This window comes from Hemitrygon akajei, chromosome 14, assembly GCF_048418815.1.
Source record: "Hemitrygon akajei chromosome 14, sHemAka1.3, whole genome shotgun sequence".
In the NCBI taxonomy this organism is placed as follows: Eukaryota; Metazoa; Chordata; class Chondrichthyes; order Myliobatiformes; family Dasyatidae; genus Hemitrygon; species Hemitrygon akajei.
In genome coordinates, this window is record NC_133137.1 from 23120086 (window position 1) to 23401769 (window position 281684).

The 281684-nt window shown below is 41.0% G+C and overlaps 8 protein-coding genes and 1 long non-coding RNA gene across 16 annotated transcripts; 5 read left to right on the forward strand and 4 right to left on the reverse strand.

The window, feature by feature from the left end:
* Window positions 1–8229: 8229 nt before the first annotated feature.
* On the reverse strand, window positions 8230–29911 carry sf3a1 (splicing factor 3a, subunit 1). The gene is made up of 16 exons (XM_073065670.1): window positions 29779–29911; window positions 26443–26555; window positions 26157–26349; window positions 23348–23605; window positions 23009–23083; window positions 21863–22013; window positions 19450–19646; window positions 19095–19212; window positions 17564–17749; window positions 16184–16305; window positions 15405–15647; window positions 14300–14507; window positions 13354–13502; window positions 11060–11161; window positions 9735–9806; window positions 8230–8701 (listed from the first exon to the last, which is right to left on the reverse strand). Exons 1-16 carry the CDS (start codon window positions 29827–29829, stop codon window positions 8600–8602), a joined length of 2340 nt encoding a protein of 779 aa, XP_072921771.1. The 5' UTR covers window positions 29830–29911; the 3' UTR covers window positions 8230–8599.
* A 268-nt stretch (window positions 29912–30179) lies between these two features.
* LOC140738413 (coiled-coil domain-containing protein 157-like) lies at window positions 30180–38864 on the forward strand. Its single transcript, XM_073065673.1, has 2 exons — window positions 30180–30453; window positions 36169–38864. Exon 2 carries the CDS (start codon window positions 36263–36265, stop codon window positions 36512–36514), a length of 252 nt encoding a protein of 83 aa, XP_072921774.1. The 5' UTR covers window positions 30180–30453; window positions 36169–36262; the 3' UTR covers window positions 36515–38864.
* Window positions 38865–39051: 187 nt separating this feature from the next.
* Window positions 39052–66764, forward strand: LOC140738411 (coiled-coil domain-containing protein 157-like). Its single transcript, XM_073065671.1, has 10 exons — window positions 39052–41025; window positions 41687–41846; window positions 43491–44202; window positions 44513–44590; window positions 46802–46992; window positions 52912–53088; window positions 55722–55890; window positions 59355–59494; window positions 59777–59871; window positions 62592–66764. Exons 1-10 carry the CDS (start codon window positions 41003–41005, stop codon window positions 62836–62838), a joined length of 1992 nt encoding a protein of 663 aa, XP_072921772.1. The 5' UTR covers window positions 39052–41002; the 3' UTR covers window positions 62839–66764.
* A 637-nt stretch (window positions 66765–67401) lies between these two features.
* Window positions 67402–92059, reverse strand: rnf215 (ring finger protein 215). Its single transcript, XM_073065672.1, has 10 exons — window positions 91738–92059; window positions 85797–85931; window positions 80758–80829; window positions 80404–80489; window positions 78090–78144; window positions 76792–76896; window positions 75992–76111; window positions 74393–74530; window positions 72581–72683; window positions 67402–70491 (listed from the first exon to the last, which is right to left on the reverse strand). Exons 1-10 carry the CDS (start codon window positions 92047–92049, stop codon window positions 70469–70471), a joined length of 1149 nt encoding a protein of 382 aa, XP_072921773.1. The 5' UTR covers window positions 92050–92059; the 3' UTR covers window positions 67402–70468.
* Window positions 92060–93763: 1704 nt separating this feature from the next.
* On the forward strand, window positions 93764–163853 carry sec14l8 (SEC14-like lipid binding 8). Of its 5 annotated transcripts, none has more exons than XM_073065676.1 (13): window positions 93764–93993; window positions 94085–94141; window positions 104708–104783; window positions 118591–118634; window positions 121736–121798; window positions 126802–126990; window positions 131167–131262; window positions 132159–132219; window positions 137925–138008; window positions 145461–145567; window positions 148074–148213; window positions 149163–149332; window positions 159670–163853. In XM_073065676.1, the coding sequence occupies exons 1-13, from the start codon at window positions 93940–93942 to the stop codon at window positions 159831–159833; spliced, it is 1305 nt and encodes a 434-aa protein (XP_072921777.1). In that variant the 5' UTR covers window positions 93764–93939; the 3' UTR covers window positions 159834–163853. The 5 variants fall into 5 exon arrangements, with proteins under 5 accessions (XP_072921777.1, XP_072921780.1, XP_072921779.1 ...); XM_073065679.1 differs by having other exon boundaries at window positions 149163–149340; window positions 159670–159782; XM_073065678.1 differs by lacking the exon at window positions 94085–94141.
* A 9013-nt stretch (window positions 163854–172866) lies between these two features.
* Window positions 172867–196374, forward strand: mtfp1 (mitochondrial fission process 1). Its single transcript, XM_073065681.1, has 4 exons — window positions 172867–173227; window positions 185546–185673; window positions 190196–190428; window positions 195333–196374. The coding sequence occupies exons 1-4, from the start codon at window positions 173155–173157 to the stop codon at window positions 195397–195399; spliced, it is 501 nt and encodes a 166-aa protein (XP_072921782.1). The 5' UTR covers window positions 172867–173154; the 3' UTR covers window positions 195400–196374.
* A 7464-nt stretch (window positions 196375–203838) lies between these two features.
* LOC140738969 (zona pellucida sperm-binding protein 3-like) lies at window positions 203839–209770 on the reverse strand. Its single transcript, XM_073066973.1, has 10 exons — window positions 209641–209770; window positions 209377–209561; window positions 209176–209285; window positions 208237–208328; window positions 205695–205875; window positions 204901–205012; window positions 204592–204680; window positions 204339–204433; window positions 204186–204266; window positions 203839–204029 (listed from the first exon to the last, which is right to left on the reverse strand). Exons 1-10 carry the CDS (start codon window positions 209702–209704, stop codon window positions 203920–203922), a joined length of 1119 nt encoding a protein of 372 aa, XP_072923074.1. The 5' UTR covers window positions 209705–209770; the 3' UTR covers window positions 203839–203919.
* Window positions 209771–230686: 20916 nt separating this feature from the next.
* LOC140738416 (galactosylceramide sulfotransferase-like) lies at window positions 230687–255952 on the reverse strand. Of its 4 annotated transcripts, XM_073065684.1 has the most exons (5): window positions 255446–255710; window positions 250859–250941; window positions 250369–250431; window positions 243570–243718; window positions 230687–232142 (listed from the first exon to the last, which is right to left on the reverse strand). In XM_073065684.1, the coding sequence occupies exons 4-5, from the start codon at window positions 243692–243694 to the stop codon at window positions 230987–230989; spliced, it is 1281 nt and encodes a 426-aa protein (XP_072921785.1). In that variant the 5' UTR covers window positions 243695–243718; window positions 250369–250431; window positions 250859–250941; window positions 255446–255710; the 3' UTR covers window positions 230687–230986. The 4 variants fall into 4 exon arrangements, with proteins under 4 accessions (XP_072921785.1, XP_072921783.1, XP_072921784.1 ...); XM_073065682.1 differs by lacking the exons at window positions 250859–250941; window positions 255446–255710 and adding an exon at window positions 255816–255952; XM_073065683.1 differs by lacking the exon at window positions 250859–250941.
* Window positions 255953–255955: 3 nt separating this feature from the next.
* Window positions 255956–260201, forward strand: LOC140738418 (uncharacterized). The gene is made up of 2 exons (XR_012101371.1): window positions 255956–256093; window positions 259790–260201. It is a non-coding gene; the product is annotated as an uncharacterized lncRNA (long non-coding RNA).
* Window positions 260202–281684: the final 21483 nt, after the last annotated feature.

The following is a 281684-nucleotide window of genomic DNA, read 5'->3' on the forward strand; positions in this document are numbered from 1 at the left end:
ACGTCATGTGGCCATTAAAGACTAAATCAAGCTTAGAGCGAATGATTTTTAAATAGCGTCACTTGTGTGTGTTCAAAAAGCAGTGATTTTTGTCACTGATAGTTGGTGTGTAATGAACAGTAAAATGGTTCAGAACTGTTTTGCTCACTGTGGCTTCAAGTATTCAGGCTTGGAGATGCCAGAAATGGCCAGGAGTGAAAATGAAACAGTTTCACTACCTCAACATGGTTAGAAACTATGAAGAATTTGAAGGTATCAACAATCATCTTGAATGTTACAATACAATGCAAATGAAAATTTGGAGAATGCAATCATTGATAGCTGTGTTCGAAGGCAGTCCATTACTGGATTAGGTGCCTGCTCTGATTTTGATCATTTACAGACAATCAAAAGAACATGGCAGCATACACCAAATTCTTCCGTCAATAACCATTAAGGAACTAATAAACAGTTCAATAGTACTGTAGTAGTTTTGTTAGTGTTCTAATTTATTTTGTATTTCATTTAAATAGATAATTTGTTACTCAATTAAACAGTTGTTTGTCTTTTTTTTAAACCTTTTTAACTATTTCCATGAGACTTTGGCTTATTGGGGCAGCCACTTATTTGGGCGAAAATGTATTGGTCTCAATGTGTCCCAGTTAGCCAGAATCCACTGTATTTGATGGATGATTAAAAGCTTGGTTAGCGAAATATGCATTGAGGAAGTTTTACTCAGAGGAGAGAAGGAAATGGAGAAGGATGAGCATCTACATAGGATATTCCAGTGATCGGAATGTGAGAGATTTGCTAATTTGAATGGGATAAGAGCAATGGATACAAAAGAGGCTAATGTCAGGAAGTTTCATGGGTTTGAGAGAGAGTTCACTGGCAGAGATGAGATCACAAATGAAATTAAAGATTTAAAGTTTGAATCTTTTGACATGTAAGGTAAGATACTTTGAGAAGGGGGAAAAATAAATTGGTGTTTATGTGAAGTTTATAGAGTTGGAGAACGGGAAGACAGGATGCCATTCAGGATCAAACAACCTGCTTGATCGACATCCCATGCACCAGCCTAAACAAATATTGCCTTTAGCAGTGGCACACTGCAGCTTCAGGGTGTACCATCCACAAAATGCATTGCAGTTACATACCTAAGCAAATCTATTGTCACCTCCCAAACCCAAGACTTCTCCCACCAAGAACACTAATAATGGTATGTGTGTGGGAAGCACATCAAAATAGTCCCACTGAATGATTAATGGCACAATTAGATCACAGTAGAATTACATAAGTGAATTGGTGACATTAGATGCAATCACTCATTTATACTTTACTTCATACACTGTTGGCTTTCCAGATAGTATCCCAAATATTTTATGATAAAGTGTTGGTGTCATTTTCAAAACCAATGCCAGTTACTAGGACTAATTGGATTGTACAGGAAATAATTCTACTAATGATTTCCCTTTGCACAATGGAGAGAGGCCAGCAATTCTTGAAAATATAAGATAGCCAGGTGGTATATTTATGAATAGTCTATTAATAAATTAAAATCAAACAATTGACAAGAATTGTTTCTATCAAGTATTATTGGCAATGTTAAAATCATTGCATATAGTTATGAAAAGAAAAAAAAAGCAATGCAAAGTATTAGAGACACTGGAAAGTCTGCAGATGCTGGAAATTCAAGGCTACCCACATAAGGTGCTGGAGGAACTCAGCAGGTCAGGCAGCATCTATGGAAATGATTAAATAGTTGATATTCGGGCTGAGGCCCTTCTTCAGAAAGTATTTCAGTACAGGAATATACAAAGTCAGTTGCTAAATGAATGATCTATTGAGAGACACTCAGACTAGTTTGTTTGAAATAATGAAATAACTAAATCACCAGAAGGATGTTTTTACAGTCCATTTCATTCAATTTTTCCTTTGTTGAACCAAAATCGGATGGTTTTCAGATATAGACTTGTGTAAGCTCACATCAAGATAAATTGCTTCTTTTATGCATCAGTTGGATCTGCTGGCATTGAATCAATGAAGGTTGTGTTTGATGTGAAGATTCTAACTTTGTATAGCATCTCAAGTCTGAAAAACAGGGTAATGAGCAATTTTGATTCATTAAGGGCAGAATATAGAGTTTGGGAGAAATTGGGAACTTGTAGAATATTGGAATACCAATGTAGAAATTAATGAAGAATTGAGTGTAAAATTTATATGTGTGAATGAGAATTTACATTGTATGAGGTGTAAAAAAATAGTGGAGGTGGGCAATATAGAAAAGGTGGAAGGATGAACAGATAGCGAGTTTGTCAGTGACAGGGAACATTCATGTAACCCAACACTAACAGGTTTAGGCTTTGCAAAACTTAGAGATGATTTTGATTTCACAATAGTTTATTATAAAATGGACACCACCGGAATAAAAGTGATTGTTGGATCAAGTGATTTGCAGAGAGGTAGAGCACGGTGTTATCAGCAAATATATTTTTATGTACGAGGGCAAGGTTGTTAATGAAGAGAAAGCCAAGTGCCCGGAATAAAGCAATTTCACTCAAGCATCTCAAAATATTGCTTGAAGTTGTATAGAGTAATTTCATTAATAAATTATTCATTAGTTTAATAATTGATGTGAATCTGAAATAATGAAGTGTGGCAACGTATATTTTGGTTTTAGTCAGATTTTTAGCTCCTCCTACAGTACATTCCAATAATAACAGACATAAAGATCTATTGCAGAAGTCTGGTCTATTTCAGGAAAGGAAGAAAATGCTTAATTGGCATCAAGAATCCACTGTCTGTTTTCTCATCCAGTGCTAACAATGCAAACATCCATTTCCTGCCTCGAAGTTTAAAAAAAAACACAGGGAAAACAATGGAAACCTTTTTTTTTTGTTTCTCTCCCTTTGCCAGACACCAGAGTTTATCTATTTTTTTAAACTTGTATGTGCAGGAATGTTATACAGCTGTGTCTCTTCAATGAAACCAATCCTGCCTATCAGCAGTTCATATTATACGCCTAGTTTGATGGTGTTCTAAGAATCTCTCTTAACTTGAACACTGTAAAACCTAGCAACCATATTGGGGAAAAATGAAATGTGCTTGTAAAAAAACCAGCATGAACTCATTATAAAAATATTATATAAAAAAGTAAAAAAGAAAATAATTCATCATCACATTTAAGGTGCTTGTATTCTCAGTATTTAGCAGCTGATTGTACATTGTACTGTTACACAATGTAATTCCAAACTTTCGTGCATATTTTTTGATTCTAATGCATTTAAAAAAACTAGTGTAGTTTTTTATGTAGTTCAGTCTAGTTTTTGTACTGTGTCATGTAACACCATGGGCCTGAAAAAACATTGTTTCATTTTTACTATGTACTGTACCAGCAGTTATAGTCAAAATGACAATAAGTGACTTGACTTGATGTATGGGTGTCAAATAATGTATGTATTTAACACATACAATTTAACCACAATGTATCAAATGTCAAAGCTACTGTATTTATTGGTTTTGCACAGGATGTAATTGCAGATTATTCTATTATGGATCTATTGAATATGCCCAAAATAAAATGAATCTGTTGTATATGGTGATATGCACTTTGATAATAAATTTACTTTGAACTCTTACCTCATAGCAAAGTGATAAAGCCTATCTCCTTTTACATAATTTTCTCACAAATCATAATTATTCCAAATTGAAGCAAAACTCGGCCACTTGAAAACATTTCTACTCTATCCAATACATGTCACTTCGCTGACTCTGTACAGTGTGAACACGCATTTTCTTTCTCTCCCTGCTGTAGTTGTAACTTTCTTTTCAAAGTGTGTTTCTTTTTTCTATCTCCAACTGTGGCTTTTTAAAGTATTTGTAATCTTGACAAATTTTGTCTCTATACCTGTGGCATTTCCCCAATCACTCCAGCTCCTCTCATGTCTGCTAATTAAACCAGTCATAATGAAGGGTCCTTGTCCTGAAATGTTGCCTATTAGTGCTGCCTGGCCTTATGATTGCTTTCAGTGCTCTGTTCTCTACCCCACCCTCCCCAATCCCCAGATTTCAATCAGCTGGGTACAATTACTAGATCAGAGCTGGATTTGAAGGTGGCAAGGTTCTCAGGGCTGCTGGGGAGATAGCTCACAACTTATTCCATAAAATCCAGTATGCAAAACAGCTGAATTTGCCTTCACAAGAAATTGAGATATGACCTCCATAAAGCTGTCAGAGATACCTAGAGAAAATACTAATCCAAAATTGAGTCCCAGTTGTAGCAGGGCTTACATCCTATACAGTAATGGGCTACCAAACTAAGTTGGCCAGCATTGCAGTCAACAGCACATCCCTCCCCAGTGAGTTTAGAACATTCTAATGCCAGAACAATTCTACAGTAAATGCCATCTCTCTGGCCCTGCACTCATCTCTGGAGCATCTGGACAGTGAATCTATATTAGACTCTCATTTATTGATCACAGCTCCACCTTCATTACAATCAAAATTATCAGCAAAGTCAACACCTGGGATTCAATCCTCAACTTCTTGACCAATAGACTGTAGTCAAGTAGGATAGGCAGCAGCAACACCTTCACAAAGATTATTCTCAACACTGGCAGCCCACAACTGCTTCAGCTCCATCCACTCATATCTGTGTGGTCAGATTCTGCTGTAACTCCATGTAAAACAACTTTGTATATGTTACCACCAATTGGCTGTATCTCAAGTAAGTTGGACTACAGGAAGGAGATAGAGAGCTTGGTAATATGTCATGACAGCCTTTCTCCCAATGTCAATACCTGGTCATTGACTTGAGGAAGGAGGCAAAACATGTGCTTCTGCCTTCACCAATGATGCTGATATTGAGAGCTTCTAGGAGTGAACATCAATACGGTAATGTGTCCTGTTGGTGCCACAGCTGAGAAAGAAAGCTCACCATCATCTCTACTTCATCAAAAGGCTGAAGAAATTTGGCATGTCTCTGTCAACTCTTACCAATTTATACTGATGCACCATAAAAGGCGTCCTATCTGGCTGTATCACAGCTTGTTATGGCAACTGTTCTGCCAATCACCACAAGAAATTTTAGAGTCATGGACAGCTCAGAACATCATGGAAACCAGCCACCCCTTGATGGACTCTGTCTATACAACGTGCTGCTTCAGTAAAGAAGCCAGCATAATCAAAGACGCCACCCATTGCTGACATTCTCTCTTCTCCCCTCTCCATTTGGGCAGAAGAGACAAAAACCTAAAAGCATATTCCACCAGGCTCGAGGACAACTTCTGTTAAAACATCGTTGAATGGCTACCTGGTACAATAAGATGGACTCTTGACCTCACAATCTACCTCGTTATGCTTGTAAGTGATTGTTTACTCTTTTCCAATAGATGCCTAGCCTGCACAGTACCTCCGGCATTTTGTGTGTATTGCTACCTCGTTATGATCTTGCAACTGCACTACTCTTTCTCTGTAGCTGCTGTACTGCCTTGTACTGTTTTGCCATGTACTGTGTACTGATCTGTACGCAAGACAAGCTTTTCATTGTACCTCAGTACACATGACAATAATAAACAAATTCCAGTATGACTGAGACGATGCTGGTTATGACCTTGGCTTGTTGAAGGTGTGTCACTTGATCTGAAGAGGCTATTGCAGAACAAGGCCCAAGGAAAGGCTCTCAAATTTCATAAGGGGCCAGCTGTTTGACCTACTTTACCTCAAGTTATTCACTTCATCCTATTTCTTCCTATCCATTTAATTTTTTTCTTTAAATATTCATTTTGGGTTCATCTCTTGTTCACAGGAGAGACATTCCAGAAATGCTTGTGACTAGTACATTCAATAAACAATAATTTTAACCTAAATAAATCCATTTTAATACCCACACCTAAAATAGTGATAGTTATTAATACCTAAATAAACTAATACAGTGCATACAATAAAGTACATTAGCAATACTATCTTTTTTTGAACTTGTGACATACTAAGTGTGTGGGTTTGGAAAAACTAGGCAGTATCTGTGAACCAGCTTTATTTTTAACAGTAGGTGCAGCCCATTAGGGAGTAGAGAGCAATAGTCAGAGGGTACATGGTTATTATAGGAATTATTGATATAAGCCACAATAACATAACTATTTCCATTGGATGTATTGTATCTTGAAACAAATGATAGGTTTTGACATCTAATGTGCAGCTGTGTAAACGAAGTTCAAGTTCAGTTTATTGTCATTCAACTGTATACACATATACCACCAAACAAAACAATGTTCCCCTGGACCAACATGCACACTCAATACATATAACTCACACACAACACAAAGTAATATTAACTAATAAAGTGCATATACAAGTTGAAAAACAAAATCATCTGACACTACTGGCACTTCATTCGTGATGAGACCTGGGTGGTGGCAGGGAGTTCAATAAGCTTCCCCATTCCATGTTTCCCACCTAACTGTTCTTGACCTAATGCTACAGTACCTCGATACCTGATGGTGGTGGGTGGTCAGAGATTACTGGACAGATGGAAGGGAACATTGACAATGCTAAGGGCCCTGTATACGCAGGACTCCTGATAAATATCTCTAATGGGTGGAAAAAAAGACCCCGATGATCTCCTTAGCAGTCCTCATAATCCTTTGTTGGGACTTACAGTCAGAACCTTGCAATTCCCATACCAGATGGTGATGCAGCTGTTCAGGACACTCTTGATGGTGCTCCTGTAAGAATTGGGTTAAAATGGGGTGGGGGGAAGAGCCGGACTCACCTTAATCACCTCAGAAAGTGGAGATGCTGCTGCTGTGCTTTCTTGACCGAAGAGGTAGCATTGAGGGACCAGGTGAGATCATCAGTTATGTGCACTCCCAGAAACTTGGCGCTAACTCTCTCCAAGGAGGAGCCGTATATGTGCAGTGAGGAGTGGTCAGTTTGCACCTTCCTAAAGTCCACATTTATCTTTTTCGTCTGGTCCATGCTGAGATTCAGATTGTGATTTCACCATTCTACCAGTTGCTGTACACCATCTCATCATTGTGCCATCAGCAAACATCGATTCAATTTGAACTGGATCTAGCAATGCAGTCATGCATCAACAGTGTGAACTGCACCAGGCTGAGCATGCAGCCTTGGGGAGTGCTGGAGCTAGAGATGTTTCTGCCAACACAGACTGACTGTGTCCTTGCTGTCAAATAGTCTAGGATCCGTTTGAGGTGTTGAGACCAAAGGAGGGCAGATTACCCACCAGCTTCTGAGGGATGATCATATTAAACACTTAGGTATAACAGCATCCTGCTAGATGAGGCAACATTTCCCCAGGTGGGACAGGACAGCGGAGTGCCGAGACTATGGTATCATCAGTAGACTGATTTGAGTGATAAATGAACTGGAAATGTCCTAATGCAGCAGGAAGGTGGGTTTTAATGCAATCCATGAACAGCTTGCTCATTGCACTTCGTTATTGTTGAGGTCAGTGCCACTGGATGGTAGCCAGTGAGGCAGGTTACTGTGGCCCTGGGCACCAGAATGACGATCACCTTGAAGCCTGAGGGGACAGCAGACTGTTCCAGAGGGATACCAATGTCTTTCAGAACATCAGTTAACTGGGCTGCACAGTCCCCCAGCATCCAGCCACTACTAGAAGAGTAGTTGCAATGTTAACACAAGCAATCTGGTAACTAATTACCATATTTATACAGACAATAATTAATAACAGGAATAATTTTTCCCAGTACTTCAAAGATGCTGTTGTGAAAAGTCACAACTTCCAAATAAATCCACTAATAATAAGGAAAGGGTATATTTTATATTACTGAAATAATTGTTACATGAAGCTACAGTGTGGTATAAAGGAAGACTGGAATGTATACAAATCTCTTAAACTGCAGAATGAGGGGGATATAATGGAGGAAAAATAAAAGTTAATACTTGTATCTAAAGAAAAAGCAAATGGGAACAGAGTAATATAGAAATATATACTCAACATCTTGATCAAAACAAAAAAACTAATTCAGAAAATTACTTTAAAATGCAGAATCAGGATAAAGAACTTAAAGGCAATTTCAGGACTGACAGAAAATTTACATTCAAGATGTGGAAGCATTAGTCAGAGGCTGAGCAAAAGTTCCAAAAACATTTTAGTGTGGTTAGATTTCGCAACAGAAGGGCACTGGGATCATGGAATGGATGAAGTAACTCAAGTACAGTGAAGGAAGACAATTTATAAAATTGTTCACACAGATCAATCTATAGTCACAGGAAACAATATTGTTTTATTAAAAATATTCAGAGCTAAACACAATGCAACAATTTTACACAGGAACAGGGAAGAAAACATAACCAATTCAGGTGTCATGAACAGAGTTGCACCAGAAGTCAAACCAAATTTTAGTTAAATCGTCACATCTTTTCAGACTTTATGATGACAGGCTATCATAGCGAAGAAACTACGTGAAATATAATTTAAAATTCTTGTTTCTTTAATTTCTGCTATAGCTTCATTTTCTAAACAAAAAAGCTGCATACTAATAGCCTGCTAATCAAGTTAATATTTTTAAGAATGAATAGCATGGATTCAAATTCCCATATGCGTAGAAAGATTGTGATAATTTGCAGTAACTTGCTACTTTTTTCGACCTCCACGTTCTTTGAAGGCAAGGTGGATAACTGAACCACTTGTAACATTATAGTAGGCCAGAGAGTTCGAATCTTTAATAAAGATACCCTAAAACAAAAAAAAGGTAGTTAAACTTTTAAGCAGACTCTAACAAATTAGAAATGAAAATTGAAAAAAAAAAGTAGATAATAGAAACCTGAAACAAATACACAAAATGACCTAAACAGATCAGGCTGTATATATAGAAGCATTTAAGGATACATGTTGAAGTCCCAATTTATTTAAGATCTTCTGACGAACCCACTCAACAGCAGTACTCAGGAGAGGAAAAAAAAGGTAAAGCAGAACTAGAAGTAGTGGCATCACCAAGAACTAATCACCTTAAGAATGTAGAATCAGAAAAAAACTTAACCTTGTGCATAAAAACCTAAGTATTGTGTACCATTATTTTGAATCAACTTAATGGACTAATTCCTTACTCTGGCTGGCATGCTTACAAGCAGGCATTTTCACTGTTTGTTGTGCAAAGAGCAAGAATTTCTTAGATCCAACTATGAATATGTAGTTAGGAGTGAAGTGACCATACTTGCTGTTATCCAAATGATCTTTGTGATAACTCAGCTATGGAGGATCCATAGTGCCCAGCAACAATGATATCATTCACTAGTACTGAATAATTCTCACAACCAAGAAACAAAAAAAAACTCCTGTATCTTGAACTGAATTGAATATGGATCTTATTTTAGAGGGGGAAGGAAAACATATAATTAAATTAGAAGATGTAAATAAGCAAACTTAAAAATTACAAAATGAAAAGTTCAATTATGGAAAAAGATGAGGGAATTAGAGTAATTTTTAAATTAGTTTTTAGTTTCAGAGATATTGCTCATCTTAAAAACATAAGCACCTTAGATAATGGGCTATTTAGAGAAACCTTAAAAGCGAGGAACAATTTACAAAGCTGACACTCTCGTCAATTTAATCATTCAAGAACATTTCTGCTAGCAAGGATTTAAATGAACATAATGTGGAGAGAAACAGGCCATCAATGATACCAACATACATATCCCTATGTTTACCTAAACAAGTGCAGACTCCAGAAGTATGTCATTGCACAAATGACAACAAATGCAATACTTACCTCATACTGAAGCTTCTGTTTACCAGCAGGCATTCCTGTGGCTTCATGGATTTTCACCTTGACAACAGACACCTGAAAAATTATTTCAACACTTCTAATTACAATACAAAACAAAATACTGCAATGATACAATTTATTTTGGAAAATAATGCTAAAGAATTTGGGGAACCTTTGTTCCTAAAGTTTGTAGAGTATAAAGCCTGTTCAGTATTAGTAAGTGACAAGCAACCTAACATCACCACTTACTGACCCTGCTTGCAGTTAGGCTTTAAATGGTGTTTCCTGCTGAAAACAGAAAACCCTATGCCTGAAAATGCTCTGACAGCCAATAAAGTTGTGCCCCTTGTCTGAATGGCCATCAAATGTAATATGTTTGGGAATATCTCTGGTATAATGAAAATAATCAAAAGCCATTACAAATCAAAAAAAAGTTTAAAAATATCTAGTTTCAAATCAGAATGGACATGGAGAGGTGCTTTCTTTGAAGCAAAGATAGAGGTGAAGTAATATATGACTGGTTTAGGTAGTAGAAGGAGCCTGTCCAATTAAAAAATGGTTAATGGACCAGGGACACGGATTTAAAATTTTCGGCAAGGTAGTAAACAAAAATGCTCTTATCTTTTCATTTTATTTCAGAACTGGACAAATCTTTTGACAGCATAGATAATTTACAGGCAAAGGGAAATAAAAGAGTGGAGGAATGGGACTTATTAATTACTGAAGAGTCAGCATTAACTTGTTAAGGAGGCTTCATTGTCAGAATCATTATATAATTCTAATTAAAGACATTCAAATACATCTAAATTAACAATTAAACCTTGATTTAATTAATTCAAAGATAAATTAAACAAAGCTTGCTTTCCTTGTGACCCCTTCATTTTCTATTGCAATGAATGCCATCGTCGAACCCAGGCAACATCTATTGCTGCCCAGGTTCAGCAGGCAAATTTGCCAGTACAACTGCTGGGAAACTGAAGAATGGTATCTGTTGCTGGACCACATAAGGAATCCAGTATCAGAGCAAAGTCAGCGTCGGCAATAAAGAAACCACTAGAAAAATGTGACTTCTGCGTTCAAGCAGCAGGCTGTCAGATGCTTTTTTTTGCCTGTTAAAGTGGGCTTTCCTACCAGAAAAATTGACACCAAGTTCCCTTGAACTTGTTATTACAAGAGGCATTTGAGATGACTAGATAAAATGAAATGATGAAGTGGCCATGCACAAAACCAAAAGGTAGTAATTGCAGATATTAATGTTCATTATTTTGCTAGTACTGTAATCCTTATTACAGTTGATACATTTCCCCTTTTACCCAATGAATCCATACCTGATCTGTTAGAGGAAGTGTGAAAACAAGGACCTGGCCATTCAACTTCCATTCCGACTTATCCTGCATGTTAGGTACCTGTATTTTGACTGTGACCGGGCCCTGAAAGAAAAACAAGGGGATACAGTTGAAGCTACAACTAACTTCCTTTAAGATAAAGATTCAGATTGTATGCATCATAATTTTTCATATGAACCTATAATCACACTCCTACAATTCTTCATCTAATTCAAAACTATGACAATAGAAACAGTTGTATAATGTGATTACCATGACTATTAAACAGACAAAGCTGGATTAAGAATCTTACCTTCTGCTAATAAAACTATTTTAATATGCTGCCATACTTAGCACATTATAATGTTACATTTAAAATTTAAAAAACAAGTACTAATGCCACCAAAACATTTAAAAATTAGTATATACAAGGATGTAGACAGGCCAGACACCTCAGGATTCAAATAAATAAATGACTAAAAACATTTATATAGAATCATCCATAATATTAGGAATTTAGGAGCAGGAGAGGGCAACTTAACTCCGCAAGCTGCCCCCTCATTCAATATAATCATAGCTGATCTACTCCAGGCCTTATTTTCCCGTTCACCATATTCCTTGATTTTTAAAAATCATTAAGTAGCCCCAAAGATCTGGCCCCCAATATCCCCAGAGTAGAGATTTTTTTTTTTAGGAGAAAAGGTAAACAGGCACCAGGTGTATGAAAGGAATTTGAATTTAGAGCTTTGGTGTGTGTTAAGAATCATAGGTGATGGCATACTTATTTTCAGAGAAGATAAACAGATCAAAATATCTTAAACATTACAGGAGATTACACAGGTAGGAAGAAGTAAAGCTTTAGAAAGGTTGAGAACAAGGGTGAATGTTTTAAAGAAGATACTGCCATACTAGGGGCTAAATGAATAAGATTTTATCCTGGTTATAAAAGTTTTCAATCATCTCAAATTCAAGAAGAGTAGAAAAAGAAGGAACCTGGCTAGGACTGCATCCAATGAAAGCAACTCAACTCGAAATGCTAATTGTTATTCTCTGTCCAGAGATGTTGTCAGTCCTGAGCATTTCCAGTAATTGTATTTTTCTTTTTTTAAAAAAATATATATTAAATTTACAACATCTACAGCCTGGTTCAATTTTAGACATTTGCCATAAAGAGAGATATGGAGTGGATCTTGTGACAGGGACCAAAGATAACATGATTGATTTTCCAAATATCTAATTACAGAAATGTCCTGATTCCCTTGTATTGAGTACTGGTGAAGCAGCCTGACAATTTAATGACAGAGGACAGGTCAACATCTGTTAATAGAGGAGAGCTAGACACTATCAGTGCACACAGGAAAACTGACACATAATGAAGCTGAAGGTATTGCACATGGATGAGAAACAGAAGCGAGCCAAGGACAGATACCCATGGAGCACAACAGGAACAAAAAACACGAAAGGCTGAGAAGGCAAATTGTTGTTAATTCTCTGGCAATGCTTTGTTGAAGTACAGATCATTGTATTTTTTTTAAAATTTAGATGAGTTCAAGACGGACAAGGTATGGAGATTTAGGTGGGTAACATGGCGTAAAAAATAAAAACCAAATTAATGTCAGATTACTCTATGAAATCAAAGTTGTAAGGAGATGAATTCCTTTTTTTTAGACTGTACAGTTCTATCATTTTTTTAAAAAAGGTAAATGAGGCTTATTTAGGTTTGATTAGTCTAATGTATTAATGCATTGATTCACCAATGTATCCAGGTAATGCACGTTCTTTAGCTAAGAAAATGAATATGGTAAAGATAAGAAGAAACAATTTGGAGAAAATTTAGTATATTGTTATTAACTAATTGTCACTTCAATTAACAATATAAAACAATAAATACCCAATTATCAAAATGATGCCCTCCAGTAACCACCATTCCAGAGCCAGATGTAGAGTACTGCTGGAACATCTGGGTCAACATCAGAACAAGGCTGTGGGAAATTCCCAAGCCAACAGTGAGACCATGCTAAGGGGATGACACCCTCCAGCACTGGAATTTTAAAAAATAATTAGCCAGAACCTGTCAATTCTAACACTATGCCTTTAAGCTTTAAAAAAAATATCAAAAATAAATTTAGCTTAAAGTCAAATGAAAATTTCAGACAATCATAGATAAAGTGTGAATATTTACTGAAATATCAATGGGATTCATTAAGCAACTGTGAAATATGAGTTTGGAGTTATTGCCCAATATCCTTCAGATGTAAGGACATTGAGCTTTATCTTTAATCAGTGGTATGACATACCTTGTTTCTTCGTAGAAATTCTTCCTCTGGAATAAGATTATCTTCACTCTTCATCTTTTTTGCTGCTGGTTCATCATCTAGTGGAGGAGGAGGTCGAGGAATTGCAGAAGGCATTGGGGCAGGAACTGCTGGAGGTGCAGGTACAAAAGCTGTAACGTGAAAGTGAAAGAATCACATTAGAACTTCATCATTCTTATCTTAAATCGTAACTTTTTCCTCTAATGTTTAAACAGTTTTTTTTTTAAAAAATCAATAGGTCACATCTTTCCATGTGAATTTTTATGCAATTTTTATGGTAGAAAATTACTATCCTATTCGCAAACTATAGTTTAGAGCAGGGGTTCCCAATCTGGGGTCCTCGCTTAATGGTATTGGTCTATGGCACAAAAAAGATTGGGAGCCTCTGGCTTATAGTATGTTTTGGGTAGAGTTGGCTAAACTAAATTGCTGTTGGAAAGAACACTAACTGGCTCCCCTGACTTTCACATCCATCAGCGAGCACAGACTAAGCACCAGCATTGCATAATCTGAACCCAGCTTTCCAATGTTACACTTGTGCTAATCTAGAAAATATGATTAAGTCCCTGCTTCTGGGCTTACAAGTCTTCTTCCTCCCCCACTACCGTCCCACCCCTACCCTCCAACCATTCCTCATACAGACTGAAAGACTTTTTTGATAAAACAGCAACTTCTATTAATTTCCCAAGCTGCCACCCAAGACCAAAAAAAAACTTCCCTATTTCCTCATTTCTTTTCAAAATTCTTAATCTATATATAATGAGGACTACAGTTCTATGTCAGATACACATCTCACTGATGTGAAGTTCCTCATGTGAACCAATTTTACACTTGCTGGTAAGACTGATAAATAAAGTTCAGATGCATATTCATAAATGTCAAAATGGATTTAAACTGAAGGACCGTACAATCTTTTAAATAACATTACCAGATGGTACCACCATTGGTGGTGGTCGGGGAGTCAAAACAGGTGGCGCCGAAGAAGGCATAGGTACAACATTAATCCGTGGTCCAGGAATCATTGGTGGCATGGGAGCTGATAAAACAGGATTTGGTGCTAAACGGATAACAGGAGACATTGGTGGCCTGGGAATAACAGGCATTGACGACATAATATTGCGTACAGGTGGTGGCATCTGAACAAACAAAAAACAACATAATTGTACTTTCACTTACTATCCAAAATACAATAATTTAAAGCCAACTTCTCCATTTTCACCGTCTGTGGAGAATTATGCTCTTTATGAACTGATCATGCTGTAATCACATCATGCTGTAATGGTTCATTAGCACTTCCAATACTTGTATTTGAATATAAATTATTAATTAACATGTTAAGTGAAAAATATGTATACACATTACAACAGGATCTGAAGTACAATTTGGCTGGTCTGATAAAACTATATCCAATCTTGATTTTGTTTTCTGTGTCACTGAGACAAGTCTACCATTTAGCCATGCTGTTAAGGTCAAATTACTTTCACATTTTCCTATACATTGATATTATACAGGTATGTGATTTTCAATAGCTGACAAAATATTTTGCACTCACAATAGTGTACTGTAAGGTAATTAAAATAAATACAATACAGTGTAATTAAATAACCTCAAAGGTGGAAAAATACAAGTGATTCAACAATATTCTTTTAAAGGGTTATTTCTCATTGATTTCCTCTTCTGTTGCTGATGAAACGAATAAGTAAAATTGTAGCTTGCTTACACTGCATCATGTAGTTCATTTGATCAGCATATGCAGCACCAGAAATAGAAATATGTACTGGAAATAGTCCCATATTTGAAACCACAAGACAGATGGGAAAGTAGTATTCAACTGCTTATTTAATACAATTACAACTAACAATTACTGGGGCTGTGGCTATTTTGCCACATGTGGAAACCCCAACTATGCAGAGGAATTTCATTTTAGAGTGGCAATAATACTTCTGTGTGCCTTACTGTTTCTCACAATCCTAAGCATCTCAACTTAACTGTAAACAACATGCAAACATTTTCAAAATATCTGCCAAACTTACAGAAGGTGGTCTGGGCATTGATGTAATTGGAGGAGCATTCATTGAAGTATTTGGGGCAGATGAAGGTGGTGGGGGTTGTGGTAAATCAGCAGGTTTGCTGGGTCCAATTTTCTCCTTGGTGTCATCCTCTGGAACTAATCCTTTGGCCTTGTGGATAGCTTCAATCTGCTCCTGCAGTGTGATGTTGGCTTGCGCAGCTTGTTGTGTACGTGCCATGCTGCCAGAATGCCCATCCCAAGTAACCTTGGCCACAAGAAAGAACGAGTACAAGCCAAGTTTACTGATGTGTTTATATACTTTTACAGTAATAGACATAAAAACCACATCTACACATACTTAAGAATATTACTTCAGAGTAGAATAATTTCTTATCAAATCAATTTGCTATAATTTATCCACATAAATTACGATTTCTGCCTCCTTTAACTGAGGCAATTGACAATTATGTTTGATTTCCAAATGTTCATCTAAATGAATTCCAAATGAATTATCAAGCAAACTTTATATATGTTGTTCTCTATACTGTGACAACATTTTCATAGTTTAATTTACATTGCTAACCACCTTCTCTGAAAACTGGAGAAGACATTCAATTACAATATTGCCACTCATTTCTGGTACCAGTTTTGTGAGAGTAGTTGGTGAATTTAGATTAGCGTTAAGTGTTTATTTCTGTGGAGATTTTACAAGAAAAAGTTTTTGATTACTCTTGTACAACTGAAGAATTAACAAGCAACTCCAAAATACTATACAAGCAGCGAAGTGATGGGAATTCATACCTTCTCTTCTGGTTTCTGTATTTCTTCTTCACCAATCTTCTTTCCAATAGCTGTTTCTTCCACACCAAAGATATCAGTACGTCGTTCAGCCAGCTGCTTCAGACTGCTTTCAATATCCAGACCTATTAAACAATGTGAGGTTATTGGAGTTACTGTCGCCTTCCCGCCAGCTTGAACCAGTTCTGCCACTTTTCTCTGACCTCTTTCGTTAACAAAGCCACAGAACTGCCACTCACTGAAAGTTTTTCTGGCTTTTCACACCATTCTCTGTAAACTCCAGAGACTGTTGTGCTAGAAAAATCCCAGGAGATTAGCAGTTACTGAGATAATCAAACCACCCCATCTGGCACCAACAATCACACCATGGTAAAAGTCACAAAAATCACATTTCTTCCCTATTCTGATGTTGGATCTGAACAACATCTGAACAACTCTTGACCACATCTGCATGCTCTTATGCATTGAGTTGCTGCCACATGATTGGCTGATTAAATATTTGCATTAACGTGTACCTAAAAAATTGGTCAGTGAGTGTATGTCACTATGCATCTGTAGGGGTTATCAGTAGTTAACGTTACTAACTTAGAGATATTTGGTTTCGATTCAGAGTTAACTCGTGTTTACTGTGATTGCTTGTGTTTTGCCTGAATTCAAGATTTGCCGAAAGGTTATGTTGTTTCTGTAAATTACCCCTTGGTGCAGGTAAATGTCAAAAGAATCAAAAGGGGAGTTGATAGCGAGGAAGCTGCAGGGCTACAGAGAAATGAAAGTATTAGGGCAGACAGGATTGCTTTGCTGGAAGCCAGCATGGGCTTAATGGGCCAAATAGCCCTCTTCCATGTCACTACGTCTTCCATTAATAAATCAATAAAGCCAAATTGACACTACACCAGTCTACACAAAACATATGTTACTATGCTGCCAGTAAATTGTTTAAAGCACAGTAGACAGTGAACACTGAAAAGGTCAAAATACTTAGGGTTTTTCACAGATTACACCATTTTTGAGAATTCAATGAAAGCACAAAGTTCCCATAACTCCCTGACAAAATCAATTTCTTTAATCAAGAGACATCATGAGGTGGTCAGGATCAGAAGCTACACAGCATCATTGGCAGAAACCTGGGCTGAGAGCTCTCAATGAGGGTGATACAAAGGGATCAAAGATAACTATCTGATTTGTATCCATCATTGTATGTGCAAATTGCACTTAAAAAAGGCTGGATAAGTTGTCTCAACTACAAGTGTGAACAATGATGAGCAATGGGAAAGATTCCCCTCTACCTTCACCCACACAAAAAAGAAGACAAGTCTTTTTCAATGTTAACATTATACAAATTTTAGGCAGTGCTCCAAAGTGCTCATCATTACTTATACTCACCTGGAGCATATACTTCATCTTCACTCTGTTTCTCTCTAATGGAGCGTTCACGCTGCTCTAGCCAACGTGGATCCAACAGCCCAATTCGCATGTGTTCTTGCATTTTGCTAGCTGGAATCTTTTCTCCGGTGATTGGAGAGATGAGATACTCATCAGGTGCAGGAGTGCCAGCCACTGGTTTAGAAGCTAAGTGAATCCAAGGTAAGAAAATAAGCATACATTCTCCAAACCCAAACTGTACAATTTAATAAAAGGAGGTGTGTGTATGTGTGTGCGCGTACACACACACACACACGCATGTGTTCTGGCCCACCTCTGACACCAATCCCACTGAACACAGTTGATCTGTAATATTGCATGAGCATCTTTCAATGTTAACACCATACAAATTTTCCAGGAGTACTGAAAATAAATGTTTTTAAATGGTAGAAATCAAAAGCGATGACAAATTGCTTTTCCTGATAGTACATAGCTTCATAATTTTGCATTTTGGTAGAACGCCCTTCTCAACCCAATATTGCCATTGCCATCTTAATATATATGAGAACCTAGAGTAAGCAGGAGATAGTGTTGCCCAATGTAATAATCATTATTCATGAGGCCAATTAGAATCTTTAAGTTGTTTCCTTTGTTGTTACTAAATAAAACCAGATATTTTCTAAGTATACAAATGAAGTGTATTACCCACTGTGTTGCAAGGCATTTATCAAAATTGGTGCACATGTCCAAAAGAGCAAATTCAGGACTATTCCTCTGGCTAGGAAACAACTGCCATTGAACACTGGGCTATGAAATCAAGTTTTATAATACTGCTTGAACGATTCATCTTCTGGTTCAAAATGAAGGTGTGATAAACCAAGACTACCTGTGTTGCCTGTTCATAAAAGATCTATCTTTTGTGGAATGGGGATAGTTATACTCAAGGTAGATGGATCAGAAATGGTGGTGATAGAAAGCTACATTATTCTTCAAAATATAAAAGCATTAAATAAGGATACAGACCATAAAAACACAAGTCAATGACTGCTATTCACCTTTTTTTCAGTTTACTGATATGGTAGATGTAGTTAACATGGTGCAGGACAAATCAACTGTAAGCAATTGTTTCTGGGTTTTCATTCTCCTGTGCAGTTTGATAGAACTCAGTGATTACCAATTTCCCATTTTTTAATTTTATGCTTCCAATGTCAAATGGATCGGGGAAAAAAGATTTTTTAAAATTACACAGCAACAAGAGAAATTGGCATTTAGCATTACCAAGCTGGTAGAAAAAGGATTGACTTAAGTTTTAGCTTTAGAATGGAAACTTAATGATATTCCAAATACATGCAGAAAAATCACCAGCTTTGTAGGAAAAATATATTGTGTATATATAAATAATATAAATGTATATATAATATAAATGTATTCCATTCCCTTAACTTATTTCAAACTACCAGTGCATTTGAGTGATTACAACCATTTCAGATGGATCAGTAGATCCAGTATAGATCCATGTAACTTAAATTTCCTCTGGTGTTTGCAAACTCACCCTTTGGATCATAGTCTTTCCTAATGATAACCTGATCTGGAGTAGGAGGAAGAGGTGGAGGCATTGGATTATCAGGTGGTGGAGGCACTTTCTGACTTTCATCTTCTTCATCTGATCCCTAAGGAAAACATATAGATACAAAATTATAAACATGTTTGCAGTTTCACCATTATTAATATTCTGTTCCTATTTTGAAGACTGAAATCAATCCAGATTTTTAACAGTTAGTTGTATCAGCTATTCCACAAGTGGACATCAACTTGCTAGCATCCCTTTCTCAGATAAGGAAAGTGATCCAGAAATATTCAACTATAAAGCACAATTTAAACATACATGATCAAATATAGAAGCATACCTCATCCATGTCTTGTACTTGAGTATCCTGATCCAATTGTGCTGGAGTCTCTTCCGTCCTCTCTTCTGTTTCTTCAACTTCATCATCAGATTCTACTTCCATTTCAACCTCCTCACTCTCACCAAACTTTTCATATCTCTCCTGCATCAAAATACGCGCTCCAAGTTCTTCTGGGGTAGTCGGTGGAGGGAAATGTCCTTCAAGTAGAAAGGTTAATTATTAATATTGCATGCCTTTTGCTTCTCTACTTCATTGGTTTCTCTCTCTCCCCTCCCCCTCACAAAAAGGCCCATCCCAAATTATAATATTTTCTTCAGAGCAGAAAATGCCATTCCATTATTTGGTTACAGGGAGAATTTCGGGAGAATGGAACTCAATTATCATTTTTTAAAATTTTGCATTTTATTGTAGTAGATAAATTTATCCATATCCTCATGGAAAATTTTGTTGAGAGAACAAGTGCCAGGCCTACCAATTCTCAGAGAATATTGACACAGACCTTCCAACATCAGGAAATAGCAGTTTAACATCTCATCTTACTCGCTAATTGGAAGTGGGCAATACTGGCAAAGCCATGGTTGTTGAAGAACAAGCCATAGTTCTTCAATGTAGATTTTGCGCACAAGACACCTTCCACCATTTGAACACTTAACCAATTGTCTTGTCAACTCAAACTGAACACTGACGGCTGTTTTAATAATAAACTTGTTTTCTCCAGAATTAAGTTGACAATTGCAATATATTCAATGATTTGCATGAACTATAACAAATTCATGTTTATATGACAAAAAAGTACAAGAAGTTTGAATTCTTCCAAGGAATGGAGGCAACAAATAGTTGAATGGGTAGGTTGTAAGAAAGGTCAAAGGAGGAAGAAAATAAAAGGACTGATTTTTATATGTTTAAGGTTGAATTAGTGAGAAGTATCAGAATGTTCAGAAAATTAGAACTTTGGTCAGGATATTTCCATATATGTAGGAAGGAAGGAAATCTGATTGAAGAGACTCCAACAGAAAGACAATAGAAATTAGCACAAATGTGTATCATAAATATTATAACTAGGAATCTTGGGTCTTATGAGAAGGAAGGTGAGCAGTTGTTAATAATGTTAGGAAGCAAAAGAATTAGCTTTCCGTGAACAAAAATGAAAACTAGTGTCAGCTGCTGTAAAATGGAAAAGGACTCATTTGCAAAATAAACTAGCACGTGAGTTGTGGGACGGTGATGAATGCCAATAAAATCAAGTGTGGGTCAAATTTATCGATAAGCAAATGTCATTATCATTGAAAATAACAATGATAAATTAGAGTAGTATGGAGTTGGGATATATAGAGAACCAAGGATGATATTGCCAAGCAAAGAGGGCAATCTTTCCATAATTGCTCATCTTGACAAAGACAATATTAGAAACTGGATTAGAAAGCTGTTTAGTGATTATACAAAAGAATTCTGCTTCAAGATCTCCAAAGCAATCAAAGGGTCGTGAATAGTTTCAATAGAGTAGCATAATCTAGCAGAGCCTCACGTGTCCAAGGTAGATTTCTCAGTATCAACTTACATTCTTGGAAGGACTGACTTGGAGGAAAAACTAGTTTTACTAAAAAAAAAACTGTAGTCACAAAAAAAGTGTAGGTCATAGAGCCTTGCTCTTCCATTTTAAATATTATGACTTACTTTTACCTCGTTCATTTCCCACCCAATCTCTTGAACCTTCATATCTCTTAAGTGTCCAAAAATCTATTTATCTTAGTTTTCAAAATACTCGACAACCAAGCATCCAGAATCCTCTAACAAGGAATTCCAGATTTACAAATGTCGGAAAAAAAACCCAAAAAAAATCACTTCAGATCTAAAAGGCTGACCTTCATTGCCAAAGTCTTCAAAGGTTTATAATCTCACTTTTGCCAAACTCCAAGATTGTATATGAAGCACAAGTTAATAATATTGTATAGCAATTTGGTGTGACATACAACTTAAATTGCACTTTTGGTTGAATGAAAATGAATCAGACTTTATGGAATTCAAACTAAACATTTGAAAATAATTGATTTGCACAAAGATTCTTTCTAACTCTTATTATACACAAGGCATAATGAATTTTAGTAACTGGGCAAGTTTCAGGCAACCCAAAAGTTAAATGCATAATTATACTTTTTTAAAAATGCAACTTATGTTTAAAATCATCACTGGTTAGAACTGTTTGTATTTAAATGTTTGAAATAAGCAGCCCCAAATGTCTAAAACATAATTTTTTAAAAATTGATCTTTCAATCCAATTTAATGCAAAACCAAAACAAGTTTAAGCAAGATATCCAAGTTAGGCTATGGGAAATGCAATGAAAATATGGTCACTTTAGAATGTACTTATTTGTGTTTCAATGCAAAATCAAATGACAATCGTATTAGTATTTACCTTGCTCATTTGGCTGAAAGTCAACAGTTTCCACTACCACAAAGTCATGCCAGTCAATCTGTGCATAGGCTACTCTCTCCCTTTCCCGTTCTTCCTCCTCCTTCCTCCTTTCACGCTCCTGAAATTTGGCCCATTCCACTCGGTATCTCACCTGTCATGGAAAACAATTCAAGCACAGCTAAAAGACTTGGCTTTTCATCCCAGTGGGGATAAAACTTTGTTCATGAAAAATAATTTCATACATAACACACAGGGTATCTGTGGCGAAGCAGGCAGCTGGGGTTTAGTAACTTGGAAGTTAAAAGATAGTGGGGTGACGGAACTAATTATGACTAACATTCAGGAATAAGCAGATTTAATGAATGCAAACCAGCAAACATAATCCCTCAGTGATGGATTACTGGAAAGTACCATCTTTAAACTCAGCAGCAAGGCCTTGTGCTCATGAGTCTTCTTAACGCCAGTACATATATTTCAGGAAATAAATGCTGATCAAGATGGTTACAGATTGTTAAGAGATCAACTTTCTGTTCTTGAGTGTAGAAGATTACTGTATGATGTGATCTAGGTATTTTAGATTAAATTTTGACTTAGTCTGGTGGAGAAATCTAGAAAAAAGGTAAATTAGAAATCTTCAAATACAAACTTGTCTGCTTACAAGAAAAGCAATTCAGAATCTAAAATATACTTTACAAAAAAAAAAGCTGCTGAGACTTGATCAATTAAAATTTCCAAATCAAAAGGTATAAGCAAAATAAAACACGAGGCTGCGTAGATGAAGAGATACAGATCAAACAAAGGCTCCCAACCTGGAGCCCATGGATGCCTTCCTTAATGGTATTGATCCGTGGCATAAAAAAAGGTTGGTTTATTTGAACACTAGAGAAGGTTTGAGAAATCTATTGTTTTATTTCATCTCTATGTATTGATGAGAAAGGCAGTGTCCCAAATAAAACTAATATTTAAACCTTTTTAAAGTATTATACTTCAAAAGCTAATAAAGGGACTATCAACCTTCTAAAGTAATTATGAGATATTTATATCTTATAATGAATTATAAATATTAAATGTAACTGATGGTTCAAATATTTAAGCAATCACTGTGGCTAGTTAAATATTATTAACAAAAAAAAACTAATGACTCACCTGATCCAAAACTTCTTTAGGGTTTTCTGCTTCCTTTTTCAACTTCTGAAGTAGGCCCTTTGGAGGTATTAAGATCTGTAAAAATATTTTAAAAAATCATCTCTGACAATAAGAGATACCTGCCAGTTGATCACAGTACTCACCAATTCATTAACAAGCCCCACTTAGTAGAAATTATTTCCTTTATCAAGAATGATCACATATTTGTAAATATTCAGACTCTTCTAGTCATAACCCAAGTATCACAGGTCAATCCTATGAAGAGCATGATATATTAGTGTGGCTTAGTTCACTGTACTTGATTTCATTCATATATAACAAATTCTGTTTAGTTTTTACCTTTGTATACTGCTCCACTAGTTTGGTGAAATAGTTGAACAAACTGTGCTGTGGTCGCAGAAAGTCAAACTGATAGTTTCGTTGCTCTTTCTGCATCAACTGAGTCAAAAACTGACGACCATTCCGTGCAACAAATTGGGCAGTTAGTTTCACGACATCCAGATCGAAAGCTGAGATAGATGGAGGATCAGCAATAAATTCAAATTCAGGTGGTGGTTCTTTGGGGATAATAGTTTCCTGAATCACTTGAGCTTGTACCTGTTTAATGTTCATGGAAGAGGGAAAAAAATCTCAGAATTTGTAAGATCATTTATCATGAGGTCATCAACAAATTTGGCCATGTGGTTTCTAATAAGAAAGACCTCAAGAAAGATTCCTGCATGACATCACTAGTCACTCTGGATAATCAGAGTGCCTGACCATTATCCTTGCTCTCTGCCTCCTGCACTCTGCCAGTTTCCTAACCAAATGAATACGATACCTTCAATTCTACAAGCTTCAACTTTTAAGACAAGCCTCTCAAAAATTTTTTATCAAATGTCTTGAAATAACTTCCACTGACATTTCCTAAACATTCACTTGACTACTACACAAGTTATTCACATTTGACATACACGTTCTAAAAATTGCTGCTCATTCTATCCAAGCAACTGAAAACTTTAGAGATGCTAAGCCAACCCATCCTAAACCTCAGATTCTATTAAGTTCCTGACAAAGATTAAAAATTTCAGAATTCCTTGGTTTATCCTCTCGCCTTGCTTGAACAGTGCAGTGATACGCTGAATTTTTCAACTGCAAGAATTTTGGAAAATCAGTTACGACCTCAACAATATTTGCAAACACCCCTTTTAAAACAATGAAATGAAACCATTTATGCCTCCTTAATGTTATTATTTTCCTTGTGCTAATGTAACAAATCTCAACTTATGCAGCAATTTTCATTTATTTTACTTATTGAGATACAGTAAAGAATAGGCCCTTCTGGACCCTCGAGCTACACTGCCCAGCAGTCCCCGATTTAATCTGAGTTTAATAACAGGACAAGTTACAATGGCTGATTAACCTACTAACCGATGCGTCTTTGGACTGTGGGAGGGAACTGAAGCACCCGGAGGAAACCCATATGGTCACTTACAGGCAGCAGCAGGAACAGAACCTGAGTCACCTGTACTGTAAAGTGCCGTGCTAACACCTATGCCACCGGCTTATTAGCTTCCTTGTGAAAATAACCTCTAGAAAATAGTCACGCACACAGTAAATGTACTAACTTTCAAAGATGATCTCCTCTCAATCCTCCATTAAATGAATGCTTTAAAATCCTCTGCCTTTGCTACATGTGTATTTTCTGTGTTTATACCTCATAAATGGATGTATATCACACCATCCATTGAGGGCTGTTTAACCACAACTTCCACTCCAGGTTTTGTTTCATGTCTTTTAAATTTTTAACATATCAAGAAATTAGTTGTGCATTTCACTCTTGCCACTGAAATTACATACTTTTTACTGAGTTTTTCACTTTCCAGTCCCATTTTTTTCTATTTTTTTTTTAAACCTTCTATGTCTGCTGTAGTTTTTAAAAGAGTGGGATTGGGTATTAACTGTTTTCATGATTTGTTTGTCGAAGATAGTCTCTCTTCATTTGAACAACTGTCAGTTAAGTATAGTCTACCGAGAACTCACTTTTTTCGATATTTACAAATTAGAGACTTTTTGCTTTCTCAAGTACATACATTTCCTAAAAGTCCAGATAAAAATTTACTTGATAATATTTTAAATCTGAAACCCTTCTATAATGCATCTATATCTAATACTTATGGTATGTTGTTGGGAATGAGAAATATTCCTTTAGGTAAAACTAAAAATCTTTGGGAACAAGATTTACAGATTTCAATTTCTGAGGACACTTGGAATGAAATTTTTAAATTGGTTAATACCTCATCGTTATGTGCCCATCATTCCCTTCTACAATTTAAAGTGGTTCATAGAGCCCATATGTCATCAGATAAGCTGTCTTATTTTTATTCTGATATATCTTCCTATTGTGATAGATGTAATAATGGAGAAGCTTCACTAATCCATATGTTTTGGACTTGTCCGAGTCTTGAAAAATATTGGGAGGAAGTATTTCAAACTTTTTTGGTGCTTTTTAAAGTAAATTTTTTTTGTAATTTTTTTTTAATTGAAGTTCATCATCAAACAAACATGCCCATAAGATGTATTTCAGACATTGTACATATATATCATATAGGTCACACTTTGACTCCCTTATTTGGTATTGTTGGAGGAAATGATATTATTTTGGAGACACATGATTTGCATATTTTGGCCTTTATTTCTCTTATAGCCAGGAGGGCTTTGTTGCTTAAGTGGAAAGATGCCACTCTGCCCACTCATACTCATTGGTTAAATGATGTTATGTCATGCTTAAACTTAGAGAAGATTTGCTGTGCAATTTCTGAACCTAGACAAGATTTTTTAACATTGCGGGGACCTTTTGTGAATTACTTTCAAAATCTTTGATTTGCTATTAAGCACAAATATTGGCTAATAATATGTTTTACTATATGTTAAGGATTTTTTCCTTTTTTTTTTAACCAAACAGATGTTTTTTCTGGTAGTGGATTTAGACTTTTTGTATAATAAAATTATTTCTTTTTAATGTTATGTTTAAATTTAATCTGTATGGATATGGGGCAAGTACACTTCATTTGTGATTTCAATATATTGTAATCGATATATATCTTACTGTACCCTGTATTCTTTTATGTAAGAAATTAATAAAAATATTGAAAAAGAAATTACTTACTTTCTGTGGCAGCTGCTGCTGTTGTTGCATAACCTTTGGAATAGCAGCTGAAGGTTCTTGTCCTTTTCCCTCTTTGAATTCATTAACTTTGTGTCGGTAGTATGCATGATAAGGATCATTTGGATTCAAGAAATTAAACTTGGCATTGTTTATTTCATTCTGACGAATACGGGCTTCAAATTCAGGGCCATTTCTGGTCAACACAAAAGAACACGCACATTTAAACTTGGACCATAATAGCGCTACAGCAAATGCATGCATACATTCGACTGAATTTACTGCTTACCTGGCGACAAAACTAGCAGTTTTGTCAACAATGTTCCTGACCTCAGGTGGAGGGTAGATAATACCAACAATTGGTTTGGAAGATAAAGTTTCATCTTTTGTTTCTTCTGGTATCTTTAAAATAAAGATGTAACAGAATTAAATATTTTGAAATTTATATAATCTAGCTGTGCTCCACACTCATACAAGTACTTCAAAAAAGAAATTAGCCAGGCACTTGTGTGTGTGTAAATCCACTACGGTGTTTATTATTCCTCTCTGTGCCTGTGGCACATCGGGCAGCAACCTTACCATTTCTTTAGCATTCTGTTTTTTTTATGAAGCTGAGTTGCCAGCTCGACGCTCAACCTAACATGGATGGAAAGTGTGCAAGGAGTCGGCTAGATTCGAACCCAGGACCACTCGCCTCGAAGTCCATTGCTCATGCTGCTACACCACTGGCCAGCCGATTACTGTGTTTAAGATCTTGGTAATCCCATGGCAGCTGGCTGCCTAATTTGAAACAAATATAATACCCTACAAGTATAGACTTAATCAAACCCGAGCTGAAACTCTTCTATCATGTTTTGGGATGCTTCTAAACTCTAATTAGCTAAAAGTGTAGAATTACACAACTATAAAATTTATTCTTTTATTTATCCCTAGTTAGATGCACAAATTACAGCACTGTAAAGACCTTTCCTGTACCAGTGACCCATTTGCCCAATTATCAATAATACACTAGAATATCACATAACTGCACTGTACCATAGTAACTGTATGTCTTGCACTGAACTGCTGTTGCTAAAAAAAAACATTTCATGACATACATGAGTGATGATAAACTTGATTTTGATTTGGGTCTCCATTTTGGACTGTGGGGGAAAGGGAGCAGGGAGAGACATGGTTGGGAAAAGGGGAAGGGAGAGGGGAGAGAGTGGGAAGCACCAGAGAGATGATCAATAAACCAGTTGTTTGGAATCTAATGAACTTGCTTGGTGTCTCAGGGCTTGGTGAGTCACCCCTTCCCCCCCCACCACTGGCATTTCTTCTCTGCCACCTGTCCCACACCCCTCCATAGGTGCTCATCCTCACCATGCCCAACATCCTGTACTGTGCAAAAGTCTCAGGCACCCCAGCTATATACATGTGCTCAAGGCTTTTGCACACTACTGGACGAGGATTGTAAGTACATTATCATCAAAGACTGGTTTGCTTACAGGTAGCCACAAAACAAGAAACCCGACAGAACCCAATTAAAGAAAAACAAAGAATAAAAGACCAACACCCAATGTGCAAGAGAATGAAGAAACACAAATCATGCAAACAATTGAAGCAAAAGCATTCTGAAGCAAATTGAGTTATCTAAAGTAGGTCCCACTCTTCTCTTTACAGGTCAGAACACAAAATTCATCTCCAACCTTATCCTAAAAACAATTAAATAATCACATAAGCATAAATCTCAGCTCTCATGTGAATAGCAGACACCACTAATTTCTTTCAAACAGCAATGTAACTAACATCAGTCATCCAACAAGTTGAGGGAACTGCTACCAACCTCATACAGGTGCTCCCGCTTTATGCCACTTCGCTTTTACAAAAGACCTACATTAGTAACCTGTTTTCACACTGCAAAGAGGATTTTCAATTTTACAAAAATTTTTCCCATATAAATTAATGGTTCTTCACTTTACACCACTGTGGCTTAAGAGAGGTTTCATTGGAACACTCTACCTTTGTAAAGGGGAGGGTGGACACCTGTATAGCATGAAATACGAGGAAGAGGTCATATGTTCCCCCCACACCAGCTCTTCCATCAGATCACTTTGATCTGACCTTGGCTTCAGCTTGATCTTTCCACCAGTTTTCCATATCATCGGCCACCCATGTTCAAAAATCTGTCCACCTCAGCCTTGGTAATATAGAGCCTTTCATTTAACAATAGGGCATTCTTTGATCAAATCATAACTTGCTTTCTCCTTTCTCAGCACCACTGATGACTGTATCAACAGTAATTCATACTTTTGCAAATAATTCGGAAAATGTCAACAAATGGATGAAAGAAAAACGCTTCAATTTCGATCTTCCCTAAACCTTTCTCCAATTTAGCCAACTCCTGTCTTTTTCCATCTCAAATGAACGAGATGACAATTCATTCAACACGCAACTATTCTGATTCCTTTAACCATGTTTCCAGTAAGGATTTTAGCCTTTCTTCCAAGCTCTCTACTGCAACTGTTCTAACAATGCCACTTTTTGTTTGAACACTTTCAATTTCTTCCTAGTGCCTCAAAGAGTGATTACTTTCCAATGTGTCTCCTTCATCTTTTTCCTTTCACACAGCCACAAAAGATCTCCTCCCTCAGTCTGATTGTTCAGCTTTATCTTTTCCAACACTTTACAGTGGAAGGCCACCAGATCTTGCAGTAATCTTTGGATTTCCAAAGGAGCCCCCTTCAGCCCAAACCATCAGAACACTCATCTACCTCGCAGATTACTGTCAAAGCATGGGAGATGCAATTCCTGGTCCTTCACATCCTTTTTTCCCCACAAGTCAGTGCCACAATCAATCGATCTAGTTGAAACTGCTGCTTTCAAAGATGCATACTCCATTCACAACTGCTTTACTTCTATCACAATTTGACTGGTATCAATAAGGTTTATTCCAAATCCTCTAAGTTTCCTTCCTTCTCTATTGCAAGGCATATTCATATCTACTCCAATTATACTGACACTATACGATTGTTCGTTCAGTAAAGAAAAAAGTTACCCATCACAATTATTGTTTTAACGATTCTATAATGCATTTCACTTTAGACCTTTTATCGTATTCTTTAACATTATACTGCTGTATCCGTAGATTTGTCCACAGCATTGCACTGATGCAGTTACAAGAGACCGCAGCTGCTGGAACCAGGAGCAACATATGAAAGGCCGCAGGAACTCGGCAGCATTTACCGAGAGAAATGGACTGTCGACATTTCGGGTTGAGGCCCTTCATATGGACAGAAAGACAGAGCAAAGACGCAAATGCAAATGAGCCTTGCTGACCAGATACAAGAGATCGCAACTGCTGGCATCTGAATCAACGCATAAATCGTTAGAGGAATTCAACGTTTCAGGGAACCTTGGTGACTGGTGGCAGCAGAACTGGCTAACTTCGCACAGTAATATAATAGGGGGTCACTGGTGCGATGCTTTTGCACATTACTTTAACCCCGAATCCTTGCAGGTCTCAGGCCACGGGGGCCCGGAGTACAGACGCTGGGCCTCCACCACGGCCTGTCGGGTTCACCCCCGTGCCTGGCCCGACCTCGGCACCGGTGCTAAATATTTCATTGTTACTTGAAGAACACACCTGATTTTCGGTCTGAGGGGGAGGCAACGCCTGCACCGGTCCGGCCGGCATCGTCGATGTAAGTGGACGGCCTCAAACCAAAGAGTCCGCCAGCTACAAACCTGCGCGAAAACAAGATGGCGACCGCCGACTGCACCACCCGCTCCCCGAACACGGGGAAGAAGTGGATGCATTTCTTATATAATCAGTGCTTTAACCAGAATTGCTTATGTAGGAGCCTCCAATAACAATTTAGTATAGAGAATTATAAGAATTCATTTTGTGATTTTCTCTTTTGATGTTACTTTTGCTACAAACTAAGGTTTGAAATAATCATCCCCACCTTTCCAAGTATATTGTAGGATTCAATGGTACAACCCTGACGGTCATACGCACCGGGGAGACGTCATCTCGTATTACATGCTTGCGTGCTTCCATGACAACGCGCCCCAAACATCGAGAAAAAGACGGTGGTTTGTCGTAGGTATCGAACGGTCCCGATAATTATTGAACGGTGGGCTCTCGGGAGCCAGCCAGTTGAGTGCTTCGTTAATTTGGAGGGAAGAACGTGATTTACTCTCCTTGAATAGTTCTTCTGGATCGGGGATGACTTGCCGACACTCTGGTTTTTGTGGGTCCTACGTGGGCCGATGAGGATCTTTCACACATGAAGCAGCAGATGCCGGGCGGGAACGTGTAAGTTTGGTGCGCTGCTTCTGCTGTTTATGATAGATAGATAGATAGATACTTTATTCATCCCCATGGGGAAATTCAACTTTTTTCCAATGTCCCATACACTTGTTGTAGCAAAACTAATTACATACAATACTTAACTCAGTAAAAAATATGATATGCATCTAAATCACTATCTCAAAAAGCATTAATAATAGCTTTTAAAAAGTTCTTAAGTCCTGGCGGTAGAATTGTAAAGCCTAATGGCATTGGGGAGTATTGACCTCTTCATCCTGTCTGAGGAGTAACCTGTCGCTGAAACTGCTTCTCTGTCTCTGGATGGTGCTATGTAGAGGATGTTCAGAGTTTTCCATAATTGACCGTAGCCTACTCAGCGCCCTTCGCTCAGCTACCGATGTTAAACTCTCCAGTACTTTGCCCACGACAGAGCCCGCCTTCCTTACCAGCTTATTAAGACGTGAGGCGTCCCTCTTCTTAATGCTTCCTCCCCAACACGCCACCACAAAGAAGAGGGCGCTCTCCACAACTGACCTATAGAACATCTTCAGCATCTCACTACAGACATTGAATGACGCCAACCTTCTTAGGAAGTACAGTCGACTCTGTGCCTTCCTGCACAAGGCATCTGTGTTGGCAGTCCAGTCTAGCTTCTCGTCTAACTGTACTCCCAGATACTTGTAGGTCTTAACCTGCTCCACACATTCTCCATTAATGATCACTGGCTCCATATGAGGCCTAGATCTCCTAAAGTCCACCACCATCTCCTTGGTCTCGGTGATATTGAGACGCAGGTAGTTTGAGTTGCACCATATCACAAAGTCCTGTATCAGTTTCCTATACTCCTCCTCCTGTCCATTCCTGACACACCCCACTATGGTCGTGTCATCAGCGAACTTCTGCACATGGCAGGACTCCGAGTTATATTGGAAGTCTGATGTGTACAGGGTGAACAGGACCGGAGAGAGTACGGTTCCCTGCGGCGCCCCTGTGCTGCTGACCACCGTGTCAGACCTACAGTCTCCCAACCGCACATACTGAGGTCTATCTGTCAAGTAGTCCACTATCCAATCCACCATGTGAGAGTCTACTCCCATCTCCGTTAGTTTGTGCCTTAAGATCTTGGGCTGGATGGTGTTAAAGGCACTAGAGAAGTCAAGGAATGTAATCCTCACAGCACAACTGACCTTGCACTTCCAATGTATCTTTGAACAGCCATGAGTCAGAGATCCCCAGAAGTGAATGAAAATCTTCAAGTAAACTTCCAGCGCATCTTTCAATCTTTTCCTCGGCCTGGCGATCTCGAGATTCAAAGTCTGATCTGGGGCATGCAAACAACCTGATCTGCCTAAGCAACCGATTGAATCAAATAAGGGTTTTGGTCTTGGAGAGGACGTTGGTTCACTCGTTCTTCCAAAGAATTTGGAAGATTTTGTGAAGAACCTAATGGTAGTATCTTTCAAGTGCTTTGACATGGCTGCTGAAGGTAGTCCGTGTCTCAGAAATGTAAAGCAACACACAGAAAATGCTGGAGGAACTCAGCAGGCCAGGCAGCATCTATGGGAAAGAGAAGGGTCTCGACCCGAAACATCGACTGCTACTCTTTTCCATGGATGCTGCCCGGCCTGCTGAGTTCCTCCAGCATTTTGTGTGTGTTGCTCGGATTTCCAGCATCTGCAGATTTTCTCTTGTTTGCCCCCAGAAATATAAAAGTGTATTATTGCATAATGACACCCCGCTGAGGAAAACTGAAGACCAGGAATGTAATGTAACCCTCACCACCTCATTTCTTTCCTTTTAAAATGTGTTCCGTAGTTAATTATAATGACTCTGCAGCCAAACATAATCCTGTCCTCATTCTCGTCCACCCTGAAACACTTGAAAGTAGGAGGTTCATGCATACTAAACAGGAATAGAAGCTTTATCTAATTATCCTTTCTAAAAAAAAAACGACTCACAGACTTGTAGAATGGATTTCATTGTGATGTTCTAGTCTCATTCCACTGGAAGTACAGGACATAGTTATGACCAAGCTACTAATTTGTTTACAATTTAGGACAAAGTTGGGTGGATTTTGTTACAAAATTATGCTGAACAATTATTTTAGAGAGGGTGCTAGCAAATTTATTTACATATACTGCATAAGTAATAATTAGTGATATGTATTTCCATATTTCCATATATCCATATTCTGTTAACCAATCTCATAAAACTGAACAATGAATCTAGAGGTAAAGGTTCAGATTATTTTTACTATTCCTAATGTGTTCAATGACAATATGAACTGTTGATTTTGGTCTGGATACTGTTATGATAGCTTAGGTAAATGCCATCCATTGAGCTTTCCCTGAACTCCAACTTGCCATATGGTTTCAAGGATCCCTTTGTGGTCCCAATCGCCTTTTACAATCAATTTCAACAGTGACAAAAGTTGCTATTGGAAACAATGAACTCATTCAAGACTAGTAAAAAGATGCCTTGGGTTTCATAAATCTAGAATAGTCAGGTGTAATTAGGTTTAATCAGAGCAGGGGTGACGTAACATTTAGTGCATTAAGTGACAAATAAGATCTTTCTCTAGAGGAAACTATCCAACTGTGGACCATGTAAACAATTGTGATTTTGGTACAAATTTACTGCAATGATGCTGAGATGAACTCCCTCTGTGTAAAGGGTACATGTTAGTTGTTCACCATGTCCAACAATGACTGGAGACCTGTGAGGGAGAGTTTTTACAATGGAAAAGCCGTTGCACTGGGGCAGTTCCACTTTCTTGACCTCAGGAGTCTGGCTCCAGCAGTATGAGTAGTCATCATAAACAGGGGTTCTTCCTTGGTTGCAGTAGATGGCCATGACTACTTCTGTGCCTTGACGTGCTCTTCACTCTCCATGGAGCGTGGCAGAACCGCCTTCCTGGCCGTTGGATCTCACTGTTGATTTCATCCAGCCGGTCCGCCAGAGCTGACTTCATACGATAGGACAGGCGTGTCCCTATCTCACTGGTATATCAAGCCCGCTGGTGACCGTCACCTGATTAAGCCCGTCTGTTGAAGTGGTGTACTGGGGTGTGGTCGCTGTCGCCTCCTACTCGGAGTCACAGGTGAGAGCTGAGTGTTTGATGTGGGCCCAAAGGTGAGTGAGCTGTCCTAGAATGGACAAGACAAGCCCCTTCACCAGAGGTGCTGCCCCTCCCAGGACACCCCATACAAAGGATACATAATGGCTTACAAACCACAAGATCAATTTAAAAACATAGGTTCCAGCCATATGCTTGAGGGCAGAAAAATTCTGTCAGAGACATTTTGGAAAGAATATTACAAAGAATATAATACCACTGGGAAATTCATCACCAGGGTCCTTCTCAAACAAATCCTCCCAGTGACTAATGAGCTGCTACCTTAATGTCATATAGATTCCATTTATCTTGAGGCACATTGAGATTGATCTTAATCAGATGACAGCTCCAGGAGAAATGCAGGAAGTAAAACATCCAGAGTATGCAGATTTCTTCAAATTTACTGAAATCTGTCATTCCGATAATTAGGAAATACCGCGGATCATATCAAGTTTGGCTGCCCACAGACATTTCCTAATTCCATAGTTGCTTGATAATAGCAAGCAAGCCATGAACCTGACTACACAGGACTAATCTTGGTGCAAATAGACATTAGACAGGGCTGCATCAACAGCTCAACACTTTTGTCAATGTTTCTCACCGCGATGCTGCACCTCTCTTCCAGCAAACTCCATGCCAGAATGGAACTAATCTCAACACCGATGGGAAATTGCTCACTTGCACAACTTGTCCTCAAGAATCGAGATCACCCCATTCTCGGTAGTCTCATTAGAGGAATGCAAACAGTGCTTGAGTTTGTCTGCACTTTGAGGTTGGGCTCTAAGCCGTTGTCACTATTTGTACACTGAAGCGTATGAAAGAATATGTCTTATACTCAATGCTCAAAAAGTAGTGGTCCTCAAATGATTTGCCCCCATGATAAAGATCCATAGGAAGACAACCAGATATTAGTGAAAATAAATGTTGGTGATGAACATGGTCTTCAGAACATCAATACAACTTTTATTCGTCTGAGGCGTGGTCTGCCCGGAAGCAGTGATGCTGGCTTCAGAGAATTGGGCTACTTACAGCAGCCGACTTAAAATACTGTAAAGAAACCATTAGGTGATGCAAATACAAATCAGCAGGCCCACACCAGAAGTTATGGAAACCAGCAATGAAACAACTACCTCTGAGTGCAATGGTATTCCTGAATCTCCACCGGGGAATTGCATGACTGGTAGTGCTAAAAACCAAGGGGAAGCAACTGATATAATGAAGACTGAACACTGCTAGAGATGATCTGAGGACCTTCACTGCTGCCCTAACCACATCAAAACCCTAATTTCATTCAATCAGCTCTTCTGGCTTGTCCATTTCACTCATATGGCTGATAGCAGACTTCCAAAACAGAGACTCTATTCTGAGTTTCGTTCCTTCTCACTCACTGCTCCTGAGGGAAGGTTGTTGTGTTCAAATAATCTCTCTCTCTCTCCCTCGATGCTGTTGGAGGATGGTGCTGGAACAGGGTTTAATCGACTTGGTTCGTGGATTGTGAACATTTATGATGTGTTCTAGCTTTCTGGTTGCTCTTTTTTTGTTGCTAGTTTGGGAAATTTTGATTCGGGCGACCTGCTGATAATGAACACTGAGCTAAACTGAAATATGCCTTTTGATTATGAGTTTTATATCCTGTGTTTTTGCTCATTTTTTTGTTGCGCTTGCATGAATTTTTGCACATGGGGGGAGAGGGGGCTGACGTTTCTTTTCTTTGAATGGATTCGGTAGTTCTTTGTTTCGTGGCTGTCTATGATGAAGACAAATCTCAGGGTTGTATACTACAAACATATTTCGAATCTTGGAAAGATATCATCAGGCAAAGAAAATGATTCCATGAAGTAAGTCCTCAAAACCCCCTTTAAAAATGTAACATCTCTGATAGCCCCTGGCTATTCAAGTGAAGAGGGAGCATTTGGAATGGTTCTCAGAAGCACCAAAAGTCTAGCAAAAGTGACAGACAGAGTGCAGCATCTCTTCAGCCAGTACTGCTGCTGCATAGCTCTGGTAACCTGGGTTTGATTCTGCCACTGTCGGTGTAGAATTTGAACACTGTGTCTGCATGGAGTTCCCTAGGTAGTCTGGGTTTTCGCCCACATCTCAAAGATAGGATGGTAGGTTCAATGACCACTGTAAATTGTCTGTAGTGCAGGTGGGTGTCAGGAAAACTAGAGAGAGTTGACAGGTATGTGAAAAAAGATATTTCAGGCAAATAAATGTTGGAATGGGACTGACAGGTGTATTGTGAGGGCCAAAGAGCATAAGGAAATATGAAAATATTAATTTGAGGACCCGTCCCATTGTGGACCCACTACCCCAGTGTAATAGAGCCTGTAGGTTTCACACTGGCCTAATCGGCCACCATGGAACTCACAGAACTGGAGAGGAAGCAAGTCATTCCTCTCTTCTAAGGGACTGCCTTTGATTTTACTGTGGTTGTGGTGTGATAGCCTTTCAGGAAACAGATTATTTTAATTATTGTTAATAGCTTCTAAAGTTTTGTGCATAAATTGTGTAGGAGAAAGTAAGGAAAGTATGCTCTTGTTGAAATGTCAACTTGTTTTACTGAAAGTAACGTTCTTGTGCAAAATATTTTCTATTTCTTACAGATTAATCGTGCTTGTTCAACTGCTGCATAAGGAGTTCCTTTGTGACTAAATAATCTAAGTTTGTGGTGAAATAGAGTGTCAAAGAATATTTAAAATGACGCTACTTCTAGGAAATCAAAACTGTTTGGATGGTCTGCGCAAGGACGTCACAGATCTACAAGGAATAATCGTAGATGTGTTTTCACGGGTTGGTGCAGTTCGTTATCCATCATGGAAATTTCCAGACAAAACTTCATGTGATTTGGATCTTGTTACTTTATTGGAGCATTTTGATTATATGGAAGGTGACCCAGAATTCACACAGCATTCTCATGTTGTGCTGTTTGAACTAGTGATTGACAGGTAAAATACAATCTGTTCTTTGGCTTTTCTCTTCAGAATGCACTGGGCTGCAGTGGAATTCTGACCAATGTACACACAGTGACTATTCTTTAAGGACTTATTTCATGCCCACATCTTACTTCTATTTTTCATGGAATAAGGTTGTACTCAATGACTTATTGAAGTTCTAGAGCTATTTCTTTGTCTCTGTCTATCACCTTCTCTGCAGCTTCACCATTTCTGCCTGGCTTAGCCTAATGGTGCTGAATTGCTTACCAGCATTCCTTTTATGTCAAGAGTACTTTTAAAAATTAAATTATTGACCTCTTCCTTAACTTTTTCATGCACAAACATCATGTCTCCATCTTGGCCCCAAAGAAAAGTCCAGCCCTTCTATCATGCAAGCCCGTAATAGATTTCTTTGCTCTTTGTCCAAACATTATCAGATTCAATATACTCATATACTTCTTAAGCCCATCACCCCCACTGGGGCACAGGCTGCTGACAGCAGCTCACCAGAATCCTCTGTCCTGGGTCGGTCTTTCAATCTTCCCCAGGTGTAGCGTATCATATGTCTTCTAGGCGAAGATCCTTTCTCGCCTTTAGAGCTTCTGTTGGTATTTCTGCCTAACATTCTGCCCCATGCCTAACCCTCCTCCTTCCGCAGTTGGGCTAGAGACTGTCCATGGCGGAGTTCAATATAGTCACATACAGGGACCTAATTGTCAACAACTTCAGTGCACCTGATCTATACCAGCCTATTTCTCTAAATACATTTAGACCTAATTTGCAGTTTAAAAAAGCAGAAAACTGACATTAATCTGAAACATTGTTTGCTGAGTATTTCCTGTGATTACTGATTCTGTATCTATATATCAGCCTGTACCCTTTGATCATACAACACTGGCAAATAATAGTGTGAAGGATTCTTTTGTATCAACCTTAAATGACAATGCTCTCGTAACCTGAGTCCCTAAGTTCCACTCCATTAATATTTCTGTTCAGCTTCTACGATATCTACATTTAGAAACACACTTTCCATTCTTCAGCTCTTGTATTCATGTTTTATGTACCAATAGGAAATGTTTATGAAATGGAATATAGAACAGTACACCACAGAAACATGCCCTTCAGTCCACAATGCAGTACTGAACTAATTAAATAAATAATCACATGCCCTACTAAACTAGTGCCTTCTGCATACACAATGTCCATATCCTTCCATTTTGTAAGTGTCCATGCACCTTTCGAGAATATCTATTGAATTTAAAATACTTTTGAATTATAAGTTACCATATTCCATAACATATGTCAATGTTGATAAACCTGATTTTGATTCTATTACCAATATATTTTGCTGAATAAAATTTTAATGTGCTTTCTCACCAGCAGATGTCACTGCTGCATTTTGAAAATGGCTTGGGTTACAAAATAGTAGGGTCCAGTGTCATACTATCCAAAAGTCACTGCGAGATTAATAATATCATGGTTCTGAAAGATAGATTAAAAACTGAAAATGCTAAAAATACACAACATGTCGGAATGAGTAATAGTACTAACGTTTCAGATCAATGGCCAGATATAAGATCACCATTTTTTGCCTCACTGCACTTCTATTCACCCCTTCCTGCCCTACCCTAACCTTGCACTACCAATTACAACTACCTCTGATCCCTCTCTGCTCCCAGTTTCAACATTCATCAGAATATTCTCCAACATTTCTGCATAAGCACGAAATCTTCTCTCTTCCCCTCCTAGCATTCTCTGCACAACAAACATCTTGGCCACTCATCCAGCACTCCCAATGCCCACTCTATTTCTCTTGATACTCACCCACACAGAGGTAGGAGATTAGACATCCACACTTCCACATCCTCTTTTCTCACCATCATGAGCCCAAAGTTTCCCTTCCAGATGAAACTTTAGTTTAATGTACTCTGTTCCAGAAGTGCACATATGCTTTAAAAACTGCGGATGCTCGAAAATTAAACAAAAATGCTGGAAATACTCAGCAGGTCAGGCTGCATCTGTCGGAAGGGAAACAGAGTTAATGTTCCAGGTTGAATTGACAATAGTGTTTTGATTCATTTTGCTTTAACTGAGACATTTATTCTCTGAACATGACTTAATTTATTTCAATGGGGAGAGATGGTTCCAAGTGATGGGTTAAATTCCAGGTATTACATAACTCTTTGTAGTAAATGTTTTCCATTTACCGTAAATATTTTATTACTCTTGATTGTCTTTGAATTGCACAGACATTTGCAGACAGATACGTAGTCAAAATTTTTTGACTGTTGCCAAGCTGGGGAACCTTGTTATTTTTAGTATAAAAACAGTTTCCTGCACTGAGCTTCACAGATCACAGGCTGGCTACCAGTACAGTATTGATAAGTGCAAAAGGGAGTATTGAACAGAGACAGGTCATAGAGGCATGTAGTTGAATCCAACTCCCTGTCCGTATATTGTATACCACTGTTCTACTTAATGCTCATGATATGGTTTCCTCCTTGGTGAGAAGACCAAAGAAACATAAGCAATCATTTTACACTTCTGTTTGGTTCCCAAGCTACCAATCACTTACCATTTTAATTCACCAGCTCTTTCATCTCTATCATCAAGTTTTCACACTTTTTCAATGAAACTCAAAGAATAGTGCCTTATTTTTTAGTTAAGCTGTCATAGTAATGATTTACACTTCCTGATGCATCTTTAATTTGTTTACCTTTCTCACTTTTCTTGCCTCATCATCTCTTTTGCCATTTAATCTCTTTTATCTTCCACCTTATCGCATATTTCCCATTGAATGACAGAATAGTCAATCAAGGGTCAAATAGTGTGTTCCATCTTCTACTTCTTATGTTCTGTTCTTTTCTCCAGGTCACAGCTTCTATATTCATTTAAAATTTGCTTTAATGATACTGCAACTTTTATTTTATTTATCTATTTTATTTAGCGATACAGCACAGAGTAGGCCCTTCTGGCCCTCTTGAGTCACGATGCCCCAGCTACCTCAACCCCGATTAACCCTAACCTAATCACGGATATTTTACAATGATCAATTAATCTACCCAGTAGTCTTTGGATTGTGGGAGGAAATCTGAGGACCTGGAGAAAACCCACACATTCCAGGAGAGGATGTACATAGACAGCTTACAGAACAATGCCAGAAATGAAATCCAAAATGACTTGAGCTGTAATAGTGTCACGCTAACTGCTACACTACCATAGTGCCTATAGTTTTTTTTTATTTTGAAAGGGACAAATCACTTCAGATATTTTGAAAAATACATTTTTTTAAAATTCATAAGTTTGTTAACAGGTGTTTAATAAATGACTTCAACATAGTAACATGGATGAAACAGCTTTGCTGTGATACAGTGCTGCTCCAATCACTCAGCTGGTTTGCCTTCCAACTGAACAGATTTAATTAAAGAGAAAAAGTTTCAGGTACATTATCAGGAAAACATTGGCTGAGATTATGGAGCATCTGAAGTCAAGGTGCTGACTGAGGCCTGATTTCAACAGGTGTGCTGCTCTTTCTTCTCCTGAGACCTGGCATCACTCACTGCTGGCAGGATCGTTAAATGTGTTTCCAGAATTCTTGCTTATGTTTCAGATTTTCAAAATTTCCACAGTATATTGCCAATGTGTCTGAGAAGTGAATATTTAAAACATTTCGCAGTAAAATGTACAAAAGCAAACCAAACCAATAAAAATAACATTTCCAGGTAATTTTATGGCTTGGAAATAATCACAGTGCACAGGAATCTTAAAATCAATCTGGTGCGAATTCTTCTAAGTAAACACCAATGAACAGGAAAGCCTATAAAAAGTTGTGAATACAGTCAGCCCAGTCCCTCACAGGAAAACTCCTCCCCATCATTGAAGCACATCTGCAGGGAGTGCTGCCACGGGAAAGAAGCATCCATCACCAAGGACCGCCACCATCGAAGGCAGGTTCTCTTCTCACTGCTGCTGTTGGGAAGGAGGTACAGGAGACTTAATTACCCTTCAACCTGAACCAGCATGGATAACCTCACTCTCCTCCACACCCTGTGGACTCCCTTTCATGTTCTCTGTATTATTTGATATTTATTTATTTATAATGATTTTTTTTTTGTAATTGCCTTATTATGCACATTGTTTTTTTTGTCCATTTATGTCATTTGGGGGTTTTCATTGTTTCTGTTGTGTTTCTTTGCATCTCCATGAAAATGAATATCAGGGTAGTATATGGTGGCATATTCATACTTTGATAATAAATTTACTTTGAACTTTGATAAGTACTTTCTACTTGGATAAGATTTCTGTCCTCTCTACATGTGACTATACTCACTAGTTTCAGAGAAATTGAGCAATAATTATAGAAACCACTGGTAGCATGCAAAGTTAGCATTAAATATCTAAAACTCCTGCACTCAATATAAATTAAACTGATGAGAACATTCAAAAAGTCTGAAAACAGTTTGGAGTGGGATGACCTGGTACTGCATGGAAGTAAAAGAGGACTATGACTTCAGTCAGAGCTCGAAGGTCAGTATCATATTTAAACTTGCTTAACATTTTGGGTTTACAGACTTTGACATATGACATTATTCTCTGAAATCGCTATCAGATCAGTCTGAACATGCCTTCTCTTCCCCAATGAAGCCATTCAAAATTTGGTGGAACTAGTTGCCATTCTTAACATCACCAGAGGCACCTGACCCAGTAGGTACCAATAATTAGATTTGTAATGAAAGTTTACTGTCTAGACATCCCTCCTCTTTAGAGATTTCTTTATACAAATCTAAATGGACATGATCCACAAATCCTTAAAAAGATTTATCTGCTAGCACTACTTCATATGAAATATTCAAATGATTCTGATAATTCATTTGGCTTTTGTAGTAAGAATTTTTAAACATGACAGATAAGGGAAATTCACCAACAGGATAAGCAGATAACTCAGAATGAATTTGCTTCATTAGATACTAGCATCTATTTAAAACAGTAATCAACATGCTATCATTTTTCCAAGCCATTAACCAAATAAAATTATTTTGTGACATATTTTTAGTTACCCTTGTTCGAAAATGTAACAACACTCTACAATTTAGCATTATTTGCATATAGCTGGCTTAATCAAACAAACTTATGCTAAAATAAAATTATATTAGAATGGATACTAATATAATTGTACTTCATTTTCTAGGCTGGTGCTATTGCTTCAGAGTTTCACACACTATGTTGATGTTTTAATAAAGGATCAGACTATCCCTGTTTCCAAGTCAGTTGGTCCATCTATGTCTGTGGGCCTGGTAGTGAAAAAATATTGGAACAGCATGCTTAAACTTGCTTCCCTCTATCAGAAGGTAAGCACTGAGGTAACTTAGGATTCATTGTCCTAAGGATTATTTGTAAAACTCCTTTGCATTTAATTCATGGTAACCTTAAAGATGAAAATTGAATACAAACTGAAAATAGAAAATCTTAATGTATAGTATTCCAACGTAACATTTTGTGTTACTCCTTAGACATTAACCTCTTCTGAAAGGTACAGTTTTAAGGTCAAAGTACCTAGATTGTTGAATAACAAGCAAGAGAAACTCTGTAGATGCTGGAAATCCAAGCAACACACACAAAATGCTGGAGGAACTCAGCAGGTCTGGCAGCATCTATGGAAAGAGTAAACAATCAATGTTTCAGGCCGAGACCCTTCATGAGGGCATCTTGGTCCAAAACATCAACTGTTTACTCTTTTCTACAGATGCTGGCTGGTCTGCTGAGTTCCTCCTGCATCTTATGTGTGAACTTAGATTGTCCATGTATTATTTCACTCAGAGACATTGTCGATTGCTATTGTCATCAGCTTAATCCATCACACAAATCCTTCTCATTCATTTTCAGGATCTGGGTAGCCCTGGCCACCACTGACCACCATTTATTGACTACTGCCTTTGAAAATGTGGTAGTGAGGTATCAATCAATCAATGCTAATCAAATATCACATATAAATTTTTACAAATTCATCAAACTGGATCTGCTATATAAAACAAAAACATTGCACAAATAATTTCCTTATACAATTTATGCTTATTTATTTTTCATCTAGATTACTATATAGAACCACAATATTTTTGTTGGATACTTCTCTCACTCACAGGATCCAGATAATTTGTAGCTGTTTTCAACGATGCAGTAAAAAGGAAATAAAAATATATTTATTTAGCACTTCTGGTATTCTGCAGCCTTGTAAAGTATAGTGACCATGTAGTACGACATGAGACAAATACATTTGGTATAATGGAGATTTTGGTTAAGAAATAAATATCAGATTGACAGGGCACAGGGGAAACACCCTCTGCTCTTCTTTGAAACAATGTCATGAAATCTTTTATAAGGGAGACATTTAAGGATTCCTTTTAACATTTTAGTAGAAAAACATCACTGTAAAACTGTAGCATCTCAATTACGCACCATGACAGATTAATTTATGTGATATATCTAGAGTTTAGCCACATAGCTTTCCAAAATTCTTGGTAGTCCATGCAGACAACATACCTCTGATTAGAAACGGATTTGCAATTTCTCACATTTACATCAATTTCCAGCAGATACAAGTCTTCCCAATCTGCTAATAAAATCAAGTTTACACTGTTAGTCTTTGGCTATGCTGATGGTGTAACAACTTATTTTGATATCATCTAGTTTGGGAAGAATTGCACATATCTGATGTGAGAATTGGAAATGGTAACAGTATCAGTCAAGATTTTTACTCAGAGTGGAATTACCAAGGTGGGGTTATGTGGCAGACTTCACAACAACACACAAAAGTACTACCATCCATCCTACTGGCTAAAGAATTGTGAAGGGCTAGTCTTGCATTATTTTTACATAAATAGTGAAACATTACCCACCTTGCCAAAGTACTATACTATGCATTTGTTATAGTTGAACTTGAATAGGATATACTGCTCCTGCCTCTAAATCTGATGAATCATGCCTTCCATTAATAGAAAAAGTTAATGGTGGATGACATTGCTAAACTACAGAGTGATTTAATGGATTCCAAGGCAGAGATTGAAAGGTTGAAGAGTTGTTCACCTATATCTCCCAGTTCATCTTCCACCAGCAGCAGCATGAAATCTGCTGTGATGACACTGTTGCCGATGTCTGCTACACCTACCCTTCACTCTGCGCTAAGTGGAACTCCAAGGAATTCTATACCAGGTATAGCCACGGACACTCGGAGCACTGGCTCACAGACAGTGGAATCAGCCTTGGTACCATGTGATGCATGTGCCCGCACACAAGCAACCCTTAAAAAAGTCAGCAGTTCCATTATCACTATTTGCCATAACCAGAATATTCCATCTGCTGTAAGCAGATTTCAGGATGTGGTGAAGGAAACCCTTGGGGATGGAATAATGACAGCAACTGATGTGGCTTACTGGGCCTCTGAGCAGAACAAAGACTTGGCACGAATCAACAAACATCTCACTGAACTCATGAACAGCATTAACCCACTGAAGGCTGAGCTACAAGCCACCGAAGAGCAGCAAAACAAAATGAAGAAAAAGGTAGATAATTTTAATAAAGAACTGGAAAAGGAGAAAGAGCAGCAGCTCTTGAAGATAAAAGAGTTTAACAACCAAATAGAGGAGATTAAAAAGAACAACTCTGAGACAGTCGCAAAACTTGAGAAGGATAAAGAGACACTCAGAAAAGGTAAACCAAGATTTGACATATTTACTAGATGGTGAGAAAATAGAAGTATATTTTTAAATAATGTGGGAATCATTTGGCATTAATCTTTATTCAACTTAATACATTGGGCAAATCCACTTTATTTCAAACAATACTGTCATTTTAAAACTGCTTTTCTTAATTAGGTAAAAATTTGCTTGCCGCTCCCACCATAAATAACAGGTTGCTTCCCTTCGTAGTCTGGTATTCAATCATTTATGTCTAGTAGGTTGGAAATCTATGAACTATTGTCTTTAGATCCCCTGATGTTAATTCTACAGCTTTGTTGTAGGAAATGCTACATTGGAAGAGAAGTTATCAGTTCTAAAGGAGGAAATCCAGGCACAACATGTGCTCATTAGAGAGCTTGGTAAGTCTGCAAAGTACCATTCCTCATTTTTTTTGATTCTTTAGGGAGGAAGCAGCTATGAATGAAATTTAAGAAAAAAATCTTGATTGATCAGATTTTGTGGAATGTATGTGTTTGGACCTGATCATCAGTGCGTACCTGGATTATTTGTTCTCTTTCATTCCCTCAGTGCTGCTTTGATATCATCTAATTTTCACCATTAGCTCACCTGTGCTCCATAATTTTCTGTACACCTAGTTACCAGCTATGTAGCTTTAAAATCGAGCAGATGGCAGCATATCTAATGAAATATCAGTGAGCATCAGTTGGTAATGCCTGCACACTTTCAAAGCCCACATCTCCAAAACAGCAAGTCTGAATCACCATATGATTATGGACAGTATCTGGTGATATTCTGATTAACCTGAAGTGACTGGCAACAGACCCAATGCTTACAAAATCCAGTACGCATATTCAAGATTATTTCAGATTCAGATTCAGTTTATTGTCATTTAGAAACCACAAATACAATGCAGTTAAAAAAATGAGACAACGTTCCTCCAGAATGATATCACAAAAGCACATGACAAAACAGACTACACCAGAAAATCCACATAACGTTTGGCAATCCCCAATCCAGAGTCCGGAGAGGCTGCTGCGTATTAATATCGCGCTACCGTCTTAGCACGTTCCCCGGAAAGGAACTCTAATCCCACAAGACAAAACAAGACCAAAAACTAAAGCTACAAGACCTGCACAAAACCATATAGTTACAACAGTGCAAACAATAACATAATTAATTAAAAAAAACAGACCATGGGCACAGTAAAAATAGTCCAAAGATGTTAAAAGACAATAAGTTCAAAAGAAACCACCACACAGTTTCCACAAGTCCTCAGGGTCCTGATAGACTCATCATCCCATGCAGGCGGCAGAAGGGAATACCCCCGCTATGGACTTCCATGGCGCCGCCTGACCCAGCCTCGCAGACACAGCACGCAGTGAAAGCGCTCCGACCGCAGCGGACTCCGAGTCTGTCGAACCTCCGAGCCTCCGACCATCCCCTCCGGCACAGCTTCTCCGAGCACCATCCTCTGCCGAGTGTATTAAGACGCCCCCGCCAATGGCCATCGGCAACGCGACCCCGAGGACTAGGGGTCTGTTTTTCCCAGCAGAGACCCGGATCTCTCAGCAGCAGCAGCAAAGAAGGTCTTCCTGGAGATTTCCAGATGTTCCTCTGTGCTCCCATGTCCGTTTTTCATCTGATTATGATTGCGCACAGCACCCCGCTTCACAAATAACAGATAATCAGCTCCGGAGTGGCCGCTGCAAGCTGCGTCGTGCCGCCATCTTGGATGAAATCCTTAGTTTAATGCCATTTCCAGTACACAAGTGTAAAAGAAAATGAAATCATTGTTATTCCATTATCCAGTGCAGCACAAATTAAAACACACAATAAGATAAAGAACACAATAATAAAAACACAATAAATATAAATACATAAAATAGTATATATATATATATGTATATATATATATATACTGATTGAATGTGCTTAAAGTGACACCAGGTACAGGAGTGTCTGTACATAAAGTACATATGTTGTGGATTATGTTTGGCCAGAAAGGTGAGAATAACTTTACAATTTAACTTCTCATAAACACACACTAGAGGCTATGTCTGAAGGCTATAAACAGCAAAATGTTAAAATGTAATCAAGGGAAAATGTTTCTCTTAAATAAACCCAAGGAATATGGCTTCCCTGATTAATGCAGGACACAGACTTAAAGAAGCACTTGGGATACTTGTAAAACAGGACAATATAAAGTTTCAATGTCTCTTAAAAATTTGATACTTTATCATCATTGATAGAATCTTATGCAGGTTCCTCATCTTGATTAGAGATCCCCGTATTCCAGAAATGATTGGAAGCTTATAAAAATGCCTCTAAATAAGATCCATCATTCCTCTCTGGAACAAACTGTCTAATAGTTTACAATATTTATAATGCACCTTTTAGTTTGTAGTCAGGAAATACTGGCATCTATGTACCAGTTCCTTGCATTTACACTGCAAAATATGGTATCATCTTAGATGTAACCTGTATTATGTGCTTATAATACTGTCTGAGATCAAGCATTTAGTTACATATGCCAAAAATGTATTCAGTAATACTGAGCTCTGAGGAATACAGGAGAAATCATTCTTACTTTGGCTGTTATTCCTGGACAGAGGACTCTAAGCAGAGTTTGCTGGAAGAAATGAGAACCAAGATGGCAGATAGAAGTGAGGTGTTAGCTCTTGAAGAACAACTTAGACTAACAACTAATCAATTCGAGAGGACGATGGAGCAATTTAAGATGACTAGCAAAGAACTGGAAAAGGAAAAAATGAAAATTAACAACATGCTGAGACATGAAGAGGTAAATGGGAATATAAAAAGCACAATACATTTGTGGTTACTTGGTTATTCTTTGGCATCATTTTCTGATATTTGAAGAACCTATGAAAATGATCCCGGAATTGTACACACAGGTACATCACTTGATCTACACAGATTACATTCCTATAACATTTAATTTAGTAAAAAGTTACAAACAGACGAGTCTTGTACAGTGTATCCCTACGCACAGAGTGACATGCTACTTGTTGCAAAGAAAAAGTTTATAAATTGAAGATTCAAGAAAGTCAAATCAAAAGTTTGTAAATTAAGTTATATATTCTGTGCACTAAATAATAAATAACAGTTTTAGCAAACAAAAATGTAAATATTACCACTATTTCCAGTGTGAATCAATCAATATCCAGGTTCCTGTTAATTAGAGTCATTTGTGGGCCTTTAAGGAAGTTCCCAAATTAAACTGGCACAACACGCTGGAGGAACTCAGCAGGTCCACGGATACTACCCGACCTGCTGAGTTCCTCCAGCATGAATACGTGTTGCCTTGACCCCAGCATCTGCAGTGTATTTTGTGCTTAAAATTAAACTGGAACTTTCGGGTGCAAGGATATTGATATTGAAGTGTTTTAAATTACTTTTATTTTTAATTTACAAATGTATTCTAAGATCATGTTTAAGCTTTTAAAAAGTTATTTCCAGTTATATAAAAATCAGGTTTATTGAGAGTCATAGATAAAACTTATTTTAAAATGTACTAGTGATAATTTTCACCTGTATTAATCAAACTTGTATCTGAGAGATATCATAATAATGTATTAAAATGTAAAATGCTTGTGCTGGATCATATTGGCTCTTGCGTCATTGCAGCAACCTACTCTTTAAATCCCAGCCCATCAGAGTCATCTCCAAATGTCCACAGATTATGGGCTTTCCAGTAGTTCACCATGAATGACACCTGTGAAGTTACTCTTGGCTTCTCTATGCAGAAGAGCAAGGACTGGCTTGGTGAGAATGACAAGGAGGTGATCCCCTTTTTTCTGGATTGAAAGCTCCATCTTTATTAAAGGGAGAAGAAACAGCTCAATGAGAACCTGAAGATTGAAGTCAGACAGAAAATCCTTAGACTAAAGAAAGAGTGGTTGATGAAGGAAGCACCAAGGCTCAGAAAATCACTAACATCTGTAACATGACCTATAAAAGTCACCTATGGTCCAAACACCCAGGCCTCACCACTGACAGCCAAGTGCAGGGTCAATGCCCATGGTAAAGAACACTACAGTGCTCCTTAACCACAACTTTTTACTTAACATGAGCACTCTGGACTCTATCCCACAGCAATTTATTTGAGTTGTGTTGCTACTATTTGTTTCTAGAAAGAAGTTAAGTATGCCATTTTCCAGCTGAAAAAATGACAAGGCCTCAGTAGCAGACAGAATCCTGCTGAAATCTTAAAGCATAGCAGTGACCTGTTTCAGTCACAAACCCACCATCTCCTTCTCTGTTTCTAGGAAGAGGGTATATCATGGAGTTGCTGTATCATGACCATCTTCAAGAAAGGAAACTGATTTAACTGTGCTAGCTATTAAAGGGGTCATGCTGTTGTTTCCACATGAAAAGTGATCTCATGTATTGACAGGATCTTCCTCAACCACTCGATCCCAGAGGACAAAGCACTGTTTCCCATGTCACAATAGGGTTCTATCTGTCCAGATGTGTCGTTAACATAATATTCACCTTTAAGAAAAATACATGATCTTCTTCAACCTCACTAACCATGGCAGCTGAATTAATCACGGTGCAGACTGGTGTCAAACAAGAACACATCCTTTTCCCACACTATTCTCAATCTTGATCACCGACAAATGTCCTGTGGGAGTAGATCTTATCTTTAGAAATAATGGAATACTGGTTAACCTGTGGTATGGTGAGAAGGTGAGGGAATGGGACTAAAGGGGAGATTGGATCAACTCATGATGAAATCGTGGAGCAGTTTCAATGGGCCGAATGGCTGACTTCTGCTCCTTTGTTTTATGGTAATTACACGTAGAGCCAGTGATGCCTAAACCTCAACCATCAAATTAGAGTACAAAGATGATACATGTACATGTACTGTACATATTCAGGAGCTGAGTTCTGATCCATCATCAACTTGTTTCAAGTCAAGTCAAGTCACTTTTTATTGTCATTTTGACCGTAACTGCTGGTACAGTACACAGTAAAAAATGAGACAATGTTTTTCAGGACCATGGTGTTACATGACACAGTACAAAAACTAGACGGAACTACGTAAAAAACAACACAGAAAAAAAAACTACACTAGACTACAGACCTACCCAGGACCGCATAAAGTGCACAAAACAGTGCAGGCATTACAATAAATAATAAACAAGACAATAGGGGAGTAAGGTGTCAGTCCAGGCTCTGGGGATTGAGGAGTCTTGTACCAGACTCTGTTTTATAGCATATGAAAGATTGGCAAAGTTTTCACGAAAGAGGTCTTTAAACTTCCTTGTGACTGTAATTCCAAGATAAGTAAATTGATTATGGACTACTTTAAAAGGGAGATCACGAAATGTTAGTTCTTGTGCTTCTTTATTAATTGGGAAAAGTTCACTCTTATGTAAATTAAGTTTATAGCCAGAGATCTGGCTAAACTGGTCAAGAAGTGAAAACATTAGAGGTAAGGATGTAGACGGATTTGAGAGAAAGAGCGGGGATTGAGGAGTCTGATGGCTTGGGGGAAGAAACTGTTACACAGTCTGGTCTTGAGAGCCCGAATGCTTATTTGCCTTTTCCCAGATGGCAGGAGGGAGAAGAGTTTGTATGAGGGGTGCGGGGGGTCCTTCATAATGCTGTTTGCTTTGAGGATGCAGTGTGTAGTGTAAATGTCCATAACGGCGGGAAGAGAGACCCCGATGATCTTCTCAGCTGATCTCACTATCTGCTGCAGGGTCTTGCGATCCGAGAGTGCAATTTCCGAACCAGGCAGTGATGCAGCTGCTCAGGATGCTCTCAATACAACCCCTGTAGAATGTGATGAGGATGGGGGGTGGCAGATGGACTCTCCTCAGCCTTTGCAGAAAGTAGAGACGCTGCTGGGATCTCTTTGCTATGGAGCTGGTGTTGAGGGACCAGGTGAGATTCTCCGCCAGGTGAACACCAAGAAATTTGGTGCTGTTAACGATCTCTACCGAGGAGTCGTCGATGTTCAGCGGGGAGTGGTCGCTCCGTGCCCTCCTGAAGTCAACAACCATCTATTTTGTTTTGTTCACATTCAGAGACAGATTGTTGGCCCTGCACCAGTCCGTTAGCCGCTGCACCTCCTCTCTGTAAGCTGACTCGTTCCTGCTGATGAGACCCACCACGGTCGTGTCATTGGCGAACTTGATGATGTGGTTTGAGCTGTGTGTTGCAGCTGTTACGTACCCCGTAACTGGGTGTCTTACCAGCAAAGATAGAAGTGTCCGTTGGAGTCTGGTGATACTATTTTCAACAATATTTATTAGCAAAAATATACAAAATAATATCAATGCGAATATACAGAGAATATATGTTAGCCATACTAAACCTAAAAGTGCGGATATAATAATAATCACTAATGAAACAAGCTCTATCGTTGTCTAGGGGATAATGAATTGTCCGATGGAAATATAAAGTTCAGTTCAGTTCATGCAGGCTGCGGTAGTTGTTTGTCGATGTGTTGCAATTGTTGGAGAGAGAGGGAGAGAGAGAGAGAGAAAACGTGTGAACAATAACAGCTATTATCTTGCCAACCATCCTTTATGATTTTGATCCGTCGATGCGTTGTTGTTGTGGCCATTCACAAATGACCCCTTCGTCCTTTAGCTAGACCGTTCTCCCGTGGTGGACTCGTCACCCAGGCAAGGGTGGACACACACACAAGCCCCCACCGGTCTCGCTACAAAACACTGTGAGTTAAAATTTACCGAACCTTCATTCGGTCTCCGGTCTCCCACCCTGTCTCGTAGGGGTTCTGATGCTCACTAGCGTTTCTCCTGGTGTGTCTGAGGGGTGTTAACCCAGACCTCACTTTTATCCCCACTCACGGGGTCTCAGGTGTCAATCAAGTTGGGATGATGTAACCCATCAAACCAGCCCACTCTGGTTGCCCCCTGAGGGGTTTCAACGAATAGAACAGTACCAAGTACACAATCCTTCTCCAAAAAGACAATAGCAGTAATCAATGGTTCCGCTCTCCTTTTGTTAGCTGTGTCTCTCTCATTAACTTTCATGAGCTGTTATCAATAACAACTGCCCTGGCAGATTTCCTTTTGTCTCTCTTACTTCCTTGTTAGCAGCATCGAAATAGTAGCGATTTGCGATTTTCCAAAAGGGGAGGGGGCATGGGCGACTCTGCACCCTTCTGCCCATCAGAGTTGTTCATCCTTCGTAACACAGCACAGTCGTGGGTCAGCAGAGTGAACAGCAGAGGACTGAGCACACAGCCCTGGGGGGTCCCCGTGCCCAGTGTGATGGTGTTGGAGATGCTGCTCCTGATCCGGACTGACTGAGGTCTCCCAGTCAGGAAGTCTATACAGAAGCATTTGCGAGGATGGGCCTTTACATTCAGCATTCACATGACAAAGATCCTCTACCAATCTATCACTACAATGCCCTGATTCTATAAAAATTCACAGTAAGACCCTGGAAAATGTGGACCATTTCCCATATGTTGAGAACCAGCTCCCAAGCAGACATTAATGATGGAATTCATCATTGTCCTCAAAGCATCAGCACAACCTTTGGTTGATTGAGGAACTGATTTTATGAAAATCAGGACCTCAGACCTGGCACAAATTTCATGGACCACTGATTGGATATCAGTGATCCCCTTCTCCTATGTTCTTCTGAGATGTATATGGCCTACAGCAGTTTATCAAGGTGTTGGAAAAATACCACCAATACTACCACTCCAAAATCTTCCAAATTCACTTAAAAGTTAAATAAAGCATGTGAGAATTCTCTCCCATCAAAAACATTGAGGTATGGTTACTCTCAGTCCCATCGTTCATAAGCCAAACACCGGATTCCTAAAACAGATGCACTATTTCTAACTCCTCATTGGCAGAAGATAACTAGGCAGACAAAGTAAAAGATTAAAAGAAGGATTCTTGAAGAAATGCAACATCTCCAGTGACATCTGGGAACCTCTGTCCAATGACAGCACAATACAGAGGAAGTCCATTTTCGATGGTACTAAGAACCTTAAGGTACTGGAAGCTCACTGAAGCCTTGAATAAGCAATGGAAGGAATGTTCCACCTCACAAACTTCCTACTCTTCCCATTCCATCTGCCACCTTGAGCTCCAGTTGTGATTTCCACCTAGATACCTCAGATTGCTAACACATGCACCCACTGCTGTAACAAACTCCATCTTAAAAAAATAGAACTCTTCTCTCCCAGCAGGGAAACATGCTATTTCTGATCCCAAAGAAATGCCTTAGAGGAAAAATACTTCAAAAGCATAGTCATTACCAAACACCACCGCTGTGAAGGTGAATTGTGAATTTAGTTAATGGACTTTATGGTCCTATATGTAGATAACCTTTATCTACCTTTCTCCTTCCATCTGTTTTCTCACACAGAGTTCATGTCAGTTTTCTATTAAAAGTCTTACAAAGTCTTGATTTAGTCTTGATTCTCTCCACTTCTCCAACCTCTCTACCTTTTTCAACTACACAGTGCATGAAGTAGGCTAGGAATTTGTTTTGGTGGGAAAGGAAAGGGGTTAAACATCTGAAAAGGGGCTTTATCTTGGAAAAGTTTGGCCTAAGAAAATACGGTATTCTTATGATTACAGTTTGAATGTATTCACATTGAAAAGGTATTGTTAAATACAAAAAACTGTTACAAATTTTATAAAAGGACATTAAGGATGCAGAGGAAAGTATTTATGTCTTGTTTTATTTTATTTCATAGTCTCTGAAAGGTAAGATTAAAGCTCTGCTACAGCAAGTTGATGAATTAGATGAAGAACGTGTAGGGCTGAACACAAAATTAGCCGAGTCTGAAGCTGGAATTGATCAATTGGAGGAGCAGTTAAAGACAGTCAATGAAGAGAGAAGCAAACTACAGCACCAACTCCAAGAACAACTGGTAGGTGCACAGACTTTGAGGTTATCTTTAATAATGTTGAATTTACTTCCTGTTGCAAACTCTTAAACTAATTTCTTTACTTGGATTGGGTATCTTTCCAACTCCAACCCTCTCTCGATTATCTTGGTTATTTTCCCTTTAGGCTTCTAAAGTCTACCTCTGACTATGCAGGATGTTCTTCATCTAGCACAATACCAGACAACAGGAAAGAACAATGTGTCACAGGTGGGGCTACTACTGTTCAGATATTTTCTTCCTCTCCTTATGTTTCCCTGCAAACGACAGTTTCAGAGTAAATGAAGTTAATCCCATGTACCACTTGTAGTATTTTATGATACAACACCCTGCAGCTCCCTGCATTTTGCTATCAATATAACTCTATATTATGTTAAATGGCAACTCAGAACATTCAGGAGTAGTGGAATACTTTGTTCTTTCTTCACTGGCAAATGCAAACATATCTAGAAAAATTTATCCAAGGACATTGGCAACGAGTTTCTATGCTAATTTTACCTGTACAATTGCAATTTCAGTTTTGAAGTCAATTTAGGAGTCGGGCAAGGCTGTGTGATGTCAGTGATATTATTTAACCTGGGAGCTGACTGGGTTAGGCAAACAATGAAAGATAAGCAGAGAGGCATTAGGTGGATTCTATTCTCTAGAAGACCTTGCCTTTGTAGACGACCTTGCATTATTATCATACACACCATGCCAGAGGAAACTCAGCGCCTGTGCACCTTTGGTGGACAGGCTGGACTCAGAGTCAGCCAGAGAAAGACTGAGACCATGACCCTCAATGCAAAGTCTCCTTCTCCTGTCAAGGCACAAAACATCGACTTACCCTGCACTGGCAGATTCACTTCCCTGGACAGCATCATTTAGCAGGATGGTGGGATCAAGGACAACATCCGGTGCAGACTCATCAGAGATAGAAATGTCTTCAGATCAATTGGGGATTAACCAAGTACAGCATCTACACCAAGGTGAAGCTGTACCAGAGCTGTTTTCTATCCCCACTCTTGTATGGGTCGGAATGACAGAGAGCAACCTTGCCAAGTTGTTGTCATTCCACACCATGAGCCCCTGGAAGATCCTCCATATTTTCTGGCCAAGAAAGATCTCTATCTACGCCCTACTCTTTCAGTGTCATCAAGAAGACATGGCCACAATCAACATGAGGAAATGTTGGAGAGGGATTGGGCACATGATGAGAAGAGAGGCCAACTCTGTCATCAAGCCAGCACTTCATATGACCCCTGAAGGGCGGAGGAAGTGTGGGAGACTAAAGACAACTTGGTGCCATACCAAAGAGGCAGAAATGAGAATCCTGAACCACACCTGAGGCACAGTAGAGAAGATGGCCAAAAGCAGACAAATATGGAAGATCTTCATTGTTTCCCTAATCACCAGTGGTTTAAAAGGCAGTAAATAAGTGCATTGCCAACACAGTGGTGCACTTGGCCAGCTCAGTGGCAGAGCGACCTCTGCCTCACAGTTCCAGTGACCTGGTTCAAGAGTGACCATTATTTCATGGAGTTTGCCGTTTTCCTACAACATGTGGGTTTTCTCTGGATGCTCTAGTTTCCTGTCACCTCCCAAAAATGTGCAGCTTGCTCGGCTAATTTATCATTGTATTGTAAATTACTTAAAATGTATATGGGGGGGTGGAGGGCAGTTGGTGGGCAGAATTAATAGGTATGGGTTAGGATGCTTGGAATCTCTTTCAATGTGTATCACTGTGGTAGGGCCCTGGTCCTAGTGTGGGGTATGATCCAGTGTTTGAATGATTTAAACGCCAGCCCAGACAGGCAGAAAAGACAGTGTTGGGACCAGAGGTGAAGGTTGGGCCAATTCCACTCGCTCTTCTGTGATGTTCACTCCTCTCTTTGCAGTACTGAGGCTGTGAGACTGTTCTAGCTGCTATGTGCTTCGTACCTTTGAGCTTTGCAACAATTTGTCACAGAGTGATGAACTGAGATCGAGGCTACGGGCCTATTCCAGCTGCTCTGGGTCTCTGGAACCAATTTGGTTCTGAATGCTGTTGCTTGCTTTTATTGTTTGCATGATTGTGTTTTTTTTCTCTTTCTCTGCACATTGGGTATTGCTCTTTTCTTTAATTGGGCTCTTTTGGTGTTTCTTGCTTTGTGGCTGCCTATAAGCAGATGAATCTCAAGGTTGTATAATTTATACATTCTTTGAAAATAAATGTACTTTGAATCCTTTGAATTCTCCATTTTGCCATGCCTCTCTATTAGGTACAGCATTACTGTAGCAATTTGATCTGCTAGAAAATATCCTCACATCTGGTGGCCTAAAAGTTAAGATGAACTGTAGCCTTTGAGTCAAGATTCACTCATAATCAATTTGTATCCATCATCGAATGTGGGGAAGGCAAGAGCCTCACTTGAGCCTCAATTCTAGCCTAACTATAAATGAACACAACCCTTTTGTGGAATTACTTGTAATCTTCATGTCAGATGGACTAAATACGGAACGTTTAAGCAGTATGTACTAATGCCTTTCCTAGGATTATTTCATCCACCAGACACTATTATGTAGTGAAAATCAAGATCTTGAAATGACAAGTGTGCAGTCTGCAGATTAATTGCTTTTCCTTCCCTTTCTTATCACAGCAGCACACAGAGCACCTACAGGAAGAAAAGCATGGTCTGGAGAAAACCATGTTGGAGCTAAAACATAACGTGACCCAGCTGGAAAATCAGGTTCAACAATATAGAGAGCAGCAAAGGCTTCTAGTAACCTTTCCAGACTTGAACATGCCAGATGAAGCACAGTTTGAGAGTAAGAGATTATTTTAAATATGCAAATAGCAGTGCAAGATAAACATCTGAACATTGAAGAATAATATATTCAAAATGAAACATGAATTATTTGTTACTTTGATTGATCAATGAAACCTTTTGCCAAATTGAGAAATACTGATAGATGTTATGCAGATTAGGACATCATAAACAATTCACATATTAAAAACCGAATCTATAACCTCCAAGGACAATGCCATCAGGTATGTAGGAACACTATCACCCTCAAGTCACACACATTCTTGACTTGGACATATTGGATAAAGCCATTTCCCACTGAGCTCCGCAAACAGTTTGTGTTCTTGTGTCTCCATTTGACTATCCTTCTGCCTTCACAGTTGCTGCCCAAACTGTTGAGTTCGTCCAGCATTTTTTTTGCTCTTGGATAAATCCAGTTCTCCATGATAGTTGGGAGGAAGTTTTAGGCCTTTTTTGATAAAGTTGCTGAATGCCCATTTCCCTTCCCAACAATGAATGATACTTGGAGATCTGTATTTTATGAATGAATTTTTAATATGTGCTTGATATGATTGCAGTCCAACTATTATGGTTAATGTGAGAGAAAACATATTCCCACCAATATGTTAAATTTAAGATGTTTAAATCATGGAGGTTCAAAGCATATGGTAAATTTGATTATGTGGATGAGGAGCAACAATGCTGTGCCCTTTGATAAGTGAATGGAAAATTGAAAGGTGTTCACATTACTTTACAGAAAAATAAGGTCCATCAAGCAATTAAAAAGACTATTTTACTTGTTAACATAGTGTTAAACAATAATAGAATAATAATTTCCTTTGCATTAACAGTTGATAAAAATCTTTTAATCACTTTTGTTCTTATGTACTTATTTTGTTTAATAGTTATTGCAAATGGATGTATTTTAGGTCAAATATGGATAAGACATGATGGAGTCTAAGGGAGAACTGGTGAACAGAAGAACCTTGGGGTACAGGTCCATAGGTCCCTGAATATGGAAGTATAGCTAGTGAGAATGGGCATGTGTGACAGAAACACAGAAAACCTACAGCACAATACAGGCCCTTTGGCCCACAAAGCTGTGCTGAACATGTCCTTACCTTAGAAATTACCTAGGGTTACCCATAGCCCTCTATTTTTCTAAGCTCCATGTACCTGTCCACTCGTCCAGGAGTCTCTTAAAAGACTCTATCGTATCCGCCTCCACCACTATTGCCAGCAGCCCTTCCAAGCACTCACCACTCTCTGCGTAAAAAATTTACCCCGACATCTTGTTTGTACCTACTTCCAAGCACCTTAAAACTCTGCCCTCTCATGCTAGCCATTTCAGCCCCGGGAAAAAGCCTCTCACTATCCACAAAATTAATTCCTCTCATCATCTTATACACCTCTATCAGGTCACCTCATCCTCCGTCACTCCAAGGAGAAAAGGCCGAGTTCACTCAACCTATTCTCATAAGGCATGCTCCCCAAGTGATCCTGCCTTCATCAGCTGTGCATTGAATATAGCAACAAGAACATCATGTTACAACTTCACAACTATTGGTTAGGCCACACTGGAATGTTGTGTGCAGCTCTAGTCACCACACCTTAGCTTACACTGGAGAGGTTTCAGAGGAGATTCTGCAGGATGTTGCCTCACTCAGAGAGACTGGATGGACTGGGTTTATTAATCAGGAAGTGGAGGAAGCTGAGACGTTTTCTAACAGAGGTAAAGAAAAATATAGCAGTGTTTTTGCTTGGTGGAAATTCCTTAAATAAGGCATCATAGGTATAAGGTGAGAGGTAGGAGATTTAGAGGGTAACTGAAGGAGTTCCCTCAACCACCCCCCCCCCCCACCCACCCACACACACAAAATAAGATTCAGACCTGGAATAGGCTGCCTAAGGTAATGGATCCATGTACTCTCACACATTTAAAATGCATCTAAACAAGCATATGAAATACCAAGGCATGGAAGGTTATAAAACCAGTGTGTCAATAGGACTAGTTTAAGTACAATGGTCAACATGTACCTGTACAAGGTGGGGCAAAAATCCTGTTCCTGTGCTGTACAACTCTGTGATGTTATAATAATGTTTATGTATTTTTATTTTTAAAGGCTGTTTTCAAATGTCATACATTTATAAGTGGTGTTTTGGAGAGTTTTCACATTTGGCCATGCAAGGTGGCATGGATTAGCCATCTGTCAAATATATTTTGAGCAGTTTTTCTAGGTGCAACAGTTCACCACTTATTAAACTTGTCCTGAGCTTCTTAATTTTTAAATTTTTAGAAATTTTTTTATTGGCACATCAGCAATGCTAATTAAGTCAATGAAGATGTGTGAAAGGGTGACTGATTTTCAATCCTTATATTCTGAATATTTGCATTGTTATGAACCCCGTAACTGGGTATCTTACCACCAAAGATAGGAGTATCCGTTGGAGTCTGGTGATACTATTTTTAACAGTATTTATAAGTAAAAATACACAAAAATAATATCAATGCAAATATACAGATAATATACGTCATCAATACTAAACCTAAAAGTGCAGGTATAATAATAATCAGTAAGAAATAAGCTCTATCGTTGTCTAGGGGATAATGAATTGTCCCATGGAAATATAAAGTTCAGTTCAGTTCATGCAGGCTGCAGTAGTTGTGGGTCGCGGTGTTGCAATTGTTGGAGAGAGAGAGAGAGAGTAACAGCTATTGACTTGCTGACTTTCCTTTTACGATCTTGATCCGTTGATGCGTTGTTGTTGTGGCCATTCACGTATGACCCCTCCGTCCTTCAGCTAGATCGTTCCGTGGAGGACTCGTCACCCAGGCAAGGGTGGACACACACACACAAGCCCCCACCGGTCTCGTAGCATCCTCCTGGTGCGTCTGAGGGGTGTTCCTCAGACCCTACTTTTATCCCCACTCACGGGGTCTCAGGTGTCAATCAGATTGGGATGATGCAACACATCAACCAGACCACTCTGGTTGCCCCGAGGGTTTTCAATGAATAGAACAGTACTCAATACACAATTCCTTCTCCAAGAGACAATAGCAGTAATCAGTGGTTCTGTTCCGCTTTTGTTAGGAGGAGACATTCCACTTTTGTGTATCCCTGCGTTGTCTCTCTCATTACTGACATGAGCTGTTTATCTCTCTCATTTCCTTGGTATCAGACCTGGAAAAATAGCGATTTTGCAATTCTCAAAAGGGGGGGGGGCGACTTTGCACCCTTCTGCCCATCAGAGTTACTCCTCATTCGTAACAGCATGTCCCACTGATTCTCAGTGAGAAAGCTCACATATTGAAACAGGCAGTGGGGCGAGGTACTGGAGGATGATTGACCTGCGTAACTCAACTTCACTAATTGGGCCAAAGGTGTCATGAGAATGGAGCTGTAAATATTGCAAAGAGGGAAAAATGATGTGGTTTAAGTTTAGAATATAAATGCAGTTTAGCCATTGTAATTTTATTCCTGTTAGGTACAGGTGATATTGCACTGGACATGGAGAAGCAGTTGCAAGCAAACAGCTTACGTATTAATATCCTGGAAGAAGAGAACTCTCGATTGAGAAACACACTCACAATGCTGCAAAAAACTGCACAACAAGGAGTTTTGAAGGTGAAATCCAACAGTTCTAAATCAGTCAAAATCTCCAGTACTTTATATAGTACCTTTTTAAAAACTTTTTAATATGCAATCATCAAAATAAAACTGCAGAGAATCTCCTTGTTTGATGAGATGGTGCTGTATTCTTACTGGAAACTTATTTCTAGCAAAATAAAAACATTTCTTAGCATGATATTTGTAATAATTTTACATAATAGACTGTAATAATACAATATACATAATACAAAAAATTGTTCATTTTAATATGAACTTTTTCTCCTCTCATGGTTTAAGGTCATTCCACAGACAAAACTTTGGTCATCCACAGGGCTATCAGAAGATGGACTAAAACCAGATGGGAGTGAAGAGAGGAACAGACATAACACAATGTAAGAGAACCACATTCCACTTTCCAGGGTGGTTGGTGTGGGTAAGGGAGGAAAGCATGAATCTGTTAAATTCTTTATTACAATTTAACAATTGCAAAATACTAGCATTACTATTTTATACTAATTAAATATGAATATATTCAAGTGTTAAGAGGTTGTGAGAAGTCAAAACCTCAAACAACCAGTCCGGTGGGGAGAATATGTCATGCTACAAAACAGCAAAGTGGGAAAAGATTAGTAGGAGTTAACTAGTTGTAACTTTGGGCTGAGTGGAAACCAGGAAAATTAGAGGAACATGTAACAGAAGTAACATGAGGACTTTAATCTACATTTGAGCTAGACAAATCAAATTCATTCGTAATAAGCTAGAGGACAAATCCAGGGAATATAAATGAGTATTTATTTTAGATTAATATATTGTGGTAAAGACTATTTTAGATCTGGTTTTATGCAATGAGAAAGAGTCAGCTATTGATCTTGTAAAGGGACTAGTAGAGAAGAGTGATCATAATAACTTTTCAAATATAAGTTTGCATTGATGTAGTCCAATCTGAAACTAGGGTATTAAATCTAAAGGAAGGAAACAATAAAGGTATGAGGGAAGAGTTAGTCATGACTTAGACAGGCAGTGACTAGCATTTTTCAGAATATATATATATTCCTTTAAGACATACAAACCCAGCAGGCGTCAACTTTTTGTTTTGTTTGACACTCTTCCTTGGATGTGTGGAACTCAGCAAATCAGGACCAACAAATTCACTAAGAAATTTAAGTTAGAATAAAAGAGTAAACTGGTGAGAACATGGGTTGAAAGAGCTTCTAGAGGTGTCTGTAAATGGGAGATAACTAAATAAGGGTCTTGGCCCGAAACGTCAACTGTTTATTCCACTTCATAGATGCTGCCTGAGCTACTGAGTGCCTCCAATATTTTGTGTGTGTTACTTTGTATCTATATTCATGGAAAACAAACCCTAGAACTTTCAGAGAACCAAAGGTCTGGTGAGAATGAGGTATTGAAGGATTTGAGTTTAAGTAATAGAAAAGTGCTCTAATTATAATCTATATTTATCAATATGATATATAATAATGTAATATTATACAATTACATAATATGTATTATATATACATAATATATTATATGTAATAATTATTGTTAATATAATAATTATATTATAATAATAATTGTGATATTACAATAATCTAATTATTTAGTTTAAAAGATGAAGAATCTCAAGGACCTAATGATCCTAGAATCTTGTTCTCTGGCTACTGTCTAAAATTCTGTAGATTCTCCAATTGTTCTTGCGGATTACTAAATATGATCCTATTTAAGAAATAAGTGAGAAAATAGGTGATACCAGCCTGTTTACCTAACACTTGTGATAGGGAAGGTGTTGGATTCTATAATGAAGGATATAGTAACAGAAAACCTTGAAAAGAGGAATTGAACAGAGCCAGTATGGATTTATGAAAGGAAAGTCATGTATAATGACTCAATTTCAGTTCTTTGAGGATATTACAGTACATTAAACAAGGGTGAACCAATGGATGTGATGTATTTGGACTTTCAGAAGCCTTTTGATAAGGTCTCCTATGAGGTTGGTCATAGATTATTGGTGACTGGACAGAAAGCAAGGAGTGCAAAGAAACATATTTTTCTCATATTGAGAGTTTGTGACTACTATAGTAACATAGAAATTGGTGCTTGTGCCCTGGTATTCACAGTATATAACAACAATTTGACAAAGGAGGCTCTACAAAAAAAAAGACCAAAAGACAGAGCAGTATTAGGCCATTCAGCTCATTGAGTCTACTTTGCCATTCCATCATGGTTAATTTATTACCCCTCACAACCCCATGCTCTTGCATCTCCCTGTAACATTTGACACCTTGACTAATTAACCTCCACAGCTATCTGCGTCAATGAATTCCACAAATTTACCATCCTCTGGATGAAGAAATTCCTCATCTCTGTTCTAAAGGGATAACCTCCTATTCTGAGGTTGTATCCCTGTGTCCTCTGGTCCTAGACTCCCCCACTACAGGAAACATCAAATTTGTTGATGATCCACACAATCAGGTGGATTTGAGAAACAGACTAGGATGTAAAGAAGCTTAATGATGATACAAAGTGGACGATTGGCGAGAACATAGCAAGCACAATCTAGTTTCGGAAAATGTGAAAACTAACCATTTTGGTGTACAAAACAGAAAAGGAAGGCATTATTTAAATAGTGATTTTTCAAAGGACTTAATTGTTCTCTGCACAAGTCACTGAAAGCCAACATGCAGATATAACAATCAATTAGGAATGCATCCAGTATGTTGGGCTGCATTACAAGAAGATGTGACCACAGGAGTGAAAATGTAATACTGCAACTATATATACCATTGGTGAGATGACACTTGGAGAATTACGTACCATTTTTGATCTACTTAGTTAATAAGGGATATACTTGTTGAAAAGGATGTGCAGAGATGATTTCTTAAATTGGTTTCAGGGATGATGGATTTGCTGTATAAAGAGAAAGAGTAGACAAGGGTTCTCTCTCCAGACCTCAGAGGCCTCATTAAAACTTAGAGTTCATAGAGAGCTTCAGCAGGTCTAATGCAGGGACAATATTGAAACTAACTGAAGCGGCTAGAACCGGAAAAAGAGATAGGCACTTTTCTGACATCATAACAACAAAATGTAAACAATTTAAATATCAACTTTACAGAGGGACAACAAAAGCTCCAAGAAGTGAAGATGTAAATATCAGACCAGCATCCAACCAAAGATTCTGGAATGAGCAAAGGGAATCTTCCCCTCCTACCAAACAGCGAAATGAGCCTGCAACAGATGTCCTCAATCCACCAGAAATATCTGCTATTGGTATTTATACAAGGCTTAAAAAGGTCGGGGCTTTAATGGGTAACAAACCTGTATCTGACAATACAAAGAACCACCACAGAAAATTACATTAGGGTTATGTAATTATGTTAACAATACTATACCATGGGACAGGGCTTCCCAACGTTTTTATTCCATGGACCCTTATCATTAACCATGGGCTCCATGGACCCCAGGTTGGGAACCCCTGCCCTAGAGGATAACTAGTGTAATATAGGTTTTTTGTTATACTCAGGACAAAAATTTAGAACGGAAGAATCACTCTTAAAAAAAAAGATTGAAGGGGAAGAAATTGCCCAAATTGGCTGCTAGCTAATTGTTCATTTCCAATGCAAAATAAAGGCCATAAATGATTATTCTACATTTATTGAAATCCACTGCCTGCATGCTTGGAACATTTTATTCCTTGTGCTTCATAACTACAACTTTTAGTGCAATAAGAAACTGCTTTAAACATACATGCCCCACAGTAATCCACAGGAGGCTCGCATGTCAAAGGGACATAAAGTTGACTTGAAGTTGTTGTGGAATGCTTAATTTAGTAAGTATTTTTAGGACTTTTAACTAATATACTGACAGTTGAATAAAATAGGTCAATTTATAATATTTATGTAATTAAAATTTATAGGTATAATTACTTGGTTGTTTGGTATCTTGGAAATTACATGTTAAAGCTGAATCTGGTTACAATTAGCAGAGTGGGAATTTCCAGAGTTAGTGCCATGCACAGCTGACTGGCATTAGCATCAAGTGCTAGAAAAGACATAGGACTTTCACTAAATAACACAGATGAAGTCATATATACAGTATCAATTATGTGGATAATCTAACACCTCAATGGATGTCAAAGAGTACTGCTGGATACAGATCAGAGTTGGGCAGTGTTGGAGAAATAATCACGCGGTGTGAGGTGATGTATTTTTTATAAAGTCAAGCAAGGGTCGGATATATAGAGTAATTGACAGGACATTAAGCAAAGTTGAGATTTGTTTATTTATTTAGCGATACAGCACAGAGAAGGCCCTCCCAGTCCTTCGAGCCACCCCGTCCCAGCAACCCCAATTAATGGTAATGGGTTAATCAGGACAATTATAGTACAACGACCAATTAACCTACCTGGTATGACTTTGGACTGTGGGAAGAAACCGGAGGACCTGGAGAAAACCCACGCATTCCACGGGGAGAATGTACAGACTCCTTACAGAACAGCACCGGAATTGAATTGCGAACTCTGGAATTACTTGATCTGTAATAACGTTGGGCTAACCACTATACTACCGTGGTGCCTCTAGGGGGTTCAAGACCATAGTTCCCTGAAAGTGACAACAGAGGTGGATAGGATAGTGAAGAACCATACGTCATCTTGCCTTTATCGGATATCCACGAAGTTCTGACTTGCTGTGACAGCTTTACGAACTTTGGTTAGACTGCTGTCTACAGTACTTGTTCTCACACAATAGGATGTGTGAGGCGACACTGGAGGGAACACAGTGGAGGTTCACCAGGGTTGCCTGGATTAGAAGACTTCAGTTATGTGGAGAGACTGGATAGGGTGGGTTTGTTTTCCTTAAGTAAAAGAGAGGTGCCTTGAGGTATATAAAATAATGATATGTGGACAGTTTTGATAGTATGAATCTTTTCCTGAAGGCTGGGTTATCAAAAACAAATCTTTTAAAGGTGAGAGGAAGGAGTCTTCTGGTTCTCAATGCCAGAGAATGTGGTGGCATCAGACACAATTACTATGTTTTAGAGACATTTACACAGGCACTTAAAGAGGCAAGGTATAGGATACAGAACTAATCTGGACAAATGGGATTAGTGTAGATGGGCAAGAAAGCCAGCATAGATATAGCCTGTTTCTGTACTATACCATGACTCTGGGGCAAAGATGTAACTACCTTGCAAATTCAATTGTCAAGGTTCTGCAGCTCTGGTGCTAGGACAGCTTTTTATTTGCTATAACCTGCTGAACAAGCATTTCAATTGACCCAATTAAGATCAGAAGATAATCACATAATAACCGCTCTCTACACTAAAACTGAATGCTCTCAAGTGCAATTTAGAATGCCAATTTGTTCTAAACACATGCAAGTGGTTACTTGGTATTTTACTCAGAATTTCAAAAATTGAATCTATGCTTGTCAAACACTAGCAAATGGTGGGATTGATCCATGTTTTAAAAATCTGTGTTCAGTTTATCAAATAAAATAAAGAGCTCGGCTGCTTGTTAATTATAGCTGCCTTTTTTTCCACTGAATTTCAGATAAATACAAGAGCAGTCAAACTAATACTTAAAGCAGCAATGATCTCAAAAGTGTTTCAGATCACTGATGAAATAAGCTAATACATACTTACTGGAGTTCAAATATAATACTTCATCCAGTAGATTTAAATGGAATATAGTTTGAATAGTTGGTTAAGACAGGAAAATATGAGAATAAAGTAACCAGCTAATAATGCAACATATCCCAAGAGTGCACATCTTGCACAACCTCTTATGTTCCCAGAAAACATCCTACATAATCAAGAAAGCTCACCATTGCCTCTACTGTCTGAGGAGGCTGAAGAGAGCAGGACTATGCACATCAATACTCACATAGTAGCATGCATCCTCATGGCAGACAGGAAAACTCCACAATGGATAGTCAAACTGCCCAAAGCATCACTAGCACAAGCCTGCCCGCCATCAAGGATGTATATACAGAAAAATGTCAGAAAAGGTCAGCAATATCTTGAAGGATCCCATCCACCCTGCTCATGGACTGTTTATCCCACTCCATCAGGGAGGAGGCCATGCAGCACACACATCAGGACCTCCTGACTCAAAAACAGTTACTTTTCCCAAGCAGTATGTCGGATCAACACCCCCACCCACTCACCCACCCCTCTACCACTATTTTATAATTTCCTGTCAGTCACCTTATGTACAGACATTCCTTATGTACATACGGTCAATGTATATAAGCTATTTTATGTACAGTACTCTTTAATTATTGTGCTCTTTACCTTATTGTGTTTTTTGTGCTGCATCGTATCTACAGTAACAATTATTTCATTCTCCTTTACATCCGTGTACTGGAAATGTCATTAAACAATCTTAAATCTTGAATAATGTTTAACTGCAAAACTATTGGGTGAATCACACAGGATAAAGTTCTATGAAGCATTAATGCAGTTGTTGACAATTGGGCTGAATATCTCTGCTGTAAGTGCTTCGTGGCACTTAATTTTAATTTTGGTGCATTTTATTTCTTGCTGCCGATTGAACTTTATCCTACTTAGCAGAAATATAAATATCTTAATGAAGTTCATCCTGGGTCAATAAAAATCTGCGAAACTAATTTATCTTTACCAAAATATTGTGCAATAAGCATTGGATGATAAAACAAGATTACCATGGCTAAGTCTACTGTATTATACAAGGTACAACAACAAAATGGAGAAAATCACAATTTATGTCCTCTTTGTTAAAACAACTTGAAAGTATATATTGTATGAAAAAAGTTGGCTCATGGTCCCAAACTAAAGAAACAATTTGCTTTTGATATGAAATGATGCAACTTAATCCTATTTTAAATACAGCAACTATGCTGTACAATGTTAAGCAAATTAAATCAGTAAGACTGGAGAAAGATGTAAATAAGTTTCAAGAAAAATTGCTTTCCCTTTGTAGTGCTAGTTGGTGAAAATGACCAGCTATTTGCCACCCAAGAAGTACTCAGTGACCAATTCGAAAACAAATATTCATGCAATCTCTTTTGACAATTTAATGCAAGATTTACTGTGTTGAGTACTCTGTGAAGAGTTCAGAATCAGATTTATTATCACCAGCATGTGACGTGAAATTTGTTAACTTAGCAGCAGCAGATCAATGCAATACATAATCTAGCAGAGAGAAAATATTAATAAAATAAAACATAATAAACAAGTAAATCAATTACGTATATTGAATAGACTTTTTAAAAATGTGCAAAAACAGAAATACTATATAATAAAAAAGTGCGGTAGTGCCCAAAGCTTCAATGTTCATTTAGGAATCAGATGGCAGAGGGGAAGAAGCCCCCTTAGACAACTGAGAACCAATGATAATGGCAGAATAACTCAGTATTTTGTATTTCAATCACATATTAACACCATCAAATATAATTTACTCAACATCTGAATTACAAAATATTGAGTCATTCTGTCATTGGTTCTAAGTTGTGGATCTTCCAACCAATGGTACCATACAAGTGTCTTCACCAAATTTACAATGGTGGTTCAAGAAAGTGACTCTTCACATTCAAGAACATGCATAATAAATTGGTGATGTTCTCGGCATTGTATATCCCAAGGAATTAGTGGATGGTAGCGTGTATGGATTCCTTAAAAATGTATGCTGAGTTCCTCCAGCATTTTATGTGCTGCTCTGGATTTCCAGCATCTGCAGAATTTCAACTTTATAATTTTTAAATGGCATTGTTTCATTAAGTTAACATGTATTTGAACAGAGATCCTAATTTAGAACACCTTTCTTTTAACTTGTTACTGTATCCCAGAAATAAAAAGAATTCAGTTAGCTCAAAGCTTAGAAATTAAAGATAAAGAAAATAATTGATTCTCTCTATATCTATGTATAATAACAACAAATGAAAAGATACATTTGAAATTTTATTTTAAGCTTCATGGGACGTGTTAATTTAAATAATATTAAAGATATGAAGAAAGTAACACAAATAGTCAGCAGAGCAATAACAGAAATGAAGTACATAGAGAGAAAGGTACAAAAATTACCAATTGCTCATAAAGATCTGACAGAACTTGGTAAAATTATGAAATGTTTTCAGGGTGAATAATCAACATTTGTTCTACTGACAAAGAAAATCACAAAATCTATGGATTTATTTTCATGCACAAAGTACAAACAAGATCAAAAGCTACAGATGGCAAATACAACATCTGGAATGCACTAATGTTGAGCTAACCAATCTATAGAGAACTGCTGACCAGCTGCAGTGCATAGATTAATGCTTTGCTTATTTCTACTAGCGCCTGACCTCTTTTGTACACAACCTCAGCAAAATGTCAATGCAAATTATGTAAGATGCTAAGCTAAGGGGTGGGAGAGATTTTTATCTGGCCTTTCAGCTTCATCCTCCAAGAGGACCACAACCTCATCATAGGGTTTGGAGGCTTGCGTGCCTCAATGACCCGGAGAGCTATGTTGGCTGGAGCCAGGGCCTTGTGCTTTGGCTCTTGGTAGGGTCACCCATGCCAAACAGGTCAAAGGGTGGAGGACAGATTAAGACTGGTCCACCGGTCCTTCAGGTTTTGGGGGAGGGGGGGTCAGTTCAGAGCCAAAAACCATGACTGGTCAAAAAAGAAATTGTTATGGAAACAGCAATGACAAATCCTTTTATGTTCGTGTGTGACTATATGGACAGACAGAAATGGAGGACCTTCATTGCTGCCCTAAACGCCAGCAGGGTAACGGGCAAAAAATAAGTTTCAGCTTCATGGTATCCACAACTGACATAACTGCACAACCTCATTCAACCAAATGGAATCTCCAACCTGGATGGAAAAGGACAAGTATTTTGCAGTTTTCTTCTTCTTTAATTAATTAATGTTAATATCATATAACCAAATAGTATGGAAGCAAGCCCTCTCTGGCCCACCATGTTTGCACTGACGATCAAACACCCATCTACATAAATCCTGACATCGCATCATGATGGGGCCAATTGTAGCCAATTATTTGCCATCACGTCTTTGCAGGAGAACATGCAAACTCCAGAAATGGAATCAAGTTTATGGTGAAAAGACAGGTCTCTGGAACCACAAGGCAACAGCAGTAACTGCTGCACTACTGTGTGCAGTTAATTAAATGCATTTTAAAAGTGATGAGAAAGAATGGAAAGACAGCACAAGCTGTCAGAAGGCCTTCAGGGTGATGCAGGGAGAGGAGGCCAGGATCTGCTGCCTGACCTTCATCCACTAACATTTCTATCTAGTGTTACAGCCTTAGCTATGGCATCACAAAACTCTTAGGAACAATCTGCAGATAGATGATGAGCCCAAAAGCAAGTGCCAAGTCATGCACAGTTGGTTACTTCATTGAGAAGTGGGTAAATATTTGAAAAGCAGGAAGGTAAATGGGATGAGAGTATAATTTTAGAGAATCATTCCATTTAATGAACAGAATATAATAGTTTGCATTTATTACTTTTTAAAAACTCAATTACAGATATCTATGGTATTTTTAAATTAAATCAACAATCATTAATTCTTGTGCTCGTTTGTGGTCTCAATTTACATTGAAATTCTGCATTCCTTTCCTTTGCTACATTATCAAAGTGCTTTAGGATTTTAAATAATATTTGAACTGCAACTGTTTAAATTATCTAAACCATATTTAAGTGCTAAAGAATTACTTTAAGACATTCACTGATCTGCTCACTTCATTTAATGTCTGTTTGAGGGTAGGTTACCACAAAATATAGAGTGTTCCAAAAATATAGAGAATCAGTGGCAGAACATGACAGAAAATGAGGAACTGGAAGGAAAATACATATTGAGAGCCACTAAATATTTGAGTTCAGGTACTTTTCTGGTAACAATAAGAAAATGTAACATTTTGTTATCACAATCGTCATCTTGCTAATGCCTCCGCTCACAAAATTTAAAAATGTGTTACAATGCAAAATGCATACTTTGGGAATGTGCATTTTCTTGTCAAAATACATGCTTTCAACTATTACTGAATGTTTTAACCCTTTCTGAAAAATAATTGGTCAGATATGGAATTCCCCAATTCTATTTTATTGTCTGTTAAAGAAACCTTAGAGCAATTTCTTCAGGTGAGCCTCTATTTTTCTTTAAAATGCTGATTACAGTGGTCATGTAGCTAACTCTACAAGTGCCTGATCAGTTTACAGCAGTCAGTTGTCATGAGGAAGATCAGCTAACAAGACCTTTTTCAATTGTATTGTAAATTTTAGAGGGTTGGATGGTAACGACAAGCTTCTCAGTAACTTGATGTCATTTCTGAAGATTGCAAATAATAGCATACAATCTTGTTAGGGGGATGCTAAACTAGTTGTTCAGAATTTACTCTTGGGTGCAGCAACAGTTAAACCACAAGCCCGGTTCTCAAATTACTAAAAGCTAATAACAGCTTTCAGATGCAGATGTGTCCATCATCTGTCTGTAAGGATTTAGATAGATGGTTATATTCTTCTCCAACAGTACCCACTGATGGTTTATCAATACACACCAAATACATTTCAGTGCACATTTTTGCAATACAAAAATAGCTATAAAGAATGCATACACAATATAAAGGGCAGAATGAGCATCTCTACTGTTAGTGTGAACATTGAATGTATCTACAGTGCTCCAAAAACTTAACCACAAATCACAAAAGTACACACTAACTAGCTCTTCCTGAATAATCCCAAAACAGGTCTACTTTGCATCACAGATTTATTATAGCTGGTATACTTCACATCATGTTTGTGCAATTCAATAAACTTAGAATACAGACACGATTACAGAGATTATCTTGCTCCGAATTTTAAGTTCAAATGTTCACTTAATTCCCCAAATTTAATTGGTTGTGCAGAATTATACAAATAAAGTGCAATATAAAAAGTTTCAAATTGTTTACAGAAATGGAGTCAAGGTAGTTTCCTGCTTTTCCTTCTCTTCAAATGAAGAATAAAGTCAACTGTTCCCATATGGATCACCTTATTAAAAAAAGACAACAGGTGAAGGTTAATTTTGTGAACTTTTCCTTATTCCAGAGCTTTGCCGAATACTGTAACATTGCAGGATTTCAGATAGACCCATGACCATAAATTAAATTCTTCTGTGTACAGGTCTCAAGAGAATGCAGGACAGCAAAGTTCAAAGGAGAAATGGCACTGGTCTTGGTCACTTTGTATAGTAAAAAGACATAACAGGCACCTAATACAGTATTAACTCAGGAATGCCAAGGCTCCCTGCAATAATCCCAATATTCCATGATAAGACATGTAGACCAAGTCTGCGATGCTGCTATTCTGTAGAATTCAGTAACTTATTTCCAGCAACCAATGAGCCAAAGAGAAGCAATTTCATTGCAAATTTAGTACCTGTATCTTTAACAAATGAAACAAGACCCCAGAATTTTCTAAACATTTGTCAAAATTAAAACGTTTGGCCACTGGTAGGTTCCACTTTGGCGGATGGAGTGGAGGTGCTCAATGAAGTGGCCCCCCAATTTATGATTGGAATACTAAAAAAATACTAGCCTAGTATCATCAGCACCAGACTTTGAGGCAAATGGCCCCGGGTTCAAATCTGGCTGGTTCCTTGCACACTTTCCATTCCTGCTGGGTTGAGCGTCAAGCTAGCAACTCTGACTTTTTCCTGTCAGTTACAGGAAAAGTCAGATCAATTAACCCATTTTAAGAACTATATATATTCCTTTCTGCGCCATGTGGTGAACTGTGCGGTTCTTTGGCGTTTCCTTAGCGCTTGTCGTTTTTTTAAAAAATGAGACCAAGTTGTAAGCCAACGCTCAACCCTGCACAGATGGAAATTGCAAGGAACTAGTCAGATTTGAACCAGGACCATTTGCCTCAAAGTCTGGTGCTGATGTACTACACCACCAGCCGGCCTTTTTTAGTATTAGTTCCCATCATAAATCGGGGGATCACTTTGTCAAGCGCCTCCATCCACCAAAAGCAGAACTTCCCAGTGGCCAAACATCTTATTGCTGATTCCCATCCCCATTCCAACATGTTGGTTGGTCCATGACCACCTCTTGTGCCATGACAAGGTCACGTCACCCTCTGGGTGGAGTAGCAACACTTTATATTCTGTCTGTGTAGCCTCCAATCTGCTGGTAAGAATATCAATTTCTTCCTCTGGTTAAAAAAAGGTACCTTCCCCCTCCTCCTATTCCCCTCTCTGGCCTCTTACCTTTTCTCATCTGCTCGTCATCTCCCCCTTGGGTCCCCTCCTCCTTAGATCCACTCTCCTCTCCCATCAGATTCCTTCCTCTCCAGCCCCTTTAACTTTCATACACACCTGGCTTCACGTATCACCTTCCAGTTATCCTGTCCCCTTCCTCCACCTCTTCATTCTGTAATCTTCCCCCTTTCTTTCCAGTCCTGAAAAAGTGCCACAGTCCAAATGTCGAACTGTTCATTTCCATAGATGCTGCCTGGCCTGCTGAGTTCCTCCAGCATTTCGTGTGTGTTGCTTCAGCCTATTTTTAAAAAAAAATTTCTGTCCACCAGAGAGCAGTAACAATAAGAGTTTTTGGAAGAAAATCACCGACTTGTTTGACTTCTTAGCTAATAATGGTTTCTACTATTGATGTAAAATATTATGGTATTGCTTTGTTCACTGACTGCCGATCCTGCAAATGGTATGGTGAATTTTAAGTCTGCAGTATTAGTAAAGAAGCAAGGGAAATAAGTCACTGCATCCCATCACAATCAAGAGAAATTCTGCAGATGCTGGAAATCCAAAGCAACACACATAAAATGCCAGAGGAACTCAGCAGGTCAGGCATCAGCCCAGGAAAAGAGTATAGTCAACATTTTGGGCCTGACCTGAAACATCAACTGTGCACTTTTCAATAGGTGCTGCCTGGCCTGCTGATTTCCTCCAGCATTTTGTATGTGTCACTGTATCCCATAACTATTATTCAGAAACCAAGTGTCACACAGTCCTTTTCAGAAGTTGTCTTAAATTGAATTACCTTAGCCACCTACAATCCAACACATTCCTCTCAGCTACTTTATTAATACTAGTTTGATAACATTTGTGCAAATAAACACTTACTCAGTACATTTCGCTTACACAGGGGGCAAGTCTGTTGAAGTAGCAACCAAGGATCAACACAGTCCCTGTGAAACTCATGTAGACAAGGTAGTACTCGCAAACACTAGAAATAAAAAAAATCATACAAACTCGTGTTACTCTTTTTTGAATAAAAAAAGCTGAATCAAACATTCTTAATTTTCTTCTAACAGTAATTTTAATCAATTAACCTATGCTCAATAAATTTACCAAATAACCCTCAAACATCTTAGTCTGGCTTAAATACATTTAGCTTGTACCATAACCTCATCCAGTTAAGGGAAGCCAAATCATAAAGAATAAAAAGATATACAGAAGACTTAAATGGTGTGAATATCAAATAAAGATGCACAATAGCTTGAAAATTTCAGAGACTTGATATTTCAACAGAAAAATCAGATTTTCATAATGGTCTGAAGGTTCAACCAGAAACCAATGTCCAGGATTTTGCTATTAGAAGCACTCATTGCAGATCTTGAAGAAAACTTTTCATAAATAGCTTTCATTCTCTGTACCATGGACTTCCCCTTTTCTAACATTTAAATCAAGGAGATCTCCATTCCACAGTTTGAGAAGCCAATCACATTGAACACTCATAGCAAATTATTAAGTGAAGAAATCACTTGAAGAATTCACCTTTGCTCCATCTGCAACAAAAGATGGGATTTCCTGGTAGCTACTCATTTTAACTCGACTTCCCATTCCCTTTCCAACATGTGAATTCATGGCCTCACCTACTGCTGCAGTGAGGGCACTCTCAGGCTCACCTACAGTCTGGGCACGCTCCAACCAGATGGCATGAAGCTTCTGCTAATTTCATCCCCTTCCCTTCTCTCTTTTTCCTTTCCCCATTCTGGTTTCCCTCTCAGCCTTTTCCTTCTTACCTGCCCACCACATTCCTCTGAGCCTTTCTTCCATGGTCCACTGTCCTCTCCTATCAAATTCCTTTTTTAACCCTTCATGTCTTTCACCCATCACCTCCCAGCTTTTTACTTTATTCCCCCTGCCCCAACCACCCATCTTTCATCTACCACCCACCAGCTTGTGCTCCCTTTCCCCCACCTCATCAGGCATCTTGCCCCTTCCTTTGCAATCCTGTAATGGTGACTGTTCATTCCCCTCCGTAGAAGTTGCCTGACATGCTGAGTTCCTCCTTTGTGTTGTGCATTTTGCTCAAGATTTCCAGTATTTGCAGAATCTCATGTTTATGCAGTGAAGAATTCTTATACGGCAAACAATACTTTATAAGTGAGAAAACCAAAACATACAGGAGATTAAGGCAAAAGCTGAAATAACTTAAAATATCAATCTTTCAATATTGATCTGAGGGAAGTATTTCCACACACAGATAATTTAAAAGATTATTATGACTTAGTAACACTCATACTACATACAATAAAGAATAGCATTTTCATAATGCCTTACAGTGAGAATTATTTGTATTATATTTCTAATTCTCATCAATTCATTTAATTCCTAGGAACTTACAACTGAAAATACTAGTAGGAACTGACTCCTATATCCTAAGGAGTAGCAGATCACTGACAGAAACATCCACATTTCCATATTTAACTGTATCTGTGTATGTTAGTTTCACAATACAAGGTCATTGTTGATTTCATAGGTTACTATTAAATCACAGCTAATGTTTTAACTCTCAATTTAAAGTCACTAAGCTATTAACCCATTGTGATGCTCAACAGCAAAATGTAACCAAATTAAAAATCTAAAAATGTGAAAGAGAAGTTAACATTTCAATCATTTGTTTCCTTATATGATGAAAATGAAACACACCTGATTTTTATGGAATTCTTCCAAGCACACTGCACAATTCTCATGTTCTTGTGACTGTGTTTTCTGTCTTTTGTTTGGAAAATATTTCCTTGTTTTCAATGCTGATAGCTGCTTTAATATTTGTTGCTTCAAGCTCATCTATAAATATTTGAACAGAGAAATCATTATTCTCATTAAAATAGTACTTAGTTAAATTGTAAAACAGATTTCATTGGCCTGAAAAGTATTTACCCTCACTTTCACTTCAGCAGAGAACTACAAGCAAGGATCGTTTCTTACGTTAACGGATCTCTAACTTCCATACCTGTACATTATAGCATGGAGATTAGAGACAAGCTGGAGGTCATATTAGCACATTTGACCTCCTTCATCACTCCCTGACTCTGCACTGAGACAAGACATTGATTACAAATGTGTAGGAAGTTCAGTGGGCAGGATGTACTTCGCATCTAGCTACTCAACATTACACCAGGCGTGGTTAATATGGCATTAAACCATTCATTTGAATTGGTTCGTCAACCTTGATCGTAAAGCTAAGTCTGAGCATGTGTTGGTTTTGATTTTAAACTTTAATTATTTTTAAGTAAATGTAAATTTCTTTCAGCAGCTTGTGTTTTAATTATTTTAATCTATTTGAATATCAGAGATCAAAACAGTGCAAAGGACTTTTATAGAAGCAAGATATCAAAATAACCATCAAGGCAGTCAGGAACAGGACCGCCAGATCAGGTGGCTGCTTGCTGCCCACTCTGTTTCATAGATTGGCTATGGCAATGACAGACAGGCCTTCAGTTCAGTCAGAACTGCAGGAAGCTGTGAGAAAAGTTTGGTGGTACTGTCGTGGTTTTTTGTGCCTCACAAATGACCAAGAGACGCAGAAGATTCTTCAAGAAGGGTTAAAAGCTGAGACAGTCATTGAACTAATCGCTGATTGCCCACCAATCCTTTGGACACAGCATTTTTTATAGCAATCTCCTGGTCCAGTTGCATTAGCATATGTAATCGATCTATAGTTGCATATTACACATACCTCACGTCCCTATTGTTTTTATCAATTGACTTAATCATGTTCTAATCTACATCTCTTAGCTACCTCTCATTAACATACCATTGTCTTCTACATTCTTAAGATTTCATTCTCTAGCAAATAGCAAGTTTACATTCTTAATACTTCGTGACTTAATTATGTTCTAATCTACATCTCTTAGCTACCTCTCATTAACACACCATTGTCATCTTAAGACTTCAGTCTCCTACCAAATTGGGTACATGCATAGCAAATAGCAAGCTCAGAACTGCAAATAGCAAGCTCAGAACTGACTTCATAGTTTTGGTAAATTTATACTTTTATACTCCAATAGTACAAAAAATGATTGACAGGCCAGATTAATTCCTTAAAGCCCATTAACATTATGTCAAATAAACTCCACAAATTTGCCAAGTACTAAATACAACTTCTCATCTTTATATTTTTAAACATATTTAAAGTCCCTTTTTCCCTGACTCAAAAATTACAAAAATAATTTATTATAAAACCCATTTATACAATTGCATCTTTAAGCACAGCTTAGTCTGTTTACACAGGGTTGCAACACAAACCTCCAAATCTTCAGTGCTTGACTCATAGTGTCTATACTGCCACTGGGCCTGCACAATGACTCCAGTACATAAGATTAAACCCACCAACAGGATAGTGTTCCACAGCTGATGTAGATATTTCTGTGAAGGAAAATGAAATACATTCCTCAAACCACAAATGAGACAACATAATTAATTATAGTTTAAAATATTTTGTTTGATTGGAATGCATTAAGTTTCTCACTTATGACCTTTTGAGTCAGTTTCTATTTCATTTTATTAAGCTGTTCTCAATTTTAAGTTATTTGTTTGAAATATTTTGGCTTCTTACTGAACACCTCATCAACCAATGCAGTGCACTAGTGATGAGAGATCTATAATCCACACAATAATTCAGAAACAATTACTAACGGCGACATGGTGACCATTACGCTATTACACCGCCACCAACCCAGCTTCAATTCTGCCGCTGTCTGTAAGGAGTTTGCACGTTCTCTCTAGATCCCTCCCACATTCCAAAGACATACGGGTTAGGGTTAGTAAGTTGTGGGCTTGCTATGTTAGCACCCGAAGCATGCTAACACTTGCAAACTGCCCCCAACACATCCTTGGATTGTGTTGGTTGCTGAATCAAGCACCACATTTCACTGCCTGTTTTGATGTACATGTGACAAATAAAGCCAATCTTTATGATATTTGACAGCACTATAATCTCACACCGCCATCTCTTGGTTTTTCTTACTTTTTACTGAAAAGGGTGCTACACCAGAAATGAATATCTTCTTCAAGCAAGTCTGCAAAGATATTATTTCATTCCTTACCTGAACCTGAGAGCTATTCTCTCCTGTACAAATAACTCCTTGCCATTCCCCATAAAGTCCACCTCGTGAACGCCCACAGGTTGACCACAGTGTTAATGTTACTCCCTGATAGTAATGAGAAAGATGATTATTAAAACCATTTTACATGACAGGCATCTCGACAAAGATAAAGTTTATTGTCCACTTATAACTGCTCCTCAGAGTTAAAGGTGAACCACTCAGCGGATTGTTGCAGTCCTCTGGTTAAGGTACTGTTTCAAATGGGAGGGAGTTCTTGAGCTTCAGTGCCATTGAAGGACAACTATGCATTTCCAAATCATTGAGGTTACATTTAGTGGGATTACTAGGTGTTCATTGCCTTCTTAGTAGCAGAGGCATACCAGTCTCCACACTTGTGAGGAGAACTCACCGAAGTTGGTTGTGATCAAATTCAAGTTTGGTGCATTTCACGTTTTGCCACAGAATGCACTGTTGACAGAATGTGGACTTTGAGCCAAAGGCAATGGTGTAGCTTTACATTAAATTAAGACATATACAGCAGGGCAAATTATGTGTTGCAAACGTACTCTGTGGCAGTTAATGAAAACCACCTTGATCCACAGAGAACAATAAGTGGTATATGGACTACCCAGCAGTAGAAAGGAATCTAGTATATATGTATATTGAGATGGATAGACAGAGGTTTCCGTAACTAGGAGTACAAGGCAAGAGGATAGTGATTTGTCTGCCCCATGATAGGTTTAAGGACATCTCAGGGCAGGAGAGGAACATGGAGTGGAAGGGGGCGGATCCAGTCATCATTTTCCATGTGAGAACTAATAACAGAGATGGGGAAAAGGATGTTGTGCTAAACGAGCAGAAAAATTGTAGTGGCAGAAATGAATTGTGTGGCAGAAGCTGGCCCTTGTACAGAGGAAAGAGGAAACCACTCCTTTGGGATGGATTTCCTTTGAATTGGGTTTGGAGCAGCATTCAGGCTGTAAATATATTTCATAGAGCACATTCGGGCAAGTGAAAAGTTTGGAAAGAAAAAGGAGAGTACAAGATAAATGGGTAATAAATTCCATGATGATAATGAAAATCTGTCAGGAGAAGACAGTATATACAAGCATTAGAATTTACTGTCTTGTGTAGAGGAGATATTAATTTGATAAAAATACAAAATTGAAGACAATTCATCTGAAGGCACATGCAACAACTTAGATAAATTCATGACACAAATAAAATAAATAGGTAAAACCATTTTATAATTATTCAGGAATTAAACTGCTATCTCTAAATGAAATAAATTAACATACCAGATCATTCTGAATTATGCTTTTAAAAGTTATTTTAGCAGATGCACGAAGACCACTGCAATTAAAAAAAGAATGAAAAACACTTGTTGTATGCTTAATATTTATGATCATAGTTCATTTACATAAAAATTAGGATATTATGCTCAGCACAATTTGCCCTAATCTCCAGTTAAGATATCTGCTGCATTATTAAAGAGCAGCAAGAATTCTACTGAATATCCTTAGTATTACTAAGGATCCCTCTCATTCATCCAGCATCCTCTTTTACTTTCTACCATCAGGCAGGAGACTCCGATGCACAAAAACAAGAACTGTCAGGATGGGAAACAGTTTCTTCCCCCAGGCTATTAGGCTTCAGAACTCCCTGCCACATCGTATTCGAAATGTCACTGGTTAATCTGTTCCGTTTCTTGCAATATTTAATATTAATGCACTTTAGTTTGTTATGTGATTCATCTGTAGATTTTATCCCTAACTCCGTAAGTTATTGTGTGTTATATGTACCACTATGCTTTACACCCTGGTTCAGAGAAAGGTTTTTATATACATTATATGGTTATATACATGTATATAGTTAAATGACAATAAACTTGACTTAACTGTACATCTTCAATAATGCAAAAGTGTACTCCCAACTTTAAAACAGTAATTTCATAACCCATTGATACTCTTGAACTATGACAGATCTCAAAAGCAAAATTAGTATTTGTAGGTTGAGATGTAGGTCGACACTGCTATAAAAATCAATATTTTCCTGCTGTCTGGAGAATATGTAACGACTCAAAGGTTTTGACTTAAGTGCTAAATTTTCAGGATTACCCATACAAAAACTCATCAATGAACTAATATTTCCTGTTTCTCTATTCAGAGCAGACAGGACTAGAGCACATTTTCTTCCTTTGTACTGTACACTGTGGTACAGAGGGGTTGCGTTCCAAGAAGACCATTCGTATCACAATTATCTTATAGTGAGAACCCATGACAAAAACTGACAAAATCTGTTGCTTTTTTCACAGTTCATATTTATTTAGTTAATTTTCCCCTCACATAAATTTCCTTAAGGAAATTTTTATTTCCCTTTTCAATTTAACCAGCAAGAAAATGTTGAGATTAAGAGAAAAGACAACACAGTTAATTCCAGTTAATTGGGCTGTCAGTTAATTCGGGCATCAGCTTATTTGGGACAAATCCTAAAGAATCAAAAATAAATAAATAGCCGGGATATCTTTCATATATTTGGGACACTATGCCACTTAATTGGGACACGAGACTGTTGCTGAACAGTTTCTAATGCCAGTCACATGCACTTGTGTGGCTGTTAGACAATACACAATGCTTTGAGCAAACAGTTTTTATATATCGTCAGTTGAATGTGTTTGTGTTCAAAAAGCAGTGATTTTTGTCACTGACAGTTGGCATGAAATAAGCAGTAAGACAATTCAGAACTCTTTTGTTCACTGTGGTTTCAAGCATTCAGAATTGGAGATGCAAGAAACCAGCTGTTGGTGAAAATGAAACAATTTTACACTTCAACAAGTTAGAAACTACAAAGAACTTGAGGGTATCGACAATCATCTTGAATTTTCCAATGATTTGGAGGATCCAGTTGTTGAAAGCATTGTATGAAGGTGGTCCCATTAGGTGTCGAATCATTTTGCTCATTGACAGTCAAAAGAACATGGCTGCATACACTGAATGAATTTTTCCATCAATAACTATTAGAAACTAACAGTTTTATAGTACTGTAGTGGTATTGATAGTATTCTAATTTCTTCCATATTTAATTTAAATGCCTAATTTGTTATTCAGTTAAATGATAGTTTGTCTTTTTTATACACCTTTTTAACTATTTCCATGGAACTTCAGCTGATTGGGGCAGCTGCTTAATTGGGCCAAAATGGGTCCTGATAAGTCCCAATTAACTGGAATCCATGGTATTCTTTCAGCCATCCTCATTACTTCCTAGATGAACTTAGTTAAGGCGTTGATTGTGTGATAGCAAATGCTACAGTCATTGCACCAGTGAGGTGAGAAAAGGGGAAAATAACATTGGACCAGTAAAAAAAACATTACCATTAAGCAACAAAAAGTGGGTATTAATGTGTTAACTTTTCAAGACTAAAGTCATAAGATGAACTATATAATGACTTAAAAATTAGAAAAAGTGTCTTGGAGTTATCTTGTACTTAAATAAGTGGATTTATTTGGAAAAAATACTTCCTAGCATAATATGAAAATATTTCAGACTGACCACAATGCTAAATGTAAATGAGATTCACTTAATACAGCTGAACACCATCATGTATTAGCTCACCTTAATAAGGCTCCCAGAAGTTTGGTTACATTTTCAGAGCTTTGCATTACAACCACAGGTTTCGAAAGCACTTGGGAGATGTCCATCTTAATAAGAATTTTTGAAATCTCTCATTATGGTAACAACATGCACAAATACACAAGTTTCAGAACATTTCACAACTACCATCTGATTAGAAAATTGCTGCATCTTCTTACACTCTTCATAAAATTAAGGCTGAATTGCTATTTGTTTCTGTATTTATCAAGCAACACTAAAACAAATCAGTGCAAAACTAAATAACTGCATATTTAGACAATTCAACTGGAATATGTAGATCACTGTGAATAAAATGTGTGTAACTAAAAAAGTTACCTCAGTGAAGGTGTTTTGATTTAAAACCAAAATAAACAGGGCTGATGCTCCCAAAACAAGGGCTCTCTTCATCTGCAACAAAAAAAAAGTCACCTATCACCTGAACTATTAGAAAGCACATTTTGGCATCAAGACTGACAAAATATACAACTATAAAACATCAGATTAACAGTCTTTAGGCTTTGCTGTAAATTATTATACACTTTTCTTAAATATACAAACCACCATCTGCTTTTATTTTTAATTGTGATCTGAAATTATAAAGTATATATTATTTAACTGTAAAGATCTGCTGATTCTCTGATTCTATTATTCTTCAAATTTGAAGTTCAGGTAAGGGTTCAGTGACGAATATAACCCGCTGAACAAGAATTGGGATTAATATACCAGCTAATAATAAATTATCAAAGAAGCAAATTCAATCTTAGAAAAAGTTAAAATAATAGACCTATATCCTTAACCATTTTTGCAAAGTCATGCCATTAATCATCATTGCAGGGGCGAAGTTGTGTTTACAGCTTATCAATTCAACATTGAATAAGTACGGCAAAGCTGAAACATTATCTTGGCAATCAATTCAACAAATATTAGTCTGTAAACCTATTCTGACTTGAGTTACACAGAGCTGGAGGAACTCAGCAGGTCAGGCAGCATCTATGGAAGTGAATCAACATTACACAATAAATGAATTTCTCTACATTTCTCATATATTTCATTGTACTGCTGCCGTAAAGTTAACAAGTTTCATGACATTTGCTAGTGAGAGTGAATCGGATTCTGAAACAGTCAATGTTTCAGGCCGAGACCCTTTTCAGGAAACAAGTTAACGGCTTTAGAAGATCTTAAAATCCGAACAGCAATTTCAGAATATTTGTTTTGTTTGATTGATGGTTCTTGTATTTATAATGATAATATTCAGCTTTAAATATACCCAAGAAAAATGATTACAAGCAAAAAGATTTAAAAGATCCTTGATGATGAAACAATTACAACAATCTTCTTTGAATAATATAATTGACAGTAGATTGAATTTACCAATTTAGATTTGCAAACTATCTTAGATTTACTCAATCACGGAATGTGGTATGGTCAGAATTTAAGGCCCATCTCCAATCGCCATTGAGAAGGCAGATACAAACTGCTTTCCTAAACTGCTTCCAGTCTGCGGAACTAGGAAGATGTCCCGGGTTTGATGATAGAGCAGCAAGTCCTTAAGTGAAGAGGGTATGTGGCATGAAGGGGAATTGAGCCATAGTGATGCACCCATCCTGCTGTTCCAATACTTGTGCCAAGTGGCAGAAGAACAGCACCTAGGAAGTGGTTTTGCTGTGTTCATGCATGCTTGACAACTAATCAAGTATTCATTTTAAACTTTTAAATGAGTATTATTTGTGCTATGTTTGGGTGGGTGGGGAAGAGAATTTTATCATGTTTTTAAAATACAGCACAGGAAGAGAAAAGGCATTTGGGAACCACAATGTAAGCTGCTCCTCACAGAATATCCAGCTGTTAAAGTAGCAGTCATTGACTGCCCAGTGATTAAATCTACTGATTGCCCTTTGAACACAGTTGTGTGTCATTAATGCTATCTGTCATTTACAACATAGAACAGTACAGGAATTGGGACCTTCAACCAATAATGTCAGTGCCAACCATGATGCCAATTTAAACTAATCCCGTTGAATGCACATGGTCTATATCCCGTCTGCCTGTTCATCTGCCTTTTGAAACATTGCTATGGTACTTGCTTCCACAACCATCCCTGACAGCACGTTCTAAGCATCTACTACACTCCGTAACGAAACCTTAACTCATGATCTCCTTTAAACTTTTCCCCTTTCACCATAAACCTATGCTCCCTTGTATTTAACATTTCCACCCTGGGGAAAATGTATCTATAGCTCTCGTAAATTTTATATGCACATTGTCTATCAGCCTCCAATCATAGGAAACAATTCAAGTTTGTCCAACCTTTACTTGTAGCTAATGCTCTCTAAACTAGTCAACATCCTGGTGCATCTTTTCTGCACTCTCTCCAAAACCTCCACATCCTTTCTGAATGTAGCAATCAGAAATTTGCACAATACTTCAAATGTGGCCGAACCAGAGTGCAACATAACATTTTTTTTAAAAAATCAATGCCCCCACAACAACGAAGAAAATTAAGTTGTATATCTTCTTTACCACCCTATCTACTGGTATTCCCACTTGCAAGGAGCTATGGACGTACACCCGAACATCCCATCTACATCAATGATCCTAACAGCCCTTGCCACTTACTGCATATTTCACATTAATTGTGATCTCCCAAAGCAGAGCACTCCACATTAGCTAAGATTAAGCTACATCTGCCATGTATCTTCCCATATTTCCAAATGATCTATATCCTGTTGTTTCCTCACTATCCACAACTCTTAATTATTTTGTGTTGTCTGCAAACTTACTAATCAGCTCAGCTGTATTTTGACCAAGTCATTTCTATCTCACAAATAAGTTGTCCCCGTTGAATATCACTGATCGAAGACCTCAAGTCAGACTAACAGCTCTCCATTACTACACTCTGTCTTCTATGGCTAAGTCAATTTTTTAATCCAATCTACCAAATCTCCTTCGATCCCATGTGTTGTAACGTTCTAGGTCAGTCTACTATGATCTAAAGTCCATTTCTACAACAGCCACTGCCTTATCCTCACAAGCATCCTCGTCAGCTTCTCAAAGCTATCAAGCTATCAACACCCCAACACAAAGCCATACTCACTATTCCTAATAAATCCATACTTTTCCAGATGCTGGTATAACTTTATCCCAAAGAATCTTCTTCAGTAACCTCCCTGTCATATTCCGTGCCAAATATGAATGTAGTAATGAAATATGGACATTTACAGAGCTAATAACTTAAGAACACCAATTTTTAAATGGCATCCAAATTCCCACATATGATATAACACGCCTATGGACAAATCCTTACAGGATTTGCCAGGATCCTCAAATGTTATCTTTAAATGAGAAAATTGAACTGAATGGGAAAATAACTCATGGAAGTATAGTCCAAATAACAGATAATTTTGTTTAATGAGTGTTAATAACTGTCTTGCACCTGTTACGTACCCCATAACTGGGTCACTTACCAGCAAAGATAGAGAGGTCCGTTGAAGTCTGATGGTACTATTTTTAACAGTATTTATTGATAAAAATACACAAAAATAATATCAATGCAAACATACAGATAATATACGTCGTCAATACTAAATCTAAAAGCGCGGGTATAATAATAATCAATAAGAAATAGCTCTATCGTTGTCTAGGGGATAATGTATTGTCCGATGGAAATATAAAAGTCATTCAGCTCAGGCAGGCTCCCGCGTTTGGGGACCGCTGGGTTTTCAATTGTTGGAGAGAGAGAGAGAGATTTTGGAACTTGCCAGAGTTTCCTTTTTTATGATGTCGATCCTTCGAAATTTCGTTGGTGTCCTTTTCTTTTTAACTAAGCCGTTCTTTCGTGGTCAGTCCTGCCAATCCCAGGCAACGGGAAAGGACACACGCGGGCCCCACCGGCTGTCACTATTAAACGCTGTCACGGGATTTCTAGCGTTTCTCCTGGTGCGTCTGAAAGGGTTGTTCCCCAGACCCTCTTTTATCCTTACTCACGGGGTCTCAGATGTCAATCAGGTTGGGATGATGCAATCCCTCAACCAGCCCAGTCTGGTCATTCCCTGAGGGCTTCAATGAATAGTACAGTACTCAACACACAATTCCGTCTCCAAGAGACAATGGCCGTTATCCGTGGCTTTGTATCGCTGAGGGGCCAGGACATTCCAAAACCTTGAGGATTCTCTCTCATTTCCTGAGTCCCAGACCTGAATCAATAGCGATCTTGCGATTCTCAAAAAGGAGGGGGCTACTTTGTACCCTCAGAGTTGTGGCACCTTCGTAACACACCAATAATACTGATTTATAGTCTCCTATTAGTTTCAACCGTAGTTTAGAGATTTCACAATCAGAACTATGATGGGAAACTCCATCCATACACAAAAGGCATAATTAGACAGTTCTCCAAACCTATGGATGTAACTGCACCCTGAACTGAGTTCCTAAAATAAAATTGCTAATTAAGACAAATTTTGTCTTTTTGAAGTATTTGTACCTTATTTCTGATTATTGTACTTTAAAGGGGTCACTTAAAAGGATCATTAGAAAAGTATATATGATAACTATTGAATCTTGTTAACTTATGACAGTTTATTTGATACAGAATAACGTGTGTAATGAAATTATCTTAGAATGAGGCTGTAGGACTGATTTCTTACAACATACAAAGTATAACGAAAAGGCAAGGAGGACACAAGTGTAATATCTACAAGTGGGATCTCCCAGTGACCACCCATTTTAATTCCACATCCCATTCGTCCATCCATGGCCTCCTCCACTGTGATGAGGCCATACTTAAGTTGGAGGAACAACACTTTATATTGTTTAAGTAGCCTCCAACCTGATGGCATGAACATCGATTTCTCTAATTTCCAGTAATGTCCCCACCATCATTTCCCATCCCCTTTTCCCTCTCGTCTCACCTTCCTCTGGTGCTCCTCTCCCCTTTTACTTTCTTCCATGGCCTTTTGTCTCTTTCGCCAATCAACTTCCCATTCTTTGCTTCATCACTCCCCCTCCAAGTTTCACCTATCACCTGGTGTTTTCCTCTCCCTTGCCCCCACCTTTTAATCTATTCCTCATATTTTTTTCCTCCAGTCCCACCGAAGAATTTCAGCCCAAAATGTCAGCTGTATATTTTTTCCCTATAGATGCTGCCTGACCTGCTGAATTTCTCCAGCCGTGTGTGTGTGTTGGTTGCTTGGATTTCCAGCATCTTCAGATGTTCTTTTGTTTGTAATATCTACTGGAGTGGAGTTCAGAACAGTATTTACATAAGTATGAAAGTCCAGAGGGTTAATTTCTACATAGTATACCACTCTGCACTTAAGAATTACAAAATATGGTTTAGCAAGCTTATTTCAAAATTAAAAGCACATTGTGATACTTGCCTTACTGATAACTGCAGCAGCAAATGATTCCTGTTTGCTACTTCCTTTTTTTTCAACCTGGTCTTCATCAACAGAAACAACTCCAATCCATTTTTCTCCCTTGTTTGGTTGGATATCCAATGGCTCATCTTTAACCTTAAAATAACCAATAACCTCTGCTTTATTTACAAAAAAATCTGAAAGCTGGGGAAAATTGTATTAAAATAGTGCTTTAAGAAATTTGAAATGCAATAATACCTCACCATACATGCTCAATATTATTCTAGTACAATAAAAAAACATAATTCAAGGCAGTTTCCCTTTGAAAAGCAAACATATTATCTAGTAAGTAACTTTCTGAAGCATCTACACAAGAAATTTTTATATATAGCTCTACGAAACATGAACTCACATTTTATATGGAAATACCAAGGCAGCCACTTATTTGGGACAGCTCTTAAAGAACAAAAACCAATCAAGAAAATAGCCAGGATTTCCTTTGTTTATGTTTGACACTGTTGCTTAATTGGGACAGGAGACTAGCTGAATACTTTCTAACTAGTTGTGTGCATTTGTGTGGCTGCTCGATACTAAACTGTGCTTAGAGCGAACAGTTCTTAAAAAGTGACATTTGTGTTCAAAAAGCTGTGAATTTTTGTCACTGGTAGTTGGTGAGAAACAAGCAGTAAGGCAATTCAGAACTGTTTTGCCCAGGAGATGCCAGGAACAGCCACGAGAGTAAATGATACCATTTCACTACTTCAACAAGTTAGGAACTACAAAGAATCTGAAGGTATTGACAATCACCCTGAATGCTAGAATGAAAATAAAAATTTAAAATATGCAGTCCTTGAAAGCATTGTATGAAGGTAATTCATCATCTGTACTAGGTGTCTGCACTGATTTTGTTCATTTACAGTCAATCAAAAGAACAGGGCTGTATACACTGAATGAATTCATCTGTCAATTGCTATTAGGAACCAATACATAGTTTTATAGTACTATAATAATATCAGTAATATTTTAATTTGTTCTGTATTTCATTTAAATGCATAATTTGTTACTCAGTTAAATGACAAGTTTGCCTTTTTTACACCTTTCTAACTATTTCCATGAAACTTTGGCTAATTGGGGTAGCCACTTAATTGGCCAGAATTCACTATCTTTATTCCAAAGAAAGAAGAAAGCCCTTAACTCCGAGTGGAGTCATCCGAATGCCATTGTGACGGCGTTTTTTTTTAGCAGGCTTTCTTATTTTTACGAGGCCGAGTTGCTAGCTCGACGCTCAACCCAGCACGGATGGAAAGCATGCAAGGGAGCCGGCTGGATTTGAACTCGGGAGCTAATGCCACTACACCACCAGCCGGCTGAATAAAAAGAACTGTCCATTAACCAAAACCCGACCTACAATGGATGAGCAGTGATAGCCTGTGACCTGCTTTTAGATTATTCAGAACAAGCAAACATATTCTGTTATACTCTGGTTAATTAACCTTGTAGTTACATGGCGCAAAGCAGCAGCCTCAAGCCAATCAAAAATTTTAATCGCTTTCTTCTGAAATGCCAGATGAAGTAATGCCTTAAGATGCTATCAAATTCTCATAACATTTTTTAAAACACAATGCACATATTGCAGAACGCACACTAGGGCAGGGTTTCCCAACCTTTTTTAATGCCATGGACCAATACCATTATGCAAGGGGTCTGCAAACCCCAGGTTGGGGACCCTTGCAACAGAGTCTGTCCTAGATACAGGTGAAAAGTGCAGACTTCTGACTGATTTGAGATCAGCAAGTTGCAATGAATTAACCACAATGGAAGTATTACAAGGCTGATGGACAGTCAAGGTGGGTTAGTTTCTCATTATGCATTGAAGGTTTGTGAACAATCATAAACCATTAACCTATATCATTAAAAAATACATTTATGTTTTCCCACAGGCTAATAAAAGAAAGTCCACAAGCCAATTAAGTCAGGACACTACAGCCCAGTGGGAGATTGTTGCGGGGCTCCCAAGAAGTTTTTGAATTCATAAAAGCTTACTTTGCAATTAAAATTAAATTAATATCATCACGGCTGGCCTAATTGTTGAAGTAATTTTTTTTTAATGAAGTCTGCAAGATTGGAGACAACAGCACAGAAAAGGGACTACAGATGATTGGACTGCAGTAACCAGAAAATTCACATCAACCTGTATTTACAACTGATGTTGTGGACCCAACAGGAAACAGTCTATTGTACATCTCAAGTTCAAAGTTTTCATCGTGAGTATACATTGCTCTCCATGCCTTTAACATTTTGCCAGTTGTTTTTTACAAGGCCAAGTTGTTAGTTCAACGCTCAACCCAGCACAGATGGGAAGCGTTCAAGGTGCTGGCTGGATTCAAACCTGAAGCCACTCACCTAGAAGTCCAGTGCTGATGCCACTACACCACAGGTCAGCTATGAGCATACATATCCCAAATATAAATGCAATGAAAATTAGCTTTTTGAAGCAGCAGAACAGTACATTAAAAACATTTTATGTGTGTTGCTTGGATTTCCAGCATTTGCAGATTCTCTCTTGCTTGTAACATGTGTAATGAGATTGAATGAACTCGCAATTACATGATTAAAAATCTTCAAGAGTGACATGATAGAATTTCACATTCTATTTCAGAGTTGCAAATGCAATTCCAAAACCTTAAATAAAAGGCAATTACATTGTGCAAGGTGAAATGGAAAGAGCAGCTGCACTTACAGATGGGTGGTAATGTGGCTAAGTAGCTTCTAATGTGCCTGTTTTTAGCCTGCAGTCTCTTCAGGGTATTGGAGGTGGACAGGGTCAGTATCTTTAAATTCCTTAGTGTTGTCATATCAGAAGATCAGTCCTGGGACCAGCACCCAAGTGTCATCACAAAGGCAGCACAACAGCACCTCCACTTTCGTAAATTCGCAAAGATTTGGCATGTCATATAAAACTTTGACAAACTTCTGTAGTGGAGAGGACCCTAGCTGGTTGCATCACAATCTGGTATGGAAATGTTAATCCCCAGAATCAGAACAGAAAAGCCATTTATGTGAAGGCTGCACATTTTCCTTATGTCTTCAAGGTTCCCCCCCCCCGCCCCCACATCCTAAAAATATGCTGAATGTCAGTTTAATTTGTGACAAAAATGACCCCTTGTGTAGATGTCTGGGAGGACAGAGGGTCTTACTGGGCACATCTGATAGAATAGTTTATAGGGAAATCAGTAGGAGAATGGGATTGCACCAAGAGGCAACACAGATCTGATGGGCCAAATGGCCTCCTACATTGTAAGCAAAAGATAAAATTTGAAATTACGGTGAATTTCTACAGAAAACAAAAAACTTCAAATTCCATCTAAGGTCATAAAACAGCAAATTGGCTACTCTTCCCTTTGTACACGGGACATTTTAGATCTTTTGAATCAAATTATATTACATCAAGATAGTACATTCTAATATAGGTAGGACAAAAGCTATCCTTTTCCAGTAAATTGCTGCTTTAAAATAACTTGCTCATTAGCTAGTAAGATGGCAACACACACAAAATTCTGGAGGAACTCAGCAGGTTAGGCAGCACCTATGGAAATGAATGAACAGTCAACGTTTCAGGCCGAGACCCTTCTTCAGGATGGGCCCAAAACATCGACTGATTATTCATTTCCTCCAGTATTCTGTGTGTGTTGCATTGGATTTCCAGCATCTGTTGACTTTCTCATGTTTATAAGATGCACAGGACTGCTGGAGCACCAGGGAATTGCTGCGGGAGTTTCTCAAGGCAGTGTCCTATGCCCAATCATTTTAAGCTTCTTAATGAAAGGCCTATCTGCCATCATATACAACAAGTGAGAATAATTGCAAATGATTTAAAAAGATTTGAATCCACATATAAAGCCACTTGAGCACAGATGAGTGGTAGGTAACATTCATGGCACACAACTGCTGTGTAATGACCATCTCAACAGCAACAACAAAGTATCACTCACCCTTTGAATTTAATAAGTCTGGACTTCCCAGAAACATCCTGGAAATTATCACTGGCTAACAGTTTAAGCTTGGATGGTGGTGTGGTGATACATCTCCAGCAAGGTTCAAAATACATTTAATATCGAAGTTATAAAACTTTGAGATTCGTCTCCTAACAGGCAGCCACGAAACAAAGAAACCCAATGTACACAGAAAAAACCCCTCAAGTAAATAGCATCCTGAAAGGGAGTCCCATAGTTCAGTGCAAAGCCCAGTAAACCTCACAGAGAAGCAATCTGAACTGATCTGTACCTCGCCTCAGCGCCCCAACACTCTGACCTTTTCAATCTGGCTGGGCGCCTAAATCGATGACTAAACATCAGGTTGAAGAGCCTCAACACGCTTTGGGGCCTGGACCTCACCACCTCGATTCAGCCTGTAACCGACCTTTCCAATGCAGCACAGTGCTCAAGTCTCCGTCCAAACATTGAGTTCACTCGAATCATTATGGTCTGGGTCCTGGATCTTGCTGCCTCAATTTGGCTTGTAACTGACCTTTCCGGTTAGAGGAGATGCAAGGTACTCCATCCCTCTGCTGGCCTGCAGGTCACCTTTGGGCAAAGTGTCAAGTGAACCCATGGGAGCAGGTGGTGGATGGTTGTATGAGCAGCTGGTTCATATCACAAGTCCTGGTTATGCGACAACTGACACCAGGCAGACAATCTCTGAAGAGTATTGATAATGGCCGGTGTCACCTATTTTGTTAAGACACTGCCCAGAAGAAGGAAATGGCAAACCACTTCTGTAGAAAAATTTGCCAAGAACAATCTGGTCATGGAAAGACCGTGATTGCTCACGTCATTCGACACGATACATATTGAGCGAACAAATAACTGCATGAAAAGGCGGCTAGCTGACTATAGCAGAAACAAGATATTCTATGGAAAGCAATGCATCAGCTACAAGAAATTAAAAATTAAAGAGAATATTCTCCAGTTGCCTTGAGGAGTTCAACTCAACAACAGTCTAAGAAACCCAACACCTTTCCAACACAAGTAGCCCATCTGACTCATATTCCATCCACAGCCAGCACAAAATGTACAATCAGCAACTTGCCAAGGCTACTTCAACAACACTTCCAACTGTCTACCCAGAAGGACAAAGGCACCTAAACTCCACTACCTGCTTCATGACATACTGATCCAACTTGGCAATATGTGGCACTTCCTCGACTATCACTGAAATCTAAATATTATGTCAATTTCTGCCACAGAGACCGCCTCTGTAGAAGATCGTTCGGCATTATTCTGTGAGCAATTAGGATGGTCTATAAAGGCTGCCTTTGTTAGTGACAGCATATTCCAAAAATCAATGAAACAAACAAAAACTCCTCAATTTATAAAGAACATCCTCTGAATAAAATAAAAATTGCAGTTACTGGAGGAAAAAAATTCTACGCTTCTTTGTCTGTTAACGTAAACACCTTACTGTTCCTTTGGGTATTCCGAAGGTGATCCGAACAAAACACAAATTTTACAAGATCACTAATGTGAAAACATTACTCTAAGCAATCGCATTACTGTTACAGAAAGAAAGACGTACGTTCACTACTGTATTGCACAAAAACAGCTTGACAAACAATGAGGATTCGTTGGCGAGTACAGCAATTCCCCCCCCCCCCCCCACACCCCAATGGAGCGACCAGGATGCACCAACAAAATTGTAACAAATAACAATGTGCCAACAATGCTTTAAAAAGATGACTTTAGATGTGAGGTATTAATAGAGGGTGCGGAGATGACTTCAAGTATTTGCGGCATTTTTTTAAGAACCAGGGATAAGGATAGCCAACTCACAATAAAACTGCAAATTTCAGAGGACTGGGCGAAGAGAGAAAGGGTGGAGGATATAGACAGACACCAAAATGAGAGCATTTGCGTTAATATTTTATGCATCGGTCATCCACAAAGGGACGCAATGCAACACTTACTAATATTAAGCTTCCTTCTAAGCTGTCCTGGTTATGTTTGGGAAAGGAGCCCAGCCGCTCGTTACCTTGGCCGGGGTTGTCAGGCCCGCTGCCAAGGGCTAACACGGTACCCTGCAGACGATAGTTGCTGCCCGACTTGAAGCCAAGCTCTGCGGACCAGCCTCTCCGGGAATCCATCAGCAAAACGTCCACCAACGCCACCTTCTCAGCTGCCGCCGCACACCAACGCAGGAAGCAGCCGGCGAACAGTAAATAAAAGCCAGTGCCCGCCACCATCTTCCCTCCGCCCAAAACAGGTCGCCTGCCAATCATAGCGCATCGCCTTCCGGGTTACCGGCGCTTGATACCGGATGGATTCGGCGGTTACCGGGGCAACGGCGCTAGCCAGCGTGAGCTTCCCGGGGCCGGTCTCTCTAAGGGAGCTTTAGCGAGGTCAAGGGAGATAAAGGTCCCCCCCCCCCGAGGCCAAATTAGTCTTTTGTTGGAATCATAGACCCGCAAATAAATAAATATTAAGATATCATCATTTTGCCTGGCAGGTGTGTGCCGGATTACGGACATCCTTTGGAGGCAAGTGATCAAAGTCTTTGCAACGCCTCACTATAAAGTGCGATAAAGAATTTGGCCTCGAAAAGCAATAGAGTTTCACCTGCTCGCTCGGCAATGCCACAACTGAAACAAAAGGGGAAGGTGCCGGCTGGACAAGTCAGTAGGTCAGGCAGCATCTGTCGGGGAGGAAAGAAAGTGAAACTAACCATTAGATCTGTTTCTCTTGCCACAGATGCAGCTCACCTGGCTGAGGGTTTCCAGCGTTTTCTGATTTTGTTTAGTCTATTTGATTTCATTAGTCTCACATAAAATTTTTTTTTGTTATAACGCGTCTGCAGATTTTATGGGGGAACTAAGGGAGCGTTTTCAGAATGTATCAGATATTGATGAGGAAAACGTGGTATCCGAACTAGGGCAAAAAAAAAATTAGGAAAGAAAATAATATTTAAGCTAAATAAACTGAATTGGGACATGTAACTTAAAACATTATTGTAGATCTTTGGGGAATGGTGTCAGGAGACTCAGAGGAAACAGATTTCCACGAAGAGAAAGGATGAGCCTGGCATGTCTCAAGCCACTTTGGGGCTGGGAGTGGGGCTGATACAGTGTATTAAGGGTAACACAATGCAAAAAAAAATGGAAATACAATATAGGTCAGTTGCAGTACACCATCGAAGAACTGCTAATGTTTAAAGATATATACAGAGAGTTTAACTTTAATCAATATTTTTATTTCATTATTTTATATGATTACGGGACAACTTACAATGACCAACCGGTAGTTCTTTAGACTGTAGGAGGAAACTGTGTTTCACTCGGAGAAAACCTGTGCTTTCACGGGGCGGGAATTGAACCCGGGTTGCTGGTACTGTAAAGCGTTGTGCTAGTCACTAAACCAACACATGGAATCATTTGCCAAGGGTGCGAACCAATGTCAGCATAAATGTTTTGCTTTGTGAGAAACCTTTCAACAGTGGTACTAATAACATTTACAGACTCCCACTTGGACAGCTGGGTCACCCAGATGGACGGGGAAATGACCCTACCCCATACGTGAAAGAATAAACGAGCGCTTTCGTTTTGCACCACAGCACACACCTATTTACTTCAGGTTAGACAATATGCAATGGTAGCCCACAACAATGCCACAACTGATGTTAACAATTACTCATTCTGTGAACCAAAGTGATCCAAGACTTGGATCACTCAACGATTCCGGAACAGCTTCTTCGCCGCTGCCATTACATTTCTGAATGGACATTGGACACATAAACACGAACTCACTACTTTTTTATATCTATTTTTGCACTACATGTTTAATATAACTATTATATATAGTTAAATTATATATAAATATACTGTAATTCTGTTTCTTCTCTATCATGTATTGCATTGTCCTGCTGCCGTAAAGTTGACAAATTTCACGACGTATGCCGGTGATATTAAACCGGAATCTGATTCTGCGATATATAATCAACAAAGGGTGGAACTAAGACTTGTTCTAAAAGTAGGGTTTAAGGAGAGGACTGACGTGAAAAGTGGATAGATTTGCAGAGGGTACTTCGATATGTAAATTGCGTACTTTAAATTGCAAACGGAAGAAATGCGAGTCAGGTATTGGGGTGGTGAACCCACAGGGATTTGGTGCAGTGGATGAACATTGTCAAACAGGGGGCGGAAAATGGAGAGGAAATCGAAATGAAAGAGGTAGACGTTGTGGTGGAAGAAACAGTTAACTTCAATGATACAGCGTTTTATGCTGTGGTACGAAGGCAATTACTTTGTTATTCCCTTATAGGTAATTGCATTTCATCCTGGATTGGACAAGCGGAGAAGCGGCGGCTTGAAGGAAACGGTAGCGCCGAACAGCCGGGTGTCACCAGCGTGTTTGTGGAAGCTGACTGCTTGTTATTAAATAGTTCGGCGCGATATTTGCACTTGAGCTTCGTGCATTTCGCTTTGAAACACCGAAGGCTCTTCTTCTCCCGCCGTGTGATATAACTGCAGCTTTAACAATCTTTTCAGTTTAAATAGATGGCACTGTTTGTGTTTTGGAACAGATTCTGTTTTCTGAGAAATCCAGCATGACGTTTTCCATTTATACACACACTCGGGTCAGACCAGCAGAGGGAGGAATAGATTAGAGAGGCGGCGCGATGCGTCAAGGGCGAGGCGAAGCGTAGTAACATTTTCGCCCAGAAGCGTGTTGTCAGTTCAACCACAGTAGCTGCAATGAGCGGCAGAGTCGGCGACCTAAGTCCCAAGCAAGCGGAAACTCTCGCCAAGGTAAGCGGGTGAAGCAGAGTGCAGGTCAGAGATGAATCAAGCCAACCAGCTTCGGTCAGGACGGGGTTTATATTGTATGTATAACCCAAGATTAGATTCTCTCACGCTGGGTTAGGGACCTTTTGGCTCACCCCTTAATTGAACTAGGAAGATGTATGCCGGCTGTGATCCCCAGGCCTTGTAGGAATGGAAAGTAAACTGAGGACAGTATTAAGATTGAAAGTGTTGTGCGTACAGAGTTCAACACTACATCAGTCAGATTAAGATTACTAAACCCGGTTGCGAGGTAGAAGAATTCATGAGCAAAACGCAAGGGCGAAAGTTATTCCAGGTCATCCTTGGTCATGGAATGACATTCAAATGTTTGCACACACTCCGCTTTTGATAACCTCCGAGATGGCGTTGCTTTCCCAGTGCTGAGATCTGAACTGGAAGTTTTGGAAATGAGACTAGCTTGAAGGCGATCGAAGATCATGGCTATCCTTTCGCTTTCAAATGTGGCTTTACGGAATCAATTTATTGTCCTTGTAGCAAGTATCGCCTCTAGCCGTGCAATCAATGCTGCACAATTTTCGTTGTGTCGATTGGTATGTCATTACTTAAGAAAATCTAAAGATATTTGGTTATGGTATTGATGCACCATCAATAACTCTCGGAGACGGGCTTTTATTAGCTGCAAGAGACCACCACACAACATCCTGGAGATTGAGGGAAGAGCAGTGCCTCCAACCGCCTTTATACAGGGGTCTGTGGGAGGAGCCACAGGAGCAGTCAGCAGAGGGGCGTGTCCAGACAGGTATATGTCGTTCACCACAGGTATCATAAAATATCAGTAATTCGAAATGAAGAAAACTGTTCATAAGTCAGAATCAGGGTTATTACCGTTGGCATATGTCATGAAATTAGTTACTTTGCGGCAGTTCAATATGTTACAATAAGAAATTTATAAAATATTCCAAAGCAGAGAACAAAATACTGAGGTAGCGCTCATGGACTGTTCAAAAATCTGTTGGTGGAAGGGAAGAAGCTGTTCCTAAAATACTGAGTGTGTACCTTCAGGCTCCTGTACCTCCCTCCTGACAGTAGTAATGAGGAAAGGATATTCTCCTGGATGCTGACCGTCCGTAATAACGGATGCTCGAGGCACCCCACCCCTTCCTCCCCACCCCCCACCTTCTTATTCTGGCATCTTTCCCCTTCCTTTCCGGTCTCGGTCCCAAACATCTACTGTTTGTTTATTCCCATCCATGGATGCTGCCTGAGCTGCTCTGTTCCTCCTGCTGTGTGTATTACCTTTGAAGGTGGTCTCTATGGTGGGGAGGCTGGTGCTCATGATAGAGCTGGCAGAGTCTACAGTCCTCTGCAGCTTTTTTTATGCTCCTCTGCATTGGAACCTCCATGCCATTCGGTGAGTCAACCATTCAGAATGCACCTGTAGAGATTTGCTCAAGTCTATGGTGACATACCAAATCTCCTCATACTCCTTATGACATATAGCTACTGTCATGCCTTGTTCATGATTGCATCAATATGTTGGGCCCAGGATAGATCCTCTGAGATGTTGACTCCCAGAACTCCAAGCTGCTCACCCTTTTCACTTTTATTTATTCATCCATCCATCGTGGAATTGGCACTTTGAGCCACACTGCCCAGCAATCCCCTGATTTAACCCTAGCCTCATCACGGGACAATTTACAGTGACCGATTAACCTACTAACCGGTACATCTTTCATACCAGAGGCACCCAGAGAAAACCTGTGCATTCTTTGGGGAGGAGGTAAACTCCTTACAGATGACGTTGGAGTTGAACTCCGAATTCTGACACCCCGAGCTAACAGCTACACTACCATGGTGTACCGTCTTACCAATGCTGAGTGGGAAGTTGTGGTTGCGACACCAGTGAGCCATCCAATCTATCTCCCTCCTCTATGCCTCCTTGTCATCACCTGAGATTCTGCCAGCAGCAGTTGAGTCATCAGTGAATTTATAGATGGTGTTGGTGCTGTGTCTGGCCACAGTTGTTGGTGTAGAGAGAATAGAGCAGTGGGCTAAGCACGCATCCTTGAGGAGTGCCGGTGTTGACCGTCAACGAGGAGGAAATGTTATTTCCCATCCGCACTGCGGTGTCCTGATAAGGAAGTCAAGGATCCAGTTGCAGAGGGAGGTACTGAGGGGATGCTAGTTTTAAATACTGGGGCATAATCAATAAATAACAGCCTGATGTTGCCAGGTGGTCCAAGGGCAAGTGGAGAACCAGTGAAATTGCATCCATTGTAGAGCTGTTGTTGCGGTAGGTAAATTGCAGCAGATCCAGATCCTTGTTCAGGCAAGAGTTAACTCAAGCCATGACTAACCTTTCAAAGCACTTCATCATGGTAGATGTGTGTGCTACTAGGCGATAGCTGTTAAGGAAGCTCACTCACCCTGCTCTTCATGATTGATGTCCTTTTGAAGCAGTTGGGAACCTCCGATGCAGTAGTGAGAATTGAAGATGTCCTTAAACTCTCCAGCCAGCTGATGGCACAGGTTTTGAGCTGTAATAGGATTCTCTCCACCAGAATTACTGCACAACACTACCTCCCACAAACTTCCCTTAGAGTGCAGTTGGTCTACAGGGTGAACTGGAAACCCCACATTTAGGCTCCAAAAGCAAAAATCACCTCAAATCCAGTCATTGCTTTACAGTTCATAGACAAAGTTTGTGCATGTGCACATTTGGAGACCTGGCTGAGGCATTGTTAGCTCCTTCAGTGAAACAAACTAGAGGATGGATCTTAAATTAAACATTCAGAAGGCAGAGGTCTTCTGTATTTTGCCCTCACCAGGCAAACCTGTCACCCAGCAATTGGATTAGATGATGAGACTCAAAAACATGGGGTACTTTCCAATCTTGGGAGTCATCTGTTAATGTGGTCTTTTCAACTGATGATGAAATTCACCATTCTCAGCAGTCAGTCAAGGACATGCTTTCAAAGGTCAAGCATTGTGGTCTACTGACTGCTTCGGTGGCATAGACAATGTACAGTAGGAACCTTAAAGCACTTGTGCTGACTGTGCATAATTTTACAAATTCTTTCATAGGTTAGGGAAAGCAGCTTCAGCAGTGAGGCTCTTGTGGTGGGTTTTTTTCGGTTGCACTGGCTAAACCATGACAGCAGACTTCCAAACTAAGATTCAATATTCAAAATAATTTATTGCGTGTACATCAGAATATATGTACAGCCAGAATATATGTGAAATGTGTCATAGAGATGTACAGCACAGAAACAGGCCCTTCAGCCCAATTAGTCCATGCTGAAACCATTTAAACTGCCTACTCCCATCAACCCGTACCGAGACCATAGACCTCCATATCCCTACAACCCATGTACCTATCCGAACTTATCTTAAATGGTGAAATTGGGCTCCCATACACCACTTGTGCTGGCAGCTCATTCCACACACCCACGACCCTCTGAGTGAAGAAGTTTCCCCTCGTGTTCCCCTTAAGTGAGATTTAAAGATGTGCTGGGGGCAGCCATGCCAGTGTGGCCACACATTCTGGCACCAACACAGCATGCCCACAATGCGTGGCAGAACAACATAGAGCACAACAAGTGACAAAACAACAAAGACAAAACAGCCCTCCAATCCCAGGACAGGTTGTTTGCAGCCTCCAGCAGACTTGGACACAGATTTGCTGACAGGTTTTGACCTCCCCATCAGACCTGCAGAGATTAGCAAACTCATACTCCAGCCTATTGGCCTTGATTTCTGAAGTTCTGATTTGACCCTCGAACCTCTATTCTCAGCATTGTCCCCAGGACCCCGTTGCGAACACTAGGCCTCAAACTTCAGACTTGCGGATGACAGGACCCTCTGAACTTAGGTCTTGAGCTCCGATCTCCCCAATTTACGTACCTGGTGGGGGTGGAGGGAAGACTTTGGACCTGGTTACTCCTGTCCGCATTGAACTCCGACTCCAGAACTTGCCGACAAATCGCTGACCCTCATCCACGTTGATCAGCCAGCCCAGTATCTGACCGCGGATGTCCCACATCCACATTGCTGGCCTTCGAGTGCAGAGTGGAGGCTTAGATTCTGACCTGACTTCTAATTTCCCCACATCCCTGTCCCTAAACCTTAACCTCCTTTCTGTCCCCAAAAACCAATCCTACAAACCAAACAAAAACAACTAAATTTGAGCCATAACCTCAATGGAGACCACAGCTCAGTACTATCTTGAAAAAGCATTTTACTTTAAGTTTCATCACAGCAAGAACTTCCCAGAACGGAAAATTTATTCAAGGATGTTCTCAAAATCCCCTTGAAACAATTGTAAAGCCCTGATCTTGACCTGTAACTACATAAAAGTTTCATCATGGAAAAGGGATATATATGTGAACATACTGAGTGCCTTGAATTTCTGTGACAGGAGAACAAGGAACAAATGTGCACACAACAATAGAAGGTATAAATAATATAAAAACCATCAAATGCCAGCTGCCCCATGGGTGGCAATTCCCATTTAGTGCTTACCAGTCATCTCCTATCCCACAAAACTCAAATCTTGAAGGATTGCCTAAAAAGACCTCTATGGTGCACTCTATGCCATTTCCAAGATAGTGTGACCAAATGATCTGGACTAGTAATTATAGCATACCAGAATTTCCTGGGGTGATTCACAACTGTGTTGTGATTCCTGTTAAAAAAAACAGCGATTTTGTTCTATAGCTTTACCCAAAGTCTATAATACTATCTAACTTGTATATTTGACAATTCTTTGACCACTGTCACAGAGTGAACTAGCCGACAGCCAGTGTTATGACTGTATTCTGAAGAATCCACGCCAAAAAATCATTAAAATATTCATGACCTCCTTAAAATTGTAAGTGATTAGTTTAGAATACAAGTAAATTTTATGTATTTTTTAAAATGAGTTCACATAATGACAGGTGTTTTGTTTCTGAGTAGGGTGAATTTTAAAATGGCTTCTTTTAAAATAGACTATTTTAGCAATGATAAAATAATAATAATAGTAAGTACTTTATTGATCCAGAGTGGGAAATTATTAAATAAGAAATAGGGATAAGTATTAGACAGGAAACAAGGGATAACTCTTGTTCATTAAGAATTGTCTTGGACTTTTCTGTCCAGCTGAAAAAGTAGGGTGGACTTCATTTCTTTCATCTTTGAGTGTACCGCACTGAGCGGCAACCTTTTGACTTACTAGCAAGATTTCCACCAGCTGATATGGTGAAGCAGTATCAAATCTGTTCAGTCTCAGAATGACTGTAACTAGCCTCTTATGGGATCTTGTCAAAGACTTTACTTATGTCTAGGTATGCTTTCAAATGCATTATCAATTTAATTTGTTAGCTTTTCAAAAAATTCAGTTAACTTTGCCAGACAGGATCTACCCATAGCTCAACCATGCTGACTATAATTAATTAATCCTGTCTTTCCATGTGTCGATTAATCCTATCCCACAGACTGTTTCTAATAACTGCTTTAGTTCTGACGTTGAGTTCTCAGGCATGTAGTTACCAGACTTGTCTGTGTGGCCCTTCTAGAATAAGTGTAGTACATTTGTTATCCTCTAGTCATTTGAAATCTGTGTCTAGCAAAGATTTAAAATTTTCTATCAGGACCCACAAAATCTCTACTCTTGCCCTGGGGATTTGGTCACCTTTAAGCACGCCAGACACCTAATACCTCCTTTTTAATGCTAACGTTTTGAATTTCACTCTTCCTGCCACTGAATTCTCGAGTTGCATTGTGTTTCTCCATAGTGAGTAAACATGACAGGTATTCATTTACAACTTCACCGGAAGTATGTCTTCTGAACTCTACACACAGATTATTGCTTTGGTCTCTAGTGTGCCCTTCTCATTCCCTGTTTACCCAATTTGGCCTTAATTATACCTTTGTTTGTACTTTTTCTTAATTCTGTTCAATATGATAATTTATGCACCCTGTTTGCTGCCCTGACCTTTTATTAAGTGTGTGTTCTCATGAAGGGTCTCCTCTGTTTTCAGTTCTCATTCCTGTTATATGCTTCCAAGTGTTTCGTTTTCCAGATTTTGATATCCTTTAATGTCTAGGGTTCCCTGTATTTTCATCTTTCTGGGAGCACATTGGCCTTGAATTCTTGTAATTTTGCATGTAAATGCTCTCCACCTATCAGTGTAGACCTTGCTGCATATAGCTTTCCCCAATCTACTTTTGCCGGGTTCTATCTTTTTATTTGGCAAACAGCCTTCCACAAACCAGGCCCTTAGTTTTGAATGATCCTTGTCTTGTCTCATAACTAACTTAAAGTGTTTGAGCTATAGACACTGTCTCAGATAAACTGGCTATAATTTCTACCATTTGGTCAATGAGATTTACAGGACGTTGATTCCTGCTTGGCATCGCTGCTTGCTGCACCTCCAACAGTGCCCTTGGGTCAGCTGTAGGCTCATTAGCCAGGTTTTGGTGTTGTTCAGTCGTTAAGTCGAGTCTGACTCTTCATGACCTCATGGTTTTCATGGCAAGATATGGAAGTAGATTGCCAGGCCTTTCTTCCGTGCAGATACTGCTGCTGCCCAAGTTGGGACCCAGCTGGGTTTTAACTCAGGACCATCTGCCTTGAAGTCCAGTGCTGATGCCACTACACCACCAGTTGGCTCCATTAGCCAGCTCAAGGGCGGTGACGTTTCGTTCCCTTAGCCCTGGTGCATCTCCTGTTGGTGGAGTAGTGGCAGGAACATCTCTCTGCCATGCCCTGCAGCTTCCAATGGTTCCCCAATTTCTATCCTGGCAATACTAGCCCTTCTTTTTTTGGTCGTGTTCTGGCTCAAATACCTTTGCTGGATGTAGTTTAAAAATTCCAACCCCTCTGACACTGAAAATCAATATTGAAACCCACTATTACTTGAATCTTACTTGCATCTCTCTAATTCATCTATGTAACTGTTCTTCCATCTACTCCTCTATTAGGTACCTGGCCTCCTTTTTGTACCTAAATTCTACCCATGTGCTGGTTAACAATCTCTGCCTAATTTATTCATCAGATTGCTTGCATTAAAATAAATGCAATTTAGCCTTTCATTTCTCCCATAAGTCTTATCATCCTCATTACTGTCCTGACTACTGGACTGAATTTAATTTCTATTTCTGACTGCTCCATCTCCTCAACTTCACATCTCTTTTCTGGTCCATTCCCCAACCAAGTTGTTTAAACTTCTCCCTACAATACTAGCAAATCTTCCTGTTGGGGCGTTAGTCCCATTTTTGTTTAGATGCAACCCGTCCTGTCTTTACTGGTATGGAAACACCCATGTCCTTGAGTGGAAAATCCTACAAAATGTCATGGATTTGACCCGGTAAATCATGGGTAAAGCCCTTCAACTGTTGAGCACATCTACTTGAAATGCTGCCATAGGAAAGCAACATCCATCAACAAAGGTCCACACCAAACAGGCCATGCTCTTTTCTCGCTGCTGCTGCCAAGTGGAAGGTACAAGAGCCTCAGCACCCACACCATGCATTTCAAGAATCAGGCTCTTGAACAAAAGGGGATAGCTACACTCACTAGCCCATCCATTGAGATGTTCCACAAGCAATGATCTCACTTTAAGGACTCTTTATCTTGTTATCTCATGTTCTAGTTGTTTATTACTGTTTATTTGTATTTTGTTGTGTTTTGCACTCTAGTTGATCTTTCATTGATCCTGTTATAGTTCTTATTCTATAGATTTGCAGAGTACTGCAGAGAATCTCAGGATGGTATATGGTGATATATATGTACTTTGATAATACAATTTACTTTGAACTATGAACTTTTGAACTGGTCCCATTGATCCAGAAGACTAAAGCAATAGGCACACATTTATCTGATCTTTACTCTCTGATTCCCATACTCACTACCACTTACTCTGCTTGCCTTATGTAGTCGACCATAACTGCGGGAGGTTGTTGTATTCAACATCTATGGTGTGGCAACACTGTTCATCCATAGTTGAAGGAATAGCACTAGGTTTCCAAGCAAACTTACAATTGTGATATTGTCCCTCTGTGGTAGAATTCACAAAGAGCAAAACACAAAAAGCACACTTGCCTTTCCCAAATGAACGCTGCTTGGTGCTTTTTTTTCATGCATGACACAACTGTAATTCTTGTTTCCAGCATTTTAATTCACTTATAATTTTCCAGCAAGGTCAACATTTATTATCTGTCATGAAATATGCTTGGGTGATAAAGGAGCTTGTGAGGTCCATCAAAGAGTTAAGCACGCTGTTGTGGAAATGACAGACTTCCTTTTCTTTAAATTTTATCAGACAACCAAAAGATTTCACAGCCGACAGTTCTAAAATCAGTTTTTTATTCCAGATTTATTTAATTATTTGAATTTAAATTTGCTGTTGCCATGGTAAGATGTGTCTTCAGCCCTACACTCTTCTGGACCTAAGTGCAGTTTTACTGTACAAATACAATATCAGACAAGTACGTTAGCTGAATTTATGATATCACCGGTATCTCCACCTCGGTGAATTCTAGGCAGAAGATTTCCATTTAATTGTGTGACAAGATAGTGTAGTTGTGCAGAATAGCAAAATGTGAACCTTGCCCTTTGGCACCTCCCGGAAATCATGGAGATCTGCTTGAACAAAATATACAAAATTAGCTGAAGGAACACATTTTATTTATGCTGATCTTGGCGAGAGATGATAGTGTTGGGAAAGAAAAATTTCTCTTTCAGACAGCCTTGAAAACTCCTCGAGCTTGTGCTACATGAGCATATATGGTGTACAGTCCATCCTACACTTCTTCAAAGACGTCAGCTTAGAGTACCTGGAACATACTGCATCTGAGTGGTGCTTCCTTTCCATGCACAGCCGATCATTGCAGTCTTTATTAGTCATGTATGCCATAAGCCAAAAAGTATCTGAAATTTCAATTAGCGTGGAAGAAATTTTGATCATTCAGAAGTACCTGGGCTGATTTAAATTCAAAATAGCAAAATGTGAAAGTGTAGTTTTCAAATAGAGGAGGTCATTGGGTTTTGTTTAATCAATTTTATTTACTATTATCAGTAATAATTATTAGCATTAGCATTGTCGCTCAACAATTTTAACCAACTTGCTCAATTTTGAGCGCTCTGTCAGAAGCTCATTGCTGTTAAATTTTGTAACTCCAAAACATAAAAATGTGGAGCTGGGAAATTCATGTCTACTTCTTTTATCACTTTAGTGACGCACGCACTTATGACATGGTGGCATAATGACGTATGTTGTTCACGTGTTTTTACATATAATCCATAATGAATTATGTAAACAACAAAGAATGCTCAATCCAACAATATATTTACAATATTACTCAAATGTTACTGAAATATCAAACTTGCAATTGCCTTGAAACGATCATTGATTTTTCTTTCCATAAATATTGCCTGACCTCCTCTTACCTTAACTGTTTTCAGTATCAAAAAATCAGCATGTAATTTTATACAATAAAGCTAATTCTTCATTGAACTAAAGGTAACTAAAGGCACCCTCCACCCATAACAAATGTCCCAAAAACTTACAGGAATTAATCCAATATGTAGTTAAATTTGCATGTATACTGAAATATTTGGACTTTAATCTTTTCACAAATCTGCGCTCACTAGTTTATCTTCATTAGTCTCTCACTGTAACAAACTGGTTTGTGCTTAATTAATTTAAGATTCCAGTGTTTTACTTAGATGCATACTTCAAATAGAAACACACATTAATGACTGTTGTTTTACATCTGGTAATAAATACACTACATGTGGACATCATCAGTTTAGGGTAAGTTCTGTATTTCCTAAGGGCCATGATAGAGCACTTTTTTTAAATTCCAAGTATTTGTGGTGCTTGCCAAACAGAGGTGGGTGTGCTAATACACAGAGCTCTTTATGGCATGGATAGAAAACAATTTATCAAAGCTTAAGAGATCCTATTTGCATGCTGTTTAATGGAATTAGCTATATGGCAGGGCCAAGTGCTTGTGAAGCATTGCTCTAGTTTGTCCTGCACTTTAAGTTCTGCATGTATTAGCAAACACTACATACTGCTGATAGTTGTGCATTTGGACTTCAGTTATAAATGTGATATTAGTCTGATACTATATTTTTTCTCTATGTCTACAGTTCCGAGAGAATATTCAAGATATCTTGCCCAGTCTTCCTGTTCAGGATGACCACTTCCTGCTGCGATGGCTTAGAGGTGCCAACTTTTACTAACTATATAAAAAATCGCAAATGGTGCTGTTTCTGTCCTGCCTGATAGACAGATGCTGCCTGGCCTGCTGTGTTCCACCAGCATTTTGTGTGTGTTGTTTGAATTTCCGCATCTGCAGACTTACTCGTGTTTGCTGTTTCTGTCCTCCTTGTTTTCCCGTGCTTTGCGCATAGATTTAGTTTTCACTGAACTGTACAGTACACCAAAAATTCAAAAAATAACCAGACTGAGAGGCCCCTGCCTGAGCTGTGAGACTGTTCTCATGTTATATGTGGTGCTGGGTAAACTATCAATATTTTATTATGCTCAGGGAAAACGTGGATCGGCATCCATGTAATTCAGAAACAAAAAGCTAGAAGTGCTAGCAGAGTCGGGCTCAACTTGCTTTCTCAGGTTCTAGGCAATTCAAACACTTTGTTTTATAATCTCTAAAAATCTAAATGACTCGTCATCATAATTTATCCCATTATGTTAGTTAATTTTAGCCAACCTACTTAAATATTTGTTTTTTTAATGGTTTGCCAACATTGGAGAATACCAGATTGTGTTTTACTGACAATCAGTCCATTTTACTGTGAGGTATTGTTATCATTGTGGACTGTATAGAAAATTCTTTTGACACTATTGCAAGCCTTATAGTTGAAGGCCACTGATTCATTTGTGTGGGTTTACAGGGCACTTTTCAATACAATGCTAGCAAATCTGCTTGTTCAGCATTTCTGTCAGTTGCGTGATTTTGCAGGTCACATCAATATATGTTTGTCATCTAGACTTTTCTTTAACTACTGAGATTCTAATAACTACCGTAATTAAATAGCTAAAATCTTACTAAGTATTAAGGCTAAGCATGATCCAATGAATATAATCAATATTATTGGAATATAAACTTGTACTTTGCATAATATTTCAATTGCCACTACATCTTTACCATTTTTTGGGAAAGTTATTCGAACATAACGTGCTTCTGTATAGTCCTTTAAGCCAGAAAACAAGTTCAAAATTCAAAAGTACGAAGTAAACTTAAAGTACGTATATGTTACCATACATTACCGTGAGATTAATTTTCTTCCAGGCATTTACAGGAAAAAAGAAATACAGTAGATTTTACAAAAAAAATGGACATAACAGACGAGACTGGCAAACAATCAATGTGCAAGACAAATAATACTGAGAATATGTGTTGTAAAAAAAGTCCTTATAAATGTATCAGTAGGTTGTAGAATCAATTCAGAGTAGTGGTGAATGAAGTTACCCATGCCAGTTCAGGAGCCTGGTAGTTGCAGAGCAGTAACTATTCCAGATGTGGGAATCAAGGTCCCGTACCTCTTGCCCAATGGTAGTAGTGAGAAGAAGGCATGATCTGTATGGCAGTGGTCTTTGATAATAGCTCCATATAAATATATTCAATGGTGGGGAAGACTTTACCTGTGATGGACTGGGCTGTACCTTCCACTTACTGTAGTTTCCCCCCCCCCCCCCCCCCCCCATTTTTGGACCTTGGTGTTTCCATACCAGGCAGTGATACAACCTGCTAGGACATTCTTCAATGTGCACCTATCAAAGTTAGTCAAAGTTTTTGATGACATGCCGATTCTATACAAACTTTCAAGAAAGTAGAGGCACTGTTATGCCTTCTTTGTGATGACACTTAATTACTGGTCCCAGGACAGATTCTCTTGAATGTTAGTACCAAGGAATTTAAAGTTACTGACTCTCTCCACTGATCCCCAAATGAATGCTGGTTCATGGACTTTCGACTTCTTCCTCCTATAGTCAATAATCAGCTCTTTGCTTTTGCTGATGCTGTCGTTGTGTCACCACTTAACCAGATTTTCATTCTCCCTCCTATTTGTGTAACAGCAACAGTACGAAACTGTGACAATAATTGGAACCTTCAGGAATTTAAAAAATATGATTGGGTAGAGTTTACGTACATTTATGAAAAGGAAATAGGTTTGACAGATCTGTTTATGGTTTTCTGAGGTTTAATCATAATTGATAAAGGACAATAAATGGATGAGCTATATGCAATTACAGGTAAAGTGCCAACTAAGAGATTATTTAACAAAACTAGAGGATTAAATTGGAGTAATGAACTGGTTGGTTGTAGAAATGAACAACAGACAGGGAACAAGAAGTAGGAATTTTTTTTAAAAAGTCATTTTTGGCTTCGGAGGCCATGACAAATGAGTGAGATTGTGGGTTATGAGGAGGATGTAGGCTGGCTCAGTGAAAGGAAGTGGCAGATTGCAAATAATGTAGAAAAATGCAAGGTCATCTACATGGAGTATTTTCTAAAGGGTGAGAATTTGTAAAGTATTGCTATTCAGAGAGGTTTGATTATCCTATTCCAGGAATCATTTTAAAGTAATCTGCAGTACAGTAAGCACCTAAGAAGACTAACACTATGTTAGAGTTGATTGCTGAAATTCAATAAAGTACCCGGTCTGTCTGTCTGTCTGTCTGTCTTAGTAAAACTGCACATAAGATATTGTGTGTAGATCAGGTTTCCCTTCTTACGGAAAGATATACATGCAACAGAAGTGCAATCAAGGTTTAACTGAGATGTGGGGATTGTCTGTTCATTGAGGACCAATTAAGCAGACTGGGTCTATATAGAGTTGAGAACAATAAGAGGTTATCTTATTGAAACATGCAAAATTACTCAGGAGCTTGACAGGGTATGTAGATGCAAGAATAGTATTTTCATCTATTAGAATGTCGAGTCTTTTCAGATAGTCGAGTGGGCATAACGGAAGCAAAATAATCATAATATTCTAGATATAAGAAGAAACTTCTTCATTCACAAGGTTGGGAATTTTTGGAATTCTCTAACCAAGGAGGTTCTGGCTTTTCAGTCACTGAGTACTTTCAAGATTTTGGAATACGGGCTCAGTCCAGGAAAGTGTGGCTGATGTAAAACAACAGCTTTATTACTTGGCAACACGAGTGAATCTGCAGATGCTGGAAATAAATAAAAACACAAAATGCTGGCAGAACTCAGCAGGTCAGACAGCATCTATGGGAGGAGGTAGTGACGATGTTTCGGCCCGAAACGACATCACTACTTCCTCCCATAGATGCTGTCTGGCCTGCTGAGTTCTGCCAGCATTTTGTGTTTTTATAGCTTTATTACTTGGTGGAATGGGTTTGAAGGGCCAAGTGATCCACTACTGCTACTGTTTCTTATGTTCTTATGGTCAACACAGAGACTTAGAAGTTTTGTGAGGACTACCAAAATGTGTTCAGAGTTTGACTTACATTTTATTTTTCTGTAGAACTGGAAAATACTGGGAAACTCAATTAAGTTAAAAGCAATAAGGTTTTTAATCTGTTTTCCTTTTAGGGATGGAAATATGGGAGGGATATTGGGATGTAAGTTTATAGTTTTCAGAAATTGGTGACACAGTTATATTGGTAATGATAAAGACGTGATGTGCTTGGCTTCATGAATTGAGTGTAAGTTGTGGGGGTTTCTCATCGCAGTTGTACAGAACAAGGCCACACTTGGAGAATTGTGAGCATTTTTGGTAACCATGCTACATAAAGGATGTGGTAAGTTAGGAAAAATTGTAGAAGAGATTCACTTGGATATTGTATGGAAGTTCTTGCTTTAGTTGTAAAGAGAGATTGGGTGGGCTGTCTTTATTCTCACTGGACCATTGGAGGCTGAGAAGTGACCTTATAGAGGTTTATAAAATTGAGGGGCATAAAGGTTAGATGGTCAGAGTTTTATTTCCTAGGATGGGCAGTTTAAAACTAGAGGCCATAGGTTTAAGGTGAGAACTTAGAAATCTACAACACATTACAGGCTCTTTGTCCCACAATGTTGTGCTGACCATGTAACCTACTCTGGAAACTGCCTAGGGAAAAATTTAAAGGAGAACAGAGGGGCAAAGGTTCTTCATACTGAGGGTGGGGTTTATATGGAACAGGCTGCCAAGGCAGATACAATTACAGCATTTAAAATGTATTTGGATGGATAGGAAAGGAGTAGAAGAATACTAATCTCTTGCAGGCAGATGGGATTGGCGCAGGCAGGAATCATGGTTGACATGGACAAATTGGGTCAAAGAGTCCATTTCTGTACTTTACAACTCTTATACTCTGATTCATGGAAAATCAGCTTATCTTCAGAAATGTAGAGCAGAAATTTATGAATAGCTACAAGTGGAAACAATGTAGTGAATGCACTCCTCCAGGAAGCATATTAAACAGTGCTTCACATTACATTAAATTAAATGTTCTTAAAACATGGGAATGTATTAAAGAAGTGTTGATATTTAGCATTTGAGCAATGATTGCAAGGCCAGCATTTATTGGCCTTCTATAACATGTTTTCAGAAAATAACAGTGAAAATGCTCTTGAGCCATTGTAGTTCTTCTAATGAAGGTACCCAAGATTTTTATTGGGGTCTTAAATGTGGCTCTTGTGAAGTATCAGAGATCTATTTCCAAATCAGGATGTTGTGTTATTTGAAAAGAAACCTAGACTGGGGGTAATCTCATATTCCTTGAGCCTTACTTTCCCTGCTAAGAGAGGTCATTAAGTTTGGAAGGTGCTGTTTGAGTAGCCAGGGTGAGTAACTGCAGTGCATGCATGTTTTTGGTGAAGGATTATCAAGCAATGACACCTTGCATCACTTTGCTCATGATTGAGAATAAACTGATCATATATTGTGAATAGGATAAGGTTGATTGGGATCCATCTGTCTTGAAGGATAATGGGTGACGATGATCATCATCACAAGCCTGGGGAGAAGGTATGGAGATCCTGAGATGTCCAGTCATCAAGGTCTCCCTCTCAGCCTCATCAGTGTAATCCTAAAGAAAGCTTATGAAGCAATAAGTTTGGCACTGGCTTGGCTGCAGGAGCTGCCGGAAGGATGTTCCAAGACATCCAGCTGCCTTAGGGTCTCCACTCTGGATTTGCTGTTTTGATTTACTACCGTAGCTTTTGTTCCTCCCAAGGCTGCCCACAAAGTAGTGGGGCTATTTACTCATAGCTGCGGATCTAGTTCATGAGCACCAGGGTGTCTCCACATGCCGGTGGGTCTGCATGCTACGTGTGCAGGGGCCAGACCTCCTCCCTGTCCTCTGAGGTTCAGCCTGAGTTCAAAAGGAGTTCAGTTTCTGTGTGTTGCCAGTGAGGAGGCACTACACAAGGCTTGCTGTTGGAGAGGCTATGTACTGGCAGGGAGAGTCAGCTAGCCAGCGGTGGAAGCTCTACCCACTACACTACCACACTAGATGCATCACAACAACCATTTTGATGCCGATCTACTAAGACGATATTCCACAAGGCCAAGAAAATGCTAGCTTTATACCCATACTCAATAACTTGCCTGAAGACTCAGCTAGTTCTCGAATGCAAGTTTCACTCCTACAACTCAGATGTTACCTTTATTCACACCCTATGTCGTATTCAGTCCTATTAGCTTTTCCTTGAAATGATGTGCACTGAGTCATGTTACCTGATGGATGGCTTCCTGGTGATGATGGGAATCTCAGAAGGAAGCTGAGGTTGATCATCCATTCAATATTTCTGGATTCATGACATATGCCAGTGATTCCGATTCTGATCATGGTCATAAATGATCTTTGGCACATTATTGACAATGGGTGTTTTCAGATGCATCCTTCCAATTTGCTGTTTAATTGTTCATGATCTTTTATGACCTGAACTCTCCCTCTCTCGCTTTTAGCAACTTCCCACTTGCCAGACATATCTTTATCTTCAAACAGCTCTCCTAGTCAACCTGTACAAGTTACACATTTTCAAGAAGGCTTTGAGAACATCCTTCAAACAGCTTTAAGAATTCAAGCCTAGCATTTTCCTATTAAAGTGGAGGGCAACGCTGACAGGAATAAGACAGACAGACATACTTTATTGATCCTGAGGGAAATTGGGTTTCATTACATTTGCACCAACCAAGAATAGTGTAGAAATATAGCAAAATAAACCATAAATAATTAAATAATAATAAGTAAATAATGCCAAGTGGATATTAGTCCAGGACCAGCCTATTGGCTCAGGGTGTCTGACACTCCGAGGGAGGAGTTGTAAAGTTTGATGGCCACAGACAGGAATGACTTCCTATGACGCTCAGTGTTGTATCTCGGTGGAATGAGTTTCTGGCTGAATGTACTCCTGTGCCTAACCAGTACATTATGGAGTGGATGGGAGACATTGTCCAAGATGGCATGCAATTTGGACAGCATCTTCTTTCCTGCCACCACCGTCAGAGAGTCCAGTTCCACCCCCACAACATCACTGGCCTTACGAATGAGTTTGTTGATTCTGTTGGTGTCTGCTACCCTCAGCCTGCTGCCCCAGCACACAACAGCAAACATGATAGCACTGGCCACCACAGACTTGTAGAACATCCTCAGCATCTTCCAGCAGATGTTAAAGGACCTCAGTCTCCTCAGGGAATAGAGAAGGCTCTGCCCCTTCTTGTAGACAGCCTCAGTGTTCTTTGACCAATCCAGTTCATCATCAATTCATATCCCCAGGTATTTGTAATCCTCCACCATGTCCACACTGACCCCTTGGATGGAAACAGGGGTCACCGGTGCCTTAGCCCTCCTCAGGCCCATCACCAGCTCCTTAGTCTTTTTCACATTAAGCTGCAGATGATTCTGCTCACACCATGTGACAAAGTTTCCCACCGTAGCCCTGTACTCAGCCTCATCTCCCTTGCTGATGCATCCAACTATGGCAGAGTCATCAGAAAACTTCTGAAGATGGCAAGACTCTGTGTAGTAGTTGAAGTTTGAGGTGTAGATGGTGAAGAGAAATGGAGACAGGACAGTCCCCTGTGGAGCCCCAGTGCTGCTTACCACTCTGTCTGACACACAGTGTTGCAAGCGCACGTACTGTGGTCTGCCAGTCAGGTAATCAATAATCCATGACACCAGGGAACCATCCACCTGCATCACTGTCAGCTTCTCACCCAGCAAAGCAGGGCAGATGGTGTTGAACGCACTGGAGAAGTCAAAAAACATGACCCTCACAGTGCTCGCCGGCTTGTCCAGGTGGGCGTAGACACAGTTCAGCAGGTAGACGATGGCATCCTGAACTCCTAGTCGGGGACAAACTGGAGGGGTTCTAAGTGTGGCCTAACCATAGGCTGGAGCTGCTCTAGAACAAGTCTCTTCAGGGTCTTCATGATGTGGGAGGTCAATGCCACCGGTCTGTAGTCATTGGAGCCACTGGGGTGTGGCATCTTCAGTACAGGCAAGACGTCTTCCACAGCACAGGAACCCTCTGGAGACTCAGGCTCAGGTTGAAGACACGGTGAAGTACTCCACATAGCTGGGGGGCACCTTGGTTGACAAGGAATATTGTCAAGAAAAAGGAGGCACGTGTCAGTTCAAGGCTGTGCTGGGATTAAGAGAATCAAAAATAAGAGATGTAGGAGTATACATGAGGGAAATTAGAAGGGCAAAAAGAGAACATGAGATAGCTTTGACAAAAGTGATAAAGGAGAGTCTTAGGAGATGCTGTAAGGATGTTAAATATAAAAGGGTAACCTGAGTGAGAATGGATTCCGTAAAGGATCACTGTAGTCACAGGAGATGGATAAGGTCTAAAGTAAGTAATTCTCATCTGTATTTAGAGTGGAAAAGGTTATGGAAGATAGGGAATTCGGGAAAGAGAGTTGCAATGTTTTGAAGTGCAATTACGACAGAGGAGATTTAGGTGTTTTTAAAGTGCATTAAGGTCGGTAAATCTCTAGGCCTAACCATGTATATTCTAGGGCATTGTGAAAAGCTGGGAAAGAGGTACCAGAAAACTAGAAGGTGGCCAATATTTATTTAAGAGGAGCTGCAAGCACAATCCAGGGCCTGCAGACATATTGTCAAGGAGGCTTTGAGAACACCCTTGAAACTTTTCCTCATCAAGGGATCAGAAGTGGAAAGGGTGTGCAGTTTCAGGTTCCTGGGTGTCAGCATCTCAGAGGATCTATCCTGGGCCCAACATTTTTGATGTAGTTACAAAGAAGGCATGACAGTGGCCTATTTCAGTAGGAGTTTGAGGAGAATTGGTATGTTACTCTAGACACTTTCAAATATCTACAGATGTAGCATGGAGAATATTCTAACTGGTTGTATCACCATCTGGTATGGAGGGGCCACTGCACAGGATCAAAAAAAGCTGCAGTAGGTTGTAAACTCGTAAAGTCGGATGCATCATGGACACTAGCCTCTCCAACAAACAGGACTCCTTCAAAAGGCAATGCATCAAAAAGGCAGCAGCCATATTTAAGGACCCCCATCACCCAAGACATGCCCGCTTCTCACTGCTATCATCGAGAAGGAAGTAGAGGAGCATGAAAGCACACACTCATAGCTTCAGGAACAGCTCTTCCCCCTCTGCCATTGGTTTTCTGAATGGACAATGAGCCCATGAACATTACCTCAGTATTTTTCCCTCTCCTTTTGTACTACATATTTAATTTAATTTTAATATATACGTATTATAATTTGTAGATATTATGTATTGCAATGTACTCTGCCACAAAGCAACAAATTTTATGGCATACGCCAGTGATATTAAACCTGATTCTGATTCTGATCTCCTGATCTGACAAAGCTTTAGCAGAGTGTTTGTTTCAGGAGTGTGGTATTAAGCAAGCAGGCAATGTGGCCTGCCCATTAAAGTCAACCAAATGCAATTAGGGCCTTAATTCTGGGAATGTTGGCCTGGGAGAACTTAATGATGTTGGTACACTAAACCTGCTGATGAATACAGGGGTCTTTGCAGAGACAACATATTTGCAGTAGTAGCCCATGATTCAGAAGTGCACAGGAGGATGGCAGTCACTTCTACCTGGTAAACACGAGCATTTTGAAGGTACTGAGGTCTTGATCATTTTGTTCGTTTCTCTAGACAGGCAGATGACCGTGCTGGTGTATTGAGGGCAATTGGCAATTTTGTCATTGAGAGGTGGCTCATGAGATGGGAAGTGGTCCACATATTTAGGAGCTTATTGTGGACCACTACAATACAGCAAGGACAATTTGCTCGGGGATCATTGTTTTGCAATTGTTAAATATAAGGCCAGTTCTTTCCTTCATTTTCCTGAATGAGTCATTGATGACTGAGTTTGGCTTCTAAATATGAACATAAGACCATAAGGCACAGGAGCAGTATTAGGCCATTCAGCCCATCAAGTCTGCTCTGCTATTCCATCATGGCTGATCCTGGATCCCACTCAACCCCATACACTTGCCTTCTTGTCATATCCTTTGATGCCCTGACTGATAAGGAATGTCATCTATGTACTGCAATTTGATAACTGAAGTTGGGATGATTTTGGCTTTGAGGTGGACTGAGTGTTGGTTGAAATGTTTTCCATTTGTCCTGAGGATTAGCTCTATTTAATTTAGCAGCTTGTTGAGGATGAGGTGTAGCTTTGCACTGAGGAAGGGATTGGGGCAGTGATGCAATGCAACCTTGCACTGAGATTGTTGGAGAGATTCACTGTTTGCATGCAATGCGTGAAGCAGAGATACATTTACATGTGCAACTAACCACTCGTTGAATGATGGATTAAATACATCGGTAGGTGGAAAAAAAGGCCATGTGTCCTGTTCCTGCATTTCTCTTGGAGTTTATATGTAATGGACCTCCTGCCCTTTTGCCTCTGGATAGAATCTGCTTTGTAATATTAGGGACAATTCTTCAGCTGCCAAAAGAAGGTAACCAAGGAAGACCCTGGCAATGATCTTTCTTGCTGTGATGACCTCCTTGATTACTGCAATTGAATTCATTTTCTTTCTTTTATGACTAATGGTATCTGAGTTCCCCTATTGTGCCCTTGTCTTCCTAGATATGAAGATAAATTATGAATTTGTGACTGGATTTTCTCTTCACCAAATTTCAGAACCTCAAGAGGCACAACGTCTTCTCCCTTATTTATAATTAGCATGCAACTTTTGTGATTTATTGTTGATTGGAGTGTGGTGCGGCTGTACCAGGTAGTTTATTATCACAGACATCTATTTATTACACTTGACTTCCATTGCTAATAGCATAGTACAGACAAGGTTGCAATAGTTGACCTTAAAACAGTGACTTTTCAATATGGAGGGGAATAATTCCCAGGAAGGATGAGGGATGTTTAAAAAATGTTTAATTATTTCCACCCTCCAAATAAATGCTAGCCTGCTGACCAGAGAACTTATTATGGTTAATACTATCGTGTCCTCTCTATGAGCCATTTGGTCACCTAAAAATATAATGTTTGAAAACCATTGCCTTAAGGTTTCATCACATTCATCAACCTTCAGCAACACTTGCACATCATGCTAATGCACATGTGTCACACTTCTGTCTTCTCTGATATTCTTTGAAATAGAAATTAAGTAGAATGTTATGGGCTTCCTGATTGATAACTATTCATCAAACACTGCCATACTGCCCCATTCATAATCACAGTAACTCAGTCAATCTGCATAATGAGAATCAGAAACAGGATTGTTTTAACCAGCATATGTCGTGAAATTTGTTGACTTTGTGGCTGCAGCACAATGCTTAATAATAGAGCAAAAGCAGTGAAAAAAAATATAGTTAAATTAAACAAGCAGTATAAAAATAAAAATGTAGTGAGGTAGTGTTCCTGGGTTCAATATCTGTCCAGAAATTGGATGGTAGAGGGGAAGAAGCTGTTCCTGAATTGCTGAGTGTGTGCCTTCAGGCTTCTGTACCTCCTTCCTGGTGGTAGCAATGAGAACAAGGCATAACTTGGGTGATGGGGGTCCTTTATGATGAATGCTGCCTTTTTTTGAAGCATCGCTCCTTGAAGGTGTCCTGGATACTATGTGGGGGCTAGTGTCCGTGATGGAGCTGTCTAAATTTACAACTTCCTGCAGCTTATTTTGTTCCTGTGCAGTAGTACCCCCATACCCCATATCAGGCGGTGACACAGCGAGTTTGCATCTATAGAAATTGTGAGAAAACAACTACACAATGTAATCAAATAAGCTGCTTTTGTACTTGAACCCAACGTTAGGCATTTGGTTGATAATTTTAACTGAATGTGTTTGGCAGATGCTCAATTTGCTTTAGCAATCCACATTGACAATATGTCACATTATACTTTAGTTAAGATGGCATTGTATTTACCTGCTTAGTTAAATGCTTAAGCTCTCATGGTATGAATCAAAGAGGAACAAACCATCTTGGTTTACGTGCCTTTTTCAACCAGCTGCATCAGAAATAGATTAACTGGTCTCTTTTGGACCTAGGATGAAGAGTAACTGTTGTATTTGCTAAAATGACAGGTGTTGTAATACTTAAAGTGATTAATGGTATTAAGTGATAAAAGCAAGTTGATTAAAGACATCTTTTTTTCGGCATGGGTATCTGCAGGAGGCTGCGATACAGTAGGGCTTTAGGAAACAGGTTAAAGTCCACCATAACAAAAGACCAGGTCAGATAAAAAAGTATTATGAATTAGCTGGCTGAGTCTGGAGAGCTTATGAAAAACTAAGGAGCTTTTTAATTAAAGGTACCACGCAAATTCAGGTCATCTTTATCAATGTCTTTTTACTGTCTACGAGGCACATTTCAGGAGTTTGCTGAAACAGTCTGCAGTTGGGAGGTTACAGTTCCCACATTTCTCAAGAAATTTGATCCATGCAGAACAAAATGGCTCACTTCACTCAACTTCACTTACCCCATCACTGAACTGTTCCTACAACCTATGGGCTCACTTTCAAGGACTCTTCACCTCGTGTTCTCAATATTCATTGCTTACTTATTATTACTATTATTATTATTAGTTATTTCTTTTTGTATTTGCACACTGGTTGTACACCCAGGTTGGTGTGGTCTTCCATTGGTTCTATTATGGTCATTATTTTGTTTTAGTTATTATTCTATTATGGATTTATTGCATATACCAGCAAGAAAATGAATCTCAGGGATGTATATGACCTATGTACATATGACTGGTACCTCATCAAACAACCTCAACAATTATTCCCTCCACTTCCAATGCATCTGGCTGCAATGTGTGTCATTTATAGAGGCACCACAGTGACTAGCCTTGGCTATCCTGACAGCACCACCAAAACCTCGATGAACAAAGGCAACAAACGTGTGGGTATGCTTCCACTTGCAGTTTCCAGAGGATGCACCATCCTGGTTCGGATTGCAAAAACATAATAAATGGAGAAAAGCAGGTTTGATATGATGAGGTGCTTTATTGATGTAGATATGTTTATATGACTTATTATTAGAGAAAAGTCTAAAGCACATTTCAGTAAGGAGGGTAAAATTGAGCTGACCCTCTGTTGCTGAGATTGGTCTGAGCCCCACCCAAAGAATAGCCTGATTGACAGGAGATTACACTGGGTTAGAGCTGTGCATTCTGTCCAAGATGTCAAGTTTTATCAGTTTCTAATAAAAATATAAACCCTTAAAAATGTGTGAAAATTCAGAAGCATTTGCCTCCCAGAACACATTCTGGACCTGCTGTGCATCCTGAATGAAAACAGATAATGCTGGAAATATTCAGCAGATTAGACACCATCTGTGGAGAGAGAAATGTCAACATTAATATTTTTCTTTCCTTCTTCAGATCATGCCTGACTTCCTAAGTATTCAGTATGTTCTGTTTTTACTGCAGAGTTCCAGTAGCTACAGCCTTTTTTAAGAAAATGCATGTGTCATGTAAATCTTGGACTTAAATATATGGGATCTGCTGAATGCAGGCATTTCGCTTTGGAACCATGAGTCAAAGTCTGCACTTTGTAGCCCAATAAGTGAATTGTAATCTATAAATAACTATCACTACTTATAGTGGAGAGCTTGGTGATTCATAGAAACTTCCTCAATACATTTCTGCCTAATGCCATTAAAATACTTAATAGAGTATCCATAAAGCAATGTTGTGTTACTTCATTTTCTTTCCATATTTCTCCTGTACATTGATAAATGGTTGACCTTTGCATTGATTATGATATCAGTTATGTGCATGTAGAAATTTTGATTACACATGATTTAAGGTGAAAGATAAAGAAGTGACTAAGTTTTAGAATGACTTTTGTCACATTAGTCGGGTAAATGATAATTCTGAGCTTGAACAGTTTGGATTAAATGAAAAGATGACAGATAGTTTTCATGTGGCAAATATTTCATTTAAATATTTTATATGTGACTATCACAGCAACCAAGAAAATTATAAATATGGAACACTGATATTAAAAAATAATGTGGGATAAGTGATATTTTTTGTATTTACTTTCTATAACATAAACTTAAAGTAATGGCAGAAACATATTGACAATTAATGGGATTTGTAGTATGTAGAAAATTACAATTTCCATTAAACATATTTTGCTCCAGTGCTTTGAAATATGTAAAATGGGATTTGTGAATAAGTGAATTTGTACCTTAAATATATTTTTAGATTTTCACAATTTTTAAGATCAGAAGAGGAAAGTAAATATCAGGCGAATGAAAGTGATGCTGGATTTCCAGACAAGCAGTGGATATGAGCAGAAGTAGGGAACAAATGGCCAGTAATCCTAGGTTGAGGAAGCCGAGTATGTGAGTTAAAATAGTGACTAGCTAACTATAGCTGAGGAAATGAAGTGTGTTCTATCTGGATAACTATTTTTAATGCTACTTTACTACTTTAAATCTCCAAAGAGTTTTATAAGTTAAAACTGATCTCCTATTCTGTTTAAGCTAAAGCTTCATCTTATTTGCATTCCAAGTAAGAAATATGTTTTAATCTGAGAATAAAAGAAAGTAACTGTAAGCTTGTATTTACAGCCAGGAGTTTCAACCTTCAGAAGGCAGAGCATATGGTTCGCAAGGTAGGAAAATCTGTTAAAATATATTACTGTTGGTGTTTCTCATTTTCTTCAGCAGGAGCCAGACCTTCCCTACTTTTTTTTTGGGATAAGCAGCCATTCCTCCATTCCTCTCAATTCATTTCCTAGACCTGATGGAAGTAATTGACAAATATTGTATTTCCAAAGCTGTGATTAAATTGAAAAAAAAAGAGTGGTTAAAAAAAGTGGCACTTAATTGTTAAACCAATGTTAAAATCATTTACTTTGGACTCTAAAAGCAGAGAAAGAATACTAAATGGTAAAATTCTTAACACAGATTTGAGTCCTATTGTAAGTTAATTGTGCATGCCCTGGTTGTTTTAAATTTCCATTACTCCATGATTGAAACTCTAGTCACTAGACTGGCCAAAATCATTAGCTTGCTGTTTGGGTAATTTAAGATTCATAACTTTATCCTATCATGTGTTGCAAAGTATGAGCACTAACACTGGTTAGATTCATATATCAAGTTATTTTGTAGCTTCATCTTTCCCATCAGAGATCTCCAGTTTCATATATTTCCAAAGATGTTTCAGGACTCTATCAATTTCTTAGTTGGTTATTTAAATGATTCACTGAATGTTGTGATAAATTTGGTAGGCACACAGATAGTATTAAACCAGGGTTTGTCTTCACATTTACTAACAAGACCACAGTTTCACTCTACTTGCAAATGTTCATATCAATTTCAGAAATAACAAATTAAAGACAAAATATTGAGTCTGTTGAGTGGAGTATAAAAAGATTAAAGTTAATCTTAGGTGTGAGGTGATGCATTTCAGTCATTCAGTCAGTGATATGAATATACATGAAGTAACAGGGTGCTAAGAAATATTGCAGACTGAAGATCCTTGGGTTGAAGTTCTAAGTTCCCAGAAAATGGCAACAGGGGTAGACAGGGCCATGAAGAAAGTTTACTTTGTGCTTGCTTTCATAGGTTGGAGCATATGATATAAAAGTTGGAAACAAGAGACTGCTGATGTTGGAATCTAGAGTAAAAACAAAACAAACCACTGGAGGAACTGTAATAGGAAACATCTGTAAAAGGAAATGGGCAGTTGACGTTTCAGGTTGAGACGTTTCATTTCGTCTGGAAGTTGAAACGTTATGTTGTAACCTTATAAAACATTGATTATTCTGCTCATGGACACATGCACCACCAGGTTTAGGAACAGCTATTACCCCTCAACAATCAGGCTCTTTAACAAAGGGGATAATTTCACTTGCCCCATCATTGAAATGTTCCCAATGGACTCACTATCAAGGATTCTTCCTCCCATGTTTTTGATATTTATTGCTTACTTATTTATATTGTTGGTTCTTCTTTTTGCATTGGCACAGTTTGCTGTCTTGTGCACTCTGGATGAATGCCCTAGTTGGGTGCCCATCCATTGATTCTGTTGTAGTTACTATTCTATGTATTTGTTGAGTATGCCCAAAGAAGATGAATCTCAGGATTATGTATGGTGACATATATGTACTTTGATAATAACATTTCCTTTGAACTTTGAATTTATGAACTTTGGACTATTGTATGTGTTTCTGGTCACCACCATAAAGGAAGAATGTGGCTACACCGATGAGAGTGTAGAGGAGATTCACTAAGATTTTGACTGGAGAAATTTAGTTACTGAGGAGAGTTTGGATAGCTTGGACTTATTTTCCCTCGAGCAAAGAAGGGCAGATAGGTGACCTAATTGATATATATAAAATTGTAAGATCGGGTAGATGGTACCCTTTTTCCATGATAAATGTATCAAGAGCAAGAGGGCATAGATTCAATATTAGAAGAAGAATTTTTAAATGGGATTTAAGGGGAAAGCTTTTTACCTAGAGAGTAGTTAGTATCTGGAACTTGCTGCAAGTAGAGTTGATGAAATCATACTTATTGTTACGTTTAAGAGACATTTGTTCCGGTGTTTAAAACAAAGAAGGATATAAACTTGATGTGGGAAAATGAGATTTGTGCAGATGGCCCAAAAGGATAGCATGAATGTAGTGTGCTGAAGAGGCTGTTTCTGTGCTGCACAGCTCAATGGTTCAAGATACATGTTGCAGATTTTGGAGGTGCTGACACCGTGTTGGTACATCTTACAATTATGTTGCACTGGTGATGAAAGAACATTTAGAATGGTGAATGGGTTCTTTCACCTGCCTGGATAGAGTTGATCTACTGCAAAACAGTTTTTTAGAGTGTATTGCATAATGGTCCTGTTTTTTGCCTTGTAATTGGAATGACTTAAAAGAGTCAGGAAATGAGTCACTCTCTGTGTAGTATCTGAGCAGCTCGTGAGAAGCTGAAATATTTATGTGACAGATCAGTGATGAGTTCCCAGAATACTGATGCTGATGGTTAAAGTGGTGAACATGAAGAGAAGGTGGTTAGGCTCCTTTTAACGCTAGAGCATTATGATTGATTTATTTATATGTATGCTTGTTTATATACAGTGAGGAATAGGACCTTCCAGCTGCACCACCCAGCAGTCTCCTGATTAACCGGGGACAATTTACAATGACAAATTAACCTACCAACCAGTACTCCTTTGGACTGTGGGAGGAAACCCACGCAGTCGTGAAGTGAACATACAAACTCCTTACAGGCAGCAGCAGGAATTATACTTGGGTCACTTGTACTGTAGAGCGTTGTGCTAACCGCTATGCTACCCATTTTGAACCTTATTGTCTACCTGACTGCACTTTCTCTGTAACTGGTGCACTTTATTCTGCATTCATACTTTAAACTAACTGAACACACTGTGTAATGATTTGATCTGTAATGCAAGACAAGCTTTTCACTGTAACTTGGTATATGTGACAATAATAAACCAATTTAGTTTCCATTTCCCAGTTTGGTCAGTACCTGGTACTTGTGTGATGTGAATTTTATTTTCCACCTCATACTCATACCTAAATGTTATCCCTGTTCTGTTTCATTACCTAAGGAAATATTAAATTTATGCTGCAGAAAGCTCAAAGCTGCTTGACTCAATTATTTAATTTTATGCTAATGATAATTAAGTTCAGCTGGTTGACATGGCGCTGTGTTGAATGGGAAGTTAACTTGTCTTCATGTTTATTTTTAGCATGTAGAGTTCAGAAGACAAATCAAAGTTGACACACTCACTAGCAGTTGGGAACCTCCGGAGGTAATACTGAAGTTCTGTGTGTGTTGGGGGAGGGAACTTTATGATATGACTTAAAGCTGATTAAACAGATCTGTGAACCTTGAACAAGAAATTGAATGCTATAATCAGCAATTTTATAAGTTACATTACCTAACTCTGATTAAATGCTATTAAGATTCTTAAAGGTTAGCACGAAATACCTGATTCAGTCTACACTTTATGGAAAAGTAATTGCTTGTTTTATAATGAAATAGAATACAATTAATGCCGTGGGAAGTCCAGCAGCATAATGACTTGAGGAACTACAAACCTGTTTTGTGATAACTTGGTTTGACTGAGAATCACAAATGGTATTGTCACATTTCAAGATTTTATAACTATCTTCCCCATGCTAAATTTGGTATGGGTATTAATCTGCTTTTATGGTTTGTAGGTCTTAAATCCTCTAGCTGCATCCTTCAAGACCTTAAATTGAGAATCTGGAATAGTGGTGGGCAGTACTTCAGAGTCAGAATCAGATTTATTATCACCAGCACGTGACGTGAAATTTGTTAACTTAGCAACAGCAGTTCAATGCAATACATAATCTAGCAGAGAGAGAGCGAGAGAGAGAGAGAGCGGGGAAAAATAATGAATAAAAATAAAACATAATAAATAAACAAGTAAATCAAAATAGGTTATCGAAAATAATGTGAAAAAACAGAAATACTGTATATTTAAAAACAAGTGTTGTAACGTCCAAAGCTTCAAAGTCCATTTAGGAATCGGATGGCAGAGGGGAAGAAGCTATTCCTAAATTGCTGAGTATGTGCCGTCAGGCTTCTGTATCTCCTATCAGATGGTAACAGTGAGAAAAGGGCATGCCCTGGGTGCTGGAGGTCTTTAATAATGGACGCTGCCTTTCTAAGACACTGCTTCCTAAAGATGTCCTGAATACTTCGTAAGCTAGTACCCAAGATGGAGCTGACAAGATTAAAAACCTTCTGCAGCTTCTTTCAGTCCTGTGTAGTAGCCCCTCCATACCAGTGATGCAGCCTGTCAGAATGCTCTCCACAGTGCAACGACAGAAGTTTTTGAGTATATTTGTTGACATGCCAAATTGCTTCAAACTCCTAATAAAGTATAGCCGCTGTCTTGCCTTCTTTATGACTACATCGATATGCTGGGACCAGATTAGATCCTCAGAGATCTTGACACCCAGGAACTTGAAGCTGCTCACTCTCTCCACGTCTGATCCCTCTATGAGGATTGGTACGTGTTCATTCGTCTTACCCTTCCTAAAGTCCACAATCAGCTCTTTCGTCTTACTGATGTTGAGTGCCAGGTTGTTGCTGTGGCACCACTCCACTAGTTAGCATATCTCACTCTTTATGGCCCCCTTGTCACCACCTGAGATTCTACCAACAATGGTTGTATTGTCAGCAAATTTGTAGATGGTATTTGAGCTATGCCTAGCCACACAGTCATGGTATACAGAGAGTAGAGCAATGGGCTAAGCACACACCCCTGAGTTGTGCCAGTGTTGATCGTCAGCAAAGAGGATATGTTATCACCAATCTGAAAAGACTGTGGTCTTCCGGTTAGGAAGTCGAGGATCCAGTTACAGAGGGAGGTACAGAGGCCCTGGGGCACTTTTAGCGGCAGCTGGATCTGCATCACTTCTGAGAGTCATTTGCTCAAACGCATAAGTTCCAGATTTTCTGGAAAGTCCTTGTTGCTGAAAATCTAACTGAGCACTGATACTAGAGTTCTCTCTTTGGCCTCTTAAATCAGATTAATTGGAATGGTGTAGGATCAAAAATCAACACTTCATCTTTCTCCTAGGCATATTACAAAATCAGCAACAAATTCAATGATTGAACTTTGCTCTGTAACTCATGATTCTAGGAGTATCTTTTTTTCTCCTTTCCCCTGTGTTCTCGTTCTTCTGCCCGCTGTAATGATCAACTGCAACTGTCAAGGCCTCATCATCAACACAAGAGATTCTGCAGATGCTCGAAATTTTAAGCAACACCACATAAGATGCTGGTGAATTCAGCAAGTCAGGCAGCCTCTACAGAGGGGAATAAACAGTTGACATTTCAGGCCAAGACCCTTCATCGGGACTGGAAAGTAAGGGGAGAAGCCAGAATAAGAAAGTAAGGAGGGGAAGAAGTACAAGCTAGCAGGTGATAGGTGAGACTAGGTGAAGGGGAAGGTGGCTGGATGGGTGACGGGGATGATCTTCGTGCCATCAGGTCTCCACTCCTTCCACAAATACTCCTTGACTTGCTGAGTTCTTCCAGCAGCTTTGTTTGTTGCTGGTTCTTCACTCTATGGATATGCTGAGCATTTCTAGTGGTTTCTATTTTTTTTATTTCCACTTTCCAACAGCTACAGTTTTTCTTCCCTTTTTGATCGATAGCTGCCTACTTGGCAGAAAATGGGAGAAGTATGCATATTTTGACTGTACTGCTTTTCGCCTGAACAAAGCCATCTGAAGTAAAATTTATGAATGTGGGGATATTGATGGTGAACTCATAGGATGCTGCAAACGGAAAGGCCTCATTTGGTCCATTGAGTCAACATCAGCGAACTTGAAGAGCAGCCAAATTCCCGCTTTATCCTTGTATCCCTTTTTCAATTATATATTGTTCTGAACGCATCTATTAAATAATCAATGTACCTTCCAGTTTATTGGGTGATATAATCCAAATCCTAAACAGCACGGTAATGGGGAAATATTTATCACCCCATAGCAATGCACACACTCACTCCACCTCCAAGATAAGCACAAGTGGATTGAGGATTAAGTTGAAACTTGCTAGTGCAGCACAGATCTGTTGTCTTCTGTTTCAGCTGTAGAGGTTTTGGATATATCTGTGGAGCAGTGAGTAAGGATGCTCTGTTCTTCAAGTTCGGGAGCTATTTGCAATAACAGCTGGGAAAGAGACTGAGTGAAGTGCTTTTGACTATTGCAGCTCCTACTCCTGCATTTGCACTCCCCCCCCCCCCCCCCCCACACCCCCATGCACATTTGTTTCATCTATGTTCTCTTGCTTCTTGGAATCCCTATCTGTCTCTGCTTTCTTCATAAACCCTTTCATGGTACAACCCCCTTCATCTTCTTAACATATTCTGTGCAATGCAAACCTCCATCTTTACTGAGTCCCTCTCATCTCCAGTTGCGACACCCAGCAATCCCCCCGGTGATTTAATCCTAGTCTAATCACAGGACAATTTACAATGCCCAATTAACCTACCAAGTGGTACATTTTTGGATGGTGAGAGGAAACCAGGGCACCTGGTCATGGGGAGAATGTACAAACTTTTTACGGGCAAGGGCGACCTTTTGAGTTAGCTCCTGATACTGGTTGTGAAATGGAACAAAACATTCTATTGAATGCTGCTATAAAATTTGTAGGACAGTTGCCCTTCTTGGTAATTCTGGCGGCATACCAGGCCATTCTACCCTGCCATGCTGTAAATACTGGAGGAAATGAGTCATGAATAAGACAGGTTACCAACATTTGAGGAAAGCAATAAATTGACCAGGCAAATGAACCTGTAATTGGGAACGAAGTTGAGGAACACTTTCATCAAAAAGAAGCAAATAAACAGTGGCCAATTTGATTTCAAAATGGGGAGTTTCTGTTTGACTGGCATTATTTAATTGAGGAACACGAGATTCTGCAGATCAACACACACAAAATGCAGCAGGTCAGGCAACATCTATGGAAATAAACAGATAATCGTTTTGGGCCGAGACCCTTCTTCAGAATAACGAAAGTGGGGAAAGAGAAGGGGGCTAGCTGGAAGGTGTTAGGTGGAGCCAGCTGGAAAAGGTCAAGGGCTGGAGAAGAAGGAACCTGATAGGAGAGGAGGGTGGACCATTGGAGAAGGAGGGGGGTCCCAGGAGGAAGTAATAGGCAGGTGAGAAGTGGCTTTACCTCTGAATTTCTTCAGGTGCTAGAAATCCAGAGCCATACACACAAAATGCTGGGGGAGCTGTAGCATTTTGTATGTGTTGTTTTAATTGAGGAAGTCAACCACTAGCAAAAGATAAGGTCTTGAGTTCCTAGTGAAGAGTTACTATTTGAAATGAATACAGTGAGTATTACAGGGAAGAAATGAAAATGGATGAGAAATAGTTGAAAGAGAAGTAACATTTAGGGAAGAGATGTTGGACTGGGGCAATGAATTAAACTAACTGTTCCAGAACATGGTGCTAATGACTGCTACTGTTTTTGATGTGAATAAATGATCATAAATTAGTATCTAGGCAAGTAACTTAGAAGTTAGTTGTCAGTAGCAGTAAAAAATCAAACAGGCAGGGGTAAAAAAAAAAGTGCATACTCTGAGTAATTAGGCAGGAATTAAAATGAAACTGTTCTGAATAATAGTTTCCATTTGATGGTGGTAGAGTGAAGAGAGTAAAATTTGTGCTTAATTTGTATGTTGAGTGATTTTTTTTATCTCTGCGGCATAAGAGAGCTGCCATCAGCTTGTTGACTGATAAGTATCAAAGGACTGAGTTACAAGAAGCAATAGAAAATGTATCTTGTTAATGATTTTAATAAGTGAGTAAGAAGAACATGGGTGCATTTGGAAAGATTAATAATAAGACAAGTTCATGATTACATAAAAGGTAGATTAATGAGGGAGGAGCTCTTCAAGTTATTACGGAAGGATTAGTTAGATGTTTGGAAGGGCCTCCTAATTTATGCAATCTTTTCTAATCCTATTGAGGGGTTTTTAATTTAATGTATTTTTGACAAATGTGAGCCACATCTGCTGGTTTTTAATCCATTTTAAAATCTAAAGAGGGCAGCTTTAAAAAACTGATATCCTCTTAGAAGTAAAGAAGTTAGAGATAGCATTAACTATGTTAGCTCTGTACACATTTGACTTACCAATGCAGAATTTCCTGTGGTAAACCCCACTTCTTTCTGGGAGATCTTAAGATGGGTAGGAAAATATTGGAAATCAGGGAAAGCAGATAAAATGTTTTAAAAGAATGTTGACTGTGGGATATTTTTTGGCAGGTTATCACTCGTTACTTTTCTGGAGGTATGTGTGGCTATGACAAAGATGGCAGCCCTATATGGTATGATGTAATTGGCCCTCTGGATGCAAAAGGGTTGATGCATTCAGCTTCTAAACAGGATTTTTTAAAAACAAAAATCCGAGACTGTGAACGGCTGCGAGAAGAGTGTATTAAACAATCAAAAAAGGTAAGATGTCCTTTGAAATTTGAAAATGGAAGCCATCTGGATAAGCAGTGCAGAATCATGAAATGCTAGTTTTTTGAATTTAGGCATAAAGTTAGAAATTTGGAACAACTCCAGGCTAAAAGTTGAATTATGCTGAATTAGCATTCTAGATGTCTCATTTTAGTTTGACACTTCTTTCAAAGTAGTGCAATAAAAAGTAACTTTTTAACTCTTAAGGAATCTAGTGCATTGATTTTAATGTATTATTAATGCTGGAATAATCAGTTTAGTTTTGAATATTAAGCAATTCAGGATTTTAAAAGTAAACTTTAAGTTATTTTTATTCTAATGAAGGAGTTTAAAACAACAGAACAAAATCATCATATAAAAGATTATGAAAATATGGTGTTCTAAATATGCTTGGGAAATGATGAAATCTCCACATAGTAACGTCAATGAATGGAGGTTTCAGGTTCATAATTCTGATAAGCTTAAGAAAGAATATTTGTTAATCAAAGTCACAGCACTCTGTGGTTGCATCATAGTGATCTGGTGCATTGTTATAAAAGTAGGCAAATCTGATCCATTACAATTTCAGAATTACTTTATTCTTAGTATGACTTTATTTACTGTCTTGGTCAGGCACTCTTAGAATCTCTCAGGAGAGAGGTACACAGTTTTTCTGTAGGTTCTTAACAGCAAGATAAAAGCAACAATGAGGTGAGAGTGAAAGTAGATGATATTGTTGGGATTCATTAATCCTCATCTCAATTTCTCTCTAGCATAGAATAAAATTTGACATTTAGTAACCAAGGAACAATTTTTCATGTATAGGTGTAGTCATATATAGTTCAGTCCAACTTAACTGTAGATTGCATTGTGAACTTAAATGTTTTAAAGAAATTCCGCTTCAGATTTCTGTTATTATAATTGTGAATTAACTATTATTTTTTGGGAAACGTTTACCATACGAGTTAATAGTGTCTAGGGTAAGAAAATATGATCATAACGAAGGAAGTGAAAAAAATTGTTCATCTCCTGCTATGATCATACATGAAATCTATATCTAATTGTTGAGCCTATGTCTTTTGTAGCCTTCTTAGCTGTGTATGATCCTTGAAATCTCTTTTGGTTTGGTTTTAAAGTTGTGGTTTTGACCTGTTAGATATTGGCGAGACCTGTTGTAAATTGAGGGGCACTTTCATCAAGCACCTTTGCACCATCTCCCACAATTGGGACTTCACATTCTGACATGTTGATCCATGGCCTCTTCATGTTCTAAGATGAGGCCACCCTCAGGGTGAAGGAGCAACACATTATATTCTGTCTGAGTACCCTCCAACCTGATGACATGAATTTCAATTTCTCCTTCCAGTAAACAAATTCCACCCCCCCCCCCCACCCTTACTCTATTCCCCACTCTGACCTTTTGCTTTTCTCACCTGCCTATTGCTTTCCCTGGGTCCCCTCCTCCTTCCCTTTCTCCTATGGTCTACTCTCTTCCCCCATCAGATTCTTTCTTCTGCAGCCCTTGACCTTTCCCACACAACCAGCTTCACCTATGACCTTCCAGCTAGCCTCTTTCTCCTCCCCTCAACTTTTTACTCTGGCATCTTCCCCCTTCCTTCTCAGCCCTGATGAAGGGTCTCAGCCCAAAACGTCAACTGTTTACTCTTTTCCATAGATGCTGCCTGACCTGCTGAGTTCCTCCAGCATTTTGTGTCTGTTGCTTTGGATTTCCAGCATCTGCAGAATTTAAAGAGCAAACACGAGGAAATCTGCAGATGCTGGAAATTCAAGCAACACACACAAAATGCTGGTGGAATGCAGCAGGCCAGGCAGCATTTATAGGGAGAAGCACTGTTGATGTTTCGGGTTGAGACCCTTCGTCAGGACTAACTGAAAGGAAAGATAGTAAGGGATTTGAAAGTAGTGGGGGGGAAAGGGGAAATGCAAAATGATAGGAGAAGACCGGAAGGGGTGGGATGAAGCTAAGAGCTGGAAAGGTGATTGGCGAAAGTGATACAGAGCTGGAGAAGTGAAAGGATTATGGGATGGGAGGCCTCAGGAGAAAGAATGGGGAGGGAGGAGCACCAGAGGGAGATGGAGAACAGGCAGAGTGATGGGCAGAGAGAGAAAAAAAAGAACAACTAAATATGTCAGGGATGGGGTAAGAAGGGGAGGAGGGGCATTAACGGAAGTTAGAGAAGTCAATGTTCATGCCATCAGGTTGGAGGCTACCCAGCCGGTATATAAGGTGTTGTTCCTTCAACCTGAGTGTGGCTTCATCTTGACAGTAGAGGAGGCTATGGATAGACATATCAGAATGGGAATGGGACGTGAAATTAAAATGTGTGGCCACTGGGAGATCCTGCTTTCTCTGGCGGACCGAGCGTAGGTGTTCAGCGAAACGGTCTCCCAGTCTGCGTCAGGTCTCACCAATATATAAAAGGCCACACCGGGAGCACCGGACGCAGTATACCACACCAGCCGACTCACAGGTGAAGTGTCGTCTCACCTGGAAGGACTGTCTGGGGCCCTGAATGGTGGTGAGGGAGGAAGTGTAAGGGCAGGTGTAGCACTTGTTGAAGAAGTGGAAGAAGGGAAGCCCCTTTGTTTAAAAAAGGAAGACATCTCTTTCGTCCTGGAATGAAAAGCCTCATCCTGAGAGCAGATGCGGCAGAGACAGAGGAATTTTGAGAAGGGGATAGCATTTTTGCAAGAGACGGTGGGAAGAGGAATAGTCCAGGAAGCTGTGAGAGTCTGTAGGCTTATAGTAGATATCAGTAGATAAGCCGTCTCCAGAGATGGAGACAGAAAGATCAAGAAAGGGGAGGGAGGTGTCAGAAATGGACCAGGTATGGATCTCTCCCATTTTCCCTTCCCTTCTTCCACCATCAACTCTGCTCTCAAATGCATCTCTCCCATTTCCTGCACATCTGCCCTCACCACTTCCGCCCGCCACCCCACTCGGTATAGGGTTCCCCTTGTCCTCACCTACCACCCCACCAGCCTCCAGGTCCAATGTATAATTCCCTGTAACTTCCGCCACCTCCAACAGGATCCCCCTACCAAGCACATCTTTCCCTCCCCTCTTCTTTCTGCTTTCCGCAGGGATCGCTCCCTACGAGACTCCCTTGTCCACTCATCCCACCCCCCCCATCTCTTCCCACCGATCTCCCTCCTGGCACTTATCCTTGTAAGCAGAACAAGTGCTACACCTGCCCTTACACTTCCTCCCTTACCACCATTCAGGGCCCCAGACAGTCCTTCCAGGTGAGGCGACACTTCACCTGTGAGTCGGCTGGTGTGGTATACTGCGTCCGGTGCTCCCGGTGTGGCCTTTTATATATTGGTGAGACCCGACGCAGACTGGGGGACCGTTTCGCTGAACACCTACGCTCGGTCCGCCAGAGAAAGCAGGATCTCCCAGTGGCCACACATTTTAATTCCACGTCCCATTCCCATTCTGATATGTCTATCCATGGCCTCCTCTACTGTCAAGATGAAGCCACACTCAGGTTGGAGGAACAACACCTTATATACCGGCTGGGTAGCCTCCAACCTGATGGCATAAACATTGACTTCTCTAACTTCTGTTAATGCCCCTCCTCCCCTTCTTACCCCATCCCTGACATATTTAGTTGTTTGTTTTTTTTCTCTCTCTCTGCCCATCACTTTGCCTGTTCTCCATCTCCCTCTGGTGCTCCCCTCCCCCTTTCTTTCTCCCAAGGCCTCCCATCCCATAATCCTTTCCCTTCTCCAGCTCTGTATCACTTTCGCCAATCACCTTTCCAGCTCTTAGCTTCATCCCACCCCTTCCGGTCTTCTCCTATCATTTTGCATTTCCCCTTTCCCCCCCACTACTTTCAAATCCCTTACTATCTTTCCTTTCAGTTAGTCCTGACGAAGGGTCTCGGCCTGAAACGTCGACGGTGCTTCTCCCTATCGATGCTGCCTTCCACCAGCATTTTGTATCTGCAGAATTTCCTGTGTTTGTAAATATTGCCAATTCTGTCAGTAATAATATCTTGAGCTAGTGTTGAATCTCATTATGCCAAAAGCCAGTTATTAATTCAAATTACACTTGAACACCAAAAGAGAGTTTTTGTTTGGAATAATAAAAAACTGACATGGTTGACATATTAATTTCCCAGCTAATATTGATTCTGTGATATTTTTTTTTCTCTCTTGCAGCATGGAAAGCATATTGAAACAATCACAATGATCTATGACTGTGAGAATCTAGGAATGAAGCATTTATGGAAACCTGCAGTTGAACTGTACGGAGAAGTAAGGCAACATATAATTCAGCATGTAAAAAATCTATTTGTACTGAAGAATAATGTTTTAACGATACTAATCCAAGGTTTCTGGTAGCTTGTTATATAAACCTTAATGCATTAAAAGGTGATGTGTTCATAGGCAGTTATCCATTAGCTGTGTCTGGTAATTTCTTTGAGAAAGGTGACAATGATAGTAACTGAGTAGATCATGGGAAATAATGTGTTCTATTAATTCACATATAATTTGTCACCTGATTCTGGAGGTCAGATTACAATGGTACTATAGTTTTCTAATATTTGTTGGTGAGTTCCTTTAGAACTTGCTTTACCTAGTGTAGAATTATCATATCATACGGTGACTATCAATATACACAAAGGTGTTAGGATGTTACTTGCTGCCTCAAGTTCAAGTTTAATGTCATCTGACTGTACAGATATACAACAAAATGAAACAACCATTCCTCCGGACCACGGTGCACCTACACAAGATGTATCACACACAGCACACAAAACAAAATATTATACTATGAATAAGTTAATAAAATATTCAACATGCATGTAGCAGAGCGCAGCACAGGTAAACAGTAAACGGCAGTGACGAGACCTCAGTGGTGGCAGGGTATTCACTAGTCTCACAGTTTGAGAGAAGGAGCTGTTAGCCAGTCTGGCAAACCTAGTCCTGATGCTTCTGTACCTCCTTCTTGACGGTAGTGGGTCAAGGAGATTGTGGGATGGGTGGTGGCGATCCTCAACAATGCTTGATCTCTTTGCTGTATGTCGCAGTATAATCCCTGCTACAACAGGAAGTATTCTAGGTCTATTGTGAGGCAAAAGTGAACAGACTGGTCTTCTCAACAGACATTGACTGAAACTAATCAATCATAACTATTGTGATTTAACCAGGTGCTTACCATGTTTGAGGACAATTACCCTGAGGGATTAAAGTCATTGTTTATTATCAAAGGTAAGCCATTTTAGATTGACTACATTCCCACATGGGTGGAGAATGCTTGAGAATTCTCTAAATTTGTGCCTGTTTATGGTCCAGATGTCTAGATTACAGTGAAATACATTTTTAAGAAGTACGAGTTCCTAAGATTTCTCACGTAAGTACAGAAATTCAGATTCAGATTGGTTTATTGCCCTATTAACCAGGGTTCAGTGCAGATCTTTGCTAATGCGATTAAACTCAAAGTACAAAGTGAATTTGTTATCAGAGTACATACTATATACTGTATGAGACCATATATAACCCTGAGATTTGTTTTCTAACGGGTGTACAAAGTAAATCCAAGAAACACAACAGAATCAATGAAAGACCGGACCAGCAATGGATGTGCAAAGGACAACAAACTTCAAATATGAAAGAGAAAATATGTAATATTAATAAGCAATAAATATTGAGAGCAATGAAAGTGAGTCCAAAGGTTGTGGGGACAGTTCAGTGATGGGTTGAGTGAAGTTATTCCCTCTGGCTCAAGAGTCTGATGGTTGAGGGGTAATAACTGTTCCTGAACCTAGTGGGGCTGCTGTACCTTCATCCTAATGGCAGCAGTGAGAAGAGAGCATGGCCTGGGTGATGGGGGTCCCTGATGATGGAGGCTGCTTTCCTGTGACAGTACTCTGTTGTTGTGCTCAGTGGAGGAGTAGGCTTTACCTGTGATGGACTGGACCGCATCCACTGCTTTTTGTAGGATTTTATGTTGAAGGGCATTGGTGTTTCCATACCAGGCTGCGATGTAACCAGTCAATAAATTTTCCACCACACGTCAATAGAAGTTTGTCAAAGTTTCAGATGTCATGCCAAATCTTTGCAAACTTCTAAGGAAGTAGAGGTGCTGCCGTGCTTCCTTCATAATTGCACTTACGTGCTGGGCCCAGGACAGATCCTCTGAAGTGATAACACTGAAGAATTTGAAGTTGCAGACTCTTTCCACCTCTGATCCCCTGATGAGGACTGGCTCATGTCTGGTTTCCTCCTCCTGAAGTCAATAATCAGCTCTTTGGTCTTGCTGACATTGAATAAGAGGTTCTTGTTTGGCACCACTCAGACAGATTTTCAATCCCCCTCCTGTGTGCTAATTTATCACCACCTTTGATTTGACCAACAGTGGTGTTGTCAGAAAACTTAAGTATAGCAATGGAGCTTAGCCTCACAGTGGTAAGTATAAAGTGAGTAGAGCAGAGGGCTGTAAACACAGGGTTATGGTGCACCTGTGCTGATGGAGATCGTGTAGCCAACCAGAGCTGACTGGGGTCTGCAACTGAGGAAACCAAGGGTCCAATTGCATAAGGATATATTGTTGCCAAGGCCTTGAAGCTCATTGATTAGTTTTGAGGGGATGTTAGTGTTAAATGCCGAGCTGTAGTCGATAAAGAGCATCCTGATGTATGCCCCTTCGCTGTCCAGAGGTTTCAGAGTTGAGTGCAGAATCAAATGAAGTGGCGTCTTCTGAGGACCTGTTGTGATGGTAGGCAAATTGGAGCAGATCCAAGTCACTTCTCAGGCAGGAGTTGATATGCTTCATCACCAACCTCTCAGAGCACTTCATTACAGTAGATGCAAGTCGTACTAGATGATAGTCATTGAGGCAGGTTACCATGTTCTTGGGTACTGGCATAATGAACCCCTGCTTGAAGCAGGTGGGTACTTAAGACTGCCAAAGCAAGAGGTTAGAGATATTGGTGAACACTCCAGCCAGTTGATCAGTACAGATCTTTAGTACTTGGCCAGGTACCCCATCTGGGCCCGATGCTTTCTGTGGGTTCACCTTCCTGAAGGATGATCTCACGTCGGCCTCAGAGACTGAAATCACAGGGTCACTGGGAGGCTGTGGGAGTGATGTAAGCTCATTAAATAGTTGCTGCTTGGTAGGACAATGACCGTTTTGGTTGTAAGTGCCCACTTTTAATTTCTATAGCACTCGTGGCAAAAAGCTTTGGGCACTACTGAATTGTTCCTACTGGGAAAAAAGCTTTTGCCATCAGTAGAGAATGAAAAAAGAAATTGTTTAATTATAAACCAATTACTAGGTCTGTGGTGAAGTTAGAAACAGTGAGAAGAGCAATGTGAATTGTATGAATACAGTTGCAAATGAATGATGGGATTTAGCCATGTTCCAAGCTCCTCAGTGCTTTACATACAGTAGAAGGCGTATAAACTTTGCTTGGTGTTTAGAGAAAGGCAACTTCCTTAGGCTACTAGCTGAATTTAAGTGTCAGCTTGCTGAATGGACAATAGCATCTCTTATCTCCACTAACAGCTTGTATTTATGTAGTATCATTAATGCATTAGAATACCCTGAAGTTCCCGGAGCATTAACGCATAAATAAAACTTCAGTACAGTGATAAACAAAGTCAAAATGGTTAACAACTAAAAAGACAACATTCCCATATATCCCACTTTGTCTTTCAAGGAAGGTAGAGATTGTGAGTTTAGGAATTGTCAAAGACTTGATCAAATCCTGCATTTTGTAAGTGGTACACACTATAGCCGTGGTATGTAACCAGTATAGGTAATGAATGTGTAAATAGTGAATGGGCTGCTAATCAGCTGGGCTACTTTCCCTTGGATGATGTTTGTTGTTGAAGAGAGTAGCTCCAAAGTTTGTGTTTTATACATAGTGCAGTCAGATGATTTATTCATTGGAGGAGCTCTTGACTAGTTTAGTTTGGGTGGCGGGGTGAAGATACATCCTTACCAAAAGAGGTGTAGGGCGCATCTTCCCTCTGCTATCCTGTAGTTCATCCTTGGACAAGGTGTAGCACCTGCTTAGCCCCACCGATCAGGGTTACATGATGCCATGAGAGCAGGTGGTGGATGGTTGTATGAGCAACTAGTTCACATCATAGGTCCTGATTATGTGACCATTGACACCAGGCAGACAATCTCTGAAGAGTATTGATCGTGGATGGGGTCACCTGTCTTGTAAAGTCACTGCCCAGAAGAAGGCAATAGCAAACCACTATTGTAGAAAAAAAATGCCAATAACAATCATGTCATAGAAAGACAGTGATCGCCCACAGCATACAACATGGCACATAACAAACAAAGTGATTAAATTATCAGATTAAGAGTCTGGCAGATTCCACAAGAGCAACAGTTGAAGTTAAATTAAATAACTATATAATCTAGATTTAAAAGCTAATATCAAGAGTAGTGAGAATCAAAATACTGTATTGTCAAAGAGATCTATGGTATAGGCTTTATTTTACCCAATCCATGCAGTGTTATTTGAATGAATAAGAACACGATTATCTTTTATGATGAATGGGGGTTGCAGGACGATGCTTTGATAGATCATGTAAAAGTCCCACAGGTGTTCTTTAAATAATGGGCTGATAGTCATTCTCACTCAGAAAAGATTTTGTGATAATTGATTTCATTTGCTGTTTATGAAATACCTACATTGATTAAACGTCAACAGTCTTATTGACTGTGAGGCACTTTGGGATAGCTTGAGGATATAAAAGTGGTTATGCGTATTCATTATGTCATTACATGCTCACTCAAGATGAATTACTGTAATTCTGCTAATTATTTTTACATGAGACAGCACATTGTTGCAATGATCCAGAATGTGAGAGGATCAGGCATGAATAAAAGATAAGTTAAACTGTTTATTGGACTGCTACTTCTTATTGAGTCAATCTGCACAGAAGCAAGCCCTTCAGCCCTCCAAGTCTATACTCACCATCGAGTACCCATCTAACTCCTTACACCAGCACTTGGTCTGAAACCTTCTCTGCCCTGGCAATTCAAGTCCCTGTCTCGATACTTCTCACCATTGTGAGATACCTGCTCTACCACCCTCTCAGGCCATGCATTCCAATATCTAACCACTCTCTGAATAGAAATCATTGCTCCTCTGAACCCAGTAATCCTCTTACCCTTTACCCTAGAGTATATGTGGAAAAGTCTCCTGCTATCTACCCATTCCCCTTATAATTTTGTATGATATTAGGTCCCCCTCAGTTTCCTCAAATCCAGTCTGTCCAATCTCTCCTTGTAGAGGAAACATTCCATCCCAGACAACATCCTGATGGATTACCTCTGCCATCTCTGCAGTCCAATGCATCCACCTCATAGAATGGTGAATGTACACAAAGGATAGTAGGACTCTAGTACAGCTTTGTCTATAATACTACAACTGTAGCTTGCCTGATGCTTTACAAAATTATACTGTCTTTCCTGTTCTTGTATTCTGTGCCCTGTCTAATGAATTCAAACATCCCATATGCTTTTTCAGTACCTTATCAACCTGTGCTACCACCTTCAAGAATATTAGTATTTGTACACCAAGACCCTCTGTTACCTAAAGTCCCACCCTTCACTGTGTATGTCTTACAATGTAGTTCTCCCAAATGAGTCATTGCATATTTATCAGGATTAAGTTCCATCAGCAATCGTTCTGCCTGTCAGCAATATTGCTCTGTAGCCTAAGATAATCCAACTCATTATTACCAACTGCAATTTTTAAGTCATCTGCAAATCTTACTTTCTAATTTTTTTTTTAAAAGTTGTTAAAATGTATGACAATTAAGGCGCTAAGGAATGCTGATGGACCTTTGGGTTCAAGTCCATTGTTTCCTGAAAATGGCAACACACGTAACTAGGTTAGTGAAGAAGGTATGCTTGGTTTCATGAATTGGGGCATGAAATGTAAAAGTTGGGACGTTACTTTCCAGCTTTACAAAACTTTGGTTACTCTGCGCTTGGAGTATTGTGTGCAGTTTTGTTTGCCACACTGTTGGAAGAATGTGGTTGCACTGGAGACAATGCAGAGGTGATTCAACAGGCTGCAGCCTGAAACTGGAGGATTTTAGTTATAGGGAGAGATTGGATAGGCTGGGTTTGTTTTTGCTGGAGCAAAGGATAAAATGATAAGAGTTATCAATAGGCTAGATGGTCAGAATCATTTTCCCATTGTAGGTGTATCAAAAACAAGAGAGCATAGGTTAAAACTGAGAATGGTTGATAGCTGAAAGTGGCAGAATTACCAAATGTAAGAGGCATTCAGACAGGCATTTGAATAGGCATAGAAGGGTATTGGACCTAATTCAAGCAAATGTGAGCAGGCACTCAAAAAGCTCGACCAGAACATGCTGAGGCAAAGAGCCTATTTATATTCTATGACTCTATGTCCCTGCTCACTCAAGTCTCCACACTCTGGTACTGTTGCTCTCTTGAGAAATGCTGTGAGAAAACCACATTCCTGGCCCAGAATAAAATTTCAAATAAAAATATTTACTTGGATCTCCTCTGGTCATAATTTCCATTCCGTGACTGTGTTGAGCTTTCTTCGATTTAGAGTTGATACTGCATGCAAGCTAGAATGCATGTATGAATGCAATTTTGTTTGGGGTTTATCAACAGCAGAAAGAATCCAACTGAAATAAAACCAGAAAATGTTGGAAACTATCAGCAGGTAATGTGAAACCTGTGCATAGGGAAACTGGGAAAGAGAATAACAATTTTAGTCCTAAGTTGTCCCACTCTGGGTGAGCTCACTTAAAATCCAGTCCAGTGTCTGGAGAATAATGCTGAACTGCAGTTGCTAATGGGAATCGTTGCTTTCAGGAAACATGAGGAGACAAATGTTATGTTAGTTTGAATTATTAATGGATTTTCAGTGTTTTGGTTACTAACTCTTCCTGTGTTTTTACAGCACCAAAAATTTTCCCTGTGGCCTACAACCTTATAAAGCATTTTCTTAGTGAAGACACACGCAAGAAAATCCAAGTTCTAGGTGGTAAGCTTATTTTGCAATGGTTATTACAAACTGTACATATTAGTCTATTCATTTGAAATTCAAGGCATAAATTATCCTGAACATTCTAGAGGTGTATTTGGAGGAGCTATTGAAGAAGCCTTAGGAAGATGCAATAGTGCTTCTCAAGCAAGGTACTGGCCCAGGTATACAGTGTTAATGGTAGGGTAATGAATATTCAAGCTTCTTAAGGCAATGAGTGTCACCCCATGATATTCATATTCATTATTTCATATATCAGGCTTTCTAATCAAGATAAGAGACCATTGAGAATATGCCAACACTTGAAACAATCTCATTCTCCATTTACCCTGCTACAGTCCATTGGCATTATCATTGTTACATCTTCCACTATCAATAACCAGACAGAAAATGCCAAAGGCTGATTGATCTTCACCATCTCCGAGGCACAGAGGACTGTAATGCAAAATACTCCATTTCCTTTGAGTGAACCAAGACTAGTCTGGAGCTTGTAGAGCTGCTACTTTGAATTTGGATCCTTTGACCCAGATTCAATCCTGACCTCCAGTGATGACCAGGGGAAGACTGCACATTCTGCTTGTGACTGCATGGATTTCCCCTGCAGGCTCCAGTTTCTTCGCAGATAACTATATGTAATGGGCTGTGTTGATCAGACCCAAACCAATGTGAGTGTCCAGCAAATGTGGTAATAAGCATACCAGCACAAAAATTAACTTAAGCCTAACTTATCATTATAAAACAGAAAGCACAAACAAACCACACTAAATACGATATAGTAAGTTACAGAGATTTCAGGGCTCACGATTCGTAGTCTCCACTTGTCCGGGGGAAATCAGTTATCGCTGTTGTTGGGGGAATGCCAAATTATGACTCATGAAATCACCCTGGCTCCATCTAAGGCACCAATCTTGATCTCTCAGTCTAGGTGAAGACCCAAGAACCAAGCAAGTATGCCTCAATAAATTGGGTTTCAATCCACCAGCATTGAGAGACGTGTGGAGACAGATAAACTCTTCGGTCTTTTGTTCCCATGCCACTAATACCCGAGTCCAAAAAGAATCCAGCCACTGTTAGCAAACATTGAACAGACCTAGAGTGTAAGAAATCACAACAAGAGAAAATCCGCAGATGCTGGAAATCCAAGCAACACACACAAAATGCTGGAAGAGCTCAGCAGGTCAGGCAACATCTATGGAAAAGAGTACAATCGATGTTTCGGGCTGAGTCCTGCCGAGTCCAATATTTTTACAAAATTTAGTACACCGCAACACACAATGACATGTGGGTTATTTCCTTAACTGGTCACTGTAAATTGCCCAGGGGTGTTGGTGAGTGATAGAATCCAGAACGATTGAAGGGAGTATGAGGAAAATAACATGGGTTTGTATAAATGGATGCTTGGTGGGGCAAAGGGCCTATTTACACACTGTGTGACATTATAAACTGTGGCCTATTATCTGGAGCACTGCCAAAATGTGTGTCGTAGTAGAGCAGATTGTGATGGAGGATTCATGGTCACATTGCTGTCATTACTGGATTTCTTGAACTTGCTTTAAAGCACAGTAGCATAACAATAAATAACAATTGTTCTTGCATGCCTTCCAATGCATTATTAATGATTGATCATTGAAATCTGCTCCCTTCATTTTGCTGTGTTTGAAGCAGACTCCACTAGACAAACCCCTTAAAAGAGTTATTCTAAGTAAAATCTGATTTAATTGGAATAAAGGACCCAGTAAACACTGTGATTGCCAAGGTATATCCGGAACAGCAGTAATCACATTGTATATAGTCATGTGTAAGATCTTAATTCTACAAAGGATCAAGGGTTATCCAAAGGTTTAAGAAATACAGTGGTTTATTTGCTCACATGAAGAAGTGACATTTAGAATAATTATCACAATACAGTAAAGCTCAATTAATATGGCATGCTTGCAACTGTAGTGTACTGGACCAGAGATATTTAAGACTGCTGGATGTTATTTTATTAATACTTCACACTTATAGTTCATTTTTAAAGATGTTACACAGTAACATTTAAATAAATCTAAAGGGACAATGAAACCAGGGCCCCAGTGGGTGGAGAGGGAGCAGAGGACCTGAGACTCAGTGAGTGAATGGGGAATGTGACCAACTTCACTTGATGAGCCTGATGCCAAACCACGGGGATATCTGAGTAGTCAGATAGTGGATCATCAGAGTTTAACTGTACAATATAATACTTTTCTTTTCTCCAGTCCTGCTGAAGGATCCTGGCCCAAAATGTCGACTGTACTCTCTTCCATAGAAGAGAGCGCCTGGCCTGCTGATTTCCTCCAGCATTTTGTGGGTCTTACATAGCTTTCCAGCATATGCAGATTCTCTCTTGTTTGTGATATAATACATTTGTCAAAATTGTTTCTACGAACCCATCCATTTTTGCACTATTTTTGCACTACTTAATGTATTTTATATATAAATATTTATTATAATTTATAGTTTTTTTGTTTATCAATATACAGCTGCCACAAAATAACGAATTTCGCAACATATGCAGTGATATTACATCTGATTCTGATTCAGTTTGCTGGTTTTCAGTGCCTCAGTGTTGAATGGAGGCAGCAACAATGGTATTGTTGAAATCCTTTTGATTTCCATTAAGCTGTTAAAGCAGAACTAGCATTAGTTGCACCAAAGTGGCTATGCTCTTTTCATCATGTTTGCATGATGTTAAATGTTCTATTTTGAAGAGCTAGTCTGTTCATCACTCTTAATTATTTCACTCCATTAATAAACCAGGCACAAGCAGCCAACTACCAGCCATCTAAATAACTGCTCCCTGACTTTACAATGTAGAGTATACAGCCTTACTCAAGTGGTCAAAGTATATCCTGCTTTGACGATTCCTTTCATAAGGCCCAACTTGGGCCTTGATAGAGTGGATGTGGAGAGGATGTTTCCCATGGTGGGAGAGTCTAGGACCAGAGAACACAGCCTCCAAATAGAGGGGTGTCCTTTTAGAATGAAGCTGAGGAGGAACTTCTTTAGGCAGAGAGTGGTGAATCTGTGGAATTTGTTGCCGCAGCAGGCTGTGGAGGCCAAATAATTTGGTATATTTAAGGCAAAGGCTGATAGATTCTTGATTGGTGTGGGCATTAAGGAATACAGGGAGAAGGCAGGAGATTGGGGCTGAGAGGAAAAATGGATCAGCCATGATGAAATGGTGGAACACATTCGATGGGCCAAATGGCCTGATTCTGTTCCTATGTCTCATGGTCTTAATTAACTGACTAGTTTCTCTTTACTTTTTCTGTATCCTTGGATAATGATCCTACCTTCTCAGTGGAAATGTAACCTCTGATGTCAGGGGCAGAAACTACTGCTTTTAGACCTTCATAAAAAAACCATCTGGAACACGTAACATAGAGCAGCACAACAGAGTACTGACATTCTGTAGTCTGGCATGCTTTAAATCTGTAGTGTACATCTATATTAACTGACTGCATAGGGAATTCAGGAGGCTAGGTGCTAAGTTAAAAGACAGGACCTCCAGATTTGTGATCTCAGGATTGCTACCCATGCCATGTGCTAGTGAGACCAGAACTAGAAAGATTATATAGTTTAATAGGTGGCTAAGAAGTTGGTGTAGGAGGGAGGGCATAAGATGTTTGGGTCAATTGGCTCTCTTCCAGGGAAGGTGGGACCTGTACAGAAGGGATGGCTTGCATCTGAACTGGGGATGGGGTTGGGGTGAAAATCTAATATCTTAGTGGAAAAGTTTGTTAATTCTGCATGGCGGGGTTTAAACTTGTTGCAGGGGCATGGGAACCAGAGTGCCAGAACAGTTAGTGAAGAGGTTGTAGAGGCAGATGTTGGTAAGACCTCAGGCAAAGTCGAACCAGCTGAAATGAACTTTGATTATATCAGGAACATAATGCAGGAACACTAGAACCAAAAGCATTGTTAATTTCAGAACACTTAAGTTTCAATAGCAGAATCAAAAGGAAGGGAAGTCCTTTTCATCTTGCATGGCTGTGGCTGAACTAAAGAGATTGTCTGAGCATTTGTCAGTTTTGTCAGTTCAGTGATGAGCTTAATGATGCAGTGAGAAATCATTTAGTTTGTGGAATCTTACAAGAAAGCATACAAAAACAGCTCCTAACTGAAACACAGCCTACATTTAAAAGAGCAGTTGAAATCGCTGTATCAGTAGAAATGGCAGCCAGACTTGCAACTGAGTTGCAGTCAGGAATGAAAGTGAGTGTGAACAAAATGGCAACATCTAAACAGAAACCTGCCTAGCCTAACAAGTTGCGTTACCGTTGTGGCAGGGGCTCACATGCATCAGACCAATTCAGGTTTAATGGCGAAATGTGCAGAAAATGCAACAAAGTAGGACACATATAAAGAGCATGTTGGGTAGACAAAAATAAATGGACTGCACAGTGAAGAGATACAGATAAAAAGTCAAGTTGCAGTTTCAAAAAGAGCACTAATCTGCATGCTGTTGATGAAAAAATCTGATAATGAGAACAGTCCAGGATTAGGTAGCCTTGAAAGATATAATGTGAAAACTAAGCAAGTACACCATAAGTGAACGACAAATCAACTAAAATGGAATTGGACATCTGCTTAGCTGTTTCATTCATTCCAAAACTGAGTTTGAACACAGTTTCAAAGGTACTGAACTAAGCCTGTAGATAATCCGACTAAGAACTTATAACTCCTGTGGGAATGACATTTGTAACAGTGAAATACAACAACTAATGAGCCACTTTGAGATATGATGAAAACAGGAGAACCATTATTATGGGAGTGTGAGAGTGCCTGAGCTAACTACAAATTGATTGGGGAGCCATTCACCATTTGCATGCCACATTTCCTGCAACAGAGTTAACTGAAAACAAATTAAAGGGACTGGATGATGCCACAGCAGTGTTTAAAGCTGGAACTGGAAAACTCATACATATCAAGGGTAAAATAGTGTTAAATGAAAATGCCACACCGGAGTTTTACAAAGCCCATCCAGTTCCTTATAACTTCTGTGATAAAATAGCCAGTGAGCTCGATCGCATGAGGCTGAAGGAATTATTTCCCTGGTTGAGTGGAGCCCATGGGCAACACCAGTGGTCCCAGTAACCAAGAAGAATGATCTGTCAGGATCTCTGGTGATTTAAAGGTCTGAAAGTTCTGCCCAGGATAGAGGATATCTTTGCAAACTTCTCTGAAGGGAAACACTGAAGTAAAGTGGTCTAACTGATCATGGAAATGCTGATGGGCTGTACTGTTTACCTTTAGAAAAGGATATACTTGAAAAATTTATAAAACAGGACATTCTTGTTGATATATTCTCCCAAATGTAAATTGAAAGACTCCCAATCATGGCAGAGATGAGCCAAATGGAAACCAGAAAAGACTCTCACTGTCTTAAGTCTACATGGCAACCCACGTGCAGCAAAAATTCCGATTCCCTTATTTTTACCAGTACTGGGATGAACTTGCCCTTGACTGTGGTTGCCTTATGTGGGGATTGCGAGTTATACCATCCAAGCTGAGAGCCATAGTGTTGGAGGAGCTACATGCCAGGCATCTATGTGTGTCGATGAAAGTGTTGGCTCAAAGCTTTGTCTGGTGGCCTGGGTATAGATCAGCAGGTCACCATGCACCTTTTGGGATGCCAGCACGTCCAGAAGAAAGGTGTCCACCACTATCAGAACCACTTCCTACAGTCCCAGAGTCAACTCCTACAAGTACCACCGAGGAGGTCCAGAACCTGAGATTGTTTTACCTGCACTATACTTCAAAAGAACAGTTCTCCTACTCAGTGGAAGATGATTGCAGGCAATTTCTATGGTCTGAATTTTCAATGGACCAGTGGGGTGCAAGGGTGCTGGACTAAAATGTTATAACCCTTATGGTCAATACTTCTGTGCTATAAATATTTCAGACTCTCTTACCGTTAGTTCTCACAATTATTCTATACTAATTATTCTCTAATCTAACTTTCAAGATTGTTTCATTTATGCCACCATTGAAATGAACTTTTAAAAGTCAAACATATTGCTGGGTCTGCAGTCACCTGTAAGTCTTATGGGGTCTGTATCACAGATTTACTGATTAGTTTCCCTGATTGATGTTAAGAAACTTGATTGGTTTTGTTCACAACAATCTGAGGTTTAATGGGCACCATTATTGAGAATACATGTTTTTTAAAGAAAATTGGATTAATTTATTTATATTTAAATTGCCTAGTTGTCATGGTGAGATTCAAAATCATGACGTGATGATGGGCCTCTGCCCGAAACGTCAAATATTTATTCTCCTCCAAAGGTGCTGCCTTTTTCCTGCTGAGTTCCTCCAGTATTTTGTGTGTGATGTCCCTCCACCAATGTTCTGATTTCTGGCTTCTAGTCCACTAAATTTAACCACAGGCTCCTGCATATAACATTGCTGTTATACCCAATGCTCTCAATCCAATTAGCCATCAGTCAGTAAATCGACAGTTTCACCAACAGCAGAACCAAGCTGGATTGGAGGAATGGAAGGAAGCCAAAACATTACCCAAACTGACAGCCAACCCCTGTTACGAATATACTGTACAGACTAATTTGTGTAAAGCTATCAGTGAAAGTGCAGCATGATGATTCAGTTCAGTTGTCCCATTTCAGCAGGGTCAGGAGTAAATTAAGTCATGTTGAAAAGAAGTTTGGCAGGCCACAGTCTTGTTTTGCTGGCCACAGGGTCACTTTGTTCTTTTACAAACAGTTCCTTGGAGACAATAGAAGGTGGTCTGACATTTGTGATATAGATAGCCAAACTTCGATAGGGAACACACGTAATACCCAGGTCCTCCAAAGGAAAAAAAGTGCGGTGAGGTCAATCCAGGTCATGTGATGTGAGGATTGATGGGCTGGATAGTGCTAGAATAACAGTGTGTTATTGGGCCTTATCCTACTCTGTGGGAGTGATAATTATTGGGAGAATTGTTTGAGCAGGTGTTTAGGCAAGGCTCTTGGTGGTAACGTACTTGAGGCTTCAGGTCATCAGTCAAAGAGATCTGGATTTCATGTGGATGTCAAATGGATTCTAGAAGTGCAACCTGAAACTGTTTCCTTGTGAAATTGTAGAGTGTAATCCAGTTTTATACCAATCCTGAGTTAGAAAATCCTCACAATCCAATAGAGGCCCTTGTATATGTACAATAACTTAGTTTTATATTTAAGCAACATTAACAATCATTCCCTTTCTTTTGAACCTTTTACATTGGAATGTCTTCACCTCATGTTGGGTTTGAACATATGAACAGCTCCTCCTGGGTAAAAGCACTTTCAGGCAGATGGGGACTCAGTAGTGAGCATGTTCATCTCTGGCAGGAATGTGTTACAACTAATTTAAAAACAAGTGACACTGTTTTATCTGTGCTAACCTGCAGCTCAGTCCTCAGTCCCTGCATACTTTGTTATTGATTTGCAGGTAATTGGAAGGAGGTCCTATTACAAAATATTGATGCAGAACAACTTCCGGTTTATTATGGTGGAACGCTTACAGATCCAGACGGCAATCCTCGGTGTACATCCAAGGTAAATTCTTTCTTCATTTTGGAGCTCCTTGTGGACAGAAGAATACCCACAGGTTTTGAGAAATGCTATCTATGTTGTACTCTTTGAAGAATATAACAAAATAGTACATTTTTCCTCAATAAAATCCATATTAATATTATTGAAAAAAACTTTTGATTAATGTTTATCTTAGTTTCAAGTTGCCAAACCCATACTCCTTATGCCTTGTTATTCTTATCCTATTAAATCTCAGAGTCCAGTCAGTTCTAATACACTATGTCCCTGACACAGATCTTAAAAGATGTTCAATGTTGTATTCTAGATCTGCAGTGCAACATAAGTTAGTTAACTGAGAAATGGCACTTCCTAAGTTGTGTATATAAACATTGCCTGTGTTGGTATGCCTTTTTATGGGGTGGGTGGAGAGAGAGATTTATAGAATGTGTTGGGTAAGCAATATTCATAATAGTTTAAGCTAAGACCTTTGTTGTATCAGTGTACTGCATCCAAAATTTTGTCGTATTTCAATAAACAAAAACTAACAAATATCATTAGAGTTTGATATGCTTGTTCTTGTCTCGGCAAAGAAATTGGTACATTTAGTCTAACCAGTCTGGCTGGTTCTGTCTAACCCAAACTTTTCACAAGTCTAGTTCCATTCTCTCGTCTTTAGCATTTCAACTTTCACTTTTCACACCTGTAAATATCTAGTTTCTCTTTGGAATGATTTTGCAGAAATTGACAACTCATTAAATAATGTGTTCATTTATGAACAAGTTTTAGTGTTTCTTTTAATCCTTAAATTCAGTTAATTTTGCTGTAATCTTACCTCCTATAGAATAGGCACTAACAGTTTCAATAACATGTAGTTATATAAATGTAAAGGTGGTAGGGAGCATGTAATTGTCTATCACAGAATCACTGATGCAATAACTTACCTAGTGATAAAACAGGAATTCACACAGTTGCTCATCAGTTGATGAATTCCAGATTTTGATTGTGCCACTAGGTGAGCAGAGGTCTGATTCTGTCCCATGTTGAGAAAAAGATGACTAAACTTACCAATTGTCCATTACTCCTTCTGTCTCTGGGGCAAAGCTGTCAACATCAGGAAACTTATAAACTTGAGATTTATGATGGAGTGTAAGATTGGACAAAAACTCCTTAACCACACCAATAAAGAATTATCCACCAGAATTCTGATTAGTTTTAGAGGAAATTTATATATATATATATATGTTATATTTTCAAATCATAACTATGACTGACTTTAAAAGGTTCTTCATGTTCTCAATATTTATTGCTTTATTTATTTATTTGTATATTTGCACAGTTTGTTATCTTTGCACACTGGTTGTCCACCCTGTTGGTGCAGTATTTCATTGATTCTATTATGGTTATTGTATCTATTGAGCATGCCCACAAGAAAATGAATCCAGGGTTGTATATGGTGACAAGCATGTACTTTGATAATAAAGTCAGTTTGAACTTTGAATATTAAAGTTAAATTTTAAGGCACCAATGGCTTTCGTGTGAACGTCATCGAGAACTGCAGCCAAATGTTCAAGTTAAATGCATGCTCAATGGTGAGTGTACGGAATTGTAAATTAGGAAATCCAAAAAGTAAATTCGCAAGAAATAAACCTCTTTGAAACTGTCTCACTTTACTTCAAACCTATTGGTTTTAAAAGTACTATCTTTAGAAATGGAAGGAAAAGTAGACTTGGTTGACAACATGTTCTGGTTAATGTTTAGAACAAATTAGCTTTTAATACTATTTATTGATAACTAAATCTGACCATAACATTTTGCTGTAGTTAATGAAGGAGAAGTTTTGGGCCATTTACATTCAGTAAATTTGTGTGGAAGTATTCATGTAGTTCAGGAATGCAATGGCCAGTTTGCAAATAGCAAGTTCCCATGCAACTATTATTATAATTATATAGCTTGAGAAATTGACATTGATTATGAAATCAAGGATAGCTCTTCATAGTTTTGATATAATGCCATGTAATCTTTTACATTCATCTGAAAATGGGGAGAAAAAAGCTTCAACATCTAATTCAAACTGTAGTATCTCCAACAGTGCAGCACTTCCTTAGCATTGCACCAGATTGCCAGTATAGCTTCATTCCTTTTTCTTTAGAACTATTCTTCGATATTATGTTTAACAAAAACCCTGAACCTCTTAATTGAATTACAGCAAAAATTAGACCGAATGCCAAAGATGTAGGAAAATAATTTGTGTAAAGCATTTTGCTCTGGTAAATGGCATGGATATATATGCAAATAAGCTTCTTTTGTGAGGAACTTCAAACATTGCTGTTAATAAAAATATAGAGATAGTATTTTCAAAAACGAGTTCTATTTACATGATGCCTTTAAATTAGAAGATAGGCCCAACACAACAGGACAATAAGATGGTATGTGTACAGAGTTCATATTAGCAACCATGCATGCTCACTTAAAAGTCGCCTCTAAAAATATCGAAATGTATACAATTAAAAATCTGTGTTTCTTTTATTAGATAAACTTAGGTGGTGATGTACCAAAGTCATATTACATCCTTGAGTCTATTAAACAACAATATGACAACATAGTCACAGTGAACAGAGGATCTTCTTTTCAATCTGAATATGAGATTCTCTTCCCTAGCTGTGTTTTGAGGTGAGATTAAGCCTATTGTATTATTTGTGTTGAAGTTCTTGGCAGAATAAATGTTCTTCCATGATACTTAAAATGTATGCTTTTTGCGTCCTGTATCAACAATGAAAAAACTCTTCCTGAAGATTGTATCAAAATGATAGAGAAATTCTAAATATTGCTTGGAATTGTTACTTGCTTTTATTTCAATATGTATTTTTCCACTTTCCCCCTATAGAAATACCATTCAACTCTCTGAAAGGCTATACAGTGGCTGAGTTTGAATCTTATGCTTCACTGGCACTTGAATCTTGGCACCTCTCACAGTTAAAGTTCTTATCTGTTAGATAGTGAGACACCTATTGGGCAGTCAGATAGAATGGAAATTTCTGCAAACTGCAGAGAACTGGCAGCTCTGAGCAAATAATTCTTCACTTCTTGCTAAGGGGCAGAATAGTAACAGTAGCAGGATTATGTGGACTGGAGTGTCAGAAGAATTCAAATTACAAATTTATTATTTACTATAGATCTAACTCATGGTTATATTTAATTAGTTCTGCATGCTTACATAATGACTTAATTTGTTATACATTGTTTTTATTCAGTCAATACAGTAGTTCTGAAAATATATTTTACTGAATTAGTACTATCATTTGAGAATAGTCAACATTAGATTAAAGGAGAGGACAGGAAAATGTCCAGAATCTGAATCATTCTGAAAAAGATGAGTATTGTTGGGAAATTCCAGAGTTTGTGTTGCAGACAGTCAAATATCCACGAACATCTATTAATGGTGTGGCAACAAGATTATGAGATGCACAGTTGGATAGAGTTAGAAGAGAGCATTTCATGGAAGATTATAGAACTGAAGAATGTTAAAGGGATAGAGAAGTTTTGAAATACAGTGGTGAAAATTTAACTATAAAGTGGCAGGCTATTTCATGGTCTCTGACCTCTTATTCTGGGTTTCTAGGTGGCAGTTCATGACTGAGAATGCAGACATTGGGTTTGGTGTATATCTGAAGACAAAGATTGGAGAACGACAGAAGGCTGGGGAAATGGTGGAAATGGTTACCAACCAGCGATACAATAGTCACCTGGTTCCTGAGGATGGAACACTCACCTGCGTGGAACCTGGAATCTGTACGTCAGTAAGCTTAACAATGATGTGCCTTCTTTCAATTCCAAACCAGATCCTTTCAGTGTTTTCAGGTCTCAGTTACTGTAGTACTTCTAAAAACTTTTGAGTGTATTTATAATACCTAGACATACTGTATTTGCCAATTTTGATAATACTTGATCATCAACATTTACAGCACAGTTCGGCACGGACTAGAAGGGCCGAGATGGCCTGATTCCATGCTGTAATTGTTTTATCGTTACAGTTTCTAAACATTTTCTCCCACTGATGCTTTGCTGGTTATAATAGTAAAGCAAGTCCAGGGAATTGTTCGTAGACCTATGGTAATGTTTTGATAACTTTGATTCCATTGTAGTCAAAGGTGGCAATGGGATAGTATTCTTTATTGTTATGCTTGACAAAGCACGTTGTACTTTTAATTTTTTTAAATTGAAAAAAGAAGTATCTATGGATGGTTTTTTATATTAGTGGATTCCAGTTAATTGAGCTATCAGTTAACCAGGGCACCTGCTTATTTGGGACAAGTCTTAAAGAACTAAAATTGAGAAAGTAGCTGGGATTTGCCTTGTTTATTTGGGACACTCTGCCACTTAATTAGGACAGGACACTGTTACTGAACAGTTTCTAACTAGAAACAAACAACAGAAAATCTGCAGATACTGGAACTCCAAGCACCACACACAGAATGCTGGAGGAACTCAGCAGGTCAGGCAGCGTCTATGGAAAAGAGTAGAGTCAACATATCGGGCCGAGACAAGGGTCCGAAACGTCAACTGTACTCTTTTCTATTGATGCCTGGCCTGCTGAGTTTCTTCAGCATTTTGTGTGTTTTAGTCTCTAACTAGCATCATTTGCCTGCACATTGTGTGGCCATTAGACACTGTGCTTAAAGTGAACAGTTTTTAAATAGTGTTTATTTGCACGTGTTTGTGTTCAAACAGCAGAGACTTTTGTCACTGATAGTTTGCAAGTGTTAAGCAGCTAAACAATTGAGCACTGTTTTGCTCACTCTAGTTTCAAGCATTCAAGCATGGAGATGCCAGAAATGGCCAGGAGTGAAAATGAAATGATTCCACTACTTCAAGTTAGGATCTACAAAGAATTTCAAGGCACCTACAATCACCTTGAATGTTTCTATAAACGTGAAGATTTGGAGGATGCAATTGTCGAAAGCATTGTTTGAAGGCAGTCCATTATCTGCACTAGGTATCTAGGCTATGCTGATTTTGTTCATTTACAGTCAATCAAAAGAATACATCAGCATGCACTAGATTAAATCTGCCGTCGATAACTATGAGGAACTAATACACAGGTTTAATAAGATTGTAGTGGTTTTGGTAGTGTTCTAATTTGTTCTGTATTTCATTTAAATACTTAATTTGTTACTCAGTTAAATGGTAGCTTTTTAAAAACTATTTCAATGAAGCTTCGGCTATTTGGGGCAGCCGCTTAATTGGGCCCAAATGTACTGGTCCTGAGGTGTCCCAGTTAACCAGAATCCACTGTATATGCAGTTTTTTCTGTTTAGTTGGGCCATCGATTAATCGGGGCAGCCACTTATTTAGGACAACTCTTGAAGAACAAAAGCAAATCAAGCAAATAGCTGGGATTCTGTTTATTTGGGATACTATGCCACTTAATTGGGACAGGAGATTGTTTGTCCAACAGTTTCTAACTAGTGTCAGTCATTTGCAGGTTGTGTGGCTGGTAGACACTGCATTGTGCCAGGAGTGAAGATAAGATGAGATAAGATAGAACTTTACTTATCCCAAAGGGAATTATTGTTGCAAGATTGCACAATCAGAGATGTATGCTTTAAAATACAAAATATAAGCAGTGAGGTACAAAAAAAACAAAATGTGCATTAAAAAGTAATAGTGCAAAATACAGATGTGCATTGAAACCATATATTTATATACTGAAGGAGGAGGAGTTGTAGAATCTTATAGCCACAGGGAGAAAGGATATCCTGTGGTGTATCTTGGTGCAATCAGTCTGTACTAAAGGTGCTCCTCTGTTTGTCCAGTATGTTAGGGCAGGGGTGAGAGGAATTGTCCATAATGTTCCGTAGCTTCTGCAGCTTCACTCAGACACAACCATCAGGGAATCCACTTCCATCCCCAGAACAGAACCAGCCTTCTTGACAAGCTTATCGATCTTCTTGGCATCAGCTGCTCTCACCCTGCTGTCCCAGCAGACTACAGCGCACAATAGAATGCCGGCCACCACTAAGTTGTAGGACATCTGCAGCATAGTACTGCAAACGTTGAATAACTGGAGCCTCCTCAGGAAGTGCAGTTGGCTTTGTCCTTTCTTGTACAGAGCATCTGGATTTTCAGTCCAGTCCAATTTATTGTCCAGGTGAGTTCCCAGGTATTTGTAGTCCCAGATGACTTCCACACCCATTCCCTTGATGGAGATGGGAATACAAGGTGTTTTCACCTTACTGAAGTTCACCTGAACTGAACAGTTTTTAATTAGTGTCACTTGCGTGTGTATGTGTTCAAAAAGCCATGATCTTTGTCACTGATAGTTGGCAGGTACAGTTTGAGTACCCCTTATCCGAAACGCTTGGGGCCTGAGCTGCTTCGGATTTCTAGATTTTTTGGATTTTTAGAGTATATAATGAGATAGCTTGGGATCGCCACCATTTCTGATTCTGAACTTTTGTGCTACTGGTAAGCAGTCTTTGTCTTGCACTTGTTCATCACACATACATACTTAACAGTAAAAATTAATACATACCGTTAATATAATGAAAATATAATGTATGCATTGTAACAAAGGCAGCACAGAAGCATCAGCTGAATCAGCTGTTGAACAATAACACACAACGGCAGGCTTTCTGTCTCCATCCACGATGCTGTGTTTTGATTAAAAGGTTACAGTACACAGCATTTGTATTTTACTTTTTTTCTAGGTTTTATGTGAGGTATAAAATCATTTAGCATTGTTGACTTGTTCTGGTGTTAGATTTTAATCAGCGACACTTAAAACATTTAATGCCGTCATTTAAAGTATAAAAATAACCAGCATCTTAGACTTGTTCTAGTGCTAGATTTTCATGGTCAGCGGATGCTTTAAAAAATTAATGTTGTACCTTTCTTTAAATTTCTGCAACCAGCCTACTGAATATTCACAGTTACTTTCAATTTTCAGTTTGTTGTGATAGATCTTTGCTTGTTTCATGATCAGCATACCTTTAAGCGGCATATGTTCACTCTGATGTGGAGGATACACGATCAAGATCTTCATTTTTTGCTTTATGCAGTGTTTTTCTGTTTTTCATTAACTTCTGTTCATTACATATGTAAAGTCATTTCTCAGAACAGTCTGTGATGTGCAGAGACCCAGCATCCTTCTCAGCGTCTTGTGGAATTTTCCATTTATGACATCAAATCAGCGCTTAATTCAGATTTCAAACGTTTTTGGATTTTATGATTTTGGATAAAGGGTACTCAGCTTGTAATAAGCAGTAAGACAATCAGAACTAGTTTGCTGACTGTGTTTCAAGCATTCAGGCTTAAAGGTTCAAAGATCAAAGTTTCAAAGGTCCAATTTAATGACAGAGAAATGTATACAATATACATCCTGAAATGTTTTCTTCGCAAACATTCACAAAAACAGAGAAGTGCTCCAAAGAATGAAAAACAGTTAAATGTGAGAACCCCAAAGTCCCTCCCAAGATTCCCCCTCCCGCGCATAAGCAGCCGCAAGCAACGATCCCCCCACCCCCCACCAGCAAAAAAAAGTGCATCGGTACCGTCACCGAGACCAAACGTGTGCTAAGCAATAGCAAAGACACAGACCAAAGTCACCCCAAAGGCTTCGCATTTCATCCAAAATTCGACAAACCACAGGTTCTCTCTCTCTCCCTAATAAGGGAGAGGGAGGTGTCCCCCCATTTTCAGAGCGAGCGGGAGACATAACAACAACCTGCTGGCTTACGATGTTAACAGTCTGTTTTGTCACTTTTTTGAGCTCTGTGTCCAAAGATCGCAAAGACCTTGGGTCTTTGGGCCCACAGCGAAAGATCTTTTGGCCTCCCTCACGACACATGAGTCTCCTGCCGTGACACCAACCCTTGATCTGCCCGTCTCCAGAGCCCTGAGATCTTAGGCTTCCAAACACGGCATGTCAAATAACGGCCAGTCGTGGAACCCCAAGAACGGGTCCCATTCCCGCAAAGAACCGAAGCCTGCGTGTAATGCCAGGATAAGAGTCTTCAAAAGAACCCTGAAAGGGAAAAATAAAGATATTAAAGGTGGAAATAGAGCTGTTTCTGAAGATGTAAGCAAAGGAGTCACCGTTAAGTGCCATTATCCCTCCTGAAGATGCCATAAAAGGCCAGGAGTGAAAATGAAACGATTGCACTCCTTCAAGTTGGAAATTACAAAGAATATGAAGGTATCAACAATCATCTGAACATTAAATGAAAATGAAGAGTTGGAGGATGCAGTCGTCATAAGCAGTGTTTGAAAGTAGTCCACTACCTGCACCAGGTGTCTGCGCTGATTTTGTCAATTTAAATCTAAAGAACACGGCAGCATACATTGGATGAATTCCTCCGAATATAATTGTTAGGAACTAATACACAACTTTATATTACTGTAGTAGTTTTGGTAGTGTTCTAATTTATTCTGTATTTCATTTAAATGAACAATTTGTTAATCAGTTAAACAGTGGTTTTATTACATTTAAAAAAATATTTCTATGAAACTTCGGCTAATTGAGGAAGTCACTTAATTTTGCTGAAATGTATTGGTCCTAATGTGTCACAATTAACTGGAATCCACTGTGTGTATATGTATAAGTTCATATAAACCTTTAGAAGGTATTTAATCTAGTCCTTTATACGAGATTGTTAGATGAAGTTGAAGCTCATGGAATTATACGCCAATTCATGGGCTGGCTGGAAAATTGTCTGGGTGAGAGAAGACTGACACTAATGATAACTTTTTCTCACTAATGAAACTATCTGGTGTCTCAAGGGGTTCCCTTTCTTTTTAATCCTGATGCAGTGTCTTAACCTAACATATCGACATACACCTTTTGCCATAACGGATGCTGCTTCCACTGATTTCTTGCAGGATTTTGGTTTGATTCTAGAACCAGCATCTGCAGTCATGGGGTCTCCATGGGGACACCACATCTATTAGCACTTTGGATGATGGGACATAAATCTGTAGATCCAACCTTGTTAACAACACAAGAAAGATGATGTTGTAAACAGTGGATTGTAAAACTGCAGATAAATGTTGAACAGTTTGGTCAATGTGAATGTGCAAAGGCATCCACTTTGGACCCGAACAGAACAAATACTTTCTAGAGAAATAATTGGAACGTATGGAGATCCAAAGAAACTTGAAGATCATGGACTGGAAGAGAAAATTATCAAAAGGAAAGGAATACTGTTGTTCATATATTTAGAGAACTAGAATAAATGGAAAAAAAATTCTTGTGACAACTATCCAGAACCATAATTAGACCATTATTTGTCTACAGGGAAATGTTTTAGGTGTCAGACGGTAATGGTCTTATGAGAAAGTGTGACGTAGATTTGTGGAAAATACTTAGAATCCTAGCAGTTAAATTACAAGAAAATAATATGCAAATTTAGGTTGAAATCCTTAGAGCGTAAAAGGTTGGGGTGTGATTTAATTGATATAACACGATGGATCTACTTTACTGGCTGAAACTCTGGGGCTAGAATTCATTGTCTAAAAAGTGAAGTTAGTCTTTCCAGAAGTGAATTTAGAGCATAATTCTGCAAAGCATGGTATAATTTGTGGTAGCGAATGGTGGGGAAGCATTTTCTGAATGACAAGTGATCAATTGTTAACTTTAAACATGAAACTGGTAGATTTTAGTTAACCAAAGTTAAATTATAGCTCAACCCCAATTTTATTTAATGTTGGGCTGAGCATCTCTTTTCTGTAATGAGGTCTGTTGTGAAAACAATCTAATTGTCAAAACAGCCATCATACTAGTTAGGACCTAGGCCAATTCATTGACCAATTCATTGATTAATTCTTTCTGTAGTGAACTCATAAATGTAGGCAGAAGGCTGGGCGAATTACTAAAGCAAGCCAACTACTTGCTTTACAAGTTAATGCCTTCATTTAATTGATATCTGACCTCTCCTAGGAAAATGCTCACTAAACTTTAGCATAAAGAGTGGTATTTGGACTATTGTTGGTATTGGGTTTTCTGGGACAAGGAGAGGTCATTGTTTCATTTGCGCTTGTGACACCTCTGATGTCCTCCACCATTCTACATATTAGCTCTTTCAGGATGCAATTGGCTTACCTTCACAAGATGTACTATTCCTCGAGACTACATCTTTATCCTACACAGAGATGAACTGAGGATCCTTTACTTATTCATTCAATGGCTAGCCATTCCACCTCATCCTTTACATTCCTTCATCTGACTGAACTTATTCATATCTTGAATAACTTTTCCTTTAACTCCACTCATTTTTTCATTATAAAAAGATTGAGTATGAAAACGTGCATCTCAATAACATCTTCTCCTGCTCTTGCTTCTTCTAATGACTCTATTCTCCCAGGTTCTCTCTCTGCATCATATCTGTTTTCAGTGTCTCTGATATGTCTTCACCTTAACTTGTCTCTCAATCATATCTCTATTTCTCCAAATCTGCCATCAACTTCTTGTATCTCTCCAGACATCTAATGTAGAACATAGCAAGGTTCCCCACTGTCCTCAGCCTCTGGCCCACCAGCCTCCAAATTCAACAAATCATCCTCCCTAATTGACCTCACTGTCATTGAAAACACCTCCTCTGCCCTCCTCTTTCAGCACTCTGAAAGGACTCTTCCCTTTGTGACTCTCTGCTTTGCTCTTCCATCATCACCAGCCACTTCCCTTGTCTCTACACTTTCCACACAGCTGTACTAGTTGTACAGCTTTCCCACAATCCAAGGATCTGTATAGTCTTTTCAGCTGAAGCAGCTTGGACATCTTTCAGTTTAGTGTATTGCATTCAGTACTCAAAATGTATGAACTTCTGCACTGGAGTATCCAGATGCAGTTTGGGTGTGACCAGTTTGCAGAATTCTTCCTTTCAGTCCACCTGCGTGACTCTCAGCTTCCAATTGCCTGTCACTTTAATTGTGCACTACGCTTCCACTGTGATTCTCTGAATCTGGCCTCCTGCACTATTCTAGCAAATCTCTTCAACCTACGTAGGTACATAGCAACCCCCAGGGCTAAATATCAGGTTAAGCAATTTCAGCTTACTGGTTTTTCTTGTTTGTCTCAGGACTAGCCAGTTCTACCGTATAGATATCCACCTTAAGCACAGTTTTTCTCTCTGATGTATGTAGCAAATTGTTTTGTTCTCTCTCTCTCTCTCTCTCTCTCTCGCTCTCTTCCCCCCTCCCCTCTCCCCCCCCACTCCCTTCTCAATTAATCATTATCTCAGTCTCACATTCATTAGATCAATAAGGTAATTGCAAAAGCATGGTGTCACTTGAGCAACTTTGCTCTCCAGCCGATCACAGAGATGACTCCTTTTGTCCTTTACATCTGTATCCCCCTCTGCAACTTCCTTCTGTCATTTGAAAAAAAATATTTGCAGATGATGTTAATCTAATATAAAATAAAATGATTGACTTGTCAGGTTGTGCAGCGGATGTTGAAAAAGAAATTTAGTTAACATTTCAAGTCAAAAATTGGAAAGAGAGGAAACAAGCTTGTTTTAACTTGCAGAGGGTGTGAATAGAACAAAGGAAAGTGCCAATATGAAGACAAGAAGTGAAAGGGGAACCTCTGAAAGTCATTCCACAGCAATGTTCAATCTAGTTTTTGTTTCACTTGTGCTGGCAAATGCAGAGGAGCTGCTGGTAGTAAATGTAATTAATTTTTTAATTAACTAGAGTAAGATTGGGTAAACTATAGAATGTATCAATAAAATCCCTTGTTTACTGTTTAGTGCTCAGAGTAGAATGCTTAAACTGCAGGTTATGCTACAGATGAGGAAATGGTTTTAAGTGGTATTCTTCAAATCTGATCCTGGTTCAATTCCCGCTGCTGCCTGTAAGGAGTTTGTACGTTCTCCCTGTGGCTGCGTGGGCTTCCTCCCACAGTCCAAAGTTGTACAGTTGGTAGGTTAACTGGTCATTATAAATTGTCCGGTGACTATGCTAGGATTAAATCAGGGATTGCTGGGCGATGAGGATCGAGGGACCGGAAAGAGTGTACAGTATGTCAATATATAAATAGGATACCTCTTGGAGTTCAGCATCAGATTGTCAATTTGCAGTAATTGCCCAGCATTTACCATGGGAAAAACTGTCCGTACATTTGGCTGACAATGTCAAGCTAATTCTATTCATTTGATTGGAAGGAAACAAATAATATGTAAATATTATAAACAATTTGCATACATTTGAGCGATAAGCAAACTGCTGGAGGAAAGGAGGTCAGACAGCATCTGTGGAGGGACCCTTCATCCGATGTGGAAGAAATATTCTAGGAAGAATCCGAGAGTCCCAGAGCTTTCCTGAAGGAGGAAGGAAGTGTATAGGGATGGGAAAGATGGCTGAGGGATTGAAAGTTGTTAAAATAGTGGAGAGCATGTGAGGTGTTTTTGGTGTGGGCTGGGAGGGACTATTTAAGGAGCTACAAGATATGGTTATGAAGAGAAGAGTTAAATAGAGCAACAGCAGAGAGAAACAATGGGCCTACCTGAACAGTTTTGTTTGTGAATGTTGGATAGGAGGTAGAAATGTGCAGTACAGGATTAGGGTGTGGACATTGCGGGCTGTGCAGACTGTTCCGAAGCTGTACAGTTCTATGTTCTAAACGATTCAGTGCACACTGTCTCTAGCACATTTTTGATCATTACAAATTCCAGATATTCACTGCTATTTTTCATTTTCCTGTATGTTGATGTATAGAGACCAAACGCACCATGTGCTGAAAATCATGATGATGCAGGAGGTCCATTATTTTCAGATCCTGCACCATTTCCTAAACATGCTTCTTTACATCTGATCAGGTTTGAACTTTATAGGTAGTAAAGTTTTTCAGCGGCTGGTTACAAATGTAAGTTTCATCTTGCAATTTCTCAAAGTATACTGAGGTGTGATCTTCAGTTAATAGGATCATTTAACCAGCACATTGTCCCCAATGTTTTTAAAGTAATTTTTTTGTTCTAGTTACCTCTCTATTTATCCCCTCTCAACTGCCAGCAAAAAGTTGCCATTTAATGTGCACCTCTGGAAAAAGTCCAGTTGGATTTTAACATCACGACAGATTTACATCCTGATTTCTCATGCTTTGTTCATTGATCACTGGCTTGAGCACAGTATTCTAAATTAATGCAGATGGGTAGATATGACACAGGTATACCTCCATTGAGAGGGCATACCAACTTTAACGGAAATAGCAGGGGCTTGACAAAAAGAACTAACCATGCAGGGCCCTTAGCATTGTCAATGATCCCTCCCATCCGTCCACCAATCTCTTTGACCCCTTACCATCGTGCAGGAGGTACCATGGCTGTTAGGAAGCGAAACAGCTTCTTGCCCCAACCCATAGGGCTACTGCACTCCCAACCACCACCCACGTCTCCTCATGTATGAAGCACCATTAGTGTTATGGTGTTTATATTTAACTTGTATATACATTTATTCATTAATTTATTTGTGGTAATATTACTTTGTGTTGTGTGTGAGTTATATGTACTGTGTTGTGCACCTTGGTCCAGAGGAACGTTGTTTCATTTGGCGATTATACATGTGTACGGCTGAATGACAATAAAATGAATTTGAAATTGAGCTTGAATCCTATATCAATGCACCAACACCTACCATCTCCAATACAAACAGCATGACTGTGGAAATTAATCACCAATCTATGCATACTACTCACAAGTTATTTAAGAATAATACTTTACCAACTATCATTTTCTTTTCCTTTTTTAAATTATTGCCTTGGTAGTGTAGCGGTTAGCATGACGCTATTACAGCTCAGGGTCTTCCAGAGTTTGGAGTTCAATTCCAGCGCCATTTTGTAAGGTGTCTCTGTACGTCCTCCACGTGAAATACGTGTGTTTTCCCCAGGTGCTCTGGTTTCCTCTCACAGTCCTAATGTTAATTGGTCATTGTATATTGCCCCATGATTAGGTCTGGATTAATCAGGATTGTGGGATCGCTGAGGCAACATGGCCCAAAGGGTCTACTTTGTGCTGTATCACTAAAGGAATAAATAGTCCTAATAAAAACTGTGCAGAATTTCATTGATTTATTTGGATGACCTCACAAGTGATAGAGCGTTTGTCTTATTGTCATTTTGATTTGATTTTCCCCAGATGTTTTAAGGTTTGACAATACATACAGCATCATCCATTCCAAGAAGGTTAGCTACTCAGTGGAAGTGCTGCTGCCGGATAAGGGGTCGGAAGCACAGATGGATGATCTTGGGAAGAAGACAAAAGAAATGGATGTCAATGAAAAATTGCAACATCATGATTAAAGGAGTCTGTGAGGCTATTTTACAATGAATTGACTTTTATTTTAGTGCTGTGTGGACAGTGACTGCAATGGCATGTAGTAATGTTTCGTGAAAAGCTATCAGTAACGTGTACATTTTGTCCTAAGTGGGATGCTGTTGAATAATCCATGGGTTATCATTCTTCTTTTGAAGCACATCACCCCTGTTTGGGGCATAGGCTGCTGATAGTAGCTCGCCAGGGTCCCCTGTCCTGCGCTGAAGGTTGATTGGCTCTGTGGCTTCCGCTTTCACCATGCGACTTCATTCGGCTTCGAGGCAAAGATCTTCCTCTCCCAGGGATGAGGTCTTTGGAGCTTTGGTTGGTGTTTCTGCAGCTCTGAGTTTTTACAGGATAGAGTTGCTAGCCCCATGCTCAACCCTGCTCCTTTTGCAGCTGGGCTTGGGACCGGCCGTGGCAGAGCTATGGATTACAATGATCGAGCCAAAATTGGAATATATAAATTATGCATGCTAATTTTACCACAAATAGGACCAACAGAATACACCAAACCTTTTTGACAAGTATTTCCTCATCTAAGATTCTGCATTGAGTCTATCATTTTTATCTAAATGGCCAAATTGGTCTGCAGTTATGAATATATTAGAATATTTGGCTTTTGAACTGTTTAGTGCCATAGTCATAGTTGTTCAGGATAGAAATGGGCTCTTCCATCCATTACCAACCAGCCATCTGCAACAATCCCATTGTCACTCTCTCATTTCTCTTGGAGGCTTACCTATGATCCAATGTAGAAGGATTTGCAAAGATTACTGATGCATTTTACTGTGTCAAATTAAATGGGCAGTTACGAATTGGTCTTGTGGTATTAACAAAAATATTACCACAATTAATTGTTTCTTTATGGATTTCTAGTAACTTATAAACATATCTTTCCACATAGATCAAATTCTTTATTAATAGAGAACTTTTCTATTCACTGGCTCATTTTAATGCCTTTCAATGCCCCTTATTGCTGTCAAATTTCAGATCATGAATAACTGTAGCTGCAATGTCACACAAGAAACTTGGATCTAGAATAGACCATCCAGCCCCTTGAGTCTATTACGCCAGTTAATAAGTTATGCTGATCCACTCCAGGCCTCAACTCCTCTATGACAAATCCCTTGATCTTGTTTTTTTAAAAAAACACTACCTCTACTTTAAATACTTATTAAAATTTAGCCTCCACTATTCTCTGGGGTAGAGAATTTCAGAGATTCACAACCCTTTGCAAGAAGACATGTCTATCTAACTTGACTTTAAATGACTGGACCCTTATATTTAAACTACATCCCCTTAAATGAGACTGTCCCATTGGTGAAAACATCTTAATATCTACTGTCACGCTCTTTGGGATTTTATATGTTTCAGAAAGTCATTCTTCTAAACTCCAAAGAATACAGGCCCAGCCTGTTAGCTTCCCTTGACAGGACAATACTTTCACCTCAGGAATTAGCCTAGTGAATCTCTTCTGAACCACCTCAAATGCTACTATATCCTTTTTTTGGTAAGGGGACCACAACACCCTGTGCAATAGTTACAAATTTCCCTGTTTTCTAAGTTCCAACCATTTTACGATAAGGGCCAATATATTACTTGCCCTCTGAACTATTTGTTGCACTTGCCTGGTCCATTTATTCTACCCATCAGTACCGTTGGCAATACACAACATGTTCAGTTGTCTTTCAAAGTCTTAATGAATGCCAACTAGATTAAATTATTAGGCATCTTTCCTTAAGAAATCTGGTCTCGCTTTGCAAAAAGTAAAATTCCAAGATGTTGGAAATCTGAAAAACAGAAATGCTGAAAAAAACATAGATATGATATGAATTGAATTGACTTTATTTCTTACATCCTTCACATACATGAGGAGTAAAAATCTTTATATCTCTAGCTAAATGTCAGGCAGCATTGGAATTGGTCCTTCAGACTTATGACCTTTTACATTAATTATCCACTACATTAAAATCTTCACATTCTCAACTTTATACTTCAAAAAAAATTTAAATCTGTTGTTGGACCCACAGCTTGCAACATGAGAAATAATTGACTAGGTACAGTAAATGTATTGAATTAACTCCATAACAAGCCTGCACTTAAGTACATGTCTCTAGCTAGGAATTATTCTATATGAAGGATTTTAGTTCAGTAGACATTTAAAGCTGCTCTATTGTTTAAGAAACTGTAAGGATCATTTATTTTTCTTCTCAGGTTTGATACATCAATATTTACTGAGCTTTCTCTTCTTCCATTCAGTAAGAAATGATAGGTGAGGCTATATAGATCGGTACAAACAGCATTAATAATTTCCAGGGTCTGTAGCTGGATTGAGACCTCCAAAGGAAGCCAGACTTTGTTTTGCACTAATAGTATACTTGCCTTGGTGCTGATCTGCAATGAATAGGCTAACTAAGCTTAGACTGAGAAAGTTTACTCTAGTGCACCAAGTTCTAACAGTGGACTGCCACGGATGATACAAGTACTCAAAGTCTTTAAATCTACAGCCACACTACTTTTGTTTACTCATCAAGACTATGTAACTGATAACTGCTTGATATAAATCAGCAACAATGGCCTGTGCCTTTCCAAGAGAAGGTTCATTTAATTTGCTGGTGCTCCAACTTGGGGCCAAATTAAAAATTCTATCTGTCTCAATGGTTCATATCTTCCCCATAGGAGTTTTCAAGTATTCTTCTGCAGTATTCTGAGTTGGCTGGTCTCAAATCAGAAGATGGTGCCACTTGATTTGCTTTGGCCTCATTGCTCTTCTATTTGTTATCCTGCTGACCTTCCTATCTAGATTCATGACTGAATGACCATTGGGGCAAGGTGGTGAAGGATTGATATCTGTGGTATTGTCTATTCAGCATGCACCCACAACATCAAGAAATTAAAAGAAAATGGAACACCAGGGATATCAAAAGCTATTACTTTCCCTCATTTTATGAAAGTTGCATGCCAGTCATTACCTTTAAAGAAATAGACTATTGATAATAAATTTCCTGCTCTCCTTTCACCTAACAGGAGGACTAATTTGGGTTAACATGTTGTAATCATTCATTCTGAATGCAAGCTCTCCCTGCAAGAACAACACATATAATTTATGCTAATTTTCTTTATTGGCAACTGCATTCCAAAGTAACCAAAAGTTTGGCTTCAGGTGAATGAGAGCAGAGGATTGACAACAGTTGGTTCTGCATCAATATATTGATTTGAAGCTGCAGATGTGCATTGCACAGTACTGACAGGATCCTATTATACATAACTGTTTTCAGCTCATTACCTGTTACTTGAAGTGCCATTAATTTTGGAGTTTATTTAATGCAAAATCTACAAAAGAATAAGTACCTAATATTTATGTGTCTAGACTGAGACTTTGTAATTTAATATTAAAAAAACTGAAGGGTAATTTGTAATGAAGAGATATTTTTAAAAAAATAGACTTTGGAATTTCTCCAGGTTTACTTTCTTACTTGACAATATGAATGGATTATTGACATCAGGTAATTTTGAAATACTGTGGTATAAGAGCCTTGGTTCTAATAAGATCACAGATATCAAGAATAATTTATTAGAATTCCAAAAATCTGAGCTTGTTTTTTTCCAGATCCTTAAATGCATTACTTATAGTATGGCTGAGTAATGTTATCTGTAATTGTTATCTTAATCATTGTATCATGATCTTGTATCTGCAAAGTTGAATGGCAATGTACTCTTCAAAGTATTTGCTGGACTCATTTTGGATTATGTTAGTCAGTTAATTAATATATTAGCCACCAGGAGTTCACTTTTATCTAAGATAACCCAGTTTCTGAATTACTGCTGTTTTGAATATGTGTATCTCAATTTTACAGTCACAGAAGAGTTATCAGAGTGTCATATCTGTGCTGCTGTTTACAGAGAAATAATATGCAATTGATCTGGATTAACCATTACTGTATCTGGTTTGATTTCCAAAACAAGAATGTGGAAGTGGAATAAAAACTATTCAGATGATCTAATGGCCTCTAATATCCTTTCCCTGGAGAATCAGATCTTTCAACATTATTTTTCTGTTTTTGATCTTCTATTGTAAATAAGAATATGTAAAAAAAATATATCCAATAGATGGTATTTGGTCAAAATAAGACAATTTTAAATGCAAGGATGTTGCCTCTTATACTGAGATTAGTTCAAGCAACACACACAAAATGCTGGAGGAACTCAGCAGGCTAGACAGCATCTATGGAAAAAAGTACAGTCGACATTTTGGGCCAAGTTCCTTCGGCAGGACCATTTTGTTTATAGCTTTTCTCCATTCATTTAGCCATGACCTCTGTTCTCCCCTCCCTCTCAATCAGTTTGCACTTACCATTCGGATCTACTGCATTTTAGGATTACTTTGAACATTTTGCATTTCTAGTATGATCACAATAATTTCAACTCTTCTCACAATTCAGCAGTCTTTGAATCTGTAATATTCCAAAACCACCCCCCTAAAAAATCTTTTATTCATTGTGTAAATATTAGATTTATCATCCAAGGCTGATAGAGAGGAGATGACTCACAGTTCTGCGAATGAGATTTAAAAGGAGTGTTCGCCAGCTTTTGGCATTTTTCCAGTGACTCGATCAAAACAGGAGCAAGAGAGGAGTTGACTCACAGGTCCATGAGTGAGATTTAAGAGGCAGCGTTCATGGACTTCAGGCATTTTCTGGCAGTCCCATCAAATCACGATTCATTAGCAAGAGCAAATAAAAATAAGGCAGGGACAAGCAGAGTGGCCATTGTTGGAGTGAACCAGTGTTAGAGAGAGGAGGCTTTGGCTCATCAGGCTTCGTCGAGAATGGGCTTGAGCAAGGTAAGTTTCTGATTTCTGGGAAGTTTCTTCTTCATTCTTCATCCGTTTGTACATGGAGCAGTGAGACTGCCTCCAGGGGCTGTTTTGTGTTCTTTTTGTGAGATGTGGGAATTCTGGGAGACCTCTAGCCTTCCAAATAACCATGTGTACTGAGCTACAGCTCCTCAGAGAACATGGTAAAAAAACTGGAGCTGCAGCTCAATGAGCTTTGGCTCATACCAGAAACTGAGGGAATGATAGATAGGAGCTACATGGAGATAGTCACCCCTTAAGTTGCAGGAGGCAGGTACCTGGATGACTTGATAGGAGTGGGAAAGGAAATGAGCAGCCTGTGCAGAGTACCCTGTGGCCATTCCTCTCAATAATAAGTATACTGTTTTGAATACTGTTGGGAGGAAGGGGGAAATCAACCTACCGGTGGGGGGGGGGGAGGGAGCTACAGTTACTGGGTCTCTGGCACTGAGGCTCAGAAGGGAAGTGGGGGGGAGGGAGGAAGACGGCAATGGTCATAGGGAATTCAAGGAGTAGACATGAGATTCTAAGTACACAGTAGAGACACCCGGATGGTTCGTTGGCTTGCAGCCGCCAGGGTCAGTGATGACACAGGTCGGGACCACAGCGTTCTAAAGGGGAAGGGTGAGCACCAATGACAAAGGTACTGAAGAGAGAATTTAGGGAGCTAGGTAGAAAGCTGAAAATCGTCACCTCCAGAGTAGTAATCACTGGCCACGCGCCAGTGAGGGTAAGTGTGGGATGATTTGGCAGATGAATGCATGGCTGAGGAACTGGTGCAGGGGACAGGGTTTCAGATTTCTGGATCATTGGGATCTCTTCTAGTGAAGGTATGAACGTCACCAGAATCTCAGGGTTGTATTCTGTATACATGTTTTGATAATAAATGTATTTTGAATCTTTGCCCTGTACAAAAGGAGTGGGTTACACCTGAACCCATGAGGAACCAATACCCTTGCAAGCAGGTTTGCAAGAACTGTTGGGGAGGGTTTAAGCTAATTTGGCAGGGGAATGGGAAACTGCATCACAGGGCTGAGGATGGAGCAATTGGTATACCAGCAGGGGCAATGTGTAATGAGACCAGCAGGAAGCACAAGCAGATGATAAAGTAAAGTTTCAGTCAGTGGAATGAAATACAATGTAACGGGACAAAATTGAAAAGGGTTAATGGCTAGTGCACTTAAATTTGTGAGCTGGAATGTAAAGGGACTGAACCACCCTGTTAAAAGGAGGAAGGTATTCTCACATATTAAACAACTCAAAGCTGACATTGCTTTCCTCCAAGAAACTCATATTCGTTGTTTCGATAACTCCCAGCTTCTGTCCAAGTGGGCGGGTCAGCATTTTCATTCATCCTTTGCCGCTAAAGCTAGGGGAGTCTCCATTCTTATTAACTCAAATATTTCTTTTGAACTCCATAATAAAATATCGGACACAAATGACTGTTTTATTATTGTTTCTGGTAAACTATATAACACTAAAGTTGCACTAGCAAACCTGTATGCCCCCAACTTTGATGATGTTAACTTTTTTGAACGGTTTTTTTCCTCACTACCAGACTTAAACTCATACTCTCTTATATTGGGTGGTGACTTTAACTGTTGGTTGGATCCTAAACTGGACCAATCGTCCTCTGTTACCAGACCACCTAACAAATCTGCCTTAGCTATTCAGTCGTTTCTCTCTAATTTTGGTATCTCTGATATATGGCGTTTCCTCCATCCTACGGAGAGAGATTATTCCTTTTTCTCACATGTTCACCATACCTTCACTAGAATTGACTATTTCCTACTCGATAACCAACTTATCCCATTTGCCCACACTTGTGACTATCAGAGTATACTGATTTCTGACCATGCCCCAATTACCCTCTCTCTGAACTTTCCCGGTCTCCCTCAGAGGAACAAACACTGGCGGTTCGATTCAACTTTATTATCAGATGATGATTTCGTAAAATTTATTAAAGACCAGATAACCTTCTATTTTAACACTAATACATCACCTGAAGTGCCATCCCAGATTGTCTGGGATGCCATGAAAGCATATTTGAGGGGTCAAATAATCTCTTACACAGCAAATCTCAATAGAAGATCCCGTGCAGATCAAGCAGACCTCATTAACCAGATTAAAGATGTGGATCAATTATATGCCCAAACTAAGAACCCTGAATTATACAAGAAGCGCGTTGAACTCCAAACTAAATTTAACCTTCTGTCCACTCAACCTGTCGAACGTCAACTTCTTGAAAGCAAGAGCCGTTTTTACATTCATGGGGATAAGTCTGGTAAATTCCTAGCCAATCAGCTGAGGCGTCCTAAAGCCAAACAACATATTACAAAGATCCGGAAGGAGAACGGAGACTTTACATCGGATCATTTAGAAATTAATGACGCATTTAAAAATTTTTATTCTCGGCTTTATTCCTCTGAATCCCTGAATGACAATATCTCTGTGGATCAATTTTTACAGAATCTGAATATCCCCTCACTTTCATCTGATTTCAAAGCCAAACTTAATGCGCCTATATCACTAGAAGAAATATCTTTTGCAATTTCTGCACTGTCCTCAGGGAAATCTCCTGGACCTGATGGGTTCCCTGTGGAATTTTATAAATCATTCTCTTCACTTCTTTCTCCTCAGTTACTTTCAGTATTATCTGACTCGTTTAACTACGGCAAATTGCCACCCTCTTTCAATGAGGCATCTATTATTCTTCTTTTAAAAAAGGGCAAAGACCCAACAGAGTGTTCCTTGTACAGGCCGATCTCTCTGCTCAATGTTGATGTAAAGATCTTAGCTAAAGTGTTGGCTCATAGATTAGAAACTGTTATTCCCTCCATTATCTCTGATGACCAAACAGGCTTTATTAAAAACCATCTCCCTTTTTTTAACATTCGGCGTCTATTTAATATTTTATACTCAGTTCCAACTGGGACTCCTGAATGTGTTATCTCCCTTGATGCGGAGAAAGCATTTGATCGTATAGAGTGGAACTACCTTTTTGCAGTCTTAGAAAAATTTGACCTCGGCCAAAGTTTCATCTCTTGGATCCAATTGCTGTACCTGTGTCCTACTGCTTCTGTTCTAACTAACTTTCAGAAATCCCAAGTATTCAATCTCAAACGTGGCACCCGTCAGGAATGCCCCTTAAGTCCCTTTCTCTTTGATTTGGCTATAGAACCTCTGGCGATAGCGTTTCGAAAATGTCCTGAACTGACCGGGATTTGGAGAGGGGGTGTTGAGCATAAAGTCTCTCTCTATGCTGATGACCTACTACTCTTTCTCTCATATCCGTCTACATCCTTACCTCTAATGTTTTCACTTCTTGACCAGTTTAGCCAGATCTCTGGCTATAAACTCAACTTACATAAGAGTGAACTTTTCCCAATTAATAAAGAAGCACAAGAACTAATATTTCGTGATCTCCCTTTTAAAGTAGTCCATAATCAATTTACTTATCTTGGAATTACAGTCACAAGGAAGTTTAAAGATCTCTTTCGTGAAAACTTTGTCAATCTTTCATATGCTACAAAACAGAGTCTGGTACAATGGTCACCTCTATCTATGTCCTTGGTAGGTCGTATCAATGTTGTCAAAATGTATGTTCTCCCCAAATTCTTATACTTATTTCAATCTATCCCAATTTTTATTCCTAAATCTTTTTTTGATTCCTTAGACTCTATTATTTTGTCATATCTGTGGCAGAATAAGCGCTCTAGAATTAATAAAATCCACCTCCAAAAATCTAAAAAAGAGGGTGGCATGGCTTTACCTAACTTTCGCTTATATTACTGGGCAGCTAATATACGTTGTGCTGCCTTCTGGTCTTTCTTCCACGGTCAACCTGAGTGCCCTAACTGGGTGGCAATGGAGTTGAGCTCCACTAAAGAATTATCTATATCTGCACTTCTTGGCTCTGCACTCCCTAGCAGTCTGCCCAGATCAATAGCTAATCCTCTGGTTAGACACACTTTGCATATATGGGCTCAGTTCAGGAAATGCTATGGTTTCCAGGGGTTTTCCATTTCTAGCCCTGTCGCACATAATCATTTTTTTTTTACCTACCACGTTCGATTCAGCATTCCATGTTTGGTACAGGAAGGGCATTAGACATTTTGAAGATCTCTTCATTGATAACCGCTTCGCTTCTTTTCAACAGCTCTCTGTTAAGTTCAACCTGCCTAACGCTCACTTTTTCAGATATCTCCAAATCCGACACTTTACTGCTCCTTTAATTCCTAACTTTCCTGAAATGCCTGCGAAAAATGCTATGGACCTATTTCTCTCCATTAATCCACTAGGTAAAGGTTTAATTTCAATTATCCAAGATAAACTAGCAGCCTTACGACGGGCCCCTGTGGATAAAATTAAAATGGCCTGGGAGTAGGATTTAAATATCTCCTTATCCGAGGAGAGCTGGGACTCAGTTCTCAAATCGGTTAACACAACCTCTCTTTGTGCTCGCCATTGTCTCTTACAGTTTAAGATTGTTCATAGAGCCCATATGTCTAAATCTAAACTATCTCGATTCTACCCTGGCATTAGTCCGCTCTGTGATAAATGCAAGAGGGGCGTAGCCTCTCTCATCCATATGTACTGGCTCTGTCCTAGCTTGGAGAAATTCTGGAAAGATGTCTTCACTACACTATCGGGTATCCTGAATCAGCACCTAGAACCTAACCCCTTAATTGCTCTGTTCGGTTTTTGGAGCGAGACAGATTTATGTCTGGGTCCGACCAAATGCCGAATACTATCCTTTGCCTCTCTCCTGGCTAGACGCTTGATCCTCCTTAGATGGAGAGATGTTGCCCCGCCCACTCATGCGCAATGGCTTAACGACATTATAGCCTGCTTGGACCTCGAAAAAATTCATTATTCAGTTCTCAATTCGGATTTAAAGTTCCATAAGATCTGGGGGCCTTTTATCGAGTACTTTCATAACCTTCCTCTTGACTAGGGTTTTTTTTTCTTTTCGGTCCCTTGCTTTCAGCTCCCTTTTTTTTCCTGGTAGTAGGCATTATTATCCTCTGTTGCTAAGTGTATTCACAGTCTGGGAGTTTGACTGTCCGGACTTATACTCTCTATATTGTGTGGTGGTTGGTCTGGAATTGTTTTTTTTTTCTTGTGTTGTGGAGTTTGGGGAGGACACTAAGCTCACTTGTCTTTAATTTAGGTGCTTTTTTGTTAAATTCTCTTCCTCTGTAGCATATTGTTATTGTATGCTTAACCTTGCTCTGTATTAATGCTCCTCATTGGGATTTTGGGTTTTTAATTTTGTAAAATGTTTTGAAAAACTAATTAAAAAATTTTTTTAAAAAAGGGTGATGAATACAGGACTGAAGGTGCTATATCTGAATATATGCAGTATACAGAATAAGGCAGATGATCTTGTAGCACAGTTAGAGATTGCAGGTATGATGTTGTGGGCATCACTGAGTCGTAGCTGATAAAAGATTATTGTTGGAAGCATAACATCCAAGGATACACACTGTATTGACAGGCAGGTAGGCAGAGGGGGTGCTGTGGCTCTGTTGATAAAAAATGAAATTAAATTCTTAGAAAGAGGGGACATAGGATGGAAAAAATATAGAATCGTTGCAGGTAGAGTTAAGGAGCCAGCTGATCCATCTTGTTCCTGTACACCACTTCATCACTATATGAAATTCTGCCAATAATAGTGGTGTCATTGGCAAATTTATAGATGGTGTTTGAACTGTGCCCAGCCACGCAGCTGTGGGTGTAGAGAGGTTAAATCAGTGGGCTAAGCAAGCATCCTTGAGTTATGACAGTGTTGATTGTCAACGGGAGGAGATGTTATTCACAATCTGCTCTGACTGTGGTCTCCCAGTAAGGATGTCATGGATCCAGTTGCAGAGGAAGGTACAGAGGCTCACAGTTTGGAGCTTATTGATTAGAAATGAGAGTATGATTGTGTTGAACACTATGGTGTATTCAATAAAGAGCAGCCTAATGTAGGTATTACTATTGACCAGGTAATCTAAGGCTGAGAGCATCCACTATAGACCTATTGTGGAAACAGCAAAATGAATTGGGTCTAGGTCTGTGCACAGGGAGGAGTAGATTCTGGCCATGACCAACCTCTCAAAGCACTTCATCACCATAGATGTGAGTGCCACTGAGTGATAGTTGTGAGGCAGCTCACCCTGTTCTTCTTGGGCATTGCTATGATTGTTGCTCTTTTGAAGTAGGTGGTAATCTCCGACTGCAGCAGTGAGAGATCGAAGATGTCCTTGAACACTCCCGCCAGTTGGTTGGCACAGCTTTTCAGTGCCCTACCAGGTACACCATCAGGCCCTGATGCCTTGCGAAAGTTTGCCCTCTGGAAAGATGTATTGCCATTGGCCTCCAAGATGGGGATCACCGGGTCACCAGAAGCTGCAGGGATTTGCACAGCTGTAGTTTTACTCTCCCTTTCAAAGCGTGCATAAAGGGCGTTGAGCTCATCTGGGAGTTAGGTTTCGCCTGCACACCCAGCCAGAGCTGATGTACATCTGATTCCATCCCTAACTTCAACTGGAGCTGTTTTTGCCCAGTGATTGCCCAGGCGCAGCATCTTTGGGAACAGCTGGAAGACTCTGCTCTGTTTGCTGTTGAAACCATCCCAATTCATCATTGAGGAAGGAAGGAGAAGTGAACTTAGTTAACAGCCTTTCATCAGAATTAGGAAAAGTTATTATTTAGAGACAGAGCAATGACAACAGGTCCTTCCAGCCCAACAACCCTATGATGCACAATTACACCCATGTGCCCAATTAACACAATAACCTGTATGTCTCTGGAAAATAGAGGGAACTGGAACACGTGGAGGAAACCAGGTTAGAAATACAGTAAGTTAGGAGACAGCTGGGAGAAAGTTAGGGAAGGAAAAAAACAAGGGGCAGTGCACAGTACTGCTACCCCCACCTACCAATACAATTCCCCTGAACTTACTTTTAAACTAATGTACTTCTAACTTTTCCAAATTCTGATGGAAGTTTCATCAGATATTTCACTGAAATAATATGCTGTCTGTACTTTTGTGCATTTAAGAATACGATTTTAACTTCAGTGGCAGTCAAAGAAAATATCTGCCATGATACTTCAATTAACCTCAAAAGCTCATGAAGGCAAAAAGTCATAAGGGAGACTGGTTAAAACACAGTAAAAGCCTGGAAGAGGTGAAAATGGAAATACTAGTAGTTGAGTCTGAAAGAAAATTGAGGCATTGGTTGTATCCGAAATTCTTGAACTCATTATTGCCCAAAGGACTTCAAAATGTCCATTCAAAAGATGACATACTGTCCCAAGGTTGATCTTCATGGCAACGTTGTGGTACAGGAGAGTGAAGACAGAGGGATCAAAGTTGATGGTTTACTACGCTGTGAAGTCCCTTTCACGGATGCCTACCCTGAAGAGTAAGGTCTTAAATCTTAAATCTTCCCAGGATGGCGAAGGGTCTTGGCCCGAACCGTCGATCGCATAGCTGCTGCCCGGCCTGCTGAGCTCCGCCAGCATTCTGTATGTGTTGCTGAGATCAGAGAAGCGTTCGGCGGATTAAAATCGCCTCAATCACATCTGCAAACGACAGGCAACTCACCCTGTCTGCATTTGGCCGCCTCGGTGTAAAGAAGTGTCATTGTGAGCAGCAGGCGCGACCTACTGCATTGAAACAAATTCAACGATTTAGCTGGAAAGTCTATTTGGGAAGAGGGGAATTCCTGTGTTAATTGGGTTGATTTGTCATGGGAATGATGCAGAAAGCCGATTACACGCCTGGAGATGTAAACCGGGTGAAAATGACGGAGGTTAAACGTTAATGTTGCTGGGGTGGGAGTGAGGACGTACTTCTGGGAGCGAGTGCGACTCCTTGCCGGGGCGTAATGAATGGAAGAGCTCCGCCAACGACGATGAGGGAGTTACCTCACGAAAGAAAATGGGAAGCACACGAGTGAGAGAGGCCATCCCTATAAATGGTGCAACAGAAATGGAGAAATTGCCTTGGACCAGCTTCAGAGGTGCCCGTTGGCATCTAACTTTCCACTGATCTTGCAAGCACTGCACTCATGAAAGAGAGCTGGGTGATGAGGGAGGGCGCATTACGTCTCCCGCAGCGGGATCTTCAATGGGCTGTCCCTGCCCGCTTATTGCGTGAGCCTCATTTTTGCTGTTGCTCTGTGTAAACATGTGTGTTCATCAAGGTCATTGGGATTAAATGTGCGCGGGCACGTTGCGACTGGAATAGATCACGCTCGCCCGATCCAGCATCCCTGACATCGAGTGACTCAGAACTTGTTTTAAACCGGGGAGGCGAGGCGAGGCGAGGAGTCGGCACTCCAGAGCGGAGGTATTTCTGACGGGAGCCTCTGGGCAGCAAGTAACCGCGGCCCCGCCTCGTATCTTTACCGGCGCTCACTTTGGGTGGGACGAGGAGTCCAGCGAAAGGAATCGGGATGGACGGCCCAGAATCTGCGGCTGGCGAGCGGAAGGTCGACATCTACCGAGACACGTGGGTCCGCTTCCTTGGTAAGGGGTGCTGGGGCAATTTGAGTGGAAAGGATCGGCGTTCGGGGTAGAGAGAGGAACCCGTAATAAATCGGGCTAATCCCGGCCCGCTAAACACTAGTCCCCCCCCCCCCCCTCTAAAGGGACGCCTTTAATTTTTATTCACGGCCCAATCCTTCAGTCGTTTGTCCAGTAAATGACCTCAGGTAAAACCAGTTGTAAGGCCGCACTCCTTGGCGGCCTCAGCTAGCAAATGATACGATAATTCATTTCGGCCCTCCTACCCTCCATGCCCGTATAATTCACGTATAAAGATCGTCTGCAGTTGTGGGGGCCGAACGAGCCCGGCCCCGAACTCCGAGATGTTGAGAGGCCCGGCCAAACACTGTGTACAAACATGTATTAATGAGACATAACCTAAAATCACTGACTAAAAGTTAATCTGCGGTCTGCAGTCGTTCCTCAGAAATCCCAGTTCTTGTTTGTTGTGTAAAAGTTCCTGTGTCGTGTGACTGAGAAGTTAAACACTTCCGCTGTCCGGCCTGGAATCACGCTCTTCCCTCTTTATATGCAGAACTAAAACCCTCAATTGTTTTAGCCTCCCTAGTAATTATAAATTCTGGAGGTCTTGTTACTCAGCCGAGAATGGATTTTTTAAAAAATGGGAACAGCTGTTGGAAAATATTCAAAAGGTCTGGAAGCACCTATGGAGAGAGAAATTAAATTTTTATTTTAGGCCAATGACTGTTCCTGGGACAGAACTGAACACTAGTACAAAGCTATGTGTATCAGTTAACACCACTGTGTTAGTCAGTAGATAAGTTTTATCTGCTGATACCTTTTGCAATATATTCAGCTGTTTAAAATGTTTGTTGAGGCAAACTGTTTAAGGGTGGGAGCATCAAAATGAAGTTTGTTAAAACCACTAATCAACTTATTTCAATTTGCAAAAATACTAAACTCCAGGTCAAAGTTCAAAGTAAATTTATTGTCAAATTACTTGTATGTCGCCATATGCCACCCTGAGATTCATTTTCTTGTAGGCATTCTGAATAAATCCAGTAACCATAATGGAATCAATGAAAGACCACACCAGTTGGGTGGACAACCAGTGTGCAAAAGACAACAAAGTGTGCAAATACAAAAAGAAAAATAGAATTATTATAATTAAGCAATAAATATCAAGAACATGAGATGAAGTGTCCATGAAAGTGAGTCCTTAGATTGTGGGAACATTTCAGTGATGGAGGAAATAAAGCTGGGTGAAGTTATTTCCCTCCGCCTGATGGTTAGAAACATAGAAAACCTACAGCACAATACAGGCCCTTCAGCCCACAAAGCTGTGCTGAACATGTCCCCCCACCTTAGAAATTAACTAGGCTTACCCATAGCCCTCTATTTTTCTAAGCTCCATGTAGCCATCCAGGAGTCTCTGAAAAGACCCTATTGTTTCTGTCTCCACCACCACCGCCGGCAGCCCATTCCACGCACTCAGCACTCTGCATAAAAAAACTTTCCCCTGACATCTCCTCTGTACCTACTTCCAAGCACCTTAAAACTATGCCCTCTGGTGCTAGCCATTCCAGCCCCGGAGAAAAGTCTCTGACTATCCACACAGTCAATGCCTCTCATCATCTTGTACACCTCTATCAGGTCACCTCTCATCCTCAACCTGTTCTCATAAGGCGTGCTCCCCAATCCAGGCAACATCCTTGTAAATCTCCTCTGAGGGGTAATAACTGTTCCTGAACCTGGTGGTGTGATTCCTGGGGCTCCTGTACCTCCTTCCTGATGGCAGCAGTGAGACGAGAACAGAGCTGGGTGGTTGGGGTCTCTGATGATGGATGCTGCTTTCCTGCAACAATGTGCCCATAAGATGGCCTTCTGGAGATTGTACCTGGACCTCTTGTGGCATCAAATACTAGGAGTGGATGTGAAATACTGTAATTAAAAGTAAAGACTAGACAAAATTTGACTGTTCGATCTATGGATAGCTCAGAGAAGTGGGTGGTACACCGTTTTCCGGGACATGAAAGGCCTCAAAATTTGCAACAGTTTTATGTTTGATATGTTCAGTTAATCAATAGCATTTGTCAGCAATGCTAAACATAAGAGCCAGAATATTAAATATATAGGAAATCTCCCCCCCCCCCCCCATTCCCCACTCTTACCTCTACTCATCTGCTTTTCACTTCACCCTAGGTCCTCTTCTCTTTCCCTTTTTCATATTGTCCACTCCCCTCTCCCATCAGATTCCTTCTTCTCCAGCCCCCAACCTTTCCCACCCACCTGGCTTCACCTCTCACCTTCCAGCCAGCCTCATTCCCCTCCCCCCACCTTTGTATTCTGGGGTCTTCCCCCTTCCTTCTCAGCCCTGAAGAAGGGTCTTGGCCCGAATCGTCGACTGTTTATTTACGCTGCCTGTTGCTTTGGATTTCCGTCATCTGCAAACTTACTCATGTTTATTAACACGTAGTATTAGTTTGGCCTGTGTCTCTTTGTTGTCACTGAGAGGCAAGGGACTTCTCCAGGTCCTGGTGCAATATATGGAAGAATCGTAAATGTAATTTGTAGAGTTACAAAACAGCTGATCCTCCACACTAAACATCCTCTTTCTGCAAGAACAGTTTATTTGCAGTGTGGATTTTACAATACACACTTCAGCCATTTTTTTCTAGCATTCCTTAACAGAACCTTTCCGCTTGTACATGTCGTTCAACTTTGCTTTCCGCACTCCTGCTTCTATTGCTCTTTGACAGAGATTGCTGGCAAAATTAACCAGTAAATTGATTGTGGTCCCAAGATTAACCTTTGGTGCCACCTGCTCATTATTGAAAGAAACAGGTTAACGATGCTAGCTAATTCATAGTCTATATCTGCAGTCTCATTTTTGAAGATCACCACGCAGTTCTGCTGACGGTATAACTACAAGATAAAGTTTCACAAGCAAACTATAATTAGCCACGTGATATTCTAATGACATCCACCACTTGCGTGGACAGGTTCAACGAGCTCGTGGGGCAGTATTCTTTGCATGTTCCCGTTCTGGTCACACATTATCCTGACTTGGAAATGACCTTTGTTACAGCTGTTTTAAGTACTGGAACTTCCTATCCAGTAGCATTGTCGGAGGATCTTCATCAAAGGAACTTGAGGTTCTTTAACTGAAAACCCATTTGTATAGTTTAACCAACTCATTTTTGTGTCAGTTTAGGTTCAACAAAGTTTACTGCAGCTGTTCCCAACTTTTATCTGCCATGGACTCTTACCATTAACCAAGGGGATGGAAAATAACTGCTGCTTTTGCCAGTGGAAGCCAGATCGCAGTTAAAAAGAAACTTAAGGGCGTTGTAGAGAATAAGACAACATCTTAGAAATACAACAAGACAAAAATTAATTTGGAACTTTATCCTAATAAAAAGCAAATTTCATATTTAAATTCTGGGGGTTCTTGGCACAAAGTATCACAAATGCACTGACTTCCAAGCAGAAAATGGAGAACTTGGAATCTTTCAAGAACCAATTAAACCGATACACAACATGCTGGAAGAACTTAACGGGTCAGGCAGCCTGCTGAGTTCCTCCAGCAGTTTGTGTGTGGTGCTTTGGATTTCCAGCATCAGCAGACCTTATTGTGTTTATGAAGAACCAATTAGTTGCACAATGAGGAAACTTAGGGTATTTCTGCATACTTGAATTAAAATAGTCTGAATTATTTCCTCTGTCATCATTATCTTGTGACCATTCAGTATGTGGTCAACACTAAAATAAACTAAAAATACCCAGATACTAAGATGATATAAGTGATATCAATTTATGATATGCATCAAGTGAGTTACCTAATAAGTTTGAATCTTTTGGCAGTGAAGGAGACCATTTAGATTGATTCTGACTGGAAGAGAAATGCAATTTTCACCTTTCCCATGTGCCTATAATTTGATCATTTTTAACATGTCCAATTTATCTTTTGCTGGTTTATCATAGAATCAGATAGCATTACCCTTGCGATAGGTCACAGTGATTTTAAAATGGTTCATGTTCTCTTTCTTATTTCCAAACCAATTTACATCACATCAGCAGTTTACATTGCATAAGTAAGTCAAATCAGAAGTCATTTATTATCGATGTGCAAATACACCTATGCACAACTGCAATTAACAACTTGAAGCAGTATCAGAATGCCTATGTATCTGATCTGTTTGGGGTTTAGTGCCTAATAAACAAGAAAGAAATGTTAAGGTACGTCCTGGAAATAGAAAAGTTAACCAAACTGAAATGTCATTAATTTGTATCTGCTGTTTAAAACTGTAAGTATTTCAAGCTATTTCAGCTTTTAGTTTAGAACACCAGCATCGATAATTTCTTACATTAATTCAAGCTCCTGATTGAAGATATTTATCTTCATTAAAGAAGCTGTAATTTGTATGCCTAAGTTTCAGACAAAATACTACTTGTGCTGTTGAAGTTAGTAATATTACTTATGAGAATTATTTTTATTTGCACATTGGTTGTTTTTCGGTCTTTGTTTATGTATAGTTTTTCATTGACTTCTATTTTATTTGTTGAGATACAGTGCAGAGAGGGCCCTTCTAGCCCTTTGAGCCAAGCTGCCCAGCAATCCCCCATCTTAACCCTAGCCGAACTATAGGACAATTTACCATGAACCAATTAACCTACTCACCAGTACGTCTTTAGACTGTGGGAGGAAACTGGAGTACCCAGAGGAAACCCACGCAGTCACGGGGAAATCGTGCAAACCCCTTACAGACAACGGTGGCAATATTTTTGTTTTGTAATTTATTTTTTTATTGAAGTTCATCAAACAAACATTTCAATAAGATGTATTTCAGACATTGTACATATATATCATATAATCATATATATCACAAAATCTCCACATAATATTTATCTGGGGTATACACATAGAAAAGAGTGGAAAGAAAAAACAAAAGGAAAGAACTATGTACAAGTAGGGAGTGCCTTTTTTTTTACAACAGATTCATTGATTTGTGAGAATAAAATCAGGCCTATGAGGCATTATGTAGTTAAACCATTTTCCCAGTATGAATCAAATTGTTCCAGCTTATGATTAACAGATGCTGTTATCTTCTCCATTTTGTAAATGTTCATTGTAATTTCCATCCATGTATTTAAAGTTGGGCTCTCCTGTGATAACCATTTCCTAGTAAGAGTCTTTTTACCAGCCATCAACAGTATATTCATTAAATATTTATCTCTTTTCAACCATTCTTGAGGTATATATCCAAAATATATGGTCTTACTCTCCAAGGGTATTTCACATTTAAAGATGTCTTGTAGGGTATTGTGTATCCCCCCTCCAATAGTTTTTGATAACAGGGCAGTCCCAAAAAATATGATAATGATTTGCATTTTGATTTCCACAATTTCTCCAGCAAACAGGGAGGTTACTATCATAATGGGATTTCTGAGAGGGTGTAATAAAATATCTTATCAAGTTTTTCCATCCAAACTCCCTCCATTTCTGTGAATTGGTACACTTCCATTGATATCTCCATATTGTTGTCCATTCTTCCTCAGATATAATTATCCCTCCTTCCTTCTCCCATTTTGTTTTAATGTATGAAGTAGAATGTTTTTTAAGATTTGACAACCCCTTATACATGCTTGAAATGATTCTACTACCATTATCTGAATTATATGCTTTTCTAAAGAGCTCTATCAAGCATGTATTTGCCTTGGTTACATTTTTAAGCGTCTTATTAACATATTGTCGCATCTGTAAATACCGATTTAAAAAATCTTGTTTTTCTAACAAGTGTTTCTCTTTAAGCATTTCAAAACTGAACAGTGTTCCTTCTTTCATTATGTTGCAAAGAACTGTTATTCCTTTAGCTGTCCAGTCCTTAAATCTAGCATCCAATTTATTTGGTGTAAAATCAGAGTCATATGCACACCATTTAAGAATTGCAACATCTCCCTCTAGATTATATTCTTTTATAGTGGTTTTCCATATTTTAAGAGTCAATTTCACCCATGGGTTATCAATAGTATTTATGTACCTTTGCAAGTTATCAGCCAAAATTGCTTGTATCGGGATGGGAAGTACCCACTCCTCAATGTTTTTCCATTGAGCGTCATATGATGGGTTGCAGCAACATATCACAGCTCTCAACTGTGCTGCAAAATAATAATCTCTAAGAGAAGGCAAGCCCCATCCCCCCTTTTCCTTTGCTAATTGCAAAGTTTTGAGACGAACTCTAGGCCTTTTACCCTGCCAAATATACCTTGATAGCATCTTGTTCCATTCATTGAATTGATTTTGATTAATCTCTATTGGTAGGGTCTGAAAGAGATATAACAGTCTGGGCAGTATATTCATTTTAATAGACTCAATCCTAGAACTGAGACTGAAAAAAGGAATCAGGCTCCATCTTGCCACATCTTCCTTAATTTTTTTATATAGAGGCTGATAATTACATTCTGATAATTTTGCCAAATCTTTTGGCATAATGATGCCCAAGTATTTGAAAGACTCTGTGTGCCATGCCCAGGGGTATCGACTTTCAATTTCTCTTGGTGGGCTATAGTTATATGAAAGTAATTGGGTTTTATCTATGTTGATCTTGTATCCTGATAATTGAGCATATTGTTCAAACGATTGCATCAATTTAGGTAAAGAGTATCTTGGTTGCCCTAGATAGATCAAAATGTCATCCGCATAACAAGCCAATTTATGCTCTGTCCCTTTAATAGTAATTCCCCTGATATCTTCATTTTGTCTGATGTATTGAGCTAATGGTTCCAGATATAGCGCGAAGAGTAGTGGTGACCATGCACAACCCTGTCTCGTGCCCCTTTCTAGGGTAAGACTATTTGATAAATATCCATTTCTTTCATTTTGGTCATGCTGACGGGAAACCCTCTGGCCTTCATGTCTGTAGTTGCCTCTTCCACTGTCTGGTACAACTGCGTCCTGTTGTCATAAAACACTCGAAGTTTAGCAGGGTACGGAGTTTGAAATCTAATCTTATTTTGCTTTAATACTCGCTTTACTTCGGAGTATTCTTTGCGTTTCTGGAGGACAGCAGGGGGGTAATCTTGGTCGAAATATATTAATTTATCGTCGTAAAACACTCTCTTCTTACCCCAGGCCCTTTGTAGAATCTGCGCCTTGATGCTGTACTGCAGGAATTTAATTATAATTGATCGTGGCTTTCTATCCTGGGTAGGTTTTGGGACGAGCACATGGTGCATCCTCTCGATTTCCGGCTTCATAGCCGGGGGAAGCTCCAGCGCATCCCGCAGTAACTTTCCGACAAACTCTGTCATAGACGGGCCCTCCGCTCCTTCGGGAACGTCGTAGATTCTGATATTTCCCCCGCCGTGATCTTCCCTCCAGGTCAAGCAGTTTACCTTCTCGGTGATGTATGATTTATATTGTCTTGCTCAGTATCCACTCCACGTTTTGAACGCGATCTTCCACCTTCTCAATGCGAGTCTCTGCCACCGCTATTTTTTGATTAACGCTGGCGAGCTCTGCCTTAATATCACGGAGCTGCTGCTTCATATCTTTCTGGACCTCCATTATTTCTTTCAGGATTTCGAAGACATTCGCCGCTTCGACTGAACGAGGCCCAGCGGCCGCCTCGTTCGCACGTGGTCGGGTCGGACAACCGCTCGCTGCACTCCTCTCGGACGCAGGCTCCGCAGTGTCGCTTTTTTATTTCCATTTCTTCTCTCCTTTCTTGCCCCTCTTTTCACTTCAAATATTTTTCGAAAAATATTATATTTGATGGGTTAACGGGGCTTAATACACATTTTTCTGGAGGAGCTAGTGACTTAAGCTGCCGTTCTCGACGATGACATCACCGGAAAACCAATGGTGGCAATATTGTAGTTATTTTTTTCCTGGAAGTACCTGTGAAAAAATGAATTTTATGGTTGTATATGATAACATATTTACTTTGATACTAAATTTACAAGTATAAAATGGCTTGTATGTAAATCCCTGAGGCCTGATGGAATATTCCCCAGGCTGCTCCACGAGGCAAGGGAAGAGATTGCTGAACCTCTGGCTAGGATCTTTATGTCCTTGTTGTCTACGGGAATGGTACCGGAGGATTGGAGGGAGGCGAATGTTGTCTCCTTGTTCAAAAAGGTAGTAGGGATAGTCCAGGTAATTATAGACCACTGAGCCTTACATCTGTGGTGGGAAAGCTGTTGGAAAAGATTCTTAGAGATAGGATCTATAGGCATTTAGAGAATCATGGTCTGATCAGGGATAGTCAGCATGGCTTTGTGAAGGGCAGATCATGTCTAACAAGCCTGATAGAATTCTTTGAGGAGGTGACCAGGCATATAGATGAGGATAGTGCAGTGGATGTGATCTACATGGATTTTAGTAAGGCATTTGACAAGGTACCACATGGTAGACTTATTCAGAAAGTCAGAAGGCATGGGATCCAGGGAAGTTTGGCCAGGTGGATTCAGAATTGGCTTGCCTGCAGAAGGCAGAGGGTCGTGGTTGAGGGTGTACATTCAGATTGGAGGGTTGTGACTAGTGGTGTCCCACAAGGATCTGTTCTGGGACCTCTACTTTTTGTGATTTTTATTAACGACCTGGATGTGGGGGTAGAAGGGTGGGTTGGCAAGTTTGCAGACGACACAAAGGTTGGTGGTGGTGTAGATAGTGTAGAGCATATATGTCAAACTCAAGGCCCGCGGGCCCGCGGTGGAATTATCTTTGGCCCGTGAGATAATATCTAATTACTATTGAAGCTGGCCCCAGTAATCGAAGCGCCTATGGCGTATGATATGGCTAATGCTGAGTTTATTCAGGTACCAGGTTTTCAGGGTTTTTAGTGTTTATTCGGCAGTCTTGCTCGGCAGTCTTCTTCATAAGAAACGGAATTTGTAAAGTGAAACACTTTGTAGTTATAGCAGAGACTGAGACACATGAGAGCAGGCTGAAAAAACGGAGGCAACGAAAGCTGCGTTCGCACGCGTCCGACTGATCCGGCCTGCATGAAGCTGCATTTTGTTCAATCCGGCCCGTGACCTAAAATGAGTTTGACACCCCTGGTGTAGTGGATTGTCAAAGATTGCAGAGAGACATTGATAGGATGCAGAAGTGGGCTGAGAAGTGGCAGATGGAGTTCAACCCAGAGAAGTGTGAGGTGGTACACTTTGGAAGGACAAACTCCAAGGCAGAGTATAAAGTAAATGGCAGGATACTTGGTAGTGTGGAGGAGCAGAGGGATCTGGGGGTACATGTCCACAGATCCCTGAAAGTTTCCTCACAGGTAGATAGGGTAGTTAAGAAAGCTTATGGGGTTTTAGCTTTCATAAGTCGAGGGATAGAATTTAAGAGACGCGATGTAATGATGCAGCTCTATAAAACCCTAGTTAGGCCACATTTGGAGTACTGTGTACAGTTCTGGTCGCCTCAGTATAGGAAGGATGTGGAAGCATTGGAAAGGGTACAGAGGAGATTTACTAGGATGCTGCCTGGTTTAGAGAGTATGGATTATGATCAGAGATTAAGGGAGCTAGGGCTTTACTGTTTGGAGAGAAGGAGGATGAGAGGAGACATGATAGAGGTGTTCAAGATATTAAGAGGAATAGACAGAGTGGACAGCCAGCGCCTCTTCCTCAGGGCACCACTGCTCAGTACAAGAGGACATGGCTTTAAGGTAAGGGGAGGGAAGTTCAAGGGGGATATTAGAGGAAGGTTTTTCACTCAGAGAGTGGTTGGTGCGTAGAATGCACTGCCTGAGTCAGTGGTGGAGGCAGATACACTAGTGAAGTTTAAGAGACTACTAGACAGGTATATGGAGGAATTTAAGGTGGGGGGGGGTTATATAGGAGGCAGGGTTTGAAGGTCGGCACAACATTGTGGGCCGAAGGGCTTGTAATGTGCTGTACTGTTCTATGTTATAACCCTTCCCTCTTACATTTTTCTATCATCCATGTGCCTATCCAAGAGTTTATTAAATGTCCCTAATGCACCTGCATCCACCACCACCCGACAAGGCATTCCATGCACTGTATAAAGAACTTGCCTCTGACAACACCCCCCCTCAAACTTTCCTACAATCACCTTAAAATGATGGTCCCTGGCATTAGCTATTTCAATCCTGGATAAAGTCTGTCTATCTGCTCAAGTGGGGGGTTATATGGGAGGCAGGGTTTGAGGGTCGGCACAACATTGTGGGCCGAAGGGCCTGTAATGTGCTGTACTATTCTATGTTCTATGTTGTATCCTTTACAGCCCCAAAACTGTATGCCAAAATATTTTTCCGAAGATAATTTGTCTTTCTAATCATGGAAAGGATTGGAAGTGGTTCGTGCTATTTGGTTTTCTTCCCCAGGACAGCTTGTGTCACTTGGCTCTACCTCTCCAGACCAACCTCTTTATTTCAGTTCCTCTGGATCACAGTGCACCCACAATACATATAACACACACAGCACATAAAATATTACCACAAATAAATTGATAAAATATAATTCAAAAAGCATGTGAAGTGCACAGCGCAGGTAAAGAGTAATGTGGTAATGTTCATTGCCAAAAAACTTGGAACTCGGCTCTCTTGACATCAGCACTGTTGACGTAATCAGGAGCATGTGCTCTGCCCACACCCCACCCTCTCTCGAAGTCAATGACTAGTCCTTTTTTGCTGACATTGAGGGGAAGGTTGTTGTCATGACTCCATGTTACTAGGCTCTCAATCTCCTCCCTGTTCTGACTCATTGTTATTTGAGATACAACCCACTACGGTAGTATCATCTGCAAACTTGTAGATGGAGTTAGAACGGGATCTATCATGAGTAGGAGACGCAACCTTGTGGAGTATCAGTGCTGAGAATCATCATGGTGGAAGTGTTAGTGGCCTCTTGGTCAGGGTGGCAAGGATGCCGTTACAAAGGGAACTGTTGAGCAGTTCTGGTTGAATGCCCTAGTTGGGTGGTCTCCCAGTGATTCTGTTATGGTTATTATTCTATAGATTCACTGAGTACGCTCACAAGAAAATGAATCTCAGGGCTGTATGAGGTGACATAAGTGTACTTTGATAATAACATTTACTTTGAATAACAGGTTTCGGAGTCTGGAGATGAGTTTGCTTGGAGTTATGGTGTTGAAGCTGGAGCTGTAGTCAATAAACAGTGGTCCAACACAGGTGCCTTTACTGTCCAGAAGCTCCAGAGAGGAGTATAGCCAGGGTTGAAGTGTCTGCAAGGCTTGAATTAATGTGTGCTGTGACCGGCCTCTCAAAACACCTCATGATGTTGGGTGTCAGAACCACTGCGTGGTAGTCATAAGGCAGGTTACCTGGTTTTTCTTGGATACCGAGGTAATAATGGTCTTAAGGCAGGTGGGAATTACAGATTGAAACAGAGAGAGGTTAAAAATATCTGCAATTCCTCATGCAGATGTAAACAGGATCAAGGAACACCATCCAGGCCAGGGGCTTTCTGTAGCATCATTCTCAGAAAGACTGATCTTGGGTCTGCGATGGAAGCTGTTGGGGCAGGTGGTGATGTTCCAATCCCCTTCCATTCAAAATGGGTGTAGAATGCAACTCGCCAACAAGCGATACACTGTTGTCGGCAATGCTGTCTGACTTTGTTTTGTAGCCCATTATAGCAGGTAAGCCCTGCCAGAGCTGACCACTGGTCTGGAACTCTATTTTGGACTGGCATTGTTTCCTGGGCTCCCTGATAGAAACATAGAAAATAGGTGCAGGAGTAGGCCATTCAGCCCTTCGAGCCTGCACCACCATTCAGTATGATCATGGCTGATCATCCAACTCAACCCTGTACCTGCTTTCTCTCCATACCCCCTGATCCCTTTAGCCACAAGGGCCATATCTAACTTCCTCTTAAATATAGCCAATGAACCGGCCTCAACTGTTTCCTGTGGCAGAGAATTCCACAGATTCACCACTCTCTGTGTGAAGAAGTTTTTCCTCATCTCAGTCCTAAAAGGCTTCCCCTTTATCCTTAAACTGTGACCCCTCGTTCTGGACTTCCCCAACATCGGAAACAATCTTCCTGCATCTAGCCTGTCCAATCCCTTTAGAATTTTATACATTTCAATAAGATCCCCCCTCAATCTTCCAATCTTCTGATAGCTTTATGGAGGTCATATCTCAATTCCTTGTAACGGTCAAGGTCACTTGACTTGAATGCCACAGTCCTGGACTTCAAGAGGGGTTGCATCTCCTGGTTTCTGCTTTGGGGAACAAGATTAGTGGTGATGGTTACAATTCTGTGACTCCATGAATGCAAAATATATTTTATTAGACATACAGAACTGTTCATTGCAGCAAATTTTTTACTGTCTTCTCTTTGCTTAAGGATATGCTAATGAAGTTGGTGAAGCATTCCGGGCACTGGTACCTGTAGGTCTGGTCTGGGCCAGTTACGGAATATCAACTGCATATGTGACAGCTGATGCAGTGGACAAGGGAAAGAAAGCAGCTGCCGTAAGTACTGGTGTGGTACAAAATCTAACCTGTTGAACACTTTTGCTTTTCTTCTTATATTCCTATCAGCAGGCCATTTTAAATTAGGTTGGCCAAAGTTCAGCATTTTCTGTTCATCTGCTACTTAGATGCTCATGATTGAGGGTACAAGTGAGGTACCTATGGACCTACTGTTTCACACTTTAGAACCTGTTCCCAAACTCTACCTCAGTAGATCCCATTTGTTTTTTTCAGTAGTTTTACTCAGTAAGATACTGTGTCTCTTTTCTTCCACCGTTTATTGTTTAGATCATAGACCTTCTGCTGGGTCTCAGCCTGCAGATGCCCAATTCCTTTCCCTCGATGCTGCTGGAGTTTCCTCTTCGAGCTGACTTCCTTGTCAAACACACCTTTCCAGTGACTTGCATCATTTCCGACCCTGGCATCAAAGTATCCCGACAGGATCAGATCCACAGCTCTGCATCAAGTTCTCCAGTGGCATACACGGATCTTCTAAGGCCATCTCAGGTCCAAATATCCAGGGGCTCATTCTGCCGAGACCTGTGAATGAAAGTGAACTTGGAGGACAAAGGAAGGTGAAAACATGCGTAATCGTTACTGACCTTTACACGTGTCCCCGACTCTCTCCCCTCTGCAAACTGTCTTGTCCAGTCTTGGTGTCACCTGTGACTGACAAGACAGCGAAAAGCCATATACGAAGTGTAAAGAAGAGATTGGGAGCCAAAGGCATCCCCGCTGACATTCCAAACCTTGGCAAACAGGAGCTAGAGTCTCAGATTTACCTCCCTTGCTGAGCGAAAGCCTGACCACTCTAACACTAGTCCGCTCCCACAATGGCTGCTCCATCTGCACCTCATTTCCTTCTATTGGCCGTTGCCAAGTGCCTAATAGATCGTTAAGATTGAAGCTTGCCGAAAGGCCCCAAGCTCTTTTTATACTTCATGCTGGCTCAGGAGCCTGATGGCTGTAGGATAATAACTGCTGTTGAACCTGGAGGTGTGGTAAGTCAACAAATTACTCACTATAAACAAATTATAGGATGGACTTTGCAGTTAACACCTTCAAAATAAAGATCCTCAATCAACCTGCCAGAAGGGGTGGCGGCAGATAAAATCACAGTATTTACAAAGGTATTTGGATAGAATTTGGGCCTACTGTAAGCAAATAGGATTAGTGTTGATAGCCATTAGAGCCAGCATGAACAGTTTAGGTCATAGGTTCCATTCTGCATCAGAAAGAAATTTCCTCTGCTCAGAACCAACCTTGGTGCAAACAAGAGGCATTCAAGATGAGAGAAGTATACCATCTGATACTGTTTGGCCTTCTTGTAATTAATTTAATGGAAAAAACAGTTGCTGAGGATTTGGTAGGAATCCCCGTTGTATTCAGAAAGTAGACAAGCTCCTGAAGAGCTGTAACCTACAAGCATAGCTTGTCTGTGGAGCGGAAGATTGCTTGGGTTATTAGTAATACAGGTAGTCCCCGGGTTACGTACGAGTTCCGTTCCTGAATCCGTCTTTAAGTCGGACGTGTATGTAAGTCAGAGCAAGTACATCCGGTATTATTTAGTGTTAGTCAAACATTTGTCTTAGTATGTAGTACATATTTTACCTTTCTATAGTATATATCGTACCTTTTGCATACAAAGCACTTAAGAAACGCATGTATTCCAATAATTAAACCACTGCGTTGCTTAGTAATAATTGTAGCTTTCATCGGGGCAGGGCCTTTCACATACTCCATTATTCTCACTTTATCCGTTATCCTTTAAAATTGTTCTGATCGTTGACCGACTGTAGCCTAACACTTTTCCAATGACCGATGGCGTTTCACCTCTTTCCAGACGCTTTATTATTTCCACTTTATTTTCAATCGCAATAGCTTCCCGTCAATGGAACAGAAACACTGTGGGCGGTGGGTCCCGAGGTCTGCTGGGTCCTAAGGACCACCGCACTGAGACAGGCTGAATGGGACAAGTGGGGGCTGTGCTGGGTTTGGGTATTTGATCCTCCACAATATTCCACATGGGAATTTAAACTGGAGGTGGCAGTGTTTATTTTTACGAGGTCGAGTTGTGAGCTCGACATCAACCCGGCACAGATGGTATGGGAATCAGAGGATCGACATCAACCCGGCACGGGAGCAGTCTGTCACTAGATCGAACTCGGGACCTTCGTTCTCAAGCCAGCGCTGATCTCTCTGCGCCACCAGCCGAGCGGGGGGGTGGGGGGGTGGGTCAGTGTGAATCTTACTAAGAAAAATTTAAGCCAAATACAAGGTTAAACACTTAACACAGTGTCAACGGCAACGACTTAAAATGGCGGACGGCATTCTCCTTCCTCGGTTCGTAAGTACGAGTTGTCTGTCAGTCGGACATTCGTAACTCGGGGACTACCTGTATAGCAAGGGCCAGTAGGGTTGGAGAGAGAGACTTTGGCTCAACAGGCTTCAATGAGAACAGGTGAATGCTGTAAATAAGTTTCTGGTGAGTTTTTATTTTTCTTTCTTTGTCTACTAGCACACAGCTAGTGTGTTGAGAATGGACCCAGGGTTACTTCTCTGTGTGGGATGTGGAAATTCAAGGAGACCTCCAGTCTCTGTGATAACTGCATCTGCATAGTGCATTCAGCTGCAGCTCCTTAGAGATCACAGTAAGAAACTGGAGCTGCAGCTCAATGACGTTCAGCTCAGAGAAGGGAATGAGGAGGTGATAGAAGCTACTGGGAGGTTGTCACTCCTGAGATGCAGGAGGCAGGTAGATGGGTCAATATCGTAAAGGGGAAAGGGAATAGCAAAATTGTTTTTCAGATATATAAACAGTAAAAGAGAGATGAGATGGATGTTGGACAGCTGGAAAATGGCGCTGGAGATGAGGTAATGGGGGACAAAAACAATAACAGATAAACTTAAGTATTTTGCATCAGTCTTCACTGTGAAATACACCAGCAGTACGCCAGAAATTCAAGAGTGTCAGGAGTAATTCTCATTAATATTTTAGCTTTAATAAATAATGATTTGTTTTTTTTTCTTTCTCTGCTCATTGGGTGTTTTATGATCTTTTGTTTTTAATGGGTTCTATTGGGGTTCTTTGTTTTGTGACTGCCAGTAAGGAGACAAATCTCAAGGTTGTATAAAGTATATAACCTTTGATAATAAATGTACTTTGAACTTTAATGTTTTTCTCTATGGTCCTAAACACAGATTTTAATAAAACATGAAAATATTTTAATTTAACCACTTTGAAAGCAGTGAGTATGGTTTGTACTTGAGCTCATTACAGGTTTTGATTTAGATAAGTTGTGAACAATGAGCTGTGTAACTTTATGCATTCATCGTAAACTGAAACATTCACAGTCTTTCACGATAGGTTGTAGACAGAACTTAACAATGTAGGAAAGTTCATAAAATCGGGGGAAATAAGAGCAGACAAACCCAGGATACAGAGACTTTCACACTGAGCATCACAAGCAGGCTCATAAAACAGCATTCACAAGAAAAAGAAACTAAACCATTTTCGTAAGGAACTCAACTTTCCATTGCACGCTTGCATACAGCTATTTGTTTAAATGACAATGAACTTTGAACAATCCGTCCCACACAGAATGCCTAAAGATTAGCGGTATTTGCTGTATTGAAACGTGCAGCAAAATGCGTTGTTTTACGTCAAGTCGAATCAGCGAGGATTGTGCCGGGCAGCCCGCAAGTGTTACCCTGCTTCTGGCACCCACCTAGCGTACCCACAACTTACTAGCCCCAAGCCGTATGTCTTCGGCATGTGGGAGGAACCCCTCTCTGTCACAGGGACAACATTCAAACTCATTGTAGACAGCAGCAGGAATCGTCCCCCGATCTTACGGCTGGCTCCGTAATAGCTTTAGGCTAACCACTACTTTGTCGTACTGTAGTGTCTTTAACCGGTGCAGCGATGGCAATGGACATTCTGTACAGTTTCTATGCAGCACCTGGTAACGAGTTAGATGTAATGGGGGAATCACATGAATCTGTATATAGCGCTCACAAATTCTCCTTGTTTCGTGAGCTAAGTCACAGAAGCAGTGTTGGTGATTTGTTACAGCGGCTGACTAACTTAAACAGTTAAAGAGCTAACTTAAAAGTGATTAAAGTTTGTGAAGTATGTAAGGGAGCTGAGTGACTGGGATATTCAGTGACAACACAACCTCACAGCAAGAACATGAGATGGGGCCAGCTTAACAGAGAGGAAAGAGACAATTCACACAAAATGCTGGTGGAACACAGCAGGCCAGGCAGCATCTGTAGGGAGAAGCACTGTCGACGTCTCGGGCCGAGGCAGGAAAGAGACAATTGCTAGGTAAGCACTATACTGAAAGAAAGTAAAGATAGACACCATTCAACAGTAATGGAATCTTAAAGCTCACTATTGTTAACTTCTGCAGTGCAGTTGCAATAATGTAGCACAGAGTCATAATGTGCTGCTGCCAAAAAAACTGATTTAAGGTTTAATATTTCTGATGCTGACCGTCCTCACTCTGCCCCTCCCCAGGCTCACGGAGACAGGCCTGGGAAAACTCTGAAGGTTGGTGCAGCAGTCGTGGATACTTTTATCTGGCAGGCTTTGGCATCAGTTGCGATTCCAGGTTTCACCATCAATCGACTGTGTGCAGCTTCCCTTTTCCTCCTGCGGAAAACTACAAGGTGGCCACTGCCTGTGAGGAAGTGGACAACCACAGCAATTGGACTGTCTGCCATTCCGGTTATTATAACTCCCATCGACAGGTAAGGCCTTGTCTTGAGCCACGTTTGACCTCACGAATCAAAAACCCGCCACAGAGCTCAGCTTTTTGGTGGAGGTTACCATCAGATTCCAACTCATTTTTCACACGCATAGATAGATAGATAGATACTTTATTCATCCCCATGGGGAAATTCAACATTTTTTTCCAATGTCCCATACACTTGTTGTAGCCAAACTAATTACATACAATACTTAACTCTAAAAAAAAATATGATATGCATCTAAATCACTATCAGTAGCTTTTAAAAAGTTCATAAGTCCTGGCGGTTGAATTGTAAAGCCTAATGGCATTGGGGAGTATTGACCTCTTCATCCTGTCTGAGGAGCATTGCATCGATAGTAACCTGTCGCTGAAACTGCTTCTCTGTCTCTGGATGGTGCTATGTAGAGGATGTTCAGAGTTTTCCATAATTGACCGTAGCCTACTCAGCGCCCTTCGCTCAGCTACCGATGTTAAACTCTCCAGTACTTTGCCCATACAGTACCATACAGTGCAATACATCGCGTGCATTAACAACCAACACACCCTAGCGGTTTTGGGGGGGGGGGGGGGTGCAGCCCACAGCTGTTGCTGTACATTCTGGCATCAATGTGGCTTGCCCACACTTTTCAGTAGAACAACGTGAACAGCTGCAACAGAACAGAACAAGACCACCTCAGGAAAACAAGCCCCTTTCCCACCCTCCAAAGCACCCGTCCTTTCAGCCCAGGACAGGCTGCCTCAGGGCCTCCAGACCTTGGCCTCGAACTCTCAAACACGCAGAAGTGGGGCCTCCAGCCCCCAGCCCCTGGCTGGGACTTGCAGACTCGATCTTCAAGCCTCTACCTCTGGACTCGCCAACTCGCAGAACCTAAACTCTCCCTACTGCCCGTAACGCTGCTGGTGCACAGAGCAGCAACGAAGGTCCTCCATCTCTGGCGGTGTTCAGGAGCTCGGTTTTCACTACTGTCAGTCATGCAAGTCCTGGGTGGAGACTCGGGAATACTGTCATACTCATATGTAAAAGGATTCTCCATTGCTGTTTCCGTAACAATTCAGGGTTGTTAGCCCTGAGCTGAACCCCCAAACCTGGAGGACCAGTGGACCATGCTTGGTCTGGGCTCTACTCTTTGACCTGTTTGGTACAGGTGACCCTACCAAGAGCCAAAGCACAAGGCCCTGACTCCAGCCACCATAGCTCTCCGGGTCTTTGAGGCACAGAAGCCTCCAAACCAAGACAAGGTTGTAGTCCACTTGGAGGCTAAACTCAGGAGAGGGGCAAAAAAAAATTGGAGGGACCAAAGTATGTGTTTGATGTGCTGAGATTCCACGTTACATTTCTAACATCCTATGATAGATAGATAGATACTTTATTCATCCCCATGGGGAAATTCAACTTTTTTTCCAATGTCCCATACACTTGTTGTAGCAAAACTAATTACATACAATATTTAACTCAGTAAAAAAAAAATATGATATGCATCTAAATCACTATCTCAAAAAGCAATAATAGCTTTTAAAAAGTTCTTAAGTCCTGGCGGTAGAATTGTAAAGCCTAATGGCATTGGGGAGTATTGACCTCTTCATCCTGTCTGAGGAGCATTGCATCGATAGTAACCTGTCGCTGAAACTGCTTCTCTGTCTCTGGATGGTGCTATGTAGAGGATGTTCAGAGTTTTCCATAATTGACCGTAGCCTACTCAGCGCCCTTCGCTCAGCTACCCTTGTGCTCAGTTCTTATGAATCTCTTCCCTACTGATACCAGAGTAAGTTTGACCCCCACGTTCCACTTGGTAGCTGGTTTGCTACCAAGATATTTAATCTTCAAAATAGGGCTTTGAAAACTTTTAATGAATTGATCTGGAATTAGGTTAAACAGGATACAGATGATCTTTTTTCTGTCTTTTATCCTGTTGGTACAGATTCGCTAAACAGGTTTTCTCGGTGCAGCTAATCCATGAGCTAAGGTGACAATAGTAGATGCTGCTAATCGAATCATTATCCTTCTACAGTTGCCACCAGGGACAAGGGTATACATTTCGGTCTGATTCATAAAAATTGAAGATCAAAGACCTGCAGTTTAAAAGGAGGCTTGGCTTTTAAAGTAGACATGGGTGAATGGAATTTACATGGGATTGTCTGATTCTGTCTTTTGTTAGAAAGAAGTTTCCACATGTAACATGAGCTCTCATCAGCCCATTTATAAAGCTCAGTTCACAACCACACTGGAATTCTAATTAGTTCTCTAGGTAAATCATCCTCCCATTCAGCTGGTAATTTTGCTTTTCAAAGCCTGAAAGGATCTGTTTAACACAGGGGTTTCCCCACTTTTTTTATGCCACGGACCGAAAGCATTAAGCAAGGGGTCCGTGGACCCCAGGTTGGGAACAGTGGCAAAACAGGTCACACTTGCATAGCTCCAGTGACCCATTTTCCGTCCCGGCCTCTGCTGTCCGCGTGGAAGTTGCACATTTTCCCCGTAATCAGATTTTCCTTGGAGCCGTTAAGAAATACAGCACAAACCCATCAACACGGAGCTGGTCCCATTTGCCTGCGTTTGACCCACATCCCTCCGAACGTTTCCTGTCCGTGTACTTGTCTGAGTGTCTTTTAAATGCCTCAATCGCTACTGGCAGTTCAACCCAACAACCCAAAGACATAAAACACCAGAAATTCTGCAGCCGCTGGAAATCCAAAGCAACACACACAAACTGCTGGAGGAACTCAGCAGGTCAGGCAGCATCTGTGGAATCTATGTAGGCAGTCGAGGCCGAGATCCTTCTTTGCGACTGGAAGGGAAGGGGGAGGACGCCAGAATAAGAAGGTGGGAGGAGAGGAAGGAGGCTGGCTGGAAGGTGATGGGTGAAGCCAGGTGGGTGGGAAAGATAAAGGTCTGGAGAGGAAGGACTCTGATAGCAGAGGAGAGTGGAGATAGGAGAAAGGGAAGAAGGAGGGGCACCAGCAGGAGGTGATAGGCAGGTGAAAAGAGGTGAGAGGTCAGAGTGGGGATTGGAAGAAGAGGGGAGGGGGAGAGGATTTTTTTTTAGCGGAAGGAGAAATCGAGTTCATGCCATCAGGTTGGAGGCTACCCAGACAAAATACGAGGTGTTGCTCCTCCACCCGGAGCGTGGCTTCATTGTGGCACAAGGAGCGGCCATGGGCTGACATGTCAGAACAGGACTCGGAATTGGAATTAAAATATTTGGCCACCAGGAAGTTCTGCTTTTTTCAGGTGGAACAGAGGTGCTTGAAAAAGTGCCCCCCCCCCCCCCCCCCCCCAGTTTATGACGGGTCTCACCAATACAGAGGAGGTTTCTTTGGGAGCACCAGACACACAGCAGATTTGCAGGTGAAGTGTTGCCTCACCTGGAAGGACTGTTTGTGGCCTTGAATTGAGGTGAGGGAGGAGGTGTATCGGCAGGTGTAGTACTTTGGCCACTTACAGGGATAAGTGCTGGAGGGAGATTAGTGGGGAGGGATGAATGGACAAGGGAATCATGGAGGAAGAGTTCCCTGCAGAAAGCTGGGGGGGGGGGGTGGAAGATAAACATATATTTGGTGGTAGGATCCCTTTGGAGATGGTGGAAGTTGCGGAGAATGATCTGCTGGCTGTGGAAACTCATGGGGTGGTAGGTAAGGACGAGGAACTCTGTCTCTGTTAAGGCAGCGGGAAGATGGGGTGTGAGCAGATGTTGAGGAAATGGAGGAAACTCACGTGAGGGCAGCATCAATGGTGGAGGAAAGGAAACCACTTTCTTTGAAGAAGGAGGACATCTCAGATGTCTCGGAAAGGAAAGCCTCAGCCTGGGAACAGGTGCGTGGAGACAAAAATTGTGAAAAGGGAATAGCATTGTTACAGGAGACAGGGTAGGAAGGGGTATAGTCAAGATAACTGTAGGAATCAGTGGGTTTATAAAAGATGTCGGTTGACATTTTGGCTCCAGAGATGGAGACAGAGAGTTCGAGAAGGGGGAGGGAGGTCTCAGAAATGGACCAAGTGAATTTAAGGGCAGGGTGCAAGTTGGCAAAGTTGATGAAATTGACGAGCTCAGCACGGGTGCATGAAGCAGCACCAATGCAGTTATCAATGTAACGGAGGAAGAGTTGAGGAGCATTACTCGGGAAGGCTTGGAACGTAGGCAGGCAGAGCTGGGGCGCACGCAGGTGCCCGTGACTACCCCTCGAGTCTGGAGAAAGTGGGAGGAGCTGAAGAAAAAGTTGTTAACCAGTTCCACCAGACGGAGGAGGGTGGCAGTGGCTGTTTATTTTATTGAGAAAGAATTGGAGAGCTTTGAGGCCTTTCCAAAGACATGCCAGTAGGTTAATTGCTACAGTAAATGACCTCAGGTGAAAGTGGGTGACAGACAAGTCAGGATGAAGGTGATGAACATGTGAAGAGGACAGCTACAGTGTCATCAGTGGGAGAAGGGGATCAATCTGAGTTTGTAGGGACCTGATGAGCCAACTGGCCATATGTGTTGTAAGAAAATGTAGTTAGAATTGTCTCCTTTGAAGCAGAAGTTGCCTGATAAATATGAAAGTTAGAATGCTGTTTTATCACTTAGAATCTGAATGCATTTGGATTTTATCTTCAACAGTTTTCTCCCAGGTAAATAACTACCGGTATTAAGAAGATCAGTTATTTTATTCCAATAGATGGTGGTAAGGGGAAGTCATTTGTCATTTCTGCAAGTTATTAAACCTTAAGAAAGCAGTACTTTGGATAATTATATTACCTCATTCCAATGTGTCTCTATTTGCAGCAGTGATTCCCAACTTGGGGTCCATGGACCCCTCAGTTAATGGTAAGGGTCCGTTGCATAAAAAAGTGTGGGAGCCTGTGGTTTACAGCAGTGTGTGTGTGTGTGTTTTTTGTTAAAAATACATTCTTATTGCTACTTCCAGGTCAGTAGATTTTCTTTTGGATTCTACGTTACGGAAGTTGTACGGAACGGAAGAACACAAGCCATAACCAAAGGCAATTGGAACTTTTGCCATGGGCCAATTTTAACAGCGAGATTCGTATATGCGGTAGCTTTAGGTAACATTGCAAGACATTGATCCCTGTTCTCCAAGTCTGGAGACCTGTATTTTTTCCAATCAAGTGAGTGTGAGGTGATTTATAATGAAGATCCAGGTGCTTGATACATTATTGAAATCTGTTACCAAAGTATAGAGTTATGTGCCTTTCTATATATATATTATAACTTTGATTCTAATAAATATATTATATGGGATACTGTATATAATATATACATGAAAAGAGGATTTTTTTAAATCAATAGACATAATTGAACAGAAAGAACTCTTCTATTTAAAAGATACTCTGTTTCTATAGCAATTAAAATAACAAATGTACAGGTTTGGTTATTTTTAACCATCTAAGCATAATTGCCAGAGTTTTGTTGAAGTCGCCATATATCTGTTTTAAAGTTTTATACAGTCTCTTGTCTGACACCAGGGACACGGCCCATCTGAGCTGCTAGTCATGAGTGCGAGTATGGATCAAAACTCCAATGGTCCAAAAATGGAACCAGTTATGGGTGTATGATTTAACACCGTGCAAAGCAACTTGCTGAAACAATTGTATCTACATTATGTTTTCAAACCTATTAATGGGGGAAACAGTGCATCAGCTTTCACATAAGATAATTAGTATCTTGTACCATCCTCATTAACTACTCCATTCCTTTTAAGCAATTCACAGACTCAGTGACTTCTAAGTTTAATGGTATCTTAACTTGCACAAGTTATGGATGGTCTATAAAAATGCTTCCAACTGCTCTTTATCTTAAAGATGCACAATTTAATGTGTTAAAGAGAAAATAAACACAACAGCATGCCACAACTGTGTTGTAAATCTGAACTGCTCATAATCCCACTTTGTCCACTGTACAGTACGCACTACTTTGGCCTTTATACCTCAATAAAGTTGGAAGAAATGTAACTCTTATAGTGGCTGGAGATGATTGGAGAAGTCAGCTCTGTAACAGCATCCTTCCTTGGAGAAATCGGACATAGATCTGTGCGTCACAAAGTGCTTATAAGCAGTTGGAATAAAAAGTACAGTTAGCGTTCAATATATTAGCAACCAAAGATTGATACAGACTTTCAAGTGATGACAACATCTGTCCAATTTAGTTAAGAAAATGTTACTTTCTCATCATGAGTATGTTGTTAATTATCAACTTGTATTAACTCCTCTTAGCTAAGTTTAGACCTTAAGACTTAGGAGTAGAATTAGACCATTTAGCGCATTGAGCCTGCTTTGCCATTCCAACATGGCTGATATCCTTCTCAACCCCATTCTCTAGCCTTCTCCCCAAAACCTTTGACGCCCTGACTAATTGTGAACCTATCAACCTCAGCGTTAAATATACCCAATGATTTGGCAATGAATTCCACAGATTCACCACCATCTGACTAAGGAAATTCTTCCTTGTCTCTGTTCTAAATGGGTGCCCCTCCATTCTGAGTCCTAGACTCCCCCACTATAGGAAACATCCTCTCCACATCCATCCTGTCTAGGACTTTTGATATTCAATAGGTTTCAATGAGATCCTCCCCTCATTCTTCTAAACTCCTCCAGTGAGTACAGGCCCAGAACCATCAAATACCCCTCATACCTTAACCATGTCATTCCTGGAATCATTTTCATGAACTTTCTCTGGATCCTCTCCAATGCCAGCACATCTTAGATAAGATGCCCAGAACTGCTCACGATACTCCGTGTAGTCTAACCAATGCCTTATAAAGCCTTTAGAGTTTTGTCTTAGTCTAAATGTATATTACTTTCTTAGTCAAATCAATTTCCTTGTCTAATATCATTTGAGATGGGTGGTTTTGATGAAGTACTCATCTTAAAGTCATTTACCCACAAGATCATTGGAAGGGCTTTATTCTCTTGGTTTGAATGTTATGGTTTTGGAGATGGACAAATTCTTAGGTAGTGCCAAAGAAACCAGATGTTTTGTTAGCGGCTTAATATACTGAACCATTACCCTAAGAAGGAATTTTGTTTCTTAATAATAATACCTTGGAACGCCTCTTAGGCTCAGAAGTTTATCAGCTTAATAAAATTAGACACATCAGAAGACAACACTTTTTGTTTCAGAACAGAGCTGAATTCTTGAGTTTCAGACTGTATTACTTTTCTAGACAGCTATATTTCATGAAAAAGATTCAGACAGGACTCCCTTTACGTCAGGCCTTAATGAACAGATGTGTCGGTTCATCGTACAAATGTAAACAAAAATGCTGTCTGGAAAAAAGCCAGCAGTTGAAGACTAAACATTCAGTGCTTGTCTTTATCTGTGACTTCCCACTGACTATAAAGTAGAACTTCGTCTTCTGTACAGCTAAATCACCAAAATGGGAGATTGTATGCCTGTACCTAAACTTCAGACACAACCTTGCCCACCTATAGCTGCTGTTACGATTGTACTACGAGTAGAATTACAATGCAAATGCTTCTGCAATAAGCTTCAGTGACCAATTTTATTAATCACATTGAAAGGCTAATTTACAAGTGGAGTGAATAATGATTTGCATGCAGGGGTGGGGGAGGAATGGTGAGAGTATTAATATAGGATTATGTTGAGATTTGTGAGGGTAGTTGGGGTGGGGGTTGAATGACCTAAGTCCCAATTGTCACAGATGTTATAAAAACAGTTGCAGGTGAGTGTGCCCCCACAAGATCATCCAGAGTCCTCCCCAGTCAGAAGCGCTGGATGAAGCATGAGATTCACAATCGGCCGAGGGCCAGGTCAGTGTCATTCCGGTCTGGCGACCAAGTAGAATACAAGAGGTCCAGAAATCTCCAGAAAGCCATCTCGTATGCGAAGTGAAAATTTCGGACTAAATTTGAACCACTGAAAGATGCTTGGCAGCTGTAATGCTGTCATCTCTTGTAAAGTGAGATCAAGCAACATGGGTGACAACAGGGTTGCTGTTGAGTTTGATGCCTTTTAGGTTTGTTTTGACCTTCAAAATATGGAGGAACCTTCACGAACTCCCACAGCCCGTGACGGCCCTGTGATTTCAGTCACCGAGGCTGACAGGAGAAGGGTGGAACCGCAGAAAGCATCTGGCTAAGTACTAAAGACGTGCGCTGATCAACTGGCTGGAGTGTTCACCGAAATCTGTAACTTCTCACTTTGGCAGTCTGAAGTGCCCGCCTGTTTCAAGAAGGCTTCAATTATCCAGTGTCTAAGAAGAACATGATAACCTGCCTTAATGACTATCATTGGTAGCACTTACATCCACTGTAATGAAGTGCTTTGAGAGTTTGGCGTTGAATCACGTCAATGACCTGGATTTCCTCAAATTTGCCAACTAGCAGAACAGGTCCATGGCAGGTTCCATTTCATTTGGCTCTTCACTCAACCCTGAAACATCTGGACAATGAAAAGGTACATACATCAGGATGCTCTTTACAGACTACAGCTCAACATTCAATACCATCATCCTCACAAAACTAAGCAATAAGGTTGACCTCAATACCTCCCTGTGCAATTGGATCCAGGATTTCCTCACTTGCAGACCACAGTCAGTTCGGAGTGGCAACAACACCTCCTCCACGATCTCCATTGGCACAGGTGCACCTCAAGGCTGTCTGCTTAGCCCAGCTCTGCTCCGTTTACACCGACAACTGTGTGGCTTAGCCCAGCTCTAATGCCATATTTATATTTGCTGTGGATGCCACTTTGTCATAGGACAAATCAAATGTGGAGACAAATCAGCATAAGAGGGAGACTGAGAAACTGGCTGAGTGATGCCACAACAACAATCTCTCTCTTAGTGTCAGCAAGACCAAGGAGCTGATTATTGACTTCAGGAGGAAACCAGGAGGTCCATGAGCCAGTCCTCATCGAGGGATCAGAGGTGGACAGGGTCAGCAACTTCAACTTCCTCGGTGTTATCATTTCAGAGGATCTGTCCTGGGCCCAGCACACAAGTTCAGTTACAAAGAAGGCACAGCAAATCCCCTAATCCCTTAGAAGTTTGCAAAAATTTGGCATGACATCTAAAACTTTGACAAACTTCTGTAGACATTTGGTGGAGAATATATTAATATTAACTGGTTGCTTCTCAGCTTGGTATGGAAACACAAATGCCTTTGAATTGAAAGTCCTGCAAAAGGTAATGGGTAAAGCTCTCCCCACTGTTGAGCACATCTACGTGGATCACTCTCACGGGAAAGCAGCAAGCAACATCAGGGACTCCCATCACTCTTCTCGCTGCTGCCATCAGAAAGAAAATCCAGGAGCCTCAGGACTCACACCACCAGGTTCAGGAACAGTTGTTACCCCTCAACCATCAGGCTCTTGAACCAGAGGGGAGAACTTCACTCACCCCATCACCAAACTGTTCCCACGTCCTATGGACTCACTTTCAAGGCCTCTCCATCTCATGTTCTCTATTTATTGCTTATTTGTTTATTATTTCCTTTTTCCTTTTGTATTTGCACAGTTCGTTGTCTTTTGCAGGTTGGTTGTCCGTCCACCCTGTTGGGTGTGGTCTTTCATTGAATCTATTATGGCTCTTGGGCGTACTGAGCATGCCCACAAGAAAGCAAATCTCTGGGTTGTATATGGCGACATATACACTTTGATAATAAATTTACTTTGAACTAGAACTCTTAATTCCACTATGGCATGGTGGGATTTATATTTGGTTCATAAGTTGGAATTCTGTAAACAACTACTGCTTAGTTACCAAGATTGCAAAGCTACCAAAGTATTCCATCAGCACTGGGGAAGGAAATCTGCTCTTTTTGCCCCATCGGATCCATATTTGACTCCAGATGCATCCTATGCTGTTGAATTCTAAAATGGTTCATTAATCTACTCCTTTGAGCCATTACTGCAACTTGACAGGGCATGTTCACTATCTCCATTTCAAGGAAAGTTGGGATAGGCACTAGGTGTGGGTCTCACCCCTACCAGCCTGATCCTGAAAAAGCAATTAAAAATATATCTAAATGGAGATTTATAAACATACATAAAAGTTACAATAGCTTCCTGTAAACTATTTTTTTCAATGAAAACAGATGGAGGTAGTAAACTGCAAAAAAAAAGGAAATAAACTGAAATGTCAGCATGACACATACAAAAGCAACCATTCCTTCCTGTCCAGTGCAGTGTGGCTCAGGGGAAAGAATCTTTTAATGTTTAGCAGGAAAGAATTGCTTGAGCTGCAGTTACCCTATTGAGTTAATTAAAGTTAAAGTCTGTCCCGAGCCTTATAGGCTCATCAGGTCAGTGCTTATGCCAGTTTCCATGGTATGAAGCGACTGAGAGTACAAGACTCCCCCGCCTGGATAGGACACCAGTGCATTGTGAGGTTAACCCCCAGCTGGTACCCTTTTTCAGCTAGGTGGAGCAATATGTGGTTAAGTGCCTTGCCCAAGAACACAACATGCTGCCTCGGCTGGGGCTCAAACTCACGACCTTCAGATTGCTAGTCCAATGCCATAACCACTTGGCCACGTGCCAGACCCTGCAGTGTTACAGTACAACCTAATATGGAAACCTATCTATCTCTAGATGAAGATATGTCTCCACAAAAGAGGTGTAAGGCACTCCTTCCCTCTGCTAGCCTACGGGTCACCTTCGGGCAAGGTGTAGCAACTGCTTATTCACCCTACCAATCAGGGTCATGGTCCTACGAGCAGCTGGTGCATATCGCAAGTCCTGGTTCTGCGACCACTGATGCCAGGCAGACAATCTCTGAAGAGTATTGATAATGGCTGGGGACACCCATCTTGTAAAGACACCGCCCAGAAGGCAGCAATGGCGAAGCACTTCTGTAGAAAAACTTGGCAAGGACAATCATGGTCATGGAGACCATGATCCCCCACATCATATGACAGCACATGACAATGATGAATGATGACATGCCCACAATTTCAATTTTTAGCCTCAGCAAATCTCAATTTCATGGATTAACCTGTAATAATTTGAACTAATGTCAGGAGAGTGTGTTCTGCATTTTCATTTGTGTTTAAATTGAGCTTGCGGCAAAAAATACTGCAGATATTCAAAAATGTAAATACTTGAAATGCATGTGGAACACAGCTCAAGTTCTCTGGTTGATGAAAGGACACTAATCTAAGTTAGCTCAGATTTCCCCCTTCACAGATGCTGCCTGACTTCAGAGTATTCCCATCAATAGTGTTTCTTTTTGTATTACTGAACACTCAGTTGGATATTTACTTCCAGACTCTTAACAGGCATCAGGTAAGGTGAGTAAGGTGAAAGTTCTGATGATATTGATTGACTTATTGTTGGATTCTGAAAATCGACACATTATATTGGAGCTGACACCAGGCAGAGGGGCACATTCAGAGTATTGACACTATGAAATTGGAACGTGTTGATGTACAATTGTTTTTTTTAATATAGTAATTAAACATTGTCCCAGGTTACTCTTATGCTGCTATTTGCCATGCTGAAGTCATTTCAACTTGGATTCTATAAGAGAAAGGAGTCCTCTAAATATAAACACAATCGGACTATGTTGGCATATTTGAACCTTGATATGAATGATTTGGACAGGAACATAGATAAGCTGATTAGAAAGTTGCAAATGACACAAAAATTGGAGGAGTTATAGATAGTTGAGGAAGGTTGTCAAAGGACTGGTTAGGAATGTGGGCAGAGAAGTTACAGATAGAGTTAATTCCTGACAAGTGTGAGGTGTTGCACCTTGGGGAGGTCAGCTGTAAGAGGAACCCACAGCAAATGGCAGAGAACTTAGTGATACGTAGTGGGATCTTGGCGTGCACATTCATAAGCTCTCAAAGTGGCAGCACAAATAGTGTGGTTTTTTAAAAAAAGGCATACCACATACACATCAGTATAGGAGATAGGAAGTCATGTTGCTGCTGTATATAAAACTTTGGGTTAGGTCACATCTGGAGTATTGTGCACAGTTCTGATCACCACCTTACACGAAGGACATGGGGTCTTTGTAGGAGGGAAGGCACAGAAAAAGTTCAGGGTGTAGCCTGAATTAGGGAGCATTAACTGAGGAAGCTGAACAATCTGTGACTGTTTTCTCTGGAGCATCAGCAGCCAAGCAGTAAACTGATAGACAATACAAAATCACACAAGGCACAGACAAGGGTTGATAAGTGTTTCTTCCCCCTCTCCAGGATGGAAATACAAAATACTATCAGGCATAGGAGATTCAAAGCAAGTTTGTTTTTGGGTATACATAGAAACAGGCACAATAGTAATGTTTAAGAAGCAGTTAGGTACACATAAACAACCAGAAAATGATGGATATACACAATGTGCAGGCAGATAGGATTAATTTGCATCATGTGCTTAGACATTGTGGGCCGAAAAAGGCCTGTTCCTGTAGTAAAACACTAATACCAACCAGCAGCCCAAGGGGACAAGATTACTTGAAAGCAACTTTTGTACATCTCCCTATGCTATCAGAGGCCATTCAGCCCACTGATTCTATACCAACTCAAAAATCTAATCAACTCCATTAATCATTTAATGCCTTTAATCTACTGAACCAGGAACTCCAATTTACAAGCAGAATTTCCTAGAGACTGGGACTTAGAAGGAATGTTGTAAAATATGCCATGTCCAATGGGCAGCTGAGAACCAGCACACCATTGTGCAAGGTCCACCATTACTTGCAAAATGCCCCAGCTACAAGCTCCTATTTCTCCAAGGTTCATTATCAGAATGGTACTGAGATATAATTCCAGAAAACCCAAAATAAAGGAAATTTATTTATTTGAGACAGTGCAGAGTAGGTCCTTTGAGCTAAATCTCCCAGGAAGGAGGGGTTGAATTGAGGAATGATAGGAGTAAGGGGGTAGAAGCAAACAAACAATGGGCCTCTCAGGACAGTGCTGGTTGTAAATCTGAGAGACAGCAGGAAGTTTAAGGTTGCTCACGAAGAGAGATCTCCTGCAGTGCCAGAGATGTGCCCGCATAGAAGGCAGCGGCCTGGTGTTAGTAGCTAGGAGTCATGGCCCAGGGCTAGCCATAATCAGAGTCAAATGATGTTCAAACTAGGCCTTACAGCAAATATTTGCAAATAGTCATAAGAACTGCTTATTTAAAAGGAACTAATCCAATATTAAACAATTAGTTGCAAGATTAAAGTACTCAGAACTTTGGCCGAAAGTTTGTAACGAAACAAGCCTCCGTTCAAATAGTGTAAAGTTCACTGATCGAAAGGTAGATTGATTAAACAGAGCCAAAACTGGGAACTGGCTCCCTTGCACACTTTCCATCTGTGCTGGGTTGAGCGTTGAGCTAGCAACTCAGCCTCGTAAAAATAAGAAAGCCTGCTTAAAAAAAGTCACGATGGCGTCCTGATGACTCCACTCAGAGTTAAGGGCTAAATAAACATTTTTTAAAAACTGGAAACTATGCACAAGTCTGCAAAATGTGACTTTATTCAAACACCAGCATTAAATCCAGTTAGGATTAAGTTTGTCTGCAATTCAGCCTTTGCTGTTTCAACAGCTATGCTGTACATGCCCGATCTTCCATTTATACAGGAATAGAAGCACAATTCCCAAAACACAAGCTATCAATGGTGTAGCCAAAAGCAGAACCCTTTGATTTTCTGCAAAAGAAAAAAGTCGGTCAAGAATTGCTTAATGGATCTATCCAAAATTTGATCTTGAAGTCTTAGTGTCATTGATTCCATAAATCCAGATGAGTACTAGGTTAAAATAAAATTAAATGTAATATTAAACAAAATTTAGATCTTGTTTCTTACCCAATGTTTTGGATCTAGATTGCTTGCTGATTACTCTCAAGGGACCCACTTTGATTACGTGACCAACACTGGTCTCCGCTTCTAAAAAATGAGAAATTATTGTAATGTCATGAAAGCCAATATCCAAACCATCGTCAGAAATGGGAATATTACCTTTGGATCGTTTATGACGGGACTGGATAGGCTGGCAGACCGCATTACAGCAGTCACACACGGAGCTTTGTAATGGGGCATCCAAAAGCTGCCAACTAAGAAAAAAAATAAAGCAAACTTAAAACATCAATAATTGGAACTTGGGGAAGGCAATTTGGTGATTTTGTAGGTGGGTTGGCAAGGGGAACTTCACTTCATAATATCAAGCTTAAAGCAGACTGCTGGAGTCTACCAAATTGAAAATCTTAGTCACCTCTCTGTTTGCTGGTCAAAAGAGCAAGCTTTGTGCAACAGGTCATCCCACTTGGGGTCCCACACCAAGGCTTTGCAGTGGATGAAAATCTGGAAGATAAAATGCAGTGCCGTTCATGTTAACTCTTGCACTGTGTATATAATGATTTGAAATACTACATTTGCTCAGATTCATAAAGTGGTCAGAATCTGTTTAATCGATGTTAATGCATTCTGATACGATGCCAAAAGAAACTCAAAACACCTGTCAGTTATATTGACCAATAAAGAGTTTCTTCCCCGTTAGACTTGAACAACTTTTCCAACTCACATCAGCATCCTCTCGACTGTTGAATTTAAATGCCTGCACAACAAACTGAAGGAGTGACCCATCATTTCTGGGCAAGAACTTGGAGTTTCCAGTTTTCCCATCAGTTAGACAGCTGCAGAAGACAAACAGAAGGATGCAATGTTGAGGCTTTATAAGACACTGTTGAGGCCTCACCTGGAATAATGAGAGGAGCCTTGGGCCCCTTATGCAAGAAAGGATGTGCTGAGATTGGAGAAGGTTCAAAGGAGGTTCACAAAAATGATTCCAGGATTGAAAGGCTCATTGTATGAGCAGCATTTGATAGCTCTGGGCCTCTACTCACTGGAATGGAGAATGGGGGTTGGGGGGGGGGGGGGGTCTCACTGAAACATTGTGTGTCAAAAAGCCTTGATAGAATGGATGTGGAGAGAATGTTTCCTATGGAGGGGCAGCCCAAGAGCAGAGGGCAGCCTCAGAATAGAGGGATGTGCATTTAGAACAGGGATGGGGAGGAATTTCTTTAGTCAGAGAGTGGTGAATCTGTGGAATTCATTGCCACAAGCAGCTCTGGAGGTCAAAGACATTAAGCATATTTAAAAAGCAGAGGCTGATAGATTCTTGATTAGTCAAAGCATGAAGGGACACAGAGAAGGCAGGAGATTGGGGCAGAGAAGGAAGTGGATCAGACATGATGGAATGGTGGAACAGACTCAATGGGCCAAATGGCCTAATTCTGCTCCTATGTCCTGTGGTCTTGTATGCAAGACACCGTCAAGTTAACAACCAATCAAGTGATTCTACTTTTTCACTCTTACCCATGATTGTTTATGATGCTATAGTTCTCCGGAGACTTTCCCAGTGAGCTCGTTGGTGTGGCAATACATTCCTCCATGTAGAGGCGAAGCGCTTGGTGATATGTGGCAAGGACCGAGGCTTGTAGGTTAATGGAAGCTCCCAGGAAGAACAGAGAATCTGGCCGTTCAGCAGCCCAGTCATCTGCAGCAGAAATTGTATCATTAGGATTTTGCTACAAGGCTACATACAAGTTATCCCTACAACAGGGGGCAAAAAAAAAGTCAGGGTTTAATCCAAAGTGTTGGTTCCAGCCAGACAAACTACGAGGAGTACGGATCCCTTCTTTGTAGAAGTGGTCCACAGCAGGGGTGATTGATAAGTTCGTGGCCTAAGGTAGGAGTCAATTTTAGAAAACCTAGCACATTTATTTTTCCTACATTTACGCACTTAATCCAGCAGTCGTGGAGCATACGGATCCCTTCTTTGTAGAAGTCGGCATCTTGGACCTCCAGAAGTGGTCCACAGCAGGGGGTGATTGATAAGTTCGTGGAGATGAGTTATTAACTTCAAACTTTCTGCATTTTTACTCAGAGTTGAACTGCACCTGCATGTAATGAAAACTATACAACTCATCTCCTTCTACCTTAGGCCATGAATTTATCAATCACCCCCGCTGTGGACCACTTCTACAAGGAAGGGATCCGTATGCTCCACGACCGCTGGACTAAGTGTGTACATGTAGGAGGGGACTGTGTTGAAAAATAAATGCACTAGGTTTTCTAAAATTGACGCCTTCTACCTTAGGCCACGAAGTTATCAATCACCCCGCGAGTTGCTGCAGATGAAAAATACATCGAATTAGACTCGAGGCGAGTATTTCCAGCTAGAGGCCAAGCCAGACAACTGTTTAGATGAGCATTCCCCTCAGTGTTCATTGAGCTTTCTAGCTGCAGGAACAACAAACAGTGCAACTGAGAGAAGAAAGTAGCCAAACAAGGGTAAAGAATGCAGTCACGGCCTCTCTACTGCAAAGGCAGTGCAGAAAAGGACACTACTCAACTGGACCAAAGCAGCAGTAACCCTAGTCCCCCACCTCAAGGATAGCAGGAGCAGGAGTAACCCACTCCACCATCTGTTAAGATCATCGTGGATCTGGTCATGGACTCAGCTCCATTTACCTGCCTATTTTCCTCCCATAATGCTTAATTCCCCAGCTATGCAAAACCTTGTCTTAAATATATTTAGTGAGGTAGCCGCTACTACATTCTTGGGCAGAGAATTCCACATTCACTGTCGTAGGAAAAGCGGTTTCTCCTCACCTGTGCTAATCTTGAGGTTGTGTCTCCTAGTTTTAGTTGCACATAATACAACTTTCCTGTCACTATTATTTATTCCTTTCATAATTTTATACAATTCTGTAAATCCTCCTCTGTAATTCTGTAAATTCTAGCAAGCATAGCCCCAGACAACTTCTTCAGCTCATCACCCCTCCTGAGGCATAGGCCACCAACAGCAGCTCAGACTCCCCAGTCCTGGGCCAGTTTGAAGCTGTCCCATGGTGGAGCCCATCAAAGATCCTTCCTCTCCAGGGATGAGGTCTTTGGAACTTCTGTAGCTGATTTTACAGGTTGTGGTTGCTAATCCCAATGCCCAACCCTCCTTTCACAGCCAATCTTGGGCTGTCCGAAGTGAAGTTAACTCTGTCTCTCCTAAGTAGTTAGCCACACCTCCAGAATCAAGCTGATGAACCTCCTCTGCCTCACACCCAACACCAGTACATCTTTTCTCAAGGAGATCAGAACTACACAGGAATCCAGGAGTGGCCTACCAGTACCCTGTACAGCTGTGGCACAACTTCTATGCTCTTAAATTCAATCCCTCCAGTAATGAAAGTCAGCATTCCATTTGCCTTCTTGATATCTACAAACCAACTTTCATGCAATCCCAAATCCCTCTGCACAAGAACATACTGCAATCTTTCTCCATTTTAAAAACCTGATCACTTATTTGTCCTTCCCAAGCAGTACTCCCTCTGCAAGACCCTTAACTATCTACTCTATCTCCAGAAGTTCCTCACAATTTGTTTTTCCACTAAATGTTATGTCATCGGCAAATTTAGGTAGGGCTACACTTGGATCCCTCTTCCAAATCATGTACGTTGTGAACAGTGGCAGGCCCAGCACCAACCCCAGCAGCACTCTGCTCAGTGAGAGAAACAGCCAACTCTGCCTTCTACTGGTGAACCAATCCTCCTTCCATGCTAATAAACTGCCCCCAACTCCATGCATGCTCATGGATAAATCTTTCATGTGGCATTTAAACACCTTCTGGAAACCCAGGTATACAACATCCACCTACTTCATAGACCTATTTGAAAGATCAATAGTTGAACATTACTGTACTTGACCAGTACATCAAGATCATCTAAACACCACCAGGACGATTCCATGCAAGGCCAGCAGGCCAGGTACTCCAAGCACAGAAGTGCAAGAGGTAGAATTGAAGTCTTGCCACTTCAAGGTACATGGTACAGGAGATGCCACCATCTAAACCAAAGCTCACCTGTCATTATCTTCATGGAAAAGATCAGTTTGCCCTCTCCGGATAGTACACCAGTAACTGGAACTGTTGTCTCAGGCATCGGTACCTCATTCCTAGGGAGAGAGGAGTCATCAATTCAAAGGGAGTTTCATTGGCAAATTTAAACACCAAACATCTGGTTAAAACAGGATAACTCAAAATGCTGGAGGAACTCACAAGGTCAGGCAACATCTAAACTTAATGCCCATTGTGGGGCACCAATGAAGTCTTCCATCTCTGGTGTTCAGGGCTTTTTTCAAGTCCGTAGCTTCCTCTCGGTTTTCACCAATGTCAGTCACGCCAGACCCGGGGGTGGACTTGGGAATATCGTCACACTCAGACGTAGAAGGATTCTTCATTGCCGTTTCGCTAACAGTTTTACTTTACCAGTCAGGGTTGTCAGCCCTGAGCTGAACCCCCAGAACCTGGAGGACCGGTGGACCACTCTTAGTCTGGCCTCTACCCTTTGATCTGTTTGGCATGGGTGACCCTACCAAGATACGAAGTAAAAAGCCCCGATTCAAGCCAATTTAGCTCTCCGGGTCATTGGGGCACGCAGCCTCCAAACCCTACAAGGTTGTGGCTCTCTCGGAGGCATCAGTGGAGGGGAGTGAATAGGCAACGTTTCAGGCAAAGACCCTTCATCAAAACTGATGATGAGCCTCGCCCCGAAACGCCCCTTGAGAGACACCGTCCGACTTGCCGAGTTCCTCCAACGTTGCCAGTGGCGCTCAAGATTTCCCAGCAACTGCAAAATCCTTTCTGTTTGAGTAGTATAAATATTCCCATTTTTAACCAAATTGCCCCATCACAAGTTGCCTCTATCCCACTGAGTTATAAATCAGACAAACTCGAGCTCCACGTTAGCTACTTGACCGAATAGACAGCGATGGGGGTTTCGCTGCCGCGCGGAGTCCTTACACGGGGTAACGACATTCCAGGCGAGCGTTGAGTCGTGGCCGATTCATCCCAAGGGCTGGGCTCTCTTCAAATTTCAGGTAGTTCCAGAAAATTATCTCCGTATCCGATATCTGATCGAAAAAAAAAACACACAAAACGGGAAACAGTCAGGAAAGGCAGGCAAACTGGGGTTTGACTAAAGCAGGGAAGAGTGACACTCACCAGCCGACCGCCCCAACAATCCCGGAGTCCATACTGGAAGAGGATAACGTGGGGAGATTTAAAGCCGGAGGGAGGGCAGGTTCCCAGCCGCAGGAGCGAGGCAGGAGCGCCAGCTAACACAGTTGTCTCTACAAAGACCGTCAGGGTAGAATTACCGCAGGAGTACGCGATACCTGGCGGAAGAGCTGAAATGAAAAGGAAAGTGACACTGGGGAACAGAGCACGCCGCAGTTTGAAGCTACAAAGCACTAGAATCCGAACAACCTGTCTGTTCCTGTCCCATCACGGCGGCCACCAAGAGCACCACTAAACTCGCCACCAGAACCATCTTCACCAACGAGGAAACTGCCCGCAAACACCAGGCGCTACTAACTAGCTCATTAAAATTCCTCAGCCAGACCGCTACTGATCCAATTATTGGGCCAGTCAAGATCAAAACATTTAAGTCTAGGGACGGAAGGAGAGGCACGCAGGAATTCTCCCTCGGTTAATTCGCTGCCGTCCCTAATTTGACAACGCGCAACGAGGTCCCTGAGATGTCGCCGTTGGAAGTGTAACCCTTTCTCACCGCACAAGATGTTTGTTCGTTGTACATAGAACAGTACAGCATAGGAGTAGGCCCTTCGGCCCACAGTGTTGTGCCGAACCAACTGAAAACCAGATCTCCTCCCTACACAATGTCCACATCCCTCCATCTTACTCGCATCCGTGTGCCAATCTAAACGCCTCTTAAAAGCCTCTAATGCATTTGCCTCTGTCACCATACCAGGCATCCGCCACCCTGAGTAAAGAACTTGCCCATCACACCCCCTCTCGCCTTCAATGCAAGCCCTCTGGTATTCGACATTTCACCCCTGGGAAACAGATACTATCTATGCCTCGCGTAACTTACAAACCTCTATCAGATTCTCCCCCCCCCCCCCCCCCCACTGCCTCTGAAGCTCCAGAGAAAATAACCCAAGTTTGTCCAGCAAACACGAGGAAATCTGCAGATGCTGGAAATTCAAGGATCACACACAAAATGCTGGTGGAACACAGCAGGCCAGGCAGCATCTGTAGGAAGAAGCGCTGTCGACGTTTCGGGCCGAGACCCTTCGTCAGTGCTCCCGAAACGTCGACAGCGCTTCTTCCTACAGATGCTGCCTGGCCTGCTGCGTTCCACCAGCATTTTGTGTGTGTTGCCCAAGTTTGTCCAGCCGCACATTGCCTGGAAACGCGAGAAAAGCTACAGATGCCGAAACTCGAAAGCATCTCACACTCAAACTGCTGGAGGAGCTCGGCGGGTCGGGCAGCAGCTATGGAAATGAATTAACAGTCGACAGTTCGAGCCGAGACCCTTCGTCAGGAAGAGAAAGACGCCGGAATAAAAAATTGTGTGGGGAGGGGGCTAGCGAGAAGGCTTCGCTTCTTCTTGTTTCCTGCAGCAGATATGGCACAGCCAGTGCAAAAGGTCTGATACGGACACACCACCAACACATCCTGGAAGGAGTCAGTAGGTGGAAAGAGAAGAGTTAAAATCAGTACCCGCAGTTGCTTCACTGTTGTATCACTGCCAAGAGTGTGCCAGGTCAAAGCGATAGCAAATACAGTGATTAACATCTTGTTGTTCGCGAAGGATTTACACATTTTAATTAAAAGGGAGTAGTTACATATCATCCTAAGATACTCCACTATTTTGTCATGAGTTACTTCATTACCATTTTCAGCCTGTCAGTGTCAGTTGTTAGCTGAAAAAAATGGGCAGCCCCTCATCTCATAGAATTTCGTTACTTGGCACAGGATATCCGAACGCTGCAGGCGGTGCCATTTAATACTGCTCTTTATGCCAAAGTTTGATCTGATTGATTGCTCCTCCACCCACATTGGCTCAGCCTGGTACAGCGATAACCCCGATGACTGTGGGCTAATGTGCCTGGCGCTGTATTGTGTTACAGGCCGTAGCCATGGCTCCCGGGCTCCAGAGTGGTTGGTTGCCTCCAGTGGGGCCGGGCTCAAAGATCTTACTGCGTAGCTTGAAGCGAGAGGGTGAAGAGTCAAAGGCCATGGCCCAGAGAGTAGAACAGCAGGGAAACAGGCCATTCAGCCCATCACATCAATGCTTAGCAGCCGCTACCCAACTGTATTATTCCTGTCTTCCAGCACTTGGCTGAGGTCACACAAGTCCTCCTCTCAATTCTTTTTAAATACTGTCAGTAACTCTGTCTCCACCACTCACTCAGTATTCCAGGTACTCACCACTCTCTGAGTGAAAAGACCCTTCCCCAATCCCTTTGATGTCTCTGACTCCTTACCTAATCTATGTCCTCTACTTTTATTCACTTCAAATAGGGGGTAGCATTTCTAGTAATTTGCCTTATCTATACCCTCATAACTTATATATCTCAATCATGTCCTCGTCTAATCTTCTCCACGCCAGATAAAACAACCCCAGCCTCTCCGGTCTCTCCCTATTGCTGAACTGTTCCATCCCAGGTGACATCCTGGTGAATCTCCTCTACAACCCCTCCAGTGCTACCACATCTTCCCTGTGGTGTGGTGAGCCGAGCTGTGTGCAGAACTCTAGCTGAGGGCTGGAACACAACCTCCCTGCTTTTGTAATCAGAGCCCCAACTAATGACGGCTAGCCTCCAAAATGACATTAACTACATTTGCTGCCACTTTCAAGGACCTTCTACACAAAGGGTCTGCTGTTCCTCAACGCTACCACTCATGGTGTATGTCCTACCTCACCGATACTCCGAGAATACATCAGCTCACATTGGTTTGGATTAAACTTCATCTGCAGTTTCTCAGCCCATTTCATCAACACATCAATATCACCCTGTAGCCCAAGATTACCCCCAGCACCATCAACAACTCTACCAATCTTTGTGTCATCTGCAGACTTACTGATCAAGCATCCTACATCCACAGAGAGAGGTCAAAGACAGAATCTGTTTGTTTAGGACAAACATTAGTGGGAATGTTTGGTTGTAGTCTAGAGGTCACAAACAAATGGGAGAGATATAGATGAGCAAACATCCAGGCAAAGTGTAGAGAAATGCAAAAACTGTCAGGTAGCTGTTACCAAAGACATTGACTAGCCCAATGCAACCTTGGTTAATAACAGTATTGAAGTCAGACTGGTGACCAGCAACATTCAGGATAACCTTCAAGTCCAGCAGGGAAGAAGATATTTCTCGACCTTATTTATGGGAAACGAAGTGATCAAGAACACAAAGTCCAGGCTGGGGAACATTTAAGGAATAGTGATCACAGCATAATAAAATGCTATGATCACTAGAGAAAAGGAGAAAATGCATTGCAAAGTAAGAGTTAATTGAGTGGATGACGGTTAATTTCAAAAGGTTGAGAGTGGGGCTGGCCCAGGTAAATTGGAACTGAAAGTGGACAGGTGAATCTTCAAGGATTTGAAGCACGGTTCCATAAAGGCCAATGGATAACAAACAAACCTCGAGGTCTGTGGCAAATAAAAGAGATGCACTTTTTTTTTTAAAAAAGCAAGAAACGGTGTCAAGTTTTGAGATATATGTTCCAGTGAGAACCAAGTTGATTACAAAAGAATCAGATGAATGAAATGTAAATAAAGAAGCAAGGAGGGAATATTAACTGCCAATGTAAGTGGAAATTTAGAGGTGCTGCACAGAGTTAGAAGCAGTACAATGATCGTGCATGGAAGACTGTGGTCATTATGGAAAAGAAAGTGAACATGCACACTGAGTGGAGGGCCGTGTTAAGGTACGAAGTCAACACTCTGCCTCTGTTTCCACCAGGAAAATTCACCAGTTCTCATCTCCTTACTTGAGCGGAGATATACTGGCTTTGGAGGCCGTGCATTGGAACTTCTCCAGGTTGATTCTGGGGAAGGAGTTGGCCTATGAGGAGAGATTTGAGTTGCCTCAGACTACACTCACTGGAATTCAAAGGATCTTGTAGAATCATGTGGAATTATGAAAGGGATAAACAGAGACAGAGAAGTTGTTTCCACTGGTAAGTAAGATTAGAATCAGGGGGCATATCTCACGATTTAAGGACTTCAGGAGAAGAAATGAGAAGAAACTTCTTTCACAGAAGGAAGTGAAACTGTGGTATTCTTTGACCAGAGCAGCAGTAGAGGCTAGCTCATTAAATATATTTAAGACACAGTTAGATTTTTTTGCATAGAATGGAAATTTAGGGTTATGGGGAAAAGGCAGCTTGAGTTCGTGGCCAGTTCAGCCATCATCTTATGAAATAGTGGAGCAGGCTCGATGGGCCAGATAGCATTGTCCTGTTCCTATTTCTTTTCTTCTTTTTTAAGAGTACTTTCAAAGTAATATTGACGATGGATATAGCTGAGATCCTGGATGCATTAAATGTTAACACTTGGCGGTTTTAGAAAAATTAGTTGAACTTAAGTTAGGACACAAGGACCAGAAGGGCAGTCTTCTAGGATTTTAACAGAAGTAGTGGAGGAACTTACAGGTGTACAGACCAACCACTTCTAATACTCTTTGGATATGGAAGTGGTGCCAGCTTATCAAATGTTAATCTTATTCAAAAGAGTGGATAAAGGTAGTTTGCTGAACTATAAACTGGACAGTTCAACCTTGGAGGTTGGAACACTTTTAGAAATATTGATCCAGGATACAATCAACAGTCATCTGGAGGAAAATAGATTAAATAAGGCAAATGGGATGAATTGATATGAGAGTAACTCATACTAAAGTAATTTAATTGATTTTTTTTTTCATGAAGCAACAGAATTGATGAGACTAATGCGGGTTGAATTGTTTTGTATGGGCTTCCTGAGGCTTTTGATAAGTTGTCACCTGGAGGTGTATCAACGAAGTTGAAGTATATGCATAAAAGAGACATAGATAACACGGACAGGAAGTTGGCAGATAGCCAGGAATGGTGTTTAATGGTTACCTTTCCATATGGGGGAAGATAATGGTGGTGTCCCCCTGAGACTGGAGTTACGCCATTGCTTTTTGTAACTTCAAAACATTAAATCAGATCAAAAGAAGACATGGGAGTCCAAAATGCGGTCTGAATTCGGGTTTACTAAAAGTGAGGCGTGCATGTATCAAGCGGTAGTGTGATGGCATATACAATACCTGTATTTATACATATAACGCATAATGAATTATTCAAAGGAACAAGAATGCTTCATCCAATATATATACAATTTGGACTACACAAAACTTGGCAGTGCTGTAAACTGTGAAGACGATATTGATTGAATGGAGCCAAATGAAGAGACGGGTGCAATGGGCTGGCACAGAGGCAGATGAAATTTAAAGTGGAAAATATGAAGAAATGCATTCTGGTGGGCAGAATCTCACACACACACACACACACACACACACACACACACACACACACACACACACACACACACACACACACACACACACACACACACACACACACACACAAAATCATGTAGCAGTTAGCACGACACTATTACAGCTCAGGACTTACTGGAGCTCGGAGTTGTTTCCTGTGCCACTCTTTAAGGAGTCTCCGTACGTCCTCCCCACAGAATGCGTGGGTTTTCTCTGAGTCCTTCAGTTTCCTCCCAGACTCCAAAGACATACCGGGTAGGTTAATCGGTCATTGGAAATTGTCTCATTATTAGGTTAGAGTTAATAGGGTTTGCTGGGGGCTGCTGAGGCAGCTCAGCTACTCTGTGCTGCATCACTAAACAAAAATAAATATATAAACTATATAAATAAATAGCAGACAGAATGAAAATACAGCTAGTAAGGCATGTACAATTCTGGGATCTATCAATACAAGCACAGAGTGGAAAAGCAGCAAAGTTATACTGTTGCCTTTATAACACACCTTCAGCTAGTGTTTATTTTGGGTCCCACTTCATAGAAAGTTTGTGAAGTTGTTTAAAAAGGATTTATTTACAAAAATAGATTAAAGGAGCTGGGACTATTTTTTTTAGAGAAAAGAATTCTGAGGGGGGAGGATTTGATAATCTGGACAAAGCGGACAATGCAAACACACAACACAATATTGGAGGAACTCAGCAGGTCAGGTAGCATCTATAGAGATGAACAAGCAGTCAATGTTTCAGGCTGACACCCTTCATCAGGACTGGAAAGGCAGGGGGTAAACAACAGAATAAAAAGGTGGGGGGAGGGGGAAGTAGGATAGCTAGAACATGATAGGAATCCGTTAGTCTCGAGAGACCATGGATTTGCGCCTTGGAAAGTTTCCAGGGCACAGGTCTGGTCAGAGTTGTATGGAAGACCAGAAGTTGCTCCTGCTGCCAGTCTCCCCTCTCCATGCCACCGATGTTGTCCAAGGGAAGGGCAAGGGCCGATACAGCTTGGCACCCGTGTTGTCGCAGAGCAATGTGTGGTTAAGAGCCTTGCTCAAGGACACAACACACTGCCTTAGCTGAGGCTCAAACTAGTGACCTTCAGATCACTAAACCAACGCCTTATCCACTTGGAGTGATAGGTGAAGCCAGGTGGGTAGGAAAGGTAAAGGGTTGGATGATGAGAGACCATACCCTTTGGTGAAGGGGATCAAAGACAAGAGATAACAAGTAAAAAATATAAGTGAGAAAAATTAAGAGTAACAAGAAATAAAAGTTTTTATTGTAATTAACGTGTGTTTCTAGATCCTTACCAATGGTCCCTTTCATACAGCATTTTGAATATCTTTCACCTTTTTCATACAAATGGAGGCAAATTCATTTTGTGAAAAAGTGAGACTTGTAGGACATTTTGCTGCAAATTATGAATTGTTCCATAAGTAAAGATAAACTATTTCACTGACAGGAGGGTATATAAGCAGGGGAGGCAAACTTAGATTAATAATTAAATGTACCAGTAGGGCTAAGAAGAAATCTTTTTGTTGCAACGTGTTTTTATAGATTGTAATACACTCCCAGAATAGGTGACAAAAAGGAGTTTGGATACATACTTGACAAGGGGAAAATCACTACAGGGAGAGGCCAACTGGAAGACTGTAAGACCATATGATATTGGAGCAGAGTTAGCTCATTCTGTCATCAATTCTGCTCTGCCATTCAATCGTGGCTGATTTATTATTCCCCTCAATCCCAATCTCCTGCCTTCTTTTGACACCCTTACTAATCAAAAACCAATCCACTTCTTAAAATATCCCAAATGACTTGACCGCTACAGCCAGCTGTGGCACGAAACTCCACATGGAAAACTCTTACAGAGGACCAGCAGAGGTGCAATGCCGCATTTTAATTTTACTCCACACGTAAGCTGCCTCATTATTCACCATTTAGGACCTGTCAGGTGCTATTGTGGAGCCTGTGATCAGCCACAGGAGGCCAATGCCAAAGCCTTTCCTCCCTTTGAGTTAACGTGACATAATAGACGTGGGTTAATAAAATCGAACTCTTGCACCTTTGCTAGGAGTGAAAACTTTGACGCAAGCAATCTGAAATTAGGACAGAAAGCAGCCTTAGGTTCCATTGCTGGCAGAGCTGGGAACATGAACACGCCCAAAGGAGCCTCTGCCATCCTCTGAATTCAGTTCACTCTTTGTTCAAACGATTGAACCCTCAGGTGTAGAGATCTCAGTATTGAGAGGCGCTCTTCTGTTCTAGTTCCCCAATGTTATCATTCGGTATAGCGTTCCAATAGTATGCCTTCAACCTTACAGCTTAGCCAGTGAATTACAGTTTTCTTATTAATAGCACATTTATTTATTTACTTGTTTGTTTGTTTATTTATTTAGAGATGTTGTGTGGAGCAGGCCTTTCTGACCCCTCAAGCAGCACCATCCAGCAACCCACTGATTTAAAGCTAGCCTAACCACGGGACAGTTTACAATGATTGATTAACCTCGGGGCGCCCTGCGAGCAGAGTGGCTAGCACGACTCTATTCCAGCTCAGGGCGGCAGAGTTCAGAGTTCAATTCCAGCATCATCTGTGAGGAGTCTGGATGTCCTCGAATGCAGGGGATTCCCCCGGGCACTCTGGTTACCTCAACTGGCCATCGTGGATTGTCCCGTGATTAGGTTAGGGTATAATCGGAGTCTTGGGGAGTTGGAGTAGCTCCACTCAAAGGGCCTGTCGCTAAATAAATTAAAATAAACACTAAGCAGTGCGTCTTTGGACTGTGGGAGGAAACCCATGTGCACACCGGAATGAACTACAAACTTGCTTACAGAAGGCATCAGAATTAAGCTCTGAACTCCGACGCCCCAAACTGTAATAGCATCACGCTACTGGGGCTGTTAGTTTTATTCCAGTTAGTTGGATTAGTGGCTGTTTCTTCTTGCAGATTGGTGTTTGTTAATTACTTGGTTAACTGAAGAGAATTTAGAGGCAAATGATAGTGTCTGTATTTTAAAAATTTAAATATGCCAATACAATTCATGCCAAATTAAAAATGCTTTCCATACAGGAAAGAGGTTTCAGGAGCGTACATCTTTAAAGATAACAAGTGGGGTATTTTTGGGCATAAGTTATGAAAACACCTGAGTTAGGATTGAATAAATGCTTATTCATTCCCTTTGCCACAGTGGCTGCATTGTGTTCCATTTATAAAATACAGTGGTTGTCCGTCCTGTTTGACAATGACTAGTGATGTTCCACAGGTGTCTGTGTTGGGACCGACACTTTTTACATTATATGTCAATGATTTGGATGATGGAATTGATGGCTTTGTTGCAAAGTTTGCAGACATTATGAAGATAGGTGGAGGGACAGATAGTCTTGAGGAAGTAAAGAGGCTACAGAAGGACTTAGACAGATTAGGAGAAGGAGCAAAGAAGTGGCAGGTGAAATACAGTATCGGAAAGTGTTTGGTCATGTGGTTTGGTAGAAGAAATGAAAAGTTTGACGATTTTCTAAATGGAGAGAAAATACAGAAAACTGAGGCGCAAAGGGACTTGGAAGTGCTTGTGCAGGATTCTCCAAAGGTTAATTTGCTGGTTGAGTCTGTGGTGAGGAAGGCAAATGCAATGTTAGCAATTAATGAGAGAGGACTAGAATAGAAAAGCAAGAATGTAATTTGAGACTTTATAAAGGTCTCAATTAGAGTATTGTGAGCAGTTGTGGGCTCCTTATCTTTAAGAATGTGCTGGAGAGGGTTCAAAGGAGTCTCATGAAAATGATTCCAGGATTGAAAGGCTTGTCATATGAGAAGTGTTTGATGGCTCTGGGCCTGTTTTCACTAGAATTCAGAAGAATGAGGGGTGACCTCATTGAAACACATCGAATGGTGAAAGGCCTTGATAGAGTGGATGTGGAGAGGATGTTTCCTATGCTGGAAGAGTCTAAGACCAAATGACACAGCCTCAGAATAGAGGGGCGTCCTTTTAGAACGAAGATGAGGAGGAATTTCTCAAGCCAGAGAGTGGTGAATGTGGAATTCTTTGCCACAAACATCTGTGGAGACCAAGGCTTTATGTATATTTAAGGCAGAGGTTAACAGGTTCTTGATTGTGCAGGGCATGAAGGAATATGAAAGAGAAGGTGCAGAGGAGATTTACAGGGATGTTGCCTGGATTGGGGAGCATGCCTTATGAGAATAGGTTGAGTGAACTCGGCCTTTTCTCCTTGGAGCGACAGAGGATGAGAGGTGACCTGATAGAGGTGTACAAGATAATGAGAGGCATTGATCATGTGGATAGTCAGAGGCTTTATCCCAGGGCTGAAATGGCTAGCACGAGGGGGCACAGTTTTAAGGTGATTGGATGTAGGTACAGGGGAGATGTCAGAGGTAAGTTTTTTACTCAGAGAGTGGTGAGTGCGTGGAATGGGCTGCCGGCAATGGTGATGGAGGCAGATACAGTAGGGTCTTTTAAGAGACTCTTGGAGAGGTTACATGGAGCTTAGAAAAATAGAGGGCTGTGGGTAACCCTGGGTAATTTCTGAAGTAAGTATGTGTTTGGTACAGCATTGTGGGCTGAAGGTTTTCTATGTTTCTAATATGGTGGGGAGTGGGGGGGAAGGTAGGAGATTGGGGCTGAGAGGAAAATTGAATCAGCATTGATGAAATGGCAGAGCCGATTCGATGGGCCAAATGGCCTAATTCTGCTCCTATATCTCATGGTCTAATGGAAACCTGTGTAGGAGGGATTTTACAGTGGAAAAGCCATTGTACTGGGGCATTTTCACTCTCCTGATCTTGGAAATCCAAGTCCAGTGGTACGAACAAGCATCTCAAACTGGGGTCTTCCTTGGTTGCAGAGGATGACCGTGATGTCTTCTGTACCTTGTCGTGCCCGTTGATCTCCCCGGGGCGTTGCAGCAACACCTTCCTAGCTGTTGGATCTGATGTCACCCACCAGAGCTGACCACAAGCTGGGATGGGCGTGTCCCTATCTCACCGGGGTATGAGGTCCACCGGCTGCCCTCACCTGGTTTACCCCGCCTATCGCAGCGGCGTATCGGGGTGAGGCCGCCGTCGCATGTAAACGGCTACTTGGACGCACAGGTGAGAGCTGAGAGTCCAGTGGGGACCAAAAGTGAGTGAACTGCCCCGGAATGGACACAACGAGCCCCTTCACCAGAGGCGTTACCCCTCCCTGTACTCCCCATGCACACGTATAAAATAATACTGCAGTTATTTGCCCACAATTACCTGGCAGTATCTCTAAAAACCCACAGCCTCTACCACAAACAAGAGAAAATCTGTAGATGCTGGAAATCCGAGCAACACATACAAAATGCTGGAGGAAGTCAACAGGCAGCATCTATAGAAAAAAATACAGTTGATGTTTCGGGCCGAAACACTTCAGCAGGACTGGAGAAAAAAAAGCTGAGGAGTAGATTTGAAAGGTGGGGTGGGAAGGGGGAGGGGACAGAGAAGCACAAGCTGATGGGTGAAACCTGCGGGGGAGGGATGAAGCAAAGAGCTGGGAAGTTGATTGGTGAAAGGGACAGAAGGCCATGGAAAAAGGGGGAAAGAGCATGAGAGGGAGGCGAAGGGCAGGCAAGGAGACGAGGTGAGAGAGGGAAAAGGGGATGGGAAATAGTGAAGGGGGGTTGGTGGGGGGCATTACCGGAAGTCTGAGAAATTGATGTTCATGCCATCTACCACAACGGGCAAAGGTTTCAGGTACTGTATATGAAACCATCACCACATGGTGGCTCTGTTGAAGAGTATACTCATTGTTACTTGGAAAAATCCCTTCATATCTCTTCATTGTCTCTGCTATTGCCCCCTCCTCAGCACCCCAGTGGGAGAGCCTTTATCAGATCTGAAACTGTCCAAGAAGGAGGTTCACTCACACCTTGTCAGGGGAAATTAAGGATGTGCAATAAACTCTGACCTGCCACGGATGCCCAGGTCCTGAGAATTGAGAAAACAACTAGGCCAGGCCAGTAGGTGTCACTTATGGCACTGGTAGATGTATTCTATAAAAGGAATAGCTGAAATGCTGCTAATAATCTGTTCAAAACTTAAATATATCAAATTTTAATATTATTATGCTAATCAATTAGAATTGATATATCAGTAGAATGGATCCAAAACCAGGCAGAGGAGCTGTTAGTCACAGATCTACAACCTCATTGTCCTTGCCCGGGAAGGGGAGGATGTACCCGGGATAAGCAAGTTGGGCGGTCGATGAAGAGCTGCTCCCCGAGTTGCAGTTCAGGTTCTGTCCATCTAGAGGCGCTGTGGACATGATTTCAGTGCACGGCTCCGAGTGAAAGGCAGCGGGCGGTACCAGTCACCGCACATGACTGCGCTTTTTTTTTAACCTTGGCTCCATCGATCTGGAAGAGCATACACTGCAGTGTGCACTCAGCTCGGCATCTTGTGCTTGCTTCATGATGGCTTAATCGCTAACCAACTGAGCCCTCTCAGTGAAGGCACCCTCGTTACTCTGACACTTCTTTTTCCACTTTTTCCCCACTCCAGTGCTTGCCGCCAGTGAACTTCCCACAGGAATGGAACAAATCAACAGAGCCGGCGGGGAACCGTTAACCCTTTGATGACTGCTCTCCGGGGCTAAGGTCATCAGCAGCTGATCGATGGTTGATGCAGATGGTGCTAGTATGTGCGTGCACTGGGGAAACCAACCTCAAAGCTATCGTTCGTTCATTCATCGATTGATTGAGATACAGCGCAAAATTGGCCCATCGAGCAACACCGCCCAGCGATTCCCCCAATTTAATCTGGGCCTAATCATGGGACAATTTACAATGATCAATTAACCTACCAACCAGTATGTTTTTGGATTGTGGGGGTCACAGGGAGAATGTACAAACTCCTTCCAGCAGCGGTGGAAACTGTCACCTGTACTGTAAAGCATTGTGCTAACAACTACGCTACTGGGCTGCCCCAAAGTCAAGGATGGACCAGACACTTGACAAACGTCAGCAAGACAAAGGTCCTCCCCCACCCTGTCCCCGCTGGACCCCCAACCATAAATTTCATAGTGAGAGCATGGAAAACATGTTCTACTTCTTCGATCTAAATGCCGCAGCACACCAGAGCTCAGATTTCAATGATGAAATTTACCGTTGTCTTCAACATTCCTGCACAGTCTTTGGTAGATCGAGGGAAAAGGTGTTTAAGGTCAAGATCTTGGACCTGACACTAACCTCATGATCACTGCCTTCCTCTGTTCTTTTGAGACCTGGGCTTTGTGGCAAGCAGGTCTTGCAAGCAGGCTTCTCTGGGAACAGCCCATAGCCTGGAATGTCACACAACAAGGAACCTCGCATCTTCTTCCAGAACACCTCGACCGTGCGGGAAGGATCTGAGAGGGAGGTCTTCTCTAACTGCTACAAGCAAGGTCTTGTTTTTTTAAAAATTTTATTTAATTGCATTTTTAAATGATTACAAGTGTAGAAAAAAAAGTATGTGACCCTTCCCCCTCCCCTTAATCCCTCCCCCCTAACTTCCCTATATAAAAAAAATTAAGAAAGAAAGAAAAGAAAGAAAGAAAGAGTGCCTGGTTGTTGGAAGGTCTCCACATGCTCCATGGAGTTCTTAATAACTTTAGTATATATATTTATTTCTTTCCCCAAGTAACCATTAATTTTCTCTTCAGAGCACCTATATATTTAGTCCTGTCTTTTGTAAATAAGGGCCCCAGATTTTCAAAAATGTTTCATATTTATCTCTTAAGTTATAAGTAATTTTTTCTAAGCAAGGTCTTGTTGGTGAGCTCTGGGAATGAGATATCCTGCCGTCTGGCTGGGAAACTACCCACTGGATTAATGGTCAACTGTGTTTTTTCTGCATAAATCATTCTACTGGAAAGATGCAACCAAATGCAACTTGGCAAAATCCTCCAAATCCACAGGCCGGACAAGTGAGCCAATGTCAATGTTCTCTTCTAGGCCAAAGTCACCTGGACTGAGGCCCTAATTACCTTCAATTAGCTGCATTGGGCACACCCAAGTTACCTTCTCACCTAACGCTGGACTCCGTATAACATCCTAGGAAAATGGTGCAAAGAATAGACCACTTCGCAAACTATTCGCCCACCCACCACACCAGCATCTCCTGCCCCATTGTGGATAAAGTTTTGATTCCTACATTGGTCCTATCACCTTCGAACCCACACAGAACATGAAGCAAGCCACCTTCAACTTCAAAGGACTGTCTAAGAAAAAAACTCAAGTTCATCGGTGGATGCCCCCCGATCCAACACTAAATTCATCCAAGCAAAATGGCATCTAATCTACTGCCTGGTTTAAGATGGTTACTCAACCATATATGACAGACTTAATGGAGCTATTGTTATTACTTAATCTTACTTAGTGGTTACAGAACAAAAGGATCCGTGTTAGCTGGTTGTTAAACATGACCTGGTAGCATAGTGGGTAGCACAATGCTTTACAGTACCAGTGACCCCGGTTCAATTCCCGTCGCTGTCTGTAAGGAATTTGCACGTTCTCCCCGTGACTGTGTGGGTTTCCTCTGGGTGCTCTGGTTTCCTCCCACACTCCAAATTAACCTACCTAGTTGGTGGGTTGATTGATCATTGTAAATTGCCCCGTGATTAGGCTTGGATTAAGTTGGGGGGGGAGGGGCACAGCTCGAAGGGCTGGAAGGGCCTGCTCCGCATTGTATCTCAATAAGTAACTCACTTGAGATTGTGCTTTGAAGGTCAATTTTACAAATCATTTTCTCACACAGAGACGCCTAATATAATGAGATTATAAATCAGGAATTCCATACAATCAGAAAGCTCCACTCAACACCTAATGAAATCAGAACCACTTGTTGACCTTTTCTACAATAGCTTCTCCTTGGTTCAGGCTTGTCCTTTGTTTCAGACTCACCTCTTCCCATAAGCCGGTGTGTGAGATAAACAGGAGATTATCCTTCAAAAGTGAACGTTATTCATAAAAAGATACACAGAAGAAACACAATACAATAAGTGCATGCCTTTCTTTTCACTCATAGTGTCATCCCAATCAATACATTCTGTGGTTTTGTTGAACAATGCACCCATTACATGTTTAAGAGGATGTCATACAGGATCCAGCCCTTTAGTGTTCAGAGCCTGTGAAATGTCTGATTTCAGCCCTTCCCTGCAAAACCTTTGCAGTGGCTGCACCAGGCCTTAGTGTTCAGACTTTCCTTAGCACCTCCTGCATCCCAGGAAGTTCCAGGTAGCAGAATCCGCTGCTCATCTGAAAGGGTATCTCTCACCGAGTTGCTGATTGCCTCAGTGTACGTCCTCGGGAACAGCCCATAGTCCTGAGTGTTTATGGAAGGAACCCCAATAAAGAAACTCGCGTCTTTGTCCAGGTCTCCTCGACCATGCAGGAAGAGACGGCTTCTCTCACTGCCACAGGCAAGGGCTTGGCACTTGTTGGTGATTCTGGCAATGGGACATCATGCTAAATGTCCTTGGCAATCTGATCGGGGAACGATCCCACTGCCTAGACTGTATCCTTCTGCAGGAAGATCACGCTGACTGCTCCTGACGCACCTGTGGACAAAGGAGCTTCTCTGCAGAAAGCTTTCTACGAGGGGCGGGTAGTGCAGCCAAGTCTGACTGGACAGAACATTATGTGGCAACAAGGCCACGCCCATCCTTCACAGCACCGGGGACAGATAAAATCTCAGCATGTCAGTATTCTTCACTTCTACTCACAGCTCGGCGCAGCCACACCCAGGACGGGGACAATGTTGGGCATGCTTCTTTCCCCATTTCCTGGGAACTTGTGCATCGTAACATGGCAGGCGTGCTCCACCTGGAATCTCCAGTTGAAACAGAGGGTGCTTCGGGTGACTGCCCTGGTGCAGGACGTGCACCATTCATCGCAAACACCCCGGACCTGAGCAACAGAAGGGTGAACTTCTCCTGTCCCAATTTCTGTTTAACCTTGTCTATCCACTCTAGCCGATTCTTGCTGCACACCCAGGCTTCTCTGAACGAGATCCCCAGTACCTCTGGCTAGTCAGAATTGAAGGCGAATACAACAGGGGCCAATTGCCAACTGTGAAGTGGGGACACGCAGAGCTATTCTCTCTTCGGACCCATAACCCTTTCTGTTCCTGTCGATAGCCCTGGCCCCCAGAGCACCACAACTAGGTCACAGATTCTGATTGAGTATCCCCACTTCCCAGCTCGCTCCCACGTTAGGTCAATGAGAGAGAGTGAAGTCCTTCCTACCAACAGCAGCACACTGTCCCCGAGAAAATACAGACTTGTTCCCCAAGCCAGCAGCTAATTAACACGTAGAGTTTGGTTTAAGGCAGCTGCTTCAGAATAGTTCTGTAATTACCAAGACAGAACTAACCATAAGTTAGCCTCCAGTTTGTGGAAGAGTGGGAGAATCTTGCTTACCGTGCTTACTGGGGTCTTCATCTGTTTGCAGTCTGAATCGAATATGTAGGAGCATGAGGCCTGCGGCCTCCGACTGAACTGGAAACGCACACCTCCCCCACTGGAATCCCTACGGATCTGTCCTCTCGTCCTAACCTTAGCTTCCCCATCCAGCACATCATTCTCCTTAGTGTCCACCGCCTCTAAAGGGACCCTACCACCAAACACATCTTTCGACAGGGCTCCCTCTGTGACTCCCTTGTCCATCCATTCCTCCTCACTAATCTCCCTTCTCAAACTTCTGGTAATACCCCCCACCCACCCCATTCCCCATTCCTGTTTCCCTCTCTCACCTTATCTCCTTACCTGCCCATCATCTCCCTCTCATGCACCTCCTCCTTCCCTTTCCTCCGTGGACTTATACACTCTCCTATCAGATTCCCCCTTCTCTAGCCCTTTATCTCTTTCACCAATCACTTTCCCAGCTCTTTTATTCACCCCTTCCCCTCCCCCTCTCCCAGTTTCACCTACCACCTTGTACTTCTTCCTGCCCTTGCTCCACCTTCTTATTCTGACTTCTCGTCTTCCTTTCAAGTCCCGATGAAGTAGCTTGGCCCAAAACGTTGACTGCTTATTCCTTTCCATAGATGCTACCTGGCCCGCTGAGTTCCTTCAGCACTTTGTGCATGTTGCCTTAAACAATCGTAAATTGCTTTTCACCAACTCTGTCAGGACCACTCCTCTGAGGACACCTGTAGCTCCGTGTTTCGAAATGAGATTTGCTGTCAAATCTCTTATTTGATCATCCTTCCCCAGTCTTGAATACTATAGAATTTTTAATGTCTTCTTCTGCTAACATTCTAGTGTGACATTTTTCAAGCCAATAATAGTCGGATCGTTCGCTGCAATGTCACTTTCAACCAGTAACTCTTGCAAAATGCTTTTAATGATGTCTGGTACAGTTAGGCAAAGTGTATGTTTTTCTACTTAAGAGTCATAGTCATAAATATAATAGATACATTTTAGAATCAGGCCCTTCAGCCCATCAAGTCTAGTACAACCATCAACCACCCATTTACACGTTAATTCACCCCACAATCTCATCATCTTCCTCCAGATACAAAATTGACAGCCATCAGTCAGGTACATCTCTATATATTAAAGTGAACCTTACCCTCAACTTGAATCTTTCTTTTAAATCTACACAAAACATTATCACGGGAAAGCAGCATCCATCATCGGGGACCCCCTACCACCCAGAACATGCTCTCTTCTCGCTGCTGCCATTAGGAAGAAGGGACAGCAGACTCAGGACTCACACCACCAGGTTCAGGAACAGTTATTACCCCTCAACCATCAGGCTCTTCAACCAAAGGGGATAGCGTTACTCAACTTCTCTTGCCCCTTTACTGAAATGTTCCCAAAACCTATGGACTCACTTTCAGGGACTCTTCATCTCACATTCTTGATGTTTATTGCTTATTTATTTATTATTATTGTTTCTTTTTGTATTTGCAGTTTGTTGTCTTTTGCACACTGGTTGAATGCCCAAGTTAGTACCATCTTTCATTGATTCCACAATAGCTATTATTCTATTCTGGATTTATTGAGTATGTCCACAAGAAAATGAATCTCAGGGTTGTTCATGGTGATACATCTGTACTTCGATAATACATTTACTTTGAACTTTGATTGTGTCCTATAGACAGTTTGGTATCTTCATTAAAACCACTTGCTGTGTAACTTTGGTGAATTCAATTTTGTCTTTGATTGTAACCTACCGGTATGTACTGATACATGCAATAACCTCTATCAGGTAATCATGAGCAGAACATTATCTTTCGATTAGGTATGTGAAGCAAACTACTTAAGGAAGAACTCAGATGTCTGGATAGTAATGAAATATCCAATTTCACTTTCAAAGTCATTCTCCAGGTGCTTGTTATTGTAAAATATCATTTTATTGAATAAATTACATTGCAAATATACAAGCAAATACCAAGTGGTTAAACAGCAAATGCTGACAAACATTAATACTGTCTACAAGTCTCATTTTGATTCCTTGTATTATTATCAGGAATCACTTTATGAAAGTGCCGTGCACCGACGAGGAACATTCAGAGTATTTATTTCTGCTTGGTTATTAGTAAGCTTCTCTGCTAAATATAAATCAAACCACCTTAAAAGAAAAGAAACACTAACAAGATCACAATGCAAAGTCCATTTGTGTCAGTAAGAAGTCTGATCATAAATAATAGATAATAATTATCCTTTATTAAATAATATTATGCTGCTTTCTGATGTTAAAATTGTGTCACCATAAATAATGTTTATTACAAAGCTGTCATGTGTATAAATTAAAATTTAAAGAAATGTTGAAGACAAATGGAATTGGTAGCATGACAATGGTCGATGTTGGTTGGGAGCCGATGCATGGAAAGTGCAGTGTGACCTGTGAGAAGTGGTCTTGGACTGTGGGAGGAAACCGGAGCATGTGGAAGAAACCCTCGTGGCCATGGGGAGAATGTACTAACTCCTTACAGGCAGTGCTGGGCTCTACTGTAAAGCGTTGTGCTAACCACTAGCCCTATTGTAAAATCTGAAATATAGTCTCATTTTCAATGATAAATCCTGTGGGAATGTGGGCATGGTCACCTGGCCCTGCTCATTTATTAATTCACTTCCGTAAGTACACTTTGGTTAAACTCCTTTGCAATGCAATTTGTCAGTCAGTATTTATAATGTCTGAGTAAGTATACACGGCCAATGTACATACTTTAATAACGCTTTTGTTGAATTGTTCATATAAAAGGAAACAGTACTCTCTGACACATCGTTAATTAACTGATACTTAGCTAATATTATCATTATTTTAAGTGTTTTGTAACCATGACTACAGCAGTACTTCTCAGTGTATTTATTGAAGAGGAATTCAATGTATTATATAGTTCTGAAGTTTTTAATTTGAGATAAATTAGCACCATTTGTTGATATTATTTCAAAACAATTGTACTATTTTAATGAACAATATAATTATTTAAGTGTATAACAGATGCTCAAATAACAGTGGGCGGGGTTATACGCAAATAACAGTACGTCACCACCAAAGGAGGTGTAAGGTGCTCTTTCCCTACCGTAGCCTGCAGGTCACCCTTGGGCAAAGTGTAGCACCTGCCTAACATCCCAATCAGGTTCATGTGAAGCCGTGGGAGCAGGTGGTGGATGGTTGCACGAGCAGCCGGTGCAGATCACAAGTCCTGCTTATGTGACCACTGACACCAGGCAGACAATCTCTGAAGAGTATTGATAATGACACTGCCCTGAAAAAGGTAATGGCAACCACTTCTGTAGAAGGATTTGCCAAGAACAGTCATGAAAGACCATGATCACCCACGTCATACAACATGGTATATAATGATGATAATAACAGACATATGCCTTTGGTCATTCTTCAGTAACAAACCATGAGCTATGTCTGTCTTACTGTGAAGTGTTTAAGAATTACTTATAAGTATCCTTGTACTACTTTATCCTGCCGTATTTCAATTGCTTTAACCTTTTAATTCCTTAGTATTTCAATAGATGCCCATTCAAATTAAACTGGAACATCTCTATCGTAAAGTAACTAACCATTTCTAACCAGAAACCCAGAAATGGAAGCACAAAACACAGAATAAGTAGGTGTTCTGCCCACCATCCACCACTTCCAGACAATAACAAACTCTGCACACTGACCCTGAGACTTTTAAATGTTCTCTACCTTTAATGAAAGAGTTGAGTGACGTTCAAGCTGATATCTGCTCTGCAGGTGGTTGGTGAGTCTGTTACAAGACAAGGCACAAGGAAAGAACTTGCATTTCTGTCAGCCATTCATATCTCACAACTCAAAGTGTCTTACACTTGCCGAACTGCTCTTGAAGTGTAGCCTCTGTTGCATTTTAAGGAATGTGGCAGTTTTTAAAGTCTAGCAGGGTTGTGCTAACAGCAGTGGCCTGACCATCTCTTGTTGATTGACAAATGAACCTTGCCTAGCTCCTCTGATCTTTGAGCTTGTCCTAGAGAGTCTTCATGCCGACTGGAAGGGATTTGGTTTAATGACCCATTCAAAGGAGCAGCATTTCCTTCGTGAAGCTTTGGAGGATTGTACTATGTTTTTATTCTTAAATATCTGGAGAGGTTCTTGAACTAATTGAAGAACAAGGCCACTACTGTTTGACTACTTTCTAGACTACTTTCAAATCTAACGACGTTCGCTTACAAATTCTGTTCTCCTTTCCACCGGAATTATTTTATACCAATAACCAATGTCTGAGTCTTTGAAAGAAATACAAAATACTGAGTTGTATAAAAATAACACTGCTTCAGCTACGTGATTTGAAATACAAACACGTTCCAAGTGCATGGGCAAATTAATGCTTCAGATTCAACTTCCCTCTTTTGAGATGCACATCTTGGTCTCAGCCATGACCGAGTGGCGGAGCAGGTTCGATGGGCCGAATGGCCAAATTCTTATGGTCCACATGAAGGTCTGATAGATGATTGTGAGTGTTGCTGTTACAAAGGCATTGACTTTCTGGTGAATACCTTGTTGACTTCTGCTGACTGGGAAGTTCATCTCAGTGCTAACTTTCGTAATAAACTCTTAACTTTGATTATGTTCCTGATAAGAGCTTACTGTGTCAAAGGCACTTTATAAGTGATTGATGACTTATTATAAGGAAAAAGGATGAATGAAAATAATTTCCATTTTGTTGCTAACTATTTATATGTAATCAGGCTGCAAGTAATTAGTGATAATGTTAGTACGTACACAGTGTAAATTTGAATCACTGTTCACTGGATCAAATGAATGATTAACCTTGGGCATTAAGCCAGTTCATCAATCCTAGCCACTCAGCTAATCCAAACCTTTGAAGATAGAGAAATATATATTTCACATTGGGGTGAGTTGTATTTTATCCCCAATGTTTCCATTGAGCAAATCTGAAACTATAGAATTATTCTGCAGATAATGCAATAAATATTTTACATTTGCCTGGGATATCAATAAACAAATTTTTAAAAGAGACCTGTGCACATATGAGCTTGATCTGTTCAGTTATTTTTTTGAGAACTTCATACCAATGGAAAATTACATTATTGTAAGAATGCACTGAGTTGTTAACCTGTAATGCAATGCAATGCTACTGATGTGATCATGTGACTTAGAATTGCTTCTGATATGATCAGGTGACTTAGAATTGTCACAAATACAATCAGATGCCATAGAATTGCCACTGATATGATCATACATAGAAATAACATAAAGCCTTCAAAACTGGTAATAAGATGTGAAAAAGCAGTTTTGAATTCAGTCTTTTTGAACCGCCAATGCCTTATTTGCAATTACAAACGCAGTCTGGATTTCAAGGGCCAGTAGAAAATTCATTATAAATATTTACTTTCTAATGTCTATGTTATTTGCTAAGAATCAAGTTAATGGCTCATTGTTGCCTTTCCTGGGTCTACATGGAGGCACTGGCCATAGATGTTTAAGCACTCCTATCATACAGCTTGAAGTTCTGATTCCTCTGATTACGTTATTAATTCACAGTTATTTAATTTTTGATCATTCACAAGGTATCGCTGGGACAGTAAATAGAGAGTGATATTTTACAGAGCATTGTACAGTGGAACCTTTAGTTCCAAATTAATTACTATTTTACTAATGGAAATTAATTGACTGTAATCCAGTTCTGTTTGATATATTACATTTTTAATGATTGCCTTACAATTACGGGCAATCTGCAATGTAACGCCCATACGTCTGTGGCAACAATCGTTCTCTGCGACGACTCCTGGCAGTCACGCCAAAGGCACAAATAGGACGCCCAGCTACCATTTTAACAGATCTCTGATATAGGACCACAGTTTTGTCAACCACAAGTTAACTCCCAGTTCTGTCAGATATTGCAGTTCAGGGGTGAGCATCTTCCGGCAGAGCTTTCTGTGCTTTCTGCTGATGTTCTTTTTGAGGTTGTAGCCCATGATGGAGCGCTCTCCCAGCGGCTGCCACGGCTGCAGGGACACCTCCTGAATGGCGTTGGCGTCCACCGGGCGCCCGCCATCGATGCAGACGGACTGCATGTGGTCGTTGCGCTTCCGCAGCGCCTCCACGTCGCGCTCCATGCGCTCAAAACCATACTCTCCCACCTTCCTCCAGAAGGTAGCGTTGAAGTACTTGTACAGCATGGAGTCGATTTTATTCCAGCTCGTCGCCTTGTCGTACAACTCCCCGCTCATTCTTGACACGGTGGAATCTTTCCTCACGTTCAACTTGAAGTACAGAATATCATCCATATCCCAGCACATGACGTCCTTCAGGAGGATGAGGGACTCGTCGAAGTGTTCGAGAAGCATTACCAGCTCGAATCTTTCGTCTATGGCTTTAATATGCTTCTCTACTCTGGGGTCATCAAAATCCAAGTTGTTGTCATAACCGAAGTCAAAGAATAACAGGTTCTTCAAGTAGTGGGAGTTAAAACCGTTTGGGTCGTAGTATCGGGTGGGGTCCCTGAGGAATTCGGCCAGCTTGTCCTCCCCGCTTATTTTCCAGGTGAAAGGGATCACGCGGCCGAAGTAATGAAACGCCGATTCAAATAAAAATGCGGGGTCCCTAAGGATGGTGAAGTAGACGGTATCTTCGGGCAGCAGCTTGTGGACTTCCGCGCTGTTAAACCTCATGTGATTACAAATGATGTTGAAACAGATACCCGGCCTGTAATCTTTCACTTGGCTCCTGTCGAAGTAGGATGGGTAGTAGAAATCATTCCTGCCGTTGGGGAAAGCAAACTTCAGCCGGTGCTTCTGACCAAAGCGGAAGAGGATGTTGAGGATGGTGCTACTGGCAGTTTTATGTGTCTTCATAAACATGATATCTTCCCGGGGACTACAGGTCTTTCTTAGCTCTTGGGTGGAATAGGAATTATTTATTTGGGGTAAATTCCTGGATTGTGCAGGTTTGTACGAACAGGAGTAAGGAACAGGAACTCTGTTAAGAGACAAAACATATTATTAGAAATAGACATTACAAGTTTCGATACTAATTAACATTCTTCCAGATTAAATCTTCATTAAGAATCCACTTGTTCTATAAAAGGATTTATCATTGAAACTTTCACTATATTTAAAATTTTATAATAGGGCAACATGGTAGCGTAGTGGTTAGCACAACGCTTTACAGTACCAGTGACCGGGGTTCAATTCCCATCCCTGTCTGTAAGGAGTTTGTATGTTCTCCCTGTGACCACGTGGGTTTCCTTTGGATGCTCTGGTTTCCCCCCCACGGTCCAAAGATCAACTTGTAATTGGTCATTATGAATTGTCCCGTGATTAGCCGAGGGTTAAATCGGGGGGTTGCTGGGCGGTGTGGCACAGAGGGCTGGAAGGGCCTATTCTGCGCCGTATCCCAATAAGTAAATACATGGTTTTCTCTATAAGGTGCTGGTAATTTTGAAACCGGAAGTTAGGTTCACTGACTTTAATGGGAAGTGTGACATTTACAAAGGCAGGTGTGTAAAAGGGGTCCAAAGGATCATTGGGGACCCGAGTCACCCCAACCACAAACTGTTCCAGCTGCTACCGTATGGGAAAAGGTACCGCAGCATAAAAGCCAGGACCAACAGGCTCCAGGACAGCTTCTTCCACCAGGCCATCAGGCTGATTAATTCACGCTGATACAATTGTATTTCTGTGTTATATTGATTGTCCTGTTGTACATACTATTTACTATAAATTACTATAAATTGCACATTTAGATGGAGATGTAACATAAAGATTTTTACTCCTCATGTATATGAAGGATGTAAGTAATAAATTCAATCCATCAAGGTTCAGGACCTCCAACAAATTATTTCCCTTTTACAATCAATTAAAAAAATCACACTACTTTCTTTACCATAAGTAAATGGGCAGTAAACATTAACAAGTGTAGATTTGAAACTTCAGCTCCTGGACTCTATCACCAGATCCTGTATGCCTGACATCACCGCAATGTTTACTCTGGCTTCAGGACACTGTACGTTTTCTTCAGGTCCTTTGTCTGTAGCTCTCTGTGTTCATTGTTGCCTTCCATTATAGGCCAAGAGATCTAGATCTTCACACCCTGTCCTTCGGGGTGAATGAAATGGACTGGGGCGCTTTGGGCCTGGCTATCGGCACGGCGCTGAACTGAACAAAACTGACTTCTCCTGGACTCCTGGTTTGGGATGTTTGATATTCTCCACTCACTATTTGCGCAATTTGTTCTTTCACGCTTTGGGTGTTTGATGTTTTCTTTGAACGGGTTCCAAGGTGTTTCTTTGTTTCTTTGTTCTGTGGCTGCCTGCCGGAGGACAAATCAAAGCGTTGGACTCTGTCTGCATACTTTGACAATAAATGCACCTTGAATCTTTGAAACCACTCAAAAGTGATTTCATTTTTTTTTTCTGTACTGATTGGGAATTTCCTTTAATTCAACATTCTCTGCTCCAGGTTTGGTCTCACCAGCTTTAAGCCTACTTTGAGCCAACAGTCCATCAGGATCTTCTCTGGGTCATACTCACTGGTGTTGTCCTGTATGTCACCTAGAAGACAGCAATTCTGTCCGACGAGAACCTGTCCCCTCCTAATACACCCTTGGTTTGTTGGCAATTCATGCAGTCTGATGTTTCACCTGACATCAGCTTCATTCTTAACCTCCACCCTCACAGGGGACGTGTGTTTTGTCTGCCTTTATAAACTTGCACCATGTATCCCTCTTTGTTATGGCGGGAACTGTGAGCTGCCTCCTCTGGGGAGAACTGAGATGAAGGGTGGTCCTAATGATAGTAACAGGCTGTCCTGCCTTTCATGTGATTTGGAATCCAATGAGAAGTTCCGCTTGTTACTACATCTATCAACTGACACATGGGACGTCTCCATCGCTCGTTGAACGACACACACAAATGCTGAAGGAACTCATCAGGTCAGGCAGCATCTATGGGAATGGAGAGACAGTCCATGTTTCAGGCCAAGACTCTTCTTTGGGGTTGAAAGGGAGGTGGGAAGAAGTCAGAACAAAAGGGTGGGAGGGTGGGGGAGGAGACCAGCTGGAAGGTGGCAGGCAAAGCCAGGCGGGCGGTAAAGGTCAAGGGCTGGAGGTGAAGGGATCTGGTAGGAGAAAGGGAAGGAGGAGGGAACCCAGGGGGAAGTGAGAGGCAGGTGAGAAGAGTTAAAAGGCCAGAGGAAGAGGGGAGGGTGAGGGAAATATTTTTACCAGAAGGAAAAATTGATAGTCACGCATTAAGTTGGAGGCTACCCAGACAGAATATAAGGTGTTGCCCCTTCACCCTGAGGGTGGCCTCCTATTGGCACAAGGGGAGACCATGGACCAACGTAACTTCTAAACATCCTTCAACAACATTTCCATTGCAATGCCTCTTCTACTTGCAAACCACTTTGTTTAGTTGGAGTTACTTGCTCCTGCTCATTTTATATAATTGCTTGCATGGAGAAATGCCTCTATTCAATCCAAATATGTACTTGAACCTGTCTTGTGCTTTGACACAGCCATCTGGGTGAGCGAGCTGGGGCTTTTCTCTTTGGAGCGCAGGAGGATGAGAGGTGACTTGATAGAGGAGTACAGGCTGATAAGAGGCATGGATCGAGTAGATAGCCGGAGATTTCTACCTGGGGCAGAAATGGCTACTAGAAGGGGGCATACTTTTAGGGTGATTGGAGGAAAGTAGGCGAGTACATCGGACATTAGTTTTATAACATAGAGAGTGGTGGGTGCGCTGTCAGAGGTGGTGGTAGAGCAGATACATTAGGGATACTTAAGAGATTTGATAGGCACATCGATGAAAGAGAAATGGGGGGCTATGTGTAGGGGAAGAGTTAAATTGATCTTGGAGCAGGTTAAAGGGTCGCACAATATTGTGGGCCAAAGGGCTGTACATGCTATAATGTTCTATGTTCTCAGAGTCATAGAGAAGCACAACTCAGAGACGGGCCCTTCAGCCCATCTAGTCCATGCTGAAACCATTTAAACTGTGTACTCCCATTGGCCTGCGCTGGGACCATAGTCCTCCAGGGTCTAGCCCTTGAAGTATGTGTTCTACCTAAAGTTCCAGAATATTCAGGTCTACCATGTTCCCCAGGGGTAGTTTTCATTTGTAATTCGCCGGTCCTGCTGAGCTCTGTCCCTTGGACTCGTCGCAACTTTCTTTAACTCGGCCTCATTTCCTCCGCTTCGAATGTTCGTGGCCTTGCATCCTCGTCGCCACTGGTGGTATCTGAGTCCTCTGAAGGACCGCGGTACAATGAAATCACCATAACTCAGAAATGCAGCCATTCATTCCAGTAAGCCCTCCAGACTAATTCTCCACGTTGCAACCCGGACACCAGCTGACACTGTGCACAAAATCGGAGCAGCTGAAAAAGCCATGTAAGATCAATGCTCTGTCTGCTATACACCCCAACTGTATTTAATCGCTTCTGCCACAAGTCAATACAACTGTCCTTCTGTTGCTCCAGCTGAGCATTTGCAAATGGAATACTTTTCATGCTGATCTAGACAATGATTAACAAAACAAATCAAACAAAAGGTGAAATGAAAAACGCATAAATGTATTGATGAAGGACTGTCCCAGCCACCAGCACAAAATGGCAACTGCATTTGTTTTGCATTAATTTAGTTCCTATGACTTCAGCGGATCTCCTTGTCCCTTAGATGGAAATTGCATCCACGTCATCCAACACTTATCTTTGTAGAAACACGTTAAGCACACATCAATCAGCCACGACAGGAAAGGCAACCCGGGCAAAATGGGAGAATTTTTCACAAAGTGAGAATCCCAAGGCAGATGTTGTCTAATCTCTGTTGAAACATGTGGGATCTTTAGTTTAATAAATAGGCACAAAGAACAGAAGCAGGAAGTCATTTTAAAGGCCCCAGCTGTGGTGTTTGGGAGTATTCTGGCATTATGTGAATTTAGCAGCTATTAATTCAAACAAAATTGCATTTTAATTGTAAATGTAAATGTTTAGGAAGCTTGCAATCAGCTTTCTGTTCTTATTGTAAATTGCAAGCAGTAAATCGAAGTTAAAAGCACAGATGCTCCACAGACTGAGATAGAATCTGCAAGAGCCAAACATTAAGACAATGGGGCTGTGTTAATTGGCTTGCATCAAACCAGGCAACACTGGCTAAGTTATTTGCACCATCGTGATTTGAGTGCAAGCTGACAGACCAGGCAGATGTTGTCACTTAGCATATCAAACATGGTCACAGATATAAAAACCAATACTTTTGTGTAGTTATCATATTTGTGTACTGAGAAACAGCCCTGGCATTAATATTGGGAGTCTGGCTCTCTGTCCTCAAAAGGTTTTAGAATATTTGTGTTCATTAGTTACTCCCAAAGGTGTTTGGACCTTCAGAGGTGTTTTATCATTTACAACATGCTTCCATTATATACTGTATCCCAACAGAACCATTAGTCAATCTAAAGTACTGAAGTAAACAAGGCAATTGTAACTATTGAAATTGCATGGAATAACCTACTGTTACCTTTGATCTTAAGGGTATAAAATGTGATGTACCTTTGGGTCTGTAAGCCTCTACTGAGAGTGTGTCCAGAATGATGCCTGTTTGTTGTGCTGTCTGATGATGCATTAGATAGATGCTGGTCAGTTTCTAAGGCAGGCAGAACTTAAAGCAGGTGGAATTTAATTCTGATGAGTATAAGGTGATGCTCTTTGGGAGGGCTAATCAGAGCAGTGCAGAGGCAATCAGCGGCACAAGAGCACAAGAAAATAGGATCGGGAGTAGGTCAGCAGACTCATTAATCCTACCCTGCCATTCTATATGATCACTGCTCGCCTTAACTCCTCTGCAATGGTTCCTTGCATCCCTAAGGCCCTAGGGTGTATTGAACACAGAAGCAAGTCCAAGATCCCCAAAGTTAGCAGCATGGCTAGATAAGGCAGTGAAGAAGGCGTACAAGTTACCACTAAACATATCCCGCTCCGCTTTCCGCAGGGATCATTCCCTTCGTGATTCCCTCGTTGATTTATCCCTCCCTACCAACCTCCCACCTGGCGCTCATCCTGGCAAGTGGCCTAAGTGCTGCACCTCCTCCCCCACCCCCGTTCAGGGCCCCGGACAGTCCTTCCCAGTGAGGCAACGCTTCTGCGAATCTGTTCGCATCTTCTATTGCGCCTGGTCAGACCTGTGGGGGGGGGGGAGGGGGGGTGGTGCTTAGTAGGGCACCTTCGCACCATCCGCCGCAAGCCGGACTTCCCGCTGGCCAAACATCTTAATTCCAATTCCCATTCCGACATGTCACTCCAAGGCCTCCTTTTGAGCGAGGATGAGGCCACCCTCAGGGTGGAGGAGCAACACCTTATATTCCGTCTGAGTAGCCTCCAACCTGATCGACTTCTTCTTCCAGTGAACAAATTAACGCTACCTTCCTCTATTCCCCTCACTGACCTCCCGCCCCTTCTCACCTGCCTCTCACTTACCCCTGAGTTCTCTCCTCCTTCCCTTTCTCCTATGGTCCACTCTCCTCTCCTATCAGATTCTTTCTCCTCCAGCCCTTAACCATTCCCACCCACCCGGCTTCACCTATCACCTTCTAGCTAGCCTTCCTCTCCCCCTAACTTACTGCTCAGGCATCTTTCCACTTCCTTCTCAGTCCTAAAAAAGGGTCTCAGCCCGAAATGTCAACTGCTTACTCACTTCCATAGAAGCTGCCTGACTGCTCAGTTCCTCCAGCATTTTGTGTGTGATGCTTTGGATATCCAGCATCTACAGACTTTCAAGTCTTTATACAAGATACTTGTCTTTATGAACTGAATTACAGAATATAAGGGCAACAGGGTCGTGGTATAACTTCATTATACTTAGCTTGGGCCACAGCTGCAGTACTGTGGACAGTTTTGGTTGCCACGCTATATGAGAAACATGTACCGAGAATGAGCAGAGGAGATTTGCCAAGATGGTGGTAGAATGGAGCATTTCAGGAACCTGATAGGCTAAGTTAGTTTTCTTTGGAGCAAGAGGTGACCGTGTGGGGTGGGGGGATATGTTTAAGGTAAACAAAACTATGAGGGACATAAATGGAAGGAAACTTAGTCTCTCATCAGCAGTGTCTAAAGCAAGTGCATAATTTTAGAATAAGGGGTAAAATGCTCGGAGGGGATCCGAGGAGGATTTTTTTTTCACAAAGGGAGTGATTAGAGTTTAGAAAACACTACCTGAGCATCAGGTCTGCACAGACAAGCACTTCCCAATCTCCACTCAGCTAACAGCAATCACCTGCCACTCACTTCCAATGCATCACCTGCAGCCTACTTGAACCCAGTTCTCACCCACAATCCTTGTTCACTCATTGAATCAGCCAGCCTCAGCCTGTTGCTCCAAGCCTTCAGTGGTCCTTGTTGTGTTGAAGCATCCATTCTCTCTAACTTTGTGGCCCCTTGTGGCTTGTTATTTTGAAGCTTATTATTAAAGTTATTGCTCACAGCTAAGTTGTCTCCACTGCTCTGCGTTAGGGCCAAGCCTCCCCAAAATTTCCTGACTCTGAGGGGATAGTGGAGGCGAAGTCTCTTGCAGCAGACAATGATGTGAAATACTGAGGGACAGTGGCCAAGTGCCGGTGAATGGGATTAGTGTAGATAGATACTTGATAGTCAACATGGAGGTGATGGGCTGACAGTTCTATTTATGTGCAGTACAATTCTATGACTATGGCATTGGTTGAAAGGAAGCCAAAAGGTGTCAGTGTGCTGCTGCAGATAGTGCAGGATCTCACAGTTCCAGTGACCTGGCTTTGATCCTGACCTCCAATGCTGTCTGTGTGGAGTTAGCATGTTCTCTCTGTGACTGTGATGGTCTCACCTGGCCACTCTGGTTTCCTCCCATATCCCAAATCTGGTTATTAGGTTGATTGACTATTGCAAAATTTCCCCATGGATGGGTGCATGGTGGGAAATACAGATGGCCATTTGTGAGACAGTCAATTACAGATTCATAAATGGATGGATAGAAAAGCTTTGAGAGCTAGCGTATACTCAAATGGGCCTTCAATGTTGTAAGCAAATGTGAATATACAAGTAGCAAGGCCATAGTGTAGGAGGTTTGGATCTGGAACCGGCTGTGCTTCACTACAGCCAACCAACCAAATGGATAATTGATCAGCTATTCCTGTCAACGAAAACCAGGACAAATCTGATCTTGTCATTTAGACAATAGACAATAGGTGCAGAAGTAGGCCATTCGGCCCTTCGAGCCTGCACCGCCATTTTGAGATCATGGCTGATCAATTACTATCAATACCCAGTTCCTGCCTTGTCCACATATCCCTTGATTCCCCTATCCATAAGATACCTATCTAGCTCCTTCTTGAAAGCATCCAGAGAATTGGCCTCCACTACCTTCTGAGGCAGTGCATTCCAGACCCCCACAACTCTCTGGGAGAAGAAGTTTTTCCTTAACTCTGCCCTAAATGACCTACCCCTTATTCTCAAACCATGCCCTCTGGTACTGGACTCTCCCAGCATCTGGAACATATTTCCTGCCTCTATCTTGTCCAATCCCTAAATAATTTGTCTATTCTCATCAAAAAAAGTACCAGAAAGATTGTCCACAGTTATTTCAAACAGCTCATCGTGTTAAACAAGTTATCTGACGCAAGATGCATCAGGCTAAGCCCAATGCTGTTTTCATTTAATTCACTGAACTTCCTCTTCAGGCTTGTGTAGGGAGCCAGACAGCAATGGTCTGTGAGGTTTTTAAAGCACCTGAATTGATCAACTGCTGTTTAATCAGTCATGAATCATTGGGAGTTCCTTATGGTTTTTTTCTTTGTAATGCAGTCTCCTAATGCTTCCTGTTTAGACTTGACAAGTTTATTTTGATAGGCTCAGGAATTCTGTGTTACTTGCATATTTAAGCAGATGCCTGATTAGCACTAATCACGGGGTCCTAGTTTTGAGAATGTTACTTCCCGTGGTGTCGCTTGGCTGAGCCACTGATGTTTTGTTGGATTTCCTATGAGTAAACTCTGGTTGCCGTCTCTACCTGTTTTTCCTCTGCACTCGGGTTCCAACGATGCCAGTGCACATTGTGACACTTTCTGTGAGTTAATAGATAACAGCTCTGAAAACAATCTCTCCCAAGAACCTGAGAGCAAATGAACTGAAGCCAAAACATCCTCAGCCATTGCAGTTAAGGGTGTTTTCTCAGTATAAACCTGTGATTAAACTCAGGACCCTTCCTTCAAGCTGTCTGAAAACTTCCAACACTGTTCCACATCTCTCTTCACTACCTCTGTAACTCCCTGACTTGTTCCACTCTCACTTATTTAGCTCTCACCATGGAAGTCCCTGCTACAACATTCTTTCCTGAAAAAGTAAAAAAGAAAATCCTGGAAACACTTGGCAGGTCAGTCACATCTGAGGAAAAAAAAAGAACAGGTACAGTTTCAGATCTGGATCCAACCACAGTGCTTCAGCTCTAAATGTTTCTCTACCCACAGATGCTGCCCGACCTGCTGAGTATTTCCAGAAATATTTATTTTTATTTCAGATTTCCAGCAGTTTTCTGATTTTTTTCCTTCTCCTCTGATTCCTGCAGTATTATTTCTGACCCTCTCCTATTGCACATCTACACACGGGCTTCCAGTAATAGCATCCAAAATTGTCAAATTATATAAAGATGTGGATGTAACCCTGCTCGATCTCAGTATCACCTCTGATGGGCAGGGCTCAGTAATGTATGAGAAGTTTCTGCCAAATGAAGATGAGGCAACAAATTCCATTGCCTTCTGTTCTCACAACAAACTGTTTACAAATCATCTGTTCTATTCCACTGTCTGGCGTAAGCTTGTTGTGCTATCTAACTCTGAGGTGAGTATCAAACTTCATCATCCGCACTATCTCCAAAATCACCTGCTGCATCATTGGTCACCTTCAGTTTAAGTGCTTCTGAAACTCCTGTCCAAGCCTTTGTACCTCTTGAAACAATTGCTCTAATACACCCCTCCCCCCCAGATGCCTGTCTAAGATGCTGAAGTGTTGGGATGGACTGTAGTTTTTAATGAACTTGGTGAACTTTGATGGCTTTTGCTATTCATTGCATGGTGGGGGGGGGGTGTGGGGAAGTGTTTTTACTGGTGCAAGTGGGGGGGAGGGTTAGTGCTTCTGCTGTTGCTTGTTGGGGTTCAGATGTTTCTGTCACTCATTCTTTTTTTTCTCTTCTGTGGATGTCTGTGAAGAGTAAGAATTTCATGTTGCACACTAATATATTCCCTGATATTAAATTGAACCGTTTGCCCTCCCTCATTTCCTATCCTCAAGTGAGAGTAATTCATACCCCCACCTCATTCTAATGATCTTGGGTTTGCTGACAGTAGTAATTTATACTGTTCATATCTCATTTCTAAAACTGCTGCTACTCCCACCTTTTCTTCATCTTTTACCACTCTTTCTTTTAGAAGACCCATTCCTTGGATATCCACCTCAATATCCCCAGAAAAGGCACAATGCCATTATCAAACCCAGTACAATGCCTCAGGCTCACTTGCTCACTAAATTGTTAGGGGTTGTCTCCTCTACAAGCAAGCTGTCAAATCTGAATTTTAAGGTTAGGGTAGAATTATGTTGAAACTTTTAAACGGAAAGCAGCAACTTAAAGTGCAGATTAAGTCCCTGTACTTCCAGAGCTTGGTCCCATACCACCAGGTCCAGGAATAGAACACAGAAATCTACAGCACATTACAGGCCTTTCGGACTACAATGATTTGCTGACCATGTAACCTACTCTAGAGATTGGCTAGAATTCCCCTAGTGCATAGCCCTCTATTTTCTCAGCTCCATGTACCTATCTAAGAGGCTGTTAAAAGACCCAATTGTATCTGCAACAGGTGCAAACGTCCAACCATCAGGCCAACAGGAACCAACACGGATAACTTCACTCACCCCAACACTGAACTGATTCCACGACTGATGGACTCACCTTCACTAACTCTGAAACGAATGTTCTCAGTATTATTTATTACTTGTTTAGTCATTATTATTACTTTTATCTATTTGTTTCTTTTTGCACATTGGTTGTTTGTGAGTCGTTTTTCATTGATTCTATTTGTATCCACTGTGAATGGCTGCAAGAAGATTAATCTCTGGGTAAAATATGGTGACACATACGTACATTGATGAAAGGCACTTCGAATTTACTTTGAACTTTTCTGTTCTTTTTGCGTATAAGAATACTTCCAACCTTCTCCCCCAAGCCCTCTTAAAACACTGTTTATAACAATGTTTTTTTTTCCATCATGATCTCGCCTCGTGTTGTGATGCACTTATATAACGTCAGCTATACGCTGTTTATTTTTACTAAATCCAGGTACTATGCATAAATGTAATAGAATACGCGTGTCGGTAACCTGAGCAGGTTAAGTAAGGGAGTGCAAAAATAAAAAGAGATAAAGTACCTTTGAATGCGTCGGTATTATTTATCGCCTTTATTAATTTTATTATCTTATCTGCCCATTACGCCGCTGGCATTGAGGGCAGCAATGAAGGTCCTCCATCTCTGGTGGCGTTCCGGGTTTCCATCGTCACGTCAGTAGCTACTGTCAGTCATGTCTCCGGGATGGAGACTCGGGAATACCGTCACTCTCAAATGTAGAAGGATTCTTAACTGTTGTTTCCGTAACAGTTCTGCTTTACCAGACAGGGCTGTTGGCCCTGAGCTGAACCCCTGAACCTGGAGGACCGGCAGACCACTCCTAGTCTGGCATCTACCCTTTCATCTGTTTGACATGGGTGACCCTACCAAGAGCCGAAGCCTAAAGCCCAGACACCAGCCAACACAGCTCTCCGGGTCATTGAGGCACGCAAGCCTCCAAATCCTACAAGGTTATGGACTTCTTGGAGTGAGGTTATTAATTTAGTTATAAATTATTATAGAAATGAAAGTCGCTTCAACTATCCAAAACTTTTCATTATTAAAAAAAACTTTTAATAAACAGTCCTTATTATGAAGTGAAGTTTTAATTTTAAAAAGCCTTTTAATAAAAAGCTTTTATTTTAAAAAGATTTTTAAACCAAACTAACGGGAAGAAATACTTGGAAATGAAGCAATAACGAAACAGACGCATTTCGGCCCCAGTTGTATTTCTCGAAATGTGTAAACTTTGACCCTGAAGACCACGCAGAGACCGACCTCTGTCGGCTGAGGGGTTAAAGTGAAACGTACGCCAGTCGTTGGGGAGTCGGGCTGAACCTCTGACATTCAGTGTAGACAAGCAGAGAATAAACATAACCCGCCGCCAATAATTTGGAGACCCCCATTCCAAACGGAGCATGTCATCCTGAAAAGGTCGCACTTCGCCAAACGCACACATCACCACCCGACAGTCAAGTTAAGGAAAATATGAGGAGAGAGACTTACTCCTGGAGGCCGAATTGGTGAGGCGGCGCCGCGAACGAGTACAGTAAGATCATACAGGTAGTGAGCAGAGTCCCCAGTACGAGCCCCTTGCACATCGATTTCCATTGCTTCACTTGCTTGAACATGGCTCGCAGTCGCTCTTTGCCCAACTGCAGGAAACAAGACAGCCCGACGGTCAGTTTCTTGGACGCGATGCAGCTGAGACGCAGCAGGGAGGTGGAGGGCCTTCCCAACCGCCTGCCCCCCATCGCTCTCTCTTCCCCCCACCCCCTCACTTTAAGAGAAGCCGCCACAATGAGAGCCGTCACAAAGCCCAGGTGATGGGTGACAGCGCAAAGCTCCCGCTGAGACCGCCTGCGCTCAGGTGGCCAGCCGCTTGTTATTGTGTTTTTTCCACCGAGCCACAAGGTGCCCCGGTTGGAAAGAGGGAGCTCGTCTTCCTGGAGGCTGTAAATCGGACCCAGGCGCCCTTTCCTTTTCGCTCCAGTGCTCTGCAATGGCAGTCTTTTTCAACTGGCCGATCAAAATAAGAGGCCCTTCTGCCAGTAGCGCTATAATCCTGATGTATAAACAGAAAACGCTGGAAACACTCAGCAGATCAGGTAGCATCAATAGAGGAGAAACAGCATTTTTCAGATTGATGTGCTCTCAGCATTTCCTGATTTTGTTTTAGGGTTATAGCATTTCTTTTATCAATGGGCTGAATGGCCTAATTCTGATCCTATATCTTATAGTTTACATTCTGCCCAACACTCAGCATTAAGGTTTACCTAACAAAGATTTTTCTCCTTTCTTTTCCAGTCCCCAAACACCTGGACCCACCCCCTCCCCTAGAATCAGGTGATCTAGCAGTGCTATCAAACTGGCTGGAAATGACTTTTCATTTGGTCAGGGTATTGGTGTCAGTAGTGGAGCAGTGTCTCAGCCCAAACATCTAGACATCGACATCTTTCACTAATGAAGAAGGGAAATACTGAAAATTCTCATCAGGTCAGGCAGCGTCTGCTGGGGTGGGTGAAACAGAATTTTCCCCGCAGGTCGATGATCTTTCACTAAAGTGGAAAGTTGTTAAAGTAACTTATCAGAATGGGATCTCTCTGTCCTGGCTGAAAGCCAGAGGATGTGGTAGTTATTCCACAGTTCAAAATACTCACGAAGCAATCAAACCATTATCACATTGCTGTCGTAATAGCGATAGTGTAAAATTATTATGTGCATATATCACCTGTGCTTCTTTTGTCTTGTGTAAAACTTTTTATTATACATTCTTAGATGCAGTCTTCTTAGGCCATAGATGAGCTCCTGTCTCCATTAGCCTCTATTCTGAGCCATTTTCTCAAGGGTGCACCAGGAGTAGCTCCATTATCTATTTTCAGCCTCAACCTCTCCATGTGTTCTTGTGATGTCCCTTTTTCCTCTTTTCTGGAGGATTCCATTTTAATATCTGCCTAGTGATGATGTTGATCAGCTTCCTCTCACGGTGTGGCCAATTCAACTCCTTTTCTGTTTGCGTATCTGTATCTCTGTGGATTCCCGGTTTGTTACTTTGCCAGTCCATCTGATTGGGAGGACAGATGATTGGGAAGTTTTTAAGGAACAACAGAACTTAACTAAAAAGACAATACGGGGAGAAAAAATGAGGTACAAATGCAAGCTAGCCAGGAATATAAAGGAAGATAGCAAAAGCTTTTTTAGGTATGTGAAGAGAAAGAAGATAGTTAAGAACAATGTTGGGCCCTTGAAGAATGAATTGGGTGAAATTGTTATGGGAAACAGAGAAATGGCAGAAGAATTTAATGAGTACTTTAGATCTGTTTTCACTAAGGAAGACACAAGCAATCTCCCAGATGTATGGATGGGCCAAGGACATAGGGTAACAGAGGAAATGAAACAGATTGACATTCAGAAGGAAACGGTGATGAGAAGACTGATGGGACTGAAGGCTGACAAATCCCCAGGTCCAGATGGTCTGCAACCTAGGGTACTAAAGGAGGTGGCCCTGGAAATTGCGGATGCATTGGTAATCATTTTCCAATGTTCCTTAGATTCAGGATCAGTCCCTGAGGATTGGACAATGGCTAATGTTATCCCACTTTTTAAGAAAGGAGGGAGGGAGAAAACAGAGAACTATCGACCTGTCAGCCTGACATCGGTGGTGGGAAAGATGCTAGAGTCCATTATTAAGGATGAAATAGTGGCATATCTAGATAGCAGTGATAGGATTGGGCCAAGCCAGCATGGATTTACCAAGGGTAAATCATGCTTGACTAATCTGTTGGAGTTTTTCGAGGATGTAACCAGGAAGTTAGAAGGGGGAGATCCAGTGGATGTAGTGTACCTTGATTTTCAGAAGGCATTTGATAAGGTCCCACATAGGAGATTGGTGGGTAAAATCAAAGCTCAGGGCATCGGGGGAAAGACATTGACATGGATAGAAAACTGGTTGGCAGATAGAAAGCAAAGGGTAGCGGTGAATGGGTGTTTCTCAGAATGGCAGGTGGTGACTAGTGGGGTGCCACAGGGCTCGGTATTGGGACCACAGCTGTTTACAATTTACGTCAATGATTTGGATGAAGGCATTGAAAATAACATCAGCAAATTTGCTGATGATACTAAGCTGGGTGGCAGTGTGACATGTGATGAGGATGTTAGGAGAATTCAGGGTGACTTGGATAGGCTGGGTGAGTGGGCAGATACTTGGCAGATGACGTTTAATGTGAATAAGTGTGAGGTTATCCACTTTGGGAGTAAGAACAGGAAGGCAGATTATTATCTGAACGGTGTAGAGTTAGGTAAGGGAGAAATACAAAGAGATCTAGGAGTCCTTGTTCATCAGTCACTGAAGGTGAATGAGCAAGTGCAGCAGGCAGTGAAGAAGGCTAATGGAATGTTGGCCTTTATTACAAAGGGAATTGAGTACAAGAGCAAGGAAATCCTCTTGCATTTGTACAGAGCCCTGGTGAGACCACACCTGGAGTATTGTGTACAGTTTTGGTCTCCAGGGTTAAGGAAGGACATCCTGGCTGTAGAGGAAGTGCAGCGTAGATTCACGAGGTTAATTCCTGGGATGTCTGGACTGTCTTACGCAGAGAGGTTAGAGATACTGGGCTTGTACACGCTGGAATTAAGGAGATTGAGAGGGGATCTGATTGAAACATATAATATTATTAAGGGATTGGACAAGATAGAGGCAGGAAATATGTTCCAGATGCTGGGAGAGTCCAGTACCAGAGGGCATGGTTTGAGAATAAGGGGTAGGTCATTTAGGACAGAGTTAAGGAAAAACTTCTTCTCCCAGAGAGTTGTGGGGGTCTGGAATGCACTGCCTCGGAAGGTAGTGGAGGCCAATTCTCTGGATGCTTTCAAGAAGGAGCTATATAGGTATCTTATGGATAGGGGAATCAAGCGATATGGGGACAAGGCAGGAACCGGGTATTGATAGTAGTTGATCAGCCATGATCTCAAAATGGCGGTGCAGGCTCGAAGGGCCGAATGGTCTACTTCTGCACCTATTGTCTATTGATATTTAGGATCCTTCTCAGGCACTGGTTGATGAAAGCCTGCAGTTCTTGTAGTGCCTGCTTTGTTGCTCCCCAGGTTTCATAGCCAACTAGGAGCGGTTTTAACATTGGAGTTGAAGATTCTGACTTTGGTTTTCCTTGTTATGACTCTGGATGTCCACACTTACTTCAAGATGTTGAAAAATACACTGCCCATGTTATTCCTGGCTTTGACATCCTCACCCATTCCATTATATACGCTCACAATTCTTCCCAGATAAAGGAGTTTACATCTTCCAGGGTTGTATCTCTCATCACTGTGGGGCTATTGCTGGTGCAGCTTATTTTCATCACTTATGTTTCGTTTACATTTGGTCTTAGACCCAGCATGGCGGACTTAATGATCAAGGGTGTTGACTTCTCTTGCATCTGTTGGTTAGATGCGCTATACTATTTTTTCAGTATTTTGAAACTAGTGTTTTATTTTGGCTCAGAGGAAAAGATAGATGCACAAATGCCTTGTGTGATTTAATTTAGATATTACAATGAGGCTGAATGTGCTTTGTAGCCCGATATGCACAACACTGAATTCTACAACTTCAGGTAATTTGATTTCTTGGTTTATTTCAGTCATCCATCTGCAATATTGCCTCTTCTAATTCGGTTTTATTTCTGGGAGTTTGAGCCGTGCCAGGTTTGTCCTCCTGCTCTGTATTTCACAACTCCCACATCCTTTTCTTCTTGTTCTCTTGTCTGTTCCCACTCACCCAATGATCAGGTAACCCATTTCACATCTTCCTGCCCTGGTCAACCGAGTTTTCCCTGTCACAACCTCCACCTGGCTGCTTAATAAGCTTCATTTGTCTCCTTCCCAGTTTTGTGGAAGTATCTCCACAGAGTCTCCAACTCCACCCTCCTCTGTCCGTGGAATAGGTCCTCCTTCTCTTTCAGCTCCTCCCACTTTCACCAATCTCAAGGTGTGGCCATGGGCATCTGCATGGGCCCCAGTTACGCCTGGCTTTTTGCTGGCTGCGTGGTAATGCTCCCCAACTCTTTCTGTGCTAGATTGACAACTGCATTGGTTCTGCTTCATGCATCCATGCTGAGCTCATCAATTTCATCAACTTTGCCTCCAACTTCCACCCTGCCCTTAAATTCACTTGGTCCATTTCTGTCACATCTCTCCCCTTTCTTGAACTCTCTGTCTCTGGAGACAAACTGTCTACCAATATAATTTATAAGCCTACTGATTCCCACAGCTACCTTGACTGTATCTCTTCCCACGTGTCTCCTGTAAAAAATGGCATTCCCGTTTCTCAGTTCCATCATCTCTGCCACATGTCTTCCCAGGATGATGCTTTCCTTTCCCTTCCTCCACCGGTCATGCTGCCCTCACCCATATCTCCTCCATTTCCCAGACATTTGTGCTCACCCATCTCCCCACCATTTTAACAGGGATAGAGTTCTTCTTGTCCTCATCTACCACTCTATGACCCTCCACATCCAACATATCAGTCTTTGCAACTTCTGCAATCTTTAATAGGACCCTAACACCGAAAAGATCCTTACTCCCCCACCCCCCAATGCCCTGCTTTCTTCAGGCATCGCTCCCTCTGTGACTCCTCTATCCATTCGTTTCTCCCCATTAGTCTCCCTCCTGGCAGTTAACTCTGCTAGTGGCTAAACTTTTACATTTTCCCATTCACCACCTCCCTCACATCCATTCAGGGTCCCTAGCAGTCCTTCCAGGTCAGGCAACACTTCACCTGTGAATCTGTTGGGGTCATCTACTGTATCTGCTGCTCCCAATGCAACCTCCTCTACACTGGTGAGACCCATCGTAAATCGCGAGACCTCTTTGTCGAGCACCTCCATTTCATCCACCAAGAGCAGAATTTCCTGGTGGCCAACCATTTTAATTCCTATCCCCATTCCCATTCCAACATGTTGGTCCATGCCTCCTCTTCTGCTACAATGAGGCCACACTCAGGTTGGAGGAGCAACTCCTCATAATTTGTAATTTCTGGTAATTCTTCCCCCTTTCCCTTACCTTTTCTTCAATTTCCCACTCTGGCATCTTACCTCTTCTCTGCACCTGCCTATCAACTCCCCCGGTGTATCTCATCCTTCCCTTTTTCCCATGATCCACTCTCCTCTCCTATCAGATGCCTTCTATTCCAGCCCTTTGCCTTTTCCACTATCACCTCCCAGCTTCTTGCTCCATCACCCCTTCCCCATTCACCTATTAATTTCTAGCATGTCCTCCTTCCCCCTCTCCTACCTTTTTATTCTGGCATCTTCGCCCTTCCTTTCCAGTTCTGAAGAAGGGTCTCAGCCTGAAATGCCAACTGTTTATTCATTTCAATAGATGCAGCCTGACCTGCTGAGTTCCTCCAGCACTTGAATGTTTTGCTCTGGACTTCCTGCAGCTGCAGAATCTCTTGTGTTTTACCTTGGTGCAGCCTGATCTGCTAAGTATTTTCAACACTTCCTGTTATTTAAATTGGAGGGATTCAGGTTTGATGTTTGGTTGCCTGGTGAATATGAAAGTAGATACCAGTGGAGTAGTTTCTGAAAGTAGTCAGAGGAGAAATTTCTTCTTGCAGAGTGCTGTGAACCTTTGGAATTCTCCACCCTAGAGAGTTAAGGAGCTTGAGGAATTCAAGATAGAGGTTGACAGACACTTAAACTACAAGGGAGTCAAGGGGTTTGGGGAGAGAGCAGGAAGGTGGTGTTGAGACTAAGATTGAATCTGCCATGATCTCATTGAATGACAGAGGGGGTGTCCAACCTCCTCATACTCCTGCCTTCATATGTTTATGAACCAAGCAGTAAAAGTACTAAGATCTGACAGGTATCACTGCCGAGTATAGAGCCTCCAGCGCACAGGATTGCAAGAGGCTGCAGAGGAGTGTAGACTCAGCCAAATGGGTACAAGCTTCCTCATCATTAAGGACATGTCCTTAAGGCGGTGCCTCCAGAATCCATCACTAAGGACCCCTGCCACAAGGGACATGCCCTCTTCTTGTTACTACCACAAAGGAGGGTGGGACAGGAACCAGAATACCCATACTCAACAACTTTGGAACAGCTTCTTCCCCTCTGCATCCAGATTTCTGAATGGCCCTTGAGCCTATAAACACCATCTCATTATCCCATCAGTTTTGCACTACTCACAACGTGTACAGGCTTTTATGTCTCGGCACTGTACAGCTGCTGCAAAGCAAAAAACTTCACGTTACACGCCAGCAACAACAATACTGATTGCGATTCTGTGAAAACTGGAATGGTCTTCCTACCTTAAATAGTGATCAAAGGATGTCCATGCTGATATCCTCCTGGATTCCGGTGTTAAGCTCCACCTTAGATATAGAAGATTAACAGAGTTAATCGCAAAGGCAGAGAGGAAAGTTAACATGAACATTCTTAAAGAGAATAGCAATTATCAAAGGGTTCTGCAGTGTAAATGGATTTCACACAACAACCTCTGAGTGTCACCAAGATACCATAGAATTCACAAGCACATGTCCATATGGCAAAAACATGTCAGGGAATATAAAAACTCAATTTCTGTATCCAGAAATGATTACATTGCAAACTACAATTAGCACTTCCTCTCGCCCTGCTACAGTAACAGGAGCACATAGACTGTGGGTAAGAGTGGGTGGTTTCACAAAAACACAAAATGAAGCATATCTGGTTTTAATTGGGGTTTTCAACTGAGTTTTATGTACGCTCAGTTTTGTATTGAGTTTTATATACTTAGGAGGTGCCTAATAAAGTACACACCAAGAGTATGTTCGTCTCTTCTGCTGCTGTAGCCCATCAAGGTTCGACGTGTTCTTTGTTCAGAGATGCTCTTCTGCACACCACTGTTGTAATGAGGGGAGAATGGAGAGAAATCAAAGGGAGGTGGGAAGTCAAGGATGGGTCATATGAAATATTTTAAAGTTTGGTCCAGTCTACCAGGTAAAAAGGGGAAACAGCAGAGACATCTTATTGGCTGATCTCAATTTCGTGACAAGTTTTCATGAGCTCATAGCTCTTGCTGGAGGTGGGATTGGAGGAGCGTGAGAGGAAGGTATTATGAAGGTTGTTTTCAGGAGAAAAAAAAGGCTGTCCTTGCATTCTAGGTTTTCCCTGAATAATGAAAAATGGTTTGTGTAGTCCAGACTAATCTGGGAACAAATAGCTCTACCACAGTTATTCAATTTTACATCTTTTGACTCAATGGGGCACAGAGCACAGTAATAGAAAAGAGGAATGACTAGGGTGAGAGGGAATAACGGTCCCCTCACCCCCAATTCCCTTTCCCCTGTGGTCTTTTCTTCTCTCCTATCAGATTCCTTCTTCTTCAGCTCTTTAGTCCTTCCACCTATCACCTCCCAGCTTCTCACATCACCCCCATCCACCTACCTTCCCCCTAACCTGGCCTCACCTATCACCTTCTAGCTTGAACACCTTCCCCTCACCCCACTTTCTGATTCTCGCTTCTTCCCCCTTCCGTTCCAATTCTAATTAAGAGCCTCAGCCTGAAATGTCGACGCTTTATCCCTTTTCATAGCTGCTGCCAGACCAGCGGAATTGGGAGAGGGAGAATTGGAAGGAAGTGCAAAACCCGACCAGAGGGAGTACTTTTGGAGGAGAAAATTAGATAGGAAAATGTAGAAATCGAATTCTCTTGCTGTGGGGTTAACCAAAACATCCGTTTGGCCAGGAAAAGTTCAGTTCAGATGTGCTTGCTGAGGGAGCGGCGATTCCAAAGTGCAGCGTGATAGAGTGAATTTCTGAGGCTGTGCAGAAACCTCGTGGTTTTCATACCTAGCGATGAGCAGATTTTAATGTTCCCTTATAAATTATCCCGTGACTGCCAAGCGCTGAGATGAGACCCGCGCTAAATCCGGGGCTCCCCTCCTCCGCCCCCTCTCTCAGATCTCGGTGAAGAACGGTGTCGGCCTGAATGAAGCATGAAGCGTTCATCCATTTCCATGGACGCTGCCTGACCTGCTGAGTTCCTCCAGCATCTTGCGTGCGTGGCTTTGGAATTCCAGCATCTGCGTGTTTTTTCTTCTTCTCGTTTATCAGTGCAGACCCCCACCCCCGCTTTAAATCCAACACCGACATTGTTATGAAGGTCGGATAGTCCCCAATGTTACCGTTTTAAGACACGCCATTTTAATCGGTGGCAGGCAGGGCAATTATAGTTAAGCCTGCTTATTAAGAAATAAAACACCAAGGTACGCCCCCTTCCATTCCCCATTCTGGTTACCCTCACTCCTTCTCTTCTTATCAGCCCGATATCTCCCTCTTGCTCCCCTAACCCTTCCCTTTCTCCCACGGTCCACTGTCCTCTCCTATTCTTCTTCAGCCTTTACTTCGTCCTCCTATCCCTTCCCAGCTTCTCATTCCATCCCATCTTCCCGCACCCACCCACCTTCTCCCTCACCTGGTCTCACCCTCTAACTTGTACCCCTTTCCCTACCCAAACCTTCTTATTCTGACCTCTGCGCCCCCCCCCCCCCCATTTCCAGTCCCGATGCAGGATCTTGGCCCGAAACGTCGACTGTTTATCCCCCTTCGGTAGGTGCCGCCTGACTTGCTGAATTCCTCCAGCACTTCGCGTGCATTGCTCAAGATTTCCGGCGACTCCAGAATCTCTTGTGTTTAAGTACCGGAGTCCCTGGCTGCAGACTAGATTGAGGTTTCATAAACTTCAAACCCCAAAGTGACGTTCCAATGTCTGCTCTGTCCCAGGATGAGATCGATTGCTTCCTGTTGTGTGTGTGTGTGTGTGTGTGTGTGTGTGTGTGTGTGTGTGTGTGTGTGTGTGTGTGTGTGTGTGTGTGTGTGTGTGTGTGAGAGAGAGAGAGAGTGTGTGAGTGTGTGTGAGAGAGTGTGTGTGTGTGAGAGTGTGTGTGTGTGTGTGTGTGTGTATATACATACATGTGTGTGTGTGTGTGTGTGTGTGTGTGAGAGAGAGAGTGTGTGAGTGTGTGTGTGAGAGTGTGTGTGTGTGAGAGTGTGTGTGTGTGTATATACATACATGTGTGTGTGTGTGTGTGTGTGTGTGTGTGTGTGTGTGTGTGAGAGAGAGTGTGTGTGTGTGAGAGAGAGTGTGTGTGTGTGTGCGCGCGCGCGCGCGAGCGAGCTATACAACACTTACCGGGAGCCCCGTTTTTATTGTGTTTCGCGCATTAAATGAACAGGTGTGTGAAACGTTTCCAGTCCGCGGAAAGAGTGCTACAGGACAGGATGCACAGCTCCCGATAGCCACCGGAAACCAGATAAAGGGGCCCCCAGCCCATTCACTGGATACCGCAGGCTCACTGTCAATATAACGGCTTTGCGGGAGGTGCGGAGAGATTCGCCGAAATCACTCCAGGGATGAAGGGCTCCTGGCACTGAAGAGTGGATCTGCACATGAGGCTGTTTAACAAGGCGGGAGCCCCTGGAATTACGCGAAAGGTACTAGAATGGAAGGAAGGCAAGCTGGCCGGCGGAAGGCAGAGTCAGAATAAAAGGGGGCCTTTTCGGACTGGCTGTCGGTGACTGGTGGGGTGCCGCGGGGGTCGGTATTGGGGCCACTTCTTCCCACCTTGTATGTCAATGATTTGTGGCCAAGTTTGCGGACGATACGAAGATAGTTGGAGGGGCAGATAGTATTCAGGAGGCAGGGAGTCTCCAGAAGGACCTAGACACATTGGGGAAGTGGGCAAAGAAGGGGCAGATGGAATATAGTGTAGGGAAATGTGCGGCCGTGCAGTTTGGCAGAAGGAGTAAAGGCGTGGACTCTTCTGTAAATGGAGAGAAATTCAGAAAACAAAGGCGCAGGGGGACTTGGGAGTCCTCGTGCGGGATTCCCTGAAGGTTAACTTGCAGATTGAGTTGGTGGGAATGAAGGCAAGTGCACCGTTAGCATTCATTTCGAGAGGAGCAGAACACAAAAGTGAGGATGTGACGCTGAGGCCACTGGCCAGACCGCACTCGGAGTAATTGTGGGAGGTCTAAGAGAGGACGTGTTGGCATTAAAAAGGGCCCAGAGGAGCTTCATGGAAATGATTCTGGGAATGAAAGGGTTAGCATACAAGGACCGTTTCATGCTCTGGGCCTGTACTCGCTGCAGTTTGGAAGAATGAGGCGGGAACCTATTGAACGTTGAAAGGTCTGGGTTGAGTGAATGTGGAGAGAGTGTTTCCCATAGTAAGGGAGTTCAGGACCAGAGGGCACAGCCTCAGAATTGAGGGGCGTCCATTTAGAACAGAGATGAGGAAAGTTTCTCTAGCCAGAAGGCGGTGAATCTGTGGAATTCTTTGCCACAGTCGGCTGTGCAGACCGAGTCATTGGTACGTTATAGACGGAAGTTGAAATGATTAGTCAGGGTGTCAAAAGTTACGGGGAGAAGGCGGGAGAGTGGGGTTGGGAGGGATAATAAATCAGCCGTGATGGGATGGTGTAGCAGACTCGACGGGCCGAATGGCCTAATTCTGCTCCTGGTCTGATAGAAGTTTGTGAAATCGCAAAGGAAAGGCGGAATAGTCGGAGAGAAACTCTGGCAGAGTCCAAAACTAGAAGAGTTCTTTATTTTCCTAAAGAAGATTGAAGAAAGTGGCGCAAAGGGTGGGGTCAGGTCTGCAGTGCTGTGCCGGGGGTCAAAGGTCCCAGGAGGGGTATTTGACAGAGAAGAGTTTCCAGAGATGTAGCGACGGGGCTGAACGGAGCGCCCTTACACGGCACCGTTTGCGAACCGCGCTCTGCAAATCTGCCTGGCAGCTGGGCGATATCCACACGAGGTTTGAAACGGCACAATGAGATCATTGTGCCTAAGAGACACAATAAGGGACAGTCCCTGCGGAAAAGCAAAGTCACCCCAAGAAATGATAAGCTGCCCCCCCCCCCCATCCCCTCTATCAGTGCGGGTCAATCACTGCGCGATTACCTCTCATCCTCGGTCAAGAATTTCTCGTCACCAAAGATCAAAGAGACCGTTGGGCCCTTCAGTGTTTGGACTAGATCTTTGTAGATCAGTTCAGTTGCATTACTAATAAGCAACACCCCCCCCCCCCCGCTCTTTCCCCTACATTCGAATATTTTCTGTTCAAATGGTGACCTGGATCTGCATCCAGGTACTTCAATCGAGGTCATTTCCTCGCCCCGTCTTCCCGTCTCTGTCACTTAAAGGTGCGAATCGCGTTTTTTTTAAAGAAAGGTTTTCTTTATGGATTTAGAATAATTTCCCGCCACGGTGCTCTCGTATTCGGATGTATCCCGATTCACTTAATCACTTTGCCTGCCAGTGCCCCTGCCGTAACTGTGCAAGCATTAGTTTCTCAACAATTTCCGAGCTGCCCTTCCCACCACCCCGCCCTGTGTACTCACAGTCTTGGTGCCCTCGGGCGCTCTGCCCGTCCCCGTGAACTTCCGATGTCAACTAGAGAGCAGAGTGGGAAACACTCTGTACGGAGTGGGCGCCCCCCCGGTGGGATACTCCACTCCCGTGCCTGACCTATATCTAACTGCCTCTCGTTCACGATTGATAACGTGACCTCGCCACAAAGTCAAACGTCCGACTTGTACAATGTACCGAACTCCTCGCGATTTTAAAATCAGCGGAGAGATCTGACGAGCAGCGTTGCTTCAAATGAAATGCTCCACTTTGCAAACGGAGATGCGGCGAACCCTCAGCAAAGTCTTGAATTAATAATTAATATATCCCTCCCTGGTGGCTGAGTAGCCGCCGCTTGCTTACCTGTGCAGTTTCTGGCGACGCTGACTGTGGCTGAGGGGGGCGGGGGTGCTCTGGAGTGTTGGCTGAATCCTGGACCTTAGGAGAGTTGGCCCCACACCTCAGCCGCCGCCGCCGCCGCCAGCACCCCCCTCCTCCTCATTGCGGCGCGGAGCAGTCGCTGAAGCCGCGCTCCCGAAATTGGGACGGGTCGAGCAAAGCAGAAATAATTCAGGCGCAGAACCCGATCCGGAGCTGAACGAAAACTGGTACAACATGCCACCAGATCGATTCTCTAGTCGGTGAGCTAAATAAAGACCTCCCCCGTGTGCCACTTACTGACTCTTTAACGAGCGCACACAATGTCAACCAATGAAAGTTGTGTTCGTTGGTATCCCTGTAGTACTCGGAGCAAGGCGATGTGCGCACCACGGTATTTAGTTGCATTAGTTCCTCGCCCTCTGTCGAGTTTTAAATATCATCCGCGGTGGTTCTCCGGGTAAATCAATAGTTAGTTGTACTTGGCACCAGCCACAAATGAGCTTTAGCATTTACCAACCATGGGCGAAGAAATAGCGGAGAAATAAAGGCGGACATCACAGAGCAGTCTGCTGCTGTCCTCAGTGTTAGGAGCTGTGCGAAGTCACTTTGACAGGAAACTCAAAGAGAGTAGGAATGCTGGAATCTGGGGGCAACACACACACACACACACACACACACACACACACACACACACACACACACACACACACACACCACACACACACACACTCACACACACATTCACTCACACTCTCTCACACACACACTCTCTCACACACACACTCACACACACACACACTCTCTCACACACACACTCTCACACACACTCACACTCTCTCTCTCTCACACACACACTCACACTCTCTCACACAGACTCACACTCTCTCACACACACACACTCATACTCTCTCACGCACACACTCTCTCTCTCACACACACTCACACTCTCTCTCACACACACTCACACTCTCTCACACACACTCTCTCTCTCTCACACACACACTCACACTCTCTCACACACACTCACTCTCTCTCTCTCTCACACACACACACACACACACACACACACACACACACACACACACACACACACACACACACACACACACACACACACACACACACACACACACACACACCTGGAAGGACTCGGCGGGTCAGGCAGAATCTGCGGAGGGGAAATGGACAGGCGACATCCTGCAACTGGTTGCAGGATCTGGACCCGAAACGCCGACTGTCCACCTCCCTGCACCGACGCTGCCCGACCCGCTGTGTCCTTCCTTTTCTGCAGAGTTGCGATGTTGCGTTTTATTCACAAAAGGTTAGATAGACTTCTTTTCCCTCTCCCCTCGTTTTCATCAACTCGTCCCAGGTCCAAGCACTCACTTAGAGACTAGGGGCAATTTGCGGTGGCCAGTTAACCTCTCGGTGCCCATGTCCTTGGGGTGTGGGAGGGAGTTCAGGTCGCAGGGAGGATGTGTAAACAGACAGGGAGCAGTCAGGACACGAATGAACCAGGGTCACCAGCTCTGTGCGGTAGCGTCTCTGCCAGGTGCATCTTTGTACCTTCTTGCCATCACAAGGTGTCAGATGACCTACTGGACAAAGAAAGTACTGAAGCTCAGGTTTTATAGGGCTCAGTCCCTATTAATATCGTAATCACCTGAAGCAGGAGTTCCCAACTTGGGGTCCACGGACTCCTCGCTTAATGTCGTTAGTCCATTGCATAAAAAGTTTGGAAACCCCTGCCTTTAAGTAACTTCATTTTTAACTGTTTCTAACTGATTACTTGCTCCATTAAATTACAAAACTTATAGTTTGCACTAAGGTACTGCTCGGGTGAAAGGAGCCCCCTGTGATGGGCTGCTGTTTATCTCCGAGGTCTTCCTTCTGTGATAGTTGTTCCTGCCTTTGTCACTGCCATGTGTTTGATGTAAATTTTTTTCAAAGGTTCATTTATTATCTAAGTATGTATCCATCTACAACTCTGAGATTTGTCTTTCCCAGATAGCCACGAAAAAAAAGAAAAACCGTGGAAGTTGTTTTTGCATGTTTTCCCCCCTGATCTCCGCAAAGGGAGAGCTGTTTCTATACGTGGGTTCTTTTTCTACTAAACTGACAGATTATTTTTCTCACATTCCCTTACCCCCAACAGACTAGTTGAGCCTCTACCTCCTCGTGAGTGAGTCATAGAGTCACGGAGTCACTTAACATTGTTGCAGGCCCTTCAGCCCGACTTGCCCGTGCCAACCCAGCAAGCAAGTCCCATATGGCCCACGGCCCTTTGGCTGCTTTCTGAGTCACACTCTCAGAACGCAGGAGGAGCTCAGCAGGTCAGGCAGCATCTACGGAAATGAACTATTGGTCGACGTTTCAGGTCAGGACCCTTCTTCAGGACTGGAAAGGAAGGGGAGAGACACCGGAATAAAGAGGTGGGGGAGCTGGAAGGGAAGGAGAAAAGCTAGATTGCGCTTTCTGATTGCTTTCCATTAACTTGAGCTGCAGACATACCATGTTGTCTAGGTTGCACAGTTCCCCATAACAAGAAGAAATAGTTTGCTGCAGTCATGGTCATAGAAAAGAGCAGCACAGAAACAGCCCATCTCATCCATGCCAAACCATTTAAGCTGCCTACTTTCACAGACCTGCATGGGGACCACATCCCTCCATACCCTTACCATCCATGGACCTATCCAAACTGCTCTTAAATGGTAAGATTGAGTTTGCCATGCACCACTTGCACTGGCAGCTCATTCCACACTCTCACCGCCCTCTGAGTGAAGAAGTTTCCCCTCCTGTTCCCCTCAAACTTTTCACCTTTCACCCTTAACCCATGATTTCTGGTTGTCGTCCCACCCAACCTCAGTGGAAAAAGCCTGCTTGCATTTATCCTGCCTACACCCCCTCATAATTTTGTATACCTCTATCAAATCTCCTCTCAATCTTCTACATTCTAGGGAACAAAGTCCTAACCTATCCAACCTTTCCTTATAACTCAGGTCCTCCGGCCCTTGTAAAGTTTCTCTGTACTGTTTCAACATTAGTGACGTGGTAAATGTTGGCAGTTCTCTGAAGAAACCTCAGCATTGATACAATCTAGGCAGAGGTATGACTTTATAGTTCTAAGATCACTGTCCAAGGGTTCAGCCCATTGTCTTCTCGCCTCTCCCTAATGTAGTTACCTTTATAACCGCAGATTCAGAATCACCTAGTTCAGTTGTCTGATTTCACAGTCACCAGGTGCACACATGAAGGTGGCCTCTTTTCCCATCATGCCATGCATGCAGAGAGTTACTCAGTGGCCACACAGCCATACTCCTTTCTCAAACCCCGAAACTTTACTTACTAGAAGGGCAACGCACTTAGGAAGAAAAAGAACCATTGTAAATTACCCCTAGTCATGCAGCACCCTGACTTAGAATTTGCCCCAGTTTTAGTCATATCATCACACAGCGCACAGACAGATACTTTTTTGCCCCACTTGTTCATTCTAATCCAGGTGCCTACCTGGGCTCATCCCATTGCTTATTTTTGATCCACATCCCTCGGAACCTTTCCAATCCACGTACCTGCCCCAAGCTGGGGAATGCCAAGATTTCAGCATAGAACTGCCAACATTTATCTTAAATTAGTGAAGAAATGTCCGGTTTTCTGGCTCTCCTCATTACTGGACTCTAGTGCTGGAGTTTGCTGGAATTCCCCAGGACTTAAGCTGGAAAATTCACTCGCAGAACCTGCGCCAGGTTCCACCTGGGTTTGATACGGGATTCACAAGCTCGTTCCTCGCACCCTTCAAAACCGCCAACACCCCTTTCGCCAAAGGTTATAGGAAGGAGGCAGGAGTGGAGTTGAAAGGGATATTGAATCAGCAATGATAGATGGGCCGAATGTCTTAATTATTGGTTTGTTTTTCCGTCTCTCTGCACATTGAGTGACTGACGGCTTTTTTTTTACAGAGGCACTAGCCTCGGTAGTGTTCAGGACATCTTCAAGGTGCAGTGCCTCAGAAAGGCGGCATCCATCAATAAGGACCTTCGCTGCCCACGTCATGCCCTCTTCTCATTGCTACCATCAGGGAGGAGGTACAGGAGCCTGAAGGCACACACTCAGTGATTCAGGAACAGCTTCTTCCCCTCTGCCATCGGTTTCTGAATGGACATGGAACCCATGAACACTACCTCACTACTTTTTTATTTCTATTTTTGCACGACTTACTTAATTTAACTACTTAATGTGTATGTATTTACTGTAATTCATAGTTTTCTCTCTTTCTCTCTATTCATCAAGTATTGCAATGTACTGCTGCCACAAAGTTAACAAATCTCACAACATATGCCAGTGATATTAAACTTGATTCTGATTCTGAAATTGGTTCTTTGTTTGTGGTTGCCTGTTAGGAGACAAATCTCAGGGTTGTATAATGTATACATACTTTGGTCGTAAATGTTCTTTGAACTCTGAACTATCTAAGAATCTTTTAAATTTCCCGAATATATCTGCCTCAACTGCCACCTCTGGCAATGCACTTCCCACTCTCTGTATATTAAAAAAAACTATCTCTGACATGCCTCCTATACTTTCCAACGGCCACGCTAAAATTATGCCCTCTCGTTTCCACGCTGGGGAAAAGGTAGCGGTTCAATCTATCTTAGGTTGTTTTAGGTTTTCCAATCAAACTGAATTGCCGAGTCTGTTGCAGGAATATATGATCAGTGGCTGTCAGTGGGAGTGGACTGTTTTCTTTTGGAAGTCAGAATTTTCTTAACAAATACAGGCACCGCCAAATCAACAGCGAGGTACTATACACAGCGTTTAAAATATGCGCTTGATGTGTTAATAATTGATCAATGGTCATGAATATATGTAACAGATTTTGCTATTTCGTTACTCCAGACAGAAGCAACAATGTATGCTTAAAACAATAAACACAGTAACAAAGTTTTTACAGAACTTGTTGGGAGCTATGACTCCAGAGCTTCAGAAGGCTTCAAGTTTACAGGATAATATGCTGTGTTGTTAAGAAAGTGGTTAGAATGTTATAAGTTAGCACCAGGAGATTTGAAAACAATGCTTCATTTATAAAGGGCATTGATGAGATCACATCTAGAGAACAGTTTGCAGTCCTGGTCTCCTCATTTAAAGGAGGTACAGTCAGTGGCCACTTTATTCGGTAGAGGAGGTACCACTGAGAGATATTCTGAATGTTCCTGGTCTTCTGGTGCTGCAGCTCATTCACCTGAAGGTTCGACTTGCAGACCACTGTTGTAACTGCTATGCTGAACATCCCAGGAGATCAGCGGTTGATGAGATACTCAAGCCACCCCATCTGGCACCAGCAATCATTCCATGGTCAAAGTCACCTAGATCGCATTTGTTCCCCCATTCTGATGTTTGATCTGAAACCTTTCCAACCGTGTCTGCATGCTATTATGCATTGCGTTGCTGCCACATGATTGGCTGATTAGATACAGTATTTATGTGAACAAACAGGTGTACGGGTGTACCCAATAAAGTATATGTTAGAAATAGAGATTTAGTAGGCTAATTTTAGGTTGCTTTATAAGAAAAAGTTAGGTAAGGTAAACACGTGTCCATCGGATTTAGAAGAGGGAGAGCATTTGATCAAACTATATAAGATTCTGAGAGGTAGTAAGAATCTCCACAGAGTGGATACAGAGATGATGTTTTCTTTTGGAAAATCTAGATCTAAGGGTCACTATTAAACAATAAGGGGTCACCACTGAAAATAGAGATAGAGTGAATCATTTTCCTCTTGAGGATTGTAGGTATTAGAATAATAGATACTTGATAAACACGAGGGTGAGAAGTTATGCAGGGTAATCAGGAATATAAAGTTGAGTTACAGCAAAAAAAGACCACAATCTTAATGAATGGCAGAGCAGACTAGAAGGGCCAAATGGCCTACTTGTGCTCTTTATTCATATTTTTGCATTGATATATGTGAAAATCCGAGCATAAGGGAGACTGGCTAGGAAGTGTCAACTCTCCTGGGTACGGTGATATGGATGAAGGTCTCAAAGAGCAGATGGTTTGTGGGGGTGGCAACAATGGAAGGCGATGCCTTGACCATGTGGTCAGATGTATGAAATCAAGAATGTGAATATATGGAGAGTTAGCAATGAGGAGGGTGGAAAGTAAGTAGGACTGACATCAACATTGGCAATAATCTTGCTTGATTACATTAGTTGGGAGGAAATTTCAGCTCAAGCAATGCAGGATGCGGGTGGCCAGATATAACAACGCAGGAGGAGAAATATCTTCACTGCATTCTCAGAACAATTCAAGGCGAACATTAATATGCTTGGTCAGTGTTAGGGTGTACTCTGGAGTTAGGTTATATAGCAAAATATTAACTTCATCAGCCAATCTTTAGACCTGACTGTGGAATGTAGATTAGATTTAAAATGCAGCCCTGGACAGTAGCTTCCTTGAGCTGTGGACACTAGTTAACTGAAAACCAGACAAAGCTGATTAATGTTCATTTTGGGTGCGAAGAAAGAGGTGTGAATATTATATGTAATTCAAAGGAAGCCTTGTACGTTTGTAGATATGTTGTAACTATAGAAATGTCCTTCACTCTTTAACATATAAAATGTCATGTAATACCAGGGCATGAGGTCTCTTCCTCCAAGAGAGTCTCACTATGCTGCCTGCTGCTCACTTCTGTTAATAAAACACTTCAATATTCACTAACTTCAGTATCTCTCCAGAGTCTTTGTTCATGTTACAACAGTCAGCACTGCCAAACCACTAGAACAAATCAAGGAAAGCGTATACTGATGAAAATGTAATTATAAAGCATTTATGGTAAATACCATTGGCTTATCATTCTCAGCCTGATCAAATGTTGCAACTAATTATGTTGACCTAGATTTTTTTCTGCAGTCTATGTGCAAACAAATAATATGACTTTTTTGAAAAAGACACTGGCATGAAGGTGAGCTTTGTGCATTAATACAATAGTCTCAAATCTCCCCAGTCTTTCACATCTGTCCATCAAACACTGTAGTGGACAACAGGGACTTCTGTAACACGGTGGGCATATGTCCAGAAGCAGCAGAAAAACGAGTTACTTTCTGGTTCTTTTAGTGATCATTTTGACCACTGACGAAAGTCCTATACTGCCAGAAAAGTGCTCCATTCTTTCTGCTGCTCGTACAACATCTTTATGGCCAACTGCTCATACACGTATTGGGCTTACGTAGTTGAATGATTATTAAATTAGTACTTAATTCAGCAAGGAACAATACTTCTGTGACTTCAGCATTCTCAAATGCATGGTAATATAGTGGTGAACACAATGCTTTAACAGTACCAGGGACACTGTCTGCTGCTGTCCATAAGGAGCTCGTAGGTGACTGTGTGGGTTTCCTCCGGGTGCTCTGGTTTCCTCCCACGGTCCAGGAACCTACCGGCTGGTAGGTTAATTAGTCATTGCAAATTTGTCTCCACCAAACCGGAGGATTACTGGCAGATTTCTGGTTGATACAGCTCAAAGGGCCAGAACAGCCTGTTCTGTGCTGTATCTCAACAATAAAAGAAAAGTGTTCAGGGTAATTTATGTTCATGTATGTAAGCCTCTGTTAGTCTTGATAGACCATGGATTTGCACCTTGGAAAGTTTCCAGGGCGCAAGCCTAGGCAAGGTTTTTTTTAATGCTCATATGCACTCAGTGGCCACTTGATAAGGTGTACTTGTACACCTGCTTATTACTACAGATATCTAATCAGCCAATCATGCGGCAGCAACTCCATGCATAAAAGCATGCAGACATAGTCAAGAAGTTCAGTTGTTGTTCAGACCAAATGTCAGGACAGGAAAGAAATGTGATCTGAAGTTTCTTTTATCGTGGAATAATTGTTGGTGTCGGCTCTTATTCCAGGTCAATTTAGTTAGTTGAAATTAAAACCATCTAGTTGCCATAGTGGGATTGAAACTCACCTCTCCTGATCAATATTCCAGATCTCTGGGCACCACTCCAAGACCAATCTAACCCTTCCCCCCCATAGAGATGTCTATTTTTCTTCCATTCATGGGGCCTATCTAAGAGTCTCTTAAATGTCCCTAATGCATCTGCCTCCACCAGATGTCCCTAATGTATCTGAGGCTGTTGTTATGGCCTCCAGAACTAGAGGCCACAGTTTAAGAATAAAGGGTAGGCCATTTAGAACTGAGATGCGGAAAAACTTTTTCACCCAGAGAGTGGTGGATATGTGGAATGCTCTGCCCCAGAAGGCAGTGGAGGCCAAGTCTCTGGATGCATTCAAGAGAGAGTTAGATAGAGCTCTTATAGATAGCAGGGTCAAGGGATATGGGGAGAGGGCAGGAACAGGGTACTAATTGTGTATGATCAGCCATGATCACAGTGAATGGCAGTGCTGGCTAGAAGGGCCAAATGGCCTACTCCTGATCCTATTGTCTATGGTACCACTCAGCCAAATTTTCAGTCCCCCTCCTGTGTGCTGCAGTCTTGTGGTGTGCCTGTGCTGATGGAGATTGTGGAGGAGATGTCGTTGCCAATCTGAACTGACTGGGGGGGGGGGGGGGGGGGGTCTGCAAATAAGGAAATCCAGGATCCAATTGCACAAAGAGGTACTGAAGCCATGTTCCTGTAAGAGTAAAAGTCAAGGCTAACAAGTACAGAGAAGCCAGGATGTTGAAGACTGGATGAAAACAAAAGAAGCCTATGATAGGAACAACAAGGTGGGGCTGCTGAGAGTATAAAGACCCATCATCATAAACGTTGTATGACGTGGGCATTCATAGTCTTGACCATGATTGTTCTTGTCAAATTTTTCTACAGACGTGGTTTGCCATTGCCTTCGTCTGGGCAGTGTCTTTACAAGATGGGTGACCGCAACCATTATCAATACTCTTCAGTCAATTGCCTGGCTTCAGTGGTCGCACAACCAGGATTGTGAAATGCACCAGCTGCTCGTACGACCATCCACCACCGCCTGATCAGGGTCACATTGAGCCATGGGCCAAACTGGTGCTACACCTTGCCCAAGGGAGACTTGCACGCTGGCAGAGGGAAGAAATGCCTTATATCTCCTTTGATAGAGACAAATCTCCACCCCGCCACTCAACATCACCTAACTATGTCCTCAAAAATATCCCAGGACCTACCTGACTCTGGTTCCCTCAACAACCAGCTCCCGCAATCTACGGCCGGACTGATGTCCTTCACTCACAGAGGATTGTTGGATCCTGAAGTTAAACGACAAGAAACACAACAATTCTTCACCCCAATCCGACAGGATAAAAGATCTTTGTTCAAGTTCAACCACATAGCCCTGTTCCACCACAAACACCATGAATCTTACGCCAGTTCAAGCAACGTTTACTATCAAAGCACGTCCAGCGTACGCAATACAACCCTAAGATCCGTCTCCTTGCAGGCAGCCACAAAACAAAGAAACCTCAAGGGAACCCACCAAAAAAAAGACCATCAAATACCCAGTGCACAGAGAGGGAGAAAAAAACAACAAATTGTGTAAACAGCAAAAAGCCGGCAAATAGCTTCAGAACTGGAGTTTTAAGAAAGACTTGAAGCCAGTCTGAGATGCCGAAGTACTGAGTTGTGGACTGTAGCTTTTGATGGACTGCAGATCAAGGTCTCTTTGGGGGATTTTGCTATTGATTGTATGATGGGGGGGGAGGTTGGGGAGAGGGAGGGTTTGGTGTGTTTGCTGGCTCAGAGTTTTATGAAAGACACGAAACTAGGTATCACTGCAGCTGGTGCCCTCACGAAAATGGCACAGGGGCCTTCGACGGGGCTGTTTCCACATGCCTCTCCTGACGTGGCACAGCTTCTAGGCTGCAGTTTACTTCAGGTGTGATGACACAACTCCCCACGGCCAGCAGAGAGACAAAGACTTGCAGATGGAAAAGCAATCCTCCAGATACTCTGCTACAAGAGCACCTTGGGAGCAGCATGTTAATTAGTCAAAAGTGATGGGTAATCAGGGAGAGAAGCAAATGGTGATGTGAAAGACTTGAATCTATTTATCACTACATATGGAAACACTATTTGATGTACTGTCGTATCCTCCTTTTAGCGAGTTTGGATCCCCTTGACCAAGATTTGCCATTCAGTTAGATTTTGACCAATCTGTGACAATTTACCTGTTTTTTTTGTCACATATTCCTCAATCTTCAAAGGAGGGGGAGAGAGAGCCTGTCTGAGACACCAGCGTGCTGGGTTCTGGACTGTGGTTTACGATGGGCTCTGGATCAAAGTCTCTTGGTGGCTTTTGCTACTGCTTGCATGGTGGGGGGGAGTGGGTGGGAGTTCAGTGTTCCTGCTGGCACAAGTGGGGGGAGCATCAATGCTTCTGCTGTTGCAGAAGGTGGGGAAGATGGGTTTCAGAGTTCGGATGCTTCTATCATTCCTGTTTCTTGTTTCGAGCATGTCTGTGAAGCGTAAGAATTTCGGGTTGTATACTTTATTCATTCTCTCATATTAAATTAAACCATTTGGTAGCATTAATTAAGCTGACTTAAATAATGGGACCCTTCTTCAGGACCCTTGTAGGTAGATTAGTAATCGTAGGACACAGGTCCAAGTAAATTTGCGGAGAGCCTCATTGAGAAGACAAGGAGAATAACTCTATACGAGCAGTTATGATCCAAAGTGCAACACTTGAAAAAACAGTGGAATCAGATTCAAGACAAGGGCAGAAGCTCAGTGAAAAGCTCCTGGACTCAATGGATGATAGTTTCGATAGGTGAGTTGTAGTTGTTCCTGCTATGCTGTATGGTATTCTTCTTTCCAAAAATACCCCACGTTCTCATAACTTGTAAAGATGATTTGTGATCAGTATAACTCTGTGAATTGGCACAGAGTATAATAGGTAATCTTGAATTGTACTAATGCTTAGAACTATTTGAAAAGCTTTTACTCTGTCCTCTCTACATTTAAATGTTTGTAGAACCTGTGAAAAGGGGGCAGAAGCCATAAATTGGCAAAAAGAAGGCAGATGAAAATAGACACTGGCTTCTTCCCCCCTTACTTTCCAGTACAGATGAAGGGTCTCAGCCAAAATAGCTACTGTTTATATCCCATCATAGGTGTTGCTTGACTTGCTGAGTTCCTCCAACGTTTTGTGTGCATTACTCAACATTTCCAGTGTCTGCACTCTCTCTTGTGTCCTGTGTAAATGCTTGTTGCTATTTAGGACAATTTTCCACAAGTGCAGCAATGGAAACTGCGAGCAGTTTCGAACTCCTGGGATTGCGTACCTCACACAACCTCTCGTGGCCCCAGAACACACCCTCCGCAGTCAGGAAAGCTCACTGACGCCTCTGCTTTCTGAGGAGGCTGGAGAGAGCTGGACTATGCATATTGATACTGGGGACCTTCTACAAATGCGCAGCTGAAAGCGTCCTAACATGCTGCATCTCTGTGTGGTGTGGAAGCAGCACTGTGGCGGACAGGAAGGGTCTACAACGAGTAGCTAAAACTGCCCAGTGCATCCCTGGCACCATCCTACCCACCATCAGGGACATATATACAGAAAGGTGCCGGAAAAAGGCCAGCAATATCATTAAAGATCCCACCTAACCTACTCATGGACTGGTTGTCCCACACCCCGCAGGAAGGAGGCTACGTAGCATCCACACCAGGACTACCAGACACAGAAACAGTTACTTCCCCCAGGCCGTCAGGCTGATCAATAGCTCCACCCCACCCCACCCCACCGCCCGAGGTTTCATAAGCCAAGAAGAGTTCCTCTTGCCAAGAGTCGCGTTGTTACCTGATCACCTCCTGTCAGAGTCACCTAACGTTCAGATGCTCCAGCACCTAATGTCACTTTATGTACGTACAACCAGTCTGTGTATATAAGTTAATCTTAAGTAGATACGGCCACACTCAACAGCTAATTCTACATTGTATTTTATAACAGAAGATTGGTTGCGGATTTTGAAGTTGGTTAACTCTTCTTCGATTTGTGCCAATCACTCTTTAATTCAATTTAAAATTGTTCACCGTTACTATTAGACAAAGGAGAGACTGTCTAAAATGTTTCCTAATGTTGATAGTCAGTGTGACAGATGTAAAACTGAGACAGCCACATTGAAACATATGTTTTGGTCGTGTTCTGTACTGAAAAATTTTTGGAAGTCTATTTTCTCTACAATTTATAAAGTTTTAAAAATTAATTTACAACCTAATAAACATGCTATTCCTTGTACAATGACAAAACACTGTCTGCCAGTCTTTTAATAATAGACACGCTAAAACGGCAAAATACTGTAATTCTGTCCAAAGTAGTTCTGTTACTGCGGAATGGATAGTGCTATTCTTTGAAAAGTTCAGAGGTTTAAAGTTCAAAGTAAATTTATGTCACCATGAACAACCCTGAGATCTATTGTTTTGTGAGCAAACCCAGCAAATCCTTAGAATAATAACAATACCAGAATCAATGAAAGACCGCCCGACATGGGTGTTCGAACAGTGTGCAGGAGACAACAGACGGTGCAAATACAAAAAGGAAGAAATAATAATGAATAAATAAGAAATAAATAAATATCAAGAACATGAGATGAAGAGTCCTTGAAAGTGAGTCCATTGGCTGTGGGGACACTTCAATGATGGTCCAAGTGAAGTTGAGTGAAGTTATCCCCTTTGGTTCAAGAACCTGATGGTTGAGGGGTAATATCTGTACCTGACCTGGTGGAGGAAAGCTTAAAGAAGAAAGGTTAACCTAAAACAGCAAAATCAGATTAACCTATTAATCTATGAGTGGGGAATATAATCTACATCCCCATTCATTCTGTCATCGTCTTTCATTAATATGACAAATTTACAATTAAAAGTAAATGAAGCCGTTTCTCCAGCACTATTCCCATTCTGATAAACTTCTATCATCCTTGAGTTACTCATCTCTAAAACTGCACTGTAATAATATACCCAATCGAAAATACTTTTACTCTCAATGTATATCGTCAACTTCAGAGCTTCAGCATCAACCCATTGAATTAAATCAAAGTAATAAGACATACAAGAATTATCTTGGGTATGAAAGAGTTAATGTGTGAGGAGCGGTTGATGGCTCTGGGCCTGTACTCACTGGAGTTTAGAAAAATGAATGGAATCTACCGAATATTGAAAGGCCTGGATAGAGTGGATGTGCAGAGGATGATTCCGATAGTGGAAGAGCCTAGGACCAGAGCACACAGCCTCAGAATTGTTGGACATCACTTTAGAGCAGGTGACGGAGGATTTTCTTCAGTCAGAGTGTGGTGAATCTGTGGAATTCATTGCCACAGATGGTAGTGGAGGTGAAGTCACTGGGTGTTTTTAAAATAGAGGTATTTAATTAGTAAGGGCATCAAAGATTATGGGGATAAGACAGGAGGATGGGGTTAAAAGGGAAAATAAATCAACCATGATTGGATGGCAGAACAGACTCGATGGGCCGAATAGCCTAATTCTGCTCCTGTATCTTAAGGTCTTATGGTAAGCTGCCCTTTCACTTCACTCTGTCCATTCCTGCCCCTGGTTCACCCTCCACATTCCACCGGGCCTTTCACTGTTCACCCCTTCTGGTCTGCACCCAGTCTGCCGATCCGCTCCGGATCATCCTTTCACCTGCCGCCTCTGCTCCCTCAGAGTTCGCTCTCACTCCGCAACGCCTTCAAGCCAATTCTCTCACTTTTGGCCCACCCTGGTGCACCTCTGCACATTTTGCATTCTACTTCCAGGCACCCTACTCTACTGCGCGTCCCCATTACTACTCTGCCTTCCGTGCTTAGTTCAAAGGTAAGGTCAAGTTTACTGTCATATACCCAGGCAGCAGCATCACAGACTCCACAGAAGCACTCCTGGTCCTGGCTCAACTTCCGTGGCCCACTTGAGCTCCTCAATCACGCCTTGCTGATTCACACTTGATGGAATGGGAAGCTTCTTAAGTTCAGTAATATCTAAGTTAGTCAGTTCAATAAAAAAAGCATTTGAAAAGGACCTGACGGCAGTATTTATGCCCGTACTAGGGCCATGAATATATAGATTAAAATACAGTACATAATCGAAAATGCAAGTGGTGCTGGAAATCTTGAGCAACACACAAAGCGTTGGAGAAACTCAGCAGGTCAGGCAGCGTCCATGGAGAACAAACAGTTAATGTTTCATCAGGTCTTGAAGGATCTCGACTCGCACCGTCGTCTGTTCACCCCCGCCCCACCGTAGATGCTGCCTGACTTGCCGAGTTCCTCCGGCAGTGGCTGCAGAATATATTAACGTTTCGGCACAGCATTGTGGGCCGAAGGGCCTGTATTGCGCTGTAGGTTTTCTATGGTTCTATGTTTGTAAACCTTAAAGTTCATCGCCACGTAGCTAGCTTAGCTCTGTCACGAGATGTAAACAGCATGTAGGTTTGCAATGACTTTGTATTTTAGTATTTATACATTTTACAGAAAAGTATATATTTCCAGTGATGAGTGAAGAGGGGCAGCTCTGGAGAAGCCCGCTTATTTGTTTTTTAATTAGAGTATTGCCTTGTTAATTGCAAATCATTACGGGCACACGGATGAACGGAGAACGCAACTGCTTACACTCGCCAGTACTCCTTCGTTGGACTGATTACGCGCCACAGATGTCAGTTCATCTTCTCTCTTCAAAACGCAGCATCACGCACCCATGAACAAGACGGTCCCAGCTAGTCTGATTCTGCCCTCCCTCCAGGCTTAACCCCCCCCCCCCCCCCCCCCCAGTGCTCCCTGTATTTTCTCTCTTGTTGCAGCACTTTGCGCCGTAGTTGACCAGTTCACAGTTTGAATTTCTAAGTTTGAATGAAACAATAAAGTTTCTCACCATGCAAAGATTTTTTTTTCCCATTTTACCTTCTCACCTCAGTGAGTATATTCAATTACATTGTGCCCTCAACTAAATGATTCTGCAGTGGCACACGTAACTCATTTACAGTTCCTGCTCCAGTGATCACTAATTAGTGTTGAAAGCCGTTGTTCCGAGAATATTGAGAATGATTCACAGCTGAGACTGAGTGTAAACCATTTTTAACTTGACTGTGTAGCAAACTGACAGCTGTTGATTTTCAGTTTATATCTGCAGATACTAATCAAAATTAGATAGGATTGCTAGAAACAGCCTAATTTCAAAGCCAATAGAAATAATTTCTTTCTCGGACATGTTTAAAGTTATTTTCAGCCTCTGAAGCAGGACAGTCGCTTCTCATACAGGACTGCCTGCTCTGGGTGAGGTGCTCTTGCTCATAGAGTGGTAGACACATTTAATGAAACTTGGGAGACGGCTTACTCTGCCTGTAATTAACAGTATTCACTAGTTGCAAAGCTGGGGATTACTGTAATTTTATGAGAAGTCTGATAACTGTGGGGATAACATGCATTTTCCAATTTTTCTATAAAAATGTAATTTTAATTCTACTTGGAATGCATTGAACTTCATGGATTATTTTGATCATTATAGATATTTACATTATTAGCTTTCAATTCTTCAAGTACAGCGTATCACAGGATATAATTATTTTACATTTTATTGATTATATTGTATATAATATATTAATACTTACTAATACTTATACCTTATTTATTAATACTTATACTCATTTATTAATACATATGTAATACTTATTTATTTTATATATTATTATTATATCTTCATTATTTTATATAAGTATAAAATAAATGAACAAGCTTTTCCAACATTATTTCCCTTCTTTTACACCTTATCAGTGGAAAAGACTGTTTCCTTTGAGAATATTGATGAAAAGCATCCATTTAGGACCTCACCTATACATTCTGGTTCCTAAAAGACCATAAGACATAGGAACAGAATTAGGCCATTCAGTCCATCGAATTTGCTCCACCACTCCATCATGGCCAATTTATTATTCTCCCACCTTCTCCTTGTAATCTTTAACACCTTTACTAATTAAGAACCTATCACCCCTGGCTTCAAATAGACCCAATGACTTGGCTTTGCAGCCGTGTGCGGCAATGAATTCCACAATTCTGGCTAAAGGAACACCTCCTCATCTCTGCTCTAAAGGGACGTCCCTCTATTCCAAGGCAGTGCCCTCTGGTCCTAGACTGACTCACAATAGGAAACATCCTCTCCACCTCCACTCTATCTAGACCTTTCAATAATCAATAATCAATGTGATACCCCTCTTATTTTTCTAGATTCTTTCATGAGAGATTTTCCCTGCTGTCCCTAGTTGACCTTAATGGCTGGGGTCACCCGTCCTGTAAAGACACTGCCCAGAAGAAGACAATGGCAAACCACTTCTGTGGAACAATTTTCCAAGAACAATCATGGCCATGGATAAGACCATGATCACCTATATCATTCGATAAGGCACATAATGATGATGAAGATGATGCTGAGTTAAGTGATTAGATATAACAGCAGACTGGGTTTGTGGAATGAGCAGCATGAGGGTAGGATCTAATCCCTGGCTGGTGTGTTGGATGTGCAATTGGATGGTGTTGGGGGATCTCAGTACACATCCGAGCTGGGGAACCTGAGAAATGTTAAATTTGTGATCAGGCTAGAGCAGATGAGTTTCTAAGCATAGTGCAGAGATTATAATGACATCAACAGGGAGGAGTTAATGGACTGAATGGCATCCTTCCAGTAAGATGGTGGCACGCTGGGTTGCAGCAGTCTCTCCGGGTCCAAACAAAGATGTAGTTTTTAATGATAGCATGACATCGCTGAGTATTAAGAAATTCAAGTACAGCAAATTTACCCCACTAGCAAGTTGCTGGATAGTGGTGGAGCTGGACTTGTTGTGTACTTATTGTGCTGTTGCTTTAGCAACCCAGGGCAGAGGGCTTCAGAAGCATAGCATGATCCAACAAATGGTGAAAATAGTTGTCTTGGATGTTTTTCTTGAGATTGCAAGACCCACTGTTGGACAGTGGTAATTTAGGAGAGTGCACGTCTGGTTCACTGGTTCATTGGTGAGACTGATGGCAGGGCAGCTTGGTTGTTCTGTGGACTGGGCCCTCATGCCGCGGGGTTGCCTGTTCCAGTTGCCCGGTTGAGATCATGCCAGAGGAGGTGTGGCACGGTGGGTATCTATGTTGGTTGGTCCTGTCAGTGCTGCCTTCCAATGTTCACTTGTTGGAAAGTGAGTTAGATTGCATTTGTTCATGGCTGCACTAGCGCTTGATAAGGAACTGCTGCGTACTTGTTGCAGAAACGTGGTTCCAGGACAATATCCCATTCACCGTCTATCTACAGAACATGACACTTGGGGCCTTGAGCTATGTTATTTTTTGTGTGATGTATCATAATTATGTGTGCTTTGTGCTGTGTGTGTCTGTTGGTTTTGCACAAATCTGCTCAAACTTCTAATGTATTATAGCTGCTGTTGTGCTTTCTTTGTAATTGAGTCAACATGTTGGGTGTAGAATGGACCTTCAAAGATCCTGACGTCCAGGACCCTAAAGCTGCTCACCCTTTCCACTTCTGATCCCTCAATGAGGACTGGTGTGTGTTCCCTCGACTTCCCCTTCCTGAATCCACAATCAATTCCCTGGTCATAGTGATGTTGAGAGCAAGGTTGTTGTTGTGACACCACTCGACCAGCTGACCTAGCTCCAGAACCCCTCCTCGTCACTATCTAAATTTATTCCAGCAACAGTCAAATGATAGATGCCATTTGAGCTGTGCCTAGCCACAGAGTTGAGGTGTAGAGAGAATAGAGTAGTGGGCATCTACTGAGGTGCACCAGTGAGGAGGAGATGTTATTTTCAATCCGCACAGACTGTGGTCTCCCAGTCAGAAAGTCAAGATCCAGTTGCAGAGGGAGGTACAGAGGCCCAGGTTTTGGAGCTTGTTGATTGGAACCGAGGGTATGGTTGTGCTGAACGATAAGCTGTAGTCAATGAACAGTAGCCTGGCGTAGGTGTTACTATTGTCCAGACGATTCAAGGCTGAGTGGAGAGACAGTGAGATTGCATCCACTGTACACTTATTGCAGCAATAGGTAGATTGTAATGGCTCCAGGTTCTTGATCGGGCAGGAGTTGATTCTGGCCATGACCAACCTTTCAAAGGATGTCATCACAGTAGATGTGAATGCCACTGGGCAACAGTTGTTGAGGCAGCTCACCCTTCTCTTCTTGGGCACTGGCACGATCGTCACCCTTTTGAAACAGGTGGGCCCCTCCGACTGCAGCAGTGAGAGAGTGAAGATGTCCTGGAACACTCCCACAAGATAGTTGGGGCAGGCTTTCGAAGCCCTACCAAGAGCAACATCAGGGCCTGACACCTTGCAGATGAAAGACATGCTGATGTTGGCTTCCGAGACGGATATCATAGGGTCACTGGATGCTGCAGGGATTCGCATAGGTGTGGTTCTGTTCTCCCTGTCAAAGCGTGAAAGGCATTGAGCTCATCTGAGAGTGAAGCATCACAGTCATTCATGATGTAAGGTTTCATCTTGTAGGAAGTACTGGCTTGCAAACCCTACCGAAGCCGATGTGTGTCTGATTTGGTAGAATCAGAATTGGTTTTTGCTCTCAAAATGGCCTTCAGTAGATGGTTGTTGGACTTCTTGTATAGATCTGGATCACTGGTCTTGAATGCTACAGATCTGGCCCTCAGCAGGCTATGAATCTCCTGGTTCATCCACCATTTTTGATTTGGGCATGTCTGGTATGTTCTTAGGTACACACTCATCCACACAGGTCGTGATGAAGTCGGTGACAACTGTGGCATATTCATTCTGATTCAAAGATAAACCCCTGAATGTTGTCCAGTGCACCAACTCAAAGCAGTCCTGTAGGTGCTCCTCTGCATCTCGCGACCATACGGTACCTTCTTGGGATTCACCACTGGTGCTCTGGTCTTTAACCTCTGCCTATGCACCAGGAGTAGAAGTACAGCCAGGTGATTGGACTTTCCAAAGTGTGAGTGCGGTTTGGCACGGTGAACATTCTTGATGGTGGTGTAACAGTGGTCAAGTGAGTTGGCTCCTCTGATTCCACAGGCGATATGTTGGTGGTAGTTGTTCAGCGACTAATTCAAGCTGGCCTGGTTGAAATCCTGCACAATGATGAGGAAAGCATCAGAGTGCGCTGTTCTGTGCCTGCCGATTACAGAGCTCAGCTCCTCCAGTACCTGCGTGACGTTGGCCTGAGACAGAATGTACACTGCTACCAGGGTAATGGGGGAAAACTCCCTCGGCAGATAAAATAGATGACCATTGACTACCAGAGGTTCCAGGTTAGGTGAGCAGTACTGAGACTGAACTGCCACATCTGTACACGATCATGAGTTTATTATAGAGCACACTCCACCTGCTCTGCCTTTAAAACACTGAGCACCGCCTTTGTGGAGAATGATGAAGCCATTGAGCTGCAGCGCTGCATTCAACTAGGCAGGGCATAGCCATGTTTCCTTGAAGCAAAGTACACAGCAGTTTCTGATGCCCCTCTGATACAGCAATGTTGCACCTTGATTTTAGTCTTCAGAGAGTTCACATTTGCCAGCAGGATAGTTGGGACTAAGGGTCTAGAGCTTCGGCATTTCAATCATCCCTGCAGATGAACTCAATGTCTTAAAACGATGTTGTTTAGTGAAGTACCCATGGCTGTCACTGTGGATTTCAATTGTAGAAGTCTTGAGCAGGAATATTTGATGATTCCCATGCAGAGTTGCCCCTTATCAGTGCTCTCTTTTTTGTGGGTCGAATGACAGTTAAACTTGAACCTTGAACACTTAGAACAGATCCCTCCAGCAAAAATGGCCCCTCAGAAACCACTGGAGCGGAGTAGGCAATGGCTGTTCTATTGTCCTGTCACCTAATTGGGCACCGAATCTTCATGAAGGCCACTGCTTTGGTGTGAAGTGCTCACATTGTCCGTGCATCCCAAAAGCTCAAAAGAATGTTGCACAGTCAAGATTATTTAGGTCATCTGCAGTGCATAAGTGTAAAGGAGAATTGTAGTTGTATTGTGCACTGTGTGACTTCACTGCAAGGGTACTGTGCGTTGTACACATGGGCACCAGGGTCATATCCACAGACGCATGCAGCAGCTGATTACTTATAACCTTAGGTATAATTCAGTTACAAATACAGTGGATTCTGGTTAATTGGGACACCTCGAGACCAGTACATTTTGGCCCAATTAAGCAACTGCCCCAATTAGCCAAAGTTGCATGGACATAGTTAAAAAGTATCAAAAATACAAACCGATTAACAAACTATTACATGAAATACAGAACAAATGAGAAAACTACCAATAGTACTACAGTACTATAAAACTGTGTATTAGTTCCTAATAGTTATCAACAAAGGAATTCATCCAGTGTATGTAATGGATAATATCAGGCACCTAGTGCAGATAATGGAATGCCTTCATACAATGCTCATATCTTCCAAATCTTCATTTTCATTGTAACTTTCAAGTTGATTGTCAATACCTGAAAATTCTTTGTAGTTCCTAAATTGTTGAAGCAGTGAACTCATTTCATTTTCACTCCTGGCTATTTCTGGCATCTCCAAGCCCGAATGCTTGAAACCGCAGTGAGCAAAACAGTTCTGAATTGTCTTATTACGGATGTCTCACCAACTATCAGTGAAAAAAAAATCACGTTTTTTTTTAACACAAACACATGTAACTGATGTTATTTAAAAACTGTTCGCTCTAACAGCCACATAAATGCATGATGGACACTCATTAGAACCTTTTCAGCAACAGTTTCCTGTCCCAATTAAGCGGCATAATGTCCCAAAAATAAACAAAGGGAATCCTGGAAATTTTCTCAATTAGTTTTTGTTCTTGAAGAGTTGTCTCAAATAAGCTGCTTTCCTGATTAACTAATGACACAATTAAACAGAATCCACTGTATATGCCATAAGACAGAATTTCTCACTCCATACCTTAATTGTTAACATTAAAAGTCAATACTCCCTTAAGACAAAAAAAAAGCAATTGACAGATTGAAATAAATTTTTATCAAAAAGTCACAACCTTGACAATAAAGGAAGTATGGTGGTTAAAGACACAATGTATCAAATGTATCTCTGAATATTACTTAATAAAGGAAGTGTGGTGGTGAAAGAGATGTATCAAATGTTTCTCCAAATGTTATCAATAAAGAAAGCATTGTAGTTAAAGACACAATGTATCAAATGTAGCTCTGAATATTATCAAGAAAGGAAGCGCGCTGCAGAAAGACACAATGTATCAAAGGTATCTCCAAATATTATCCTCCCACACTTCCTTCCATGTCCTTTCCATTATTGTCAGATACCTACTGTATTAAATCATTGAAATATTTCCTTTCCTGTTTTTGGTAAATTATATTGATGTAGAAGCCTGTAATTATTAATGCCTTTGATAAAATCTCTGTGTCATGTTAAAGATTAAATTTCTTACCTTGCCCAACAAATTGCAAAATGCTTAGAACTTTTACTAGTCTGGAAAGAAGCAGCCAAGAATCAGAATCAAGGTTATTATCACTGGCATATTTATTTACGGAGATGCAGCGTGGAATAGCCACACTGCTCAGCAATCCCCCAATTTAATTCTAGCCTAACCAGTCACAGGACAATTTATAATGACCATCTAGACGACCAACCGGTACATCTTTAGACTGTGGGAAGAAACCAGAGCACCCAGAGGAAACCCACGTTGTCACAGGGAGAACGTACAAACTCCTTACAGGCTGAGACGGGAATTGAACCCGGGTCACTGGTATTGTAGAGCGTTGTGCTACAGTGCTATCTCTAGATATACTGTTAAACATATTGTTTTGTGCCAGCAGTACAGTGTAAAGCATAAAAAGTAATATGAATTAGAATAAGAAGTATATAAAAGTTTAAATTAATTATGTAGTGCAAAAGGAAAGCAAAAATAGTGAGGCTAAAAAATGTAAAAAGTTAGTTGGGTGATTTCCCTGTTCTTCCTCCTTCCAGCTCCTTCAAAAATATAATCACTGAAACCTGCTAAGTCTTTCCTGTTTCCTGTGAGCAACTTACAAAAACTGTTCTAGTCTAGAAGCATAGAAGCATCAGCACCTCAATCATTAACACAGGTTTGTGTAGCACAGTAAGTTTCTCCTGACTCAGATATGGAATATTAAAATGTCAGTGTTCACACGAATTCGCCACACAAATAGCTCACAATGCATTGATTCACTGCATTGTTCTGGAAATTATTTCACCAGTGGCAAAGAAAAATAATGATGCATAGAGAGATAGCTATCACATCAGATGCTGGATATCTGAAATAAAACTAGTAAATGCCGGAAACCCTCAGCAGGGTTGGGCGGAAAAAAAGCACAGTCAAGGTTCTGGGTTAAAGAACTTCCCAGCATTGCAATATCTTCTCTAATTCCCACATTAGCACCTGCTCCCTAATTTGCATTTGTTGGTTTGAAGGGTGTTTGAACTAAAACATGAATTCTTTCCTCAGATGCCGCCTGACCTGCTGAGCGTTTTCTGCAACTTTTGTTCTTAACGCAGAAGGAGAATATTTGGCCTGTTGGCTCTACTCTCTCTTCACCCACGACTGTGTGGCTAAGCACAGAAACCTGCTCTATAAATTTGCTAATGACACAACTTTTACCGGCAGAATCTCAGTGGTGACGAGGAGGCGTACAGGAATGAAGCTGATCAGCTGGTCGAGTGGTGTCGCAACAACAACCTGGCCCTCAACATCAAGGGATTGACTGTGGACTTAAGGAAGGGGAACACAGACCAGTCCTCATTGTGGGATCAGCAATGGAAGGGGTGAGGAATTTCAAGTTCCTGTGTGCCAAAATCTCTGAAGGTCTTGTCTTGGGCCCAAATTATAACTGTGCTTGTGCCGCGCAGTGCGGATTTCTGGAGCAGTGGACTTCGAGGCGAGCGGTCGCGGGTTCGAAGTCCGGCTGGTTCCTTGCACGCTTTTCATCCATGCTGGGTTGAGCATCGAGCTAGCAACTCAACCGCGGAAAAAAAACAGACAAATGCTAAGGAAATGGCGAGGTTGTTGCCCGATGTGCCACAAGGAGCGGAAAGGAACAGCAAATCTCTCTTCCAACAAAGCATTTCAGTGTTGTCAGTGAATTATTTATTTATCACTGACCCATATCTTCACTATTCCAAATTAAAGTGGGGCATTTACAGCAAGCCCAGAGCAGGTTATGTTTCACTACAGTATAAAAATGAGCTAACTAAAGCTTTTAAAAATTCAGATCAACTTTTATCTACGTCAACACTAACACATACAGAAAACTTAGTTTTGTGTAAATGCTTTCATTGGACAACGTTCGGAAGGTCATGCTGTCAAGTTTGAAGTACAATAGTTGAATCTGAATTTCATGTGACCATTTTGCTCAGCAAATTGAACTTACAACTGTGGATAGTGGGGATTAGTATTACCCTGGATCCGAAATGTAAACCACATTTCCCTTTCTGGTTAGTACAAGGGATTCGTACTAAGTGGCAGAAGAAGGGATAGATGGGTATGATATGATAACTGTTACAGGGACCAGAGCAGTGGGTATTCAGGGGAATTTGACATTCTGACTGGAAAGGCAGAAAGGAAAATGAGACTGGGTAGCTCTGTTAATAAAGGATGAGATAGCAGCCGTGGTGTGGAATGATATCTGCTCAGATATCTAGACATAGCGTCTGTGGAAACAGTAAGAGTAGAAAGTCACGGGGTTTAGTATATAGGTCCTGGAACAGTAGTTCCAGGGGTATAAGTAGGAGCTGATGAGAAACACACTACAATAACCACAAGGAACTGCAATAAACCAAAGAAAGGAAATTGGCAAGAGTAACTTTAAGGATAAGTGCATGGAGTACATCTGGGATAGTTTCTCAAATAAATGCATTCAAACCGTTCATTTTTAGATCTGGTGTTGGTGCAATGATTTCGCTGTAGAGGACCCCCCCCCCCCCCCCAGGAAAAGCTGGTCATAGCATGGTGGAAGCTCAAATGCAGTCTGAGGGTGAGAAACTTACTCTTTTGTTTTGCTTATGTCTCCCCTCTCGCTGAGTGGCTCCTCTCTGAGAAAGAGAGTGAGAGAGAGAGAGAGAGAGAGAGAGAGAGAGAGAGACAGAGACAGACACACAGTGGTATGTCAACTTGCCGGCTGAACGATGAGTTTTTGTTGCACTGCAGTTCCATGGTCTTTCTTAGGGGCCCTGCTGCTGCTTGCTTGGTGGGTGGGGGGTGCTGGTGCTTTTTGCTGAAGTAAATGGGGGAGGGGTGGAGAGGGTTGATGCTTTGCTGCTGCTTGTGCATGGGAGGGGAAGTTGGGGAGGGCTTGGGGTTCTATAGTTAGGGGCGCGCTTCTGTTTTCGTGGATGTCGGTGAAGAACAAGAATTTCAGGGTGTATATTGTACAGATTCTTTGATATTAAATGGAACCATTTCATCCAAGGGTAGTTACAGCTGAAGGGTGGTGGTGAGGATGAGCTCCCACTGCTAAACAAATGCTCTTCATGGTGTGCGTCTCAAACAGCCTCTGACAACCAAGTCCAACTCCTGGCCTTCACGTGTGGCGTAGTTCTTATGCCCGGCGGAGCTGTTCTCACTGACAGGAGAAGGGGCAAAGGTGGGCCACTGGCGCCTTAAAACCAGTTACTCCAGGCAGATGGGGCTCATTAACCATGGATGGTAGCTCATCTAGGAGAGGGAAAACTCCGATTTCAAACCTCCACTGCCTTGCGGCTATACCCGCTCACAGGAAAGGCTTTGGGAGTAAACCCCAAGGAAAAATCTGGAGTCAGAGTATCGAAGGCGGCTGACTGCTGTACCCAGCACCGGCACGGCAACTCCTGTGATGCTGCTGACACCAAACTGTATCGACTTTCATCGTTCCTTTGGACCTGTCATCAGCATGGAGAGGGGGGTCCCACTGCGTGGGCAGCAGACGGATCTCCATATCAACTCTGCTCTGGCTTGTGCCCTGGAGAGGCCACTCCCAGTGACTACCAGAGGCACAGTACCCATGGTCGACCACGACCGATGGAGGCCACAGATGGAACCACTGAGCCATTGAAATTAGTAACCAAAATTTAAGTACAGGTGATTATAGTGGTATGAGAACAGAGCTGGCTGAAGTGGCCTGGGAAATTAAACAGTGAGTCAAGTCAAGTTTACTGTCATTTAACTATCTACCTGTACACGGGCAAACGAGACAATGATTCTCTGAACCCCGGGAGCAAAGCACAGTAGTACACATAACACACAATAACTTAGGAACGTAAGGATAAAATCTACAGATGAATTACACATAAATAACCAACAACAATGAGTATAAATTAAATATTGTAAGGTAAAGAACGGAATAACTGGTGACATTCTGAATGAGGTAGGGAGATCAAAGGCCTAATGGCCTGAGGCAACGAAGAAGCAGTGGCAATAACTTAAATAGATGTTTCATTAAATTCATTGGGACAGTATGGTAGCATAGTGGTTAGAACAGCACTTTACAGTACAGATGACCCGCGTTCAATCCCCGTCCCTGCCTGTAAGGAGTTTGTATGTTTTCCCTGTGACTGTGTGGGTTTCCTCCGGGTGCTCTGGTTTCCTCCCACAGTCCAAAGATGTAGCCGTAGGTAGGTTAATAGGTCATCATAAATTGTCCCGTGATTAGGCTTGGACTAAATTGGGGGATTGTTGGGTACCGCAGCTCAAGGGCCGACTCTGCACTATGTCTCAACATATGAATAAATCTTAGCAAAAGTATATTCTAGCGAGAAAGAAAGTATCTGTAACAGGGGGCCATGGTAAGGCTCCACGGCATGAAAAGGGCTGGGAAGCCCTTCTCCATAAGAAGGAAGCACCATCCTCGATCATCGATGAAAGTTAAAAGTGGCATCACGTCGAA

What these genes read in the sequence shown, in the direction of transcription:
- sf3a1 (XM_073065670.1), bottom strand. Translation starts at nt 29,829, where the DNA reads ATGCCGGCCGGACCGGTGCAGGCGTTGCCTCCCCCTCAGACCGAAAAT. An exon ending in CTAAAGAAGTTTTGGATCAG is followed by an intron (nt 22,014 to 23,008) that starts GTGAGTCATTAG and finishes TTTCCATGACAG; the next exon opens with GTGAGATACCGAGTGGAATG. An exon ending in AATTTCTACGAAGAAACAAG is followed by an intron (nt 11,162 to 13,353) that starts GTATGTCATACC and finishes TTTTTCTTTCAG; the next exon opens with GGCCCGGTCACAGTCAAAAT.
- LOC140738413 (XM_073065673.1), top strand. Translation starts at nt 36,263, where the DNA reads ATGACGCTACTTCTAGGAAATCAAAACTGTTTGGATGGTCTGCGCAAG.
- LOC140738411 (XM_073065671.1), top strand. Translation starts at nt 41,003, where the DNA reads ATGACTTCAGTCAGAGCTCGAAG. An exon ending in TAAAGAGACACTCAGAAAAG is followed by an intron (nt 44,203 to 44,512) that starts GTAAACCAAGAT and finishes GCTTTGTTGTAG; the next exon opens with GAAATGCTACATTGGAAGAG. An exon ending in ACCAACTCCAAGAACAACTG is followed by an intron (nt 53,089 to 55,721) that starts GTAGGTGCACAG and finishes TTCTTATCACAG; the next exon opens with CAGCACACAGAGCACCTACA.
- rnf215 (XM_073065672.1), bottom strand. Translation starts at nt 92,049, where the DNA reads ATGATTGGCAGGCGACCTGTTTTGGGCGGAGGGAAGATGGTGGCGGGC. An exon ending in TAGAAGGAAGCTTAATATTA is followed by an intron (nt 85,932 to 91,737) that starts GTAAGTGTTGCA and finishes GGTTATTTTAAG; the next exon opens with GTTAAAGATGAGCCATTGGA. An exon ending in ATCAAAACACCTTCACTGAG is followed by an intron (nt 80,490 to 80,757) that starts GTAACTTTTTTA and finishes ATTCTTATTAAG; the next exon opens with ATGGACATCTCCCAAGTGCT.
- sec14l8 (XM_073065676.1), top strand. Translation starts at nt 93,940, where the DNA reads ATGAACATTGTCAAACAGGGGGCGGAAAATGGAGAGGAAATCGAAATG. An exon ending in GCGGCGGCTTGAAGGAAACG is followed by an intron (nt 94,142 to 104,707) that starts GTAGCGCCGAAC and finishes CTATGTCTACAG; the next exon opens with TTCCGAGAGAATATTCAAGA. An exon ending in CAGTTGAACTGTACGGAGAA is followed by an intron (nt 131,263 to 132,158) that starts GTAAGGCAACAT and finishes TGATTTAACCAG; the next exon opens with GTGCTTACCATGTTTGAGGA.
- mtfp1 (XM_073065681.1), top strand. Translation starts at nt 173,155, where the DNA reads ATGGACGGCCCAGAATCTGCGGCTGGCGAGCGGAAGGTCGACATCTAC. An exon ending in CACGTGGGTCCGCTTCCTTG is followed by an intron (nt 173,228 to 185,545) that starts GTAAGGGGTGCT and finishes TCTTTGCTTAAG; the next exon opens with GATATGCTAATGAAGTTGGT. An exon ending in ATTATAACTCCCATCGACAG is followed by an intron (nt 190,429 to 195,332) that starts GTAAGGCCTTGT and finishes TGCTACTTCCAG; the next exon opens with GTCAGTAGATTTTCTTTTGG.
- LOC140738969 (XM_073066973.1), bottom strand. Translation starts at nt 209,704, where the DNA reads ATGGTTCTGGTGGCGAGTTTAGTGGTGCTCTTGGTGGCCGCCGTGATG. An exon ending in AGCATCATAAACAATCATGG is followed by an intron (nt 205,013 to 205,694) that starts GTAAGAGTGAAA and finishes TGTCTTCTGCAG; the next exon opens with CTGTCTAACTGATGGGAAAA. An exon ending in ACAGTCGAGAGGATGCTGAT is followed by an intron (nt 204,681 to 204,900) that starts GTGAGTTGGAAA and finishes TTTATCTTCCAG; the next exon opens with ATTTTCATCCACTGCAAAGC.
- LOC140738416 (XM_073065682.1), bottom strand. Translation starts at nt 243,694, where the DNA reads ATGTTCAAGCAAGTGAAGCAATGGAAATCGATGTGCAAGGGGCTCGTA. An exon ending in CACCAATTCGGCCTCCAGGA is followed by an intron (nt 232,143 to 243,569) that starts GTAAGTCTCTCT and finishes GTCTCTTAACAG; the next exon opens with AGTTCCTGTTCCTTACTCCT.